At 47.8% G+C, this 221,000-nt stretch overlaps 5 protein-coding genes across 43 annotated transcripts; 2 read left to right on the top strand and 3 right to left on the bottom strand.

The window, feature by feature from the left end:
• Positions 1 to 27,005: 27,005 nt before the first annotated feature.
• On the bottom strand, positions 27,006 to 102,765 carry EIF4G1 (eukaryotic translation initiation factor 4 gamma 1). Of its 36 annotated transcripts, none has more exons than XM_083612666.1 (35): positions 102,409 to 102,496; positions 96,475 to 96,518; positions 82,780 to 82,888; positions 82,257 to 82,346; positions 81,794 to 81,826; positions 76,008 to 76,028; positions 74,544 to 74,717; positions 71,546 to 71,645; positions 63,609 to 63,709; positions 54,668 to 54,760; positions 53,659 to 53,725; positions 49,555 to 50,427; positions 48,570 to 48,655; positions 47,098 to 47,272; positions 45,529 to 45,662; positions 44,519 to 44,638; positions 44,041 to 44,214; positions 41,743 to 41,940; positions 40,665 to 40,811; positions 40,251 to 40,487; positions 39,156 to 39,260; positions 37,302 to 37,461; positions 36,354 to 36,454; positions 35,569 to 35,671; positions 35,365 to 35,467; positions 33,469 to 33,734; positions 33,245 to 33,360; positions 32,176 to 32,348; positions 31,916 to 32,041; positions 31,746 to 31,827; positions 30,554 to 30,652; positions 30,255 to 30,389; positions 29,085 to 29,166; positions 28,200 to 28,340; positions 27,006 to 27,474 (listed from the first exon to the last, which is right to left on the bottom strand). In XM_083612666.1, exons 3-35 carry the CDS (start codon positions 82,852 to 82,854, stop codon positions 27,293 to 27,295), a joined length of 4,872 nt encoding a protein of 1,623 aa, XP_083468792.1. In that variant the 5' UTR covers positions 82,855 to 82,888; positions 96,475 to 96,518; positions 102,409 to 102,496; the 3' UTR covers positions 27,006 to 27,292. The 36 variants fall into 36 exon arrangements, with proteins under 36 accessions (XP_083468792.1, XP_083468805.1, XP_083468785.1 ...); XM_083612679.1 differs by having other exon boundaries at positions 82,257 to 82,343; XM_083612659.1 differs by lacking the exons at positions 76,008 to 76,028; positions 81,794 to 81,826 and adding exons at positions 93,164 to 93,231; positions 94,409 to 94,475 and having other exon boundaries at positions 102,409 to 102,491.
• A 4,646-nt stretch (positions 102,766 to 107,411) lies between these two features.
• On the bottom strand, positions 107,412 to 131,343 carry PSMD2 (proteasome 26S subunit ubiquitin receptor, non-ATPase 2). Its single transcript, XM_083612768.1, has 21 exons — positions 131,016 to 131,343; positions 126,104 to 126,160; positions 125,069 to 125,233; positions 124,494 to 124,615; positions 123,544 to 123,768; positions 122,050 to 122,208; positions 121,242 to 121,386; positions 119,427 to 119,487; positions 117,776 to 117,922; positions 116,566 to 116,672; positions 116,091 to 116,218; positions 115,921 to 116,008; positions 114,492 to 114,654; positions 114,269 to 114,370; positions 114,029 to 114,174; positions 112,676 to 112,759; positions 111,329 to 111,497; positions 110,263 to 110,357; positions 108,956 to 109,082; positions 107,938 to 108,056; positions 107,412 to 107,723 (listed from the first exon to the last, which is right to left on the bottom strand). Exons 1-21 carry the CDS (start codon positions 131,172 to 131,174, stop codon positions 107,541 to 107,543), a joined length of 2,751 nt encoding a protein of 916 aa, XP_083468894.1. The 5' UTR covers positions 131,175 to 131,343; the 3' UTR covers positions 107,412 to 107,540.
• Positions 131,344 to 132,163: 820 nt separating this feature from the next.
• On the bottom strand, positions 132,164 to 140,450 carry LOC310762267 (uncharacterized protein; the record flags this gene model as incomplete). Of its 2 annotated transcripts, XM_083613009.1 has the most annotated exons (3): positions 132,164 to 132,945; positions 134,149 to 134,206; positions 140,127 to 140,450. In XM_083613009.1, 3 exons carry the CDS (start codon positions 140,448 to 140,450, stop codon positions 132,914 to 132,916), a joined length of 414 nt encoding a protein of 137 aa, XP_083469135.1. In that variant the 3' UTR covers positions 132,164 to 132,913. The 2 variants fall into 2 exon arrangements, 1 of the variants encoding a protein (XP_083469135.1); XR_014547908.1 differs by lacking the exons at positions 132,164 to 132,945; positions 134,149 to 134,206 and adding an exon at positions 138,374 to 138,900 and having other exon boundaries at positions 140,127 to 140,233.
• Positions 140,363 to 187,947, top strand: ECE2 (endothelin converting enzyme 2). Of its 3 annotated transcripts, XM_083612791.1 has the most exons (20): positions 140,655 to 140,824; positions 140,930 to 141,021; positions 151,131 to 151,217; positions 155,818 to 155,968; positions 158,237 to 158,452; positions 159,538 to 159,662; positions 160,674 to 160,820; positions 161,187 to 161,252; positions 165,924 to 166,112; positions 170,547 to 170,689; positions 172,657 to 172,771; positions 173,537 to 173,647; positions 174,416 to 174,514; positions 174,924 to 175,001; positions 177,932 to 178,035; positions 179,677 to 179,787; positions 180,629 to 180,696; positions 183,939 to 184,129; positions 184,319 to 184,414; positions 184,933 to 187,947. In XM_083612791.1, exons 3-20 carry the CDS (start codon positions 151,131 to 151,133, stop codon positions 185,107 to 185,109), a joined length of 2,274 nt encoding a protein of 757 aa, XP_083468917.1. In that variant the 5' UTR covers positions 140,655 to 140,824; positions 140,930 to 141,021; the 3' UTR covers positions 185,110 to 187,947. The 3 variants fall into 3 exon arrangements, with proteins under 3 accessions (XP_083468915.1, XP_083468916.1, XP_083468917.1); XM_083612789.1 differs by lacking the exons at positions 140,655 to 140,824; positions 140,930 to 141,021 and adding an exon at positions 140,363 to 140,629; XM_083612790.1 differs by lacking the exon at positions 140,930 to 141,021 and having other exon boundaries at positions 140,363 to 140,824.
• A 2,230-nt stretch (positions 187,948 to 190,177) lies between these two features.
• On the top strand, positions 190,178 to 197,910 carry LOC310762242 (mitochondrial ubiquitin ligase activator of nfkb 1-A-like). Its single transcript, XM_083612961.1, has 5 exons — positions 190,178 to 190,304; positions 191,917 to 192,052; positions 193,580 to 193,667; positions 194,498 to 194,618; positions 195,795 to 197,910. Exons 2-5 carry the CDS (start codon positions 191,936 to 191,938, stop codon positions 196,519 to 196,521), a joined length of 1,053 nt encoding a protein of 350 aa, XP_083469087.1. The 5' UTR covers positions 190,178 to 190,304; positions 191,917 to 191,935; the 3' UTR covers positions 196,522 to 197,910.
• The last annotated feature ends 23,090 nt before the right edge of the window (positions 197,911 to 221,000 follow it).

Genomic DNA, 221,000 nt, shown 5'->3' with positions numbered 1-221,000 from the left:
GTATTGTCGGACAGGGGGTGTTAAAGACGGATATAACTTTCTTTTTGTACGCTACAACAGCAGCTAGAATACTTATTGCGAAGTACTGGAAGACGCAAGAATTACCCACACTGGAAGAATGGCAGACGAAGGTGATAGACTACATGGGCCTGGCAGAAATGACGAGCAGAATCCGAAACCAGGGAAGAGAAGCAGCGCAAGAAGATTGGAAAAAGTTTAAGGACTATTTAAAGAAATATTGCAAAATTAATGAAAGTTAGAATGATGTTGGACTGGAAAGTAAATGGTTACTATTAGCAATGGTTATGATAAGGAGAATAAGGAAGATTAGATTAAATTTAAATTAAAATAAGGGAAGATTTGCTGAGTAATTGATAAGAACTTGGAATACAGAAAAGGGAGGCATGAGGAAGTCGGGGAAGAAAGGTATAAGAAATTAAGATATGAAATGGTACATGTTTTTTGTTTTGTTTTAGTTTTTATCTGTTTATGTATTTGTTATATGTTTATGTTGTTATAAAAACCTTTAATAAAAAATTATTATAAAAAAAAAAGAAGGGAAAGGAGATTGTGAGCCACTTTGAGACTCCTTAGGGTAGTGATAAAGCGGGATATCGAATCCAAACTCTTCTTCTCTTCTTCTCTCTTGGGAGGGGGCCCTCGTAAATTATCTCCTAATAAGTTTTTGAAAGCTTCTTTCGTGGATGTTTCTTGGTGCTCACTCTCGTGAGATAACATTGAACTAAGAAAGCATGGTTGTAATTATCTTTCAAGATCAAAATCGATCTTATTTTGATCCATTGTTGGAGTGGGGCCCCTAAATGGAGTGGGGCCTATAGGCCGGTTCCTCCTCTGGCTGTTTGGTAATCCGGCACTGCCTACAGACACTGCAGGCTCCAACTCCCATAAGTCCCAGCCAGCATGGCAAATATTCAGGGATGGTGAGAGCTATTACAGTCTATCAATATAGGGAGAGCTGCAGATGCCCCACCCTGTGGGGAGGAGGGAAGGGATGAAGAGAAAGTGGAATGATGAGGAAGAAAGCATTTCGGCTTGCTGGGATGCACCTGGGAGGGCTGACTATGTTTTGCCTCCACCGTTGGAGGCTGTATACAAGTGGCTGGGAATTGCAAGTGGGAAGAGAGGGCTTCGTGTAGGTTGACCACTGTGAGCATGTACCTAGGCTGCCTTGCACCCTTGGAAAGGAGCTGTATCATCATCCCCCACCACCACCCTGTCCCTTGCACCCTTGTCAAATTGCTTTTACATATGGAATTGTTTTAAATCATTGACGTTTTTACTGTGAAACCACTTGGAGATGTTTTATGGGGCATGACAGAATCAAACAAATATCCGGAAGAAAGGCCTTGGAATTATGTGAGGAGCTGGTGCAAAGATCCGGAACGTGGGATCTTGTGGTTAGCACAGCTTGGTTTGCATCGAGATTTGCAGCTCCATCTTCCACAGGTGCTACAACAGCCAAAATGTCTCGCAGCCTGAACGGTACAGCTTGTTACACCAGACAGCTAAAAATAGCATTGGGATCAATGGGACAATGTAGAGATGACTAACATGGTCCATTGATTTAAATATAACTTAACAAAATAACTAACTGTGTCTGGTGCGGAGCCAATGACTTGATTCATACAGTGCAACCTCCACACGCTCAAACACAGTAGCTGACTGTCAGTGTGATTCACGCAATGGCGCTTATTACGCTCAAAGATTCAGGAAGTTGCCGTCCAAAAGAGATACAATGCCATCCAGACACTTAGCATTTGTGTGAATGACTTTAATAAAGGGAATTGCAGACAGAGGAAGCACAATCCAGATCAGGGAGCTTTAACCATGTGCTCCCCCCTCCCCCCCCCCCCCCGCTTTGAGCTTGATTAAGATGGGGTCATATGCGTACTTGCTTTGTAAAAAGCTCTCTTTATAGCAAATGGGAGCCCGCCCTCCCCCACAGTGGAAATAGCATGGGGGGGCATGATCCTGACTGGGACTGCAGCATTTGCAGTGGGCTAAAGCCTCATGTCTGTCCACACAAGGGTTTACTAGAATCAATCATAGGATCATAGAGCTGGAAGGGACCCTTTTGTGGACCGCAGAATGCTAGCAGTCAGGGTTGGATCTACTATGAGACTAATGAAGCTTCAACTTCAGGGTCCCTAATCCTGGAGGGGCCCCCAGAAGCGACTTTAGTTCCCATTGATTAAAAATGTTGGGTCTAGTAGACCCAATTTGAGTCACATGACTCAAATTGATTAATTTGTTGCATATATTTCAACAATTCCAAAGTCTGAGAGTCAGTAGCACACATGTTGCCATGGTATGGTGATCTGTCATGGAATAACCCCATTATTATTATTATTATTATTATTATTATTATTATTATTATTATTTTTCCACCCTATACCCGGAGGTCTCAGGGCGGTTCACATAAAAAGGTCACAATTTATAAAATAAAAAGAAAAGCAACAACCCAATAATACCCCCCCACACACACACAAAAGAGCCACATTTTAAGAGAGTATGGGATGTTGATCAGGTCAACCAAAGGCCTAGTTAAAAAGGAACGTTTTGCCTGGCACCTAAAGGTATATAATGAAGGCGCCAGGCAAATTTCCCTGGGGAGAGCATTTCACAGATGGGGAACCACTGCAGAGAAGGCCTGTTCTTGTGTTGCCACCCTCCAGACCTCTTGAGGAGGTGGCACATGAAGGAGGACCTCAGAAGATGATCTCAGGGTAGGTTCATATGGAAAGAGGCAGTCCTTGAGGTATTGCAGTCCTGAGCTGAAGTTAACAATGATAACTCAGACTCCAAAACTGTAGGTCCGCCACTGCTAGTTGCTGAGAATAGCAGGTGTGGAGAAGATTGTTGCACTCAGGTCTGGCTTGGGAGCTTCACCCTGGCATCTGGTAGGTGGACGAATGGGCCTTTGGTCTGATCCAACAGCCAGGACCTTCTTATGGTAATTCTGCAATGGAGGCTTCATTTAATCCAGTGGTTCTCAAAGGGTGTAGTACGCAACACTCGTGTGGCAGGAGAGGACAGCAAGCATGACAATAAGATTCAGGATCAATATTATATTTTAGGAATGATTCATGTTCTTACGTAGCTGCATTGTTTTATACTTTCTTCATAATGATTATAAAGTAGTCATGTTCTATGTTATAAATCAAGCACTGCTTGGAGTTGTTTCTTTCTGTTTTCCATTGTATTTGTTATCATTAAAAATGTGGTGTGGTGCACGCAATTTTTTATTCTTAAAGTGTGACCCAGGGGAAAAGGTTTGGGAACCATTGATTTAATCTGTGCACATCTGGATCCATTGCAGTTTGTTGCTGGCATCTTCTCTCCATACTCTCCAACCGCATGAAATTGTGGTCTGGTTTGGGGCAGATACCCCATCACGGGGCTGGTACTGCCTTGCTAGATCCATCAAATCCAGCTTTCATCGTCCGCCAGCAGTAGGCAAGATGCCTCAGGAAATTATAGGCAAGCCTTGATAATAACTCTGCTGTTTGCTTCCAACAATTTCACAGATCTTGCCTCTAATCGAAGTGCTTCGTTTAGCCTATCTAGCAGTAGCCCTTTCATCCACAAATCTGTCTAATCCTTAAAAGCAGAAGGGGGGGGGAGAGAGGATGTGCTAATGAGTTCCACAGGTTAATTATGCATTGGGTGAACTTTTGATTCCTCTTGATGATGCAATTTTCTGACATGACTGCCCCAGCTAAGGTACTGTCCCGAAGGGAGATCATTCTCCTTCATCCATCTCCTCTCATCCTCGCCCTTCTCCAGATGAAATGAGTGACTTGAGGCTTTGAAGACGCTTCATCCCACATTTGGCAGTAGCCGCCAACTCCAGCCCTCGTCTGGGCGCTGATGACAGGGGTGACGCGTTTGTGACAAAAATGTCACATGATGAAAGACAATGACAAATGCGTCCGGTCAGAGAGGTCCAGGAGGGAATGCTGGCAGACGCCAGTAATGAAGTCGATGAAGGACAGAGGCAGGCAAGGTGTGCTCCAGTTCTCCCCACCCCCCCTTGCTCCCAGCTCTGCATGCCCAACCAGCAGGACAACGTGACCCAGGAAAATTGGCTCTTTGGATGATCAAAATATATGCCTCCCAGTGACATTAAAAGCAAAGCACGCAAGGCTGGTTGTGATGTCGGGTGTGTGTTCCATATTAAACATCTCTCCCTTATGCTATAGAAGAAGATGCACATGAGACTTCACCAAACTGGTGCTCTCCAGATGTTTTGGACTACAACTACTATCTGAAACATCTGGAGGGCACCAGCTTGGTGGAGACTTCTGTAGATGATGTGTGTGAAGAAGAGGTGCAGCAATGCAGAGCAAGCTGGACCAGAGCCTATCCAGCTCAGCATTCTGTCTCCAGCAGTGGTCAGTCAGCCAGGTCTACATGAGCTCCAGGTTTTGGAGGGCCACCAGGCAAGGCAACCTTCACTGGAGGCCCTAACCCTTATTAGTGGGGTAGGGGAGCTGAAAATAATGCCAATATATTTCACATCTGGCAACCAATACACCCTTTTGGTTTCAGATAGCACACGCGTAGACAAATTTAAAAAGCCCAGGGCACAAATTTTCACGGCCCTCTAGCAACTATGGTGACTCATTTACCAGAAGTAATGTATTTAGCATCAACTCTGGAAGTGTATAATAAATTATGACCGAACTAAGCCTCCTAGAGCATTGATTGCCAGATGTGATTCCCCACCCACCCCCAGCTCTCCTACCCCACTCTACTGACTCAACTGCCTCAATTCCATCATCACCAGCTTCTCCTCCTGCTGCTGCTCTTCACTGCTGCCAGTCGCTCACTTGACTGGCAATGGCTCGCCAAGGCTTCAGACTCAGGGGTCTTTCCCAGACCACCTGGAGATGCAGAGGATTGGACCAGGGCAGAGGTGGATTTAGGGGAGCTCAACCAGTTCGGTCGCACTGGGTGTGGAGCAGTGGCGTAGCATGGGTTGTCAGCACCCGGGGCAAGGCAAGTAATTTGCGCCCCCTAACCCGTGGATTTGCGCCCCCTAACCCTAACCCCCAGATGTTGCGCCCGGTGCGGCCGGGCCCCCCTGCACCCCCCACGCTACACCACTGGTGTGGAGCTTTGGGGGCACCGCAACTCTTATGTAGGATGGAAGGCAAGCGGCAGTGGGTACCAAATTCTGGTGTTGCACAGGGCACTCTGAAACTGAGCCACTGACCTGGGACCTTTTGCACACCACAGACTTTCTTTCCCTTTCTCTTTTTGACCTTTCCCCTCTCCCCTGCTTAAGAAAGTCAGAAGCCCCTGGTTGTTGCATGAGTCCAGTGGCCCACCTAGTCCAGCATGCTGTTCTCATAGTGGCCAACCAGATGCTATTGTGACCAGTTGTGGCTGCTTCAGTCCGTCTGCAAACTGAGGCCTCTTCTCCCCAGGAAGAGCCAATCATGGGATCAGCAGCGGCTCCATCACGAGGCCGACTCCCTGCCATTAATTCATTAACTGCGTGCGCGCGCACACACACACACACACACACACACACACACACACACCCCGCTTGCCCTTGGGGGAGCAAGCGGCTTCCAAGCCAAGCTTTTGTTCACTGCACACAAACAGCTGCCCCGTCAAATGTACTTTTCCTCCAGGGGGAGGCCATTACTCAGCCTTGATGAAATGAATTCAAACAAGGAAAACACCTTTGTAAATCCTTTGCAGGGCTTCGTCTGCCTCTGAAGCATCGCCTCGGAGGAGAAAACTTAGCAATACCCACTTAGCGGTGGAGGGCCTTTAATTGGATGGGTCTTTTGAATTGACAGGCACCTTAGAACAATTCCCTCTTATGCAATAAGGCTGGAGGGAATGCAGGTCCTTGCTTTTGAATAACAGAGCAAATGAACTCAGATGCAATGGAGCTTTTAATGCACCGCAGCAGATTGCCAGAGAAAGCCGGTTTTCTGATACTTAACCCCTGTAAATCACTGGTGGTTCTTAAAGACATAAGAAGAGGCTGGGCGGGCCATACCAAGGGCCCAGCATGCTGTTTGCAAAGTGGCCAACCAGATGCCCATGGGAAGCCCAGAACTGCACTCTTCACACCTGTGATTCCCAGAAACAGGTATTTTGAAGAATGCTACCAGCAACAGCCTCATCACAACAGATCCATCACGCCTAGTAGTCACTGAGAGATGTATTCTCTATGATTTTGACTAGCTACCCTGTTCTGCCAAGGGACAGAGGTGCTTTTGGGATTCAGAAATGCAATGAACACACACATAAGATGAAGGTTTAAAGGTTTGATTTAATAGCTAAAAGAAAGCCACAGAGCATTGCAATTAGCTTGCATCTTTTGCTTTGGTTGCAGGGAACCTGTTTTGCCAAACGCAAGAATTCTTCTGAATCCAGTGGCAATAAAAACGCAAGTGGAAGGAAGTTCAGTGCTTTCATTAAATAGACAGCACCAAAAAGAAAAAGAAAAAAGACAGCGAAACAGGCTTTAAGCAAATAACACAGCACGAACAAGATAAACCACTTCCTTCATTTTGCCATTGGGAGTTCCAGCGAACAATGATGGAGAGACTTCGGCTGGCCAGTATGTAGCACTGTCTCTGTCTGGGTCCCACATTGCAGCTCATGGTTCAAACCCCCATCTGAGAGATTTACATACCTTAGAGCAGCCTCTCTCAACCTCGGATCCCCAGGTCTGTTGGACTACAACTCCCATCATCCCTGGCCACTGGCCCAGGATGATGGGAGTTGTAGTCCAACAACACCTGGGGGCCCAAGGCTGAGAAAGGCTACTCTGAACTCTTGATGCCTACATGACTTTGGAGTCAATATTATTGTTGACAATGACGGGTTCAAAAAAAAATGCATGCAAAAATGCGCTTTCTGTGAAAAAAGCACACAAAGAAAAATGTTTCATACCTCACATTTGCAAAATGTGAACTATTTCAATGCAATTTTTGCTTGGTTTCTTTTTTTCAATCTGCAGAGAATCCAGAGCAGGACTTCGTGCAGTGCAGAGTTAACTATGGAACTCCCTGCCACAGGAGGCAGTGATGGCCACCAACCTTTGGAAGACGATTAGGTAAATTCATGGAAGGGGAGAGGGCTATCAAGGGTTACTAGCCAGGATAGCTATGCTTTCTCTCCACAGCAATGTTTCCAAATACCAATTGCTGGAAGCCACAGGAAGGGAGAGCTGCTCTTGTGCTCAGTGCTGCTTGCTGGTTCCCCAGAAGCCTCTGGTTGGCCACTGTGAGAACAGGATGCTGGACTAGATGGGCCTTACGTGAACCCAAAGAGCAAACTCCCTCTACTATTAAATCAGCATGGGCCAAAACACTTGCAGAGTACCAAATTAAGACAGTTTGCAGCGAGCTGGAAGTTCCGAGTACACGGAAGCATCCCTATTCTGCAGCCGTGAAATGTTGGCAGGGAAAGCCTCTGCCAAGTGGGAGAACTGAAGCTCATCCATGGTCTGAGTGACAAGGAGAGCATCTGCTTTGCATGCAAAGCATCCCAGGTTCAGCTCCTGGCATTTTCAGAAAAGGGCTGGGAGAGACTAAAACCTTTGAGAGACACTGCCTGTCAGCACCGGCAGTACTGACCTAGATGGACAGATGGTCTGACTCAGTATAAGGCCGCTTCCTAGGTGAGATTCAATAATAATAATAATAATAATAATAATAATAATAATAATAATAATAATAATTTATTATTTATACCCCGCCCATCTGGCTGGGTTTCCCCAGCCACTCTGGACGGCTTTCAACAGAATATTAAAATACAATAATCTATGAAACATTAAAAGCTTCCCTGAACAGGGCTGCCTTCAGATGTCTTCTAAAAGTCTGGTAGTTGTTTTTCTCTTTGACATCTGCTGGAAGGGCGTTCCACAGGGCAGGCGCCACTACCGAGAAGGCCCTCTGCCTGGTTCCCTGTAACTTGGCTTCTCGCAGTGAGGGAACCGCCAGAAGGCCCTCGGCACTGGACCTCAGTGTCCGGGCAGAACAATGGGGGTGGAGATGCTCCTTCAGGTATACTGGGCTGAGGCCGTTTAGATTCAAGTACCCAAGACACTGCTGTGCTTCTCTGCCAGCCTGCCCCCCCCCCCAACACTCCCGTCCCACCTGCTCTAACTGCAGCAGGTGAAGAAGAAAGAGGCTGCTGGCATTTACTGGCCCTGATCCTGGCCCTTTAGCAGCAACCCAACAAACAGAAACTAAGAAACAAACTGCAGCTGCTAAATTTGTGTGTCAGGCTGCTGTTAATGGCACAAGAACAGGCACAGGCAAACTCTGCCCTCCAGATGTTTTGGGACTACAACTCCCATCATCCCTAGCTAACGGGACCAGTGGTCAGGGATGATGGGAGTTGTAGTCCCAAACATCTGGAGGGCAGAGTTTGCCCATGCCTGCACAAGAACATTGGTCAGTTTGATGACGATGATGATATCCAGATGTGAGATGAGCAGAACCTGGGCGCTGAGAATTTTGCTGCATGCACACCATGCATTTGGCAAGGTGCCCATTTCTATGGGAGAACCTACACACAGGGGGGGAGGGGACCCGCTATAAATAAGTCAGAAGTTACTGGTAAATAGTTATAACAAAAAAAAAAAAAAACCGCTATGGAAAACCGTTTAGAATTTTTTTTAACTCTCCAGCACCATCTGGTGCTGCATGTTCATAACACATTCAAAATGCTGTTTCTTTACTAATGTAGCTGATAGGACCCACATTACTTTTGTGATTGCAAATTGTTTTAAACTCTTCTTAATACTGTGGGAAACCCAGACAGATGGGTGGGGTATAAATGATAAAATTATTATTAAAATTATTATTATTATGCTTCAGTGCTGTAAGCTGCCATGGAACCTTCGGGTAAAGGGTGTGTTATTGTTGTTTAAAGCACATGGCTTCCTCTGATGTACCCTGGGAACCGTATTTTATTGCCAGAGTGCTACAGGTGGAGAAGTGGGGAGTCCCATCCCCTTTAGGCTAGGCTTAAACCAGTATTAAGTTTGCAAAGGAATTGCTCTGAAAATTCCACCCTTAATGGAGACAAAAAATCTCTAGCAACTTATATTATTCAACTCTTGTATTTCCCAGGGGGTCCAGTGGTGGAATTTAGTGCTGGGTTGACCCTGTGAATAATCTGATGATGGCGTTTATTATGTATCAAATATTTATTATATATTGCTTATTATTATGAATTGGAAGTTATGTAGCATAAGCGTTTTGCACAGTGCCTCCAGAACACCTGACAATCAGCTAATTGTCAGGAGTTTGGGAAAGGGCCATAGCTATACGCCTTCAGAGGCAGCGATGCTTCTGAATGCCAGTTGCTGGAAACCACAGGAGGGGAGAGTTGCTCTTGCGCTCGAATCCTGCTTGCTGGTTTCCCAGAGGCATCTGGTTGGCCACTGTGAGAAGAGGATGCTGGACTTGGTGGGCCATTGGCCTGATCCTGCAGGATCCTCCTATGCTCCGATATTGTCAATCAGCTGGCTGTTGGGTATTTGGGGAGAACAGTGCGCAGCCCCTTTCAGCCAGCCCTCGCCCTTACCAGCCCCATACCTGATATAGGATGGTATTAGAACAGTTACATGAATGTTAGCTGGGCAATCCCAGTCAAAGTTGGCCAGCGGGATGGAAGGAGGGAGTTTTATTTGCCAGCATGTTCCCTGCACGTTTGAACCCTCCAATCACCACCTGATGAGTGGAGAGGGCAACCCTACTGGCTGCAGGGGTCTTTTCTCACCAGCATACCCTCCACAGAAAACCATCCTTACCCTACAAACAGCATCCACTTTCGCGGAAGAGTGGCAGTTAATAAACACATACTTGCATGTATAATGCACTAAATGCATGCTGTGGTCTAAACCACTGAGCCTCTTGGGCTTGTCGATCAAAAGGTCAGCGGTTCGAATCCCCGCAACGGGGTGAGCTCCCATTGCTCTGTCCCAGCTCCTGCCAACCTAGCAGTTCAAAAGCACTCTAGTGCAAGTAGATAAATAGGTACCACTGCAGCGGGAAGGTAAATGGCATTTCCGTGTGCTCTGGTTTCTGTCACGCTGTTCCATTGCACCAGAAGCGGTTTAGTCATGCTGGCCACATGACCCGGAAAGCTGTCAGCGGACAAATGCCAGCTCCCTCGGCCTGAGCGCCGCAACCGCATAGTCGCCTTTGACTGGACTTAACTGTCCAGGGGTCCTTCACCTTTTAGCTACTTGCATGTATAGTGCACTATGGCCTTGTCTAGTGACGATGTAGGGGGTGCACTCTGCACATGCTCAAGGGTACGTTCATGTGTTCAGAGGGCAATTCTGCACCATAAGCTGGTTTTAATAGTAATTTCCCCAGAGGGCCTTGGAAGAAGGAGAAGTCTGAAGCATCTTAAGGCTTGGAGAACTTTAACAGAGAATTATTGTCTCACAACAGGGGTTCTGTGGGAGAATAAGCCCTTAAGAGCTAAATTGGTATTGCAGAGTGGGTGTCCTTTTATGTCATGGATGGGAAACCTCCAGCTCTGCAGTTGCTGATGGATTCAAACTCCCACCAGCTCCAGGCAGCCTGGCCGGGGTTTGTAGAAGAGCCCTGGTAGAGCAGAGCAAGTCTGAAAGCGAGAATTTTCCTTTGCCACCCAAGGCCCAGAGTTTGGACTTTATATCCCGCCTTTCACTCCTTTAAAGAGTCTCAAAGCAGCTAACATTCTCCTTTCCCTTCCTCCCCCACAACAAACACTCTGTGAGGTGAGTGAGGCTGAGAGACTTCAGAGAAGTGTGACTAGCCCAAGGTCACCCAGCAGCTGCATGTGGAGGAGCGGGGAATTGAACCTGGTCCACCACTCTTAACCACTACACCACACTGGCTCTCCACAAGCAGGGCATGAACACAGCATCAGGGGCAATGGAAGATGGCAGCCCAACAACACCTGAAAGGCCACCGGTTCCTCATCTCTGCTTGCAACCTACAGGGTTGAGCCCCAGCACAAATGCAACCCTGAGCCCCTCCCCATATTCTGTTCCTCTAAGACAGGGGTGGTCAACCTTTTTATACCTACCGCCCACTAATGCATCTTTCTTGATGGTAACATTTCCTTATCGCCCACCAGTGCCCAATGAAAGGAGGATTCAGCTTGTGCTGTAGGACCCCCTCCTGCCCACCTAGAATCCTGAAACATCCACTAGTGGGTGGTGTTGCAATGCGTCCAAGGGAACAGGGGCAATTGGCAGGGCCCCAGCTGGCTCCAGCCCACTGGTCATTTGCCGGTCGAACTCCAGTCCTCAGTTCTGCATCAATCTGCAACTCTGGGCTTCAGAAGCCTTTCAGAAGCTGAGCACGCAAGCCAGCAGAGATAACAAACTCTTCGTGATGGAAGGGCAGACAGAGGCGTATGTAAAGCATATTTACAAGCAGTTTATTCAGCATAGATCAGGAGAAAGAAAACATGTCTGCTCTCCTTCATGTCCAAGAGCAAAAAGCATAAAGCAAAAGCTATACACACAACGGAAGTTCCCAGCAAGCTGTGCTGGAATGTAAACAGACATGTGACATACAACAGCTCCACACATCTGTTTAGGTGGAACAGAACATCAATATCCTAACAGGGGGTAGGGACCAGGTTGACATCCCCCTGCTCTGGGGCTTGGCTGGGGAGGAGGCAGAAAGGACTGAGACCTTCTCTTGACCCTGATGGCTGGAGCTGATAGCAGCTGTGATCCAAAAACATCTGAAAGACCACAGATTCCCCATTGGGGGAGGGACTTAACAGCAGGCACAGCTGCTTCCAGAGGTCTTCCCAATCACAGTTGACTGCAGGAATTCATTTATCTTTCCAAAGGAGAGAACGTGGAAGGCTCTGGAGGAGAGTAAATGACAACTGTCTGCCTGGACCAATCTGGGCAGCCATCCTGCTTACAATTAGCTTGCTTAAACCTCATTAACTTTGACAGCAGTTGAGAAGCCTAACAGTGAGCAGGCTCACAGCCATCGTTGGGTGCAATGATCTTCTCATCGAGAGCATCCTTCAAATGAACAAGAGATGCTGCCTTATAAGGAGTCAGACCTCTGCCACCCTCACCAGCCTGGTATTGTCCAATCTAGAAGGGGGCAGGAGGCCTTTCGCTCTCCTGCTGTCCTTGACCTACCTACAGAAATCCTTTGAACCTGGGATATTTGGGTGTGTGCAGATATGAAGTTCCATAAGCTACCATGCAGTGGTGTTAAGTTTGTGACAGCTGAACCTGTAAAACACTGCCAAATGCAGAACACGGCTGCATGTCCGATTGGAAAAACGATCAGCTGTCGAAGACTGAAATCGAATGTATGGTTGATAGGTGAATGTTTGACAAGGGGGAAAGCAAGGGGGCCCAAAGATTAGTGGCAGAGGGCATTCTTTTTATGCAGGGGATCCTGGGATTGAGGATGGTGGATTTTTGTCCCCCTCCCCAAAGCACCACACTCTAGACCTGAACAAATCAAGCAACTCTGACAGCGCCACTGCTAAGTTTTCCATTATGCTGCAAGCTTTCTCCACCTCTTCCTGGACAGCTACCTGCTCCAGATTCCAGATTTTGATCCTGATGCTAAAACACAAGGTTATAATGTTCAGTGAGGGCCAGCATCTTGCACGGCTTTGATAGCTCTAGCCTCCACAAATTTGCCTCCTAGCCAAGAGCTGTTTGACAGTGGAACAGACAGCCTCAGAAGGTGGTGGACTCTCTTTCATCTGAGGTTTTTAAAGAGTGTTTGGATGGCTATGTGCCAGGGATTCTTTAGCTGTGATTCCTGGAATGCAGGGGTTGGACTAGATGACCCCATGGGAGTCCCTTCCAACTCTACAATTCTGCGATTCTGTGCTCCTGCCACTGTCAGAGGCAGCATGCTTCTGCTTACCCATTGCTGGGGCTCACAAGTGGCTGTTGCGCTCCTGTCTTCTTTCTTCTGGGCTTCCCATAGCAATTTGGTTGGCCCCAGTGAGAACAGGGTGCTGAAGTGGATGGGGGGTTTTATTGTCTGAGCCAGAAAGCAAGCTCTTCTTATGCATTAAAGTTCTTCATGTAGAATGAGGAGAAGGGAGGTCAGCTGAGTAGCCCTGACCTGGGGCTTTAGAGCAGGGGTCAGCAAACTTTTTCAGCAGGGGGCTGGTCCACTGCCCCTCAGACCTTGTGGGGCGCCGGACTAGAAGGGGGGAAAAAAAGAATGAATTCCTCTGACCCACAAATAACAAATAAAAGCACACATTCTACTCATGTAAAAACACCAGGCAGGCCCCACAAATAACCCAGAGATGCATTTTAAATAAAAGCACACATTCTACTCATGTAAAAATAGGCTGATTCCTGGTCTGTCCGTGGGCCAGATTTAGAAGGTGATTGGGCCGGATCCGGCCCCCAGGCCTTAGTTTGCCTACCCATGCTTTAGAGAGTTCTGAGAGCCAGACAGAGAGGGTTTGAGGACTGGGTTCAGCCCCTGTTATAATGTATTGGGGAAGACAGGGAGGGTTGCAAAGCTGCCACAACTGGGAGTGAGGCGGGGAGAACGGGAGAAGGCACAAAGGGGCAATGGGCTGGCATTTTGGATGTGCTCCCATGCCCAATTCGATTTCCTGGCATTAGGCAGCGGCAGCGAAGAAGCATTAGGTTTTTTTTTATAAAAAATAAAAATAAACACCCTCAGCCATACACAAGGGGACCTTAATAGCATCATCTGCGTTGCCCTGAACAACAGCACCGAGCAGATGTTGGGAGCCACGACACACAAGCAAGAGGTTTGACTTTTCAATAGCAAACATGGGGTGGGTGGGAGAGGAGGGCAAAACTGCACACCGAGCAGATGATGTGTCTTTACGTATGTGTGTTTATGGGGGAGGGGGAGAATCTGCCGTGGTCGAGCCAAATGCTTTCTGGGGGTGGGAAATAAACAGGAGAGAGAAGTGCTTGCAAAATCCACCCTGTTCTAAGAACATCCAAAAGCTCAAAGCTTTTTTCTGAACATTTCCCAGCTCTACAACATCCTTTTTGATGTCTGCCAACCAGAATTGTAGACGGTTCCCGAAGTCTCACTGTAGATTTGTATAATGATCTTTGCAGTTTTATTTCTCAGCCCTGCCCCCAATGCTCCCTAACATGGAATCTGTCTTTTTCACATCTGCCCCACACATCTGGTCGACATCTTTGCTGAGTTATGCCCTAGGACCCCAAGGTCTCGTCCTTGCTCGGCCCCTTCCAGTTCGGAGCCCATTTAGGGTATTAGTGAAATTAGGAAATTTTGCCCCAATGTGTCTCACTTTACCTTTGCTTTCATTGAATTGCACTTGCCAGTTTGACGGCCATTCGCCTGGTTTGGAGAGATCCTTTTAAGAGCTCATTGCAGTCCCTTTTTGTCCTAACCATCCTCTTGACTCATTTGGTTTCATCAGCAAACTTGGTGATCTCACAGCTCACCCCTAAGTCGAAATCATTTATGAACAAGTTTAAAAACACACACCAAAACACTCATCCCAATACTCATGGGGTAAAAGAAACTGCAAAGCCTTAGGTCACCTCTTCTATTGCTTTCTCCCCCAGTATATTTCCTTGTCCCCTCTTCTGCTAAAATTTTGGTTTGCCATCATCTCATAAGGATCAGCTCCAAATCATCGAGCCCTTGGATCCGCAGATTAGGACAAGGGGACATTACCAATTCTGGTAGCTTAGCCAACGATCTATTTACAGAAATTACGCTCATTGGTGAATTTTAGGATGCAGCTGCTAAGCGAACAATATAGCCAAACTAGGCTGAACAAATACTGCTGATCATTGTAAGCCTTGTTTTTACAAAAACACCCGTCCACCAATAATCGGAGGGAAGTTTCCAAGAAATGGGGGAAAGCATAGAGTAAGGCTGCTGTAGAAGTTGCATGACCCCACTTCCCAGCTGAGACACTCATACTGACCTGGGTGGAGTGAGAAGGACCTATCAGACCCCTCTAGGGTAACCCTGCTACCTTGGTCTGCACAGAACAGGGATAGGGTGCAAGATCTGAAACCTGCAGAGGCAGGGGCCAGCCTGACCATAAGGCAAGAGGTGTCAACTGCCCCAGGCAGTCGTGGGTTTGTGCACCATTGCAGGCAGCAGAGTAGAAGATAGAGTAGCTGGGTGAGGCATAAGCTGCTTGCAGTTAGGTAAGCACAAGGAAAAGAGGACATGCAGCTGCATAAAATGTAGTTAGGCTCACTGATACGTACTCAGCTCCGTAACTTGCAGTGTCTTCTGTATCATCTGCCCCTGAGAAATGGAATGGATGCTTTAGTTGAGATTCGTGCATTGCAGGGGGTTGGACTAGATGACCCTCGGGTTCCCTTCCTACTCTAGAATTCTATGATCCTATTATTCCTTTCCCAATGGGATACGTTGGTCTGGCACGTACACCAGGAAGGGGGAGTGAAACGGACTCAAGGTGCAGCATTTACAGTACTTATTCATTTTACAATAAGTTCAGTGTGGGTGCTCAGTGCAAAGGGACATTCCGCATTGGTGTCAGATAGGGACATTGGAAGCTGCCTCATACTGAGCCAGTCCACTAGCCCATCTAGCTCAATATTGTCTACACTGGCTGGCAGTGTCTCTCTGGGATTTCAGGCAGCAGTCTTTCTCAACCCTACCTGGAGAAGCTGGAGATTGAACCTTCTACTTGCAAGACAGTTGCTCTTAACGTCTTGTGCTTAAAGTCCTTGCCTGGGAAACACGTGTGGCACAGCCCTGCATGAGGGATAGCTCAGTCAGTAAAGCATGAGACTCTTGATCTCAGGGTTGTGGGCAGAGGATGTCTGCATTACAATGGCTTGGACTTACATGAGCCTTGTGGTCTTTTTTAACTCTACGATTCTATGACCGTAATCTGAGTTATGCACATTGCTTTTTAAAAAAATTAAAAAATGCACCATGCATTTATAGAACATTTCCCTAATTTCCCCTAATTTTCATTTCCACCACACACACCCCGCCCCCAATAACTCAAAAACTATAAGGCATAGGAAATTTTTATTCACACCAGCAACTTTGACATGTGGGAAAATCCAGCACAGCAATTTTAATCAAAATCTGAAATGTAGCAGCTATTTTAAAAAATAATAATTTTGGTGTTTGTCATGGAACAACCCAACTGAATAAGATAACAGTGGTTAGAAAGGGCCCCCATATCAATTGTACCTTCAGCCCCCCCGCCCCAGTGTAGGCACACCAAGGCTGCTGGAGCTGGGCTGTCAGCCCTAAAATGGCCTTTGTCAAAAACAAGTTGCAACCTCGAAGCCTATGCACTTTCCCCTGAAATGTGGCACCCTGAACCGAAAGCAAAACAGGCCTTTGTGGCGCTGCAAGAAGAGGCACTGTTTGTTCCCGACCCTTCTGGGTACAAGCCTTCTGTTAATATGAGCGAAAAATAGTGCTGGCCTTTCCTAACACATCGCTTTGTTGACTCATGTTCAGCCTGCTAGCCAGTCTTAACCCCCTAAATGCTTCTCAGGCGAGGGATCTTGCTGCTCCACCTCTGCTGGATGCTGTGGAAAAATACAGGCTGTGGGACCCAGGCAGAAGGCTGCCTCAAACACACTCAGAATGGGAAACACTTTTTGTATGGTTGGGTGGTTAACCTGAGGCTCCCTAGAGCATGGGTAGGCAAACTAAGGCTCAGGGGCTGGATCTGGCCCAATCGCCTTCTAAATCTGGCCTGCAGACAGCCTGGGAATCAGCGTGTTTTTACATGACTAGAATGTGCCCTTTTATTTAAAATGCATCTCTGGGTTATTTGTGGGGCATAGGAATTTATTTATTTATTTATTTATTTTCAGAATATAGTCTGGCCCCCCCACAAGGTCTGAGGGGCAGTGGACCGGCCCCCTGCTGAAAAAGTTTGCTGACCCCTGCCCTAGAGGTTACTGAGCTACAGTTCTCATCCACCCCAGACAGCCTGGCCAGAGAACCTGGGAGTTGTAGTTCAGCAATACCCAGAGGGCCACATGTTAGCTGCCTGTAATATATGGGGCAGTGGAGGTGATGGAGGAAAGAGGGCAGGGCACCCACCCGATAGTGCGCACACACACAGCTTCAGCTCTATTCCTTAATTTAGTCCAACACTTCCCCTTTCCTCTAAAAAGCTCAAGGTGGTGATGGTTTTATTTATGCCCCAACCGCTCTGAGCAAATATAATAAAATGTTACACTTTAAGATGTTTCCCTATACAGGGACTCAGCTACATTAATAAAGAAAAAGTGTTATAACACTGTGACCCCAGTTCCATCTTTCAGCAACGCAATCTCCCATTATGAGGTTTACAATGTGTTTTACTGAAACTTTTTTTTTTAATGTGTCTAGATCCAGCTCAGGGCTGCCTTCAAATGTCTTCTGAAGGTTATATAGTTACCCATCTCTTTGACATCTGATGGGAGGGCATTTCTCTGGGAAGGTGCCACTACTGAGAAGGCCCTCTGCCTGGTTTCCTGTAACCTCACTTCTCGCAGTGAGGGAAGCGCGAGAAGGCCCTTGGAGCTGGACCTCAGTGTCTGGGCTGAACGATGGGGATGGAGATGCTCCTTCAGGTATGCGTAGGAAAGGGGGGTGGAGGGGCGGGCCGCCCCGAGTGCCACTCTGGGAGGGGTGACAAGATGGCCGTCCATACGCATGAGGTCCATACAGGCTGCCTCTCGCACGGCAACCATACGGGCTGCCACACGTGCACAGTCCATATGGGATGCCGCACATGCTCAGACCTTGCTTCTTAGTGGACAGCTCCATGGAGAAGTCAACTGACTGTGCAGCAGCAAATTCCATGCTTGGAAATGTTAGGAAAGGGATTCAAAATAAAATATGGGGTTGTTGCGCTCCTCTCACTTTTCAGGCCGAGGGAGCCGGTGTTTGTCCACAGACAGTTTTCCGGGTCATGTGGCCAGCATGACTAAACCACTTCTGGCGGAGCAGAACACCGTGACGGAAACCAGAGTGCACGGAAACACTGTTTACCTTCCCACCGTAGTGGTACCTATTTATCTACTTGCTTTTGAACTTTTAGGTTGGCAGGAGCTGGGACAGAGCAATGGGAGCTCACCCTGTCACACAGATTTGAACCGCCAACCTTCTGATCGGCAAGCCCAAGAGGCTCAGTGGTTTAGACCACAGCACCACCTGCGTCTAGGAAACCACCCACTAACAGTGCTTATTTCTTGTCTGGCGTAAGCTGCAGTTTACTAGCTCTCATCCAGTCCATTACCAAGAGAAGACATCGGTTCAGCTCGCGTGCAGATGCAAGGAAGTAGAGCCATTGCTGACAACGTATTCCAGAACTATGAACGACTCCATGCTGCGGTTTCATGTAGGTGCTAAACAGCATGGGGGATAAGATTGGAGTGGAACCCCATGCTGGAGCCAAACAAAGTTCCCAGGCAACCACCTGAAATTGGAAATCAATTTTTTTTATAAGATATTTATTAAAGTTTTAAAAGTTTATATAAAACAGAAAAAACAAAACAAAAACCAGAAACAGTAAAAATACATATAAAACACATACAACAACAAGTATAATTTCAATCCCTTATATTCATAAAACTTACTTTCCCGACCTCCTCATACCTCCCCTTTCTGTATTCCAATCTCTAATTAATTCAATTCAGCAAATCCTTCCCCTAATTTCTGTTTAATTTTTAACCTTTCTTTTCTTGATCACATAATCATTACAGCTTATAACCACTTAATTTCTGAATCAACATCGTTCTAACCTTCAATAATTTTACAATGTTTCCTAAGATAGTCCTTAAATTTCTTCCAATCTTCTTCCGCCGTCTCTTTTCCCTGGTCTCGGATTCTGCCGGTCATTTCTGCCAGTCCCATATAATCTATAACCTTCATCTGCCATTCTTCCACGGTGGGTAGATCTTCTGTCTTCCAATACTTTGCAATGAGTATTCTTGCTGCTGTTGTAGCATACATAAAAAATGTTCTGTCCTTCTTTGACACCAATTGGCCAACCATGCCCAGGAGAAAGGCCTCTGGTTTCTTCAGGAAGGTATATTTAAATACCTTTTTCATTTCATTATAAATCATTTCCCAGAAAGCCTTGATCCTTGGGCATGTCCACCAAAGGTGAAAGAATGTACCCTGAAATTGGAAATCTAAGCAGGATGGTAACCCTACAATGGCACCCCCAGCTCAGCTTTGACGCTCTTCAGCCTCGCACATAAAATGATGTTTTGGAATCTCTTATTTCACTCAGAAGCCTATTTGAATACAACCTTTTTATTTGGCTAATTGCTAGTATGATGTCAATAGGAATGCTGCAACCAAAGAACAGTTAATTTAGGTTTAGGCTATTAATCATTCAAGTTTGCGTTGATTTCCTTGCGTAATCCCATTTTACCTCCTTTCCTCCCCCCGCCCTGGTTTCCCGTTAGGTTAAAAGTGATTCACAGGAACTTTTGTTTTGTCCCAACACTCAGTTTCTTGTATCTGGAACTGCTGCTAATGCCAATTATCTTCCTTTGAAGTTCACCTTTGTAACCAATTACCTTCCTTTGAATTTACTTGCGTGCTTTGAAACCCCATCAAAGTTCTTGGAATTCTAAATGAGCCTAATTTGAGTCATAGCTGTCACCATAGCTCTGGGGGCTGAGCCAGCTGTGGGGAATTCCTCTGACGCCTTGCGATGGAAGCTAAATGAGTCATGCATCTTGAGCAGGATTTAGCCCACTGGCTGCTAGTGGCAGGCAACTGAACTGGACACAGCTCAGTAAAGTTTCATGGAACCGTAGGGTTGGAAGGGACCCCCAAAGATCATCAAGTCCAACCCCCTGCAATGCAGAAATCTCAACTACATCATCTATGACAGATGACCATCCAACCTCTGTGTAAAAGCCTCCAATGAAAGAGAGTCCACCATATCCTGAGGAAGACGGTTCCACAGTTGAATAGCTCTTGCTGCCAGAAAATTCTTCCTGATGTTTTGTCAGAATCTCCTCCTTTGTAACTTGAGGCCATTGGTTCAAGTTCTGCCCTCCAGAGCTGGAGAAAACAAGTTTGTTCCCTCCTCCATGTGACAGCCCTTGAGATATTTGAAGATGGCTATCCTATCTCCTTGCAGTCTCCTCTTTCCCAGGCTAAACATACCCAGTTCCTTCAACCATTCCTCATCAGGCTTGGTTTCCAGGCCCTTGATCATCTTGGTCGCCCTCCTCTGTACACCTTCCAGCTTGTCAACATTCTTCTTAAATTGGGTTGCCCAGAATGGACACAATATTCCAGATGTAGTCTGACCACTATAACTTCCCTTGATCAAGACACTAACATTGAATAAGACTCCTTGAGTGGTGAGAAATGAGTCCTAATAATAATAATAATAATAATAATAATAATAATAATAATAATAATTTATTTGTACCCTGCCCATCTGGCTGGGCTTCCCCAGCCACTCTGGGCGGCTTCCAACAAAGGTAAAAAATACATTAAAATGTCACATATTAAAAACTTCCCTGAACAGGGCTGCCTTCAGATGTCTTCTAAATGTCAGGTAGTTCTTTATCTCTTTGACATCTGATGGGAGGGCGTTCCACAGGGCGGGCGCCACTACCGAAAAGGCCCTCTGCCTGGTTCCCTGTAGCTTTGCTTCTTGCAGTGAGGGCAGTCTGGTGGTCTGCCTGGAGACACCTGTCAGCAGACATCCCCCCCCCCAGCACTCTAAAGGTCCAGGGGGTCAGCAGCATGGAGGGCACAATGAAATTGGGCTTGAAACAGGCACTCTGTTGTAGCCAATAGACTAGGTTGTAGGCAGGGGTGGGAGGCAAAGACAATTCTGTTCACATGTGAGGTGAAGCTGCACTTCCTGAAACAATACGCAAAGCCAAGTGGCAGCCAGCTTTCAACACTCACAATTCCCCAAATATTGCAATGCAATTCTCCAAGTAATATGTCCAAAAATGCCTACGTCGGGCAAAGCATACATTAAAAATGTATACATTACCAACAACATACCAAAATGCATTATTATTAGGGGAAATTGCTGGCCAAATTTGTACATTAAGCAGAATCACTTCCAAAAGCATGTACATTAGGAGAAATCTGATTTAAGATGCTGATGAATTCTCACGAGGACTATGAAAAAAGAATTTGCATATCATGAAAATGTGGAGAATTTAAGGCTGGAGAAATGAGAAATTGAGATTAACAGAATCATCCACCTTTTACTTGTGGGATGTGCTTGGTATTAAGAATCTTTGTGTGTGTACCTAGGACTGTTTAGCCAGTTTGTGAATGTTCCCCAGCCACAAGCCAAAGGAACTTCTAAAGTGCGTCTAAGTTGCATTAAGAGCTGGTCCTCTGCTGCTCCCTGGTGGCACCAGGTGCAAACTGCATTCTCACACAAATCTACATGCGCACTTACATCTGTGAGAGATGTTGCTAACTGCATACACCCGTCATCCCAATGTCATAAAGACATACAGAGGGGAAATGGACTCTTGGCTCTCCTGAGAGAATTCAAACCATGCACCCTTTATCCACACACACACACACACACCATTTATGCGCAAGAATATCTATGTGGGGATATGTGCACATTGCAATACCATAGGACTGCAGGAAAGAGAGAACGGGCTTAAGGATAGGGCAGACACTGGATGCAGCAGAGCTGAGCTTCTTCCCAAGATTCTGTCATACACCACAAAATAAGTTGCTAGTCTTTATTAAGGCTGTGTATACATGCTTAAATGTGGCAATACCTGGCAAAATCAGGATAGCTCAGTTGGTGCAGATAATGCAAAGGTTGCAGGTTCAATCCCCACAAGGGAGAGCTGCATATTCCAGCACTGCAGCGGGGTGGACTAGATGACCCTTGGGTCCCTTTCCAGCCCTACAATACCAAAGGCTTCTGATGGGCAAGGACAAGCAGTGTGGCGGCTCCTTGCTCTGCTCCATGGCCAGCTAAAATTATGCAGATGGGCTTAATTTGCCTAATCACTTGCACCAGTGACTCCAGCCTGTTAAGGAACAATGCTTAGGTTTTGTAAGAATAAATTCTGGGCACTTAACACCTTTGCTTCCCACTTTGTGTGCATCTAATGAAGCTCTTTCGTATAAAATGAAGCTCTTTCTTATAAAAGAATGTGTTCTAATAACTGTAACGTGAAGAACTTGCGCTTGAGCCTGCCCCCCTCCTTTTTCCTCATATGTTATATGACTTTTGAGACTCTGACCCCAAGGGCAGAGCTTGTTTAGTAGGTGAATTTTTGTGAAGCTGCTCTGAGGGTCTTTTTTTTTGCTAAAGTGCTGCAAGTAAACAAACTTCCACAAGCTTCAGCCACGGAGCCAGCTCCAAGGTTCTTGCATTAACCTACAAAGCCTGGAACTGCCCCAAAGTACCTTAAGGACAGTAGATTCCTTATGCTCCACCTCCATCATCCAAATCCTCTGATAATGCACTTCTGGTGGTCCTCTCTCCCCCCCCCCCCCGGCCTTCCCATCTTGCCTGTGGTTTGCTTGGCCCTCACCAGGGACTAAGCCTTTAGTGTGTCAGGCCTGGCCCTGTGGAACTCCCTGCCACCACAAGTTTGGAAGGAGCCAGCCTTCGTTCAGGTGCCTTTCGAAAACTATATTGTTTATGGACGGAAGCAACAGGCAGTATGAATTATCTTTTTAACCTATCAGCATTTGCTGATGGTTTAACAACGGCATCGCTGGAGCGATGGTTCTTCTTACCCAGGAGGAGCTTGAAGGGCTGCTTAGTGCAAGACAAGTCTTTATCATGGGCAGAGAAAGACAGAAAGATCTCCAGCTTAATACATAGGCCTATTTTTAGTTTGTGTAAATACCAGGGAATACCATAACTCCACGTATCTCAGTAATTACAAGCCCTGCCTGGAGACTTTGGGAACTGAACCTGAGACTGTCTGCATTTAAAGCGGCCTCATGCATTTAGGAAGAATACATATGAGAACCTGAAATGAAACCAGCAAGGAAGCCAGGACTGGAATTCCTAATCTGCTACCGCTGCTCCTTTAAGATCTAAGAAGAGGCCAAAGGCTTGTCTAGTCCAGCACCCCATTCCCCAAAGAGCCCAACCAGATGACACTGGGAAGCCCCCAAGCAGAAGACCACAGCCCCCTCTCTGCCACCGATATTCCCTAATAAAGGATATCAATCTTTGATTTGTCAAACCTTTTAGTAAGCTGTCCAAATTTTTACATCTTGTGGGAGAGAGTTCCATAGTTTAACTGTCATACCTCGGGTTGAAGTAGCTTCATCATAAATATTTTCAGGTTGCGTGCTGTGGCGACCCGGAAGTAATGGAGTGCGCTACTTCCGGGTTTCGCCGCTTGCGCATGCACATACGGTCAAAATGACATCATGCGCATGCGCAGAAGCGGTGAATTGCGACCCGCAGACATGGGTTGCATTCGCTTCTGGATGCGAATGGGGCTCCAGAACGGATCCCGTTCGCATCCAGAGGTGCCACTGTACGTGCTGTGTGAAGCATGTCCTTTTGCCTGGCCTGAATATCTTCACTCTCCTCCCAGGAAGGGACATGGGTGGCGCTGTGGTCTAAACCACTGGGCCTCTTGGGCTTGCCCATCAGGTTGAAAGTTCGAATCCCCGTGACAGGGTGAGCTCCTGCCTCTCTGTCCCATCCCAGCTCCTGCCAACCTAGCAGATTGAAAGCATGCCAGTGCAAGTAAATAGGTACCACAGCGGCAGGAAGGTAAATTGTGTTTCCATGTGCTCTGGTTTCCGTCACGGTGTTCCATTGCGCCAGAAGTGGTTTAGTCATGCTGGCCACGACCCAGAAAGCTGTGGACAAACGCTGGCTCCCTCGACCTGAAAGCGAGAGGAACGCCGCAACCCCATAGTCGCCTTTAACTGGACCTAACCATCCAGGGGTCCTTTACCTTTACTCTCCTCCCAACCCACCACAATCAGCTTCATAGGACAACTCTGGTCAGCCTGTTTACTCTTTTCTTCCTGAACAAAAAAAAAGCCCCCCAATATTTCCTTGTGGAGGAACATCCTTCTGCAGCCGTTTCCAAACACTCGTTTTTACTCTGAGTTAGTGGGCAGACCTGTTCCAGTTTCTGCCATTTCTTGTTTTGTCTCCTTCCTTGGGAGCTCGAACGAGCTAGAAGTCTACAGCCCATGGAAATCCCTCCTTGATCCCATCCCTGGTTAAACTGGGCTCAATGTAGGAGTCATGCTGGAAACACTGTGCTAATTTACTGCTTCCAGGTTGTTTTTTAGTAGAATATGCATGAAAAGGTGATGTTATTTCTTCTAGCATAAGTTTTCACGGACCACATCCCATGTCATCGGGCATCATCTTTAACTGGAAAGTATCCTGATATATACATTGGTCTTTGTGTGCCACAATATTATTTTGTTATCAATAAATATATTGTACGGTTTTTATGTATACTGCTTCGAGGTTTTAATTAAGTGGTACATATTTCTTGTTAAATAAATGAGCAGCATGTCCCTGCTCTCTTTCTCCATATTCTGCAGTCTTGATGCTATGCTGCAGAATTCTACAATGGTCTACCACCTTGTAGTCTTGTGAGCAGATCAGCTCGCCATCTGGTGATATTAAGGGTGTCAGATAATTCTACATCCCATCAGATTTTGGAGAAGGGTTAACAAGAATTTTTAATTTAGGTACCAGAAGTCATGCAGGGTGAAAATAATCCTCATTTCCTGAGCAAAGGATTTACTTGGTAAAGTTCCTGACTCTGGCAGTTCTTGCTCATACGCACTTTAAAAATCTTATCTACCAGGACAAAGTGCAGAAACTTGCCTTTTGCCCAGAAGAGGGGGTGGAGACGCCTGGAGCAAGTGGGACACTCCGTTCATGATGCACCCTCTGGCACTGAAGGTGAAAACAACAGGCATCGCTTGAGGGCACACAGCGGTTCCACATTTGCAAAGAAGATCCACAATGCCCCCAACAACACCGCTTCAAGAGAAGAGATGGAAGTTGCAGGAGGAAGCAGCTGTTCTGCTGTCTCCCCCATTCCAGCCCTGGAGAACTGTAGAGCAGGGAACCCTGCGAGTGACAGCGTTTGGCTTCTTGGGAATCTCAGTTCATGCCAGGTTTCTGCCTCAGTGTGGAAAACCACGAGGGCTCAGTCACAAAAAAAATGTCATGATGCTCTGCCTTTCCCCATCTCCTTCAGCACCTCAAGGAGTCCACAAATCCTGACCGTTCCACCCGCAGCAAACCCCTTTCCCTGCTAACAATGCCCATGCTTAAAAATCATCTTGAGAAATTCCAAACGCTGAATTAAGCATTAAAATTCATTCCTGGGGAAGTTAAGGTGAACCCTAGCAAGAATTCTGCCACTGGGCCACACTCTGCCACCAGATGAAGAAGAAGAGTTTTGATTTGATATCCCACCTTTCACTCCCTTTAAGGAGTCTCAAAGCGGCTAACATTCTCCTTTCCCTTCTTCCTCCACAACAAACACTCTGTGAGGTGAGTGAGGCTGAGAGACTTCAAAGAAGTGTGACTGGCCCAAGGTCACCCAGCAGCTGCATGTGGAGGAGCGGAGACGCGAACCCGGTTCCCCAGATTACAAGACTACCGCTCTTAACCACTACACCACACTGGCAGATAAATGTATTCAGCTGTTAAAGGCTCCCAACTCCCATCAGCCCAGACAGATTGACCAATGATTAGGAGTTGTAGTCCAACATTTTCGGGGAGAGGGGGACACAGGTGTATTTTGTGCAGGCTCTCCAGGGCCTCAGACTGCCTTTTGTCCCCTCTCCTCCTCCAACTCAAATTTCCTGCATTTTACAAAGCCCGCAAGGCAACAAACCCTAGAGAGCCTGCTTGCACACTTCACCCAAAGCTCACTCCATTTGCACTAGCCCATCACCAGTGTGTGAAACACCCTCTCCTCACAATAACCTCTCCCCCCCCCTATCCCCAGAGCAAGTGTTTTCTGCTAAGGAAACCTCCCTGCCCCTTTTCCACAGGGCCAGGTAGGAGCAGGCGCACAGGAACCCTGGGTTCTCTCACTCTCCCGACAAGACCTGCCGAGGCGGGAGGCAGCGACGCGACAGCAGGCAACACGTCACCTTTTTTAAGCAATGTTCTTTTTTTTATTTCCAGTTTACGGTGAAAAGATGCTTTTTTGAATCTTCAATTAAATACTCCATAAAGAAAAAAAGAAAAAAGAAAAGAAAAAAGTATTTACAAATTCATGTGACCGATAATTCCGAATCCTCGTTTCATTTTCGCTTTCGCGTTTTCGTTTTTTTGTTTTGTTTTCTTTCTTGCTCTCTCTCAATCACAAGAGCAGCTCCTTCTAACCATCCATCGCAGGCGAAGCAGGTCGCAAAACCGTGGCCTCAGTGTGGGCGTGGGGGGGGAGGGGACGTGGGAGGGCCCTCCCAAAGAAGGACCTCCCCCCACCTCAAAACTGAAGAGCTGCAAACACACCACCCACCCCCATATTATTCCCTCTGCCAGCAACTCTCCAGCAGCTCCCAAGCAAGGCGGATGTTTGAAATGATTCCCCCCCCCCTTTATTTTAAAAAAGCAACAACATCCGTCAAGAGGCTTTTGTGTTAATTCCAGGCGGTGATCCGAGGGTGCGAGGGGGGGGCAGTGGGATGGGGGGGGATGGGAACAGGAGGGCAAAGTTTGCGGACAGCAGAGTCCTATCCTCTCAAACCTCAAAAGATTTAATAAGTCTATATTTATATTTTATATATATATTTATATAATCTCTCTATATTTCAGCAATAACTGGGGAGGAGGAGGAGGAGGAGGAAGGGGAGATGGGAGGGGGGGAGCAGCAGAGGCATCAGGCTCTCCCAACCCCCAACCCCTTTCCACAGACATGTGTTTCGGGTGCTTCGCACCTGCCAAAGATTCGAGGGGGGGCCCCCCGCTCATTAAAATCATCATCCAGGTGCGTCCCGGGGCAATTGGCCTCGAGAGCTGAGCGGAGCAGCAACACTTACCGCCTCCTTCAGCATCAATTTATTATCGTCAGACACAAACCAATACAGGCTGTTAAAACAGAAACAAAAGAACAAAAAAAAATCCCAACCAAAAAAAAAAAAAATAATAAGGGGGGGAAAAAGAAGTCCTGTGTGGGAGGAAGGTACGGAGAGCGGCGCCCAGTTCCTGTGTATCCTTAACCCACCACACTGCCACCCCCACGGGAGTCCAAGGCTCTGAGGAGGGGTCAGAGCAGGCAGGCAGGCAGGCTCCGTCCGTCCATCCGCCCCACCTCCCACAATGTGGGTGCTCAGTTGTTGTCAGACTCGTCCTCCGCTTCGCGCAGCCAAGTGTAGAAGGCTGTAACGGACTTGAGCGCGACTCCCTTCCCTTGCTGTTCGGCCGGGTCTTTGCTCGACTCCCACTTGTAGAAGGCTTCCTCTTTAATCACGTCCTCATCGTACAAGGCATCAAAGAACATTCGGAGCAGATCTGGAAGCGGCAGGAGAGAGGGTGGGGGAAGGAGAGTCAAATAACGCAGGGGGGGAAATGCCGGTTGCCAGTCGACTCGACTCGCCCCTCTGGATGCTTGGAAGAAGGGTCTTACGACCAACATCATATCATTGATTCCTCTCTACTCCTACAGGCAGGATCTATCCAGGAGGCACAAGGAAGCACTCTTTCACCAGCCCCCCATCTCGCTGCTCCTCAAACTTGGGTCTCCACCCTCTTTTTAAATCAATCCCATAGAGGGAGTGAATGTCAGAGTTTAACTGTGCTCTGTGTGACAAAGTACTTTTGTCTATCCCGAATCTTTCCATATTTATCTTTCTCAGATAACTGTGAATATTACACCTCTGTCATGTTGTCATCCCCCACCCCCACTTATTTGCCATTTTCCTGAACTGAAAAGCCCCAAATGTTACAATTTTTGCTCAAAGGGGGGGTTCCTTCAGCCATTTTGACTGCGCTTTCCCTGAACCTATTGCACCTCTGCCTCTCTTGATTTTACAGCAGTGTTTCCCAAACTTGGGTCTCCAGCTGTTTTCCGACTACAACTCCATAGCTAGCAGGACTAGTGGTCATGGAAGATGGGAATTGCAGTCCAAAACAGCTGGAGACCCAAATTTGGGAAACACTGATTTACAGGCAGCTCATCTCTATTGCGGCTTGGGCATACAAGGCTAGGAGGTCGCCTTCCCAGGCAAAACACTCACTTGCTGGCTGGTCCAGCTTTACCACAAGGGCCTGTAAAGCATAGAGGGCCTGCAGCTCCTTATTCTCATCGCTCAGGTATTTCTGCAGCAGCTTGGCTCGGCTCTTGATCACGGGACTGTCCATCCGGTAAGGATTCTCGACTGTAGGCAGGAAGAGGGGAGGGGGGTAGGGAAGAAGGATGTAAAGAGTTAAGGATGTTGTGCAAAGACTCACTGCACCCCTAATACAGCCAATAACAGCCTCCTGGTCCCCTGCCTGTTGCCTCATCCGAATCCTAGAGGGTAGTTTACTCCAAGGTGAGTTGGCTTCTGCCACAGGTCCCATTCCTCAGCAGGCATCCCAGTGGCGGCTACCAAGCTCCCCCAAATAAGGAAATGGAAGGAAGATTGAATACCTGCCCTTAATCCTAAAGCCTCAGGGTGGATTACAACAAGGTAAGTAAAACAGATTAAATCCCAAATAAACCAGACTGGGAGTGGAGGAGTCTATAAAAACAGACAAACCACCAGGCCTGAATGTAATAAACAATGCTCCTATTTATCCACTGTAATCAACTAATGAGAGCTAGAAAGCTGAACACCGCCCACCACACATAGCCTGCTCCATTTGACAGGTTGTTTTCACCTCATTTTTGTGTTTCCACACAGGTGTCACAAACGAGTTCACAGAGAAGCCTTGCAATGTTGTGGGGCTGTTTTTTTGGTTTGGCAGGTCACTTACAATGGTGGGCCATAGGCATTCTTAGGCTCTGCTCTCATCTGAGACATCAGCCCCCAGAAGCAGCTCACAGGAGAGACACCCACTTCTCACTAAACCGCCACACAAATACGTAGCCCCCACCCCCACCCTGGTCCCTGCCACTCCAGGCTTGCACCAATGCTTACAGACAACAGCGGAATGGCATGCCGACGTCATCAGGGCTCTGACAAACATATTGGATGAGACTTGCTGCTCACTCAGGTTTGCCTGGTGGGAAAAAAGAGGCCAAGGATCAGAGGTTGGAAGCCCTTGCAGTTGCCAACCTAAGTATCTGGGAATCCACTTAAAAAACACCCATACCAACCACACACAGAGACAGAACTCCATCTGCAGATTTTCTCTCCTGATTGAAGCTGCTCCTTCTATGTGCCAGCAAGGGAGCCAAACCCACAAAGGCCTGCCAGTTTAGCAATATACCCAGATTTCCCCAACCACCATCTAATCAATAAAGGGGGACGGGGAGGCAGCAATCCCATTCTCCAAGCTGGAGAAGGAAAAGGGGCAAAGCTTCCTAAGAATATAAAACGGTGTGCTTCACAGAGCGTCTGATGGATGCTCAGTCCAAAGCAGCTGTTGTCAAGTCCCAAGTGGAATGGACTTTTATGACTGTGGGGCACAACTCTCCAGACAAGTCAGGAGTAGCTTGGCAGCAAGACTCCCAATTCAGGAAGCTGCAACTTCCAGTGTGGCGGAGCAGCTAGTGTGTCGGACTAAGGGGCTGAGAGACCAGGGTTCAAATCTCCACTTGGCCATAAAGCTCACTGGGGGGCCTGAGGCCAACCACTGCCTCTCAGCCTAACCCACCTCACAGGGTTGTTGTGGGGATTAAATGGGGGGGCACCTTGAGCTCCTTGTGAGAAAAAAGTGGGATATAAAATGCAATAAAAGTGGGGGTGGGGGATGGGAATCTACTTGGCAGGCCTCTTTTCTCCAGGGATTCTTTATAAGAACCTAAGAAGAGTCTGGCCCATCTAGTCAAACATCCTTTCCTCAACATAGCCAATCAGGCGCCCGTGGGAAGCCCAGAAACAGGACCTGACAGCAACAGCACTCTCCCCAATAACTGACATGCAGAGGCATACTGCCTGCAACAGAAGAGGGAGACCACAGCCACTGTGGTTAGGAGATGCCAATAGCCTTGTGCACCATGGATTTGTCTGGGCCCTTTTCCAAACCGTCCAAGCTGCTGAAAGAACTTGCCCCTCCAATTGTCTCCTCCTCCTCCTTCTCCTGGTACCTCCCAGGCCCACCTCCCATGCTCTTCTGCACAGCAGCACTTGCCCTTCCCGACTCACCTCAATCCAGTCATATATTCTTTGGTTATTTGCATTTTCTTTCAATAATTTGTCTAGCTGCTTGCACAGCTCTTCTGACGTGAGCTCCTTGCGGCTGGGTGCGTCAGAGTTGTCACCCATTGTGTACTCCACTTTCTGAACAGCAGGAGAGAAACGGGGAGGCGAGAGTCAGGGCCAGAGGCAACGGCAAAAGCAGGCATCCCGCTGCCTCTGCGGAGGATGCTTTGTGGGGCCAAACTGAAGTCCCTTCCGGCTCCAGGAGCTGCCCCAACCTCCCCCACAAAGCTCATTGTGCTCACCTGCTCTGTGATGAACTTATTGACATCCTGGTCCTCGGGCAGGAATTCCTTCCAGCTAAGGCCACCTTCTCTCCACAGGGTCCCTGCCTTCTTGTGGCTCTGCAGGGGAACAGAGACCACCTTAGGAACATTTCATCCAGGACACTCGCAAGCCCGGCTTCACCACTACGTCCACCCTCAATAGGTAGCTATTATTTATTAAATTTGTATACCGCCCTATACCTGCAGGTGCCTGGGTGGTTACAACATAAAATCACAATATAAAAACACAAAACAAGAAGAACCCCTCCACCTTGTGCTTGCCATACATGGTTTTTTTAGATGCAAAATTATAACAATACAAGTGCGCCTCCAGGGGTGAAACTAATCTGCTCCGTTAGCAGCACCGAAGTGACCTCCTCAGGGCGCAAGCCTGGGCAATGTGCATGGAGGTTCTGGCAAGACCCCCAGTCTCAGCCTCAAGCAAGTAAGAAACCACTAATTAACACATTCCTTCCAAAAGGCTGATTCAGCAATTCAATAGACATGCCAATGAACAGGAAGGAACTAATTAAAGGGGTAAAAGTTACTTAAAACAAGCACAGCCAAAGGAGGAGGGCTAGATGCTGCTTTGTGGTGCCTCTTATCTAAAGTCATCCTGGATCTTTTCTTTTTTTTAATTTTGAAATGTTTGTTGATGTTGGAACTCTAATTGCAATTAACTACTTGATTCCCACAAACCTTTGAATTTGTTTTTTTGTGTGTGTGATAGCAAACCACTCCTTGTGGGTGGCAATTTTTTGGACCTAAAAAATACATGATGTGCAAGTTTTCTTCTGGCCACATTTGGAAGCAAGTGTGAAGAGGAGAGGAAACAGAGGAGGCAAATTCCCTTAGCTCCGGCAGACCAGTCGCCTGCTTTTTGCTTGGCTGAGAGGCAAAGTGTCTCCATCACTCCGTTCCAGAGCAGAGAGACCCACGGAATTTCTGCATCTTTGCCTTCGAGGCGACAGGAGCCAATTGCTCCAGTCCACAGCTGAGCTCCCCTGATCAGGGTGGGAGGCGGAATTAGCTTGTTTTTCCGTAAACAAGCAGAGGAAAACAAGCATAGAAAGGCACCGATAACATTTTATGGCTGCTCACCAATCACAACATGCACTCTCCCGGGGACCAACGGACAAGGTTAACCAGGGCGTGAAGGAGAGCAACTTACCATCCCTTTGCAAAGCAGGCCCAGGATCTCCAGCAGCAGAGTCGTGGCCTTGCCAATAGGAACCAAAGGCTTGGCAATCTCCCTGAAAAGACCACAGGAAGGTCATTCACTGGGGGGGGGGGGGAGAGAGGAAAGCCCATGGGGAGGGAAGGAAAGAGGTTCCAGCTCACCTGAACAGCTCCTCCATGGGGATGCCACCTTCTCTCAGAATGGGAGTTATGATCTCCGCCAGGTACAGCCATATGTGCGGGATATCAATCTCCATGTCTTCACCAATCTCCAGGATCTCATGCAGCCTAGGGGTAGAAAAGGAAGGGAGAGGGCAGTCAGTGTGTGCAAAGGACCGAGACTGGATAGTGCAGCTGTCAGAGACCACCTTTGTGTTGTGCATGCCCCCCCCCAAAAAAAATTCATAGTGGGGCTCCATTACCCTTTGTAGTACTGTTCCTTGGAGAGGATGCCTCCTTTGACCAAGTGGTAGAGCAGCAGCCCCATGTGCTCGCGGGCAATCGTGCTCCGCTCCAGCGTGGACTCGATTCCGTTCCGCACAAAGATGTAGAGCTGGGAGGGGCAGTTCAGTTCCTGGACACACTGCTGAGCCTCCTGCAAGAAGCGGGCAGAGAAGGGGGAGAGCTTAGCGCAAACATCTCATAGCAAAGGCTGCACCTTGGGCTGGTGAGATCTGGCCCAAGCCCACCCTGTTGCAGGGAGGAATCCAAGGACCTGTTAGAGAGTTTCAGCTCGTGCAATATTTCAGGGCAACAACCCAAAACGGGAGCCGCTCTCCTTAAGAGAATGTCATGCAGAATACTGCTCCTTTGATTTAAGCACGTGCTTGTTGCAGTGATATATTGTTACGCCCTTAGCTCTCCCTCTCCATCTGCCCTAACTTTACCGGTGGGCTATGTTGGACTAGTAAAACGCCCTCGGCCTATGATAGCTCAGTGAGCTTCATGATAAGCAGCAATTTCAACCCAAGCTTCCCTTGGTCCAAGACTGACCCCCTCCAATGAACCAATCCCTTAACTTGTGAATCTGAACAGGTCCTTCCAGGGGCCTCTCTGTTAACAGGAGGCATCAATGCAGCCTGTTAGACCCAGCGGACGGTGCTCAGCATTCCCCTCCGCCATGGCTGTGCATCCATGTTGCCCTCCAAGCATCAATGAACCACTGGTAAGCTTCCAGGAGTTCAAGGGGGGTGGGTCACAGAAGCAGTTTTGGAATTGAAAAGGCAAATGATTTGCCACCTGAAAGTTCTTTAATCTGCTATGCTTCCTATCTAAGAAAATTGCTCAATATGCAAGACTCTTAGCAGCTGAGCAGGGATTCCAACCTGCTCTTCAGAATCCTCCCCCCCCCCCCAATCCTAGTGCCAAACCACGAACCCGTATTTATCTACTGCCCTCTCATAAAATATCAAGTATAATATCCATGTCCTGCGTCCTATTCCGCAGTTTCCATTAAATGCCCTGCTCCTGCCGCTTCTCTGCAGCACAAACCTTCATGTCGTTGATGTGCAGGTATTCCTCAATGATGGCCTTGGCTTTCTTCTCCAGCTCCTCCTCGGACAAGGCAGGCTTGGCGGGAGGCTCAGGGGCCACTGGCTCACGCTTTGCTGCAGAGACGGAGGGAGCGAGAGGTCAGCACTGGTCCTGGACCAAATGGGAAAGTGGCGGGGGGAGGCCACCGCCCACTCAACCCCGCACACCCTCCCACCACTCACCAGGTTCCCTGCTTCGGTCCCGCTCCTCGGTCATGCTGGCCACTTTGCGCACTGTCTCGAGGACCCCTTGCCGCTCTCGTTCTCGCTCCCGGCTCCTGTCATCCATCTCCTTGCTGAAGCTACGCTTGGTGACAGGGGTCCTGTTCCGGTCCGACCGCTCCGGCCTCTCTGACCGCTCGAGGCGATCGCCCCTCTCTGGCCGCTCACGCTCCAAGCGGTCCCCTCGTTCGCCGCCCTTTTCTGAGCGGTCGCGGCTACTGCTGCTTCTGCAAGGAGACCACACAAGAGTTCAGGTGAAACTGCACTGAATGCCAGACAAACACTTGCCAGGCGGCTGGGGTCTCACTCAGGACCAGCACAGAAGGAAAAACAGAAAGATGGGAAGGGAAGAAAAGGGCAAAGTTCTATAATACCCTTCCTCAACCCGGTGCCCTCCTGATGTAGTGGATTAAAAGTTCCCACTAGCACAGCTGGAAATTGCAGATTGTAGCAGCTGGAGGGCAGCAGGTTAGGGAAGGCTGCCCTATGCTGACTATTCGTCTAATCCAGCCTGGTTCTGCCTACTCAAGAGGTCTTAGGTAGAGGCTCTTGCCAGGCCTATGATTCTCTGGAAACCAAGCCTGATGAGGAATGGATGAAGGAGCTGGCCATGCTTATCCTGGAAAAGAGGAGACTGGGAGGAGATACGATATCAGGTATCTCAAGGGCTGTCACATGGAAGAGGGAACAAGCTTGTTTTCTCTTGCTCCGGAGGGCAGGACTCGCACCAATGGTTTCAAGTTACAAGAAAGGAGATTCCGACTGAACATCAGGAGAAAGTTTCTGACAGTAAGAGCTGTTGAACTCTTACTGGACCCCCTTGGGAGGCTGTGGATCTCCTTCCTTGGAGGTTTTTAAGCAGAGGTTGGATGGCCATTTGTCATGACTGCTTTAGTTGAGATTTCTGCCTTGCCGGGGTTGGATTAGATGACTATTGGGGTCCCTCCCAACTCTATGATTCTTTAACCGGAGATGGGCAGGGTTGAGCCTGTGACCCTCTGTTTGGAGAGCACTCTAGCAGATTTATGGTCCTTCCCATAATGCCATCAATGTGTCCCAAGACTACAAAAACAAAGGAAGGATGGGGAGTCTGTGGCCCTTCAGGCATTGTTGGGCTACAACTCCCATCATCCCTGACCACTGGCACTGCTGGCGGCAGAGGGTGATGAAGCAAGTGGCACAGAGGCTGGAAGGTTGCAGGAAGAAACCCCCACATCGATTTCTATCTTGCTTCCCTGCATTCTCCCCGGATGCTCAAGTGTCCCATGCAGTTCCAAATTACATAAAATGGGGAGGCAGGAGGGAAAGTCAGGATAAAGTACATGTATCAAACTACGCAAACTTATTAGAATACTTGTATTCAAGTTGCAAGGTGGGGATTTATTCCCCCACTCTGACCTACAGTGGTACCTCGGGTTAAGTACTTAATTCATTCTGGAGGTCCGTTCTTAACCTGAAACTGTTCTTAACCTGAAGCACCACTTTAGCTAATGGGGCCTGCCGCACCGCCGCTGCACGATTTCTGTTCTCATCCTGAAGCAAAGTTCTTAACCCGAGGTACTATTTCTTGGTTAGCAGAGTCTGTAACCTGAAGCGTCTGTAACCCGAGGTACCACTGTATCTGTTTTTGGTATTCCTACCCAACATCTGCAGCCAGCCATGCCCTATTCGCACGTAAGGTGGTTTAGGAGCTCATGCGTTGGCAAAAGCGCCTCCTCAAATACTTTCCTCCCCTTGAGCAAATGCAAAATCCAAAAATGCACCTAAGGTGCTTGGAACAGCAGGATGGACCTGGCAGGCCTGAGGAGCAAGAGTGGGGGGGGGGGGAATCTAAGTAAGAGTGGGAATGAGACGGACCTTTGCACCACACGCCGCACGTCCTGGCTCTCTGCAGGAGCCGACTGCTGTAAGGCTGAGAAGCGATTCAAGGTACTTGTGGCTGGCCGGTTGGAGTCGGGCGCTGGGCAAAGAAAGGACAGGTAAGACAGCGGGTTAGAGGACCAAGGAGCTGCAGAAGCACCGCCCACTTTGCAAACCCTTCGTTGCGCCAGCTGCACTTACCTGGTTCGGCAGGCTTGGCACCCGAACCACCACTGCTGCCCTTCCCCCAGCTCAGACGCCCGCCGGGTGCAAAGAGCTGGTTGTTGGAGTCGATTGAACCTGGCTGGGAGGGGGCAAGGAGAGAGGAGGAGGCAATTCATTCACCATCAGAGGCAGCCAAAGAAGCACCCAACCCATCTACTTAACAATGACAGAATGCTTTCTGGATTGCCCAACCCCTACTAGATGTCAGCCTCCATATGTATTCCTCCTTCCCTATCCCTCCATGTCAACAATAGCGCCATCAACCACCACAGAAGTCATAAAAAACTCAATTTTGCAAGGATAAACTAGTTAGTTAGTACAGGCTTGTAAATCAGCCCACAAATGCCACTAGCCTGATGCAGGGCTGGTAGGAGAGGTACAGGATTCCACCCCACATCTGGTAACCTGCACAAACAATCTGCTGCTCCTCAGCCACCCAGTCCACCCACTCGTGTGTGCAATTCTATGTGCTCGCCTGCATTCAATCCTTTGTTGCCCAGAGCTTAAATACAGTCTTCCCCCAATCTGGTGCCCTACAGATATTTTAGACTACAATTCCCATCAGAGGGACACAGATCAAGCACATGAATTGAGCTGACTCAGGCAGGTAGCCTTATCCTAAGTGGATTTTTAAAATTCTCTCGTCTTTCGCAACCAATAGAAACTGTCACTTTAAGTTGAAAAAGGCCACGATTCCCTAATGCACAAAAAACAAGCACCTTCCCCTACCCCAAAAAACCCACTCCAACCCAGCAGCTTACCTTGGTGATTTTTGTTAACCTGCTGGTGTCAATCGGCCTGTTGCCCTTGCTGATGGGGACGGTGTTCCAGCCGTCATCTGAAACTTGGCTGCCCCGCCCACCTGCAGAGACAGCTGAGTCAAGGTCTATCATTTGTAACAGCCTAACCATGGCAAGCCCCCCGTGAATGGGTACACATGTCTACTGTTCCTATTGGAACAAGGGAGTCTATCAAAGGCCAAAAAGGTGTGGCAACTTGGGGCTGGCTTAAAAAAAGAAAAAAAGAGAAAGTCTGGCAGGATCAGCCCAAAAGCCTATTCAGTTCAGCAAGGACTGTTACACCGAGGATGGAGCAAGCTTGTTTTCTCCTGATCTGGAGGGTCGGACTCAAGTCAACGGCTTCACGTTACAAGAAAGGAGATTCCGACTAAACACCAGGAAGAACTTTCTGACAGCAAGAGCTGTTTGACAGTGGAATGGTTTCCCCTGGGAGGTGATGGGCAGAGGTTGGATGCCCAACTGTCATGGATGCTGTAGTTGAGATTCCTGCATTGCAGGGGGGGTTGGACTAGATGACCTTTGGGTTCCCTTCAAAACTCTATGATTCTATGATGTTCAGTAGCATACTGCTTCTAAACTGGGAAGCTCTGTTTAACCACCACCATGGATCCGAAGTCCATAAATTTTTGTTATTTCATCTTTTTGTACACCACTCTGACTTTTCTTTTTCCAATCAAGTGGTGTATAAATTTTATGAAAATGAATAAAATCAATAATTTCGCCTAATTTTTAAGGACGAGCTACGCCAGGGGCACATCTTTCGGTGGCGCCCGGCTGCATCACGCACATAGACACACAATTAACTTGGGGCGTCCCAAAGCTGCTCTCTCTTCCAGGGGCATTAAAAGCGGGTGGCCTCCACAAGGCAGCAATGGATCCAGAAACTGAGAAGGCGACCAACCCACCCACCTGCGGAAGATGGGCCTGGAGGCCCTCTCCTCTTATCTGATCCCTTGGACATCAGCTGCTGAACTTTGATGTGTTCACGGTGCTCCTCCATCTCAGCTTCTTTGTGGATCTGGTCAATGGTCTTGGGGCCCTGGTCCCCTCTCCTTGGCACCCAACTGTTCTGCAAGAGGCAAAGAGGAAAGCAAGGGGAGAGGTTACAGCACCCAGAACGCTTGGCATGTGAAGGCAAGGGAGGAGCGAGAGACAGGCAGCACCAGCTTCTCTGTTGGTCTAGCCAGGACCAGCCTCTGGGCTCAGGTTCCCTTCCAGACCCACAGCACCAGCGGCCAGTCCACCTGGTCGCTGTTCTTGCAACTGACCTCTAAACATACACCCTTTGTCCTTCCCTCCACCATCTCTTAATCTGGCCAGATGAAGGTGTTGTTAAAGACCACAGCCTCCATCATCTCCAGCCAGCAGGAGTGATGGTACTTGCAGTCCAGCAACATTGTAAGAGGACAAGAAGTTGCCTTTTACAAAGTCAGACCATCAAGCTCTGGGGGCCTTCTGGCGGTTCCTTCCCTGTGAGAAGTGAGGTTACAGGGAACCAGGCAGAGGGCCTTCTTGGTAGTGGCGCCCGCCCTGTGGAATGCCCTCTCACCAGATGTCAAGGGCATAAACAACTACACAAATTTTAGAAGACATCTGAAAGCAGTCCCATATCGGGAAGTTTTTAATGTTTGACGCTTTATTTTAATATTTTGTTGGGAGCTGGCTGGGACAACCAAGTCAGATGTGCAGTGGCATAATAATGATTGGTGGTGGTGGTGGTGATGCAGCTCAGTGTTGTCTACACAGACTTGCAGATGCTCTTCATGGTTTCAGGCAGGGAATCTTTCCCAGTTCTACTTGGGGATGCCAGCAATTGACCTTGGGACCTTCTGCTTTCAAAGCACATTGCTCTACCAACTAAGCGATAGCACCACCCCAAATATCTGGGGAAGGCTGCCCTGTTTCTCATGTGTTATGTCTCTTGAGCTGTATGCCTGACAAGGGCAGCTCTATTTCAAACCTCTGGAAAGAGAACTTGTCCAGTAATTGCAGTAAGAGAGAATGGAACGGAAGCGAGTCCTGAGCTATCCAGGCATTAAAGCATTGCTTGGCAGGAGGCCCATGCAAGGGGAATGCTCAGCAGCCCAACATGCAATGGGGGCTTTTCGTGTAACCCCTTCCAAGCAGGCAGCCCTTCCCCTTGCAACAGCTGAGAGCCCCTGCAGCACTTCCAATAGCCTGACCCCTCACCCCTACAGCTTCTGTAATTCACATGCTGGAAGCAAAGCAGCCATTTGTGTGTGACACTTGGAACTGCAATCTTAAGGCCGCTGGGTGTGACTCAGGATTAGAGAATCTGTGACCCTCCAGGCATTGTTGGACTCCAACTCCCAACTCCAACACCCCAGCCAGCATAGTCAATGGCCAGGTATAACAGGAGTCCAACAATGCCTGAACACAGGCGAGCAGCTCCTGGGCAGCACCTTCTCCCAGGGTGCAATTGAGCACATAGCACCCTTTGGTGTAGAAAAGGGCCAGCTCTGGAAACCTCCCTGCACCAAACACAGCTGCTTGCGGTATTGTCAGCCCATTGCATAAGCCGCACAAGCCAAGGGCTACAGGCTGCAACAGTGTCTAAGGGGCTGGGGGCGGGGGGGGGGGAGAGAGAAGTGTGTGTTGGCTCGTGCTGCCATCGGTCCCACTCAAGTTGCCCTGGGATGGAAAGGCACCTTACCCGGAGTCAGGCCGGCCTATCCCAGGAAGGGGGCAGGGCTCTCATCTAGCCCAGAGGGGGCCATAAGGGAGCAACAGTCTGCACCTTACCCGTCTGAGGTCAATCACATCCTGCAGCATGAAGCGGATACGTGAGGACGTTTTCTTCTCCTTGATTATCTTCTCCATCTGGTTGAAGTACTGATCCATCCGAGGCTGGGTGGGGAAGAGGAGAAAAGGAGAGAAGTGACAACCAACGAACAGAGGCAGCAATGTGCCTACGTGTTGCGGGACGGATGGGAGCAACCAAGGCAAGATGTTCTCCTTAAGGGCTTCCAACTCATGGTGAAAGGTGAGGTTCAAGTAAGGAAACAAGCAGCCACTATACAAGTTCCCTGTAGAAGCCAGGGCTGGGGTAGCCGGTTCCTTGAATGTTTGTGGGCTGGGGAGAAGAGACATATTTTCCTCAGCCCAGCTGTCTGGCCTTTGTCTTTCTGGGAAATATCTAGTCCTGGGCACAGTTCTCTCCACCCTGCAAAGTAGCTTGGCTGGGGGAGGCTGCTCCCTTGAAACTCTCCAATAGGCATCACAAGTAGCTACAGAAAAAAGTGAGCTGTATAGTTGGGCAATGGCTGCACATTTCTTCCTGAGCAAGAGGCTTTAGCAGCAGAGCTGGGAGATGGCTGTCAAGTGGCATGCAGCCATCTCCCAGCTCTGCTGCTAAAGCCTCTCTGCCAATTCCTGCCTTTCCCCTTCTCCCATGTCAGATTATGAGCACCAAATTTCAACCTTCCCGGAAAATGCAAGGAAAGCCTGCCAGGTTAAGCAGTGGTGCCATGTCAGGGACTGGGAACCTGCAACCCTCCAAATATGATTGGGGCTCCAACTCCCATCAGCCCCAGCTAAGTTGGCCAATGCTGGGGAATGATGGGAGATGTAGTTCAATGACAACAGGAGGATCCTCCAGACTAGAGCTATACTTGGCATTTCCAATCTGGCACCAAAGCATGGAGGGCAGAACCCTGTAGGCTCTGAGCAAGAGCTGTGAAGCCAGCATCTCAACAGGGGAAGGCCAGGGGAGAAGCAGCAGCAGAGAAACCGCTCTGCTGATGCCCAGCATGAAGCGAAAGGGCAGTGCAATACAAGGGATGTGTATTCTTGTGTGCTATGAAAAGCTGCATTTCTGAACACTGGGCAAGGCCATACCTTGGCCTTTTCAAAGTCCAGGTCCTTGCCAATGGTGGTGAGCAGTCGGCATAAGCACTCGAGCGATTCCTCGTCATGGTTCTTGAGCAGCTTCACCACACAGTCATGCATGATGGCTTCGGTCAACATCTTCAGCTTAAAGAGCTCCCCGATGAACTTGATGTTGCCCAGGGAGCGCCGACGGGCCTTGTCCCGGGCGTCATCCAGCTCCTCCTTCAGACGAGCTCTCTCCTCAGGCTGCGGACGGAACAGGGGTAGAGGTCAGGAGGATCCGAGAGCTGAACTTGATTACCTCTATCTCTGTATTTGTGCATACTTATTTCACAGTTGTTACTTCCATAAATCACTGGAACCCAGGGGTGGGGAACCTTTTTCTCATGCACACACCCCGCCCAAGTTTCAAGCTCAACTCACACCAGCTGTGTCATCCATCTCCTTTTGCTTCTTCTCAAAAATCTCATCGTCGTCCTTGTCTTTCTCAAACTCTTTCTGGCACCGGTTCAGGAGTACCTTGCGGAAGTTGACCATCACGGTCGGCTTGTCAGTAGTGGGGACTTTCAGCTAGAGCAGGGACAGACACGAGTCACAATGGGAAGCGGTTTCAGACAGTTTCCAACTGGCCCTCTACTGCCAGCAGAGTGGGCTGGAAGCCCCAGTTCTGATCTCCCCCACCTCAACCCACAAGCCTTTTCCACGAGTCATAGCTCATCTTTCAACATGCACTGAGGAAACGCACAGGATCGAAAGGAAAATACATGAACAAAATGCATAGTAAGCAAATAGAAATAAATGTATCAATGCATTGCAGCCATGTAATTGTGGATAAAGGAGTGAATTCCAGACTCTTCGCATCTTTACGGCAACGAGCCAAAGGGAGAGAACAGAAACTTGAAACTGAAATCTACACCCAGGCACCTCTTTTGACACAGATTTAACAAAACCACAGATAAAGTACTGCTCAAATGGTAAGCTATGCAACCACTATTTGCAAGCGACCCCTTGGGCCAATTTCTGACCCTATCTTGTACATATATAAAATCAAGGTGTGCTACTTTGGCTACAATTTCTTTCCATGGGAAACGTAGTAAGAAACAGAGCTATCCCAGCTTTCTAATGCTACAGCTCTGTTTCATATTTGCATGCAACCTGTAAATTCATGTGTCTGCAGCAGTTAGGGATGAGCTCACGCGCTCTAAACCAGCAAACTCCTGTGGGGCCCATCCGATTCGTAACCGGAGATCTGACTGCCCCCCCCCCCAACCGCAGGCAACCATTCTTGGAGATTGGATGCAAGATCTGCCTGACAGTGTCCTCTAGCCTGGTGCTTTTCGGCCACACTGCCAACCTCTCTCCAAAGGTCCTTTAAGGACGGTGAGGATACAGGCTTGATAGCCAAGCCGTGGTCCTGAACGAACAGCATTTCCATGCCTCTTCCCATCCCGAGCAGGAAAACGAGGCCCTCTGCAGCCCAGAGAGAGGTGGAAGCACTCACCCCCATAAGGCAACGGCACATGTTGGCATAGGCAACAGAGAAGTTTGGCTCAGAGATGGCCTTCTCGAAGATGAGGTCGATGACGCCCTTGAGGCGCTCCTCGGTGTCAATGGACAGCTCGGTGACTTGCTTCATCAGCTGCTGGAACATCTGCGGCGTCAGCTTGTTCAGAATGCTGCGCACACGCCGGAACAGCTCCTGTGGGGAGGAAACACCCAGGCGCCGTCAGCAAGGTAAGCTTGGCATAAACACACACAGAGACACCTGTCCTGCTCCACCCGTTCCTTCCTTCTGCAGGTGTGGACGTGGGAGCTCAGAAACCTGCCAGCCCAGCAAGCTGGTAGGGAGGGCAAACAGCTCCTGGCTGCTCTGCTCTGCCCAGGGCTGAGTTTGCTGGAATGAACTCGGCAAGCGAAGGAGAGCACACACGAGCCCATCGCAAGCCAAGAGGAAAGCAAATCCACAGGGGCTGGAAGGTGGCAACCATCTTTCCTTTCCCCATGAGTCTCCCCGCAAGTGCTGAGGGCAGGAAAACACATGCACCCCTTCTGAATCTTGGCCACCATATCGTTTTCCTTTATCTTCTATGTTTTAATCTCGGGAGCAGCCACATGGGTTTTCCAATAATTCTGAATTGGGGTTTTCTTTAAGATTTCCCCCCGATGCTCTAGAGCAGGGTTTCCTAAGCTTGGGGTCTCCAGCTGCTTTTGGACTACAATTCCCATCATCCCTAACCACTGGTGGTGCTAGCTAGGGATGATGGGCGTTGTAGTCCAAAAAATAGCCCAAGGCCCAAGTTTCAGAAACCCTGCTCTAGAGCAGTGGGTCCATAAAAATTTTGGGCCACCACCCCCTGGGTGCCATAAACACATCCCCAGTGCCCCCTACCCTATAAAAGGCATTATTCAGAATAGCGATCTACACAACCCACTAAGGAAGATACTGACACATAACATTCCAAACAGTAACAATTACTTGCACATGTATTCAAAATCCAACTGGAACTATTTGCAACAAGACTGATTAACTTGTTCCTGTTGATACCAGCTTTTCGGAGTCCGAGAGTCGTTTACGCCTCCAGCATCCCCGATTTCTATTACTGCTACCCCCTGTGTAATCCCACTGCTCCCTAGGTGCGTTCACAACCACTTCTCTATAGTGTGCCAATTTAGCATGTTTGTTTTACTTGTATTTAGTAAGCAAAGCTAAACCCTTTCAAACTGCCACACTTGCCTAAAGACCGTATTTGAAATTGCCATCTATTCATTGTTCCTTAATGAACTTAAGAAATGGACTATGTTCCACAGAAAAATAAAATGCATTGGAAATGCCTCCCAATTTCTTTTCAGTGTCTTTTTTTTTGGGGGGGGGAGCTTTTGAAATCTCTGCCACCTCAAAGGAAGAGTTCACACCCCAAAGGAAGTAAAGGAGGCTGGAACTCCAGCAGGAATGAACCCTGTCCCAGAGGTTCAGGGAAAGGAGCCTGGAAGAAAACCACGGAGGGCATGGCTTTCTTCCCTCCAGGGAGCAAAGCAAGCACTCGCATTTTCCTCTGAGGCAAGCACAGAGACTGGAGCAGGAAATACCAGTATCCAGATGAAGTTGTTGGTGAGCTAAAATGCAAGTTACTGAATGACATCCACCACCACCCAGCTGTTTTTCCATCACTTTTGTGGGGGGGTACCCTTCAGAAATAAAATGCAAAATGTAAAGCACTTGGGGGAAAAGCAAGAGGTTATTTCCCCACCTCTTTGTACCCTGGTGGTCTATTTCAGATGTAAAATTCACAGTCTCAACCACATAAATTACGGAGACACGAGCCCTTTATACAGCCTGCTGTTACCCTCATTTAGTGGTACAGTGGAACCTCGGTTTTCGAGTGTCTTGGAAACCGAACATTTCAGGACCCAAACGGCGAAATAGCCCTTTGAGCCTCAGCTGCCAAACGTTTCGGAAGTCCAACGGTCTTCCGGAATGGATTATGTTCGACAACCAAGGTTCCACTGTACATCAGCATTGGGACCAATTATAGTTATAGCTAACTACAATTGTTTAAAGCTGAGGTTTAAAACGTTGGTTAAAAATTGGTGCATGCAAATCAGGGCTTCAAGTAATTGACTTCAGCTCTGATCAGATGGTGGGTGGCCACACTAAGCTAGGGTTTGAGCAAACCACGGAAGGAAAAAGGGGAACTTTACATACGAGAAGTGAGAGAGCATGTGAATCTATAAGCAGCTAGTAAGAGACTCACCAATCAGGAAAGTGTGAGGGTACAGATGAGGTCATGCAAGTCCTTACCTGGGTTTTTAAATTTTCAGGATCCTCTGGCTCACTTGCCCGCTTGCTGCTGGGCTTCCAGGCCTTCTCAGCCTTGTTGAGCTTGACATCTTCGTTCAGGGACGCTACAGCAATAATCTTCCGAGGCTCCTTCCTCAGGCTTTGCTGGGATCGGCGCTGCCCTGGCCCTGCAGGCTGTGGAGGCAAAGGGGGAGAAGTGATGCCAGCACTTTTCAGATGCCACTCAACCTGCCCCCCAGCACAAAGAAGCACTGGCGTAGAGGTGGCGCTGCCAGCGTGATGCTAGCCTGCCTCCCAGTATGCTTGGCTCCAACAGATGGGGGAGCAAGCAGAAGGTGTGCCTGCCTGCTCAGATACTCAGTTCCATCACAGAGCATCAGTGGCCCAGACACGATGGCACTAACTTGGAGTTCATCATGCAGACAAAGCTGGCAGGGGATACATGCCAGAAGACAAGACACCGTGTGATGGTACATACCGGTCCACGGTTAGGTGGCGTTGGGCGGCCCAGGTTGGCAAAGGAGGGTGTGAAATCTGGTCCACAATTCATGGTGCTCAGGCGCACGGGGTCCAAAGGTCGCAAGGGCATCTTATTTGCCTGTTAAGTCAAGGGGCAGGGAGAAAAACACACAAAAGATAAGACAGGTTCTGAAAGTCTTAAGGTTGTGCAGCTAAAATCTTCAAAGTTTTGCCTCCGAACATGCCTAAAACTCTGCTTTTCAGAAATCACCACAAGTCTTGGCCTAACATGAGCTGATGCCAATGAGATTCATTCATTCATTCATTCATTGAATTTCTATACTGCCCTATACCCAGAGATATATAATATAAAAATCACAATATATAAAATAAAAATTAAAAATAATCCAATACGCCCCCCCCCCAAAGAGCCACCTTTTAAAGGGTGTAAGATGTTGATCGGTTAAGCAAAGGCCTGATTAAAAAGGAACATTTTTGCCTGGTGCCTAAAGGTGTATAGGTTGGCAGGAGCTGAGACAGAGCAACAGGAGCTCACCCCGTGGTACAGATTCGAACTGCCAACCTTCTGATTGGCAAGCCCAAGAGGCTCAGTGGTTTAGACCACAGCACCACCCGCATCAACTTTGACATCAACTTCGTTGGACTGATCATGTTGTGCAGTTGTCCAGAGAGGGCCAGTGTGGTGTAGTGGTTAAGAGCGGTAGTCTCGTAATCTGGGGAACCGGGTTCGCTTCCCCGCTCCTCCACATGCAGCTGCTGGGTGACCTTGGGCCAGTCACACTTCTTTGAAGTCTCTCAGCCCCACTCACCTCACAGAGTGTTTGTTGGGGGGGGGGGGAGGGAAGGGAAAGGAGAATGTTAGCCGCTTTGAGACTCCTGAAGGGGAGTGAAAGGCGGGACATCAAACCCAAACTCTTCTTCTTCTTCTCTGGGCACACCATGCAAAGAAAAGCAAAAGGAAGCATCTGCGGGACATCTGGTGACCCCAGATGGAAATGGAGGACTGACCTTTTCCAAGACCACATCGCTGATATGGGGCAAACCCTCGGGCTTCTGCATGCTGGCAAAGATGAACTGGAAACCCAACAGGAACTCCCGGTCGTATCTCTTCTTCTCTTCTGGGTTCAATGGCTTCCACTGCTCTGTTAAGGAAAGGAAGGTGGAAAGCACCAAATTGAAATCACACTCACAACAGGTGGTCAAGAATTCCCAGCAACAGTAGGGCAAGAAGCACCTGCATTTTCAAAGGGTGATGGTGCATCCGCAAGAATCGAGTGGGGCTTATAAATCTTGGCCAACCCAAAATGCGTTGTTGCCAAGATCACCCCTTCCACAAGGACTTGGGTCTTGCTCCTACGTCACAATGAACTTTACAGTGAGGCCAGAGACAATTCCTGGCTCCACTTCCCCTGCTGTAAGCTTGGAGCTCGGAAGGAGCAGTTCTCAGCCCTCCTCTTCAACGGGGGGGGGGGGGGGCATACGCCAGAACTGAGCTGAACTATGGAGGGCTTCAGAAGCCCAGACACTTGCTATGGCATGCAAAATTGTGCCTCCCACCACGGTGCCTGGCAAATGCTCCTACTCAAATTTTCTTGCATCTTTCACTGTCTCCTTACCCAGAGTTCCCAATCTTCTAACACGCCCCCCCCCCCCCCCGGTTATCTAAATGCTGACTGCCAGATCTCTAACTTGGGACTGCCTTGCATCTCCTTTGTTGCAGTGACCCAGTTGCTCTTTTAACATATGAGACATTACTGTTGTTAATGGAGCAATGACATTTTCCTCCCATTCAGTAACTTTGCAGAACTGCTGTTGTTTTAAGATTAAGCTCTTAGAGGTACTGCAATATTTGCATGCAAAAGGAGGAGGGGGGTGCTCTCTGTGCCCATGCTTGCTTCTGGTTCCAAGAGTCAGCACATGCCTTCCAAGGTCTTCTGGCTCACATCTCACCCTACATAATTAGCAAAGAGCTAGTTCAAAGGCACTGCACTTCAGTTTCCAAGCAGACCCAGCTCTTCCTTGCCAGAGAAAACAAGCAAGTCAGTGTAAGAGCTGCAGCTATTTCTGTGTGCTGGTGATCTGCATCTCCGTTCGTCCCATTCTAGTACAAAGCAAAAGGAACAAACCACCCAGTTATTTGCATGATCTCTTCAGCAAGGAAAAGCTGGGGGCTGCTCTGCAGGGGAGCGGCTTGCTGTGAGTTAGCAGGGGGCTGCGTAGCCACGAATGCCTGTGCCTGCTGCTGCAACTATTACAGTCAGAGAGAGGCTTCTGTAAACACAGTGACTTAGCACAAAAGGGGAATGAGTGATCCGGCCCTTGCTGAGAGCAACTATTGCTTAATCCTGAAGTGACTGGACACCCGGTGGAGGGGAATTCCTGCAAAGCCTTTCCCCAACAGCCCAAGACAAGCCAGCAGTTCACGGGGTCACAAGCCTGCTCAGATGCTCAGCTCCATCACAGTGTGTCAGTGGCCCAGACACGATGGCTCAAAAACGAGATCATCACAGAAGGCTCCAATAGGTAGCAGCCAGGGGTGGGGGGAGAAAAGAGAAAGCCATTTGGCACGAGCCTCACCTGCTGTGTAGCTGTACTTCTGGTCAGCCTGCTTGACCTTCTCAGGGTCTAGCTTATCCTCTTTCTCTTCCCACGTCTCCTCGGGCTCCTCCTGGGAGCGAACGGGGGCAGGCTCCTCGGGCTCTGGGGCTGGCACGGGAGGCTTGTTCTCTATCTCTGAGCCACCCTCACTGGGCTAAGAGGGCAAGCAGAGAAGATCTCAAGAAAAAAGCAAAAGCTGCAGCTCTGAGCAGAAAACATTTACCAAGGATACCACCTGGGAGGTTCTTTGGGGAAGGGGAAAACCAGAAAAAAATGCTTTGGGGAGGGCACAGTTAACTACCACTAGTCTAGTCTGTAAAAGGTAGCTGAAGTGTTATACTACATTTTCATGCTGGACTGGTTAGTCGACAATCAATTATTGTTCTGTTCTATTTCAATCTGAGCAAACTCTTTTGAGCCCCAGTGAAGGAATCATTTTACTGTCAATGGCTTATTTGTGGTGCCATAATAGTTTATCACAGCTAAGGAGGTAGTTGTTGTGACAAAATTACAATTACGGTGATTAAGCAAGAAAAGGAGAACAAAGAGAGATTTAAGTAACAACCCAAAAGGGATATTTAAATAACAATGGGGGAAGTGGAAACACATTTCCAGTCTTGTATAGATTTCTTCAAATTACTATATTAGGTTGCAGCAAACATGCATGTTGAAGTGATCAACCAATATGAGCACAGCCTATTCCATGTGGAATGTTGATGGATTTCCTTTGGGAGAAACCACTTTTTAGTTGTTTTTAAATGATGTCATTTTGTATTGACTTTTTGGGGATTTGCACAATGGGTTTAATACTGCTGTGCTTTCTTTTCTCTTCTTTTTGGGGGGATGGGGTAGGGGGGAATAAATCAGTTCAACTTAAACCTCTTCTCCCTGATCACTCTGCTCTGCACCCACTGCCAGGATTTGGAGATTCCACTGGGTACTGACCAGCAGGGTCTTAAGCCCTCCTTAGCAGCCTTTTGAACAAGCGGTTTTCAGGGTGCTGAAATCTTAAGGCTATGCCAATCTGCGCAATTCATGGTCATGTTGCAGAATCCACCCTTCACTCCTTATTACTTGGTACAGTGGGTCAGAGTGCTAAGCAGGTTTGAGCCCACCTGTGGGCAAGATTCCTGCATTGCAGGGGACTGGACTAACAATCTTCAGGGGTCCCTTCCAACACTACAATTCTATGATTCCACAACGCCACCTGCCCCAAGCCATAGTTCACAAGCCACATATTTAAGTATTATCTGTGCAAGACTGATGCTGCTGCTTGCGGAGTTAACAGTTCCCCAGGATTCCATGGGACTGCAGGGGGAAGAATCGTCAAACTATTTTAAACCTGCGGCATATAGTCAGTGATGGGAAGAAGTGGTACCCAGCTAGTTGAGTCTGGGTAATGGATCAGGCTATGTTTCTCAGCTCCTGACTAGACCGTGGGGGCCACCCACCTTGAATGCATCCAGCAGGTCTCCAACAGCCTCCTTCTTGTTTAGGTCCTTCATCTTCCGCTTCTTCTTTGGCACCGATACAGCCACTAGAGAGTTGCAAAGAGGGTTGGGGAGGATGAGCCACACTAGCCAGGGACTCACAGGAGAGCAGCCCCTGCCACAGAGTGACAGTCACCCCTGCTCCAAGGTGGCGGCGGGAGGAGGTTAACACAGAACAAGTTCCAATTAATCTTACGAAGCAAATTAAGTGATTTGCTGTGGGATGTTAATGCTTGTGACAAAACACGTTTGCTGTTACCTGCCAGGTAAATGTCCTGGCTTCTTTGCCACATGCAGACATACTATGCTGTTGGTAGGAAAGAATCCTAGAATAATACGGCTGGGACAAACCAAGGCATCATCAAAGGCAGAAGACTCCAAAGAAGCAGAGGAGAAAATGCTCCAGGAGACTCCAGGTCCTTTAAATGTACTGAAACTACAACCCAACAGCCTTTGCTGTTTTCCCACCAATGCAATGAACCTAACCAGAGAATGGCATTCTGGAACTGATTGCTGGTGCCCTTTGAAGGCTCCTGAAAGGAACGTGGGTCTTTTCCCAAAGGACACATGGTTCAACAGGGAACACAGAGCAAGCTCACACCTAGTTATCGGGAGCCTAGGGTTTTTTCTTCCCATTTCACTATCATCTAAATGGAGACAAAAATCCATAATCCACCAACCAGGCATATTTTTTTTTACTACCTAGGGCCACAGACTGACTGACTCTAAATAAATTTCTGGAGAGAAAGAGCTACAGAGAGCTGGCTACTAAACACGGCCCTCTCTCTCTGGGAAAAACCAAAGCTGATTCCTAAAAGAAGAAAGCTGCACTGAAGAGCTACAAACAAGCAGTCAAGGCTTGCTGCACACCACTGACCTCCCCATCTCACAGATGGAGATTTGCTTGCATTTTCCCACTGGGCTCCCTCTGAAATACCGCACTCACCTTGTGTGGCCACCTCTGCGGCCTCCAAGGGCGCAGCTGCTGGCTGGGCGCTCTGCTCTGCGGTCTCGGCCGGCTCCTCACATTCCTCCTCTTCTTCCTCCTCCTCCTCCTCCTCCGGCTCCTCCTCCTCCTCTTCGGCAGGAGGTGTGGCCAGTGGGGCCAGGGGCTCCTCGGCTTTCACCTCCTCGGGCTCGGAGATGGGGCTCATGTCCGACTCGGGCTGATCCTCGGATTCTTCGGCTGCCGGCTTCCCTGGAGTATCCAGACCATGGGACATCGCTGCCAGCTCCTCCGGCTGAGCGATGGGGGACTCCACAGCGGAATCTGGCTGGCATGTGGCAGCCTCGGGCACGGGCTCCGGCGTCTCCTCCTCCAGCACCCCGTTAGACTCCACAGCCCCCTCAGATACCTCCTCCAGGGAAGGTGGTGGGGTCGGGGGAGCCCCTGGCGGAGCCGCAGGAAGCGGTTCCTCTGGCTGAGGGGTCTCCTGCTGGACAGTCACTGTCTCCGCCGGCACCGTCTCTTCGGCCACCGGCATTTCTGCAGGAACCGGCTGGGGGGGAGGCTCCAAAATCGGGCTAGCAGCAGCCTCCTCCTGTGACTCTGTGTCCAAGACGGGGGCTTCCTGGGGGAGCACGGGGCCCCCTGGCACTGTAGTGGTGGCGCTAACGGGTTCAAATATATCGGCGGGGACCTCGGGCGGCTCCTCTGTAGTGTCCACTGCAATGGGGCTCCCTGGGCGCACCAGCGGCACGACTGGCAGCACGGACTCGGCCTCTGCTATGAGGGGCGGAGGGGGAGACGGGGAAGCCGATTTGCTCGCCTCCGAGGAAACAGGTTTAGTTACTACTGGGCCAGCCTTGGGACGATCGTCTGCATGCAGAAACAAGAGGAAGAGAAGGCAGCATTTAGCGCTTAGGTGAATGGGGAAAGGAATGTTTCTAACACCTGGTTGTAGAAGATGGGAGGGCAACAGAAACCACAAGACGGGCCTGTAAATAACCACGTGGCTGGTCACACATAAGGAGAAAAACTTCCCAGGGGGAACTTTTATCTGCTCACAGCAACTTTTCTGGACCTGTAAAGTTGCTCTTTAAACAAAGAGGCAAATAACCAATTCTGAAGAAAGGAAGATTTTTTTTTTTTTAAGCGTTCCACACACCATAGGACTGTGGTTGAACCAGGGCCCTATATACGAATCTATTCAGGCCGGGGGTCTCAAACTTGGCACCCATGAAGGCCTTCACTGGTCCACCCAGGCAGGGCCCCCGGATGCTACGCCTTCATTTTTCAAAAAAGTACTTCTCTAGCCCTCCTAGAAAGTAAGAAAGCCATGAAGTCAACTCTAGGTACCTTTCTAGGTGATCTGTGTGAAATGAGCCAACCTGGCTGTTTCCACCTGTCAATGTTTTTAGCCAATGAGTAAAATCACAGCTGTTATCATTAAGTGAGTTATATGGACACCAGGTGACAAGAATCCCAAATGCCCTAAAGAGTGGTTGTTTTCCCCTTCGCTTTAGTGCACTTATCCTGACTTTCATTTATTTTCTAGTCCTAAAACCCCCTGTAGTTTCCCCCTACTTTCCCCCCTGAGCAACCAGGATGCATCTTTCCTGTGGTGGGTTCATCTGAGATCTTATGCTCTGCAAACACAACTACAAATACTATACAGTGGTTCCTCGGTTTACAGACGTTTCAGGTTACAGACTCCGCTAACCCAGAAATAGTACCTTGGGTTAAGAACTTTGCTTCAGGATGAGAACAGAAATCATGCGGTGGCAGCATGGCAGCAACGGGAGGCCCCATTAGCTAAAGTGCTACCTCAGGTTAAGAACAGTTTCAGGTTAAGAACGGACCTCCAGAATAAATTAAGTTCTTAACCCAAGGTACCACTGTAGTCCAACAACAGCTGGGGACCCAAGTTTGAGAATCACTGATCTATATACTGCATTTGTTATGCAACCTGCCCTGGGACGTTTTACAGGTAATAAATGTGCATAATTAATAAAGGTCTTGTATGTGAAGCTGTAAAAAAGCCCGGCTTAGTCACAATTTACAACTGGAAGGAAGCACACTGAAAATGGCAAGATAATTGGATTGCACAACAGCTGCATATTTAGGAAGGTATTTTGGGGCAGGGGGTGGAGTTCTACTGATGACTTGGTTTGAAATATGGAAATCAAGAAAGAAACAAAAGCAAAAGCAACCTCTGGCCTCCTAAAACAGCATGATGTACCTGGTCCTAAGAATCAAATCTCATACTCAAACCCATCTACTCTTCTGTTGGAAGATTCTGCCTCCCAGTGCCCAGAACAGAGGATATTTAGCATCTGAGGCCATTACCGGGCAAAACTGTGAGCTATTTTTTGAGATCTTGATGGAAGGTGCTAAGTGAGGGATGGGAACTCTCCAACCCTATAGATGTTTTCGGACTACAACGCTCCTCAGCCCCAGGCAGCATGGCCAGGGATGGCAGTGGCTGGGAGTCTCGCAACACATGAAAGGCCACAACTTCACCAGTGCTGATATACGATAACCCTCTATCACAGGTTTAGCCAATGTGTAACTGCTGGACTGCGAATCCCATCATTCCTGAACACTGACCATGCCTGGCTGGGCGGGATGGGAGTTGTAGTCCAACGACATCTGTTGGCCACCACATTGGTTGCTTCAGCCCCAACACACAAAGAACTGTATCATGAAATTCCAGCCTCAAAGATAAATCAACCCACAATGATTAATTGCTTGACCTACTGATTAAGGACAATTAAAGCTTTCAGTTCTGCTAAAAGGTGGACAGTGAGCTTAAGTCCCTGAATATTATTGTTATTGTTGCTGTTGTTATTAATCTTAATTTGTAGCTCTAATATGGGTATCTTCATCCGAAGGAACAGCCTGCACAATTCCAAACCAGAAGGGTTTTCTGCTAAGTAAGGCAAAATTCTGAATGAACTAATTCAGTGACAGGCTCGAAAGTGTAAAGGACTCTTAGGAACAGAGTACAGTTGTACCTCAGAAGTCTAACAGAATCCGTTCCGGAAGTCCATTCGACTTCCGAAACAGTCGACTTCCAAAGTGCGGCTTCTGATTGGCTGCAGGAAATTCCTACAGCCAATCGGAAGCCCCGTCAGACATTGAGCCTCCAAAAGAACGTTCAGGAGCCGGAAAGTTTGACTCCCAAGGTGTCCGGGAGCAGAGGTATGGCTGTACAGTACTGGCTTCAATATTGAACTTGCTCAGTGACTGATTTACTCATTTTTGCAATGAACTCATTACCTATGGAGATATCTACATCTGCTGTGAATCCACTTTTGACTTCTGTAATTCAGTCCAGCATGGCATCAAAATTATATACCCAAAGAAAAAGCTGAATTTAGCCACCTGTAGGATATAGGCTAAGGAAGCACTTTTCATGCATCAGGCTATGCTGCATAATAAATGTAGCTCAATGCGGCTGACAAATCTGCCCCGCTTCAAAATTTCATTACAGCCACCTCAGATGAAAATTCCTAATCCTATACAGGTCAGCTCAGACATATACTCTGCTGGGTTTGATGGGGTTACTCTCAAAACAATTATGCAGGAAGATTATTTTTTTTAAGACCAATACAGCTACTGTTCTGGAAAAGCAAGTGAAAATAATTGCTTTCTGACTTTAGTGTGCTATAGATAAGGCAAGGCATAAATGGCAGGTGACTAATTTTGCTCTCAGACAAACTTTACCTACCCTCCAAGCCATCCAAATCAGGAAAAGAGTAAAAAATGAACAAGCAAAACTAACAGATGAAATAGCTCCCCTTTGCCTTATTATAAAGTCACACACAGCGTAAAGCATATTTAAAAGGCAGAAATCAGAAGGAAACAAAACAGGAAGGCATTCTGATGGAGCAAGGCAGCTTCAGGTGGTGCTGGGAGCCACGTTAAATGAGGCTGGACCTCAGGTTGTTTTATCTGGGCTGAAAGCAAACTGAACCCCCCCCCCCCCATGACCACTCATTCTGTCCACCTCACATTAGTGGGACAGAGAGACACACACAGAAAGAGAAACCTCAGCATTCCCTTTGTCTGATTTAGCCAAACCAAACCCTGAATTGGATTTCATACCTGGCCGGACAATAACTGCTACATGTGATGTCTCTCCGTTGGCTTGTGGTTCTGGACCACTTCCAGCCTGTAAGAGAGGGGAGGGACAACAAAAAGTAGAACACTTTTATTATAGGATTACCTGCCCAAGTTTGCTTCAACTGACTATATTTTAGCTTAAGTTTCGGTTCCAGTGTAAAGTGTTATCTGCAAAGCCTTTCCCGCAAAACCGAGGGGTTGAATTATTAAAGTTTCCATTTCCCCTTCCCAATTATATCTTTCTCAAATATCAGCTCAGAACTGATACATAGATTTCAACATTTCATCAAATAGATGAAAGACCGATATATATAAAGAGATGGAAATAAATAAATGGCTTGTGCCATTATCACTGTGCCATGACCTTGGTTTCTTCTAAGGAAAGGAGTCTTAAAAAACTGAGTTCAGATATGTCACGTTTTCTTCACGCAATGCAACCCAGTCAACGCAGAGAGAACCTCTAACGCAAGACCCAACACCTCTACAAATATAGCTTGTGGTATTCATTTCTGCAATTCCAGGAGACAAAATTATTCCCATCCCTCCTCCAGAAAAGATTTCCAAGGCACTGTGGTTGCATTCACGAAAGAGACTGGTTATGTATGAGATTCAAAATTAGCTTTAGATCGTTTGGTAGTATGCTTGAAGTTCTCCTTACAATCAAACGGCATATAAACTTCATTTTGTGTGTGGAAATACTGGCATGAACCAGCATGTACTGGGAATGGCCGGTAGCTGCTTTCTGTGCCTGCAGCAATTCCCCCAGTCACCACAATCACAGGAATCGCAAAGGCTGTGTGTGGACGTGTTCACATCCTCTTCCTGCACAAACTTCACTCTGAGGAGGGGGCCAGAACTGCTCACCTGCAGAGGAAATTGGCTGCGTGAACTGGCCCCAGATTTGTTGCTTCTTCAGAAAGGGGGAGCGTGCCTTCCCAGGGTACAAGGGCAGATGAAGAGGAATAAAGCTAAAGAAGCAGATCAACATTACCTGTGGAGGAGTGGGGGTAGAGGAAGTTCTAGCGCCAGACATTATTTCCTCTGTGATATCCTTGCCGCCTTGATTTGGATCTCGTATTCGGATCTGCCAGACAGGAAGAAAAGAGGCACTTACTGTTAGCACTGTAAGTATAAAAACTGTATATGTTCTGCTGTTGGAGAGAGGGCATTCCACTGTCACTTTCCTTAGGCACTAATGACTGCCTGGTTCCCCACCCTCAAGATAACCCCAGGAGCACATCTACAATTCATTTTGGAGTCGAGTGCATGGTCTGGCCCAGCATACCCAAGCAATGCACACAACTAGGTTAACAACGTAAAATAACTGTCCTGTGCTGGATCAAAAAAAACCTCGTCTACCTCGTTCTATTTCCTGTTTCCAACAGGGCCAGCCAGCTCACATGCAGGACATGAAGGCAGCAGCCTCCTGCCTTGCAAGATCAGACAGAGCTCCATCAAATTCTGCTACCAAGACTGGCCAGCGGAAGCTCCTAAGCAGCTGATGACCATCTCCTGTTGTCAGTGTTCGAAACGCCCATTACTCTGGCAGCATTTCGCAACAGGGAATTTCATTAACAGGGGCAGTTTCTAAGCTCTGGGCCTAAGATTTCATATTAAAACTGCAGAGTGGAAGGAACAGGGACCTTTTTCTGCCTCCCCACTTCCAGCTACTCTCTGAAGACTGGTGAGGAGACCCTCTTAAGAATATTAGGGGTGTGAAAATGAACATAATATTTTAGCTACAGTTCATTCATTTTCAGCCTTGTATTCTTGTTATAAAAAAGTGCATCTAGACATTCCGTCGTTGTGCCCATAACTTAGGTTTAAAGCTCCCAGCTTTAATTTCTCATTTTCTTTGACCCCAGCACCTGATACTCAAGAGATACGTTGCCGCTGAACATCCATTAAGCATTGTTAAATGACACTCGGATGTAAACCTCCACCTATTTGTCTAATCTCAGAGTTTGTAGCCAGCTTCACACCTTATAGATCCCTGGCCCATCCAAAACCTCACAGGTGCAGGGAACCTCAAAGGCAGAGAGCCAGAAAAGGGTCAGTCCAGCTTCCAGAGGTCTACGCGGAGGCCTAAAGTCACCCTGCAAAAACTCGTGCGTGGCAAGGACCTCAGACCACCCATGTCAGGGGGGCAACTTCGCTAAAGCCAGCTGCCATGCCGTTCAAAGATTGGCGCATATCCCTTCCGACCTCCCGACCACAGGGCTGAGGCCAGGAGGAAGCCGGCTCCTCCTCCTGGCCCTGAGCGCCCAGGGTGGGTGGCTGCTGGAGGGAGCAAAGGGAAGACAGGTCCTTAGCAGCAGCCGATGAGGTCATAAGCAAGCTCTGTTTGGCAGCTCTGGACACAGCAGCTGAGAGAGCAAGGGCAAGGCTTGGGCACCAGCCCTTCTTCCAGAGCTTGCAGCCAAGGCAGAGGCAACCCAGAGCAGCAAAACGAAGCACTGGGGGAGAACAAGACATGGGCCCTTCCCCCTCTGCCCTCTTCCCAATGGGACAGCGCCCCCCACCCTCCACACCCCTTTCCCAATAGGACAGTCCATGCATTCTGACGTGACCTGAGTCATGTCACAATGCTCTGAGAAAGGTGCACACTCATTGGCTAGCTCTGCCCTTAGATGCAGTAGCTACGTAATACTCTTGGGTTGCAGCCATATACTTCCCTCTTGTGGCTATGAGTATATTCGCAGCAGCACCACAAGCCCATAGGCTCAGTCTGTGCTGAAGCTGTTCAAAATGTGCCATAGTCCACAGCTAGAGAAAATGCTTCAAATCGGGGGGGGGGCCTTCAGTCCTCCAGATGTTGTTTGACTCCAGCTCCCAACATCCCTGACTACTGGCCATGGTGAGGGGGGCTAATGGGAGTTGAGATTCCAGCACCTGGAGGCCCAGGGCTTAACCACCTCTGTTCTACATGCACAAGCCTCACAAGTTCTGCCCTTTGCACCTCAGAAAGCAAGGCTGAGCAACCACTACCAGATAAAGTAGACAAGAACTCATCCAACTGGGAAGGTAGCCCCTCTAGGAGAAGGAAAACTGGTCTTAAACCTCTGCTGCCTTGCAGGGTATCTTCAGGAGAAGAAAAAGCTATGGAATAAACCCTACACAGTTGGGTTGTGCCTCCTTCCTGCAACCAAGCTGGTGCCAAACATATTGCTCTGCTTTCCTTTGGGCCACATCAGCGAGGCCAACGGGGGGGGTTTGTCACCTGGGCAGCCCAGGACCTCCATACACACTGCCCACAGTCTGAACCCCAGTGAGGTCACTTTAGAGAGGCTAATGCAATGGCTTGACTTCACTCCCGAAGGCATACTTCATTGTCTTTCAAAACAGACAGATGACAGTGACGACAATGGAAACCACAGAGTTTGGTTTACTAATGGTTCAGTGCACTAGGAAGACGGTCACTTAGACTTCTTATGAACCGAAGGTCTGTTAAGGCTCAGGGAAGAGGGGTGGGAAATAAATAGCTCCCATGCAGAAAAATAAAAAGAACTTTTCTGTGAGGGAGCCAGAGTGCACCAACTGTTATTTCTAACTACATGTACAAAAGGATGCAACTTTAGGCCAAAATGGGGACATTGCTGCACACAGTTGTAGTACCATCTCTCCCCCCCCCCCCAATTTCCAAAACCTTCCCCTCCTGTGAGGTCTCCAACCAAAACGAAGCCTGCCTTGATGCACCTACAGCAGCTGGCATTTTTTCCTGTTAGCCTTTACCCAGTGTTAGACATTAGCCAGGCGCATTTTGCAACTGGCACCGGTTCAGTCGCAACCACATGGAGATCTTTGGATGCCAGATTGGTGACTGTGACATCATCCATCTGGCTGGCCCCTCCAGCTTTCTTAAGCAGGCAAGCAGAAGGGCTTATTCATTGCCTTTATATCCCACATGGTTCTCCTCCTTCCTCAGTTAATCCCTGCAACAACCCTGTGAGGTAGGTTAGAAGGCTGTGACTGGCCCTAAGTCAACTAGTGAGCTTCCTGAGTGGGGATTTGATTTCTCACAGGTCCTAGGAAGACATCACACTGGCTTCCTATAGTTTTTCTGCCATGGGGCAGTGATATCCAATTAAGTAGGTGAATAAATATGGGGAAAGCAAAATGTCCCTTAGAAAAGGATCTGAAATATTATCCCTAAAACTTCCAATTTGTTTTATTCTGGTTTTATTTGATGCTTTAGTGAGCTGAAACCACTTTGAGATTTATTCCCCTTTAAAATATAAAGCATTATATAAATGAAATGAATAATAAAAAATTCCATCGGGGGAAAATAGCTCCTAGACATTCCATAACCCAGGTTTACAGTGCCATTCGGCAATTAGCTTATACATTTGAGTTTCTAACGCTGCCTTCACCTTTCCTGCTTGTTTCTGCTCCACTCCTGGAAATTAAATTGCGGTCTTTTTAGGGCAGGGACCAGCTTGTTTAATTCACTGTGTAGAGTTCGGCAGCAGCATTGATGATGCCTTGCAAATGATAATGGCACCTTGCCACAAGAGTAATGCACAGTTCCCCACAAAGCAAGCAGTTACGTGCAGTGAATTATCTCCCTCTGGTAGAACGGAACATCCGGAAGTACAGGGGAGGGACTCTGGCCTACTAAGGACAGACTGTCCATTTGCCCTGGACAACACAGGATCCCGTTTCCCCTGTAGTCTGTGCCATGGCGATATTTTCCCAACTTGCAACAACAGAGAGCTCCAGGAAGTTAACACATAAAACAGTAATTAAAAAAACACACACAATCAAGTTGGATTCTGAATGAGCGCACACTCTTGGCTGCAGCATCAATGTGCCAAATTCACACCAGGGCATGGCACTCCAGATGACTCAACATGAATGAGGCACTTCAGACACCCTTTCAATGCTCGCAGAGGAGCTGACGAAAGATTAAATGGGCCGGTTTTTCTCCTGCTCCTTCAGCAGATGGCTGCAACCCAGACTCGGTCCGTAAAGAGACCCTAACAGTAATGCACCCAGCATTTATAAGGGGTCAGCTGAGGTGAGGTGGGAGGCGACAGGAGGTATTTCGGGGCAAAATATCTAAAATTCACATATATATGCAGCGTCTGAACTGGCAGCAACTGACCAACAAAGAGACACTTGGTTTGTGGTGGTTAGTTGTGAAAAATGCAATGACAGGGATCATAAACAAAGGAAAGGAAAATAAATCTGCTGATATTATAATGTCGTTCTACTAACCTACAGCACAGCCACTTTGAATATTGTGTACAGTTCTCGTCACCTTGCTTCAAAAAGGTGAGCTGGGAAAGGTTTGGGAAAGGGCAACCAAACATACGCCCCTATGAGGAAAGCTTACAACATTTGGGTTTTGGTTTGTGGGGGTTTTTTTGTTGTTGTTGTTTCTGTTTGTTTGTTTTTGGTTTAGGGAAAAGCTGAGCAAGGTAAGGGCATAAAATACTAGAACTTGGGGGCATCAAATGAATCTGAACATTGGAAGATTTGTGACAAGATGAAATAAAGTACTTTTCCCTGCAACGCATAGTTAACCTTCGGAATTCACTGCTGCAGGAGGCAGCAATGGCCACAAAGTTGGACGGCTTGAATGCGAGCAGTGTTTCTACAACTTCCATAATTCCTAGTTAGCAGGACCAGTGCTTAGGGATTGTGGGAGCTGTAGTCCAACAACAGCTGGGGATCAAAGTTTGAGAAACATTGCAACAGAGTCACAGTGACCTATGCCAGGCACATGGATGCTACACCAAGCTCACACCAATCAAATCTGCTTACTCAAAAAAATAAAAATTGCTTGTTATTTGTTATTTTGCTTGTTATTTGTTAAGTGGCATTTGTATGCTACCCCACAACTGTTGGGGTGGGAATGGCAGGATCTATCAGAGGAGAAGATCAGTAGAAAATTACGTTTCCAATTGCCAGCTGGCTATGCCAACCTCTGCCTCCATTTTGTTACTGGCTCTGCTCTTGCACCACCATTATCTGACTGGCAGGTCTCACAGACCCTCCTAGTGTCCCTATTTTCCAGGGACACTTCCAGATTTACAGAAGCCGTCCCAGTTTCTGATTTGATCCCAGAATGTCCTGCTTTTCCTTAGGATGTCCTGATTTTCATCAGAGAAATGTTGGAGGGTATGGTCTCAGTTACTTTATGACCCTCTCAACTAAGCAATGACCCTCCCAAACATCAGGAATGGTACAAATTGTGGTCCAGCTGCTTCTTGAAGGTCTCAGGCTCCCACATCCATGTTCTAGAGGAGATTTATACAAAACACTGCTTGTAAATGCTTCTCAGCAGCCAACTAAGATGGTCTTTGACTCTACACATATGTATACACTGGAAGGCAGGGATGACATGGGGAGAGAGGGACCCACCCTTTTGCCACCTTCACTGATGAATGCAAAACGGCTGCCAAAGCCCGTAAAAAGGGGCTTCATGCCTACATCATGCAGCCTCAGAAGTGAAGTTCGCATTCACATCCCCATAAACACAACCATCATCAGCTGATGGAAGAAAAGCCGACTCAGTCAACACAAGGCACACAGGCCGCGACAACCAGTCGCCTACACGGGCGTAACTCATTGCACGCAAATGCTACTATTTTAAGTGTCTAGCATAACTCTCTGCTCTAACAACCCCTCCTTAGTGGCTATAAACAGCTCAGGTGCTTGTTGGACACCCTGCCTGACTAGGATTCACAAGACAGTTACAATGACTAGCAAAATACGGGGGTGGTGGGTGGAACACTTTCAGAAGATCCCTGCATTTTGCACAACACTTCCCCCAAAACTTTTACAGGAGGAAAAGCCCAAATGGGTCTATGATCTGTGCGGCTCCGACAGGACATCTTTCTCTCCCCCCAGGAACATGGAATGCATCTTCTGAAACAGGACGAGCCACACGTAGTTACATGCACACCGTCTGTGCCTCTAGGTCTACCTGTTATGTTCTGTGCAATGTGTGATGGAGAAGGAAGGCAAGATGTCCTCCAAGAATAAGCAAGCTCCAATCCCATCCATATGCTGCTATAATAATTTTTATTAATATTTATAACCCGCCCATCTGGCTGGGTTGCCCAACACATATAAAAACATAATAAAATATCAAGTATTAATGCTAGTGCTGCCTTCGCCTACCTGGTGCCCTCTATATGTTTTGACACTACAATTCCCATCAGCCTCAGCATCACACAGCCATGCTGTTTGGAGCTGATGGGAATTGTAGTACAAAACATCTAGAGGGAACCAGGTGGGTGTACTAGTGACACGGATGTGGCCCCTGCATGGCTGACAGCCCCCGTCAGCAATGCATCTTTTTATTTATAGCTGCTGCAATTTTCACCCTGCTATTATGGCTCCAGAGAGGCAGCTTGAAATAAACCAAACTTCAAAAACATGATGAAAGTGCATCATCATATAGTCACCAAACTACCTAAAGCAATAGCATTAGATGGGCAGGACTACGGTAAGCTCAAACGTTTTCGATTAAAAGGAAAAAGAGAAAGAGAAACGGCCATGCCACGTCCCAACACACCTGCCAGAAGAAAATCCCCTTTGACATCCTCCTAAACAGAGAAAGTAAGGATTTACCTGCGAGGTTGGTCTAGAGACTGAGTTCTGTGCTGAGAGCGTCACTACAGAGAAGGCCCCGCCCCTCGTCCCAATCACCTTGGCTTGGCATAAAGAAGATATCCAGAGAGGGAGAAGGGGAGAAGGGGCGAGACGCTTGCAAAAGCTACTATTAAGCCAGGATCTTCCTTTTGAAAAGGAAATCAATGCATTTGCTCTTCTCACCCGATTCTTCTTCAGAGACATTAACTGGCACAGGGTGGAAATGGACCATGTAGAAACATACCACACAAGTAATGGAGGATAACCAGCCCAGGGTGCGTGCAGCCACACCTAGCTGTAGCCTCAGCCTGTGCACAGCTCCAGCCTGCTCTCCCCTGCCATTTCTCAACGTTGTGCCGAGCTGCATTCCGGACTCCTGATCCCTGCTGAACTCTGACCCAGATTGCCACATGCCCCTCGGCTGGAAATTACGCAAGAGCATGCAGAGGTGGGCCCTGCTCCCCTGCCCTGCCAAATCCACACACACAAAATCCATTGAGGAAAGGTGAGCAGCTACACTTTTCCATCTGGCTTCACGGAGATTCTGAAGGTCTTTTGTACCCAACTGGGAGTGTAGCTGTGTATTTCCTATGGCGCCATGAGTTTTGCAAGTAATTCAGCGGCAGGGGACAGGCAAAGCGAGCTCTCCGCACGAAGGCAACTTCAGATAACTGCACAAAAACCCAGCAATGGGTGTGTGTGGACGGTTAGATAGACTTCTAAAACATAATAGATTTCAAAATGCCAGCCATGACTCTACCTAGGGAGGGAGACAGTTACCAAGAGAAAGTCAACCAGGAATTAAATTTGTTCCCTGGCTGAGACAGGAAACCTCTTGCCAGTGCCAGGGCTAAACCTAGAGAATAGAGGAAACCATAAAATGGCTCCAAGTAGATGTCCTTACCACTTAAACAGCCAAGGTGCCAACTACCGCACCCTTCTAGAAGAAGGATTTTCTTGGCAGAGGGAATGGCTTCCTGATAGGCTCATATCAAATGCTGCCACAGACCCTGTCAGTTTACTGAGCCATATAAATAGGCATCACCTATCCTGATTGGAACGCGGGTGGCACTTTGGGTGCCTAGGACTTGCCGATCAGAAGGTCGGCAGTTCAAATCCCCACGACGGGGTGAGCTCCTGTTGCTCGGTCCCTGCTCCAGCCAACCTAGCAGTTAGAAAGCACGTCAAAGTGCAAGTAGATAAATAGGTACCACTCCAGTGGGAAGGTAAATGGCGTTTCTGTGCGCTGCTCTGGTTCGCCAGAAGCGGCTTAGTCATGGTGGCCACATGACCCGGAAGCTGTACGCCAGCTCCCTTGGCCAATAAAGCGAGATGAGCGCCACAACCCCAGAGTCGTTCACGACTGGACCTAATGGTCAGGGGTCCCTTTACCTTTTTATCCTGATTGGCAGTGGCTCTCCAAATCTCAGGTGAAAACCTGCTAGCTGAAATCTTTTCAGCTGGATTTGCCAGGATGCTGTAACCACATGCTATTCTACTGAGCTACAGTTCTTTTCTGGCACCTGAACTCCAGCATTCTCCTTTTAGAAGATCCAACTGGCCCTCATAATCTCAGTAATCAGGCTGGGCAATATATCGATATATTGTCCCAAACCGGTTTGAAGTCCGTATCATGATATCAGTATCAGAATTCTTCACTTGGCAATATATTGGGAATCACGATATGTGTGTGTGCATGCACCATGCAAAAATCACCATGTGGGGAAAACCACGAAGCCAGCCAATGCCTCTACATAGCTCCATCCTTATTTCAGACATTGTGATATGTCAGTATATCATGATGTTTAGCTGGTAATATATCACAATATTGAAAACCAGGTATCGCCCAGCCCTACTCAGTAATACTACAGGCTGTGTGTGTTTTCTGTTTAACTGCGGTAACATATCAATTTTGCAGAAGCTGCTCAACTCTCTTAACTTGAAGCTGAAGGCCACAAGCCCCTGAGCCCCAACTTGAGCCCAAGTCTCATAGACCTTAATGGAACTTACTTCTAAATAAACCTATCCAAGATCCCAGTGCCTGGCACATAGACTTGCGCTCACCTTTACTCTGAGCCACTTCCCTTGGAACATAAACACAGAGACATGGGCTAAGTCTATAATTTGCACTTAAGATGCCAGCATCAAATTCCTAGGTTCCAGGAGAACCACAATGCCTGGGATTCTCTTTCAACAGCCTTAAACCCAAGACTAGGTAGAATTAGAGGGAGGGCGATATGAGAGGCATCAACCACCCAACAAAATGCAGTCTCTGTACAACATAAACTTTTAACTCATGCCCAGCGGCCACCCCCCAGCTCCCATCTTACCGTCTTGCGTTCTCGCTTTGGCGGGATCGGTGGCTGCTGATTCATGATGACCTGAGCAGCAGGGAACTGCTGCACACTCTGGGCAGGGTAATATGCACCAGCTGGAGAGGGGAGAAAAGGAGGAAAGTTAAGGAACTGCTGTCCCAGAATTCCAAGGGGCAAATCATGCATCTGCAGGTGTAGTTCCTGAGCTCATCTCACAAGCTTAAAGGAATGAACCGCAGGGCAGAGCCATCAGGCGATGTTGCCAAGCACCTTTTTCAGTGGGGGAAATAATCCCCCGAATAGCACTGGGGCAAGTCACTGCTCAGCTCCCCCTCCACACACGTACGAACAAGAAGAGAGAGAATGAATATCCCAGGAGGAACTCCCAAAAGAGGCAGGAGGCTCAAGGGTGGCACGTTCGCCTCTAGACCTGGTCAGGAATGTCAAAACCGGAGCAACTTGTTCAGCAAGCGACACCTCAGCATTCTTTCTCCATGATCCTGAGCGTCCCTTAGCCACCCCACTTCCCCACCTGGGGCAACCCCTTGCTTTGAGGCTGCCCCATCCTAAATTAAGGCATGCTGAAGAGCTACTGCTGTAACTAGCTAAATCTGTGGCCTTGTTTGCCTGGTTGCATGGAGCAAGGAGGGGAGGAATGAAAGTATGGCTGTGGTCTAGAACTGCATGTCCCCAGAATTCCCTGGGCCACCTCCTCAGCTCTTCTCCAAACTTCCTTCCAAACCAACTCTCTCTGTAAGCAGCAAACAAGAGAGATAGGAAGACTGTACAGAAGCAGGGACTGGCTCTAGGCATCTCCTCCCCCAGCCACCTTCCCAAACTTCGTGGCCTTATCTTCTGCCCAGCATGCATGGCACCCACCTAGTCTCTCCATTGGGCAGACTATTTTGAATCCAAGACTCTGGGAGACAAAACTTAAGAGAGTCTAGGGGAGGGCAAGGAGTTCTAGAAATGAGTGGAGAAGCAATCGTGTTGTGAATTACAGGTTCCACAGAAGGGATGTGGAACCTGTGGCCTCTGCTGGTGCTCTTGAACTACACTTCCGATCATCCCCAGCCTCTGGCCCTGCTGGCTCTGAACATCTGGGAGGCACTGGGTTCGCCATTCCTGCCCTAGAGCAAACTCAAAAGGAGAAAAGTTGCCATAAAAACTCACCAAGACACATTTTAAAACATCAATACGTAGAAAACATGAAAAACCGGAGCAAACAAATAGCAGAACTACTAAAGGGTGCACCATATAGCCAACTTCAGACAGATTCACCTCCTACAGCTTATGGCAAAAAAATCCGTAAGTTATTAAGCACCATATGAAGATGTACTTTCTTTCTGGCCGCCCAAAATCTGCCAGACAGACATCTTCCTGGCAGAATGAGATATTTCAACTGTGGGCCACCCAATCCCAATGGACATTTGCAGCAAAGCCTTGAGAGGAACTATCAAGAGATTTCCAAGGTTGCTCTCCCAAACATCTCACCTGCTGATGCAAAGTGAGGAAAGCAATGGAAAAGCTTCGCCTAGTTGACCTCTGGGGCTGAGCAGACAGAAAGCCCAAAGATAAATGTGATGCTAAGGTGTAATGATGGACAGAGTGCCTTTGGCAGGGGAGACAACCATGAAACTGGACTATGCCTTGACCAGAGCTTGGGCAAAATGATGGGAGGACAGCCTTTAACGATTGTGGTAAGACAAAGCCCATGGAGAAGAGAAGGGGGGAAATAAAACAGGGACAGGGATTCTTGTCATGTTTCCCACACTTCCTTAGGCATTGAGCACCCTTACAGCTGTGTGCAATCCAGGCAATCTGGGTTGGGAGGAACCTAGACTCCAGATGGCATAGCTACCAGACACTGCTAGTGTTTACTTCCTGGCTGTCCTGCACATCCAAGGGGTTACCAACTTGATTAATAATAACCGAACAAAACATTCCGATTTACAACTGTGCTACAAGGGAAGCTTCAAAAGCAGTTTAATTGCTGTGGTTTCCTCAAACAGAACTGAAGCAATGCAGCACAGCATAGGGGAGGGCTGAGTGATATATCGATATACAGTCAAAAACCGTTTTCAAGCCCATACCATGATATTGGTTTCATAATTTTTGACCTGGCAATATACTGTGAATCATGATGTATGTGTGTGTATGTATGTACATGTGTGCTAAGCAAAAATCACAATGTGGTAAAAATTGTGAAGCTAGCCAATGCCTCTTCATAGCTCCATCCTTATTTCAGACATTGTGATGTATCAGTATATCACAATGTTTAGCTGGTGATATATCACGAAGCTGAAAACCAGATATTTCCCAGCCCTAGTGTGGAGGACCTTTGCCCCCCCCCAATGTTCTTCAACTACAACTCCCATCATTTCTGACAACTGGCCATGCTTGCTAAGATGAGCAGTAGTTCTGCAACATCTGGTTCCCCACACCTTCCGCAAAGCAACTGTGGCTCAGTCTTTCCAACAACCAGGCCAAGGTTAATCAGATATCAGAAGGAACAAGATTGGGGGTGGGAGCAAGAAACCCTTGAGGTGTGATGCATGTCGTCAGAGCTAAGGTAGCCTGGACCAGTGGAGGTACAAAATAAGGCATTCAAAGGATTTCTGAAGGGTGGGAGAAATTCAAAGCAAAAATCATCACGAGCTACGGAGGAAGTGTCTTTCCAGACCTCCTGTGGGACTCTCTCTCCATAGTCAAGGTGTTTCCACCCCGAATGCCCCAAGTTCCACAGGTGCACCTAAGCACCAACCCCGCAGCCTGCGCATTGCCTGCATGTGCTAGACCATAGAGAGGAGCTGCTGCACCGACTAGTCTAGCCTGTTCTGAGCACATGGAAGCAGCCCTCTGTCTGTGCTGAGTCATCTGGCCTAATAAACTTTATGGGTGGGGAGTGCAGTGCGGCACTTTCACAAGCTGACAGTCACCCCTGAAGCAAGCAGCCGCAGAAGCACGCAGCAAGCCGGCCGTGGCATGAGGCTGCCCAAGCAGGCAGCGATCCTGGAAAGGGAAGCTGCCAGTGCCTGTGGGAGATGGGCAGCAGGGGAGAGGACCATCAAGCTCACCTCCTCCAATCACCGCAGGCTTGCAAGAGGAGAAACTGCGCACTGATCAACTGCTTCCTGCTACTCCAGGTCCCAAGGCACAGGAGTCAGATTGGGGTCCTGAACACACAAGCTTCTCTCCTAGAGGCCCCAACTCTGCACGGAAGGGATGGGAGCAGGCAGCATATCAGGCTCGGCACACCCGCTGCAACTCAGCCCTCTGAAGAAGCTGAATGCACCTACCTTTCGGGAAAGGGTGTGGGCAGGAGGGGTTTTTTTTTGCAACCTCTGCAGCACTGAAAGAACTATGACATGCAGGACTGGGATGGGATGGAGGCCTCAGCTCACATTTCTGAGTCTGCAGGAGCAGCCTGGGACAGGTCCAGGCTAAATATAGCAGTAGTGCTCAGTGATCATGTGAGCCCCATGTGGGGAAGGGAAGGAGGGAGGGAGGAAGAGGAGGACCAAACACTCAAGGCAACTTGACAGAAGAGCTTTTGGGAAATATTAAATCCTGGGGTGGTGAGGAGAGAGTGTGTATTCCAACAGCAGCAAATCTGTGCAAGGCAGAGCTGAGAATGTGTTGTCTCCCCTGCTGCGCATGTGCAAACCCACCCACCATTGTGGCTTGGAAACGTTAAGAATAAAAGCCACTTCAGGGGTGACTGGGTCAGGGGCCGCTATCAAACCCATAGCTCCCTTACTGTGCTGCCGCAGCAATCCAAAGCCAGGCTGAGGCTAAAGTCTGCGCAGCCACTGGCTGGGCAGTTAAAGATTAAACTGACCCCATCAGAAAGGAGAAGAGGAGAGGGGCCCCTAGAGATGAGACGAGACGGATCCTGCACCCAACCTGCCCAAGCACACAGGGGGCATGATCCAACACTCTAGTGACAAGTCGCTCTTGGAACTGTATTTTCGCGGGCTAAATTATTTCAAAACAAATAAAAGTATTGAGACCAAACGGGAGTTGAAGAGAACAAGTGTGCACAGTTCTCAGTCACTCTGAGGGAATGTCATGCAAGATTGCTTCCCACGCCCTCTTGCCAGGGCAACCACGGCCTCGGTTTGCCATCAGAACTATTGTTTCACAGCTCAGGATCACTTCCAACAGGAGTCGGGCTTCAAAAATGTCCCATTTCTGTGACATTTAGGGGTAGCAAGACAAGAGACGAATGTGTGAACCTCCCAGGCTTACGCCATGCATGGGGACACGTGTGGCTATCCAGATATTTTCTGGACTCCAACTCCCATCATCCCTGATCATTGGCCATGCTGACTGGGGCTGATGGGAGTTGGAGTCCAACAACACCTGGAAGGCCACAAGCTCCCCATCCCTGCCTTATATCCTTTGACAATAAATAACAACGGCCATCGGTCCAGAATCAGCAGAGGAAATCTGGACCAAACCATTTGGGTGGGTGGGTGCCTAAGGACTTTAAGTATCCCTAAGGCAATAGTGGGATTGGAAAGAAAATCTGCACCAACAAAGCTGGCAAGGGGGAAATTGACCTGGGAGCTTGGCTCTGGATTTTTCAATTCTTCGGCCATTCCACTGCATGTTTTCTTTTATTTATTTGAATGTGCAGCTCAGGACTGGCATAACACTTCCTCCCTGTTAGGCTTCACCCTTACATCTCGCTCCAAATATATTTCCTTACCTGCTCACTCTGACTCTCCCAATAATCTCTGCTTTGCAATTAACCAAACGCCTCCCTGAGTTTCTAGACCAGAGATGGAGAAACTGAGAGCATCCACACAGGTGTTGCTGGTCTACAGTTGCCATCCTCCCTGGCCGCTGAGCCATCTTGTGAGCAGATGGGTGGTGGAACATTTTTAAGGCCACCCCTGTTCTTAACAGTACCACCAGGAGGCCTCTCAGAGAAGTCCCATGTGGTGGGGTTTCTTATTCTCACATTGCTACCCATTTCTCTGGCCTAGTTCTTGCTGTGGTAGCTAACCTGGGTAGCAGCTGTACATTTTCAGACTGCAGGTGAGGGTTCCCACGATTTAACAATCGTCCATACAATGAAATCCCCCACCAGCCCCAAAAATGCATGCAACGTCTTGTAAGAACAAACATCTGATCACCTGAGCCCACGCATGCAGTCTGAAGTGATGCAGCCCAGACACAGGCTTGCCACCCCAGCAAGAGCTAAGGCTCTACTTCACACACACACACACACACACACACACACACACACACACACACAGTTATCTTACTGTAGTATGAAAAACTTTAATAAAAATCTTATTACTGGGACTGCATGCTCCCTTCCTTGAAGTAAAAAGCAAGGGGGCGAGAGGAAATTAAACTGGAAATCGATCAGTTTTAGACTAGGCCTCCTTCCAGCACATGCAAACCCCCCCCCTTTATGTTTATCTTTATCAAACACGTCTTTATTTAATAAAATTTATACACTACTTGATTGTTAAAAAAAAAGAAAGAAAAATCAAAAATCCCCCAAGCAATAAAGGTAAAACGAGAAAATAAAGAAAAAAAGGCAACTGCATTTTAGAACATACAGAATACGAAAACAAATTAAAACTGTCTCAACTTTCTAAGCACCTAAGTAGACTCGTCTAAACAAGGAGATTTTTAGCAGTCGCCAAAATGAGTAAAATCAAGTCACCTGCTCGATGTCAATGCGCAGGGAGTTCCAAAGCGTAGCCGCTGCCACACTAAATGACTGAGCTCTTACAAATGTGGAATGGGTATTCTGCGGCACCTGTAGTAGTGCCAATTCCGTGTGGCCTGCTCCTATAAACGCCGCTTCAAAATCACAGTGGAAGATCATACATTTTTCAAACACGCTTCCAATACAAAGAGCTCCCTGTGTGTAGTGTGAACTAGCACATGAAAAGTTTTTTTCTGGGGGGACGCATACCCCTAAACATTTTGTGAATCTTTGTACTTTTGTCCATTTACTGTATTTATTTTTCCCAATTTGAACTATAAAAATGGTGATTTTCTTGAGTCAAAACATTTTTTTTAAGGAAAAAAGCACTGCATAAACACACCCGCCCCACCCTGCACTCTTTCAAGTCCTGGTATCAGGGCCAGCATACAACGAATACCAGTTTCTGGGGGGCAACTGTGGAATAGAAAGCCATTGCCTTCATAACCAGCTGATAGGACTCCCAAGGTGCACCTGGCAAGCAGCTGCAGGCAAGAGAATGCTGGACTAGAAAGCCCTTTGCTCAGACCTTTTTGTGATCTTAAATGGTGCTGTCCAGAACTCCATCAGACCTGATCATCTCACAGTTAAGTCTGCTTTTATGGGGAAAGTGCTAAGAGTTTTCTGAACTTTTACATCAATTCATGTACGTTGTATCTCAGCGATCCTTACAATGGCCCTTTAACGTAGGCCACTATTCTACCCCCTTGTCCTGTAAAAAGGCAGGGAGGCTGACAGCAAAAAACGGCAGCTTGCCTCAGGCTATCGGCTATCTAGCAAGTTTATGGCTGAGACGACATCTGAACAGGGCAACTTGCTGTCTCATAGCTCAATCCCTTAATAACTATGCTGCAGCCTTTCCTTTCATACTAGCAAAGGTCTCTTTGACACACACACACAGGGAGGTTCTCATCTGCCCTCCCCAGAACCCTGTTCTTAAGGCCCTTAATTCTCATCCCCTACTGAAAATGGAACAATGACACACCTATTTGCAAACGCATCTACTGTGTAATCTTGAGCCAATATACTCTCCTTCTACAGCGTTTCTCTTTGTCTAACCTTGCAACTAATTGGGATAGTGAGCACAGCCTACAATCGTGCACAGCCTACAATCTTGTCAAAAATCATAGGCTCAACCTTCTGGAACAAAAATCTCTTGCACCACTCAGTTTGCTTGTTTGTTAGCTAGATTTCCAGAGCACAGCCACAGAAAGGGAATAGAGGCTAGCAGTCCATAGGTAAGAATCCAACTACATGGGACTCCCCCAGTCTCTTCTGAAAACATCTTTTGCTCAGTGATTACATACTCCTGCACTTCCATATTCTAGTCTGAAGGGAGTGAGGGGCAGAGGAGAATCACTTGGAAAACACACACACACACACACACACACACACACACACACACAAACGTGAATCAACAATCAGAAAGAACAGAAGCAATTTTGAATCGGGCTGTAACTGAACTAATTTTATAATGATTTTCCAATCAGAACACTGGGTTGCTATTCAGTGAATTTGCAAAACTAGAAAACTAGAATTTTGGGCCAAATGTTTAGTATAAATACTTTTTATTGAAGGTCCCTCCTAGATGCAGGACTTGAATTAGTTTCCTTGGTTCTGTGTTTTATTTAAGAGTTGGTCCCTAACCTGGGTAACAAACAGTGATGTAGAAGTAAATTCTTAACCACACTCAATTTGAGGCTTTCCGCAATCGAGACCCTCCTTTCATTTTGTAGTTTAAGAGCTAAGTCAAACTAGACTTCTCGCCCTCCCACAACATCCTCTCTCCCCACGCCACCCCACCCCAGATTGTCTTGACTGTGCGTGACACAGAATGACTGCGGCAAAAGGAATTCTAACTTAATCAAGCAAGGAGAACATCAGTTGACTTCCACACTTTCACAGCAAGTAAAGCCACTGCTCAAGGCTAAACTGCAAAGGTGACTCGAGCCCAGAGACATTCTGTACATAGATGGAACTTGCAGAACAGGATCAAGAGCAGAAACACACTGGATGCAATCAGCGCTCAGTCGGGCAAAGAAAAAGCTGCTCCCACCCTGCAATTTTACGCACCACCAAAATCACAGGATCTTAAAACTGGAAGGGACCCTAATGGAACTGGAAATTCAACCCCCTGAAATGCTACAAACAGAACATGTAGTGATATATCCCCCCCCCCAACACACACACCACACACTGACAGTCATACCCGTCCCCTTACCATAGGTGCTAAATTCTGTGGGGCTGGCTCCAGGGTAAAAGCTGGGGGCACCTGGCTGAACAGGATACTGCTGAGTCGGAACAACGTATGTGGAGCGGCCCTGGGTCAGAGAGGAAAAGGAAGAAAAGGGTAGCAAGTAAGTGCCTGAGATTAAGCTTGGAGGAGGAAGACTTGACACAAATGGGGTAGGGGTTGCAGTAATGCCCCAGTAATGTGCACCAGATCAAGGAGTGGAACCGGCAGGCCATAAGCAAGGCCGCAATAAACACAGAGAACAAAAGACACCATCAACCCCACTAAGGGGCTCGTGAACCTGGAGAGACCAAGCTGTGGCTTTCCAAAGCTTACATCCAACCTCTCTAGAGGTAGTGAAGGCATTTTCTAACTAAAGGGGGTGTTTGACTCTTTTGCATCTGCTTTAATGAGTCACGAAGCACCTGCTCATTCATCCCTTATCCAGTACTACATAACTCTATGCCCCATCCTAGATAAGGGTTGACACAGAAGCCGCCTGATACCATTTGTCTACAGCCTTTCTGATCCTCCGCAGCTTCTCCCCACCAGCTTAAAAGCAGCCATAGACACACTGCTTTCATGTTCCCTCTATATATTTTTACTCTACATTTGACTTCCTTCAGATTGTTTTATTGGTATCTTAATATTCTATAAACCACTTTGAGATTTTTCTTGAAAATATAAAGCAGTATAGAAATGAAATGAAATAAATAATGCTGCATTTAATCTGTGTGCCATGGCAGTGAGCTCCACCAGCCATGTCTGGGTACTATCTCAAAAACTGGATCATTACCCCTCTCAACCCCCTGACTTTGGGGCAGCGGGAGGCTCACAGTGACAGAAAATCAAGAACCTGTGGTCTAGCATTGTGGAATCTGCTTTTGAATAAAAGCTCAGATGGCACTGATGCTCTGGGTACCTTACCCTAGATATCAGACAAGGCGATCAGGGAGATTCCTTCCCACTTTTATGATGGATGCTGGCATAAAGCGAGGCTGGAAGGTATCCAGTAGCTGGATACCCATCACCTGAAATAATTACATGTGCAGCCTACTCACACACATATTTGACAACAACACCCCCAGATCAGTAGCCTCTCCACTCCAGCATCTGGGGTGAAAATGTGGGTGTGGAAGGATCCATGGCCTTTTAAAACGTAGAGGGAGCAGGAGTTGTTTTCGTTTGTTCCTATGTTTTTTGTAGTTTTAAACTGTAAACCATCCTGTGATCCCTGGATGAAGGGCCGCATAGAAATTAAATAAATAGTAGACACATAGCCCAGGAGATCTTAGGGCTGCAAGTGGATCAGATCTCAAATTGATAAAAACAGTACAAGTGAAATAAATTGTCAACATCCTTTCTGTATATATTTTCACACAAGAATACACACCAGTTCAAAAGAAAACAGCAGCACGGTTTGTTTGTTTTATGGTGTGCCCAGGAGTTGCTGCAGGCATCACCAATGAGAGATCCCACCTGCCTTCCTGTACAAGTTAATGCTTTCTGAAAAACAAGGCTTGCCCTTTGCAGCTTTTGAAAAGACCTGTATTAAAACCAACCAGTAAGTCAGTAAGACTTGATTTAAATCATTTTTTTACACAAAGACTCATTCTTGCTGGTATAATCTTAATATTTACAACCAGATGAAGGTTTCATTTTTGGAATAATAAAATTTCAGGGTAGTTTTTACCGTTATATAAAAAATTACTGATTTGGTTTTATTATTATAAATACATAGACAGGTAATTATGGAAATTGTGAGGTTTAATATGTTAACTGTTTATATTTGGACAACTTTTCTACTGTACGTTATTGGAAGGAGAAAAATAATCATTTCATTAATAACAAATTAAACAATTTATTTAACTCAAACAATAACATTATAGCATATGTATCCATGTTTGTTAACTGATGTGGTTAAACAATCTTTTTTTAAAAAAACTTAGATTGAGTTTTAGCACACATGAAAAACTTAAAACAAATCCTTATTTCCTGATTAACAGCCTTTGGACTATAACGTAACTTAAATAGAAAACTATCTTTAGAAAGATTTTTTCCTCCAAAAGCATTTTATTTTAAAAATTCGATTTAAATTTAAAAAAGCCAATTTTTAAAAAATCCATTTTTTTAATCATTGATTTTTATCCACCCTGAAACCAACATTACATTTTAGATCCGCTACCTGACAAAATCAGGGGTCACTTTTTTGTTTTTTGAGTTGATCAAAATGGTTTAAACTGATTAAACTTCGCAGCCCATACAGACATCATAGGTGCATCAAACCAGCCTGAAAGCGTGCACACACACAAAAATGTTCTCAGTGGTCATCCCTCAGTTCTGGTTGACTCACCCAAGCCCGGCCTTTCATGGTTTCCTTAAATGGTGCAAGATGCTATTTATTCAAACTCATTTGGGGTGAACGAGGAGGGAGAGGGCAGCATATATAGCAGGTTACCCACCCCAAGCCCTTGGGATAGTGTGGGTTATGCGTCCCATGAAGTAAATAGTTCACACGCAGGGTTGTAAGAGCAGTTTCGCTACCTCTTAAGCTCCTACCGCTCAATAAGCGGGACATGGATCACATCAGACATGCCAAATCTCTGCAACTGCCCCCTCTCATCAGGACTGTGGACATTTCCCTTCTGCTCCCAGGGCTTGCCGGAGCCCTGTTTCTGACCAGCACATTTGCCAGGAATATGTGCACATGCATAAGCGGGGTTACCATTAATCTTATTTTACGAAAAAAGACAGCAGTGCCCATAGATAACCACAGGAAACGTTGGAGGCAGGAGGAGAGTGCTGGGGGTTAACAGGTACGCAGTCAAGGTGAGGGTGCCAGGAGCGAGGGTCCGAAGCCCGACCCACAACTCCATCAAGAGGCCCGAGGAAAAACAAGCCAGCAGCAGGCTCCCGGAGACAAGGCTCGCTTGGGAAAGTGCAAAGAGCTCTCCAGGTCTGCCCTCAGCCCCGTTCTAGCCCTCACCTGCTGTCCAGGGATGTAGTAGCCTTGCGAAGCAGGGTAGGAGATCTGTGAGGGGATCATCATCACCTGGGAAGCAGCTGGATAAACATGAGTGGGTGGGCCAGGCCGAGCCGACGTATTACTCTGCACCCGGGAAGCACTTGCCGGAGGCTGGGCCCTGTTCTGGTAGAAATGCTTCAAGAAAGAGAGAGAGGGAGAGAGAAGAGAGAGGGGCATGCTTGGTTAGCAAGGCCTGGCCTGAGGAGACCCCAGAGACACAGCTGCCAGTCCCGTGTCCACCTCCCAAAGACTCTGGCTGTGGCTACGTGGAGAAGGTGGCGCACAAGAATCTGCCTGTACCCATAAAAGCATGGCACAGGGACTGCCAATGCCAAACCTGGATTCTCTGCAAACCAAGCTTTTGTTTTTATTTCGAAGAAGGAAAGCAAGTTTCGGGACTTGGAAGGCTGCAGAGAAATACAAATGGCCAATTTCCACATGCCCTGCTCTGGTCTTCCAGATGGAAGGTTACAGGGTCTCTATGATAAGATGGCAGAGGCCACAATCCTCCAGCGGCCCTAGGCAGCAACCTAGTTTACCTGAAGGACCACTGTGAGAAGAAGGAGAATGGTGGTGGGTTGGCACTTCCACCTCTTAAGAGTGGCCCACCACTTTGTCCACAAATATAGCTGAAGGGGCAGAGAAAACTGTTCAATTTAGCCTGGGTTCTCCTGTTGCAGACCTTCAATGCTATACTGTTCTATGTGTGTAGGTCCTCCTTAATCAAATAAGCAGAACCAAAATTCAACAAAACAAACTCAATGCAAGATGTGCAGAGTGGATACATGATGCAAATTACCTTGACTACAAATGGGTCAAGTTTCTTCAAAACTCAAGATCAAATGATAATTGACTACATCCAACAGGAACTGGCAACACTAGGCAATTTCAAGCCTGGGTTGCCTCTCCCGAATTTCACAGAACTAACACATGAAGCTCATCTGCAGCCAACCTGGGGTTTCTAGAGGTGCTACGGCATATGCATACAAGCCCCAGGATGCAACGCAACATCACATGGGCAAGGCAAGGTAGCGGGTGGGGGGGAATAGAAGACAAGAGCTGTGAATTCTGCAACCCACAGAGCAAATATTTTTTAAGAAATTAAACAAGAGCAAGAGGATGTTCCAGAGGCAGCCAGATCTGTACAGAACATCTCCACCCCTTGCCAGGATGCAAAAGAAGCCCATTATGGATCACGCCGATTCACATGACTCTCTTTCTCAGCCCTCTGCACAATGAAAGTGGTACTCTAGCCAAGGAGTTGTGCTTCTCCCCATCTCCACAAAGACTGACCCTATATATTGACTTCTGTTTTAGTTGTGCACTGAGCTACGGATTGGAGACTAGAGTGGGCTCTAAGTGACTTGCACCAATGCTCGGACCCTCCCGCTCCCAACCAGAGTAGGGTTATAGAAAAGGCATTACCTGAAGAGACCTGAATCCTCCCTGTTAGCAAGCACGCACGCGCACACACGCACACAAGGAGAAAAGGGAGAGAGAAGAGAGACACACAGAGAAAGAGAAAGAGACAGGAGTTACCTACAGCCAGACAAGTTACCAGGCTCAGGGGAACAGCTGAATGCTGAGCAGGAAAGCAACAGCAGTGCCATGAGAAGGAAACTGGAATTGGGGGCGGGGGGAGGAGGAGGAGGAGGCTCAAGGGAGAAAAGGGAAATAGGCTGGGATGCATGACCAGAGGCAAGAAAATGCCATCCTGGGGAACAACTCTGCTTGCAAAGTCCTTACACCACTTCCCACCAAGGGTTCAATGAAACTCTGAACCTGACTGCAGAAAAGTGTGTGTGTGCGTTTTGCGGAGGGTGTTGTTTGTCAAGCAGCTGGGCAGGCCAGAATGTGCAGCTGTGCTGCGTTCAGATCAGCTCGTGAGTCACAAATGGTCCCGGCCTCCTTTACACTGACTGCCATGCTCTGCATTTAACTTGCAAGTGGTCCAGCCCTCACTTGCAAAGCATTCTCCATCTCTGCATTCTGACTCGTCTTCCTTCCCCTTGCCTCTTTCCCACTGGCTGCCAAGCTCATCTATATAATCTGCCTCCTTCTCACACTCACATCCTGGCATCTCCTGCTCCGGCCTTTGGGCAGAGACTGTCACAGCGCCCAAAACACTGCTGGCCCTGAGTAAGAACTCTGAACTAGGGATTCATCCGCAGCATCTCCCATACTAGAGGAATGAAATCCTGTAACCTAGAAAAGATGATATTGCAGTTTTTGCTGTTCTTACTACGGTTTTGTTTTTTAATGCTGTTAAATTGCCCTGTGATGTTTGAGTGAAGGGCAGTGTGAATTTACTAATAACTATTTTATAATAATGTCTTTATTGGAGACACAGGGAAAGAGGAAGGGGGAAATGGCACATGTCACCTATGGCATCAGTTAATTGACTTGGAACACATCCCTGGGAACTTCAGGGTAAGATGGGCGCGCGACAGCACTCAAGAGTCATGGAAGTTGCTGAAAACATTAATCAAAAGTGTTCTTTACAAGTCCTACAAGAATATGCATCTGGGTGTAGCACCCCAGCACAGCGCTCTATGTGGGGCTTCCCTAGTGCTTGATCCAGAAGCTGCAGAGTGCTGCAGCACAATTGCTGACAAGAATGAGGCCTTGTCAGCACGTAACAACTGTGTCCAGTGACCTGCACTGGCTGCCCATTTGCTACTGAGCCAAGTTCAAGGTGTTAGTATCAGCATATAAAGCCCGTAACAACTTGGGACCAGTTTGTCTATGAGATCAGCTTACACCACATATCCACTCGATCGCTTCGATGGGCGGAATTGGCACTATTGCAGATGCCACATAATATCTGTTCCACATTTGTAAGAACTTGATTGTTTACTGTGATAGCACCTATGTTTTGGAACTCACTGCCTACTGATACCTTTGCTGTACTCTTTTTGGCACCTGCTAAAAAACATTATTTAGACAAGCGTACACAGATGCTTAGAAAGCTGGGTAATTTTAATCTACTTTAGCATTTTAACATTTGCATGTTTTTAAGTATTGTACATTTTTCTTGATTTTTTAAAAATCTTTTTGTAGAACGGCTCTGAAAGGTTCATTTAATTTTTTGAACTTTCTATTTCTGCTGAACTGTGCAAATACGGTTTTCCTCTTTATGTGATCCAACACTGTTTGCTCTCATTGACTGGAATTTGCACAACACTGGAAAGTGATCTTTGCACCAGGAAAAAGTGATTGCTTAAGGAAGTGATGGGATTTGTTTATTTTGGTTAGGCCAGCAGATACAGTATGAAAACGTAAGGAGATATTTGCAGTTCAATTGTGCATTATATAATGACAGCACTGCTGGAAATAGATGTATACAGATTTGAACGCAAGGTTCCTTTTCTTTGTATATGATTGGATATTTGCACGAATACTTCCAATTTTGTAATGAATAAATGGGAATAAATGATGGCACCTTGTACGCCTCCTTCCAGCAACTGCTGCAGCCAAGCTGGTGCCAAACATTTTGCTCTGCTTTCCTTTGAACCACATCAGAGTCCAATAGAGGGGTATTGTCATCTGGGCAGCCCAGGACCTCCATACACTCTGCCCAGGCTTCCACCCCAGGGACGTCATTTTGGTGCTGCCAATACAGTGGTTTGATTTCACCCCAGAGGTGCACTCCATTGTCTCTTGAGACAGACAGATGCCAACAAATGGGATGGGGGGGGCAGAAAGAGGAGAAGCCAATAAAAGCTTTAACTGCTTTTACCTGAAGTGTCCCCATGACTAAAATGTAAGAACGTAGGAAGAGCCTTGTAGGGTCAGACCACAGAGCCATCTAGTCCAGCATCCTGTTCCTACATTGGCCAACTAATGGGAAACCTGCAACCAGGTGGAATCGCACTATCCCTAAAATCTTTACCAGCAACTAGGATTCAGAGGCATATTGCCTCCAACAGTGTAGGCAGAATGCAGCCAATGAGCCCAATAACCACCAGCAGTCTTATCCTCCATGAATGAGCAGGTCTTCCTTGCTGGAACCCATGCCCCATTTCTGAAGGAAAGAAACACCTTTCAGCTGCGTGCTCCCTGCATCATCATCACCATCATCATCATTTCCCCAGCCACTCTGGGCAGCTTCCGACAGAATATTAAAATACAATAATCTATTAAACATTAAAAGCTTCCCTAAACGGGGCTGCCTTCAGATGTCTTCTAAAAGTCTGGTACTTGTTTTTCTCTTTGACATTTGGTGGGAGGGCGTTCCACAGGGCGGGTGCCACTACCGAGAAGGCCCTCTGCCTGGTTCCCTGTAATTTGGCTTCTCGCAGCGAGGGAACAACCAGAAGGCTCTCGGCACTGGACCTCAGTGTCTGGGCAGAACGATGGAGGTAGAGACGCTCCTTCAGGTATACTGGACCGAGGCCGTTTAGGGCTTTAAAGGTCAGCACCAACACTTTGAATTGTCCTCGGAAACAAACTGGGAGCCAGTGCATAACACTACCTCAGTTTTCCAGCTTTCTAAACTCTTGGACAGGCCCTCAAAAAATGGGACGATGGGCGAGGGAGGGGAAGCTTTGGGATCACAGAGGAGGCCATGTGTGGTTACGAAGGGCAAAGCCACCCTCAACCCCTTTCTAAGCACAGCCCAAATGAGCCATAACTTCAAATGTGTACTTGCATGCGCATGTGCACAGCCTGGAACCCAAAGCAGCTAAAGGCCTCAGTGGTTAGCAAAGTGGCAGTGCTGTGCAAATTGGAAGAGGTAAAGAGGAGGGGAATTCAAACCCCAAGGGACAAGGGGCAATGTAGCAGAAGAGGAGATCACAGATGGGAGTGGGCTACCAGTGACCCACCAGCACATCCAGCCGTGACAAGGAACCTCTTGCCGAGCTACTTCTCATGGGCTTCATTAGCAACAGCCAGATCCATAATGACGTCCCCAGAGGGCGGGGGGCAGACGTGAAGAATGGTAACAGCCCTGCTGCATCAGACCAAAGGCCAGTCTAACCTGCCCTCCAGTTTCCCAAAGAGGTCAACCATTGGGAAGCCACAAGTAGGACATGAGCACGACAGCTCTTGATCCCTAGCAGCCGGTATTCAGGAGCCAAATGCCTCTGATACTGGAGCTGCTATGCAGACATCCAGACTTGCAGCCACTGAGAGCCTTGTTCTCCACGGATTTTGTCCTATCCGCTCTAAAGCCATCCAAGCATTGAGGACAAGGGTTATTCTAGATAGTCATCAACATAGATGTCAGGTGGAGCTGCCTCCCCCTGCATCATCAACTTGCCACCTTGGGGCAATCCCCTCTATGCACCCAGAAGGTGCTCTTTACTCTGCAGTTCCTTAAGATGCTGGGCATGCAAACTGGAAAACTGATAGAATGTGTAATTTAACACAGTGAATCTAGTTCTGAACTAAGGGGACCAGGATTGAGTTGATAAAGAGTAGCAATAATTCTTAACAGGTCATCTTCAGAAATTGAACTGTGGAACAGAAGTATTCCCAGCTAATTTTTTTTTTTTAATCTCACTCACTCTGACAACAGTACTGTAATACAGGCCAATACCATCTTCTCTGGAAGGCTGATATTGACAGGTGGTGGCTTCCTAAAGTCACACCCTGAGATCATGGCAGAGGTGAGACCTGAAGCCCAGATTTCCTCATTCCCAGCCCAGTATTTTAGCAAGAGACACAGTAGGCCAGTGTTTCTCAAACTTGGGTCTCCTGCTGTTGTTGGACTACAACTCTCACCATCCTTGACCACTGGTCCTGCTAGCTAGGAATGATGGGAGCTGTAGTCCAGCAGCTGCTGGGGACCCAAGTTTAAGAAACACTGTAGTAGGGGATCTGAAGCGGCCCACAGATTCTCTACAGAAAAACCATACTCCATGTTTTGTCCACTGTGGGTGTGTATGACACCCACGCAGCCAGGGGCTGACTCAAGGAGTCAGGAGTTCTGACTAGGCACTGGGACACCAGCTTCAAATGAGAATACAATCTGAGGTCCAGCAAGGTTAGCACAGGGGCAGCCAGGATACAAATCTCTTCGGTTAGCATTACAGGTGCTATTTGACCACAAGTGGATTGGGCTCTTCAGAGTGAACCAATGAGGAGGAACAAGACCAGATTCAAAATCCTAGGTGACACCTTTTAAAAACTCCTAACCAAGCATGTAGGGTTACAGGAAACAGTTCCTGAATGTGTAACTTCTGGGAGTAAGTGAATCTATGGCTCTACATATTTTGCTGGACTAAAACTCCTATCACCCCCAATGAATGGGCCCTGTTACCAGGGTACTACAACTATGTCTGGTGGTCCAGAGGTTCCCCACCCCTGGAATGAGACCTCCAACCTTTTTTGGGTCAGATCCCCTTAAAGTTAACAGTAACTGAAGCTTTCGAGAGAATGTCTGGGGGGCAACACTATGAGGCCTCGTCATCTCTCCATGGCACCCCAAAGGGCAACTGGGGGGAGGGGCCGAGAAAGGAAAGCAAGCCGACAGTTTTGAAATGGTCCTAAAACCAATCTCTGGGCACAGACAGGCAGCTTGTTCCACAGGAAGGGAAGGGATGGCACAGAACAAGGAAGAAGCAAGCAGAAGCAGCAGCAGCTGTCATGAGTCAGCATGTCATGCAAGTCACATGGGAAGGGGAGAGAGTCCTCTGCCTTGGACACTGCAGTCAAACAGACCCTAGCAGCCCGGTCACCCCTGGGATCAGCAGACACACCCGAGCACCTGAGATATAGTTTTGCCTTCCCATGTTTCATTTTCCTATTTGACTTAATTCATTTCCTCTGTGTGTGCTTTAAAATGCTTCTCTTTAGGAATGCAATTCATCCAGCACTTCAGAACATCCGGAACATCTCACGTCTATTATCGTGTGACCACTGCAACACCCCTGTAAGGTGTGGCTGGTGTCATTATCCTCATACTGAGGGCAGAGAGCTGAGGGCAAGTGAGAGCAGCTTGCCTTGGGCCACCTGATGACCTCAGGCAGCAGCCAAAAATTTTGGACCAGTGGCTTCACAGCTTATGTCTTTTACAGCATGTGCACCACACATCTCAGGCTGTTCTTGCCTTGCCAGCCAGGACAAACGACCAGCAGCCTCTACACTTCTCCAGCCAGGTTCCCTGCAGTGTCCAAGGAAACCCCCTCCCCAACGTAGATGCACCCCAGCCCAGCCCCGGATTGCATACACAGCATGCGGTGAAGGGAGTAGAGAAGGGTTAGTACCTGCTGATGTAAAGCACGAGGCCCTGCTGGAAACTAAGACAGGAAAGAGCGAGGGGAGAGGAGACAAGAGCAGAACATCACTAACAGAAACAAGCATCCCCCCGCCACCGCCACCAACTCACTCCTCGGAGTTATCTAGTCGCCATACCTGCCTTCTCAGAACCCCCCCAACCCCCCCCACTGTGCGAGGACCAAGGATAGGGCAGTTTCCACCACACCTCTGCCTTCATGGCTGTCTCAGCTGCGCTCACCCAAACAGACATATCCACCCAGCATGTGCTGCAGATGAACTCCTGAGTCAGCGGCGCCTGCAGATGGAGTCAGCCTCCAGGGCTCCCTTTGCCCGGCAATCCCCGAGCCACATGGAAGAACCTGTTTGGCAGCCCCTCAGAGAAGGCCTGGCTGCCACCCCAGAGATCTCGCGGCCGAAGAGCAGCAGTGGCAAGAGCGGCCACCCCCTTACCTGTCGTGGCTGGGAAGGCGTATTCATTTGGGTAGCTTGCGCTGGGTTAAAAACCACAGGTGCCGTCTGGCCAGGAGGAAATGCTGACTGCTGGGGGAGGGGGAGAAGGGAGGAAGAGGAAGTTAGCAGCTTCCGTAGCTGCCCCCAACCCACACCCAAACCCCACCCTCTAGAGAGCAAGATTGGGGTGCGTGGAGAATTTGTGCGAACACTCAGCGCACGCAGAGAGCCTAAGGCAAACTTTGCAAAGGGGGCTCAAGAGGGTCGTCCAATCAAATCCTGCTTTGCAAGGTTGTTTGGACCCACAGTGCAGAACTGACCCACAAGCAAAAGGCAAGAGAAATGCAGAAAGGTGTGCATGTGTGTGTGTGTGTGTGTGTGTGGGACAACTTGTGTTGAAGAGGAGCCACCAGAGAAGACAGAGCAGCCAATGGAGGTTGCGAACGGGGAAAAGTTGATAGTTTTTATTACGTATTGTAAAACAGAGGGGGACATGGCAGCTTGGGAGGGAGAATCCTTTTACCTGTGGAAGTCCAGGAGAGGGGGAGGGGTGTGGGGCTGATGGGGTTCCTCCTGAGGGCTGTGGAGTTTTGTTCATTTCACGTGGTGCTGCATAAGGATCCCCTTGCTACCTGTTGAGATAGAGAAAAAGAGGCATGGTAAAAATGAGCACGGAAGGAACGCAACACAACTAGAGGCGGAGGGGGAAATTCCAAGCTAAAACTGGACCCCGCAGCAGAATGGAAGGGCAAACAGAAGCAGCCCAAGCAAGGATGGATGGTCAGCCCTCCAGACCGCACTTCCAAGTAGCATGAGTGCCACTGCACGGACGGATCTCATGGCGCCGCATGACGACTGGATCAGAGAAGAAATGGAACAGCAGCAACTTCAGGCAAAATTCAGGGGAGGGGCTATAACGGATGTTGCCAATGAGAGTCCCAGAGGACTCCTAGGCAACTGCATCTTTTGGTACCAAGATAAATAGCCACCCCATGTACCTTTATGCTTGTACGCACTTTTTTAGTGGTGCAGCCCCCACCCCACTGTAGACTTGCTCCCTAACCTTATGCCTGTGCATCCTTAGGCAGCTTGATGTTCATCTAGCGCAGAGTGCCTTGGCTTAAATTTCACCTGAAGATGCTCTGTATTGCTACAGAGACACCCACATGGGCCTCCAGCGGCCACACACCTGGTTCCTCCATCTGTTTTAGTGTACAACTTCCATCAGTTGTGCTGCCTGGGGCTGATTGGAGGGCACCTAGGAAGTGCAGGTATCCATTTGCAACTGAAACATTATAATATATGCATATATATATATATATTTTAAATCAAGTTTCTAGCCACCATGCCTGCAACAACTATGAATGAGGAAGGGGGACCTTCTGAACCCTCATTAGCACCCATAATTCCCAGAGAAACATAGGGCTATCTGATGAATGGCTTCTGTCTTCCTTTCTTCTATGTCTCCTGCTTCTTAAGAAGCTTTTTCAAAAAGTTATCATCTCCCACCTGCCCAAACACAGTATCTGGGGGGAAATAGTAACTTTTTAAAAATTCTGGGCACAAAATCTTGCCAGCTTGCATTCAGCCCTAAGTTAATCATCTCTCTCAAAAAAACCCAACAACTCTCAGATGAAAAGTTGCTGCGGTAGTGTCAAAAGGGTCTCAAATTGGCTGTAAACTGCACTCTTCTATCCCAATTCACCTGAAAGGCATCCAGCGGAGAAGCTGAGATCAATCCCACCCAGTCCTTGAAAGCAAAGCAGCACCACACAATGAAAGATTCACATTAAAGCGCATCAAAGAGGCACCCAGCGAAAAGATGCACTTAGAGATGTGCAGTATGTAGAATGCCTTTGGACCAATGTTGGAGCCAAGTCTCTTTGGGTAAGCTGAAGGATGGAGGTTATCCAACACCCCCGTATGTCTTGAATGCAACTGCTAAGGTGCCGCAGTTTGTTCCACTGATCTATATGGGATATGGATACATGGGGCTATCAGGGCAGCTATCATGCATGTCTTTGGCCCCACTTGCGGCCACAGTAAGAAACCATTTTGAGAACCACCCACCTAAAACCCAGACTCTGAATTGACCCCAACTCTACTCCCTATCGACTCTTGCTGGCCATTAGACCGTATACAAATAATGTGAGGAAGTCAACTCATTAACACGGCCTTGGCCTTTGCTCTGGGGCCTTCCACCATACAGGCATCCCTCCACCTCCCATGTGATTGCATATACACATGGTGCCAGGAAATAAATAAATGGAATACCAGGAAATGGTGAGAGAGAGCTGGAGAGTCCTCGGGGTTCATCAGGAGACCCTCTCTGGAGCCCAGCGAGGGTGGGGGAAGCCCCAAGGAGAATGGAGGCACACAGAGACTTTGTTTACACTGTTCATTCTCCCTGCCCAACAGCTCTCACGCAGGGTAGTGCAGCAGCACCCAACACTTCCCCGCACGGCCTCCAGCCAACCCCGGAGCTTCAACTCTAGATATTTTGGCTGGCTGGCCAAGGACTTCCACAGCATTTTCTGCCTCCAAACCAGACACACAAATCCAATGCACCATGGTGATCCCCACTACCCCCTCGCAACACGTCCTCCCCATTTTCTCGGTCACTACAAGGGGCAAGTGAGAGCCCCTCACACATTCCCTGCAGAGGTATTATGCCAGCTCTTCTTGCTATTGTGCTCCCTAGTGCAATAGGCCAAGTCAAAAAGGAACCATGTCGCAAGCCCACCCAGCATCGTATTACATGACAAAGAAGCCAAATTCACCTGAGTGGGAATGAGGAGCAAACATCTGAGCAGCCAGCTCCAGCATAGGACAAGAAAAGACCCCCACCCCATCCCAGGTTTGCTCCACCACGTGCCTGCTTGGGCTAAGGTGGGCTTAGAAGCCTCCTAATGGTCTACAGCATGGGGAGACACACAAAGGCCTGGGGATCAGATCCGGCCCAACCGCCTTCTAAATCCGTCCCACAGACGGTCCAGGAATCAGTGTGTTTTTACATGAGTAGAATGTGTCCTTTTATTTAAAATGCATCTCTGGGTTATTTGTGGGGCATAGGAATTCGTTCATTCCCCCCCCAAAAAAATATAGTCCAACCCCCAACAAGGTCTGAGGGACAGTGGACCGGCCCCCTGCTGAAAAAGTTTGCTGACCCCTGGTCTATAGGCCTCAGCCTAAGCAAGGGCTAACTGGCTGCAGCTTTCACAAGCGCACGCAGATGGGCGAAGGTGCATAGGCCAGGCTGGCAGGGCAGAGGGAACTTCTTCCAGGACGCCAGGCAGTAAACAGTCCTACAGCTGCCCTGTGGAACCTTATGGGAATAGGATCCCTTTGGTCTGGACAGGGGCAGTGCCCTCTCCAGCACAAAGCAAGGTAGCGCCACTCTACCCAAACAGACCCAGAGCCCTGGCGTAACCTGACCCTTGGGCTGCTGCTGTCAGCGTTTCAGGGGACTAAAGACTTTGGGAGAGAGGAGGAAACATATGCAATGCAAAGGAGGCAAAAAACCAAGACAAGATCAGGAGGCTTCTGCAGGGCTCCAGTTCAGCACACAAGAACAGTGTGGCCAGATATTTGCTGGGTGGGCCTCGCCAGGGGCACACTAACTCCCCAAGCCTTTTGATTCTGAAAATTTCCCAGGGCATTGGCAACAACAACAACAACAAAAAAAACCCTTAAGTATATGTGGTGGTCCTGGGTATGGGTGGCACAGCAGTACAAATTTCTTCACCTCTGCTCGGAATTAAGAGCCACCAGTTCTCATACTTCCCTTCTCCCCAGTATCCTCAGCCCTTACTAAAACGGGATACGTTTTTTTTAAGGACCAGCATTTAGTGCATACTACCTTTCTGTGTATGTGTGTGTGTGTGTGTGTGTGTGTGTGTGTGCAGATTTAGGAGCGGGGGAGCAGCTGAAGCTGCACAGACCACAACTGCACAGTTTGCAACAATTATCCCCCCCCCCACCTTTGAGCATCTAGACACAGTGTGGTGCAGCATCACGCAGACAGGCAAGGAGGGAGCATGCAGCAGCCCTTCCTATAGGAAGCAGCTCCACACAGCCTGATGGGGCCACGTCTACCAGGAGACACCACCCCAAACGGTTCTGAATTTTCCAGACACGAAAACAGAAGCACCCCCACACCTCTTGCAAAACCAAACTGCAGGGACAGCCATGCTGCCAGAAAGAAAAGGGGCCAGCCCCAAAAAAACTGAAGCCAGAGGCCCCAGAGGAGGTGCAGAAAGGTAGGTTGTTGCTTTAGGGGAGGCCCAGCTGAAGTAGCTAGTCTCCCCTGAAAAGCCCACGCGAAGTTTTGCAGTCAGTCAGCACCACCCCAAGGTCTGGGGAGAGGCAACTGCGAGCATGAGTTGTTTCCCCGGCCCTCCAAATATGCCCAGTTAATTCTTTAGGCAGGCCAGCTCCCATGCCAAGCACCCTTCCCTCCCCAGGCTGAGGCATTCTCGAAGAGAAGGCCCAACCCAAACCAACGCCGGCAACGAAGAAAAGATATTTGCTATGCAATTCCTTTCCTCCACCCACCCTGCTCCATGCCACCCCCTTCCCAAAACGGGGGCAAGCAGAAAGTCGAGGTCTCAATGTGGAACAGCCTCCCCACCTCACCCCGCCATCCTCAAAACATGCACAGAAAAGATGCAAAATACTCACCCCTAAGTAGGAAAAACCCCAGGCCAGTTTTGCAAGCAGCTGAGACTTTTCATCTGCCAGACTTTGAGAAAACGACAGAGGGTGGTGGGGTGGAGTGGGGGGGGGGGAATATCAGCCTGCAAACCTGCTGGTGAGCGGCATGGAGGGTCGGGCTTGCCAAACATGGGCAAGGCAGGGGACAGCCCCCCACCCCCACCCTGGGAAGGCCAGGAACATGAGTGCCGGGAGCTGCCGGTGGTGTCAGATCGCAGAGTCTGCTGCACTGCAGAGACACGGAGACAGGGAGAGGAGAGAGGCAGGCTGAAGAGAACCAGGGAGCACCCAAAACCCCACCCACAGTCACAGCCATTCGGCCCCAGCACTGCCCAAACCAGTCGGAGAAAATCCCACGCCTACACGCCTGAGTCACTCGCGTTGCACAGGCAAGAGGAGGAAGGAGGCAGGCTCCTGGCCCAGCCCAGCCCAGCCTCTTCCCTCTTGGCAGGACCAAGCAACCAGGCACCCACCTGTGCTGCCAATGCAGGCACGAGACAGACAGCAGAGGAAGTCCGGGTGCTGCGCCATTTCGCGGTGCCTACACCCACAGGAAACCTCCCTGCGCCCAGGAAGGCGCCCTGCCTCACCCCCATCCCAAAGTGCAGAAGACGCAGGCCAAGGAGAGGGAGCTGCACACCCTTCAGACTCTGCCCTTCAAAATCAGCAAGAGCAGCAGTGGCTGGAATGGGGAAGGGGCAGCAAGAGGCAGCCACACTTGCCTTAAGAGGGAGAGGAGTAAAGTAGCTAAGGGAATTTGCAAAGCAGCAGCCCTAGTGGGGTTTTTTTTGGGGGGGGGGGTTGAATGGAGAGACACTGGTGCAGCTCCTGTCTCAGTACTTCACTAGCTGGACCTGGGACACTTGGGGTTGCGTGTCCCACGACAACTATAAACACAGCGTGGTTTCAGGCGAGGATCACCCCCAGACTTAGTTCCCCATCTGAAAACTGGGAACAGCAGCGACCCATGCGCCAGCTTGCACAACAGAAGACTGTCGTACACTCTCGGAACCTAAAGGAATCACTTAAGCAATCACCAGAAGGTACCATTTCCTCAATGCCTTCTCTCAAACAGCCTTGTCCCACCAACAGATGGCTTCTTGTAGCCAAGCAGGCTTCATGAATCTACCTGTAAATAACAGTTCATGACCAGGTGCATAGCCTGGGAACCATTTTGGACTCACAGCTGTCCATGGAGGCACAGGTCACTTCCATCAGAGACCCCACCTGCCTATGCACTGTCTTACCAGAGTGGTACATGCTCTGACTATCCCTTGTTTGGACTACTGCAATGCACTCTATGCGGGGCTACCCTTGCAGGCGATTTGGAAACTACAACTAATCCAGAATGCGACAGCTAGACTGGTGACTAGGAACATATGCTGGGACCATATAACACCAGCCTGAAAGATCTACACTGGCTCCCAGTATGTTTCTGAGCAAAATTCAAAGTATTGGTGCTGATCTTTAAAGCCCTAAATGGCCTTGGCCTTGTATACCTGAAGCAGCGCCTCCACCCCCATTGTTCAGCCCAGAATCACACTGAGATCCACCTCAGAGGGCCTTCTGGCAGTCCCTCACTGCAAGAAGTGAGATTGCAGGGAACCAGGCAGAGGGCCTTCTCGGCAGTGGTGCCCTCCCTATGGAAACTCCGCAAAACCGGAAGTGGTGTCCCAGTTTGCAAACTTTACCTCAGTCTAAGAACGGAATATGAACGATGGAAGAGCACCGGCAGCAGGAGGCCTCATTAGGGAATGTGCGCCTCGGTTTAAGAATGATTTCGGTTTAAGAAAGGACTTTGGGTTTTGCGCAGTTTGTAAGCTGAATAGTTCATAAACAGGGCTGTTCTTAAATCGAGGTATCACTGCATAGGGAAGTTTTTACTGTGTTGGATGTTTTGATTTGTTGGAATCTGTTCAGAATGGCTGGAACAATCCAGTCAGATGGGCAACATAATAATAATAGTAATAATAATAATAATAACAATAGTAATAATAATAATAATAATAATAATAATAATAATAATAATAATTAGATGCACAAGGAAAGGCTGAAAGCCGCATTCCCATGCTCAAATTCCTACAGAAAACCTGAGAACCCAATGCCTTACAGAGGAAAACTCTCTTCACATGAGACAAAAGACCTCCCCTCTTACACACACACACACACACACACACACAGGGACAAGCCAACAGCAGAATCAACATTGCAAATACATCACATCAGCCAGCTTTAGGCCTGAACCCAACACAGAATACATGAAACAGACAGCACCACACACTGCACACAACTACAGCCCAAGCCACAATTGAAGCATTGACAACAATGCTCTTTTTCTCCCCAATGGCCAGTCACCACTTCTTTCTTTGGTCCCATCGAATGGGCCAATGTTTCTCAAACAAGGCCAAGAAGGGGAGTTTGGGGAAGGTGGGAAAGGTAGCTCAGTCAATAAAGCACGAGTTTCTTAGTCTCAGGGTGCTGGGTTTGAGCCCCACATTGCGCAAAAAAATTCCTGCATTGCAGAGGGTTGGACCAGATGATCCTTGTGGTGCCTCCTAACTCAGCAACTCTACGATCACAGTTCTTCATTAGCATATCTGAATACTTAAGACTTAAGGTATTTCACAGTTTGGGTTGCAACCACACTGAGTCCCTGCTTAAGACATCTCAGGTCTAGAGCATTCAAGCTCCACATGGAAGGGTGCAAGGCAAAAAACTCAGGAGCAGCAAGAGACAGTACACTAAATACATTTTGGAAAGTGAGGACATCAGGACCTGTGTCTGGGAGAAACCCGAGAAGATGGAGGTTCTGTGGGTGGGTGGTTCCTGTGTCCGGGAATTAGGTAGGCAACCAGTTATGAGAGGAGTTGCACAACCCTGAAGGAACAGGTTTGTAGCCTGGGAGAACTCATGGATTCCAACATGTTACTGGAGTCTCAAGTGGCTTCTGTGGCTAGGAGTGCTTATGCCCAACTTAGGTTGTTTCACCAGCTATGGAAGTTCCTGGACCAGCCCAATCTCAGGTGACCTCCCACCTGAACCACTGCATTACACTCTATATGGGGCTGCCCCACGTCCAGAGACTGCAGCCAGGATAGTGTGTGATTGCCAGGTTGGCAAGTGGTCCAGCCTGTTGGGATCCCTTGCCACCAGTCCTCCACTGCCTACCAATGAGCTACAGTGTTAGCACTAAAAGGTTTTGGACTCAAGTTCTTTAAAGAACGGCTGCCCCAGTATCACCCACTTTGGGGCCCTACACTTGGCAGGGGAAGCCAACTTGGTGGTGGCACTGACCAGTGGCAGGGCCTTCTCGGTGGCACTTCTCCATTTGGGGAGTGCCCTTCCTGCTGAGGTGTGTAGGTATTCCTTATTAGTCACATCTAGGAGGAATTTTAAAGAGCTCCAGTCTACTCAGACATTTAATGGCTAAAAGATAGCATTCCCAGCAACCCTGAAATTATCAGCTGTGAGATTAGGCGACTGTTTTCAACTATGCTTTTATTTTTAACTGTTTTATCGCTGCTGTGTTTGCAGCCCTGAGATCCTTTGAAGGAAGGGCATGATATAAATGGAAAAAGTTGTCCAAAATATTGCAGGGTTAGGAGGAGAAGAAAAAGCTCCACTACCATCACTAAGGGTAACCATTAAGGTGTTAGTACCAATCCACAAAGATCATTGCCGTCAAAGGGATACGCAGGTCATATTTTTGAAGGGAGCTATTCCAGGACTTTGACCCAACTGCTACCCCAAGCAGTGGGTCTTCCTCTCTCCTGTATTGGAAGGAAAAGACACACTGCTCCCCACAAAAGCAGCCCAGCTGGCTGCTGGCGAATTCACAAGCACCCAAGACTTCAGCCACTCAAGGTCTGCTGGCATATCGATTAGCATGGCCAAGCCCATTAAACAAACACCTCAAAGGTTAAAGAGTGCCAAAGCAGGGAGGCGGAGACTTAAGAGAGGCAGCTCCCTTGTGCTCCAGGGTCCATTAGCACATCAAGGAACAAATGGGAGGAACAGATAGCCATTCCCTCACCAGCCCCTTTTCTCAGCTGTGAATGCTTTTTTCCGCCCAGCTTCACCACACCCATGACTGGAGCTTCACCTCCTTCTTAACAAGCTTTGGAATTAAGAACTCTACTTGCCACATCCCCCCTCTTTATTCCTTGTCAACATCCTGGCTCTTCCCGTCCAGTTAAGACCAGCAATAGCTCAGTCAGTAGGGCACAAGCATGAGACCCTTTAATCTCAGGGTTGTGGGTTTGAGCCTCACATTGGGCATTGCAGGGGGTTGGACTAGATGACCCTCGTGGTGCCTTCTACAATTCTCTGATTCCCCCTCTTCTGTCTCCAGATGCTGGCCCTTCCCTGCAAGGGCAGCACAGGGACCAAGCAGCAGCGGACCTTATTGCCACCAGATCCAAATCACACCCGTGCCAGGAATTTGTTGCGTTTTCTGCAAGTCCTCCCATCAGCCACGCATTGGTAGGTAATTCTGGCCTACCTTGACAGGATTGCCGCAAAATTGCTGAGGTGCTGAATGCAAAACACCTTTTCCAAATTCTAAACTTTTACAAAAATGCTAAGGTTTGCTGTTGGTGTAGATCCCCTTCCTTTAAAAACAAAAACCCAAACCCTAATTGCCAACCAAAGCAAAGCAGCAAGTTAGACAACACCCACATGCGGGAAAAGGAAACTTCCCCGACCTGTTTGTCAGAGTTGGGGTCCAATGATGATGCAAGCACCTCTGGGAAGAGACCACAGTGGCACTGGTTATTTCACTGGCAAAAATCAATAGCCACTCTGACCTTAGGCTGCCCAAACGCTCCCAAACTTGTGAAATCAAAAGCAGGTCAGTCTGCATGGACTAGGTCACCAGCCATCACAAACTACACCCCATTTGGGGGCGGGCGTGGGTGACAGGCACATTAGAATCTTCTTTTGCCAAATGAACTGTGAGGTTCCAAAATTCACCTTGATATATCATGATCAGTACTTGCCGATCGAAGGGAAGCGGTGCACGGCATCTCTGATCTTGCTCCGGGGGGCTTGTCTTTATGCTTCAATGGACAGAACTATGATCCCCAGGAGAAAAGGCTATTTTCAGTAAAATGGTATGGGAATTTCCCACTTATGTTTTCAGAAACTGAGAGCAAGGCTCTATGAAGGTGGTAGAGCACAGTCAACATAAAAGTTTAGGAATAGGGATACAGACTCCTCCCTTTTAAAAATAAAAAAGAGGGGCACATTTCTCTGCTCTTTCCTCACTTTTAAATTCTTTTCTCAGGGTTACTGAGAGTGGCTGGGGAAACCCAGCCAGATGGGTGGGGTATAAATAAATAAATAATTATCATCATATCATCATCATGTTACACAGCTCTCAGGCACCCAATAAACATTTCGTGGAAGAAACACATCTGCTGCACTAGCGTTCTAAATTTTCAGGTGCACAAGCAAGAAGTCTCGGGTGGAAAGTAGGGCTCAGAGAGAACAGTACATGACCTAAAGCACACCAAGGAGGCCTGTAGTGGTGCAAGAGCTTGCAACGCCCACCCAGAAACTTGGGGAGGTTTCTGTGCTAGGACTGAGGGGAACAAGGAAATGAATTCCATCTTTAACAGCAAGGACGGACAGAAGGTCCTGATGCTCCCTCAGAAACGACTTAAGTTTTGGAAGGGGTGGGGACTGTGATGTCCAGGGCAATTGGCTTCACCAGGATCTGTAAGAAACAGCAAGCAACCCATCTACTGAGGATTGGCGCCAATGCACTGCAAATGCTCAGGAGATATGGCGTGGCTTCCTTCTCAACCCCTCTACCCTGGTGAAAGTTTCATTTTGGGAATAATTTGTTTACAGGGTGCACTCTGATAAACACCTCCCGCCAGGCCTACCTGGAATGGCACGCTTTTGATTTGTCACCAGGCTGCCACCATTTTAATTTTTCATGATGCTCTTGATTTAGCATCACTCCAGGCCATTCCAAGGATTTTACATGGTAGCCACCAGTATAGAACACAAAGGGGGAGCATTAAGAGGGTCCCTGGGGACGTTAAGGGTGACAGGCCATGCCAGGGCCCTGGGGCCCATGCCAGCTGCCCAAGGATGCTGCATGGGAACACTGAATTAGCTCACTTGCTTGGCTCATCTGGGCTGTGCTAAAATCGAGCAGACAGCAAATTCAATCTTGCTTCACTTACATGCGTTGCAACCCATGCAATGTAGGTTAACGTGGGGGTTGGCATGTTGAGAGTTCTGCCTCAAAGCACTGAAAATGGGCAATAAGGAACAGGTATAATAGGAGTTTAGGAAACGAGGCTGCAGAAATTAATCCAACTGCAGAATTTCCATTTGTGGGTGAACATGCCACAAATGGAAAACGGCCGATGGAGAATGCAAGATGCCCACGACTTCGTAAGTAGCATTTGACAAAGCAGGAATTGTACTCTTTGTTTTGTGGCTGCTTACAGCAGCTTCCTATTCACTGGTTCAATAAAACTTCTTCCACAGGTGCTCAGGCAGGCACTGCAACTGCCCTGACTAGTCTATCTTCCTACAAATCTCCTCTCAAAGAAATACCTTTCTCCACTGAAGCCAACTGCTTAACACAGCCTTCCTTAGCCTGGAGTGCTCCAGATATTTAGGACTACAGATAACTCACAACCTTACATTATTTTACTTGTGTTCACAGCTTGTGTGGGTGGGGGAAATTAAAAATAAAATGGAGAGCGGAGGAAACCCATTCTTCATTTTATTTATTCCCTGCCCGCCATTATGGGCTTACCAGGCAGCCCAGAGCCCTTGCCAGCAAAGGGAGGCTCCAGACTTTGGGGAGGTGGTGCAACGTCTCTGGCATGGTTCTAGATGCCTCCTGCCTCCTCCCCAAAGCTGGGCAAGCACTTACTAGGCTTTGAGAAGGAGGTGGGAGGACTCTGGGATCCTGCCAAAACCCTCGCAACAAAGCGGCCACGGAAGGGCTCTGGGACACTGCCAGAGCCTTTTCCGCCTATTTCCTGAAGTTGGGCAAGAGGTCCTCCACCATGCAGGGAGCCTGGTTCCGGAAATTCCTGGCAGTACGCATTTATATACATGGACCCCCAGAACCTAAACCCTGCGTAAGATATGAGATACGTGCACTGCTATCAGGAGCAGATGGGAGCTACAGTTCAAAACCTCTACAAGGCAACAAGTTGGAGAAAGCTGGGTTAACACCATAACTCCTATCCTAACAAAAATAAAGCCCAAGCACATTTAATCAAATTTGCTCCCCACTGTTCCCTTTCAGACCTTGCTTGTCTCCCTTTCCTTTGACGCCTCCAACTTAAAACTTTTGATCGACCACATCATGATAGGGAAGGGCTCCTAGCTTACTGTGCTTTATTGAGAATGAGCAGCATGGTGCCCTGCTGCCACTGAGAGAAACAAGGCAGGAAGAAACAATTTACCTTGGGTTCTTGCGATGTCTGGACAGGCACCCTGCTTATTTTCTCCTTCGTTGTTCGCTTGTAAATCCTGTTAAGGGAGCAACAAATTTTTGCCTAATTCTGGAGGGGCATGACTTAGTCCTTAAGAGTTGTGGTATTGCGCTCTCTAATGCTAAGTCTAAGCGCTGCTTACAACCAAAACCAGAAGTCACACACGTATTCTGGGTGTTGAAGAGACTGAGAGGCGATATAATAGCCATCTTCAAATATCTAAAAGGCTGTCACATGGAAGATGGAGGAAGCTTGTTTTCTCCTGCTCCAGAAGGTAGGACCCAAACCAATGGCTTCAAGTTACAAGAAAGGAGATTCTGACTAAACTTCAGGAAGAACTCTCTGAGTAAGAGCTGTCTGAGAGTGGAACAGACTCTCATGAGAGGTGGTGGACTCTCCTTCCTTGGGAGGATTTTAAGGAGAGGTTGGATGGCCATTTGTCACATATGAACAAGTTGAGATGCCTACACTGCAAAGGGGATTGGACTAGATGACCCTTGGAGTCCATTCCAACTCTACAATTCAACGATTCCAACCCATTATTCTAAACCTTTCATATCTTCCGTCACTTAACAAAAGTATAACAAGATGGTGCCCTTTTATGCAACTTCTCAGCAGATGCCCAACTGTCCTTCTCTTGAGAATCACAAAGACTCGACGAAAGCACTACAAAAAACAGCCTGCTCCAGATCTAAACAGACTTAGGTCCCATCTCCTAACATCTAAGTCCTTTCCCCTAGATCCCCATTTCAAAAGGGAATGATGGTATTGGAATCCCAAAGCAATGCTCTGTCCTCGTGTTCATTTAATGCAGTTCAGTTACTCTGCCAACTGTGCTGTTGTTTTCCCAGCAAAAGCAGATATTCTCTCATCCTTTCAAAGAATGTTTATGGGCAAAACAAGGATCTAGGAGTATTGTTGTGTTCTGGTGACTGTAGATATGAAACCTCAAGCTGCTTGTTTTATCTGTGCTGATGTAAAAACATCTAGGCACTTCTCATACATTACCTTAAGTGACCCTGGCAACTGTTAGGTTAGTTATCACACCGCAAATTGCAGATATACAATCAAGGGGTCGGCACAAATTAAGGGAGGATGGGCCTATCTCTGGCTATTAGTTATCATTGCTATATGAAACCTGCATCTGAACACTCAAGGCTGTCAAACTTGTAGGCACTGGAAGAATCCAGTTGGCCAGGGTGAGAACAAAATGCTGGATTTGAAGATCATTCACTCATTTGGGGTTGAGGGGAGGCTAATACTGGCTTGCGTAAGTTTTGAATCTGGGACTTCCTGGCTCACACTTCTACTCTCAATGCTTCACAACTTCTCAAGGTAGCTAAAGTTAATATTCCAGATTAACAAAAATTACAAGGGAGCGCTCTTGTGCCTCTTGCCTGTGGCAGTACCATCGTTTCCTGAAATGCCTTCTCCAACAAGGAATTTGGGAAGATAAAAGAAACCTGGAAAGGCAGGATTCTCTCCAGATGACGAAGTGGGGAAAGGGAAAGAGGAAGCATTTTGCACCTCCACCCTGTCATTAGTCCCTTGCACTGCTCCTGAAGGCAGAACTTTGTTCCTTCTTCTTTGTGACAGGAAGTGAACATGGAACAGAGTGCAACAGGCACCATTTCTGAGGGAAGTTAATTGAGGGAGGACCTTTCCGGGTGAAAGGGAAAGTCTTGAGAATATAAACTGCTCTTCTGAACTGCTTAGGGGTGTTTTAGGACTTCTGTATAGGGAATTCTACAGGCATCACTGCATGCAATGAGCACATGTGTACTCCACCAGTATACAGACTGACCAATTCAGGCTTTTTGTTGCATGTGGACTCAATAAAAAACAAAACTTGACCATTTAACACACACACACACCCCACTATGTGCCGGGGTACATATGATTCTCTACACAGAAGCTACTGTCCATTACAAATCTTTATCTCGGATGAATAACAGGTAGCGTGGTTAAAATGCACAAACTTGTATCCTTGGATTCAGAAGACCTGGGCTGAAAACCCAGCTTGGCCACAAACTCACCAAATGGCCTTGGGGAAGTCACACTCTCAGCCTCAGCTCCTAAACTGCGTAATGAAAACAATAATATTTAGTATTTATGTAGCACCTTTCCACATTTTATCTCAGTATTTTTCAAAAATAGAAACAGTGTAAGGTAGGTTAGCATTATCCACAAATGTCTGAGGCTTGACAAAGGCCTCCCCTGCAAGCGACTATGTACTACATTCATATTCTGCCTTTCGTCCATCATGGAATAGGGTAGATGAGGGACTTTCAGGTGGCCCTCCATCCAAGCACTGATACAGACCTGCCTTCAGAAAGGCATCCTGTGCCTTTAAGATTGTGTAGAGTGAGATTTGAACCAGGACCTTCATGGGTCACAGCTTAATCCTGTAACCATTTACAAATGCCAACAGTGAAAGAAGATAAGCACAGGGGACATGTAACATGCTAGACAACAAGGGGAAACCACTTTGGATAGAGGGGAAACTGCTTCCCAGAGGACAAGGCCAGCAGCTGCCCCACAGTATAGCCCCAGAAGTACAATGGAGGCATCAAACTAGGAAACTCCTCAGTTTGACTTGTGATTCTCACATTTGCCCAGTGACAGGGTGGGGAAACATGGTGGTAGTTCCTCTGCATTTTGACACTTCCTGCTCCTGGGCAGAGCTGGCTCCTATTTTTTTATTTTTATTTTTTATTCTAGAGCTTAGGAATTTGAAATATTTTCCTAGCCCTACTTTTGAGGGACACACCCATGTGTTCTGCAATTATAAAGAAGAAGAGCCACAGTATTCCTCCATTACAGAAGGCCCCACACTCAACTATGAAGAAAAGTGAAGCAAGTCTTCAGATGTGAACTGAGCACCCTTATTCCCTGACTCCCCTCACCCTTTCACTTAACACAAACACACTCCCAGCCAAAATAGCAGAGAATTCCACCCACCACCATTGCCAGAAGCAACCCAATGAAACGCTGTTTAGCACGAAATGCGAACGTGGACTGTTACGATACAAGCCTTCCACCCTCCCCTGTAGGGCAAACTACATAAAACCAGGAAATGTGCAATCGAGGTTCAAGATGTCCTCCCTCTCCCACACTTTCAGAGACAGTTGGTGTTACTCCACACAGTAAGATCTCCTTTAATCACCATCCAAACCCACCATGACAGCAAGCCGCCTTCCTAAAAGGAAAATGCGCAAACAAGTGGCAGTCTTTCAGGGACTGAACAAACAGATTAAGATGGGTTGTTGTTGTTTTCAAAATAAAAACCCAACAACTCAACACAACAAAATCTGAAAGTTTAGATGTGCGCAAGTAAAATTGGGTTGCTTAAGAAATTGCTGAGTAATTTTTAACGTCTGTTCTGGGCGGTAAGAGGACTAACATATGTTTGGGGGAAAGAAGGCACAACCAATGTGCGGGCGTGGGGAGGGGGGAACACACGCAAAAACTAACAGAGGGCACAAGACAAAGGAGATGCAAAGGTTTATTTACCCTCCGCATTTATTTTATTTTGTACAAAGGGCCGGAAGGCAAGCGTGAACAGCCATCCATTGGGGAAAGGGCAGCAGCCGGCGAATAAGGGCGGGCCAGGAAATATTTCAGAGAAGGGGGTGCCTTAAATACAAAGCACCAAGATCCCCCACCACCCCAAGCCCTTTTCCCCTCTCTCCTGCTCTGCAAAAGCCCCAAACCCAGCCGCAACCGGAAAGCGAGGGGTAAAGGGAATTTGGGTCGGGGGTTGGAGAGAGAAAGGACCCGGACGCACCTCGGCCGGTGGCACATGGGCGCAAAAAAAGAGAACCCCAAACCTCGAGACCTTCCTCCTCCGGGGGTGGAGGGTGGCCTTTCTTCCCCTCCGAGGTTCCCCCGCGCGTCGCGCCGGCCAGGATGGCAAGCAGGAAGCCAGGCCCCGGCCCGCCTGCTCCAAGGACACGTGTCCTAGCCGGGCGGCCCCGCAGGGGAGGGAGGGAGCCGTGGGCCACGCGGTGGCGACTGCCGGGCGCCCTGCGCGCTGGCCGCAAGAGCGCCCGCGGCGGGCGGCGAGAGAAAAGCAGGCGGGCGGGCATAGCGTGGCCGGGGCCCCGTCCCCCCACCGCCGCTTCCGACCGTACCCGAGTTGCGCCGCAAGCACGTGGGGCTGGCCCGGTTCGCGGAGGCGGACGCCAAGCACCGGCGCGGTAGCAGCCACAGCCAGCGAGGGAGGAGGTGGAGGGAGCGGAGGAGGTGGAGCCGCAGCAGGGCCAGCCCCGACGGCGGCCTAGGGCAGGGCGAAGCGAGCGAGCAAGGAAGGAAGAGGCGAACACGTGGGCCCAGCGGGATGCAGGCACCGGGCGGGCTTCGGGCCTACAAGCGGGGTGGGAAAGGCCGATCCGGCGCCGCAGGGTCCCTGCGCGCGGCGAGTGCTCCGCAGATGTGGGCGCGCAGCTGCAGAGCAGCTCTCGCCCGGATTCCGCCCCGTTCCCACGTGCGCAGAGGCCACGGAAGGGGAGACCCTACCGGGTGCGGCTGCTTGGAATTTTAGAGGAGGGTGCACCCACGCCCCAATACCACTACAGAACGGGGCGATCCTAAGCTTCCCGGCTTCGCCTAAAAGCGGGCAGCTGCTGCGCCCCGTTAAGGCGTGCACCCACCCACAGCACCCCTGATATGTTTGGATGCAAGAGCGAAGATCTACATTTCCCAGCGTGTTCCATAAATGCAGACCCCGCAGGTCCTATGCATTTTGGGGCAGGAGCATTCTGAACTGCGCGGGGTGCTTACCTATGCCAAATGAACCAAAACACTGCCTACGAAGCACAACAGTAGCCTTAGATACCACAGGTTATGCGGGGTCGAGAGCCCTGCAGGTTTCAAACGCGGGGTGGGGTGAGAGGAGTGCCACATTTTATGAGGTCGTATACTGGGACTGGAAACTCCAGAGGCGGTCGGGGAGGGGGGGGGCGCAGTTATCGGCAGATCTGGGCCCCAGTTTCAAATCATATGGAGCGGGGTACAGGATCCAGGAATCTAAATACACCACCACATGGTAAACCTCTACAGAGGAACGCAGGCAGGCCTTGTAAGTAAATTACTGAGCTCAATGGGTTTTACTTCCAAGGAAATGTATATACAATCAGCAGGCACATCACAGCCTTATATGGGGCAGGCGCATTTCAGAGGAGTGGCTGTTTTGTTGCATAATATCAGCCTTCTCCAACATGGGCAAACATCACTGTAGTCCAAAACATCCAGGAGGTGACTGGTCCTCTCAATAAAGGTATTCTGTCTGGGGACATTCAGTTCTATACATACACAATAGGAGACTGGAATGTCACAAGCATGTACCAAAACAATTGATTCCTGCCTATATGTACTAAGGAGAACAAAAGCTTATGTGCCAGAAGATCTTCAGATGTCCACTCAAGGTTATGCAGCTTTCACCTCCCTTTTATTCAGGTTCATTAATGAAGTTATTTTAATCCATGTTACTTTACAGAGTTCAGAAAAGGGCTAGATGATGGATTAAACTACCAAAAAGGCATAGTGGTAAATCCAAGGACACCCATTAGCTACCTTGAACTCTATAAGGAAAAGTAGAGTAGAAACGTTTTAATAAGTGATACCAACAAAACTATTGTGGAAAGAATGAGAGGAGGGTGTTAACAAAAGATTTGTCAGGGACAAAGTTACAATTCAGTGGAAAGCAGGATTGGACCTTCCAGATGCAGTCTAAAAGGCTCAGATGTAAAGGAACTCAAAGAGAAATAATCATAAGGAAATGAAATAATCTATAAGTATAAGAACCTTATAAAGGTCCAGTCTTGTATTTTAATAGTCCAAATAGGGTGGGAGCTAGTTGAAGAGATTAAATTTCAGGCCTCAGAAGAGCATAACCTCATAAAATACAAGCTGCCAGTACATTTTGGGACAGACCTGGTTTGTCTCATGGCTACTGGCCAAGAAGGGAACCTGGTTTAAGACCTCAAGCTATTTAAACTCAATTCGCATAAAATTAAAGCTCAATCTCCATCAAATGCTACAAATATAAATATGGCATATAGGGGTAGCTGGAGGCCTTAGAAGCTCCACACTTCCTTCTAAATTGTGGAAATGGTGCCCTAAATACTGTGTGTGCTAGATACTGGGTTCTATAGATAAGCAGGGAGGGGACTTTAACAAGGCCTAACTGTACAGAAATGAGTTGGTTGATAGTTTCAGCAGCAAATAGAATTATATGAGATAGCAGCTGGTCTCAACTTTAGACATTGTAGTACTGCGCTAGCATGCCAAAGTTGTCATGCAACTAAGCTCTAGAAGGCCCCTTTGGTTTCAGGTATCCTTTCAGAAAATGTGATTTCATGTCTTAAACAGTGCACAATTCATGGGAAGAAGGGATTTGTTGACCCCATACTTTGTGGGAGAGAATTGGTTAGGGAGCTGGAAATTCTGTTTCTTCGGTAATTTTGATTAACACTTTCATAGTGCAAAATTATTTAGAAGTCATGTTTTATTCATGGCACACTGGCTTCAGACTTTCTTCACACTGTACTTATCTAGAGTTAACTGTACGTATAGCAGAAACCCTGAAGAAGCTTGCATAGAAAGGCCTTGGGCTCCATAAATATTATACAGATTGAGCAGCAGAGGGGTCTGTTTATTATAGTGTTTGCCCATTGGAAAGACACTGTTTTGAGTTCCTACTGATAGTTATGCAAGACTGGCTATGCTTCTAGAGCACAGGCCTCTCTTCCGGGCTCATATGCAGTTTGAGGGAGGCCTAGTACCTGTACTAAGGCCCTATAACAGCAGCACATATAAAGGGCTCAAGTTTTAGGGTCAAAATCCTCCTCAGTACCTGGATAGATATGGAAAGGCTCCTCTAAGTTTCAGGGCGTTCTCCGAAAGGAGGCTGGCTATGAGGGTGGACCTTTGTCCCCCACTACTGGCCTGTGCCAAGGGCATATTTGCTTGGAAAGCTCTCGTTCTTAAAACACAGCTTGAGTAAGATGCAGGGCAAAAAATAAATTTACTGCTTATTAAAATACAGGCACAACAGGCATGACCTATAGGAGACTAGGCTGCCTTGTGGAGTTTGCATTTGGGGTGGGGAGCGAGAGAAAGGGCTCGAATGCAGAACCGAAAAACCTCACATCTGTTCCAGGTGCGGAGACGTTTTAAACACAAGATACTGGCGTTATGTGAAAGAAAGGTTTGTTTGGTGGAGCAGACAGAGCCTCAGAATGAGAGGCGTAGCTACGAGGGGGCTAGCCAGGCTTTTTTCGGCCCGGGTGAAGCCCGCCCCCCAGGGGAGCCACTGAGGCTCTCAGCCTGCGTGTGTGTACCCAAATGCTCGTGCGAAGAGATACCAAGCTCGGTCTTTGACCCGGGTGAAATGGAAGCCCAGTTTCGCCCCTGCTCGGAAACACCCTTTCCGTAACCTTGCGCTTCGCACGCACGCGAGGAAGCCGAGAGAGAAGCGCCGTCTGCACGCGCCCAGGAGCACCCTGCGCGGGCCGAAGGAAGCGGGAGCACAAAGGCCGGCTCCACGCTCCCAGAGAAAGCCTAGTCAGTGGGAGGAGGAACCGGGGAGAGGCCGGGTCTCTCTCCTCTCTCCCGGCAGCCGCCCTTCACCCGGGCGCGGGGACCACGAGGCCTAGCCCGGCCGGCGTCTCCTTCCTTCCTCCTCCCGCCCCACGTGCTGCTCAGGCGAGGCCTCCGAGGGCCAGGCAGGCGGCCGGAGAGGCGAGGGGGCAATGGCGGCCGGAGCCCAGTCAGGGCGCGACGAGGGGGGTGGGGGTGAGGGGGGGGGAATGCCCTCGTCGCGGGAGGGGGGCAGCGGGGGGAGGAGACCGGCGAGGCCCCGCCTCTCTCCTCCCACCCCCCCCACCGCGCCAACCGCGGCCTACTCTGGCTTTCTCTCTCGCCCCCCCCCCCCGCCGCACCTTCCCCCCTCCCCCCACCGCGGTTACCTTCAGTCTCCTTCAGTCCGGGGAGCGGGGCCCGACGCAGCCGCAGCGCAGCCCAGCACGACCATTTCCGGAGCCGCTCTCCGAGGGGAGGGGCGGGGCAAGAGGAAGGGAGGAGGAGGGTCGGTCACGGGGCGAGGGAGGACGGCGGCGAGGGGGCGGGGCTCGCCTGAAGCCTCTCAGGGGGAAGGGAGGGAGGTGGGGCGAATTGGGAGGGGGTGGGGTCAGCTGCCGCCCCGCCTTCGTCACGTGGCTCGCGCCATGCTCTGGTATTGGGGGACGAAGGGGAGAGAAAGAAAAGAGGCGGTCAGGTGACCCCCGCGCGGCCGGCGCGGCCTTTTGGGCACGTGACCTCCACGCGAGGCAGGGAGGCGGGCGGACTGGCCGGCCGGCGCGCGCACCTGCATCACGTGGCGGGGAGAGGAGCTTCCGTTTCCCCTTTCCTTGTCGAGAAGCGTTCTTGCCGCCGCCCGGTGCCACTCTATGGCTCGTGACACGTGTGGGTGGTGGGGGAGGGGATCGGGCCCGGAGTAGTTTCCTCGCTCTTCTTAATGAATAAGCACGGGGAAATCAATATAGATAAGTGTGTTTGTACATATGCATATTATAAACACACACATACAACAATAATTTCGGAGCGCAATAATGTTTTTATTCTATTAATACTTAGTTGTTTTTAATCATTTTTTTCTCCCTAAGTTTTTAGCTGTTCCTATTTTATTTGCACGCCGCCTCGAGACCCTGTTGGGGGAAAGCTGCGATATAAATAAATGCACAATAATTATTATACTAAATATCCCGGTGTTCCATTAGGACTAGCCCTACCAGCATACGCAGTAACAGGAGGTGCTGGTGGCTTCAGGCTTCCAGGGGCGGCGTCTGCTCATTCTTCTCTTCCACCTGGTTCAGAATGCGACGCTCCCAGCTATTGATTGACTGACATTCTGTAAGGCCCCTGCCGGTGGTCCCTGCCCTTCCCTTACAGCCTCCACCCCGCCTCTGGATTTCCTCATGGCACCTTTGTATCAAGTTTAACCCACAAGAGCTAAATTGAACTTCCAGGTTCAGAGGCACTCTGCTCCCAGATTGCAGGTCTTGGGTGATAAAAAGATATAGAGGGTGCCTCTGAAGTGCGTCTGAAAACTTCAGTTGGCATAGAATGTGGCAGCAAGGGTGCAAGTGGGTGCTTGGGCACGGGAGCTCATTATACCTATCTTACAGCAGCTGCACTCATTGGTTGGCAGTTTGTAAATGGGCTTAATTCATGCTGGTCATTACTTCTAAAGTTCTAAATGGCTTGAGTGCATGCTGACTGAGTGGCCATCTCCTTCTGTTTCCAACTGTTCACACTTAACACCTTCCCTCCAAATATTGCTTCTTTCTAAATCATTTTGTTCCTCTCCCACCTCTCCCTGGCCCTATTCAAAAACACATCATCTCAAGGGGTATTTCCTCACTTTTCCCTCAACTCACCTCTATGACTTAGGCTCAAAAGGACTAAGCTACAACTAATAATAAACTGCATGGTGATTGACTGACCCAAGACCACAAGATTGGATGAAGATCCTATGTATGAATATGTTGGTTTAAAAATAATAATTGAGAGTTGCATATGAAAGATCTACCTACCTGTCAAAATGGCATAATGAAACAGTAATGAAAAACATCAACTGAAAGTGCCCTGCAGATATTATGCTGGCCTTTGCTTGCAGATGTTGAAAAGTGCCCTCTCTTGGACGCAAGTTTGTACGCAGAGGAAAGGAAAGGCCATGAACCTGCCTGAACCCAAAGTCATCAAATGTTCTTTTAGACACTTCTGGAATTTGAACAAGCTAGAGTCAGAAAGGACACTTTTTAAATAACATAGTACATCTGTATTGAATTCTGGCTTTGATCAGTTGAATCCAATTGTCAAGAGATGCTACAAAATCAGTTGGTTAGTCAGCAAGCAAGATAATTGCTAAGTGTTGCTTATGGTGACAGATAATGATGCAGACTCTCTGCAGTAGTCATCTCACCCCACCATCCTCTCACAAAATGAGCCTGAGTATGAATGAGCTGAATTGTTCCTTTCATATGAGATCATGCCTGTTCACCATCACCCAGTGTTCAAGTCAGGAAGGACGGTTAGTCTTTTCTGTAGCACTGACTCACGTAAATCCCTTTTCTTCCCTTCAGCCACCCATACTACCTCTGCAAAAAACAGCCCAGAGTCAGATATGAAACCCACTCCTCTGCCGTGCCTTTCTGTTCCCTTTTAATTTGTAAGGTTTGTGTTCTGTCCCCAACCACTAAAAACTCCTCCTTTGTCATTCACAACATGAGGGGTGGGGAACCCGTTTTTCTATAGAGGGTTCACATTTCCACAGGGGCCGGGTAGGCAGCGTCAGAAGTAGATGTGACTTTTCTTTCTGCCACCTTTGTATCTTTTTTTCTACCATTCCTTTCCTCCCTGTTAGCAGTGCTGCCAGAGATTGCTCTTGCAAAAGATCTGAACTCATCGCCTAAGCTGCAGTATACAGACGCTCAAGAAAACTCACCAACATTAGGACCCCTAAGAGCTGAGATAAACAGAAAACACAGGCTATTTCAGAATCTACAGACCAGCTGGTGAACTCTTCAAACAAAAGACAAGGAATAAGTAAGATTTCTAGCAGTTATGGATCAAGAGCCTTCATAAGACACTGCCTGCTCCCCTTTTCACCTCCCTGGCCAGCGGACTGTAAATTTGAATAAGCTCGCCCCAGGGTCCCCAAAAAATGAGTGTCTATCATTTAATTGTCCCGACATTTGGTTTCTTACAACCTGAACGTCTGGCTCTTGCATTGCTCTATAGCAAGTGATTCTTAAGCCTTGGCATGATGTCCTCCTGAATTTACTTTTTAAAAAACGAAAAAAAGAAATGTAGACACCCAAGGTATATAATAGCACTGAGATAGTTAGTATCAGGTTTTAAGGAAAAGAAGCAGAAATAAGTCCCCCAGCCCCACAGCCATGAGGGGAATAACAGAGGAGATTCCATCTGCTTACTTTCTAATCAGTACAATGCATATAGCTGTGTGGTTAGCAAGGATGACTTATCTTGTGACCTACAGCTATAAAAAAAAATGCCTCAGTTGATGTATTTCTAATAGTGAAATAAAGGTACAATTTGGCTATTTAGGAGAATGGTGCAATGCATCCTATTGCGATTTCTGAAAAATACTTACAGCCACAATGGGATATATATACATGTTTTAAATAGTATTCCCTGATCAAATGAATCTACAACAAATTAGATTTGAAAGATGCAGAGCTGGAAAGGTTGCAGGGAAGAACAACCAAAATACTCACAAGCTGTGCAGCAATTTCCCCTGCAAGGAGAACTTAAAACATTTGGGGGCTATTTTGTTTAGAAAAAAAGGCAAGGGAGGGGGAGACAGATAGAAGCGTATAGCATGGAGAAAGTAGGTTTTTCTCCCTCTTCCAAAGCTAGAATCCAATACAGCAGAATGGTGGGAGATGCAGGACAGACAGAAGGAAGTACTTCTTCACATGGTGCAGTTAAACTATGGTATTCTCAAAGATGTGGTGGTGCCCACCCATTTATATTGTCTAATCCAGACATGGCCAAACCACTGGTCCTGTTAGCTAGGGATGATGCAAGTTGTAGTCCCAAAACATCTAGAGGGTCAAGTTTGGCCAATCTGTTTAAAACTAACTCACCAAATTAGTTTTATAAATGGCTATATGATGCTTGTAGACTCAGAGACTGAATCTGTCTCAACCTCCAGAGGGGCTGGAGGACCCAACACACATCTAACCAATGTCCAGGGGGCACAGAAGTATTTATGTGATGTGCCATCTTGCATCATCTTGCCTTTATCAGCCTCCCAAGATGCCAGCTTCCACCCACAGCACTCTGCCCTCATTTTGACACCTGTGCTGCTAATGCTGGGACAAGCCGATGCCAAATCAGCCCCTCAACACTTCTCTGATGAATTAATGTGGAGATGGGGATGCCATAGGCTACAGAGGCAACCAAGGGCCAGGCAAGACCTTTAGGCTTTGTGCTCAGGAGCCCTGCTGTAGTCCAGCACATTTTGAGTAGAAACATTTCTTCAGGCAAATCTACTTCATCTGATTCTGTAAAAATGTAAGATAGGACAGCAGCACCATATGATTTTCAAATGAAGTTTCCCTTGAGTTTCTATGTAGCACACAAAAGATTACAGCAGTTTACTAGCTCGCCCATACATGGTCTCCCCTTGTTTCTTCCTGGTCCTCAGCCCCAAATACCTTTCCGTGGTTGGAAATGTGATTCTGCCATTCTGTATCTCTTTGATTATTCATGTTAGAAAACAAAGTGACTGAAAAACTGCATCCTTCGCTTCAACTGCTGCCTTTCTTTACTAGAGAAATGCAGCCACTTTATTGGTCTGGAAGGATCTGACAATATTCTGTGAATTAATACTGGGTAGTGTGGGAGCCACAGCAGAACAATTTCTGCAAGTCTTGCATTTTTAAATACCTGCACTTACCACCAAGCTAGAAGGCATGCTGGCAATGTGGACTGACCCTGTAATCAAAGCAGGGGGACAGGATAGGACACAGATAAGACTTGGAATCTTCCAATGGCGAGGGGCCTTCAGCCCTCTGCCCACTTTTGTTGTAATCTATAGACCTCTGTAGCCTGTGTTCTCGAGGAAATCCTTTCTTTTCAAGCATTACAATGTTCGCCAAATAGTTTTCCATCTGTGAAAAAACCACCCAAGTTCTCCTTGCCCTTTTCAAGTGTAGTGATGAATATGAGACACTTTGTTCAGTCATCGATAGATGTCAGCTACACAAACCTCTTAATAACAGTGTCCAGGTTGCAGCTGCTCCTGGGAGACTACAGGCAGCCCTGTGCACAGCCCAACCAGTTTACAATCTACCTTCCCTATTTCTAAGTAAAGGCCAAGGGATTTCTGGTTACCTCCGTTCTACAGATAGGAAGATCAGAACAGAACAAACGGGAAGCCAAATTAACTCCAGTCAATTTATTTTCCTAAGAAGAGCTCCTTCTGTAACAAAAAAGATGGAGGAGGCTAATCCCTCCTCACAGTGCCGCATTCTACTCCCCACTCCCACCCCACCCCAAAACCTCAGGCAATTCAGACATCATAGTTGGGATTCTTGCGAAGAATAACAAAGCCCTCCAGGATGGGTGTCACTGGCAAGTGCTCCTCTGTGGCCAGCTCTGCCCGCTCACCATGGGCCAGCAGCACTGGTGTTGTGTGGGTCTGGAAGCCAGTGATAGTCTTCGGTTTGCCTGCCTGGCCTACCACATCCACCGCCTGAGAGGAAGGCCAGAGGTTAGTGCTAGTGAACAGGAAAGTTGTTCCCCCAATCCTCTGGTCCTCAAGCCTTCAGGGAAGCCAGGAAAAAAAAGAGCCCCAGATCCCCGTTCTCCACTAAGGCTACCCATAGTAACCCATGAACAGCCAAAGTCCCCATGGGATCCCCAAGCAAAGCAGGGACCCTCCCAGCTACTATTCAGAGCCTACTTACCTGCCCCACTCTCACAGACACTGGCAGGGGGCGCAACTCCTCGTCAAAGGTCACAAGCATGCGTGGCTGCATGGCAGCCACAAGGCCATACAGTACATAGTGGGACTTCCCCAAAATTACTAGGAGAGAAAGGAAAACATAAGTCAAGGCCTGCAGAGACTGGTCCACTAAGGAAGTTTCCCTTATCCAATCCAAAGGTGCCCTCATACTTGATTAAATCTGTTCACCAGTAGAACGCAGAGACAGAATTCAAGGGATCAATGAACCACATTCCAAAAAAAAAAATCTTGTCTGTCTATTGATTCAGGCACCATTTTGATGCACAGTAATATAGAACAGAAATATCATTATCTTCCTTTGATCATCAACAGCACTTTCTCACTTTTTATTTAACTAGAACACAAAAAGGACATGGTCCTCATCAGCCAAGCAAGCTCTTCTCAGCAAAAGACAAAGGAGAGCACTTACCATATTTCTCTGTCTTTTTCCAAGTGGCAATTTAAATGTTCATGTGCTATTCTCTACTGCCACTGGGTACATGAATTTTGCACTTTGTCATCTATACTCTAGTACAAACCCGAAGCAGGATTATGGCCCAGAAGCCTAGGCTCAGACACATATGAAGGAATCCTTTATATATGTCAGAACAATGACCCACCGAACTGGATAACTATCAAGCCTGACTTACGAAAGCTCTACAAGATCTCAGGCTAAAGAGAAAGGAGAATTTTAGGAGCACTGAATTAAGGATCTTGTGTACCAAAGCTTCTCCCTTGAAGCTATGTGGATCTCTAGAGGAAAGGCGTTCCAGAATTAGACACCTAGAACTCCTCCAGTTACTCTCAACTGTTCACATCTGAATGATGGCTGCAAACAGGGGCCAAAAACATTTAATGATGGCACCTGCCTCCAGTAAAAATGAAATAGTCTCTTAACCACTGAAAAGTAATTAATTCCAGAGTTCACCATTAGAGGGGCCGGCCAATTATACTCCCCAACTCCAGGGGCCAATACTTACTGTTACGGACATCAAGGAAGGACACCAGCACAGTCAACAAGCCTGCCACGGCCACCTGGCTCATGAGCTGCCGATCACTGTGGTAAGGACAGAGAGTGAGGGTCCCTTTCCCAAGGTGTGTCAGGCCCTGCATAGCAAGCAGAAAATATATTGGTGATGGGGAAATCCATGGCTGGGACCAAAGGACCACTCGCAAGCAGTCTTGAGGTTCATTCAACTGAAATGTGGGATATAAACCTAACATTTAATAAACACCAAACATTTGGCTATTCGGGACTTGTTGTCACTATGTGAGGAGTGTAAGAAGTCAGCAGCGTGTATGCATTATCATTCCAAATTGCTACCATAGATCTGCTCCAAGTACCTGGTGGTGGTGCTTCATTTTTTTTTTTTTACAAATCCCCAAATCCCATTTCTTTCTCAGAAAGATGATAAGCTGCTTGAGTTCTAATTGCTCTTTTCTATACATCCCCCTAAACTCCCATTCAGGGTTGCAAATGCATCATGATCCTATAAGTGCTTGATGCATGGGCAATGCTTGTGGAAATCTTGAAAGACTGAAGGGTGTAGCTGAATATGGTCCCCAGGATTCAGAGCAGGGGCTTTGGTGCTCTGCATAGCCCCTTGCTCCACCCAATGATGAACATAAGCAGATTACACAGTGCAAAAATACTGTAAATCTGCCCAATCTGCCCAATCTTTTACAAGTCACAGACTGCCTCAATGCATTATTATTATTATTTTACTGCCTTTTCTTGCAGTTACTCTTTAAAATGCCATGGGCACTGACAGCATTGGAAAAATATTATTCGGAAAACAACAGGATGGAGGCAAAACTGAGATGGGGGAATTTTCAAATACATTTCTCTCCTCTGAGGAAAAAAATGTATCTGTCTTCTGGTAATATTTAGTGGGGATGGAAGCACACCAAGGGGGATGAACATCAGCGCAGCAAAACACACAACAATCCCATACAGACATCCCTGAACACACACCTCTGCAGCCCCCCTTCTGCCACCGCTACAAAACCCTGCAGCCGTACTTCAAAGCAAGCCCATTAGCAACCCTAACATAGTCCTGCTGCTGTGAAATCTCTGCCTAGGAATAGTGGCACAGTACAAAAGCAGAACAAAAACCCACCTATGCTAAATTTCAGGTCTCATCAAAAGTCACTATTTCTGCTGAGAATGTTAATCATAGATGCAGCCTAATAATAATATTTGGTATATTCATCTAGCTGTTTAACAACTCTAAAGTTAGCAATGCTACCCACTAGCTTGGGGCAGAGTTTAAGCTGAGCCACTTACCTGGGCCAACCGCACCATGAAGAGGTTATTGGGATCCTTGGCATGATATTGTGCCAACTGTCGAAGCATCGCAGCCAAGCGGGCATTATTGGTACCTGTGGGGTCCGGAAAGGAGGGATCAGGAAGCAACTAAACCGAAAAAGGCCAAGCTCCCACAATCACTTTCTGGGTAGGACAGGGGACTGCTGTTGCGAACAAGGGGGATTCCCCCCACCACTAGACAAAATGAAAAGGTATGAACGGGGAGGTTCCACAGGGAGTGCAACTTAGGTCATGTAAAGGAGCCTGCAGGGTGGTACAGCCCTTAATCTCCCATCGCAGAAAGATCCAAAAGATTTTAGCTTTGTTATTGCACATATTTTAACTCATGCTTAATGGGGGAGAAGAAAAACTGAAGCGAATGTATAGAGGGGCACTGCGGTCCACATATTTTCAGTTTTCATTTTAGTTTGTTTTCGCATGCAAGAGCCCAGCATCTGCAGGTATGGCCAGGAGAGACCTCCACCTGAAACACTGCAGAGTCACTGCCAGCCAGAGCAGACAAGACCAGGCCAGGTAGGCCAATGGTCTGACCATGTGTACAGCAGCTTCCTATGATGCCGTACCAAAATAAATTCTTAGGTTTTTAAAGTGCCACTAAATACTTTCTCTCGCTTTCTCCGAAATAGACTTAACACTGTGTCAGAAGCGAGCCAACAGTAAATCACACCATTCGAAGTTGGAGTTAACTCTTTATCAGCAAGAACACGATCTGCACAGACTGGGCGGGTTGTCGTGCCTAATGAGCACAGTGGTTCCTCCCTGGTAGGTCTTGCCCCATGGATCAGTTGCCAAGACTGAAAGTCCTCACCTCCCTATAGCCACCTAAATTCCCTCCTCTTCAGGGCTTTCCCCCAAGCAATTGGAGACTGCGCCTGCATGAATCTAACCTCTCCTCTGCACTTGTCAATGCTGTATTCTAAACACCAGAGCATTCTGGATCGTCAGAAGGCATTTCAGACCAACTGCAGGGATTCCTCATTGGCCCATGGCCTGCACAGTCACCCAAGATTCTGAACGTGCTTACCGCTGCCTACCATGCCCATGGCAAATATAGAGTTGTAGGACACTTCTGGGTCAGCATCATGGGAAAACTTGCTGAGGGTGTCAAGTATGTTGAGGCGGGGGTTAGAGACAGAGATGAGGGCCAGGGCTAAGGGGACAGCTCGGCGAAGAGTGGGTTCCCCATACCGCAACTGTAGAAGGAAGAGGAGAAGGTGAGGCCAGGATTGCAGAGCACTACGCACACTCTGACACACGCACCCAAAGACAAAAATGCAGCCTTTCTGAGGGTTGCAGCAGCAGTCCAAGAGGCATCAGAGCATCCACCAGCTGCCAGAGTAACAAAAAGTAACTCCAAACTCTTAGCAGAAGGGCTTCACAAAGACAATATGTAGCAACCATCCGGTTTATCCACAGAGAAAGTAAAGCTGAAGTCTCAACAAACCCTAAAACATGTTAGATGCAAAGCTTTGTGGTTTCAAACTGCAATTCCTGCCCCTCCTAAATTCTCAGTTATGCAATGTTCGTTTAGGTTCACAGCTCACACCCTGCATACGGCTGGCAGACTAGGGGTGGGAGCAGTGCAGCTCACAGGGGCAGCAGCAGCATTTCCTTGGCTGAGGTCACCCTCCCTTTACAGTGGTGCACCAGAGTGCAGACCACCCAGCAAGCCTGTATAAATTGTGATGTGAACCAGGGCCAAGAAATGTTTTGGAATACATGGAATGTAGATCTTGGAACTTGCAGGCAATGAACGGGATAGAACAGACTTTCACTTTGTTCCCCAGTGTCAGTGCAGTCCCTTAGGGACACATTTCCAGTTCAGAATTCTTCTCTCAGGGTAGACTTAATATATCTAGCTGTATTACACACAAACACCCAAAAAAAGGCATGTTGAAGCAACACTTTCCTAGGCAACTAGGGACATTCCAGAGACCTAGTCTGATCTGCATTATTCACACAAGACAGATTTTTTTTTTTTTTTTAGTCAAAAGGCTCTCCTCTACCCCACCCTTCCAACAAACAGTATTTCCCTTGTCATGACTTAATGGTAGGTGCTGCTCAAATTTAAGAGCAGACCAATCCCTTATTTGTAGGGCTAAATGAAGAATATGGCTTGTAATCCTGGAAGGTCTTCTCTCTTTTCCATTAGTCCTGCAAAACTATTTCAAAATTGTGGCAAATTTGGCTTCACTGAGAAAGGAATTCAGACAAGGGGTTGGAACAGCAGGCAAGTTTATTCTGTTTTTCAGTTCAGACTACGGCAGGGCTGGCCAATGACACAGAACGATCCCTGGCTGCACACTGGATCCCAAGTGGCAATCTTTGCCCCCAAATGGAGAGAACATTTCCCCCACACCATCCTACTCACCAAGTGACCGAAGGTGCGCAGAGCCATCTCGGCCCCAATCTCTTCCCCCATAGCGATGAGTGCAATCCCCAGTACAGCTACGCCCTGCAGAGGGAAATACAAATTCTGAAACCACAGGATACCTTGTGACATGGATGAAACACATTTTCCCCAAAGCTAAATGTGGCATCCCAACTTCCTCAAGCAAGGCCACCCTAAGACTGCCTCAGAGCTTTTTATTGTGAGAGTAAGAAAGAAAAATGGTTTCCCAGGCTAGTACTAACTTTACACTCAAATCTGTCAGTCCAATTCTGGCTGATTGCTGTCCATTGGTTTAGTTCAGGACTCTTTATTCCACAGTGCCCCATATGGCCCTCCCCATGACTAGCAGAATTAAATCACATTTCGCCAAACAGGAAGGCAACACCATCCAATTGGGCAATAAAATATTAGCAGCTAGTATTTTGAAGAAAGGCTATGGCTCAGTGGTAAAGCACCTGTTTACATACAAGCTCAATCCATGGTATCTCCCAACTAGGGCTGGTAGTGTCCCCAGTTTCAAATCCTGGAGTCACTGCCAGTGTGTGTCAACACCCAGTATAATGCAGCTTCCTATATTCCTACAACCATGACCAAGTGCTTTCAAATACTCCATGAAGTGAAAGAGCACCCTTGTGCTGATTTCAAGATGAGGAAAGGACATAATTGAGGACATTGCAACCAGCTGATGCTGCAAATTATCAGCAATTCCTCCTCAGTTAGGAACAAGGGCCCACACTTCTGGGCTGGTACAACCAAATCTACACTTTAAGACCAGCTTTTGGTGTTGATTGTTACCATGCATATACAATTATACAACCCTACAAGCAAATAACCAATGACATTTGTTCAGGATTTATTTTTTCATCATTTCTCAACATATCACTAAGCTGGTGGTTTCATTTCAAGCACAAACCCAAGGCAACAATTTAAAATTGTTTAACCAGACTTTTTTTTTTTTGTCTTGTTGCACAGTCAATCCCAATGCCTAGGAGCAGAATCACCTTTGTCTATGCAGCTTTCAGCCCATCTGTCTAGGTTGGGATCACAGGAATCAACCGTATACCAAGGCCAAACTTTTTGAACAACCAAGTAGAATCAGTTCTGACAGACAGTGGCTTTCCAGGGTCTTAGGCAAAGGCTCTTTCCCATCATTGGCTATTTGATGTTTCGAGTAAAAATGCCAGGGATTGAGCCTGGGAACCTCTGCACACACAGCAGATGCCACATGTTTGCCTTGCCCACAAGCTCCTGTTCTCCCATTCACAGCATCCAAGGGGGGAGAGAGAGAGAGAGACCTCTCACCTTTTCTTAGACCTGGAACCTTTACCCTACCTGATGGGCCCCCATGTCGGCAGAGTTCTCTTTTTTCTCCTTGTCCTTTTTCTCTTTCTTCTCTTTCTCTTCTTCCTTCTCTTTGGAGTCAAAATGTTCACTACAGATGTGGAGAAGCTGTTGCACCTTCAGCACATTGCCGGATCCTGGAGGAAAAACCCAAGACCACAAGTAAAATGGGACTGGGGCCTCCAACACCCAGTTCGCAAGCAGCCAGAACAGTGCTGAGCCCAGACTCACCTGCATAGGCACAGATGTCTACCAGCGTGTTGGCAAAGCTGCGGAAAGGCTCCGACACGACCTGCAGTGCTGCCAGGATTGCTTCAATGGCCTCACCCTTTCCTGTAGGAAACATCAGAACAGCAGCTCAAGAGAAGCCCAAAATACTGACCAGAGACCCTTCCTCCTCCTACACAAGTGTGTGCCTGACACCCACAGATCTGGCCAAAGTGAATGGGCTTACCAAGGTGGTTCAAGCCTAGGCCAAGAGGTAGCCATCTGGCATAAGTGTCCTTCAGCTCCGTCTCAGATTTCTCCATGATGGTTTGGAGGATGGTGGAGGTAACATCTCCATTGCATGAGCCCACAGCAATCATTCCGCAAGCCAGGGCTGTCACACCGGCCACCTGGGGAGAAAAATAGTGTCACACCAAAATCCTTGCAGCTGGAAAACACAATAACGGCCTGCTAGATCAGGCCAGTGGCTCGGCTAGGCCTACAGCATCCTGTTTTCACAGTGGCCTGTGGGAAGCCCCAAAGCAGGACAGCCCTACCCCCACCTATGATTCTCAGTAACTGGAATTCAGATGCATAATGCTTCTGACAGAGGCATATTGTAAGCAGCATCCTGAAGGAGACCACAGAGTGAAAGTTATCCACCAGATTCCTGCAAAACGGTGCTACTTCCCAAGAGTCAAATCACTGAAACACCTGCTCATTTATATTTTCCTGCAGCACACAAAGGGAAGAATATGCATGGCAACTTTCCCCTTTTTCCAAGTGATAGCCACCAATCTATCAGGGTAAGGTCTGAAGCAGCCATTAAAACTAGTCACACTTTACTAGACTGAGCAGTTGAAACTAGGAAACACATCATTTCACGGGTTCAGCATTCCCTGGTTTCCTCAAGGTTTATATAGCTTTGCTGTGCCCCTGAACAAACCACTACAGATGGGATTTTCAGGTAGCCAAGAACTCTGACACATTCCACGTGAGAAGAGGAGTGTCAAGATCATATTTCAAACCTAGACTTGACATATATTGACATTCAGAACCTCAAGGTTACACAACTCCTAGGTTGGCCTTGAGCATTGTTTGCCCACTGCCTACTGCATGGCAAACATGTTTAAGTGGCTTGCGATGACATTCACACTTCAGGTTCTGTTTCTGCAAACTTAAGAAATGGATAAACCTTTTCACTAATCCTCCCAAGCCAAGAGTCAAGCAGAAGACTCTCCACATGGATGCTTTTGGAGTCCTGTGCATCTTTAAAGTTGTACTAACTTCCTATCAAAATTTGATTTTGCTGGGCAACATGCTGAGGGCACTGAGATATGAACCTCCTCCTTCCCAAGGTCACTTGGAGAGGTCTTGGTCCACCTGCCTTCTCATTATCAATAGGATAGACCAACAGGCTTTTACTAGGTTACTTACTTTTTAGATCCAACATTCTGTTTTGGACTCTGGGAAGAACACACCCCAATATTACAACATAAAAGTCTGAGTCAACTAAATGGCCCTCAGCCATTTACACAAAGACAAACTCCAAGCTAGAGCACAGAAACTCTGCTTCTAATTGCCATCTACACTCCATGAAAGACACAGCCCCACCCATCCACCTCTGGGCAAGCAGCTGACCCAAGCGCAAGATAGCTGTGGCACTGCTCCCTCACCTCCATGTTGGACTTGGAATCTCCCATTACAGGAAGCAGCAAGGTCAGGACATCTTCTCGATTGGAACCAGCATATGCCAACCCCAGCCTGCAAGAGAATACCATGTCACTTAGAATGATATATGCGATGCTCTGTGGAGAAAGAAATGGAAGCCTAGGCAGGTCCTCACCCAAAGATGGCACCGATCCTCATGGTGTTGCTATTGTGGAGGACATAGTCCGAGAGCAATGCAAGGGCAGGGTCACACTCGTTCCTCACGCCAGAGTTTACGATACCACAAGCCAGAAGAGCCCCCGACTATAGGACACAAAATAGGAAGTGGGGAGGCACTGTCAAGTACAACACATGTCATGAAAAGCCTATACAGTATCTAGTAAGCTAAAAGGGCTAAAGTAACTGGACAGTGGCATTATGTTAAATACTGAAGTTATGTAGTCCTTGCCTGGATGAATCAGGGCAGATGATCTGTCACTCGGATGCCTCACATGCCAACCTGATAATAAGAGTCAATGCGGAGATGAATGGACTAGTGGTCTCAGTGTAAAGAAACTTCCTATACTCTTAAAAAGAGTCTGTCTTGTTATTTTGATATGACTGGATTGCTGTGAGCAGTTAACACTCAGGCTGAAAGGAAGGTCACCCACCTTGATGTAGTCTTCTGAGGAGTACAGGTACTTGTCAATCTGTGTAAGCCCCCCATCCACATCCCACAACAGGATCATCCCCAGCGAAGCTGCAGCACTCAGCATCCCTATAAAATAAATGTAAAAGCTGCTTAGGGTGAAGATGGACACTCTTATAAGAGAATGAGAGGATGCATGTCTTGTTGGGGTTATGGGAATTTACACTGGGGAGGAAGAAGAAAGGGATTCAGGACAACTAGGAGGGGCAAGCAGCTATGGCAAAGGCTGCTTAACAGATGATAGCAGTAACCAAAAATATTCCAAGCTTTCAGAGAACACCTTGTGTTAAAGTCAAAGAGCCTTAAAGGTCAAGAGACTAGTTCTTATTTCAAAGCTAGGTGTTTTACATCAAGACACTGCTTGGCACAGTAATGAGATGTCTTTCAGATAAGACATGATCTAACTCATATACTCTCAGCTGTGCAAAGTCAAACCAACCCCACATCAAATGGTGAGGATTTCACACTCTGAAGAACTAACCCAGAGGAAAACATGGCTCACGCCTGGGTTGGAGTGAGCAATCTTGGCAAGGCAGCAGCAATCTCGTTCGTTTATGCCTTTCCTGTTCACATATAAAGTACGGGGAGGGGTCCTAAGTCTTAAAATGAAAAGGTGTGAGGCACCATCACGCACCACGTTCAGAGATCCAGGCTGGGGAAGTAAAGTGCCTGAGGTGACAGAGGATGGGGAGACAAAGCAGGGGATGCTTCCACACCTATGCACACATTTCTTTGTAAAAAACTGCTTCCCACCCTCTGCTTTATGCCAGATCGATCTATAATTAAAAGCAATTCCTGGGCCACCTATCATCCATGCAGATGCCATGAATGAAATATGAAAATGAACAAAAGTGGCTAACCCCTCATCCCTAGTTTGGCCTGAAGCAAACAATTTAACTGGGCGAATGTCACACGTGCAGTACTCCCAGTACCAATGAACGAAACGTTCCAAGCCCATAACAGCCAAAAGAATTCAAACCTCAGGAATGAAGTCCTTGGCCAAGAGCACCAAGTTAGAAAGTATAACATACAAAATTATCACCAGGCCCTTGTCAAGAAGGTCATTCAAATTTTGCCACAGAAAAATAGTAGGGGAGAGCTCTCTGACCCCCATCCCCCCACCCCCACCCCCCCAAGCAGACCAACTGCTGCCTGCTCCTCTTCTGACTCACCATGGTCCTTGTTCTTGTACAGCCACTTGTTGCCGTCGTCTGTCAGCAGCTTGTCCTGCCCAAAAGCAGCATTCACAAAACCATTAACGAAGGACGAGGCCAAGTTCATGCGAGCCGAATCCACTTGAGAGCCGCTGCCGCCAAACCCTGAAGGAGCAGAACGCACAAGAGGGAGCCAGTTGAGGATGACAGACTCCAGTGTCAGCCTAGAACTACTCAAACAGGTCCTCCTCTCAGCCAGCACTCCATTCACACTTCTCCCATTCATCTCACGTGGCAGTCAAGGAAAGACAGCATTTTTGCAGGATGAGCAGTCACCAGCTATTAAAGACACCTACACTTTCTAGCTGAATGATTGCTTGATTAATATAGAAAACTGCAAGCAACAATGAAGACAAGACACAGCATTTTGAAGTAAAGCACAAGTGATTTGGTGAGCCTAAGAGCTCGGGCAGAACTACTTATTTATCAACTTGGACTATCATAATACTTTGCACGTGGACAACCCTTGAAAAGTTTGGAATACCCCAGCTCTTACATATAACACCAGTTCATCCCTATGAATTAAGCAGGCAAGACATTGCTCCAGGTGCCACCACTGCCTGCAGTTAATTCTTAAGTTTTTTTTATTCCAAACCCACAGTCGTCGCAAAATAAATGTGCAAATATTACAGCAAGCACCTGTTGGCAGCTTAATCATACTATTCCTGACAACCCCAAGATCACTGGATAAAGTTATGTTTTTAACTGAGTCTGCTTTTAAATGTTTTAAACTGTTGTAGACTGTTTTTCTTTTTAAATTGTGGGTGTGTTTGCCATCCTGGGCTCCTTTGGGAGGAAGGGCAGGATACAAACTCAATGAACAGTAGCAATAGCTAAACTCAACCAGACCATCTGCTTACAGTTAGCATCTACTTAAGAACAGAGCCATTTCAGCAGTGATATCTGTGTGGTGGAATTCCCTCCCAAGGGAAGTTTGCCAGGCCCACTCTGCTAAGAGCTTCAGAAGCATGCCTATTTCATAAGGTCTCTTCTAGCTCTGATAAAAGCTCACTGATTTGATGCCGTGTAATAGGTGCTACATATTACAATGTGTGAATTTTAGAAATTGCTATGATGATCGAGATATCAGTCTCAATATGCTATAGATATTGGTATCTAAGCTGCTTTGAGTGCCTAAAGACAATAGCAGTATACAAATGAAAATATACACATTAGCATGTACTTTATTCATATAAAGTACATGCTAATGTGTATATTTTCATTCAAAATCTAATACAGTGGTACCTCGGGTTAAGTACTTAATTCGTTCCGGAGGTCCGTTCTTAACCTGAAACTGTTCTTAACCTGAAGCACCACTTTAGCTAATGGGGCCTCCTGCTGCCGCCACGCCGCTGGAGCACGATTTCTGTTCTCATCCTGAAGCAAAGTTCTTAACTCGAGGTACTATTTATGGGTTAGCAGAGTCTGTAACCTGAAGCATATGTAACCTGAGGTATCACTGTAGATATGTAACATAGCATGAAACCATTTTTATTTACTTTATATGTGAAATTCCTTTACTGTAACTTGAATAAACTTTGGTTCTGCCATCAGGACCCTGATGAAGCTGCCTGGATGGCTGCTCCACTGCTCTGAGTAGAACACTTACGGTTGTTTTCTAGATGGGTTTTGTAAATATCATCTGGCACTTTTGGCTCCATGATGTCCAGCTGGAAGGAAAAGAAGAGGTTATTCTTCTTAGCCATATGATGCCGCAGCATCATAGCATGGCTTTCCTAACTCTACAGGAAAGCATTACAGTGGTACCTTGGTACTCGAATGGCTTGGCTCCCGAACAAATCGGCTCCTGAACGCCGCAAACCCAGAAGTGTTCTGGTTTGCAAACATTTTTCGGAAGCCGAACACCCAACGCGGCTTCCGATTGAGTGCAGGAAGCTCCTGCAGCCAATCAGAAGCTGTGCCTTGGTTTTCAAACCATTCTGGGAGTTGAACAGACTCCTGGAACGGATTATGTTCAAGAACCAAGGTACCACTGTATAGCTCATCTCCACTGGGGACCAATCAGTTGCCGTGATACACATTTTGCAAAAAAGACTGTATGCCATTTTTCAGAAGCCATGCTCCAGGTCAGCCCACCCCATTCCACCCACCCACCCACCCCACTCCACCCAAGCAAACTTTCACTTGACCTCCCAAGCTGTCAGCCCTTTAACCCCAGTCGCTCTGCAGTGCAAGCAACCTACTTGCAAGCCTGTCTTAGCCTTCTCTTCCTCCTCAAGACACCACAGAAAAACCTCCAATCCAGAGACCAAGGTATGTAAAAAGGATTGAGAAGAAAGATTTCTGCCTCCCAGCCCACACAACACTGCAGCCCATGCTGCATTATTATCATTACCATAATTATTATCCTCAAATTATTAACTGCCTTCTAAACAACCATCTCAAGGTGATGTTCATTGAAAATAACTAAAAACATAAAACAAATAATGTTATTCCACAGAACAGGGTAAGCCACACTAAAAGCCCTGCTCTGAATTACTGCAGAGCAGGCTCCTGAGACCTTAGAAACTTGCAGGAGAAACTCTCCCACAGATCACAGCAATCTATTGTGAGTTTAAGGGATATGGTGGTCTCTCAAGTAACACACCCCTAGTCACAGGGGATAACTGAATAGCCTAAGAGGCACTTGGCTCTTAATTAAGAGGCATTTCATCTCAAGAACAGACTGGGACTGGCCGCCGGGACCACATAACACCGGTCCTGAGAGATCTGCATTGGCTCCCAGTATGTTTCCGAGCACACTTCAAAGTGTTGGTGCTGACCTTTAAAGCCCTAAACGGCCTCGGTCCTGTATACCTGAAGGAGCGTCTCCACCCCCATCATCCAGCCCGGACACTGAGATCCAGCGCCGAAGGCGTTCTGGCGGTTCCCTCATTGCGAGAAGTGAGGTTACAGGGAACCAGACAGAGGGCCTTCACGGTAGTGGCGCCCACCCTGTGGAACACCCTCCCTTCAGATGTGAAGGAAATAAGCAGCTATCCTATCTTTAAAAGACATCTGAAGGCAGCCCTGTTCAAGGAAGTTTTTAATATTTAATGCTGTACTGTTTTTAACATTTGATTGGGAGCTGCCCAGAGTGGCTGGGGAAACTCAGCCAGATGGGCGGGGTATAAATAACAAATTATTATAATTAATTATTATTATTATTATTAGAACAATAAATTTCAGTTTTTGTTTGCAAAAGACAAAGGAAACAAAGTTTCACATGGTTTTCTGTTGAATTAAACCTCACTGCCTCGGTAAGCATTCCCAGACATCTCTAATAAATTTGGTATTTCCAATCAATGTTCACCAATCCGCTCCATTCTAAATGTGTCTTCTGCAAATCACCAGAGACAACTGCTCCCCTCATGATCCAATCCATCCATGAGAGTGAGCTCATAGGAGTCTGCAGGGCACTCACCTCCCTGGCCAGGGCCAGAAAGTTGCTGTTGAGTTGGACGTTAGACATGATTTCTGTGAGATCCTCATACTCTTCTACATCCTCACTTAGCTCCAGAAAGACTCCATGACGACCCAGCATGAAGGCCATTTGCTTTTGAACAACCCTGCAGTAAAGTGCAGAAAATGCAAGCATATGAGCACAAGGAACCGTGCATGTAACATTCCATTCCTCACATAACAAGGCTTGCGGAAACCTCACTAGTATCTTCCTAGATTTCAGCCAACAAAAGAACTATAGATCAGGAGTAGAGCAAGCAATTTGTGTATTTAAGGCATCATGGAGATGCCAGGAATGGAACGAGTGAATTTCTGCATGCAAATCAGTTGCTCTACCATTAAACTAGGACCTTTCAGGTATGGCCAGTTTAAGTGGTCATGGCCAATTTTTAATTTTTTAAAAATCAAATTCTGGAAGAACTTTGAGGGGAAGGTTCACAAAAACCTTTTGGCATCACAAAATCACAGCAGGGGACCAATGTCAGTGGTCAGCAAAAAAATAAAGGTAATTAAAAAAACTAAATGAAAACTTTGGTAGGGTCATAGAAAACATTTTGGGAACCAAGATGTGGCCTGTGGGCTGCAGTTCATCCACTCCTTGCTTATCAGTTCTAAGGCCATTCCCTGCCCTGACCCGTGATTTAAGTGAGAATAACCACAACAGCCTTGCTCACTGCATCTGGCCTTCTCACTACTTATCTGCTCTCCTTTTCCTCCAACAACCTGGACCTCTGTGACAACACCCAGCCCTAGACAAGGTCCCCACATACACATCTTTGCAGGAGATGAAGATGTTCTCTGCCAGTTCCATGTCATTCAGCATAAGAGCCAGGCGCAGGGCTTCTGGGTAGCGATTGAATTTTCGGAAGATGCTGAGGGCACAGCGGAGGAGGGCAGAGTTTTCCGGCTCAGGGACATAGCTAACACAGCTGCAAGAGACAGGGAGGGAGATAATGAAGTTTGGGTGGTATCAACATGGTGGGCAAACCCTTTCCTCGGTAATGGATGAGAAGGCAAACACTACAACATTCGGGGGGACACCGTAACTGTATGCACAGCAAAATATTTGCAGTCACACACACACACCCATTGTTGAAGCAGCCAGAAATCTCAATGGCTAGTAAATAAGATCCACGTTTATGAGTGTTACCAGACTCAAGGGGCATCCCAGTTCAAATTGTGGCAATAAAACACTTTACTTAAAGATGGATTAGCTACACCACAATGAATATTCAACAAGAACTTCAGTTCTGTGAGCCAAGACAAGAGATCAATTCACTCTGCAGACACTCTTAGGCCAAAGCTACACATTATTTGCCAACTTACATTTCCTATTGTTTAACTGTAAATTTTCCACTGCAAGGTGGTGATGGCACAATTTACAAGAGGGTGAAGCAGTGAATGGGAGAAAGGTATTTAACCCTGCCTCCATCCATCACCTTTCCACAAGACCCCCATTGGGATTTTATCGCCAACAGAGACTTGGAAGCTCAACTGTAGAGAATAGAATGAACTGCACAGGAAGAGAGGTAAGCAAGGGTTAAACCCCCTCCTCCAATTGCCCTTTTAGTCCTGTAAATTGTCCCCTACCAAATGATACATTGCAAAGGTAGAGAGATGGGTGGGCATTTGGAAACACAAGTTAGCCCATGTGGTTCCAGCCTTCGTTTGAAGTGCACTGCAGTGTCAGAATCAAAACTGGAATGCAAAGATCAGCTGACTGTGAAGTGACAGAACAATACCTCCACTTTCAAAGCTCTCCATCTTGTACTCTCTTAAACCTTTGCACTTCCCACCCTGCACAAGCTCATCTCCTTTTAGCCCTCAGCTGCTGTTTTCCAGAATGCTCTTCTCTGGCCTCCTCTATACCTGCAAATATCCTATACCCGCCACTCTTCATCAGGCTGCTCCCCTCCATTTTCCAAGTCCTTCTGTGTGATCCTACAGGGTCTTGGCTAACTATTTGTTGCCATACCAGGTGCCTCTGATGCAGTTACACCTCAAGATTGACAGGCTGGCTTTCTTAGTTCCACAGATTTTTTAAAAATACTAGGTATCCTCTACGTTACCAAACCAAAGAACTAGATCTCACTATTGCTGTCCTCCACTTAATAGTTGAACCAGTCTGTGGAGACAAGAAGGTTCTGAATACACCAACTTCCTTAAGCCCAAGTCTCCATCCTAGCATCCTAGCCCCGGGGAGAAGCTCAGACTCAAACTCACAGACACACTGACCACAGAACCAAACAACACAGTTCCCTCACCTTGTCAGATAGAGGCAGACTTTGGCATAGGCGTTGTCATCAATATATTCCTCCAGCATGTCCATCTGCTCAATCTCCATAAGCAAGTCACAGGCCTCGTGCTCTGCATTGTGTGCCATGTTGTATGGCACAATCTCCTTCACTAGGGTCAGAAGAGTGTCCTTCTGGGTCTTGTCTGCCTCATCTATTTCTTGCCATTCCTTGGCCACCTCACCAGCCAAGTGTCTGTAGAGGAAAAAACAGCAGGAAGAGTCACAACAGAAGCAATATTTATTCACCTCTTTTCTGGCAGGTTCATCTCGTTTCTGGCAGGATTTATAACCTACGTTTGACCAGCTGTTCTCAAAGCAGTTTGCAAATGAAGCAAAACTGCCAATAAAATTATAGCAACAGCAACAATAATGAAAAAATATTATTGTAAAAAAAAATATTGTTTAGTGTGGTGACACCTACTCTTTGGAACTCCCTGCCTATCGAGATCAAGGAGGTGCCTTCATTTTACACTTTCTGGCACCTGCTAAAAAGATTCCTAGATGCTTAGAAAGTTCAGGTAATTTTAATCTGCTTTAGCATTTTAGCTTTTGTACGTTTTAAAGAAGTGTAAATTTATCTTGATTTTATTGTCTTATCTTTTCATAGACTGCTTTTGGGTGTGTTTTACAATCAAGCAATGTATAAATTTTATAATTAAATAATTAACTCTTTGAGCTGATAAAAGCATATTAGCTTGGCAATGGAAAACAGCACTGAGCTGCTGTAAGAATTTGATGAAGCAATTCTGTGGAAGCTAAGCTGGTCCACCTAGTTCCTGGATGGGAGATCACCTGGGAACCCTATGCATGCCTCCTGGGGTTACCCAGAAGGTGGTGTTTCAGTTAATAATAATTAAAATACAAAAAAAATACACCCCAGAGTTTCAGTAAAGTCAAATATCTCAATTTGTTGCTTACCTGACATATTCATGCCCCCACGAGGCCAAGGGTTCCTGGGATCCTACCAGCCGGTACTTTAGACACTCTCGCTCTCCACTCATTGTCATGGCCAAAACTGATATTATGTCAGCGGCAAATCGCTGTGGGCAGAAAACAAGTGTCAGAGATGATTCATATGGTCAACCATGAATATGGTTGGTATAAATTGAAGAACGGCAGAATTGAAAACAATATTATAATTTGCATCTTCCCCGGTTCAAAATATGTCTCCCTGAATCAGACCAAAGCTGCATCTAATCCACTACTCTGTTCCCATAGGGGCCAACCAAATACCTAAGGCACAATGCTTCAAGGTAAAGGTTGTTCACTTCTTTCCAAAGAACAAACAACAGCACCAACTCCACTAAATACTAGTCCTCCCACAGCAAAGATAGGAAGTGGGCTTGCAATCCATACCAGAAGGGCTTCCTTCTTTCTTTTCAAATAAATTTAATGCACTTGCAATCCACATTTGCTCGTGCAGCACTGGGAGAGATGAAAGCAAGACTTGAGATGACATCTAACACTTTCTCAGGCCAAACAATATTACATACCTTGTTCTCCCCAGCAGCCATAGCCTCATAGATCTCCTTCAGCTTGCCATAATGTGGCCGCAGAAACTTCAGGGGTTTGGGTACAGAAGTCATGGAGGTTGTGGAAGAGCGGATCTGCCTGCGTAGCTCTTCCAGTGCAGGTCGATAGAGAGCGGTGTCATGCTCCTACAATAAAATCAGTTGCTATCAGGAGTGGGAAGGGATCCAACAACAACACCCAAACACCACTTCCAAGACCACCTCTTTATATGTAACAGTGTCAATGTGGGTCAACACACATCTTTGCCACCAGAAACCCACATAGAGTTACTGGAAACAGACACAGCTAACTTTTTGCAGCCAATAACCTTCTTAAGAACCTGCCCAAGCCCTGAGATCTTCATCAGACTCTCTCCTGGTGATCCAGGTGGCAACCAGGGAAAGCTTCTTCTTTTTTTTTTTTTTTTTTTTTTTTTTTGTAACGATACCACACTTATGGACTACAAGGTGCCTTACCTGAAACTGTAGGTAACAGGTTGATTATACCTTTTAATTTGCTGCAGCTTTCAACATGCAGCAAAATCTATTTTTTTCTACTGATGACGTCTACATAGATTGTTCCTTACCTGAGCACTTATTCTGTGATGCTTCATTTTCAGTGCTACTACTTGATCTAATTTGTATATTTCTTTTTCATTATTAATTAAATTTCTATGCCACCCTTCATCTGAGGATCACAGTGCGGTTTACAAAACATAAAAATACAGAATATAGTAGCTAGGAAACAAACAAACCCCACACACAATTTCAAAGGCCATACATTGTTTAATTAGCCAAAGGCCTGGGAAAAGAGAACAGTAGAGAAATTGTTTTGACTGGTGGAGGTAGAGTGGGGAGAATGAGGACTGTGACCAACACAGCCTGCAGACTCCACCATGCACTCTACCTTTCCAGAGTGTGACTGCACCACACAGTGATCTATACTACTGATGTAGAAAAGCATAATGCTTTACTATTTAACTTCCACATGCTCCCAGTCAAGAACAGGGAACTTACCCCCAAGCGCTCCACAAGCATCTCCAGCTCATCCTGTAACTGTTTGTCTTCTTCAGACTGTAAGGAATTAAGGAAAGATGTGAAACTTCAGGCCTCTTGGAAAACCTGTACTGTTGGAGACCATTTTGCACATGTCCAATTGACGATGTGCGGATCCTTTTGGACCCGGAAGAGGGCAGAACAGGGGCGAGCTTCTGCATGCTCTACCAACACGTGCAGAGGCCAGGAACAACACCCCCATGCAAAATGTTCTCCTCCTGTACTAGAAAATCAACTAGACCTTTCAGTTGCTCTGAAGTGCAACTGATGTTTGCAGCAATATGCAGTGGGAGGGGGTGCTCGCTTTCTCCCAGCCCAAAAGATCCTCAGCTGCTGGGCAAAACTGCTGATGAACACTTTCAGAAAATGGGGGGAAGTGACAGGAAGCACTGAGACTGCCTAAAACACCTAGGAAGGTTGTTAAACAGATTTGTTGCCAGCACTGGACTAGACTGACTACCAACTTAGATTAGATTAGATTAGATTAGATAAATTTATTGTCATTGTCCGTATATACACAGTATACACAACAACGAAAATCAAACACCCCCCCAAAGACCGGGTTCACATACACATTTACACGTATCTCCAACACTCTCATCCTATTCAGACATAATCTATAAAACATAACATAATCCAGAATATAACATAACCTATTTAAAGGCATAACATAACCTAAAACCTATCTCATTCCTTCCTACTCCCTGCTTGCTATTTCTTGCAACTGGCCCTGAGATCATTATTTAGTGCAATCAGAGCTCTTGGATAGAAACTATTCAGAAGGCGTGTGGTTCGTGTTTTCATTGTCCTATATCTTCTGCCCGAAGGCAACAGTTCAAAGAAGTTGTGAGCAGGATGGGTGGGATCTCTCAGGATATTGTGTGACTTCTTCAAAGTGCGAGACGTGAAGATCTCATCCAGGGTTGGTAGTTGGAGCCCAATAACATTCTGGGCAATTTTAATTATTCTCTGTAAAGCTTTTTTATCCGTTTCGGAGCTGCTCCCATACCACGATAATACACTATAGGTTAAGACACTCTCGATGGTACTGTGATAATAGGACAGAAGTAGGTGCTGAGATAGATTCAGTCCCCTGAGCATTCTCAGGAAATACAACCTCCCCTGCACCTTCCTCACAACCATATTAATATTTGCAGTCCATGAGAGGTCCTCAGAGATATAAATGCCCAGGTATTTAAAACTACCAACCCTCTCCACCTCCTCGCCATTTATGTACAATGGTAAAAATACACTTTTCTTTCTCCTAAAGTCAATTATGAGTTCTTTGGTTTTTTTGGTGTTAAGCATAAGATTGTTTTCTTTACACCATTGAATTAACCCCTGTACTTCTTTCCTATAAGCAGTCTCATTGTTCTCACTAATGAGCCCCACCACTGTTGTATCATCCGCAAATTTGATGATTGTGTTGGACTTATACAGTGGGGTGCAATCAAATGTGTACAGGGAATAGAGAAAGGGACTTAGCACACATCCCTGAGGGGCTCCTGTGCTTAATACTAGAGTAGAAGAATAGTAAGGTCCCATTCTCACTGTCTGCGGCCTATCAGTCAAGAAATTCCTTACCCACAGACAGATCTTCTGATGTATACCCAAATTGGTCATTTTAAGAAATAACCTGTCTGGCAGAATTGTATTGAAGGCAGAACTGTAGTCCACAAACAACAGCCTTGCGTAGGTTCCCTGTCGTTCTAGATGACTCAGTACAGTATGGACAGCGATGGAAATAGCATCATCAGTAGATCTGTTTCTTCTGTATGCAAACTGGAACGGGTCTAGAGTGGATGGAAGACCAGCCTTAATATGATCTAGCACCAATCTCTCAAAACATTTCATAACAACAGATGTTAGAGCTATTGGTCTATAGTCATTGAGAGATACCACCACTGACTGCTTGGGGACTGGCACTATAATCGATGTCTTCAGGCAGGTAGGGACAGAACCCTGCAACAGGGATAGGTTGAAAATGTCCGTAAATACCCCAGCTAATTCTGCAGCGCAGTCCCTAATAACCCGTCCCATAATTCCATCCGGTCCAGCTGCCTTCCTAATGTTAATGCTCCGAAAGGCACGTTGTACGTCAGAGGTCTGTAATAAAAATGGTTGTCTATCAGTAGTAGTTTCTGATGATGTGCTGGTAGCCAATGCTGTAGTGACGGTAGTTCCAGTTCCCACCTCAAAGCGACTAAAAAATTGATTCAGTTGATCAGCCAGGTGCGCACTGCTACTGGCCAGTTCGTTTTTAATATTTTGCCCTGTGATTTGTCGCAGGCCTTGCCATACTCGACGAGGGTCGGAGCTCTCAAAATGTTTTTCAATCCTCCGGCAGTACATAGCTTTGGCATTCCTAATGCCCCTTTTCAATTTGGCTCTGGCTTCTCTATACTGTTGCGCATCACCAGAATGAAAAGCAGCATTTCTTGCCTTTAACAGAAGATACACATCCCTGTTTAGCCAGGGCTTGTTGTTAGGGAACACCCGTATTTGTTTGGTGGTAGTGACAACATCAATGCAGCTTTTAACGTAGAACAGTACTGTTGAAGCGTATGTGTCCACATTATTCTCCACAAAAAGCGACCACTCGGTGCTCCGGAAGCAATCTTGAAGTTGCTCAGATGCACCTACTGGCCACACTCGTATCTCTCTAGTTGATGGTCTAATTCTGCATACGAGAGGTCTATATGATGGTATCATAAGTAAAGATATGTGGTCTGACTGCCCCAAATTGGGCAAGGGCTTGGTCTTATATCCATGCATGATGTTACTATATACTCGGTCCAGGGTATTTCCCCCCCTAGTGGGACAATCAACATACTGGTGGAACTTAGGAAGCACAGTCCTTAAATCGGCTCGGTTAAAATCACCAGCAACCACAAATGCTCCATCCGGGTGGGCCCGCTGCTGTTTGCTAATAGCAGTTAGCAGGTGGCCCATAGCTGTAGTAGTGTTTGCATCGGGAGGTATATACACCGCTGTTATTATAACAACATTAAACTCACGTGGCAAATAAAAAGGGCGGCACTTCACCACTAGGTACTCCAAGTCAGGAGAGCAATGCGTGTCCATTTGTTTGATGTCCGAGCTCCAGTTGTTATTTATATAAACGCAAATTCCTCCTCCTCTGCTCTTCCCGGATTCAGCGGTTCTATCCGCTCTAATTACTGAGCGTCCTTCTAGCTGCAGAAGTCCCTGTGGAAAGGAGGGATCCAGCCACGTCTCTAAAAGGACCATAACACAGCAGTCTCGGATACTTTTCTGCCGAGAGGTAATAAGCTCCAACTCCTCTACCTTGTTAGGTAAGGATCTCACATTTGATACAAGGAGACTTGGCAATGCAGGCTTGTGGGGATTTTTACCTAACCTCACTCGTAGTCCAGCCCTGCAACCCCTCTTCTGCTTACGCCCTCTCCGTTTTCTTTTCTTTCTGGCAAGGAGAGCAAGGGGAGTATCCCAAGAATGTGCAAGATATGGAGGCTCTCTGATAAGCTCAGCTGGAATGTTATAGGTTGAGACCTCCTGGCTGCAACCTTCTCCTCTGCCGATACTTAAGAGCTCTTGACGACTATAAATTTCTTGTGCCTGAGTATTCACAGTCCATAGCAGCAATAAGTTCACAAATAAAAATAAAACACAAATCACTGAATACCGGTCTTCGGAGTGCCGAGCCGCTGCAAGTGCTTGCGCCGCCATCTTAACTCCAAACTTGAGGGGACTTTCATTTAAATTAGATGAGGGACCAGTCTTAATTCTGTGCAATTCCCTTTCCTATTAAGGAATAATGCCATATCTAACCCATTTTAATTTTGCTCACCTAGGAAGAAACCATCAGATCCTAAACTCTTAACACACCTGCTCAGGTTCATATGTCCAGATATAGCCTTCCTGCCCCTAGGAACAGAAGGAGGGCCTCCCAATCATAATATTCTCAGCAGAGGGAGGGCAAGCCCACTTCTTACTGTGGCAGACATAACCCATCCCAAAGTATTGCCAAATACGTACCACTAATTATTGTCATTAGCATTTTTATTACCTCACCTACTAGCTCCACTGAGCAAGTGGTCTCATTTGGCATACCAGGAAAACCCAGGTTGTGAGTGCCCGCGGAAACAACACTACAGTGGTACCTCGGGTTAAGTACTGAATTCGTTCCGGAGGTCCGTTCTTAACCTGAAACTGTTCTTAACCTGAAGCACCACTTTAGCTAATGGGGCCTCCTGCTGCCGCCGCACCGCCGGAGCACGATTTCTGTTCTCATCCTGAAGCAAAGTTCTTAACCCGAGGTACTATTTCTGGGTTAGCGGAGTCTGTAACCTGAAGCATATGTAACCCGAAGTACCACTGTAATTATTTTTAGTTTGTTTGTTTGTTTGTTTGTCGCCCAGTCATTCTAGGCAGCTCAAAACAAAACAAAAAAAGCCATAAAAGCACAATATAAACCACTCATACTAAAAACTGGAGAGGGGAGGAAAGAGGGATGAAATCCACATCCCAGCTGTGGCTGTCAGAGGCAACCCCCCCCCAAAAAAAGCATTCCGCACATATTCAGAAGAACTCGGCTCTGTGCGGAACTCTGCACATGCTCAGAAGCAGTAGGCTTGCCAGAGAGCTCTCTCTGCACATGCTCCTTCGGCTCTTCCCACATTCCGGAGCTGACATTTCCCTGGCCATGAATCGCTGCCCACAAGGGAATTAACTGCGCGCGGGAGGGGGGGTTGCGGGGGGCTTATGTGGCCCACCCCCCCTCGCGAGATCGGGGCCCGACGTCACGCGCCGCCGAGGCGACGGCCGTCCCCGCTAACTCCCGGCTCGGGGCCTGGCGGTGACTCAGCTCGGCTCCCTCCGGCGCAGCGCTCACCAGCTCCTGCTCCTTGTCCGCCGCCGAGGCGTTGGGGTCCTTCTTGTCCTTGCTCCACAGCGCCGCCGGCTTGTCGTCCCCGCCGCCGGGGCCCGACCCTCCTCCCGACTGAGACCGCCTCTGGCAACTGCTGCTCCCTCCGCCGCCACCGTCCTCCATCGCCGAACGCTTCCTCTGAGGGGACGGGAGGGGAGCTGCGCAGGCGCGAGGGAGGAGGGAGGGGCCTAGGCGGGCCAATCCGCGGCGCGGTAAGGTAAAAAAAATGAAAAAGAGCGGCGGGGCGCGCGCGCCGAGTGACGCGTTACGTTACGAGGCAGAAAAGCCGGGGGAAGTAAGGCGGGGAAGGGGAGGAGCCTGGCGAGCGGGGAGGAGGGGCGGGGCGACGACGAAGACCACGTGGAGATCGTTCCGTACCTCCAGGGGGCTGCCCGCTTCCAATTGGCTAAAATTAGAGAACAGTATTTTATTTAAGTACGTGATGCGTTTTGTATAATCAGGGTTGCCATGTTTCAAAAATGAAGTTTTTGAGATAATTTTTAGGAAATTCGCCCAAAAAAGTGGGTTGCCATACGCCCGGGTTTTCAAGGACACTGTAACCGACTTTCGGAAAATCCTCCCGGGCGCTGTTTTCGACGGGCGAATCCCTTATGTGTCCGGGAAATTCTCGATGTACGGCAGCCTATTTGCGTACATATGCATATGTGCAAAGAAAAAATTCATTTAGAAGGTATAAAAGATGTATACTGTATATATTTGCCCACAAGAAGTTTGACATAAAAATACTCATTCATTACATTAATACGTCGCCCTTGAAATGAGGTTCATAGGGGAGTGTATAGTATAAAAACACATGTGTTTGTTTATTTAATAAAATTTATACACCATTTGTAAACAAAGAAAACTCTCAAAGTGGTTTACAAAAAGATACAAGAAAATCAAGAAAAAATTCACAACCCTTTTTTAAAATACACAAACGTTAAAATACTAAAACAGATTAAGATTGCCTCGACTTTCTAAGCGTCTGGACAGGCTTGTCTAAACAAGAATGTTTTTAACGGGCGCCAGAAAAAGTACAGTGAAGGGCAGCTGCTTGATCTCAATAGGCAGGGAGTTCCAAGGTGTAGGCACTGCCACACTATGCAGCTGAGTTCTTACAAATGCGGAATGGGTATTATGTGTCACCTATAGTAGTGCCAATTTCGCCAGTCGAAGAAGTTGAGAGGGCACATGTGGGGTAAGGCAATCTCGTGGGGGACCTGGCCCCAAACTGTTAATGAATGAAACAGTAAATCACACACAGCTTTAAAGCCCATACTTTGTTTAATTGTAGCCAAAGGACTACAGTGATGATGTCAATCCCAGTATCCTGTTACCTCCAGAGGGCAGTCAGGTGCACCTGGAAAGCCCACAGGTGACTGGTATCCAGAGACTGATTCCTGGTGGTAGCATACAGCCAGGACTGGCCCAAGACATTTTGGCACCTGAGGCAGACCCCAAAATGGCATCCCCTTCCCCACCAGGGAAGAAGGGGTGAGAGAAGATTTACTTCAGGAATAAGGGGGGGAAGAAAGATTGACAACAGGATTTGCTGCCCCTGTAGATCCTGCTGCTTGAGGCAGTTGCCTCACCTTGTCTCATGGGTGAGCCCACCCTGCATACAGCTATCACAAAGCCATGGATATGTTCCGAGCTGTATGTTATAGCTGTACAGGGCCAGCCCTACCGTTAGCCAGAAAGCAGCACCTGCCACAGGTGGCAGATGCTTTGGGGTCAGGGCAGCATCGACCCCCAGAGTGTTCCTCCTAAAACAGAGCTGTTATTGATATTGAAGTGTCTGGGAACCATTGTACATGAGAAGCTACTGGTGTGCGTTAACTTCCCACTTTGGACAGCCAAGTTTAATCTTCCCACAGAAACTTTTCAGGAAAATCTGGATGGTGCACGAAGACATGGTTGAAATATGCAAGAGGCATCAGAGTTCAATGACACATTTCAGGCAGGCAAAAGCAAAGCAGATTCCCCAAGGCTACTCCCCAAGAATCCCAGGATTCACCTTCTATATGTTCAAGTTCAAATCTCCCTGTCTGCTTTATAATCCCTCTGTGTCCACCATCCTATGACTCTTTGACCCCAAACTCCTGCTTTCTGGAGTTGGTTTCCCCAAGCTCTTCCCTTGCAAGCCCTTCCTTTTGACTTGGCTTCCCGAGACACTGTTACATAGCACTGGCATTCTTTTTCTGCTGCTGGCTCGGCTGTTTGGCTCTGCTGCACTTATTAATTGGCTGTCACCCCAGCCTTGGCAGCTTGTATTGATGGACTCATGAAATAGATCTGGCAAATGCTTACTTTCCTGGCCTTGATCCAACAAAGGCCATTCACATCTTCTCCTTGACCGCTCCATTGTTAATCGTCCTGGTGCCTTTAAATGCTCCAAGGCAGGATCCTGTAGGCCAGGTCTGTTGGCCGGGCATTGTTGGAATACAACTCCCATCAGCCCTGAGTCCCATTGGCCAGACCAGCTGAGGATGATGGAGCAACATCTGGAGGGCCAGAGGTTCCCTAGCCCTGGTCTATCATCAGCATCAGGAGTCAGAATGCTTTCTATGGCCTTGGTTGGGGTGGGGGAGGTAATATATTCCATACGGGCTCTGATAGCCAATTTTTATCAGGAAAGAGGCTTATTTATAAAGCCAGGCTGGTGCACCTATGGCCCTCCAGATTTGCTAGACTTCATCTCCTACTTCCCCTAATTATTGACCATGCTGGCTGGCGATGGCAGCATCTGAAGCCCACTAACATCTGCAGTGGCATTTTGCATGCCAGAGTGGTACATACAAAAGTGATTATGTCAGTGAGAATGCTAGACTAGGACTTTTCTCTCTGACATGCTCCTTTGTATGTGCACAAGGTTTTATATACTGCAGAGCATTAAAATATGCAACTTCTCCCTCCCCCCCCCCAAATGGCGTAGCTCAATAAAATCTGAATTATATGTGTATAATTTAATAAACATCCTACCTACTGGTTTGCAAAAAAAGAAAAGCATTTCTAAAGCCTAATGCCTGTACTTTTCCACATACACCTCCCCAGTCCCCTGCTTCTATAATTTCACTACCATTTTGCCTCAAAGTACCTTCCACGGTCATGTTCTCCACCACTCGATCCTGGTTTGCTGATCCAACACACATTAACTGGAACATAATGAAAGGAGCATTAACATTTCAGTCCCTATCAATGCTTGTTTGAAATTAGGACTCACTGTTTAAGACTGCAGCCTAAGAATGAAGAATTTAAGAAGGAGTGTCTTTTGACACTATTTCATGTTGAGGCGGTAAAATGCAGGCTTCCTCGGTTCAATAACTCTTCTGAGCATCCAAAGCTTCCTTGCTTCTGCTACAGCCCCAGGTACTGAACACTTTTAAAAATTAAAGGTTATAACAATAGCTGGATAAGGTTGTTCTGCTTAGTAGTTGCCACTGTTGCTTCAAACCCTTCAAGTGTCCCTATTTTCCAGTGACGTCCCTGATTTAGAGAAGCAATCCCGGTTTCTGATTTGATCCCAGAATGTCCCGCTTTTCCTTAGGATGTCCCTATTTTCATTGGATAAATGTTGGAGGGTATGGAGTTATCCAACCCCCAAGCTGTCTGAAGGAAATCCTGTATAGGCAAGGTGTGTTTTTTAACGTTTCATGTTTTATTATGTTTTTATATATATTGGAAGCTGCTCAGAGTGGCTGGGGCAACCCAGTAAGATGTGTAGGGTATGGATACTAAAATTATCATTATGGAATGGGACTTCCCTGTCAGATAAATGTTGGAGGATATGCTGCTTTACTCATCTCAAATAACATGAGTAGCTGAGTTGAGAGCAGTAAAGCAAAAACTGCAGTAAAATTTCAGACATGTCCTGTGGCTTTAAAATTAAAATTGTGACTTTAAAATTAAGGGTTGCATTATGCTTGCCTGATGGAACAATCTCCTATCTTCTTCCCCCTGCATGCTGTTCGGGGACTTATCTTGTCTCTCCGGAGCAGTTTTGGCAAGGGGGGAAGTCTTGTTTCACTAGCAGACATCATTCCACTGACTTCTGCTAGTGTGGTTATTTACTTTTGTCTAGTCCGCATTATGGTGCTGGAGGAGACTCTTGAGAGTCCCATGGACTGCAAGAAGATCAAACCTATCCATTCTGAAGGAAATCAGCCCTGAGTGCTCACTGGAAGGACAGATCCTGAAGCTGAGGCTACAAGACTTTGGCCACCTCATGAGAAGAGAAGACTCCCTGGAAAAGACCTGATGTTGGGAAAGATGGAGGGCACAAGGAGAAGGGGACGATAGAGGACGAGATGGTTGGACAGTGTTCTCAAAGCTACCAACATGACTCTGATCAAGCTGCGGGAGGCAGTGAAAGACAGGAGTGCCTGGCGTGCTCTGGTCCATGGGGTCACAAAGAGTCGGACATGATTAAACGACTAAACAACAACAACAACAACAAGTCTGCAAGAGCCTTTTGCCTCAATAAATCTGGAGGGCTTTGAGGTGCCACGGGAGTTATTTGCCATGTATGGTTCCACTAGAAGCTTTCCCATGTTCTTGGCTCAGCTATTTTATGTGTCCTCAACTATGCTCTGCTCTACAACACAATCTGCTTCTGTTTACCCGCAGCTCCACCAGATGGCACTCATCAAGCTTCCCAGCAGATGACAGGCAAAAAATGCTGCAGCTCAAACCTTCCTCCCAGCTATTATTTACATCTGGGCTACCGCCTGAGTCACACAACCATTTTAAAGAGGGGGACAGTTGTCAGCTAGAATTATTGATGTTTTGTTGGTGCTTTTATGCATCTCGTTGATTTTATTACTCTTGTATGTTGGTACTCTGCCTTGCTATATATTTATGGAAGTGCAGATTATAAATTTGTAAATAAATGGTGCAGTTAAATTTTTCCCTTCCTCCCCTCGGGGTGTGACAAGGCTGCTGTACCTACTTAATCCTGTGCCCATTTTGATTTTTTTAAAAAAGTGCAGCCACATTCCATTGCAGTACTCGTGCCCAGAAGTCATAACCTTGTGACTTCTCTGGTCATCATCAGTGTCGTGATCCTAAAGTCCAGCAGCGAACGGGACACTAAGCTGAGAATACAGTGTCATCAGCTAAGGAGTCAAACTATGTTCTTGCTTATCAGAGGACCACTGAACCCAAGGCTGGCCGGCAGAAACCTACTGAACCAGAGACCACAGCACCAGAGTCCATAAAACCAAACCAGAATAAACATGCATGTCTTCCCTTGGAAATGCTTCCCAAAGTACCTTGCTAGCCCAACAGTGTAGGAAGCATCCAGTTCAGGAGCCCATGGAGTGCAGGAGAGGTGGAATAGAAGCAGAGTGTCACAGACTGGTTGGGCGCAGAAGAATGTTGGGGAGAACCGGCTGGGGATCCCCCAAGGGAAGAAGGCTCAGAGCCCAGGGAGTGGTGGTAGGTGATCATGAGTGGTCAGAAGGAGAAGACTGGGAGGAGGAGGTGTCGGAAGCTGAAAAGGAAACAGGGCTTAGTTAGCGGGAGGAGTCTGTGTCAGAGAGAAGTCCAGAATCAGAGGCATAAGGTGACACAGGGAGGAGGGAGGCCAAGAGGCAGAGACGAATCCAGCTGGTGAAGAGGCGCGGGTGCCTCCCCCTCCTACGGTGACAAGCTCCCCTCCCTCCTGGTCTCCCAGAAACAGAAGAGGTATGAAGAGAGTGGAGAAGTTGGCTTCACTCAGGCACAGTCTCAGATTGCTTGGGGAAAACCCTTCAGAGGCAGGGACTTAGGCAGCTGTGGGGAGGTGGGGACCTTTAGTCTTCGCATGTGTTTCATGGGGGCAAGACCTGCCAGAGAAGAGTTGCTGTGCTCAGTAGGCCTGGCACTCCTGTGTAGATCCTATTTCTGCTAATAAAGAGTTGATGCCAACTTTCTCAGTGTGGTTTCCTGCTGGCTCCCTCCTGTCACAGAGGCTGCAGCTCAGTGGTACAGCCTATGCTTTGCATGCGGAAGGCCCCAGGTTCAACCTCCAGCATTGTCAGGTAGGGCTGGGAGAAACTGCAGCCTGAAACTCTGGACAGCCTCTGCCAGTCATTGAAGGTAATGGTCTGATTTGCTCTAAGGCAGCTTCCTGTGTTCTTATGCAGAGGCTCAAAAGACTTCAGTTCATTTCCAAGCCTTGTCAAAAGCAAGTTGCTCACTAGGAACTCTCCTTGGTGCTGAGCAACAGGCTTGCCTTGTCCTGTGGGCACCGGAGCAGATTTTGGAAGCATTTCTTAAGTCTGCCCAACCTCTGAGGTTAGGTGGGAGGTTACGGGAGAAAGGGCTTTTTCACTTGTCCCACCCCACACATTTGGAATGCCCCTCCTAGAGAGACATTCCTGGGGCTAAGTCGGTTGGCTGAACTTTCAGCATCATACATAGAGACTTCGTTCTTATTTGCCTAGGCCTTATTTGTTATATTTATTGAACAAACTAGCATTCTGCATTTTAGGAAAGTAGCTTCACAAAGCAGCTGTTATACAATCTGAATAACAGCCAATAACCAAAATAAAAGTACACTGTTAAAGCTTACAGAAGCACCCCAATCCTTTAAAAAATAATGCCTTCTAGCTGAGCCTCTCAGAAGCTTGATGTCCCCGACCCAGGACTCCAGGCAAGCTGTTAATTTTGCAGGAGGAAAAGTGGGTACATGATACACAAACAGTGAACTACTAGGAATGAGATGATGGTGAAGAGATCATTGTGCACCTGACAGAGTGGTCGCTAGTCCACACTAGCTTCTGCCAAAACCAGCCAGGGCCTCTCCATATGGCATTTATATTGCGCATTCATGACTATTTGTGCACATGATGATATTGGGAAGGTTATACACAATCCCGCTTTCAGTACTGATTGCAACGTTTTGGGGTGGTCATTCTGCTTTGTTTGCAATCAGCACATCTCCCAAAGCTTCCTACTGAAGTCCTGGGAGAGGAAGTACCGGGACAGTTGTGTACCAGGCGCTCTGAGAGCTGTGTATGGAGTGTGCCAGAAGGGGTGTGGCAAGGCCACACGCTGGAAAAAAGAGCAGCAGAGTAAACCGGCAGCTGTTAAGTGTGTCAGAGAGAGGTCCCAGGAAGGGGGAGGTTGGAGGGCAAGGAGTGGAGATCGGCAGAGTTGCTAGTGAAAGGCTCCCAGAAGTAGAGACATAAATACAGAGGAAAGCAGACAAGGAAAGAGAGAAAGGAGGAGGACAGAGCAGGAAGGCCAAGAGGAATTGGCAAGGGTTTCCCCAGAGGAGCCATAAAAGGCAAGGTAGATGAAAGGAAGGGGTATGAGAAACTTCCTTAGCAGGAGACTCGGAACTTGTGTACAATAGTGTTTGCTGGAGACATTGTAAAATCTTGCTAAATATGAGATCTTGGGACTTTTTGCAAAGGATGTGATTTACCACCTAGCTGTGGCATCTCCCAAAGACCAGGTGTGCAGGGTGGAAGCAGCCTAAATCAGCAAGCCCCAAAGCCCTTGGCTTAGTCAAAACCTCAGAAGATAAGAGACATCCTGACAGTCTGTGGATCCTTGAGACCTGAGAAGGAAGGCTTAGAGAAGTTCACTTCCCGCAACTTTTTACCCCTCAAAGATTCCAGGTTCTGATTTGTTTGTTGCTGTTCCGCTTTTGTTGTAGTGCAAGAGTGCCCCTCCATATAGCAATAATGCATTGGGGAAGCATCACAGAACAAGTACTAAAGATTAATGGTGTGTGGTCCAGTCCCGTATAAGCCAAGCACTAAGGCAAAATTGTTGCCATCCGTCTGCCTTGAGAGACAATGGAAGAGTGCACCATTGGGGGTGAAGTCAAGCTGTTGGAGAGTTACAGCATCTGCTGTGGCTGTAAAGACCAAAAAATGCACAATTATATGTTGCAGAAAACACCCAGATGGGGGAGGGGAGAAACACCAGTCTAGATGGGCCGTTGGTCTCTAAGGCACCAAGAGTTTCAGTCTTGATTTTGCAGGTAAAGATCCCTACTGTTAAGAATCAGTCATGAACATCATGTGGCACACGCATTAAACACAAAGGACAATGCATAGCTGCCCTGCACAAAATCACCCCAGGGCTGTAGTAATAGAATTGTAGGGCTGGAAGGAATCTCAAGGGCCATCTAGTTCAACCTCCTGCAATGCAGGAATCACAGCTAAACAATCCAACAGAGAGCTCCTGTTTTTAATGTTTGAGTGGGAGCAGGAGCAGATTAGTGGGGTAGGAAAATAATGTCAATATATTTCACATCTGGCAACCAATGAGCCACTATAGCTGCTAGAGGGCCATGAAAATTGTGTCTCAGGCTTTTTAGACTCATCTACCCTTGTACTAGGGATGCAGGTGGTGCTGTGGATTAAACCACAGAGCCTAGGGCTTGCTGATCAGAAGGTTGGCGGTTTGAATCCCCACGACAGGGTGAGCTCCTGTTGCTCGGTCCCTGCTCCTGCCAACCTAGCAGTTCAAAAGCATGTCAAAGTGCAAGTAGATAAATAGGTACCGCTCCAGCAGGAAGGTAAACGGTGTTTCCGTGCACTGCTCTGGTTCGCCAGAAGCGGACCACATGACCCGGAGCTGTACGCTGTCTCCCTCGGCCAGTAAAGCGAGATGAGCGCCGCAACCCCAGAGTCGGCCATGACTGGACCTAATGGTCAGGGGTCCCTTTACCTATGTACTATCTGAAACCAAAGGGGTGCATAAGTTACCAGGTGTGGGGAAAAATTCCAGCTCTCCTATTCTACTAGATGAAGAGCAAGTGCAGAAAGTCTTCTCCCTGTTAATAAGAAACTCTTCCTAGGCTCAGGCTGTACATGAGGTAAATTGCCATACCAGGCTGCCTGCAAGGGGTTGTTCCTTCTAGTTGGGCATCCCTAGAACCGGAGCTCACCATTCCACGCCCGAACGCTCCCAAGTGTTTTGTGCTGGTTGGCTATTTTGGCTTGTTGGTTTGGGGTTGTTGGGGGGGGTTGCTTCCATGAGGACTAGCAACTTGGAGGAAGGGTTTGTTCCGAAAGCTCTGCGGTGGAGTCGGTCTCATTTCCAAAAAGAGCTCTGGAAGCCTGGCGGTCAACTCACCGCCTGGGTGTGCCCGTGCGTAAAGAGGGAGAGATGAGGGAGCGCGCCGGAGCAACACCGCTCGCCCACCCACTCGGTCCTCGCTGCAGAGCCCGCGCTCGCTGACCTTCTCTGCCGCCGGCGGCACTGCAAGGCCCGGCGTCTGCCTTGCGCTGGGAGGAGCTGAGCGCGCCGCTTGCGCTGCGGGCCCGACGGCTGCTGCTGCTGCGATGGTCGGCTCGCCATAGCAACTCTCCGCGTGCGCTCACTGCGCGCCTCCTCTCCTCGTGGCGCGCTGGGCAGGGAGGGACTGAAGGGCCCGGCCCGCCCAACGGTGGCTCGCATCCCCCCTGGTGGAGCAGCTCGGCATGGCCCACGAGACGGAGGACCCTGCCGTTCCTATTCCAGCTCCTGGCCGGCTCGCCCGTGGCTGGGTCCGGCGCTAGGAGGCGGCGGTGCCCGCCGGGTCCCTCCGCGTCCCCATCGCCAGCATGAACGTAGCGCTCCAGGATCTTGGCAGCAACGTAAGTAGTGGCGGCAGCTACCGCCTTGTCTTTGCTGCTTTCGGGGAAAGGAGAGCCGGGTCCTCGCCTCGCCGCTCCCGGGTGGGCGGGCTTGTTTTCCTGGAGGGCCGGGCGGGGCAAGCAGCAAGCCCCGCGACGACGCCGGCCCGCGCGTAATAGCCCCTCGCCACCTGCGCTCCCCAGGCGAAGATGCAAGTAAGCCCCGCGGGAGGGCGGTGGTGATGGTGGGTGGGGGCGAGGAAGGGAGGGCGAAGGGGTGAGAGATGGAGAAATGAACCACCCTCAACTTTTCCCCCTCAGCCCCGCACTCCGCCTCCACCTTTTTAGCGAGGGAAACCTCCATCACCATCCTCTGTAACGGCGCACACAGAGAGACACTTTTCATTCTGGAGGTGGGTGCCAGAGGTGGACGCTGAGTGGTTGTTTCCCATGCCCCCACCCCGGTCCGATCCTGGCTCTGCCACTTAATATCTACCGATCCTGCCAGGTTTGGTCGAAAGAAAAACCCTACGAAGGGATAAGGCAGGGGGTCCGATTCGTTTTCTCGTCTGAAGGCGAACCCGCCTCGTTTGCATATCGCCAATTCAAGAACGGAATCGTGGCCACCCTTAGAAATCCGCTCTTCTCCGAATTTTGCAATGCGGCCCTCCAGCCAAGCAGCGCGTGCAAGAATGCAAATATTGTTGAAGATAACGTGCGTTATATTGGGGGGGGGGGAGATGAATTGTTTTGTGCATGTTAGGAGAAATTGGAATTAAGATGCTGGTGGGTTTACCAGGAGGCTGAAAAAATAGCTTTCACAGAGTGATGTGGGAATGTGGGGAACTGAACTTAAGAGTGGGAAAACGAGAGAGCCCCCCAGAAACCTAAACTGACAAATTCACCCATGCCCTGCTCACAGGTAAAATGTGTGCAGAGGATTGGTGCCTGGGATGCTGTTTCTGTATGTAGCCTTCGATTCCCCCTCCCCAAAGCTGGCAGCTCAGCACCACAGGTTCTGCATCCAAGTAGCATCTTGATCTCTTCGCCAACATTTCATGGCCCACATCTCAAACAGCATGCTCTCCCCCATGCACACCCCCTTGCCCACGCCCAAATGTTAATCGCAGGCACGTCCTCCTCCCAAGCACCAATTGCCCTGGTGTTTGTGGCCGGGAGCTTCACAAACAGTCTCCTTTGTTGTTGTGTGCTTTGCCAGGGATGTGTGGGAATGGGGAAGGTACAGTGGTAGAGAATTAGGTGCGAGGAGGGTGGGTGGTAGGGAACGAGCTTTGTGGCATCAGGAATGCAAAATGCAATGCGTGTTCAAGCTCACTTGGCACCTATTAGAATAATAGAATTGCAGAGATGGAAGGGACCCCGAGGGTCATCTAGCCCAACCCCCTGCGATGCAGGAATCTCAACTGGATCATACATGACAGGTGGCCCCATCTGACCTCTGCTTAAAAGCCTCCAGGGAAGGAGAGTCCACCACCTCCCAAGGGAGTCTTTGACTACTCTTGTATATTGTAGGAAATCCTGAAGTATCCCATGTGTGTGTGTGTGTGTGAGAGAGAGATGGAGAGAGGATAATGAATGGGTGTGAGTGGGGATGGATGGATGAGTGTGTGTGTGTGTTCTATGTGAGAATGAATGTGCCGTTGTTACGTGTGACTGTGGGTGTTCATGTCTCCATTTATATGAATTGGTGGGTGTTCCTGTGTATGAATGGGGATGTGTGTAGAATCATAGAAATCATGGAAATTATCGAGTTGGAAGGGACCATGAAGGGAATCCAGTCCAACCCCCTGCAATGCAGGGGTCTTTTGCCCAATGTGGGGCTTGAACCCACGGCCCTGAGATTAAGAGTCTCACGTTTTACCAACTGAGCTATCCCTCTGTATGAGAGAGTGGATGGCCACACCCACTTTCCACTGGCCCCAACCACCACTGTCATGTGACTCCCAGAAGGCTAGCCACAAGGAAGTGCCCCACCCCACCCCTGTCCTAGAGTGTACAGTTGGCTCATGCAGTGGCCTGGCCTGCCCCTATGAGTCTTGCACGACACCCTATGCCAAGCGCTGCCAGTGTTCTGGAGCCCTTTAGCACATGTGCAAAAAGGTGAGACTGTCATGGGCACACACACACCCTGCAACCAGCACACGCCACACCCTTCTCTACTGCCACAACAGGATGTTTCCAAGCCCTGTTTCAGCTGTGGGGAGGGGATCCCTGTGGGCATGGGCAAGCCCTGCCCTATGCTGTCTTGCAGCTCCTCGCAGCAAAGGAAGGATGGCAGCCGCAGGAGACCTGCCATGTTTCTAGAGAAGCTTGTCTGCCGTGATTCGCCTTCTGGTGGGTGAGCTTTGAAGGAAGCACAAGCTCCCCTTGAAAGAACCCAGTTTGCTGAGGGTGGGGACGACAACTGCGAGAAAACAACTGTTCTGTTGGGCAAACACAACGGTCAAAAAGGGAAGATTGAGATCAGGTGTGGGAATTTGGAAGGAAAGCGAGTAGCTTAATTTTCATTGGCCTTTTACTGGTAAGGGAAGGAAGGAGTCGAAGAAATACAAACCACAGGAGAAGGGGCAAGAGGGAGAGATGCAGCCTTGTCGAGTGAGGGGGAGAATGGATCCTTCATTTCCCCGCCCCCAGGAGATGGGCATCCCTCAAGCTGGTAGAGTGGGTGGCAGGGTGGGAATGCCCATTTCCACTGGCAACATATTGGCGAGGCATATGCCGAGATGCCAACGGTTCACTGGAACCTTCCTTCGCCGACTCTTGTTTTCCTTTGCCTGCCAACTGTTCATCAGAAAACTGAGTGTGGCTCCTGATTCAGCAAGGTGTTTGTATATTTGCAAAGCCTTGCACACGGTGTTACGTGAAGGTGACACGTCCTTGGGCCTTGGCTCCTTGCCATTTGGATGCTGAGGACGCAAGGGTTGAAAATGTAATCTCTCTTTTTTCAAAAAAAAGAAAAACAAAAACAACAGCACTGGAATGGAAAGGTCATGGTTGTGAGGAGGAAAGCAAGTCATGTTTTCCATCTTCCGGCATCCCTGAGGCTGCAGCAGGCTTGGAAACCCAGAACTCTGCACATGGACGAGAGCTATGTCCGCATTTTGGTGCAGGGTTTCCCAAACTTGATGAATTTACTAACCTGCAATCGACCCCCAACCCAAATTCTTGGGGATGTGAATGAAATAAAGCTAAGAAATACCAAAATACAATCGGCATTTATCACTTGTCACCATCGCTAGGATGTAAAAACATGTAAAAACAAAACAAAAACAAGGAATACTATTGCTTTGTGGGATCATCTCATTAAGCACAGAGATTCTTCGTTGGCAAGGAAGGTGCATCAGTGGCTTCATTCCACTGATACTGATGGGCATCCAGTTCAATTTGTCTACACTGATTGGCAGCAGTTCTCCATAGTATTAGGAAGCGTTCTCTCTCATCTCTTCCTGGAGATGCTGTAAGTTGAACTTGGGACCTTCTGCATGGAAAGCAGATGTCTGCCACTGAGCTGTGACTCTTCCCCTTTATTTCGGAGGCTCATAGTTCCTCCTCCTCCTCCTTCTTGCACTATTCCTCTCCAATGCCCTTTTTGAACCCCTGGGGCTTCATTTACCCTCTGCAAGGCCCGTCAACCCCAGGGAAGAAATCTAACAAGGCCTGCCTTTGTCCACACTGCTGGAACTGACAGGTGCTGCCCTGCAAGCCTGACGTGGTATTTTGATACATGCCAGTGGCTCTTCCAGGGGCCAGGGCACAGAATTGCACACCACCAGCAACCTGAATAAATCAACGCCCAACTAGATTTGGGGACCAAACAGAATCGAGAAGAACTTGGTATTAAAAGAAACAGCAGATGGACTCCTGACCTGAGCAGCTTGAACCACCTAGCCGTGTGTGTTGCAGAACTTTGGGTTTACTGTAAGAGGTTTACTGTAGAAGGTTGTCACCTCTGTGATGAACAGTCATGAGCCACCTTAGCATTCAGTGCTTCTTTTGATTCCATCCCGCTGCATGACTCAGGCACAGACAAACTTGGCCCTCCTGATGTTTTTGGACTACAACTCCCATCATCCCTGACCACTGCTCCTGTTAGCTAGGGGTGATGGGAGTTGTAGTCCCAAAACATCTGGAGGGCTGACTTTGCCTATGCCTGGCATGACTGCTCTCTATAGCTGGTGGTATGCCGCTGTTCAGTTTTTATCCAAATTTGACTTTTAAGAATCTCCTTCCCTCAAAGAAGCCTACCCCACCCAACTGTTGCATTTTTCAACCCTAGTCGCTGGTTCTGGGTACTGGGTATGTTTCTGGATGTGGAGAAAGGCCAGTCCAGAGCAATGACTCTGAGGATCATCAGGTCCAACCCCCTGCGATGCAGGAATCTCAACTAAAGCAACCATGGCAAATGGCCATCCCTCCTCTGCTTAAGAACCTGCAATGAAAGAGAATCCAGCACTCTCAATACAGGCTTCCTCAACCTCGGCCCTCCAGCTGTTTTTTGCCTACAACTCCCATGATCCCTAGCTAGCAGGACCAGTGGTCAGGGATGATGGATATTGTAGTCTCAAAACATCTGGAGGGCCGAGGTTGAGGAAGCCTGGAATACAGAATAGCATCATGCCCCTTGAACCTGCTCTGGGAAACAGTGGGCTCTAATTGCTCTAAAAGAAATAAACGGCAGTGGCTGCAATGCCTTTTCTTAAACACAAAAGGGGGCAGTGTATCATTGCCCTCCATAGGGCACCTAGAATCATAGAATTATAGAGTTGGAAGGGACTCCGAGGGTCATCTAGTCCAACCCCCTGCAATGCTAGAATCTCAACTAAAAGCATCCCTGACAGATGGCCATCCAACCTCTGCTTAAAAACCTCCAAGGAAGGAGAGTCCACCACCTCCCAAGGTAGTCTGTTCCACTGCCGAATAGCTCTTGCCAGCAGAAAGTTCCTCCTGATGGTTAGTCGGATCTCCTTTCTTGTAAGTTGAATCCATGGGTTAGGGTCCTACCCTCCAGAGCAGGAGAAAACGAGCTTGCTCCATTTTCTATTTGACAACCCTAGAAATATTTGAAGATGGCTATCATATGTTCTCTCAGTCACCTGTTTCCCAGGCTAAACAATCCCAGCTGCCTCAACCGTTCCTCATAAGGCTTGGTTTCCAGATCCTTGATCTTTTTCTACTTTTTTTTTTTAGCCAAACCCCACTTGAAAAATGTGCCTCTCTCTTCCCTGGGGCAGACAGAATTCTAGCTTACAGTCTTGGGTGCTCTTGCCCTCCTTGCAAGAACCATTACATCCCTCCATGGGTCTCTGTTCTCATTGACTGCTGCATGCATAAATAGATGGTTCTCTGATGCTGGTCCTTTAGGGATGCCCAGGAATATTTGTTTCCCTACGAACCTCCTAGTTTTCTTACTATCTAGTCATGTTAATCTGTTGCAGCAAGATCAACAAAGAGTCTTAAAATGCTAATGAAATGTGTTATGGCAACAAGCTTCAAGTTTTTGTGTGGACAAGAGCCCACTTCAGCAGATACAGGAAGCATAATCCTCAAATATAAATACGTATTATACATGCATATTGTGGTGGCAGTGAATTGTAAGGAGTGAGATCAGAGGGAAGAGAAATGGAAGAAGTATTGATACTGGCAATTCAATTATAACTGGATTCAGAAGCAGCCAATGTGCTGGTATGGTGCCACACCCCTGTCCAAAACTGCCACTCACTGGTGCAGCACAGCAATGAAACCAGGGCTGTGCAACTGCTGTGCAATGTGGCATTCCTACTGGTGTGTGATGCATCCCATCCTCTTACACAGCAATGACACTACTGCAGCAGCCGCTCCTGGATAGAATGCATGCAAGACAAGCGCAGTGACCCTTTTACAACAGCAGCAGTAGGTGACAGAACCATCCCCTTGGCAGCAGTGCTGAGTTAATGAACATCTGTGCTGGGAAAGGAAACCGTTGTCTTGATTCAGACCCAAACAAATGGAGTTGAACATCTTGATGAATTGTAATTCAGCAGTTTCACACTGCAGCCTCCCTCTGAAATCCATTTGTTCGTATTATGGCCATCTTAAGATCAGTCTCTGAATGCCCTGGTTAAAAAGAAATGTCCCCCTACTGGTTTATGAATATTGCTACTTCAGACATCAGGTTTGTGCCCATTGATTTAAGTAAACTTCTGTAGAGAAGCAGGAAACACAGCAAGTTATGAATGCTTAAATTCGCTTGTGCCTGATATTTTTTGAGAATAACTGTGATACTAGATGAGCTACTATTTTGTCCTCAGTTATAGGGCCTGTGCCTGTTTTTTATGAAAACATGTCATTTGATACCTTGAGACCCACTTGTTGTTTTTCTTACTTTCGCCTGTCCTGTTTTCCTAGCCCTTATTATCTCTGGAGAGAGAACTGCAAATCCATGGGGCAGTGTCAGATGGCACCTTGGGAACTCCACCCTCCCAGCTCTTAAACCTCTCGTTGCTAGTCAATTTCTCCTATCTGCAAGATCTCAGATCATGTCAGCTCACATTTCACATTCTGAAAGGCTGAGGGCCCTATATAAAGCGTCCTTGGACCCTCCAAGTATCCCTATTTTCCAGGGACAGTCCCGGATTTACATAAGCCATCCCGGTTTCTGATTTGATCCCAGAATGTCCCACTTTTCCTTAGGACGTCCCTATTTTCATCGGAGAAATGTTGGAGGGTATGGAGTTATCTGACCCCCAAGCAAAGAAGATAAGTAACTATACAACTTTTAGGAGACATCTGAAGGCAGCCCTGTATAGGGAAGTTTTTAAATGTGTTACTGTGTTTTTATATATGTTGGAAGCTGTCCAGAGTGGCTGGAGCAACCCAATCAGAGGGGCGGGGTATAAATAATAAAATTATTCTTGTTATTATTATGGGATAGGACATCCCTATTTTCATCAGAGAAATGTTGGAGGATGTGCTATTTTGATACCCTTTTGCATCAAGCATAGACAAAGGGTGTCAAGAGGAGAACTTTGTGGTCTGTCTCCAAAGGGACTTGATGGCTTAGTTCCTTTAAAAGCAGGTTCAAGCAAGCTGCTTGTACCCCTTCCCTCCCGAGCTTTATTTTTCAGAGAATAATAGGAACTTTACAACCACCCAAGTCAGCCAGGTTAACAGCACAACCTTTCCTATGAGGCACAGGTGTCAGCTAAAAAGGTCATGTGGTTTGCAAGCAGAATCTGGGTCAGAGGAACAATCATGGCTACACTTAAGCTGACCCCTTCAACTCTGCCTAATGTTAGGGCCGGCCCTGGTCCTGCTTTCCCCTAAATGTGTTTGGGAGGGGGACAGGGCCTGTGAGCACACTTACGTCTCATTCTTCCCTCCCTCACTTAGGTGGTTGGGAGGATAAAAAGGGACAACTCCACGTCTACCAGCAAAAGCTTCTTCAGAAGAAGGATGAGATAAAAGTAGTTAATTAGAATGACAGCCATCCCTCCCTCCCAATATTAGTACAAATTAACACTAACATAAATTGTTAATCGTATTCATTAATATTAGTAAACCGGGGCGATTTTAAATCTCTCCTTCCCATGACTCATCACTGCCTGCATGTGGTTAACTGCTTGGGTGTGCGTGGACCGGGTGATTTTTCTGCATATTCCTCCTGATACCCGTGGAAAGCTAGTGCCAAGGAGTGACCTAAAATGTCCTCGACACTGAGGGCAGATTTCCTGCGCTGCCCCTCAGCTATGCCCTCTCAGGTCCCTTTCCCTTTCAAGCCACCTTTGCCTGTCTCCATCTCGGCTGGTTCCTTAGTGTGGCACCTTTCTGCTTTTATGGGAAGTTCCAGCATGGTGGGTTGAGGAGAGGTGCTGAGAGAGGAGGAGGAGGAGGAGGCCCCGGCAGCCGCGATGGTGTTGCTAGGGGACAGAGCCTTGGGTTGCCAAGGAATGGAGGATAAGCCTCTCTCTCGGAAGCAAGTGTGACACTTGTCAGGGAGACAAAAGAGCCAGCAAGACAGTCATGACAACCTGAGGAAGATAAAAGGGCTCTCAGCTTGTGAGGCCCTGCTGGGCTTCCCTCTTCACCAAACTGGCACCTAGGCGGGGGCTGACCTGTGCATTTGGCATGGACTGGGTGCAAACGACCCCTCTGGGCCAGCCACCATGCACAGCAGGGGGAAATGAAAACTCCCAGCACGCCTGAGGCCTTTAATTTACTGGAAAGGACCATCATCTTCAGAGATGAGAAATTACGTGTCTGTTTCAGCTGGGGTGCGAGGAATTCTGGGAGGTTCTGCAAGCGATGGACACCATGGAAGTAAAGAGGGTTGCCAACTGACCTGGGGTGTGGGGGGTGTGACGTTCTGCTCTTTTGAGAAGCAGCCCGAGATGCAGATACTAACGAAGGAAACTTTTAATGGCATAGAGATAGAAACAATAGAAGTTGGATGGGACCTCAAGGGTCATCTGGTCCGACCAGAGCTTTTTTCAGCCTGAATTCACTGAAACTCAGTTCTGGCACCTCTCAGGTGGGTGCCATTGCCGAGACCATATAACACCGGTCTTGAGAGACCTACATTGGCTCCCAGTATGTTTCCGAACACAATTCAAAGTGTTGGTGCTGACCTTTAAAGCCTCGGCCCAATATACCTGAAGGAGCTTCTCCACCTCCATTGTTCTGCCCGGACGCTGAGGTCCGGCTCCGAGGGCCTTCTGGCGGTTCCCTCGCTGCGAGAAGCCAAGTTACAGGGAACCAGGCAGAGGGCCTTCTCGGTAGTGGCACCCACCCTGTGGAACCCCCTCCCACCAGATGTCAAAGAGAAAAATAACTACCAAACTTTTAGAAGACATCTAAAGGCAGCCCCGTTTAGGGAAGCTTTTAATGTTTAATAGATTATTGTATTTTAGTGTTTTGTTGGAAGTCGCCCAGAATGGCTGGGGGGGACCCAGCCACATGGGCAGCGTATAAATAAATTATTATTATTATTATTATTATTATTATTATTATTATTATTATTATTATTATTAGAGAACAAGGGAGGTATTAACAGTGAATTCTTCTGGCACCTCTTTTTCTAGAAAAATAGCCCTGGGTCCAAGCCCGCCACCACTACCACCCGCAATGCAGGAATCTCAACGAAAGCACCCATGACAGATATCTGGCCATCCAACCTCAGCTTAGAAACCTCTGACATGATCACCTGCTAATTCCTGCAGTCATTAAATGCACAGTTTCAGGAGCAGATTCAAAAGTTGGCAATCGTAGAAGTGGAAGAGCAGCTGTGGAACTGCCTGCATGGCGCGACTTACTCAAACAGAAGGACCAAATTTAGCAACAGCAAATTCTGAGAATGCAGTGTGAGGAAGCATAGATTGATAAGTGTTGTTTTGGGTCATTTCTTTTGAATATAGAATTTGAATTTTCTTCCTACTTAATTTGAATAGTGACCCCCACCCCAAACAGCCCTGCTCTCTGCTACATGCCTGTCCTGAGCTGCCGTCAATGGTTGGCAAAGATTAGATACCTTTAAAAGCGCATGTGTTTTGTGTAAAGAAAATAACTTTGTCTATAACAGAGAGAGAAAATGAGTTGCCACTTTTAAAAAATAGAAGTTATATCCCTTTGACTGCTGCATGACCCAGCCACTGCCTCTTTCTCCATCATTGCATCTCCAAACTCAAAAACGCAGCATCTGTTGAATTTCTGCCTGTTACTTAAGAGTGTGAAACGTCTGTCAGGAGAAAATGTGGCAACCCTGCATTTCTAGAGTAGACAGACCTGTGCTGTTCTTACTGTTTTCCCACACAGCTGCATTTTCAGTTTTGGATTGTTCCTTGGCCAATGGATGGTCCGGGAATCACCATGTTTTTACATGAGTAGAATGTCCTTTTATTTCAAATGCATCTCTGGGTTATTTGTGGGGCATAGGAATTCATTCATATTTTTTTCAAAATATAGTCCGGCCCACCACATGGTCTGAGGGATGGTGGATCGGCCCACGGCTGAAAAAGGTTGCTGACCCCTGTTCTAGACCCATTAAGATTTGCATTCCTTCAGCTGAACAAAGTGGTTTCAAAACAGAATAGCTGAGTGCGAAAGGAGATATCCCGTGGACAAAGGCACTCAGAGCTCAGCTGCACTTCAAGATGTGCCATGCATTTCATCACGGGAAATTAAGTTACAATCCAGTATGCAAAAGCTTGTTTTAACGAACACCGGGCGGGGGGAGGGACGACAAAAATGAATCTCAAGTCCAGAATTTAATGCCAAGCAAGTGTCGTAGAGGCTTGGTTATCTGCACTTCTGAGTTCCCTTAACAGAAAACCCCGTAATTAAACTACAACTCCCAGGGTTCCTTTGATGAAGACTGAACTATGAATGGCATCGTGTTGGCAGTACCAACAGAGCCTTAATGGAATTGATGCTGCCTGCGAGCAATTTTTCCAGCAATTAGCGTTTCTCTCTCTCTCTCTCTCTCTCTCTCTCTCTCTCTCTCTCTCTCTCTCATGGTTTCCCTCTTCAGATGGCGGAGTATAAGCGAGCTATGTTTCAGGACGACGAAGCAGCAGACACGGCCGGAGATGGAAGCATCTCTCCTGACAGCGTGGAGGTAGGGTAGACCGGGCCTTTCCCAGGTGGTTGAGCAATCTGTGCAAGGTTCTTGGAGAGCATTCCTGCATTGTCCCAGAGGACTTGCCCCTGCTGCCGCCTGGCAGCACAATTACTATATTAAATTAATAATAAAGGCATTGTCTCTGCTGCCTACGTAATTACCGTACCAAAGCCAGTTGCCGAGCCTGAACCGGGGGGGGGGGTAGGAGATAGATGAGCAAAAAGGCTATTTCTAAAGGGAAGGGAAGCTCTTTCGAAAGAGCTTGCATAAAGGACACAGGCAGCAGCTTTGCCAAAACCTTTCATTGCCCTCCAGAGTCACCGATATTACCAGTGATTTATGATTATGCCTTTAATCCTCAAGAGAAGCCAGGGAGATTTGTCTTATGGGGCAAATTTAATAGTCTCAGCTACAATGATCTTATTTTGGATGATATGGTTGCTTATGTATGAAATAATTAAAAACCAGATGGGCGCGATAAACTGCATTTAAGGTACAGGTAACCTCAGAGCAGGCGTGGGAGGGAGGGAGGAAGACAGATAGACTTTTTTTTAAAAGACAACTGTAAAAACTACTGGGAGGAAATAGCGTGAACATTTTAAAATGCCATTCCTAAACACATTTGCTAGCTCTGTTGAAATCAGTGGGGCTTACCTCTGAGTAAACCTGCACAGGATTGTGTAGTAGATCTTTGTTGGCATCCAGAAAAGGTAGCACCATGCATACTGAAATTGCCTCATGGTGCCTAGAAAAGCTGTTCCCTTTGAAATATAGAAGAAATTGTGGTGGAAATATAATTTATCTTTAAGCTAATCATCATCATCATCATTATTTTTAAAAAGATTATGTATGGAGGTAAAGTTTATGTGTTAAGGTTTTTATTAAAGCTTTTCATAATACGGCAAGGTATAGAAAACAAGAGACAAAGGCAAAAACAGGTACAAAAGGGAAAAAAGGAAAGGAAAAGAAGCAAGAAAAAGAAATGAAAGAGAGAAGAAAAGGAAAAGAAGTGAAAGGGAAAGGGAAAAGAAGCAATAAAGAAAGGCAAAAGGGACTGCTGTTTTTCCATCTGCCTGTTACGTAAATAAAAGTTATTTAAGAGGTTTATGACAGGCTTTTGCCATATTAAACTTCAGTGGTCAGGAGCTGTCTACCTCTGATTATGGGGTGCTGGGGGCAGTTCACAGGGGACTCTTGCCTCCCGCATGACCGGCCTGTGAAGTTCCCACGGTTCTGGCCCAGCTTTCCACAACCTGGTGCTCTCTATAGGTTTTTTGGACTCCATCTCCCATCAGCCTCAGGGAGAATGTGCAATGCTCAGGGTTGACCATCATCCAGCAACATCCAAAGGGCACCAAATTGGTGGCAGCTGGTCTGGTCACTATTAGAGCCAGACTAATCTTTTGGGATGTTCCATTAAAGGCAGTTCTTACATTCTTATTCCTCCCCTTTTTATTTACACGTTCCAGGACTAAATCCTGGAATTTGAAACAAGGACTGTGCCTGAGTCCTAAGGCAGCGGTTCCCAAACCATTTCCCCATGGATCACTTGAAAATCGCGGAATGTCTTGACAAACCACTTAATAGTTTTTTTTGCTTGTTGTAGCAATTGCAGTGCACTATGCCTGATGTTGTTTGGTTTTCAATTGTATGTTTAGCGCTTCTTTATTTCTTTGTATTTTGTCGTATTGCAATTTGAATTCAAACAGTAGTCCCAAGACAATACAGGCTAGGCGCTAAAAGAAGCAGTACAAATGCAATTAAAAATCTATGTGATTATTTAATGCAACGGAAATGTGCCATTTCCTGGTTTCAGCAACAAATTCACAGACGTGCTGCAGACCACTTGAAGGAACCTCATGAAGCATTGGTGGTCCACAGACCACAGCTTTTGAGAACCCCTGCCTTAAGCCTTGTCTACAGGAGTTTTTTCTCTCTCTTTCAGAGGTTTTATGTGCATTCATTTAATGCACCTGATACTCAAAAGGTACATTGCTTCTGTTCACACCGGCATCGTATGTGTGGGTTGCTCACAGAGGAAAAGGATCTAGGAGTCTTGGTTGACCACAAACTTGGCATGAGCCAACAGTGTGACGCGGCAGCTAAAAAAGCCAATGCAATTCTGGGCTGCATCAATAGGAGTATAGCATCTAGATCAAGGGAAGTAATAGTGCCACTGTATTCTGCTCTGGTCAGACCTCACCTGGAGTACTGTGTCCAGTTCTGGGCACCACAGTTCAAGAAGGACACTGACAAACTGGAACGTGTCCAGAGGAGGGCAACCAAAATGGTCAAAGGCCTGGAAACGATGCCTTATGAGGAACGGCTAAGGGAGCTGGGCATGTTTAGCCTGGAGAAGAGGAGGTTAAGGGGTGATATGATAGCCATGTTCAAATATATAAAAGGATGTCACATAGAGGAGGGAGAAAGGTTGTTTTCTGCTGCTCCAGAGAAGCGGACACGGAGCAATGGTTCCAAACTACAAGAAAGAAGATTCCACCTAAACATTAGGAAGAACTTCCTGACAGTAAGAGCTGTTTGACAGTGGAATTTGCTGCCAAGGAGTGTGGTGGAGTCTCCTTCTTTGGAGGTCTTTAAGCAGAGGCTTGACAACCATATGTCAGGAGTGCTCTGATGGTGTTTCCTGCTTGGCAGGGGGTTGGACTCGATGGCCCTTGTGGTCTCTTCCAACTCTATGATTCTAGGAAGGAGATGGTTGGTCTGGTTCAGACATCACCAACATACCCCTCCAACGAAAGGGTGTATGTGCACTGCTTTGAACCCCAGCAATGCAGCAGTGGCCTTCTCGGTGGCCGCTCCCAGACTTTGGCACTCCCTCCCTGGAGATACCAGGCAGGCTCCCTCCTTGCTGTCCTTTTGCCAGCAGGCGGAGACTTCCTTGTTCCAACAGGCTGTTGGGAACTGACTCTCTTTATTGAAAGGGCTGGTGCTGCACTGTTTTTATTGGAATCATTTGTAAGTTTTAAATGGGTTGTGAGTTTTTTTGGTATGCATATAGTTTTGATTCTATCCATGTTCCATTGTTTTTTAATGATTGTTTTTAATGGTTCTTGTTTTTATCTGTAAGCTGCCTTGCGTCCTATGAGGGGAAAAGGCTGGGTATGGAATGATGATGATAGGGCAGGGGGATCTATTATTCAATACATTTATTCAGACCTCTCTGCCAGTATTTCTTCTTCCTCTTCTTCTCTCCCTCTCTCCCCCTCTCTCATTTCAAAAGGCAGCGTTGATCCTGCAACCCACCGTAGGTTCACAATCCACCAAATGAAGATTAGCTCTTTAGCTGTGAATGCCGAGGACTGAACCTGGGAACTTTTAACATGCCTGCCCTGCCACTGAGCTATGTCCCCTCCAGAAAAAGGGATGGCAGACAACTTGCCCCTTTCCTGGAGAGGCCTTAGCCCATGGGTGCTCCGTGTGAATGCCAGGGTGGTCTGCTGGTGAGAAAGGCTGGTGTTGTCAGGTATGTCACTGCCCCCTGGCAGTGATGGGCCACCAACACGCAGGACCTGGGAAACTTCCTTATATTGAGTCAGACCACTGATCCATCTAGCTCAGCATTGTCTACACTGACTGGCAGTGGCTCTCCAGGGTTTTAGGCAGGAATCTTAGAATTGTAGAGTTGGAAGGGTCCTCCAGGGGCCATCTAGTCCAACCCCCTGCAATGCAGGAGTCAGCTAAAGCAGTCCTGACAGATGGCCATCCAACCTCTGCTTAAAAACCTTCAAGGAAGGAGAGTCCACCACATCCCAAGGGAGTCCATTTCACTGTTGAACAGCTCTTACAGTTCTTCCTGATATTTAGTCAGAATCTCTTTTCTTGTAACTTTTGGTTCGAGTCCTGCCCTCCAGAGCAGAAGAAAGCAAGCTTGTTCCCTCTTCCATTTGACAGCCCTTGAGATATTTGAAGATGGCTATCATACCTCCTCTTTTCCAGGCTCTACATACCAGCTCCTTCAAGTGCTCCTCATAAGGCTCATAAACCTCATAAGGTTTCCAGACTCTTGATCATATTGGTTGCCCTCCTCTGCACACCTTCCAGCTTTCAATATCCTTCTTAAATTGTGGTGCCCAGAATTGGAGACAGTATCACAGGTGTGCTCTGACCAAGGCAGAATAGAGTGGGACTATGACTTCCCTTGATCTGGACACCATACTTCTGTCGATGCAGCCCAGAAGACCATTAGCTTCTTTGCTGCTGCATCACACCGTTGACTCTCCCAGTCCTCGCTGGAGACACCAGGGATTGAACCAGAGACCTTCTGCTTGCAAAACAGAGGCTCTACCACTGAGCTGGGGCCCTTTCCCCTAGCAGAGCAGTCCAGGGATGCATGTCAGCAGTTCCAGCCCTTGAGATCAGAGGTCTTCAAGCAGAGGCAGGGCAGAGGGATGTTTTCCTGTGCTGAGCAGAGACTTGGGCTTCCAAGGCCCCTTCCAACCCTGATGCAATGCTCTGTCTGAGGCTTTGCTGTCTGCGGAGACAGTTCACTTCTCCAGCTGATTTTAATAACCCATCCCACCTCTCCTTGCCCTTTTCTTCTTTTCACTTCCTGGTTCCATTTTTGCTTCCTTTCCAGGTGGGCTTCAGGAAAAGCGATGGCCCCCTGCTGAGTCGCCTGGGCTCCCGAACCCAACTCAAGCTGGTGCTCTGTGCCGTCTCTCTCTTCGTGGTGCTGCTGCTGCTGCTGCTGAGTTCGGTCATTGCCATGGGCATCCAGTACAGTAAAGGTAGGTGAGGTGGTCTCAGGAACTGGGCAGAGGATGAAGGGTGGAGACCGTCTCCCCAGCCTGACTCGACCAGAGAAGAAGAAGACAGTTCAGAATTACAACAGAGGTTTGAGGGAGATCACAGCTCAGAGGAAGATGAGGTGGAAAATTGGGAGATAATGGGAGTGGAGGAAGAGGCAGAGCTGGAGCAGCTGGCTGACAGAACCCGGCAGGCCTTAAAAGTAGGAGAGCAATGGGCCCTCAGCACCACCTGTAAAGAGATGATGAATGAGGAAGTGGGAGAGGAGGGGATGGGATATTTACTCAAGACAAGAGGCTACATTCCAAAGCCTCTCTCTGTAAATACAGTCATACCTTGGGTTACAGATGCTTCGGGTTGCACGATTTTGGGTTGTGCACCACGCCGAACCCAGAAGGACCAGAATGGTTACTTCCAGGTTTCGGGGCTTGCGCAAAGCGCGATTTAGTACTTCTGTGCATGCGCAGAATTGCCGAATCATGACCCGCGCATGCTCAGACGTGCGGGTCGCGGGTTGCAAACATGCCTCCCACACAGATCATGTTCGCAACCTGAGCATCCACTGTATTGAATAAAAGCAGATGGTGAGGACTTTCCCTTGTCTTATCCGTTCCTGGCAACCTGCCGTGGGGGTTGGTTCCTCTGCCGCCTGACAGTTGGTGTGGCCACAGTGAACTTGAGCATCCTCCACAAGCCGCATATCGCCCTCCACCCCATTTGGACCTGCAACAATTACCGTATTTTGCGCCCCATAGGACGCACCGGCCCATAGGACGCACCTAGTTTTTTTGGGGGGGGGGGAAATAAAGAAAAAAAATTTATTCCCCCCCCCCCCAGGTGCGGGGCTGGAAGAACCAGGTCGGGGAACAGCGGGAAGACGCGCTCCGCCTCCCTGCTGTCCCCCGAGCTTGTGGGGCTGGCGATGGGGAGAAGTGCGCTGAGCATGGGACTGGAGGCAGCTCTGCGCAGCCATCGGGAGCCAGGCGGGACTTCGTGCCCCGCTCCCGATGGCCGCGCAGAGCTGCGCTGAGCCCGGGACTGCAGGCGGCTCTGCGCAGCCATCGGGAGCCGGTCTCCCGAGGGTTGCACAGAGCTTCCTGAAGCCTGGAGAGCGAAAGCCTGCATTCGCCCCATAGGATGCACACACATTTCCTCTTCATTTTTGGAGGGGAAAAAGTGCGTCCTATAGGGCGAAAAATACGGTAAACATCCTGGGTCTGCTGGGAAGCAAAATGGCAAGGGGCAGATACAGAAACTGAGTGCATGGGAGGGAGAGCTGCAAGATTATTCCTTTAAGCCAGGGGATTTTGAACCACCTACGTTCAGGGATTCTTTTGGACATTAACCTTTCCTCTGAGGAATCTGCGCAGCTGCTTCCTGCTGCAGGAAAAACACTGTCCGCTTTGTTCAGGGTCACGGGTCAGACCTGTCCGTACTATTAATATTTATTTATTTGCAAGTCTTTAAGCCTCTTTGAAACTAAGAGTTACTGGCTCTGTGTATAATAACAAAAATAAGATAGGAAAGATCACAACTCAGTAAACTAAAGGCAATAAAAGCATTTCTACTATTGAAAGTGTCTTTAGTTGCCATCTACATGCTTGTCTCATTTCAGTTGGTAACTGATTCCAGAGGGCTTGGAGCTGCAATGCTAAAAAGCCAATTTCTAGTGCATAATAGTTATTGATACAGCATGATTAGCGTGCGCAGCACTTCCAAGAGGACGGATTCCTGCCCTGAGGAGCTTACAATCTAAAATTCAGCACAGGGAAACAACAGCAAATGGGGAGGGAATGGAGTCAGGAGCAATTTATGACTGCTTCATTTGTTCATGCTTAGGCTGAGTTGCTGTTGCCTGAGCTAACCAAGCGACCACCGTGAAGTGGCTGTAAATTGTAGGGGGAAATTGGCAAAGGCGGTCTTTGGAGCAGGGCTGGCTATAACCTTTTCACCACTGGGCCACACCTTTTGGTATCTGTGGCATCATTTATGGTGGCACGTTTTTGCCTGGGCCAAAATAGAGCTGAGCCACCCGTGGTAAATTATCGCTGCCCCCTTGCCGTTGTGCCCTGGGAATCCTCACAATGCGATGCACGGCCGTGCCAGGACTTCCTCCCCCCCCCCCCATGGCACAGAGTGGGGTGAATGACACATGGCGAGCACTCTTCCAAGTTATGGCAAGGGCTGAAGAAGGAGGTCTTCTTTCTTGGTGAGGCATGCTGCCCGATGTATTTGTGTGCTCCTTCCAGATCCCTCGCACACCACTTGCCTGACTGAAGCTTGCATCATTGTGGCCGGCAAAATCTTGGAGGCCCTGGACCGAGAGATCAACCCCTGTGATGATTTCTACCAGTACGCATGTGGGGGCTGGATCAAGCGGAATCCACTGCCCGACGGGCGTTCCAAATGGAGCACCTTCAACAGTATCTGGGACCAAAACCAGGCCATCATGAAACACCTGCTAGGTGAGGTGCTCCTTTCCACACACACACACACACACACACACACAATCTCTCTTCTCTGGGCCACCTTTTAATTTCAGCATTGGAGAAGGAAGGTCCCCTTTCAGGCATCCGGTTTACTGAGCATCTGTCCTGACTTGTTTTCGCAAAGAATGCAGGGTTCTGCCTTATTTACTGAGCACTAACTTTGATCTGTTTGGGAGGTTAGCTGATATTGGGCCAGGCAAATGTTATCCCATACTTTGCAGTGCATTTCCCCAGAGTCTGATGCGGGGTGGGGGGGTAGTTGGAGTGGGGGGGGGGAGTGAGTTTGTTGCACAAGAGAGTCAAACCTTTAATTCAGCAACCTGAATTGCACACACCGACCATTTTAGGCACATTCCAATTGATGCACCATCGAGTGGGTCCTTTTGGACCTGGAAAAGGACAGAATGGGGTTGGGGGCACTTAAGCACATTCCGCTGATGTGCACAGGGGCCAGGAACTCAACCTCCACACTAGATGGTTGTCACATGTATTATATTTGTATCCCAGCCTTTTCCCCCAGGAGCTCAATGTGTGATAAGCAATTGTCCTCGTCTCCATTTTAGCTTCACAACAACCCTGTGAGGTAGGTTTGGCTGAGAAACAGTGACTGGCCCAGGGTATCCCAGTGGGCATCATGGCTGAGTGAGGGATTAAACCCTTCTTTCCCAGGTCCTAGTCCAGCCCATCAACCATTACACCACACTGGTTTCTGGTAGGTTAGACCATGTTGCACCAAGCGGTTATTCTTCTGCACCTTCTAGTGCATTTTCCTGCCACTTCCCTTCTTGCAAAAAAAGTTTGATTTTTGTGGAGAAGGAACTGGTTCGTTGTGCAAGTGCTCCAAATCAGCTTTAATTGCAGGATCTGGATTTGCTGGTATGTGACTGAATCCTGCCCCAAAATAGTGGCAACTTGGAAGTGCCGGTCCCCCACCCCAAGCATTGGAATATCTTGAGATGCTGGGAACCAGGAAACTGAAGGAAACAGGTGCCTTGTTGTTGGCGCCTTCAGGTTGACTAGCGCTTGCCACTCCCTCATCAACCGTGTGCTTTCCTTGGCAGAGAATGCAACTTTCAACTCCAGCAGCGAGGCAGAGAGGAAGACCCAGCGCTATTACTTGTCTTGCCTTAAAGAGCAGAAGATTGAGGAACTGGGCTCCCAGCCATTGATGGAGCTCATTGAGAAGGTGAGCCTGGCAGGGAAATGGGTACAAGCAGAATGTACAGAGAAGGAGGGAGGGTCTCAGTCCAGCATGTGAGAACTGGCCCTCTTTTTACTCCTGCCACTGGGCTGGGCTGGGTATGAAGTCAATGAATGGCAGATTCCACGTTAGCACCAAAAGAAGGATAGAAGAAATGGGAATTCTCCCTGTGTTGGTTGCTTTTGCAGCAAAAACTACAAAGTTTAATCATTATGGCCTAAGCTTTATAGACTAGACTTCATCAGATGCCTGAAGTGTACTCTTGAGTTGCACACAAACAAACACAGTGGGATGAAAGTGAGGAAATGAAATGTGAAAAGTGCAGACAGTGACAATTCAGTTAGAGCTCAAATGGATTCAAACAGCAGCAGATGCAAAATTTGCCCTCCTGGGAATCGCTGCTTTCATTTCTAGTTGTCAGAGGTCCAGGAGAAAAACATTGGGAAGGAGAGGCAGAATTTAGTGAAATCACAGAAGCCAGAAAAACGAGGCAGGGGAGGATTTGCAGGAGCTTGGGTTGTTAGCAACTTGCGTAGCTCTTTCCTTCTTGTTACTAGAGATTATGAAATGACTATTTAAGAAATTTGTATACCATCGTTTGCCCTACAAAGTCCAGGGTGGTGAACAAGAAGTGTAAACAATTAATAACACAACGCTAAAATATCTATAATAAAATCCATAATATTAACAATAAAATGAGGCAGCAAGCAAGAACATGCAGCAAATTAAGGAAAGACACTCTTTAAAATGCCAGGGGATATTATTACTTTTAATCTTAGCATGGGGCTGAAAAAATGGAAATGCCAGTGTCATTTGGGTTGGGCATTCCGTATGCAGGATTCCATCACCTTACATTGCACACTTCTGATGAAGGAGGCACTTATAAAAGAATTTCAGAAGGTGATCTCAAAATGCAGGCAAGATGCTGGTGGCAATTTCTCTCTTGTTCACCTTACTCTCTGCATCCTCCTTCTCTTCCCCCACCCCAAACTCCAGATTGGAGGCTGGAACATCACCGGCCCATGGAATCAGAGCAACTTCATGGAAGTCCTGAAACTGGTTTCGGGAACATACCGGGCTTCTCCATTCTTCACCGTTTTTGTGGGTGCTGATTCCAAGAGCTCCAACAGCAACATCATCCAGGTAAGCCTCGCTACCTGAGAGAGCATTTCTGTGCAAAAGGAGCTTGGAAGAGGGGAATCTCTATCGGCATCCTGATCTCATCAGGAAGCACCGTAACTCCATAGCAGAGCCTCTGCTTTGCATGCAGAAGGTCCCAGGTTCAGCCCCCCAGGTAGGGCTGAGAATGTCCTCTACCTGAAACCTGGGAGAGCTGCTGCCAGTCTGTGTAGACAGCACTAAGCTGGACGGGCCTATGATCTTACCTGCGCAAGGCACCTTCCTTATCTCCCTCTCCTGTGTTATAGGGAGCTAGAAGGAGCTGTAGGGGAAGCTAAGGGCTGGGTGTTCTGCCGCATAGACTCACTGGTTCCCTTTTGTACACGGCAGCTGGACCAGTCAGGACTTTTCTTACCATCGCGGGATTACTACCTGAACAAGACAGCCAACGAAAAGGTAAGGTGGTCGCAGTCCGCAACCCTTGCCTCTCACTTTGGGTCATGCACGCTTCCACTTGTCTTGCTGCTTTCCCCTGGAGAAACCTTCTCTTTACTGCTGAATGAACACTGATCAGTTTTTCTGTGGTTCAACACTCATTCCAATTCAATGGTAAACAGTGAGTTTCCCCGGGGAAAGTGGCGGGGAGCACGAAAAACCGCTCGGGCCCTTGCCTAGGAAGCACATGACAAGTGCAAAACCTCTTGGATCCATTTACAGATAGGTAGCCGTGTTGGTCTGCCATAGTCAAAACAAAAAATTTTTTTCCTTCCAGTAGCACCTTAAAGACCAACTAAGTTAGTTCTTGGTATGAGCTTTCGTGTGCATGCACACTTCTTCAGATACACTGAAACAGAAGTTGCCAGATCCTTCTATATAGTGAGAAGGTGGGGAGGGGTATTACTCAGAAGGGTGGTGGGAATGGGTGGTTGGCAGATAGCTGTGATAAGCCTGTTGACGACTCTTAACGATTGAACACTTCAATCTCCCAGGACATTCTATACAAGATCTCAAAGTAGCTGTATTACTTCAAAGGAATTTCAGAAATAGACTGGAAAGAGAAGCTGCTGAATTGCAACTCATTACCAAACTTAAAACCATGGAGAGACCTGGTCTGAACAAAGACATTGGATTCTTATCTCATTATACATGACAAAGCCATTTTTCACCTTCTCACCCCTTGCTTTTTCCTGTAAGACCTATTGCAGTCGTTAAGAGTCGTCAACAGGCTTATCACAGCTATCTGCCAACCACCCATTCCCACCACCCTTCTGAGTAATACCCCTCCCCACCTTCTCACTATATAGAAGGATCTGGCAACTTCTGTTTCAGTGTATCTGAAGAAGTGTGCATGCACACGAAAGCTCATACCAAGAACTAACTTAGTTGGTCTTTAAGGTGCTACTGGAAGGAAAAAATTTTTTTGTTTTGACTCTTGGATCCATGTTTTCTAGGCAGAAGGAAAGCTGAAGGGTGGATGAGCCCTCGCTCTCTCACTCTCACAAAAGCTGAGTTCTAGCAACATCTGGAGGGCAGCCAATTCTCTGCCAATGCTTTAGTAAATAAATACCGCGCTCCCACCGACTCTGAAATGGTCTGCTTTTCGTCATTGCTAGTCACATTTACCAATAAATCTTTGTTCTCCAGCCCAATGAGCTGCTTGCGCAGTAGGACTCTGCTGGCTCTGTTCAGACCCTGAAAATTATTTTATTTTTTTGGGGTGGTGCCTCCTTCTTCTACGGCAAGTGTCAAAATGCTTTCTGAGGTGAGGATGGGCGGGACAGACCCCTTTGGTTGACATTCTGAATAGCTGCTCAATGGTAGGCATTCCTTTATTGAGTTGGCAAATAAAGCACAGATACTTGAGGATAAGCAGAGGTGCCTATTCCTTTCTGTATACCAGGGCTTCTGTGCATGAATATTAGTTTTATTAATATTGATTAGGGCGGAATTTGGTGACGCACCATGACGAACGTTTCGTCTGAGCAAGGATTGCAGCTTGCTAGACAGAGCGACCTCTTCTTTCCTCCCGCAAGCTGTTCTCCCAATTACCCCCCAGCCAATTTGGGGGGGAGAGAGGAAAAGCCCCATTGTGCAAGTGGAAGTCCTTACAACGGGTGTTAACTGACTGGGTTGGTTCAGTGAATGCTGCCCTTTAAATATTTATATAGCACCACATGTAAGTACACTGCGCATTTATTCTTATATCCCTCCTTTCCTCCAAGGAAGCTTAAGGAAGCACATAGTGTGTTCTCCCCCCCCTTTCACCCTCACAACAGCCCTGTGAGGTAGGTTAGGCTGAGAGACATTGACCTTCCTCAAGTCTCCCAGTGAGCTTCATGGCTGAGTGGGGATTCGAACCCCCAGGACACCACCTGACGCTCTTAAGCACTAAGCCACATTGGCTCTGCAAAGGTCAATGCTTTACAAAGAACAGGTGTGTGACAAGTCCCTGCCCCAGGCAGATTACTATCCAAAAATAGACACAAGAAGCCAGCAGACGGAGGAAAGAGAAATGGGAGCAGCAGCAAATAGGGAAAGAAAAATGGGATTATAAACAGAATCATAAAATCATAAACAGAATAATAAAATTGTACAATTGCAGAGTTTGAAGAGTCATCTATCCCATCCCCTGTCTCAGCTAAAGCATCTATGACAGATGTGTGGGACTCATCTGACCATTGGCCACGTGGCTGATGGGAGTTGGGGCCCAACAAAATCTAGAGGGCAGCAGCTTCCCCCTCCTATCTTTCACAATTTGACAGGTGAGATATTGTCAGTGGCCTGCCTTGTTGAGCATCAAGCAAAGCTGTAAGTGTTGCAAACTTCAGCTGGTACAGCTAGATGATTAACTGGGACTGTGTTCATGGTATCCCTTTACAGCATATTCGAAGAACATTGCTTTCCCCTCCACCCCTCAAAGAATTCTGGGCCCTGTTGTTCTCTAAGGGCTTCTGGGAACTGTACCTCCCTGAGGGGTAAATTACAGTGCCTAGAATTATTTGGCACTTTGAATGTGCTTTAAAAGTACGGTGTGTGCACAGATCTCTACGCATGGAATGTAGTTAAAACTACGTTGGCGGTGTTAAAACAGCCCTGCTGGCTTCCAGTATGTTTTCACACACAATTTCAGAAATGCTGGTTTTAACCTTTATAGCCATTTCAAGCTTAGGAACTGGGAATCTGAAGGAACCCCACGATCCTGCCCGGGTGCTGGGGGTTGGGAGACTGCTATTAATGATTATTTTATTATTGCTCTGTCTGTTCTTATGCTTGTTCTTATGTTTGTATTATTGATGCTCTGTAAAATGTGTTCTTAATGTTGCACACTGCTCTGGAATCTTTCGATAAAGGGTGGTGCCGTATATACTGTAAATTGAATAAATCATCATCATCATCATCATCATCATCATCATCTGTGGAAGCTATTCTATCAGTGCCCTTAATGTCAGGGCAGAGGTGGGTGGCAGCAACAGAGTGGTGGGGCTTTTCAGTTTATGAAACTCCCTCCCTGAGAAATTTGCCTGCTGTCAGTTCCGTTCCATTCTAGGCACCAGGTCAAAATAAGTATTTTTACCTGGGATTTTAATTGAGCACCAATGGCGACGGTTATGCGGCTGCTGAGCTTGTTTCCTGCAGCGTTTTATGGGCATTTCACCTGGTTTTATGCTGCCTTGTGCTGATTTTTTAAAAAACCATTATGCTTTATGGTTTTGTTGTTTTGGGAGCTTGGTGTGAGTTTTTTTGTCACCTTGAAGCAGCCTTGTGGATTTTTGGCTAAATTGAAAGATGGTAGAACAGGTACTTTAAATAGAGAAATAAATGCCGTCTAGCATGTCTCAGCAGCTATCAGAAGCTAGAAGCTTGCTTTAAGCAAACAAATAAACTGCTTAGATTCTCTGGCTGGGGCAGAGATTCTGTGCCCAAACAGAACTGTAGCACCAGCATTATTATTGTTATTATTGTTATTGTTATTATTAATTATTATTAATAATAATAATAATAATAATTTCTGTACATTTCAAGGTAAATTAAATGGAAAAGATAGGTGTGAAGAGAAAGGGAATTGATGCAGAGGCCAGGACAACTGGTGGGGAACTCAGCACAGCACTTTGGTCCATCCCAGGGGTCTCCCTCACCCCTCATGGGCCAAGTGTGACAGGTGGGTAACTCCGCCCACCTGCCAATCACACCAGATGTCACAATGACATCAGGTGACTTTTCTTTTTGCCTGCAAGGGCCTTCAGAAGCCCCTTTCAAAGCACTGGCTTCAAACATGACAATCATCTAACTGGCGGAGCCTGCAAGGACCTCTGGTAAGGGTTGGGCAATAAAGCGTTTTGCAAACACTGACAGCTTGGAGGCCCACCCCCAGATGTTTTCATAGCAGAGAGAAGATGCTTCGAGAAGCACCTCTGATTGCTCACCGCTGGAAAATAATTTTATTATTTTATTAACGTTTCACATGTGTTTAAAGTGCTTGACTTGTGTTATTCAGAAGTAATCTTTACAACAGCCCTGCAAGACAAGACAGTGTTGGTGGAGGTGGAGGCTGTTGATTCAGAGCAGTTTGCCTGAGCTCACCTAGCAAGCACATGGCAGGGGCAAGATTCAAACTGGTGACTTCCTCATTCATAGCTCCATCTCTTTAGCCACCTGCGCTGCACCAGCATAGATCCTCATTCCACCCCCCACAGCTCCTGACACTTCAGTCCCAAACAACAAAAGATTTAAGTTTTAAAAGATTTCAGTTTTGGAGGTGTGCCATCATTCCTCATCCTGGTGAAAGGAGGAGAACAAGTTTTTGAAGTGGAGATTTTTATCCCAGACATTAACCGATTGCATTGGGGATGTGTGTGTGTTTTTAATATGTGCAGTTGTTTTCATTGCTTTGTGGGATTGCTTAGGGATGTTTCATGTGAAGAGATTCATAAATAATAGCAATAAGGTTGGGTGAGACAGTGGCAGCCCAGCCTAAAGCTCCTTAGCTTCCATAGTTTGAAAAAGGTGCTGGATAAGATAAGAGCTGAGCGGGGAGGAAAGGTGGCCTGTTGCTGCTGTCGCCTTTTGTTCTCCTTGGCTGGTGAAATTTCCTGGAATCACCCAGGTGCTTTGCACCCTCTCTGGCAGGTGCTGGCTGCTTACCTGGACTACATGGTGGAGCTGGGGATGTTGCTGGGCGGGGCCAGAGCTTCTACGGAAGAGCAGATGCAGCAGGTGCTGGACCTGGAGACCGAGCTGGCCAACCTCACTGTCCCCCAAGACGAGCGGCGGGACGATGAGAAAATTTACCACAAGCTGAACATCGCCGGGCTGCAGGTGGGACCTGCCTGGATAAGGCCCTGGGGAGGAGCGGATCTGGCGGGGAGGGGTCTTGTTCGGTCACTTGGTTTGGTCCTGGCTCTAAATGGGATTCTTTGGCAGCTGGGGACATCTTGTGTAATTTGAGCAGAGAGAGGTGGGGTCATTCCTTGGGCCAGTGATGGCTAGCCTGTGGCCTTGCAGGCGCTGTTGCTGGAGGCATGGCCAGCAACCAGGGCTGCTGGGAGTTGTAGTTCAACAGCCTCCTGCCCTGCCAGTCCCAAAGGGCTGTTGGAAAAACGTCCTTGGATGGCTGCCAACTTCCCAGTTCTTTGGAGCGTCTCTCCGGTGGTCCTCTCTGGTTGTAAATCTCCCTCAGTCCAGAGAGACCAGTAATAAGCGACCCTTCTCTCCTGAAAAGAGCACGCCAGTCTTCTGGTATATCACAGCAGAAGAAAGACTCAATCGTAGTTCTAAACTGCTTTACTTACAGTCTTATATACATCAGACTCCATCAGTACATCTGTGCTTTCTGAACACCAGTGCAGAATTGCGACACATACAGAAGTAAAACCAACTTCCAACAGTACTCAGAAGGAAGAGATAAGACAGACTTCCTTTCTCATGCACTCTCAGACACTCACATGATATACACAAAACATAGTACCCTCCACTGGAGCAGCTCAGATAGATAAAAATCCTAACAAGGGCATCATCCATCCTGTTAGTAAGCATTCCGCCAGCTGAGGCTTGTGGGCCAAGGCTGGATGACCGCCTCTCAGGGATGCTGCAGCAGTGGGTCTCCTGCCTCAGCAAGGAGGGTTGGATTTGAGAGCCTCTAAGGTCCCTTCTCTGTGATATTTGGAGGCTGCAGTTGTGTCGTGCAGGTGCTTTGGGAGGTTCCCCAGACATATAGGGGCATACAGCAGTGCCTTCAAAGGTCCCCAGCCAACCAACTTTTCCTCTCTCCTTCCCTTGCAGTAGCACCCTCTTCTCCCACCTTCCTCCTTCCTCCTCATCCTGGTTTCCTGCATCCTCCTTAACAGAGAACCAGCTTTTGTTGCATAAGCAAAGACCTCACTGCACAGGCGGCAGCCAACACCGTCATCAGACCCTTCATTAGGATTCCATCTCCGTGCCGCTATTCAGCCGCTGTGAACGTCACGCCCAGGAGCCTGGCTAGCTGATCGGCATCCCAATGAGCCCAGAGTTGCAGCTGTGATGCTGAGGCTGGCCTCCAGGCCCTCCTCAGATGCAGTTCTGCTCCTGGAGGCAAAGGGTTGTGTTCGACGTAAGCACACCAGCGCACAGTGTTTCTCCTTGCGGCCATGGGACAATCTCCCCCTTTCCTCACCTCGTACGCCCTCTGATTCTGTCCCGGAGGCTCCCTCAGTCCTCCGGGGCAAATTTGGGGATGGTGCATCATCGTCGTTTCATGGTTAAAACCAGGCTCAAGGCGGCTTTCAACAAACATGAAACAATTTACATAACTGCAAAAGCAGTTGTCAGCAGTAAATGGAACATGTCGTCAAGCAAGCGCGTGCGCACACACACACAAAATCAAACAATTTCCACATACGGTAATAAGCTCTTAAAAGAAAGATGCAAACAATTAATATCAATAACAGCAACAACGAAAACCCTAAATACTCCAGCCCAAGAGTCTTTTCAGCAGGCTCAGCTTTTGTAGTTGGAGTCAGTCCGGGCACACACAGAGAGAGGAGCAGGGGGCAAAGTCCCATTGCACCTGTGCTGATCCTTGCACTAGTGCAAATATTTCACTGAGTACTGTACACAGTTCATTCTCCCCACCCACCCTCTTGGGGATCACTGCTTCCCAAAAGGGCCATTGCAGCAAAAATGCAACAGAAATGTTGCATTTATTTATCTGTTTATATCCCACCTTTTTGCCCAAGGAGCTCCACCTGGCGTACATGGTTCTCCCCATCCTCATTTAATCCCCCCAACACCCCTGTAAGGTAGGTTAAGCTGAGGAGGAGTGGCTGGCCCAAGGTCACCCAGTGAGCTTCATGGCTGAGTGAGGATTTGAGTCCTGGTCTCTCCCAGGTCCACGACAACATTCATATCTCACCTTTCCTCCAAGGAACTCAAGCACTCCTCCCCATTTCCAGTTCATCCTCGCAACACCTCTGTGAGGCAGGTTAGACTGAGAGGCAGCAACTGGCTCTCACTTCCTGCTTGTGGGGTTTTCAGAGGCACCTAAAATAATAGAAAGATCTGCTAGGTCTGACCTGATCCAGCATCCAGGATCTTCTTAGATTTTTATGTGCTAGCTAGGGAACTGAAGCATGAATCAGGAAGATCCCAGCTTGAATTTTGTTTCTGCCACTAGTTCACTAAGGCAAGGTCCTCTCAACCAAACAGTGGCGTTGTGGTTAGCGTGTTGGACTAGGATTTGGGAGACCAGGGTTTGAACCTCACGCTTGACTACATGAAGCTCCCTGGGTGCTGCTGGGCCAGCTGCTGCCTCTCCACCTAATCTACCTCACAGGGTTGTTGCGGGGATTCAACGAGGAGTGGAGAGGACCACGTAAGCCACTTTAGCTCCGTGGAGGAATATATGTGCGATAAAGAAATAATGAATAAACAAATAATAGTGACTCGCCTCGGAAGGTTGCTGTAAGCATTGCAAGCTCTTTTAAGACAAGGGTTGGGCCATTCACAAGGCTGGCTTAGCTTGTGAAACTCCACACCCCCCCCCAAAAAACCCCCTTGTTTTTGCACCTCTGTCCGCTGGCTTCTGGCATTCCCACCCCATTGGGCACAACTGTATTCCCGATGTTTAACTCCCCTACCCTGGCCTCTCTCTCTCCCCGCTCAGCTCTGTATTCTGTTCCTCTTCTCCTCTTTGTTCTTCTTATTCCCCTCCCATCCCTTGGACCTCCCAGTGAAACGGGGAAGCCAACCTTCTTCATCACTCATTGGTTGCCAAGCAACTATTTGCCATGGCAACATGGAGAGAGAGAGACAAATAAAATCTGATTGTAGAAGTGTCACTTCTGGGAAGTCCAGGCTTTGGCCTGTAGTGACTAGAGCTGGATTTGGTCCCTGGGGGAAAGGAACCAGGAGCCAACGAACTGGTGCCTTGCTATGGGGGGCGGGGGGCGGGTCTGCATCAGGACAGGGATGTAAACTGAGGCAAGGAAGAGAAATCACTCACTGCTCACTCACGCACCCAGCATTTCGCTCAGGACTTGGCCCCAGAACTTGTCTTTGGTGCTGGAGCTGACTGCCAGGACATATACAGGACTAATGTGAAGGAAATCAGGCACGTGCAGAGTTCATTTCTGCCACCACCCAAATAATCACATTTGCAATCGGGCATATGGCAGCAAACCAAAGTGTCACAGGTAGGGAGCAAGCTTTTGAGTCCTGCAGAACATTAGCCTGGGTTTTGGGCAAAACTGGAAGGGGATGTGTGCCAAGAAGCTGGCTCGGTGAAGTTGCAAAGTTTGTTGCATCCGCACTGTGCATTTAAAGCACGTTTGTACCACTTTTAACATTCAAGGCCTTCCCCTAAAGAATCCTGGGAACTGTAGCTTACGCCCTCACAGGGCTACAGTTTCCAGCACCCATAGCAAACTACAGTTCCCAGGATTCTTTAGGGAGAGCGATGTGTTTTGAATGTATGCTGCAGATGCATAGGTACCGAGATCCCAAAGGACCAGAAAAAACTGTTCATGTACGTGACAACAGCTGCATGAACGTTACTAGCCCAGAGATTGAAAGAAGGGACAACCCTGACCAGAGAAGAATGGCAAACCAAGTTGATAGACAACTTGGCAAAATTAACTGGGAATCAAGAAGACAAGATCGTTAAAAAAGAATGGGGAAAGTTTATAATGTATATACAAGATTATTGTAAGCAGGTTAAAACATTGGCAGGATTTTAAATACGCTTGTAATGTAACAGTATGTATGAATAACTTAGGAAGATAAAAAACAGGAGAAGTAGTGATATGCAGTTAAAAAATAGGATTAATAGGGCCCGTGGAAGTGATGGGGGAAAGTCAGGAGATTCAGAATAATCTCAACATTTGGATTCAGAATTGGTTTTGTTGTATGTTTATATTTTTGAAAATCAAATAAAAAATTATTTCATAAAAAAAGAGAATGTATGCTGCAGATGTGACGTAACTTAAGATGGACAGGTCATGTTGCAAACATCATTCGATTAAGCTCTGCTATGCACTAAGGTCAGCTGGGTTACAGATGACAGAGCCCTGCCAGATGTTTCAGCAGTTATGCAAATGCATCTCCAGCCTCCTCTGCTTTTTGGAATATAACTCACAAGGCATGAGTTTCTAGCATCTGCAGCACAGGAGTGAAAAACTGGTCAGAGGGTGTGGCCAACCAGGCAGTCTCACCAGTTCCTTTTTGCTTAAAGCTAAATTTATTTCTAAGCTTTAGGTTTCTTCTTGCTTTCCGCAGGTTCTTGCCCCTGCCATTGACTGGCTAGACTTCATCTCCTACTTCCTCTCACCACTAGAGCTAACCGAGGCTGAGCCTGTGGTGGTTTATGGCAAGGAATATTTGCAGCAGGTGTCCCAGCTTATCAATAACACCGACAAAAGGTACCAGGAGGTGGGGATGCAGCAGGAACACAATGCCTGTGTGTGTGTGTGTGTGTGTTCGTTTGTGTGTTTCTTCATACCCAGAAGGCCTGAATGCAATCTGTTCCTGCACCTTGGCTCAGTGGCCTTCTTCTCAGATATATTCTCTGCCTGTAATGCTGGGTGCAGAATATTGTGCTGCTGTGAGATTGATTTAGAATATGTTTGAGCATCCCCATATCATAGGTTCCCAGGGCAGGTGTACAATTTAAAAGAATAAAACACCACAATGGAATTCTACCAGAAAATCTGAAAACAGCAACCTCCATTTGACAAGTCAGGTTGAACCATAGAACAGCAATTAAGGGCTCGCCTGCACTTTTACACTTTTACATTGCCCCTTATTTTGATCTGATTGTATACCACAGAATGGCCAGTGGTCACAGATGATGGGAGTTGTAGTCTGACAACAAGTGGAGGTCACAGATTTCAGCATCCTTGGTATGCTTTGGTTTTGGCTGAATCAACCTCTGGCGCCTCTGATGCAGCGGCCTTTTTTTTGGAATGTGGCAAAACTCACAGTTCTGTGAGTGTTTATTAGCAAAGGCTCAGAAACCAGATTGGATCGTAGGCAAGGTTTGCAGCTAATGGGGCATTCGTCATGGCTGTTTACAATGCCTGCCCACAAATGCACGATGCAAGTGTGTTTTGGCGCTCTACACAGTGGTGTGCCCTTATCCCACGGCAACCCAGCTTTTACTAAACATCAACATACGCTCTGTTTCATTCTACCCAGAGTGCTATTATGTGTCACCTCTTTGTGAAGGGAAAAGCAGCTCAAAAAGGAATTTGTAATGAGTGTGGAGGGGAGCCATACAAGTAGATTTAGCTCCTTGTACTTAACCATCTCCCCTACACAGGTCCCTTCTCAAACTTTATGCTGTTTGCAAAAAACAACAACAAACCTAGAAAGCATAATTATTACCTCAACGACCACTTCTCCCCATATCAACCAACCTGGACCCTGTGACCATCACCCGAGGCCCTTCTGTGTGTGCCTCCTACCAAAGAAGTATGGTGGGTAGCAAGATGAGAACAGGGCTTTTTCTGTGGTGGCTCCCCACTTGTGGAATTCTTTCCCCAGGGAGGCTTGCTTGGCACCTTCTTTACATACCTTTAGGCACCAGGCAAGATCATTCCTCTTCTCCCAGGCCTTTGGCTAATTAAACAACCTATGGCCTTCTAAGATATTGTTTTTATTTGCATTTTTGTGTTTTTATGTTGTAAACTGCCCTGTGATCTTTGGATGGAGGGCAGTATAGAAAATATTGTTTTGCATTCCTGTCCTATTTCTCCCCTTCCCCTTCAGTACCCCTCATGCAAGCAGGCAATGTGAGAAAGCACAATAAATGCTCCCAGATGACTTCTTTACTGAGCACTCATTCTGATTTGTTTGCAGGGAGATTAGGCAATACTGGCTATTTAATGAGCATTCATTTTTTGATCATTTGCTCGAATGAAGGTTACATGATGATGCATCAAAGCAAGTGTTACCCCATATTTCCCACTGCATTCTCCCATCGCTTAAAAAGTTCGATCTTTTGCGGAAGCAGGTTTTTTGCTCAAGTCTTTCCGATCATCACTCTCTGTCAGCCCAGTGTAGCCTCTCAGATTATATAAAAATCTGGAGTTTTGAACCATAGGATTGTAGAGCTGGAAGGGACTGCGAGGGTCATCCAAGTACAACCCCTCTTCTATGCAGGTATCTTTCTTCCAACTTTCCTCAGCATGGTGCAGGTGGCACTTGGGTTTGAGGCATGCAGGTGCCCAGCCAAAGTAGGAACTAAGCCTACAGCTGTGCCTTCCCCTAAAAAAGCATCTGGGAGGAGAGTGTCTGAGCTTTGCAGAGGCTAGGGAGCACTCCAGCCCATTGGCCACCAATCCTGGGTCTCAGCTGGGTCCTCTTCTCTTTCTTTTCCTTCTTTGAGTGTTCTGAACAATTACATGATCTGGAACCTGGTTCAGAAGACAGCTTCCAGCCTGGATCAGCGGTTTGAGGCAGCCCAGGAGAAGCTTTTGGAGACCCTGTATGGTACCAAGAAGGTAAGCGAATCTTCCTTTGAGGCTGCATCTAATGATTGATTTGATTTGTAGGCCTCTGGAGCTGTCGGCACCCCAGGCCTCCTGGTTAGGTAGTCTGAGAACCAGCTGCAGCCCACCTGACCAGCTGTTTGCTTTGGGGGAGGCCTGTTGTTTGTTGGGGCAGAATCCTTAGCCAACCAGTGTCTTTACAGAGCAACACACACGCCCAGCTCTGCTCCCCCTTACTTATTTATTATTAACACATTAATATCCTGCCTCTAAGGATATTTTAGAGTATTGTGCATGTTTCTTCTCCCTCTCCCCATTCTGTGCTTCCAACAAACCTGTGAGGTAGATTAGGTGAAGAGGTAAAGGGACCCCTGACCATTAGGTCCAGTCGCGACCGACTCTGGGGTTGCAGCACTCATCTTGCTTTATTGGCCGAGGGAGCTGGCGTACAGCTTCCGGGTCATGTGGCCAGCATCACTAAGCCGCTTCTGGCGAACCAGAGCAGCGCACGGAAACACCGTTTACCTGTACCTATTTATCTACTTGCACTTTGACGTGCTTTCAAACTGCTAGGTTGGCAAGAGCAGGGACCAAGCAATGGGAGCTCACCCCGTCACGGGGATTCGAACCGCCGACCTTCTGATCGGCAAGTCCTAGACTCTGTGATTTAACCCACAGCGCCACCCACACCCCTTAGGTGAAGAGGTATAAGACTCTTAACCACAACACCACATGAGCTGTCCCACTTATATCTCGTTCTCTCTCGTTTCTCTGGAGTCCTGCACACCCCGCTGGCAAACTTGCATCTCCAACACTGATGACACTTTGGGCTTTGCCCTGGGGGCTCTGTTCGTAAAAGCCACCTTCGACCGGCACAGCAAGGAGATTGTGAGTATCCCCAGGCATGTCGACAAAGCTGCCCTCTGTATGTCCCCACCTTTAAGAATACCCTGTGATGACAAGTTCTCCTGTCCGTGTGCTATATGTGGCCCCTACATATTTTTCTTCCTTGGGAGAAAAACAGCTGGGGACAGGATGCAGTAGCCGCAGCCGGGAAGGGGAGGGTTAAGCAGCTCCTTCCCTCCCTGCAACCTGCCAGCCTGTCACTCAGCCTGATACCCTCTATCGCTGCTCTGCTCATCCTTCTCGGGAAGGATGGAACTTACATGCAGAAACAATCACGGAACGACATTTAACCTGCAAGGAATCAGTCATTTATAGAATCGATAGAATTGTAGAGTTGGAAGGGACCTCAAGGGTCATTTACCCAACATGAGGCTTGAACCCACAACCTTGAGATTAAGAGTCTCGTGCTCCACCCAGCACCAACTCTCTGGAACTCCCTGCCTATTGATATTATGCAGACACCTTCATTGCATTGTTTTCAGCAGCTGCTAACCACTTTCATGTTTAGGCAAGGCTACCCATGGTGCAGAACAACTTCCCAATAGGCTGGTATTTGCAGGATGTCCTCACCTGAAGAGCACAGTGATTAATCGATGGCCCTTGTGGTCTCTTCCAACTCTATGATTCTATGATTCTAATTGGGCGTATAGTGAATGAGACGGTATTCTGGTGATGACAAGCTGGAGATGAGATGAGTGAAGGGGAACACACTGATGCCCTTCCATAGACTTCTTATGTCTTTTCCTTCAGGCAGAGGACATGATTGCTGAGATACGCACGGCTTTCGAGGAATCGCTGGACCATCTGGACTGGATGGACGAGAAGACGAAACAAGCCGCTAAAGAGAAGGTGCCCCAGATATTTATCTGCTGCCGACTTCGGATTCCTGACAATCATGGCTTTAATTTTTAAAGGAAGTTTCTAGTCCTTATGACTGTGCATTTTACATTATGAGAACTTAGATATGCGAAGGTCCGTGTGGGAGAATGCAGTCCTTCTGATAGGTTGGGCCTAAGCCTCAAGTAGAGCATGAAAGCAATGGCTATCCCTGGTTGTGTCTCCTCTTGCTGTTTGGAGACAGACTACCTCTGAGCATGGAGGTTCCATGTTTGCCAGCCATTGGGAGGTGGCACCTGCAGATTTTACCTGCTGCATGTGGCGCCACCTGCACAGCCTGTTCCCCCCTCCTCATCCTAACCCTTTATTGCAGTTGTGCAGCCTGCAAGCCTCGGCTCTCCATGCTTTCCTTTCTCTGCAGGCTGACTCCATTTACGACATGATCGGCTTCCCGGAGTTCATCCTTGATGACAAGGAGCTGGACGATGTCTATGATGGGGTAAGAGTGATATTCTACAGGCTTTAAGATGTGTTTGTGAGAAGTGGGGGTATTGCTTTGTTTTAACTAGTTGCTTGTGTTTTTACCTTGTACTGTATTTTATTCTGCAAACCTCTCTGAGATGATGATGATGATTTGTTCAATTTGTATACCACCCTATACCTGCAGGCCTCGGGACCTGTGAAGAAGGGTGGTATAGTAATTAATTACGTACATCCAAGTTAGTGGCCATGCTGTGGCAGTGAGTTCCATATGCGCTGCATGAAGAAGTCCTTCCTTTTTTCTGTCCTGAATCTTCCAAAATTCATTGGATGTCACCGAGTTCTAATGTTAGGAGATCACACACACACACACACACACACACACACACACAAAGGCGACCTAGAATTCTAAAGAGAACTATTCCAAGGTTTCCATTATTTATCATCTGTTTTTTGAAACAGAAATAATCTCCCCAACAAGAGAGATGCAGCAGTCCTGGAGATACTGCCATACATGGTCAGTGCATGAAGTCCCTGTTCCATCTCCCATTTCCAAAAACCCATTTAATGTGTAATCCTCCAATAGAGGACTTATCAGATATCAAACATTACACTTGATCTTAGCCGATAGGCTGAGAGGCGATACTGGATAGTCCGCAGAGTACCCAGGACTCCTTTTTCTGGTGGTTTTTGAACTGTTTAAGAGCGAAAGGTTGCTGCAGGTTGCTCACTGACACATCAGACTAATGACCTTTTCCAATTCCAAAAAATATATGGTGACAACATTAATAATAATAATAATAATAATAATAATAATAATAATAATAATTTATTCATTTATACCCCACCCATCTGGCTGGGTTTCCCCAGCCACTCTGGGTGGCTTCCAACAAAATATTAAAATTCAGTGGTCTGTTAAACATTAAAAGCATCTCTAAACAGGGCTGCCTTCAGATGTCTTCTAAAAGTCTGGTAGTTGTTCTTCTCTTTGACATCTGGTGGGAGGCGTTCCACAGGGTGGGTGCCACCACCGAGAAGGCCCTCTGCAGCTAAGCAGCCTCCTGGTGGGCAGTTTAATCTCAAAAGAAGTGTGGGTTTTCTCAGCCTTGTCTATTTCTTGAACACCTGCCTGGCTGCTCTGATAGCCATTGGCCAGATGTCTGCATTATCCCACCCACTTGATGCATCATGCTCTGGGTAGCTGTTAACTTGCTGCATGCCAGCAGAGGTCCCCAAAGTTTCATTTCAATGGCCTTGTGTTCTTTGGAAAGAATAATGGGAAAATACAGTGTGGGAATGCTGAGGGTGGCAGGAGAGGATATATTGTTTATTAATATCCTTCCTAACTTGCGCTAGCAAGTTTCTTCACTTAGTAGAGTGCATTCCCCTTCTTACGCAGCAGAAAGCAGGTTGCAAACTCATGTGAGTTTCTTAAGACAACAAACAATTCAATCTGGCTTGCCCAGATTGAGATATGTTCTAATATTCCTGGTAAGACCCCTCTGAATCCCTCCTAAAAGAATAAAGACACAACAGTCTTATTCATAAGTAACAAAAAGTAGTTTTACTCACAATCAGGCAGAGCACAGTGTGATCCCTGAAGGCAGACCTTAGGCTTAAAGTTACAAATGTGTACAAACAGGTTTACCCCATGTGGGAGATAACCTGGGGAACTGCTGGTTGGCAGCCAGCAGTACAGTCCAGATGATGCAGAAAGCAGGCAGGACAAACACAAAGGTCGAAAAGAGAGAAGGTAGCTGTGTGACTTGGCCTTTTACCAGGTCTGGAAAGGTTATGCCCATCTACTAGTCACATGCAAGGAAGGATTCTCCAGGCCAGGAGGAACAGGAAGTTTCGACTGGCTGGAACAAACATTCCCTTGCATGTCCACTCTGGCAAAACATGGAATGTTGTACTTGACTGCTCCCAGTGGATTACATCCCACGTACAGCTGTGGAGGGGAGCCAGGCAAGCAGATTTAGCTTCTTGTGCTCAACCATCTCCCCTACACAGGTCTCTTCTCAAACCTTACACCAGCTGCAAAAAAAATATTTTAAAAATCCTAGGAAACATAATTATTACCTCAAGGACTGCTTCTCTCCATATGAACCTACCTGAGTGCAAGCATAACATTATCATTCATGATTATTAGGAGGTAGGTATTCATGAGCATTCCACTGTCTGCAGCTCATCAAGTGCAGCTGGCATTTGGCATCTGTACCCCTTGCGTTGTCCATTGTTTTTCATCCGTCCCCAGCCATTGGGTCTTTGGGTTCTAGTAATAAAAATTAAGTTGAACGTGTTATCCCAGGGGTGGGGAACCTTGGGCCTGGGGGCCAAATGTGCTCCTCCAGGCCTGTGTATCCAGCCCTTAGGAATCCCTCTTATCCAGATGACACTACATGCTGATCCCACTCTGCACCCTTCTCAAAGGCCCAGGGAGCAAAGCAACTCTTCTTGGTTGGTCTTGCCCCTATGGGGCAGTTGTGGAGGCTGAAGATCCTCACCTTCCCATGGCTGCCTCAATCTCCTCCTCTCCCAGGTCTTTCCCAAGCAATCTGAGACTACGCCAATGTGCGTGTCTCAGTTCCACCCTCTTCATGCCTCTCCTGGTTCTGGGAGACCAGGGGCACAGGAGCTTGTTGTAGCAGGAAGGGGAAACACCCTGGATTCTTCACCAGTCAGACTCATCTCTGCCTCTTGGCCTTCCTCCTCTCCTGCTTCTGCTTCTCTCTGGCACAGACTCCCCCTGCTCACTAAGCCCTGTTACCTCTTCAGCCTCTGACACATCCTCTTCCCAGTCTGCTCCCTGTGATCACTCATCATCGACCCACTACCACTCCCTGGGCTCTGAGCCTTCTTCCCTTGGGGGGTTCACCAGCTGGTGCCTCCCACCATTCTTCTTTGTCCAGCAAGTCCTTGACATCTCCTTTCTGCTCTTCTCTCTAGTACGAAGTCTCAGAAGACTCCTTCTTTCAGAACATGTTGAACTTCTACAACTTCTCGGCCAGGTTCATGGCAGACCAGCTGAGGAAGCCCCCCAACCGGGACCAGTAAGGTTTCTCTCCATACATTTCTTGCCCTTCTCATTCATTGAGAGATGGCAGAAGGAGGGCAGGGGGTTCAGAGCTTGGTGGAGCATAGGGAAGATTTGAGGAGGCCCCTGGCAAAGTGTGCTTCATTGTTCATCCCCCTGGCAGCAGGCTTGCCTGGCAGTGGCACTGGGCACCCACTTGCTGCCATTTTTAATTTCTCCAGCTCTCCCAAGATGGCGTCACTGGTGTCAAGCCTGACAAAGAGTGTCACAGAGAGGGGAAGGTCCACACTCAGATCACCTTGGGGCTGATCCTGTCCCAGAATGATTGCTTCTGAAAATATCTAACACCCTAGACTTACATAACTAGGGTGGTAACCCCAATCCCATTTACCTGGGAGTAATGCTCAATAAATTCAATGGGGTTTACTTCTGAGTAGGCACGGTCAGGATTGCAGCCTAGGAACTGCACCTCAATGCAAGCAAATGGGGTGAGGGTTGGAGATGAGAATGACCTGGTTTTACATTGATTGAGTTTAGGGTCATGTTTTAATTCGAACAGGAGAACGGAGTGGAGAGGTCGGTCAGGATGAAGCCAAGACTTCCAGAAAATTCAAATCCACCGACAATCAAATAACCTTTTTTCATTGCATCACATCCAACTGAAGGTGGCTGATTTCACAAAGAATGCTTTCCCACGAAAGCAAGCAAACGCACCCACGCTGCATGTGGAAAGCAAGCTTCTCAGGGAGAGGCTAGGCTAAACATCATCTTGTCATGCTAGCTTTTCATATGAAGGGAGTTTTCCCCTCTCCACAGGACAGGGCATTCAAGCAAGGAGTTTCAACCAGCATAGGCCAGAAAGAGCTCTGCTGTCGTGTCATTTCTGCAATTTCTTAGGCCCCCATCTGAACTATAATGCTGTATCATACCACTTTCAACAGCCCTGGGTCCCCCCTGAAGAATGCCAGGAACTGTAGTGTGTTATGGGTGCGGAGAGTCACAGAGCTACTGTTTCTGGAGTGGTGAAACTGTCAAAACCTCTTCCCAGATTCCCAGACTTTGCAAGGGGGAGCACTGGTCTCCTAACAGCTCTCAATTCCTGGGAACTACATCACAGTGCTTTAAAGGCATGGTGCAGTTGAGGCCTAAATCTTATTCTTTAGGGCAACGTGGCCATGCTGGTTGTGGCTGGTGGAACTGTAGTGTAAAACTGCGGGACAAGGACAACTGTGACTTTAAGGAAGAATGGGAGCTTTTCACAAATTATTTAAAATGGCAACAAAATGAACTGGACTCCTTGGCAGGTTTTGAAGAAACATACACAAATTTATTGGTTGATAACATGACAGATAGATAAGGTAATGATATGTACAATTTTATAACATGCAGAGAAATCAGAGAGAGGAGCTGAGGAAAGTCCTAGGGGGGAGGGGAAAAAACTATGTTTGTGATTATACGGTTTGACAATTTGTTATGTTGAAATTGTTTAATAAAAACATTTTTTTAAAAAATGGAACTGTAGTGTAAAACAAGTGGAGGGCACCAAGTCGGGAAACACTTCTCTAGGGTCTTCCAGCCTCCAGCCATATTTGCTAGCCATGGTCCTGAACAAACAATGCCTCCTCCCAACCAATTATTGTTGTTGTTCCTTCTCCAGGTGGAGCATGACCCCTCAGACAGTCAATGCTTACTACCTGCCCACCAAGAACGGGATTGTCTTTCCTGCAGGAATTCTGCAGGCTCCTTTCTACGCTCACAACCACCCCAAGTATGTCTGGGTCTTTTGATTGTTTGGTAGGAAAATAAAGCTTCCGGGGGGGGGGGGCTGGGGAGGATGTGGTGGTGTGCTGGGCATGCTCAGACTTGACCTCTCTGGTCTGCAACTGCCTAGCTTGCAAGGAGGGGAATCAGATCTGTACCAAGAAGGGCACATGATGGTGGCCTTCCTGTGTGTGGCTATTTCTGGCACACACACACACACCCAGACTTGCAGCGGAGTTGCAGTGCCCATCCATCTGACGCCTTCCACTAGAAATCTCTTGCTTGTGGTTCCTGCCCCAGTAATTGCTTCCTGATAAGAGGGGACCTAGCATTACTTAATTGCACCATAATTGGCCTATAGTTAGCCAGTGCTCGTTCCCGGAAGGGGGAAGGAAGGGCTTTAATTTCAGGCTTTCTTCCACTATTTTGCATCTGAAATAACACCGTTGCGCAACTTGAAAACGAAAGAGAGGCTCTACATTTGGTGATCCATGCTTAATAAAAGGGGGGGGGGGAGCCGAAGAAATGTTTGTTACATAAAGGATGGGGAAGCTGTGGCACTCTAGATATTATATTTAGTCACCAGCACCCATTAGGGCTACCCAGAACAGCCAGTTGCCCATTTTTGATGGGAATTGACAGTCCCAGCAGCATCAGCCAAGTCATATGTTCCCCATTCCTGTGCTACACAGTGTGTGATGCAAGATGCCTAACCCCTTTGATGCTGTGTCCAAAGGTGCCTTAATGTTATTTCAGACATGAGCTCACATTACCTCTCATCAACTGTGTACCAAAGGTTGTCCGCTAGGGTCATAACCTCTTGCTTTCTCTTTGTTTCTTCCCTCGAGGGCCCTTAACTTTGGAGGCATTGGCGTTGTGATGGGGCACGAGCTCACCCACGCTTTCGATGACCAAGGTAGGAGCAAGGCGCTTGGATCGCTGGACCAGTTCTCATGGCTTCTTGTGTCATGCATGTATGTGCTGTCTGTCCTCCTACAAGGGAGGCCTTTGGCTGGTGTTGCCTTGCATGGGCCTTTAGATCTGTAACAAATGATAGAGCTGGTGGAATGAACCTCTCTTTATGTTTCTTGGGCATCTCTTCCCCAGTTATTCTGGCTCCATCCCATTAGACTTCCTAGTATCTCGTGCCTTAGCCAGGTTTTCCAACAGCAAGGGCCGTTGAGGGCTTTTGCCACCCTAGGCAGACCAGGTCACCTTGATGTCGCAAAGGATTCTGGGAGGCGGTTGGGAAATCAGCCATGACCAGAGCAGAGCAAAGCTTGAACTGTTTCCACTGTGAGCCTCCCTAGACATCTTCCGAGATTGCATTAGGGAACCTGCAGATCTGCGGATCTTGTTGGACGCCCAACTCTCATCATCCCCAACCATTGGCCATGCCTGGAATGTGAATAGATGCTAGGAGGGGATTTATTTGTTAGATATAGTTCTTCCTTCTTCATGTTTGTGAGTTCAGTAGAGCGTATCCCTTGGCAGCTTAAAAGGGAAGCTTAGATAGGCTGGTTTTAGCCTTGTAAGTAATCCAGGATGCTTTAAGGTAGGCTGGATTCTCTTTTCTCCCTCTTAAAACAATAATCACTCAGTTTTGTCAAAGGTAAAAATAACATTTACTCATTCTGGATACCTGTTGAAGAGCAACAAATATGGCAGCTTTGTTCAGGCAGGCTTAAAAGGGTAATTCATTTACAAAGACATACTTAGGTCTAGCTTAAGATGTAGAGGCTCTCACATTGCTGGCAGAGTGGAAAAAGATAGAGGAAGAGGGTGTTCCCAGGCAGGTAGGAGAATATATATAGGTATGCCCTCCCTCTGTCAGGGCACAGTGGGAGCATTTCTCACAGGCCTTGGTCCAGTATATCTGAAGGAGCGTCTCCACTCCATCATTCTGCCCGGACACTGAGGTCCAGTGCCGAGGGCCTTCTAGTGGTTCCCTCGCTGCGAGAAGCCAAGTTACAGGGAATGAGGCAGAGGGCCTTCTCAGTAGTGGCACCCGCCCTGTGGAATGCCCTCCCATCAGATGTCAAAGAGAAAAACAACTACCAGACTTTTAGAAGACATCTGAAGGCAGCCCTGTTTAGGGAAACTTTTAATGTTTAAAAGATTATTGTATTTTAATATTTTGTTGGAAGCCACCCAGAGTGGCTGAGGAAACCCAGCCAGATGGGCGGGGTATTAATAATAATAATAATAATAATAATAATAATAATAATAATAAAACTATTGCAAGTTCACAGGAAAACTCAGCTCCTATCAGTGCCTGTCTAGCAGTGCCTGTCTAGCAAAACATGAATTGGTGGTTTGGCTTCACTTTAAACATCCCACACAGCTGGCCAGGGCTGATGGGAGTGGGAGTCCGACAACATCTGGAAGGCCACAGGTTCCCACTTCCTGGTTTATAGGGTTGAGCCTGACCCGTCTGAAAGACTCCTGTTGGTGGCCTGTCCATTCATTTCCCCTGCTCCCCACTTGCACCTATCTCCATGGTAGCTTCCATTCCGCCATTGCTATCAAGCCTCCCTTTCCTTTCTGCGGTCCACTTGCTTCCCTACCTGTTTGCAATCCTTTCTCCCCAGGTGACACCTCCAGTCATCTTTCCCGGCTTCTTTGTGCTGCTTTTGCTCCTGCTCCATCCGCTTGGTGAGCATTCATTATCTCTGCATGAGTGGGCCACAGCTGGCAGCTTAGGGAGGTTGCTGCCACCACAACCCCACCAATCCATTCCTCTCCTTTTAACTCACAGCTGCTTAAGGCTACTTCAGGAGCAACCCCCAGGTCCCCTTTCCTTTAAAGCTGGGGAATCCTTTGCCTGGGGCAACTCAACTCTTCCAGCATTGCAGTGCTCAACAGCTGTAGATGGTGCAGGACCCAAAGGGCAACTGTGCCTTGCTGGGAGGGAAGGAGGGTGTGAATCACAGGGAACTTCGGAATATAGGAAGCTGCCTTATACCGAGCCAAGCCACTGTGTTCCTTCTAGCTCAATATTGTCTACAGTGACTGGCCCTCCAAAGTTTCAGACAGGGTTCACTCCTAGCCCTACCTGGAGATCCCAGGGATTGAACCTGGGACCTTCTGCATGCAAAGGAGATGCTCTGCCATTGAGCCACAACTCTTCCTGGATCCGAGATAATCCCTCCTGTATGGTGGAATGGAATTGAGGATCTCTAATGTATGGGGGAATGACTAAGAAGCAGCTGCCCAGAGGTCTCGTGGAGGCCAGCTGCCAAGGAGCCATAGAGCAAGACTGTGTGCGTTCCACATTGATGTTTCAGTGCAGATAAAGCATGGAGCGCAGCATTGGGCATAGAATTCTGGTCCTGGTCATCTGAGCTTTTGTTTTTGAATCACAGCAAGTTTCTGCCTCTTACGCCTGAAAGTGTATGGGCAATGCCTGGCAGAAAACTCAGAAAGCAGGTAGCGACTGAGTTGGATTTGCATTGGTGAGAGGGGCAGGATTTGGTTCCTCTGCACTCTCCGTGCCTTGTAGGAGCTGAACAAATTGTGCAAAAAGAAAATGCGTACAGATTGGTTGCGTGTGGATTGTGTGTAAAGTGTGGGTTTCCTCAATTCAGCAGGAATTCTGATTTTTTTAAAATGCAAAGTATGCACAGCATTAACTGAACCGAAAAACCCAAACAGCAGCTTGCTGGCCGTAACTTTGTTGTAGCTGAACCAAAGCCAGTAGCCGAGGTTTAAACACTAGCATTGCCAATTAAAGAACCTCCAGCACCTGATCTGCACAATGAAGGATCAGTCCCTTGTACTGCAATAATAATAATAATAATAATAATAATAATAATAATTATTATTATTATTATTATTATTATTATTATTATTATTATTATTTTATAATTTGTACCCCGCCCATCTGACTGGGTTGCCGCAGGCACTTTGGCAGTAAGAATCCACGTTATTGCAAGAGGTGGACCCAGAATAAGGCAGCTTCCTAGAGTTCCTTGCTCTTTTGTAAGTCCATCCCTGGAGCCAGTAAACACCTGATTAGGAACAAAGGAAAGGGGACTTCTTTTCTCCATCATGCCCCTCTTGTGAGCTTCTTTGGGGGCACCTGCTGGCTGCTGTGGGAGCTCAGGCATTGTGCCAGACGAACCTTCAGCCCAGTCCAGCAAGGCAATTTTATTCCAGGCCGCGAGTACGACAAAGAAGGGAACCTGCGTCCCTGGTGGCAGAACTCATCTCTGGAGGCTTTCAAGAACCGGACGGCATGCATGACGGAGCAGTACAACAAGTACCTTGTCAACGGGGAGCATGTCAATGGCAAGCAGACCTTGGGCGAGAACATCGCTGACAACGGGGGGCTCAAGGCAGCCTACAACGTAAGTAGCCTGTCCAGGGGAAGATTGTGCGCCCCCCACCAAAAAGGCAGGCCTGGGGGGAAAGGCCTGGCAGGTCTCAAGCTGGTTGTGTCTGCAAGGTGTCCTTTCTCTCAGCGGCCGTGAGGCGAGGGAGGCGCTTGGGGCCCCCTGAGCTTGGAAGCACAGGCTCTGCTCTCACTTTCCTTGCAGGCTTACAAAGTCTGGCTGAAAAAGAACGGGGAGGAGAAGCGCCTGCCGTCCGTGGACCTCACTAGCCACCAGCTCTTCTTCTTAGGGTTTGCACAGGTAACTCATGGCTTGGAGGTGGGGGAATGAGAAACAGAAACTTCCCGTTCCCAATATCCCCCTCCCCACATCCATGCACATTCTGTCTGCCACTGCCAGTACCCCTGTGTTAACAGTCCTCCTGGCAGGTCTGAAGATAATGGGCATAAAAGCCATCTCAGGAGTACAGGAGAGCCCCCCACCCCAATAGTTCAGTGCTGGAAAGCTAAGGTTCAATCCCTGGCATCTCCAGGTAAAGAAAGCCAGTGTGGTGCAGTGGTTAGAGTGTCAAACTGAGACCTGGGAGATCAGTTCCGAAATCCCTACTTAGGCATGAAACTCAGTGGGTGACCTTGGGCCAGTCATGATCAGCTTGGATGGCTCAGTTGGTTAGAGCATGGTGCTGATAACGCCAAGGTTGCATGTTCGATCCCTGTATGGGACAGCTGCATAATCCCGCCTTGCAGGGGGTTGGGCTAGACGATATAAACCTAACAAACAAATGAATAAAATAAACAAGCATCTCCTTCCTGGTGCAGGTCTGGTGTTCGGTGCGCACCCCGGAGAGCTCGCACGAGGGCCTGGTGACCGACCCACACAGCCCGGACAAGTTCCGCGTCATCGGCACCCTCAGCAACTCGCGGGACTTTGTAGAGCACTTTAAATGCCCTGTCGGCTCCCTCATGAACCCTGGGAAGCACTGCGAAGTGTGGTAGAGAGAGAGAGGCTGCCCTTGGCAGGAGTCTGTACATACACACAACTTGCCTGTGCTCAAAACCCAGCCCATGGGGGGGAGGGTGGGGGCCGGCAGTCACATTTTTGGGGTGCTACTGGCGGTTTTGCCTCATCAGCTTTGGTCCCCTTTACGGCCCTAGGAGAAAGGTGAGCTTAACGTGAACTCCCCCCCCCCGCCACGCTTCATGGGGTGGTGTGCAAAAGCACAGCTTCACTTGTCTTAGCTCGCCCCACTACCTGATCCATCTTCCGCGGATTCTGCGAAGGATCTCCAGCTCTCCTCCTTCAGCTATAGCTCTCCTGTCTCCAGCTTCTCCAGGAAATGTCTCCCCAATCCTCCTCCACACCCCACCAGGCTGGCCCCAATGCCTTTGGCTTCTTGCTCTCTTGTTTTGCTCGACCGCTTGCAGCAGCTGCAGAGAGGATGGACCCCCTGGTCTTTGTAAACTGCTGCTTTTAAGGGGGGGTCTTGGGGTGGCCAGGCAAAGGAGGGTACCACCATCTACTAATGCGCTTCGACTAGCAGTGGGAAAGTTGTGGGCCTCTTCATGCTGCTGGGCTCTGACCCCATCTGCCCAAGCCTGCATGGGCCAAACAGTCTGGGGTGATGGGGGGTGTTGTCGTTCAGCAACATCTGGATGGCTACAGGTTCTTGACCTCCAAGCTAGGTACTGCGGGGTTTTCTTTGGAGGCCGGCAATGCTGATTCAGTCGAGGAGTTTCCAACCATATAGCGGGACTAGTTATGAAAGCTCCAGGTATAGCAAAAGAGCCTTTGAAGCTTGAGCAGGGAGTGGTGCATTGGAAGATTTTGGCTGCATCAGAGCATATAATCAGAGAATTGTAGAGTGGGAAGGGGCCCCCAGATGTCATCTAGCCCAACCCCCTGCAATGCATGAATCTCAGCTAAAGCATCCATGATTGATGGCCATCCAACCTCTGCAGGATTCAGCCAGGATAGTGTTTTATTTCTATCAGGCTAGGGAGCTTATGGGCAGATCATGAAGGCAGCAACCCATTCCTTGCATTGAGGTATACTGGCTCAACATGGAAATTATTATATTATATCTGTATATTACCCTTCAGCCAAAGACCCCAGGGTGGCTCACAACAAAAAAATACAAAATGAGAACACAAATACATATTAAAACAAAAAGAAACCCAATAGCCCAACAAATACATTTAAAAGGCTGAAGATCATTTAATCAGCTGCAAACCTGGTTATAGTTAAACACTTTCACCCGGCACCTAAAGATATACAGTGGTACCTCAGTTCTCAAACAATCCATTCCGGAAGACCATTCGGCTTCTGAAACATTCGAAAACTGAGTCGCGGCTTCCCATTGGTTGCAAGAGCTTCTTGCACTGAGTGGAAGCTGCGTCGCATGTTTGAGTTCTGAAAAATGTTCAAAAACGGAAGCATTTACTTCCGGGTTTTTGGCGTTCAATAACTGAAACATTCAACAACGGAGGCATTTGGGAACCGAGGTACCACTGTATAATGAAGGTGCTAGGCGAGCCTCCCTGGGGAGAGCATTCCACAAATGGGGAGCCAACACAGAAAAGGCCCGTTCTCATGTTGCCGCTCTCCAGAACTTTTTGCAGAGGAGGCACACGAAGAAGGGCCTCAGATGATGATCAGAGGGTCTGGGTCAGTTCATATGGGCAGAGGTCCCACTTAACTAAAAGCAGATCTATCCTTCATTGTCGTTATCTCTCTCTTTTTAAACACACAAATAAATAGCCATTTCATCCAGTGGCTTTCCCATGCAGCGCAAGGGTGTGCAATGTAGCTAGGATTTGTATGCCTATACCGTAGTATGGGGGACGCAGGTGGCGCTGTAGTGTAAACCACAGAGCCTAGGGCTTGCCGATTGGAAGGTCGGCGGTTTGAATCCCCATGACGGGGTGGGCTCCCGTTGTTTGGTCCCAGCTCCTGCCCACCTAGCAGTTTGAAAGCACGTCAAAGTGCAAGTAGATAAATAGGTACCACTCCAGTGGGAAGGTAAATGGCACTTTGGTGTGCTGCTCTGGTTTGCCAGAAGTGGCTTAGTCATGCTGGCCACATGGCCTGGAAACTGTCTGCGGACAAACGCCGGTTCCCTCAGCCAGTAAAGCGAGATAAGTGCGCAACCCCAGAGTTGTCCGTGACTGGACCTAATGGTCAGGGGTACCTTTACCTTTACCATAGTATGGGTGCCTGGCCACAACAGCGAGTGCAGGGACGTGGCTCTTCCATTTTCCTACAAAATCAAATATCCAAAGCAGCAGCAAGCCTCTGGCCAGGGGACACCTTCCTCTCTTGCTAGCCTGGGCTATGGTGCCATCTCGCCGGTATTGTGCAGCAAAGGGAGGTGCCGCACCACCCACGTGTGCGCACAATCCCACCCAAATCACTGTGGAATGATGAGCCTCTTTCTGGCTAGTGTTGCACCTACCAAGCACCCCACTCCTTCGCAAAGAGAAATCCCCACCTCTTGCCGCCAGATCCCTTGGGCAGATCCAGACCACCTTGTTGAAAGCACACAAATCCACAGCAGCAGCTGGGCGTTAAGGAGACTGATCCCAGGAGAGATGGGAGAGGGAGGGACCCACCAGATCACTTCAGAGATGTTTCCTTTTACCCCTTTTCCAGGATCATTACTGATCCAAAACTAGCTTGGCTTAGAGATTTTCCAAACTTTTGCTTCCCATCTATCGAGCTTGGTGGGGAATAGTGCCTTGGATTAGAATGTGTGTGTGTGTATGTGTGTGTGTGTGTTGGGGAGGGGGGGATGCTGTTGGTGTATTTAATTATTAAAAGCACTTTCCGCTTGGTTATTTCAAAGTGGTCCTGGATAATGTCTGGTGAAAAATGAAATCTGGAGAGAGGAGGTTCATGAAACGGCAAGCACAGCCTCCTGCTTTTAGGCTAGAAATCGGGATTAGGAGCATACCCTAGACAATCGGCCTCAATATTGCCCACACTGATTGGCAGTGACTCTCCAAAGTCTTTCCCAGCCCTGGAAACCTGGGACCTCCTGTATCACAAAGCAGATGCTTTTATCACTGAGCTGTATGAGAGCCAGTGTGGTGTAGTGGTTAGGAGCGGTAGACTCGTAATCTGGTGAACCGGGTTCGATTCCCTGCTCCTCCACATGCAGCTGCTGGGTGACCTTGGGCTAGTCACACTTCTTTGAAGTCTCTCAGCCCCACTCACCTCACAGAGTGTTTGATGTGGGGGAGGAAGGGAAAGGAGATTGTTAGCCGCTTTGAGACTCCTTTGGGTAGTGATAAAGCGGGATATCAAATCCAAACTCCTCTTCTTCTTCTGTGGCCATGCTCAATAGGCATTGTTCTACGGTAGGTAGAGCCTTAGGTCATTTCCAGCCTGTCCCTGTTTGTGAGTCAATCATATACTGGCAAATTTAAGTTGCACCATTTAAGTGATACACTTGAATAACAAGCATGCTCCCCCCGAAAAAGTGAGGAGGAAGGAATTTTTGTGGTAAGAAAACATGGCAGGAAAGGGTGGGATAATGGTGATAGTCAACGACATATACCCGATACACGTTTGGTCAGAAAATGCCCACTCTCTTCAATGGTATTTTTGCACTGGTGAGTGTGTTGGGGGGGATTGCAGCATCCCACAGTTATCTATCTGGATCCTTCCTCACATAACATTACAAGTTTTGTGTGTAGGGTTTAATGGCACCAGTAGGCTGCATACAGCATCAGACCCATATTGTGTTATTTTACTTATAATAATTATTAGGTATGTTTCTTTTCCAGAGTACATAGAATCATAGAATTGTAGAGTTGTAAGGGGTCCTGCAAGGCAGGAATCACAACTAAAGAATCTCTGACAGATGGCCATCTAACCTCTGTTTAAAAGCCTCCAATGAAGGACAGTCCACCACAGCTCTTAGTCATAAAGTTATTTCTAATGTTTAGTCAGAATTTCCTTTCTTGTAATTCAAATCCAATGGTTTGGGTCCTACCCTTTGGAGCAGCATTAAGCAAACTTGCTGCATCTTCCATATGGCAGCCCTTCAGATATTTGAAGAAGGCTATCATGTCACCTCTCAGTCTCCTCTTTTCCGGGCTAAACCTACCCAAGCTCCTTCAACCATTCCTCATCAGGCTTGGTTTCCAGACCCTTGATCATCTTGGTCACCCTCCTCTGCACACTTTCCAGCTTGTCAACTGGGGTGCCCCGAACTGGCCACAGAACTCCAGGCTGCATGTGGCCAAGGCAGAGTAGAGCAACACTAGAATCACAGAATTGTAGAGTTGGAAGTGGCCTCAAGGGTCATTTAGTCCAACCACCTGTGAAGCATTAATTTCAACTAGATAGAATCATAGTTTGAAGGGACCCCTTAACCTGGACACAACACTTCTGTTGATGCAGCCTAGAATAAGAGAGGGGATGACATTAAACCGGCATATGAATGGCTTTAACAATCATTGATTTATTATTTGTTTTTATTTATTTCATAAAATTTATACACCGCTTGACAGTACATTTTAAAAAAGCACCTCAGAGCGGCTTACAAAAAAAAAATAAAAAGGATAAGAAAATACAAGGGGGGTGGGGTTGCAGGCGTAGTTTAAAAACATAGAAACAATTGAAATGCTAAAGCAGATCAAAACCACCTCAATTTTCTAAGCAGGAATGTTTCTAGCAGGTGCGGAAAGGGGCTCAGTGAAGGATAATTAAATGCAACAAACTCCTCTGCCAGACCACGGTGCAAGTTCGGATAAACAGGGTAAACTTCGGGCAAGGTGAAAAATAACCTTCCCGTCGCCCTCGTCCATTTCCACGCCTCCAAATCGCTGTTAAGGCCATTTAAATGCTTGCTGGACAGACCAACTGAGCTCGCCGCGACGCCTGATGGGATTTGTAGTCCCATGTAACTTCGGAGCGAATCAGAACGTACTCAGCGTATGCCGATGCCTTCCACTGGGCGATGCAGAGCATGCCGGGAGTCGTAGTCTCCGTCGCAGGAGGCGCTCGCCGCTTCGCCACCAGGGCGCGAGGGCCGCTGGACTTCGCTTCCCGTGTGCCACCGCGGCGAGGGGCGGAGCAGCGTGGGTGTAACGCACTGGGCAGCTCGGCCGGGGATCTGATGCGCGTTGCTTGGTTCCGCTGGGAAAGAGGTCCGCGGAGATGGAGGTGACCGCTCTCGCGCCAGGAGGTAGGTGGGCCCGAGACCCGCCGGGTACCTGCACCTGCATGTCGGCGTCGCCTTTGTACCCCACCTTTCTCGTTTCCCATTCACCCCCCCCTCCGCAACCCTGCGAGGTGGGTTAGTTAGGCGGACAGGCTGTCAGGTCGCCCGGCGAGCTTCGTGGCTTGAGTTGGGGCGGGATTTGAACCCAGATCCTGGACGCGGAGTTGGGTGGAGGGGACGGGCGTGGGTGCCTCGGAGCACGTGTTTTTCGGGTGGGGGGCAGGGCTGGGCATGGAGGGACTTCCTTTTCCCTGGGTGGGCAAGCATTGTGGCGTCCTCCTCTGCTGCCAGGACCTACCAGCCCTCTGCTCCCTCCTCTGGAGCAAGTAGTTTCCTGGTGCAGCAGTTAGATTTCTCAATTCCACACGTCAAGGCCAGCCCTGCTGGGTAAACCCTTTGAAGTCAGCAGCCAGCTTATTTATTTTACAATTATATCCCACCTCCCCCCCCCCCGGTGGGGTCAAGGTGGCGTACTTGGTACCTTCTGGTTCGTCCTCACAACAGCCCTGTGAGGTAGGCTAGGTTGAGAGACAATGACTAGCCCAGGGAACTTGGTGGCTGAGTGGGGAATTTGAACTCAAGTCTCTCCCAGGGTAACTCCACATTCTAACCATTGTGTAGATTCATTCATTTCTGCTCCGAGTTGAACTTTGTAGAATGCAATCCAAGGTGTCTTATGTGGCAGGTCACTGGTCTAAGGTGGTTTTGTGGAGTAAAAGTGGAGGTGTTGAAGCAGTAGTGCTGAACTTCTCATTCCTGTCCACTTCCCAGAAATCCTGCTTTCATCCTGGAGAGACTGCTCTTTGGGTGTTCTTGATATCAGCAGGACAACTGAAGGGAACTCTGAACGGAGCATAGGACACCAAGCAAAGCTCTGCAGAAAAATCAGTCTGGCACTGCCTTCTTCCTTGTTCAGACTTGATAAAGCGGTATCTCGGCCTAGGTGATCCTCCCTTGTCATGTGACCAGCTTTCTGCATAAAGCGGAGGGCGGCATGTCAGCAAGAGTTTTGCAGTGCATTTATTTATTTATTTATTTATTTGTGCTTGTAAACTGCTTAAAAAATCTCCAAGCAGTGTGTACAACATAAAAGTGATAGGCAATATCATGAGAACAACAACACCAACAAAAATAGAAACCACTAAAAACAGCCGCAGTAAAGGAATCATCTAAAAACCAAAGTGGATGTTCTAGAGAATAAAAACAGCACCTGACCTTGTGGGTCCGATCTTCATGTATTACAGAGGGAAGGGCATTTCATAGTATAGTGGTGCCGTGAGTGGAATTTCCCCAGATAATCTAAGTGATTTTACAGATCTATAAAGGGCTAGGCAGACTTAGCATAGAGGGGGGAAGTCCCATGTTTGATCTTGGGTCTCTTCAAGTCAGTATAGACAGCACTGAGCTACGTGGACCAGTGGTCTGGTGACTTTAGAAGGCAGCTTCCTCTGGTGTTATTCAGACAGTGCTTGTTCTCCGTGTTTCTGGACACTTCCATGTCAAAGAATCACTCTAGGTGGGAGAGGCGTTTCCTTGTTCCTGTGTAACTCGGTATCTGATTTCGCTTCTCTTCCAGCTATCAGGAAGAAGCTCTGATGGATACTTTGCCTTTGACACCAGGAGAGCTGGTGTGTTTAGGATCCAGCCTGGCCTTCTCTGGTCTCTTTTATTACCTACACAGGAAGAAAGCCAAGGTGGTGACCAAGATCCAGGTATGCTGTTGCACATCCTGCTTCTCCCTTGCTCTTGGGAGAACAGATCAGAGTGATATTTAGCGTCTATACAGCTTGTCTCAAGTATTCAAAGCATTTCCTATGTTGCTTCAATCATCTTTACGATAGTACTATATGATAGTCTGGTATTTATCCACATATTGTAGCTGGAGCTCGAGGGAGTGTAGTGCTAGAACCCAGGGTGGTTAGAAGAGTTACCCAATGGTTGTCACTTCAGGGCAGACACAAGATAGCATCCCTTTGCACAGCATAGAAGTGTGGAGTTGGAACGGACCATGAGGATCATCTAGTCTTCATATATAGGAATCTTTTGCCTAACATGGGGCTCAAACCGACAGCTATGAGCGAAATTCACTACCCTGAGATTTTGGGATGGGTATGAGCTTTGATGGCTTTGGGAAGGGTTCGGTCAAATTCACAGGGGGGTAGAATTCTGCCAAGCAACTTGCAGGGTGTGGCTGGAAACTGGATAAATGCCCCTTTTTATATCATCATCATTTTATTATTTATATGCCAGCCATCTGACTGAGTTGCTCCAGCCACTCTGGGCGGCTTCCAGCAAAATATAGAAGTGTAATAAAACATCAGACATTTAAAACTTCCCTATACGGGGCTACCTTGAGATGTTTTCTAAAAGTCAGATAGTTGTTTATTTCCTCGACATCTGATGGGAGGGCGCCACTGCCAAGAAGGCCCCCTGCCTGGTTCCCTGTAACTTCGCTTTTCGCAGTGAGGGAACCACCAGAAGGCCCCCTGAGCGGGACCTCAGTGTCTGGGCTGAACGATGGAGCTGTTGTGCCAACTCCCAGGCTGGTGTGACAAAGAGGACTGGTGCAGGCACATTGCCACTAGGTGACAGCATCTGAGTTCACACAGGACAGTAGGGACCCTTTACTGGCATCATCACATCCTATTCCAGGGGTTTCCGCTGGTTACAGGCAGCTTTTTGCACTTTCTGCTCGTCTGCCATTTAGTGGGGTGCACTGGGGCGGCAGGGCCCTTGGTGACAAGGCTTCCTGCCATGCCAGGTGGGTGGAGGGGCACCCCCATGGCAATCCATCCCACTCTAACATGGAGGATGGTGGGGGCTTGGATTCTTTCTGGGCCTTTTAACATTTATAACATTGCCAGTTTCAGCCTCCGTATAATTTGATGGTGTTTAGCTTTAGCTTGCATTTGGGTTTTTAGCTTTGATATTATTGCATTGGTGCAGATACTGTTTCCTCCCTTGCCGATTAGCTGTGTTATTTTGAAATGTTTGCAATCTGCTGGTGTCTTGCTATATTTTAACGTTTGTTCTGTATTGGATCGTCTCTCGCCTAGAGGCTCGTTGCACAAGAAAACTGATGAACATAAGAAATACAGTTCTTATGACATAGAGAATTGACTAGAACGGTTGAATCGGAAGCTCAGGAAAGAACTTAGATTTGAACTCGGGACTTAACGTTTTTTTCTTATACTGCCTCTTCCATTTAAACCCTTACCCGTTTTTCTTCTTCCATGCAGGAAGCGCCAAAGCTTCAAGTCAACGACAGTCTTCCCAGCATCCTCTCTGCCACAGGAAGCAGCTGCCTAGGCTATGTTGCCATTGAAGGTAAGGGGCCCCTGAGGTTATTTTGCCTGGCTTTGGAAGCCATCAGGGCCACATCAGAGCACCTCAGCCCTTTTCTATTGCATTCAGAGTTCTTTGCACAAATTCTGCCAGGAGGAACAGCAAATCTCTGCTGTTGGGATTTATTGCAGGTTTGTAAATGGTCAGCTGTGGTGAGCAGGAATTGCCTCCAGAGACCAGGCAGAGAATTTTTTGTAAATGAGAGAGGAGAACTGAATGGCACGTCTCTGTTTGGAGTCCCAGGCTTATTATATGCATTGCCTGGAATCTTGATCCAGTTGGTAGAACATGAGACGCTTAATTTCAGGGTCATGGGTTCGAGCCCCGCATTGGGCAAAAGAGTCCTGCATTGCAAGGACCCTTGTGGTCCTTTCCAGTGCTATGATTCTCTGATTCTTTGATCTTCTCTCAGTCCCTATTTCATTTAAGTGGGTCAGAATGGGGTGGTTCTTAAACACCTGTAAATCACTTGGAGAGTGGGGCTGTACTTTAACAATGGAGGGATGCAATCTCCTTCTCTTGGGGTTAGTGAGCTGGATTACACATTCTCCCCTGCCCAATATGTTATTGCTTTGAGTCATGTCCAAAAATGATGTTGCAATAAAAGTAGAGCACCTGCTTTTCATGCGGAAGGTCTTTAGTTCAATCCCTGGCATCTCCAGTTCGGAATGGGAATTGTCTCCTCTCCGAAACCCTGGAGAGGCACTGCTGGGCAGTGCTGGTGATACCAAACTGATAGCCAGACTCAGACTCTGCAATGAACACCTTCCCCTTCCTTTCCCGAACCCCCGTCTCCTTCTCTCCTTCTTTAGGAGTAGTCCAGCCCGTTGAGGCGGCTCTGACCAGCCCATACCATGAAGAACTGCAGGGGGTGATCGAGAGGCTGGTGCTAAAGGAGCACCGACTGATCTGGAATAGCTTGGCCCGCAGCTGGTAAGCAAGAGAGGAGCCTCGGAAGCAGCTGTTTTGAGGCAGCCCCATTGGCTGGCATGTGCTGTAGATCAGGCTGCCCAAGGAGAGCATTGGCGGTACATAGGAAGCTGCCTTACCCCGAGTCAGACCATTGATTCATCGGCTGCCTCCTCTAGCTGGCAGAGGCTCTCAGGGGTTTCAGGCAGAGAGGGCTTTTCCCAGCCCTGCCTAGATATGGTGCACGTTGAACCCTTTGACCTGATGCTTTGCTGCAGAGCTGTGGTCCTTCCTCAGGTGGGAGGTGCGCTGGCCTATCAAGGCAGGAGTAGATTCCTCAGTGCTTGGGAATGCCACACAAGCGATGTTGACAGGAGGATGGGACAACCAACCTGTCCATCATGTGACATCATGATGATATGTGATTGACAGATGGGCTGATCCACCCACCTGCCAAAGTTGGCCTTTAAAGCCTGAAAAGATTACCAAGCCCTTCTTCTGAGCATTTTTCTAGAAATTCTGCAAGACCCTATTTGGTTTTTGGCAGGGCTAGAGGTATATCTTTATCAGTGGAGGGGAGCAGAAAACCCTCCCAAGTCGGATGCCAGGTAGCACAGCTCAATGTCCTAAGAATCTCTGCTTTTAAAAAGAAAAGGGAAATCAAGCATATAGCCCTTTTGGCTGTGTAAACGTCCTCACAGTCAATTGAGCATCATTTGGTGGCCATATTTCTAGTGAGCAAGGCTTTATTTAGTGTCCTAATAAAGTGTCCTTTATTTAGTGTCCTTCCGCCTCCCCATAACTTGCAAAGAAAAAATGACTAAGGACGCAGATGCAAACATACTTTGTTTACATCACCAAGGCACCTTACAGATTTAAATTATTCTTGGTGCAGAATTTGTTCCCTTTCGGCAATGCAGAAATCACAAGGTTTTGGTGGCTGCAGCTCATGGGGAGTCTGGTTTTCATACGGATGCCCATTGCCTGTAGGTTGCAACCCTGCCTAATCCTCAGGGTGGAGCAGTCTAGAATGTGCCAGACGAGAAATGGTTAGATCAGTGCAGCCTTGCATCCCAGCAGAAGTGTTGCAGCATGAACGCCCCTGGTGCTGTTTGGGGGAGATTTCAGACCGCTCCAAAGGCCTCTTCCTCGACCACCCTGCCCCAGCCCCTCTCCTCAGAGCTCTCTACCTCGTTGCAGGACGGACAGCGAGCGGGTGGTACTGGAGCAAGTCCACACGGTGCCGTTCGTCCTGGCGTCCCCCAGCGGCAAGGCCTCGGGGCAGGTGTGCGTGGAGTCGCCCCTCCATGCCGTCGAGCTGCCCGTGGAGACGGTGTACGAGCGCTTCCAGCAGACCTCGCATGGCTTCAAGGACTTGCTCAGCCACTACCTGAGCGGGGAGAAGCCCAAGGGCTTCCTGGAGACAGAAGAGATGCTCCTGGTGGGGAGCAGCCTCACGGGCATTGGTGAGCTCACCCTGCACCGGGACGGCTCCCTCCACCTCCAGCCCCCGGCGGATGGCACCGGCTACTTCCTGCGCCTGGGGGACTGGGAAACCATCCTGGCTGACCTGCGCTCAGTCAGCAGCTTCTGGAAGTGGGCTTCACTGCTGTGCGGCTTGGCGGCTGTGGCTGTCATCCTCCGTGCCCTTTGCCGAGCTTACCACCGTCACAAGGTGCACCAGGAGCAGGAGGCACAGCGGCAGGAGTTTGAGAACCTCCGGCGCCACCAGAGTGCCGGCCTGGATCTGTCGGAAGAGCCGCCTGAGAACGCCTGCGTCATCTGCCTCACCAGCCTCCGCGAGTGCGTCCTGCTCCCTTGTGGGCACGTCTGCTGCTGCTTCCGCTGTTTCCAGGCCTTCCCCAACCGCACCTGCCCCATCTGCAGGAGCCCCATAGACCGGGTGGTCCCCCTCTATCAAGCCTGAGGGCACAGCTCTGGGTGATGTTGAAAGCGTCCCACTAGGTGCCCCCAGGAGAGCCTGCGAAGGTTAAGAGAACAGGCGTGCGATTGCATGGAAAGCAAGGGTGTCCTTTAGCCATGGAGGGGTGCAATCTCCACCTCTTGAGCTGGATGCACATTCTCCTCCACCGCCCAAAAATTATTGTTCCTAAAAGGTGTATCCAAAGATGATATTGCAATAGTTAGGTCATCATCTCAGCACTACTAGGCTGGGAAGGAGCTGCAATCTGTGTTGATCCATTGCACTTTCTGCCCAGAGGCATGGAAGGAGCCCCTGAGCTACTTGGACCTCTCCTGCCCATGTGCCAAGTTGCTGCAAGAGACAGGAGGAGGACCTTGCAGATTCGGCAGCGGGTGAGAATCTTCACCCCCAACTTCAACTTCTTGGAATCTGGGCCACGTTCCACTCTGAGGCTACCTCTGTGAGCCCAGCTGACCACCATCTCTCCCTGCTTTGACCTCCCCGGCCCCCAAGGAGAAAGGGTCACAGTGGGTTAAAGGCAACACATTTAAAAAAAAAAACTTGCTGGAAGAGCCACTTGTTCTCGTGCTGTACTGTAAGCCGGATTTAGATTTCGTAGTAGAGTTTTGTTTTTATGGAGCACCTCCCTCTGTTAGCAAGCAGGACACAGGAGCATTTACCTGCTTGGTGTAATGTCGCGGCCTCTCCAACGGGACTACTGCTGCAGCTGCAGGATCTGTGGGGATGACTGACCTGGCCTCACGTTTGGGCAGGAAGGTTTTCAGCATTGCACCAGCCAGGAGGAGCCTCATTTTAGCTACCTTAACCTAGAGAATCATCCCACAGGTAGCCAAGGTGGGAACGGGGCAAGCCGGGGTCTGCTAAAAGCAGGCCGGCAGCTTTAGGTGAAATGTGCCAACTGTACTCTAGCTCTAATCCCTTACGGTTGCAGTACTGCACCTGGGAGCTCAGGGCAATTCCTTTCCCCATTGAGTTGACCCAATCCCTGAGCAGCAGGCTGTTGCTCAGTCATGATCCGCCAGTGGTCCCCTTGCTCATCCTGGAATGACTTGGATCTGTTTCCCGTTTCATGCAGAAGCACTCTAGGCAGAGAGTCAGGCAAGTTCTGGGTGAGCATCCCAACATGTTGTTCAACTGGCTGATGTCTTGCTGGTGGGGACTTGCCTTCCTGGGCTGGCGTCTCCCACCCCCCGGATTATTGGCATCGAGCTCCTGGTGGATTAGCAACAGTCCTTCGGCTTGTCTTAGTCTTTCTTTACTGGCTGTTTGGACTGATGTGTTTGCTCTCCTCTGGGCATGAGCTGAGCGCTGGCAGAGTTTCACTGAGCAAATGTGGAATCAAGGCTTATTGATAAATTGATGAATCTTTCAGAGCCTGCCTTGTCTCTTTAATCTAAACACCGCTGGAATCGAAGCAAAGGGGGGAGGAAGGGCGGACAGGAGTATCTGAAGGGAGGGTCCTCATCTTTGGAAAGCAAGAATGAAGCAGCAGAACTTTGGGAGGTGGAGGGGCGTAGAGGAGGAAACAAGCTTGCTCCATTTTCCTTGAGATATTTGAACATGGCTATCAGATCTTCTGTCAGTCTCCTCTTTCCCAGGCTAAACATACGCAGCTCCCTCAACCGTTTCTCATAAGGCTTAGTTTGGGGATGCCAATTCAGCACTTTCTCGGATTCAATCGGGCCTCATTTAATCCTCACAACAACCCTGTGAGGTAGGCTAGGCAGAGAGGCAGTGACTGGCACCCAAGGCTGCCCAGTGGGTTTCAAGGTTGAGTGGGGATTTGAACCCTGGTCTCCCAGTCAAGCAAACTAACCACTACACCACTCCGGCTCTCCTTGGTAGTCCAGCAATTGCTGGAATGACCAAAATTCAGACACTCCTGGGTAGCTGCTGGCTGGTGGGTGGCTCCTTGTCTCCAAGCTTCTTAAGGACCAAAGGGCCTGGCCTTTCTCCTTACTTTTTGTGGGCCAAAGCACCTGGGGTCCCAGAGGACAGGTGGGGAGGCTGACTAGGGCAGGAGCCTCAGCAATGTATAGGCAACACAATGACCATGTACGTGCTCAATAAACAATCTTTTATAGAATAACTTCAAACCATAACAAGTCCAAAATGAAATCTTTAGTCTCAAAGTCTCTGAAAATCTTTAAAGGAAGCGAGGTATCAGACTTTGTCCGATGAAAGACAAGCTGTGAAGCTTTGTGTATTCAGCAAATATGATATCCAACACTGAAACAGTGATTCCGGATATAGACTACTGTTTTGTAGAATTCTTCGTCAGCGTGGTGGGAGGATATAGAATGAATGTATGAAAGTATCAAATGCTGTGGAACAGTGCTCATGTAATAATGTAGTCACTGCAGTGACTACATTATTACACGAGCACTGTTCCACAGCATTTGATATTTTCATTTACATACATTCATTCAAAATAAGATGGGTTTATGAAGCAATTCTATATCCTCCCACCACCCTGACGAAGAATTCTACGACTTTGAGACTAAAGACTAAATATTTCATTTTGGACTTGTTATGGTTTGAAGTTATTCTATAAAAGATTGTTTATTGCATACGTACATGCTCATTGTGTTGCCTATACATTGCTGAAGTTCTCTTTGCAACATAGGGCAGGAGCTTGGCAGGCTTCTGTATGAACTTTCCTTGTGCAATTGCTGAATCCAGGACTTCGTTCTAGTTGATTTGTAGCTCACTTTTGGCAAGGGAGGGGGCCAAGAAAAGAGAGAGGGATTTGAGGGTGAACTGAGGGGAAGCAAAGATCCATTTCAAGTAATCGTATGATTCAGCTTTTCTGTGGGTGTGAGCTCACTATGCCCCCAGCTGGCTTCGGGGGGGGGGATCCATCCAGCGCAGAGTTGACTCAGCGTCCCTGAGCTGCGCCTCCACCCCGCGATTGCAAAGCAAACAAACACCCTCTGAAGAACAATTGGAGAAGAAGCAGCGGTGCAAGTTCAGGAAGGCGTCAATTTGCCTAATTATTCCCTTGTAGGAGCTGGGGGTTTTGTTTCTTAAAACACCAATTTCCAAGCCACATGATCAAATTGGTCTGTAGAGCAAAGCCAGCAGCCTCTTAAGTGGAAAGACGGTGGAGAAATTTGAGTGCAAAGAAAAGAGAACACACAAACACAACCGTGTAAACTGACAGGCTTAATGCGATGTCTAGGGGTGGAGTTGGCAAAGAAGGCTCATGAGCTGCAGAGGTGGCTTGAGGTTTGCACTTTGAGTCCGAGGCATCCCAAACCAGCCTCTTATTCTCCTGCCGCAAGCAGGGGGAGTCTGTTGCTCTTGTTTATAGATGTAGGTCCAGGCAGAGCCCAGTAGTAGAAGCTGTACTGGCACCAATCCACCTATAAATTGATGGAGGCTCAGCCTCCCTGTGGACGTTCAGGGTTTAGTACTAAAGCACCAGGACCCATCTTTTGGAACAAGGATGTGGAGCCTGTTAAGACTACAACTCCTATCATCCTCGACCATTTGCTCCACTGGCTGGGACTGATGGGAGCTAAAACCTAACCTGGTTAGGAGGACCAAGAGTTCACTGTCCCTGCCTTAGGGGTCCTTGGCTTGCCATTGTTTTAAAACAGAAATATTTGCATTGTAGAAATTGGAAGCAAAAACGGACCACAGAAGCCTGCTGGATGAGGCCACTGGGCCATCTAGTCCAGCATCCTGTTCTCACAGTGGCCAACCAGATGCCTGTGGGAAACCAGCAAGCAGGATTCGAGCGCAAGAGCAATCTTCCCCCCTCCTGTGAACTTGCTTCAGCCATGTAGTTTACAGGGTGACCTTAGGCCAGCCTACCTCACAGGGCTGTTGTGGGGATTAAATGAGGGGGAGAGAACCATGTAGACCACCTTGAGCTCCTTGGTGAAATAGGTGGGATATAAATAAATGATTAAAAATAATAATATTAGTTTAAAGGGTACCTAGTGCAGAAATTAACACCAGCGAGTTCCAGGGCAGAGTACTTGGGACAGCGTGTTTGCGACATTCCAGGGGATGATAGGATGCTTGAGGCAGGTGGATCCTTCATTTCCCCTCCCCCTTAGCCTCGTCCTTGTAGGGTTGAATGCCCCCACCCCCGGCATAGGAACCCTAGTTGATCCCATTGGCCTTGTGGGTACAACACACTTCCCATTTCAGCTAGGGAGCTGAGAGTGAGCTGTTGCTTTCTGATGGTGACTTTCCAGCGCATGGTTTAAATATGTGGGGTATATTTTGCTAGTCCTTTTTTAATGCCAGTCCTAGAATCATAGAATTGTAAAGGGACTCCAAAGGTCATCTGGTTCAATCCACAAGCCTCGGTAGGCTGGAAGCACATGACTTTGTGCAAGAGTCTCTGCACCCTCACCTCTGGAATAGATGGTTTGGGGCTGGGATTAGGGGGATTGGGGGAGCCGGTCAGTATGAGCTCAAAGAGGGAGCTTGAACCCCCAAAGTCTGAGAACGCCAGCTTAAGCAAGAACTGAGCAAGAGATTATTTCAGCTATGATTGGAAAACAGGCATCTGTTTTATACAGGTGACTGTCTGCAGTCTTTGGGAAACCCCAAAAGTAACCCACTCCCCACTCCAGAATAAAAGCATGGGCAAAATCAGACCAGTAAGCTCTGCACATTATTAGTGGTCCCACAACACTGAATGGCTGGCTTGGGGAGTGCAGTGGGGAGAGTAATGGAGAATGGCTGTGGGTCCCATTTGTATAAATTGACTTCCAGAAAGGTAGTCATGTGTTCATGGGTGGCAGCAAGAAGAAAAACAACACTAAACCCTCCTTAAAGGCAAACAGATTTATTGTGTTAAAAATACCTTTCAGGCTTGCTTTTAATGATTGGTTGAAAGGAAAACCTTTTTTTTTTCTTTCCTCATTCAGAAGCTTCCCACATTAGCAAACTTGGAGGGCCAGGTGGAACGGGGCTGGATAAATATTTGTGTGGCGTTCAGGGAGTTGGAAAAAGCTGGTCCCGTAAGTTGGCTTGTGAAGCAATACTGTCTGCTTCCAGCAGGGGGAGGAAGACAGCCTTTGTATTATAATGGGTGGCTGTTGTTAACAGATCTGGATTTCTACAGACTCATCTTCATCAATAATTGGTAAAAGGAGGGACTCAGATGTGTAGCCCAAATGGTTAAGGTACTTCCGGACAATTCACAAAGCTGACATTTGGTAAATATTTAGACAAATCAGAAACAAAGGGCAAGCAGTGTATCCCGAAATGTTTGAGGTAATTCTAGGCCACCTAGAAAACTGATATCTGGTACTTTACAGATCTCCAGGAAACTTTAAACATGGGATTTTTTATATATATCTCATCATGAAACAAGAGCATGAATTTTATCTCATAGGACAGCCCAGCATTCCATCACAGAACAAGCCAGGCCACACATGGGCTGGAAGGTTAGGCTAGTTTTTGTTCTTAAAAGGCTCCTGCCAGAGCATTTGTTTGTTTATTTATCCAGGTGATTTATAAATATACCTTTGTACTTCAAAGAAATCTCTAAGCAGATTGCATCGTTTTTAAAATGTCACGAATATACAATTAAACCACAATTAAAACCCCACATTTTGAAGTAACATTGAACAATTAGTAAAGATCGTTTTAGACATCAATATAAACTAAGGCAGCTAACGTTTGGGGATCATGATAACTACTTTTGGGGAGGGGTGTCAGTGGCAGCGAGGGACGTTTGAAGAAGGCAAACCTCCCCGAGTAATATAATGATACTGGCAACTGACTGATGGAGGATATTATATACTGTAGTTGTTAAGGTATTTTCATGTGACCTAGAAAGCTGAGATTCAGCACACACGTAGTCAAAGGCAGCCTGATAACTGGGACAATCTGCCAGAGTGACGTTTTGTACCTCTTTCCCTCAAAAATGGGGAACATGATGAATGTTTTCCCACGTTACTAAAAATCTATAATCTGGTACACAGCCCCAAACACACTCATTAGAAGAGCAGCTGGGTATTGTGAGGTTTTCTCACCCAGTACAGCGGTACCTCGGGTTACAGACGCTTCAGGTTACAGATGCTTCAGGTTACAGACTCTGCTAACCCAGAAATAGTACCTCGGGTTAAGAACTTTGCTTCAGGATGAGAAAAGAAATTGTGCTCCGGCGGTGCAGCAGCAGCGGGAGGCCCCATTAGCTAAAGTGGTACCTCAGGTTAAAAACAGTTTCAGGTTAAGAACAGACCTCCAGAACAAATTAAGTTCTTAACCCGAAGTACCACTGTACTAAGAATCTGAGTCACAAAGCCATCCAAAACTGAAAATGGCAGTACGAAAGGCAAAGTCACGCCTGGGGTGCTGTGACAGACAGGTTTCTGAAGTTTTGGGGCAACTTCGCATTCTTGAATCAGGCATGGGTTCGAGGTGAGGATGGAGAGGAAAGGAGTTTTAGCAGCCGCTGTGAATGCATTCCTAGGTCTGCAGAATCCAAGCTTCATATGCAGGCAGGCAGATTGACCTGTGTCTAGGCGCATTATCCTGTTCCAAATCTAAACCCCACATCTGATGGCAGCAGTCCATGGAAGTTCGTGCTGTACTTGGTACCGGCCTGATTTTGCAAGCAACTCAAGCCCTACGGATGCGCACACTACTTTTGTGTACAGACTGGAGTGGGGGCACCAGGTTGGCAGTGGTGGGACAGAGGGCAGAGACTCCAACAGTAGGTGGAGCTGGCACCAATAACAGGCAGAACCCAATAGTTATATTTTTGTCCCCATCTTCCTCCTCCCTGTCGGGTGTCATGGACTGGTTGGACGCAGAGGAATGGTGGGAGGAACCAGCTGGGGAACTACCAAGGGAAGAAGGCTCAGATGAGGGCCCTCCAGATGTTGCTGGACTACAGCTCCCATCATCCCAGGCCTTTGGCTATGCTGGCTGAGGCTGATGGGAGTTGGAGTCCATCAGCACCTGGAGGTCCACAGGTTCCCCATTCCTTTGCTTGAGGACTCCAATATGAGGTGGTGGTGCCAATGAAGAAACAGGCCGCACACAAGCCAAGGATTTCACTTTGGCATCCTCTGCAACATTGCAGTGGGTCTTCAGGTGAACCTCTTGGGTTCTTCGGAAATTTGGTCCGGGAACTGTTTTCACCAGGGATGGGGGACATGTTGTTGGACTACAAAGCCCATCATGGCCGATGGTCAAGAATGCTGGGACATGGAGTCCAAGGACATCTTGGGAGCCACAGGTTCACTACCCCTGCTTCGCACAGTCGCTGATTCCAGTGTCAGACACTGTACTTATACACAGCTGGTGGGAAGACCCCAAAACTCCTTATTCACAAATTGGGGAAGGAGGTTGGCATCTCTTGATGCTCCCGTGACTCCTCTTCTGCTTCCTTACCCAAGAAACCGGAGAGGTTAGTTTGCAGAGACAAAGCAAAACCTCCTGCATTAAACAGCGCTGCTGCTACTTCTCTTTCTTTCTTTCGTCTTGCCTGCGGGAGTCCATGTGCTCCCCCCTCCCAGCTGCCAAAGAGTTAAAAGGATCTGCCTCTGGAGCAACAATGCGGGCAAGCGCCATGCTCCTTCTCCTGGTTTCCAAGGCAACACCACACTCCTCATCATCTCCAGCGCTCTGCCGCTTGATCGAAGCGCTTTGGCGCCTCCGTTGCCCAGGCAACCCATCCCTGGGTGTTCTGTGTTTCCAAAGCCCTCGTACCTTGTTTTGTTTTGGTTTCTGTGGTGGGGATGCTCGTGGGAAGACCTGGAGAGGGAGGAGGATGGTGGATGGGTTGGGGAGGTGGGAGAGGACACAAAAGCATCAGGGTGACCCAACATGCCTTCTCAGAGACCCGTCTTAACCTCCTTAGAGAGAGGAGTCTCTGAGATGCTCCTGCCATGCAGCTGATACAGAGAGGGGACAAGCGAGAACAGAGGTAGGTGGACCATTGGTCTGAATCAAAGAGCCATAGAATCTTAGAGCTGTATGGGGTCCTGAGGATCATCTAGTCCAACCCCCTGCAATGCAGGAATCTCAGCTAAAGCATCCATGACAGATGGCACCCCACTTGGCACTTTTTCCCAGGATGACGAGGAACCATTAATGAGCACTCTTTGGGTTTGGTCAGTCAACCAGCTACGAATCCACCTAACAGTAAGCTCTTTCAACCCACTCTTTACCAGCTTCTCTTCAAAAATATCGTGGGGGACTTTGTCAAAAGCTCTACTGAAGTCAAGATACACTAAGTCCACGGCATTCCTCTGATCCACCAAGTGTGTAACTCAGCTTCCTAACCTGAGGCCCTACATCTTTTTGGACTTCTAACTCCCGTCAGCCCCTGGCAGCATGGCCAGTGGTCAGGGATGATGAGTGCTGTAATCCTGAAACATTTGGGGTGTCACAGGGTCCCCGTTTTGGTTTGGAGACTAAAAACGTCCTTGGGCTGGTCACACTTTCTCACCTTAGCTTTCCTCACAGGTTTGGGGTGGGGGTGGAATCATGTATGCCAGCCTTGGGAGGAAGAGTGTATAACAGTGAAATAATCTACACTTGAGAATAAACACCATGGAATACAGTGGTCTTACTCCTGAGTAAACATACAAAGGATTGGGCTGTCACGTGCATTAAGTCTGTCTGGCCACAATGTACAAATCCCTTTACTCTCCTTTTATTTTTTTTTTTTAAATAATATTTATTAAAATTTTTCAAAAATACAAAAAATATCACTTTACGGGACTCCCCCCTTCCCCCACCCCTACCATATTCCCCTTTCATATTGTTGGCCAAACAAGTTCCCCATTCAAATTGAAACTTAATTTGTTTTACAGTAAAAAAAAGAAAAAAAAAAAAAAACCCAGTGTTCTTTCCCCAAGACCCACCCCATGTCATTCCACAATTTCCATTTTTTAATAAAAGAAGCACCCCAGATAATAGAAACAGAAAAGGTAGAGAATAAAAAAAATATAATGAATAATAGACCAATTCAGCAAAAAATAACCAAGTTGGCAAGCCTTTGGAGTTTTAGTTCTCCCCCCCCTGTCCCCGGTTTAATTTCCCCCTGACCATCAACCCCTGGTGTCTGCCTGGAATTCTTAAGACCATAAATCACAACTTTTCCCCAACTCCTTGCTGGCTTTTTCTTTTTTAAAATTAAAAATAAATTTTTTTGAAAATCAAAATTATTATTATTATCATTATTTTTCAAAACTTTAACTTCAGTCTTTAATAAAACTGTAATAGAACTCCCTCCATTGTTCTTTCCAGGTTGTAGTCTGATTTCCCTTTGTTCCGCTGCTAAAACGTTGTAGTTCGAAAGTTTGGTAAGTCTGCAGGGATGGTTGTTATTCAGGGGCAAAACCTTACGTTCAGTCCCTTCCTTTCTTCAATAGAAAAATCTATTGTCTCCTTTAAAAAAACAAAAAAGAAAACACCCTGAAGACGAGATGTTATTTCCGTTTTGCAGCTTTCCCAGAAGATAACCAGTCCTGTAAAGTTCCATTGGTGTTTTTCCACTTTCCCAATCCTTGTAATGTCCCGAAACTCCTCAAGGGGGATTGTTGTATCTTTGTTTCCTCTAATCCAAAAGTCAATTTGTTATCCATATTCGCCATTTTGTATCCAAATTTTAACAAGTTGTAGCAAATTGTATCAAATTTAACCAGCCAAGTTCTCATAATAAAATCCACTCCGCTTTTCGACTTTGACAGCTATTTTGACAGCTGTCAAGATCTCCGACTCCTTTCACCAGGCTCTCTCTTCAGTCACCCCGGTTCCCAGGGGGGGGGGGTTGCGTTTCCCTTCTCCAGTTCCTCCTCCAGCACAGTTCTTGTAGTTCCCCATCGTGAAATTTTGGATTTTTATCAGCAATGCAAGCCTTTTTGGGTCTTGGTTTCCCCGTCCTTGTTTTGGAAAGTTTACAATAGGGAGGGGACTGACTTCCTTTTTGGATCCCCCCCGCTCGTATCCAATTCGAAAAAAAAATTTTTTTTTCCTCCTTTTGAACCCGATTTCCAAATTTACTCACGGGTTGTTGTTGAAAAGTCCGAATTTTCAATGGAAGAAGTCAGCGCTCTCCGCCGAATGGCATGCGGCTTCGCTCAGCAGGGGAAGCAGAGAACTCAAGGCACCACGCTTCTCCCCGGCACCCGATCCGTAGCCTTTAAAAAGGCTCCTTCACGAGTCGGGAGGGCGCTAACGGTGCAAGCCGAGTCTCCATGTCCACGGCCTCCGTGGCCGTGGTTTCTAAGGGTCCCCGCATCGCCGGTGCGGTAGAACCCAGCCCCTGCCGAGCAGACTCCCTCCGGAGCTCGGAGGGAGTCCGCCATTCGGCGATGGCGCCAACCCGGAAGTCCCCTTTACTCTCCTTTTAAAAGAGAGAGAGAGTATATAATCGCTGTTATGTATTCAATGGTCTGTGTTTGCCTGAGTTTGAGTCTGGACTAAGGATACCTAAAAGACACTATTGCCTGCCATTTAATTTTGGGGTTTGCTTCCATCCATTGTTAAAAGTATCCATCAGAAAAAAGTGCCAATCAAATCATCAGCTGCAAGAAAAGAAAGTGTTCTTAACGTGTCAAAAAAGAAGTGTTGTTTTCAAATCAGCTGGAGTCCTATTTGTCATGCAACCAAATCCCCAGCCCTTTTTTAATTGTTCTGCCCTTCTGATATCCCTTTAGCCCTCTGCCAGACCTGAAACGGAAAAAAGTCCAGCCAGAATAGAGGGTTGTTCAGCAGGACTTCTGGGGGAGAGGGTGGTGTGCAGAGGAAGGAGACACGTCCCCTCCCTCCCTCCCGCTTCCCTAAGCACTTAAGACTTTTTAACATTCCAGCGCGAGATATTTCAGGAATGAAACAAACACCAGATGCGGGAGGCAGCGCTTGATTGTCAGGAACAGGCGGAGAATGTCTGATGTGTGAAAAAGTGAGTCGGCTCCGAGAGTGCATACGTGAGAGAGGGGCGGGCAGCGATCTCCTCTGGTGATCACTCTTGTGCATGCATAACCACTGATTCTTCTGCCGATTTGCACCCAGTATAAGAGACTGAAAGCTCGAGGAGGAGCAAAGGAGCCAATTCTCAGCGTGCAAGACCCAAGGTGCCTCCTTGCCTCGACAGCTTTAAAAGAGGATTAGGCTAAATTCGTGTTGGAGAGGGTTGGATAGATAATTTATTATGGTCGGAGACCAGCTTATAAAACACACTTCGGGGTACAATCCCAGAAAGAAAACAAACATTTAAAACAATGTACAACAATAAATTTAAAATTTATAAATTTGATAAGCGTATAGACACTTAAAACTTTAAGATGAGCTGCCGCAGACAGATGAGCCAGAGTCACCCATGGAACAGGGTTTTGGGATTTTCTTAACGAACTAGTTTGGGTCAGGGGATGGTCTACACCTACAGATCTGTACACAGAATCTGGCAACCACCCGGGTCATCTTATGATCTTTGCCTAACAGGAAAAAGTAAATTTTTTGCTTTTCCGGAGGTCAGCAAGCCTCACCAGCAGGGGATCAATGGTCTCACTACGTGCCTCTTCATAAAAGGGGCATCTAAAGAACAAGTGCTCTGGGCTTCCTATCTCCCCCAATGAACAGGTGTGAAGTCTCTGAGCATATGGGACTTTTTAAAAGGACCCTTCCAGGACCGGTGAGGGCAGAGCCAAGCTTCTGGCAGATGGAGGGGGTTATCAATAGCTATGTTCTGCCTCCACAGCTGGAGTCAGCAATGCTTCTGAATACCTGTTGCTGGAAACTACAGGAGGCGAAAGCGCCTTTATGCTTGACTCCTTGCACCTATGAGATCAGGGTGCTGGACTAGATGGGCCTGATCCAGCAGGCTCTTCTTAGGTCCTTGTGCTTGAGTGCCCACTCCCCAGCATAGGCTGCCAGCCAGCCAGTCCTTTACTGGTCCGAACAAAAAAACTCATGTCCTGTCATATTTGGGTCTGAGAGCCCAGGAAACTGCAAATTCTCCCAGGCTTCTCTCCTACTGGGCTTAAGGTTGCTGACTTTTCAACCGGCCTCTGTAGCTGTAGCATTTGACACAGTGGTGAGGATCCTTTTCTTCAGCTTGTGGGTCACATTACCCTCTATGGAACTTTCCAAGGGCCAAATGCCAACTGTGTGGGATGTAATCCGCTGGGAGCAGTCAAGTACAACATTCCTAGAGAAGACATGCGAGGGAATGTTTGGTCCAGCCAGTCGAAACTTCCTTGTTCCTCCTGGCTGGAGCATCCTTCCTTTTGCATGTGATAGAAGGTGGGTATGACCTAAACTGTGTGAGCTTGCAGTCACTGGGATTATTCCCCCATATGGGGTAGCTCCACATGTACATATTTGTAACTTTAAGCCTAAAGCCTGCCTTGAGGGATCACACTGTGCTCTGCCTGATTGTGATTTTATTGACATTGAATAAGATTGTAGCATCTTTATTATTTTAAGAGGGATTCAAGGGAACTTACCAGGAATGTACAATTCAATCTGAGATGGTGAGAGGCTCACACGAGCCTGCAACCAGCTATCTGTTGTGCTTGTAAAAGGGGGAATGTAAACTCTGCTAAGTAAAGAAACTTGCTAGCGCAAATTAGGAATGATATTAATAAACAATATATTCTCTCCTGCCACCCTGAACATTCCCACAAGCTGTGGGCAGAGTCAAAAATCTCAAAGTGTTTGGAACAAGGAATGTTAGTTTTACTTTTGTACAGTAGGGTTGTGTCTAACACTTGCTTGCAGATACCGTTTTAGCCTCCACCCAGGCAAGCAATAAGCAGTTGCAGAGTTCAAGGACACATTCCAGCCAGGCCAAAACTTTCAAAGAGTGAGATGCATGGATAGTGAGGGGTGTGGCCTTTGGAAAGGGGTGTGGCTGAAGAAGAGGGTGTGGTCTGGGGAGAGTCCTGCAAGCTAGATACAGAGGCCTTGGCGGCTGTATCCTACTCTTGGTCCTGAAGTTTTCCATCCCTGATTTAATAACAGACGAGATAGGCAGCCAGTGGTCAGTGATACTGTCCACCTCCATGCCGTGAAGAACTTCACCTGCTGATTCCTGCACATCAAGCTGCTGTTAAAAGGCAAACGAACAGGTGGTGGTTGTTTTTGTTACACCTGTTTCCCACCATCCCTCCAAGGAGCTCAAAGCAGTGTACAGGTGTGAACCACTTCACCCATTTCATCCTCCCAACAACCCTGGAAGGTAGGCTAGGCTAGGCTGGGACCAAGGTCACCCAGTGAACTTTGTGGCCAAGTAGAGATTTGACCCCTGGTCTCCCACGCACTAGTCCAACACTAACCACTACGCCACACTGGTTCCCTCCCCTGTCAGAATCTCCCAGGCCCCACCCCTCATTCCCCAGGGGAAGGCAGAAACGGCAGAACCCATTCTTGCATGCAGAAGGTCTTGGGTTCAGCCTCTGGTATCTCCACCCATCAGAATATCAGGTAGTTGGCCTGGGAATGTCCTTGGATATGTCCATGTTAGGCAAACCCATGTCCCTTTTGTCATTGTGCTTAGGAGTGCATAATGGACCACTCTGAGGGCCCAGCCATACCTGGCTTCATGTGGATTGTGAACCCCTTGTACTTCCTTTCATTGCCCCTCACCCATGTGAGGTTCTCCTCCCAACTAATGCTGCCTCACACTTTCTCCTCCCTAAATCTGGAGGTTCCCTGTGCAAGTGACGTAGCCAGGGCTTTTTTCAGCTGGAATTTACTGGAACTCAGTTCTGGTACCTCTCATGTGGGCGACATTGCCATTCTAAGAGAACAAGGGAGGCGTTCAGGTTGAGTTCCGGCACCTCTTTTTCTAGAAAAAGAGCACTGGACGTAGCTCTCCTCTTCGGATTCTCAGGGCATAGGGGATATCTGGATTTGGGGATAACAAAGTGTGGGGCAGTATTAGTAGGGAGATGAACATCACATAGGCAAGGGAAATTAAAGGGGTTCACAATCACATAGCATGTACAGAAATGGACTGGCGCGGAATGCATGTGTGAATTGGCCGCACCTCAGGGTTTGTTTGGCCCAGCCTACAAGCAGAAAGGCTGCCCCATCTTTGAGCAGGCAAAACCTTTTGGGATTTGCAGAACATGTGCTAGAGCATCAGCTTGTGTTTGTAAACAAGGAATGGGTTGTCCCTACCCCACCCCACCTTGTCCTCCCCACGTTATGTGCCAGCCTGCGCCCTCTCTCCTCCCAGCCTCCAGCAACCCACCCCTTGTTGCGTCTGGCTGCTCCCTCCCCTCGCTAACCCTCATGCTGTCTGTTGCTACGGCAACGATAGTTATGGCGACAGACAGGGTGAGATCGCAGCTGATGAATATGAAGCAGCAGCAGGTGAAAGATTGCTGAGCTGAAGCATCTCTTGCTCCATGTGATAGTCCAGGAGGAGGAGGCCGGGTTGAGACTTCAAAGATGAAGAGGCAGCTTTACAAGCTCTGGCCCCCGACTTGCAGGTGTCGGGTGAATTGCAGGTCACTCCTGACATGCCTGATGGACCCCCGCGCTGGATTACTCATCAGTTAAGGACTCAAACTTGGTGACTCACCACCAAATGTACTGCTTCACACCATCCTAACCTCCAAGATTTCAGGGTTCCGCTTCCTCCGAATGAGGGAGAGAGGCAACTGTGGTGTTTCTATAGGGCTTTTTTCCAGCTGGAACTCGCTGGAACTCAGTTCCAGAACCTCTCAGGTGGCACCACCTATTTTTCTCTTTCTAGAAAAATAACTCAGGATTTATTTATACATTTCTACAGCCTGGGTCTATGGTGGAGGGCTTCACAGCATTAAAACCCCAAGAGGGTCTTGCTTCTGCCTTTGCCACAGCCTTGGAGTCCAGTAGAAATCAAGCATGTCTCTTCCTCATGGGCTTCATCCTTCATCCTGCTTCTAGCTCACACACACATCTCAACACTGGCCCTTGTCTTTTTAACTACCAGCCAGGTAAGGAAGGGCCCCCACCCATTTGCTTTCTGGCACAGAGCCACTTCCTTTGTTACCTTAAGTACCCATACTTAAAGGGATGTGGGTGGCGCTGTGGTCTAAACCACAGAGCCTAGGGCTTGCCGATCGGAAGGTCAGCAGTTCGAATCCCCGCGACGGGGTGAGCTCCCGTTGTTCAGTCTCAGCTCCTGCCCACTTAGCAGTTCAAAAGCACATCAAGTGCAAGTAGATAAATAGGTACCGCTCTGGCGGGAAGGTAAACGGCGTTTCTGTGTTCTGCTCTGGTTTGCCAGAAGTGGCTTAGTCATGCTGGCCGCATGACCTGGAAGCTGTCTGCGGACAAACGCCAGCTGCCTCGGCCTATAGAGCGAGATGAGCGTGCAACCCTAGAGTAATCTGTGACTGGACCTAACGGTTAGGGGTACCTTTACCTTTTTTACCCATACTTAGGGGGCTGTTAGCCCTTGCCTGGCTAATTCAACAATTGAATCTTTGCTGGATTCAGGAATTAGAAGGGACTCAGGGACACTGCCTAACAGATCACCACCATCCTTGCAAACTCGCAACAGTACAAACTGGCCCTTCTGGAATCCTTGTGTTTAAAGCATCCTACACCAGCCCCACGCCATTCAAATGTTTTGGACAACAATGCCCACCAGTCCCAACCAGTAGAGAGATGGTGGCAGTCATGGTCCAAAACATCTGGGGAGCAACAGGTTGGGGAAGGCTGGTTTAAAATTACAAAAATAAAAACAAGAATCCCCTTTCAATGTCTAATCTGGCTGATGACATGGAATCATAGAACTGGAGGGCACCCCAAAGGCCATCTAGTCCAACCCCATGCAATGCAGGAATCACAGCTAAATAATCCCTGGCAGATAACCAGCCAAACTGTTTGCAAAGCTCCAATGAAGGAGAGTCCACACCTCCCGAGGGAGTCTGCTCCACTGTCAAACAACGCCTAATGTCAGGTGGTTCTTCCTAATGTTTCGTCAGAATCTCCTTTCTTGTAATTAGTAGTAAGAGATGGTGGGGACTCTCTCAACCGGAGACCCTGGAGAGCCACTGCCAGTCTGAGCAAACCACACTGGGATGGAGAAATAGTCTGGCCGATAGTAGAGGGCAGCTTTCTCTGTCCTATGCAGGGCAAGATGGTACATCCATGGCCCATTTCAGAATATTCATTTCCCACAGAAACAAAATGCCAAACTCCCGAAACAGGCATTCCAAAATCCATATACAGTTTATTCCAAAGATTATTTGTGCTTTGTAGTTCCATCCAGAGCTCTCTGAGCAGCATCAGATGATTCCTAAAAACAAAGGGGGGACGGGACGATGACAAATGATTTTTGTCCTTAATTGCCTCCTACTCAGATATGTTTTTGAAAAACACACACACATCCAGTGGATGAGAAGTTTGTGTTGCTGGCTGGGAAAAGCAGACTTGGAATCTTGCTAGGGCAGGAGCTGCAGTCGGGTGCTGAAAAGCCTTTCTAGAGCCAAGAGCAGTTTTAGCACCACTCTGCTAGCGTGATGGGGGGGTGAGTGGGTCTGAGCTGTGTGGGATGTGTTGATTCTGCCTTATGGAGAACACGGCTGTGTTGATTGCTGCTTCCCATCCAGCCCTCCTCAGCCAGCAGATCAAAAAGCAGGATGATTGCAAGAATCCCACCATCACGGAATCTGGCTCAAAATGGAAGTCCCATTGCAGAGTTGGAGGGGCCTCCAGGGGTCATCTGCAAGGCAGGAATCTTGACTCAAGCATCCAGGACAGATGGCCATCCGACCTCTGCTAATAAACCTCCAAGGAAGGAGAGACCGCCAGAGCCAGTGTGGTGTAGTGGTTAAGAGTGGTAGACTCATAATCTGGTGAACCAGGTTGACGTCTCACACTTCTTTGAGGTCTCTCAGCCCCACTCACCTCACAGAGTGTTTGTTGTGGGGGAGGAAGGAAAAGGAGAATGTTAGCCGCTTTGAGACTCCTTCGGGTAGTGATAAAGCGGGATATCAAATCCAAACTCCTCCACCTCCTGAGTCTCTTCCACTGTTGAACACAGCTGTCAGGTTTAGCAGCCATTGATTGCCTTACTCTTTCATGACTTTGTCTAGCCCTCTTTTAAAGCCATCCAAGTTGGTGGCAGCCACTGGCTCTTGTGGGGGTGAATGCCACAGTTTAACCATGTGCTGTGTGAAGCACTTTTGACTGCCTGAATCTTCCAGTGTTCAGCATCAGTGTTGGATGATAGAGGGGATTGCATGTGCATTGAAACTATCGCACTGTGTAGGGCTGCCCATATGTCTGGGTTTTCCCAGACATATCCAGGAATCGGGCTGCCAAAATGGCGTCTGGGCAGATTTTTGCTGAATTGACAAAATGTCCTGGAAAACTTGGACATATGGCAAGTAGGGCGATTTTAAAAAAATGCTTTTTAAAAGCCCCCCAAAAGCCCCGTAATTTTTTTTGGGGGGGGGATGTTCGCAAAACAACTTAACAACGACATCGTCTGAATTTTCACTTTGGAGAATCCTACTATTGTGCAAATGTAAAAAGCTGCAGCTGTCACTTCACCCAGTTTTGCTGCAATTCCCCTTCCACTCCAGCCAGCAGAGGCTGATGGGAGTTGTAGTCCAAAACACCTGGAGGCTACCAAGATGCACATCTGCGGCCTTTCTGTTTGTGCCTGTGTCAGATGGTCATCAGTCAACCACTGTCTTGAGCAGAACAAAATGCCCTCTGCCACTCACTCCGGAATCTACTCTCTTCCTTGCCCTGGTTTCCAGTTGGTGAGGCTGAGGTGCCTCCGCTCACAAGTGATGGCCAGCTGTCTAGAGCGCAGTTTCCACCCACTGAGAAATCGCACCCAAGGGGACTCCAGATGGACAGCTCTGAATCTGCCTGTCACCTAGAGAACAAGAGACAGCCTAAGGTGCAGGAAACACAGCTCAGTGACTGTGGATAATCGCCTTGCTTGTTCTTCATGTCCAACGTACCATATAGGATTCCACATTTTGGGGAGGGTGAGGGCAGGAGGAGAGAGGCAGGGAACATGCCTGATCATGGGGGGCAGGGCACAGACACCAGGAGTGGAATCAATAATCTTTACCAGAGTGCCACCAAATTAGAGTTGGATAATGGCAAGCAATGGGTTATTTGAAGTTAGAACCTGCCACTTTAAATGGGCAACCTATGCCTGTCACATATTTGCCCAATTCTCTGATGAATGCTCTGTTGTTCTATCTAGGTGGCCCCCACAGCCCAGGCAGGTACACCAGCTCACAGTGAGAGAGAGAGAGAGAGAGAGAGAGAGAGAGAGAGAGAGAGAGAGCACTCACACAAGAAGGAAGTGCAGGGGATCATTTCCTTTGTTAGAAATTCCCACCTGTTATGAGAAAAAACTGCTCCTTTTCCCCTATGGGGTACCCAAGAGCCCATATAGAGTCCTTTTGTAGGTTCTCTATCAGTAGGAGAAAATAACAGAGACCAGCCAGAGAATATTGAGAAGCAAAGCAGCTAGTAAGCCTGATCTCTATTAAAGCTGTTGCAACAGGGTGCTCCCCTCACACACAGGAGGCGGGAGGTACCCAGAACAAAGGTGTGCCCGCCCTTATATAGACTTTTTACATTGCCCACCCTCAAACTCCAGACCACCCCCAGAAACATCATACATACATCACAGGAGGGGCTGACTACAACAGAAATATGAGTGCGTTGTTTTTTCTCTTTTTACAGGTAGGTAGCCGTGTTGGTCTGCCATAGTCGTGTGCATGCGCACGAAAGCTCATACCAAATAACAAACTTAGTTGGTCTCTAAGGTGCTACTGGAAGGAATTTTTAAATTTTGTTTTTTCTCTTGTCTGCTAGGTTGCTTGATTGGATTACCTGGGCATCCTGGCCACTCTTTTGTTACTCAGTTCCTGAATCCAGGCCACAGGTCACAGGCTCACACCCTATTCATATCTTAAATGTGCCCTTAAGGCAGGATTTGTGAAAGAGACAATGGGGAGATTTCCCATTTCCTTCGACCTTGCAGAGAAATATTTGAGGTCATTTTGGGAGAGAGAAAATGGTTTCAGGACTTTTCTGTGGGTTTCAGACATGTGGTTTACATATTTGTATGTGTTTGCTTAGTACATTTATGAACATCTATTTTATATATATATAAGACCTTAAAATGCTTATAACACCACCAAAGCATTAAAGTCCTTTCCATATTGATTCAGGAACTCTATTAGTGCCAGCCCCTCTAATAATAATAATAATAATAATAATAATAATAATAATAATAATAATAATTTATTATTTGTACCCCGCCCATCTGGCTGGGTTTCCCCAGCCACTCTGGGCGGCTTCCATAGAAACCAAAAATACACTAAAATATCACAGATTAAAAACTTCCCTGAACAGGGCTGCCTTAAGATGTCTTCTGAATGTCAGGTAGTTATTTATCGCTTTGACATCTGATGGGAGGGCGTTCCACAGGGAGGGCGCCACTACCGAGAAGGCCCTCTGCCTGGTTCCCTGTAGCTTTGCTTCTCGCAATGAGGGAGCCTGTCTGGCAACCATGCCTTTGTGATTTTGACTAGGAAATCCCAGCATATGACCCCAGTTTGCTTGAAGCAGCACAAGAGCCCAGACATGCCTATGAGATACATAATATGCAATGTATGTTACAGTTTTCTCCCTTTCAGTTCTTTCTACAGCACAATGTTTAAGACTATAGCTCCCATAATCCATAGCCATTGGCCATGCCGACTAGGGCAGATGGGAGTAGTAGTTCAGAACATCTACACAAGAACATCAGGAGAGCCTGGCTGTGTGGGATGTAATCCACTGAGAGCAGTCAAATACAACATTCCTTGTTTTGCTAGAATGGACATGCAAGGGAATGTTTGTTCCAGCCAGTCGAAACTTCCTGTTCCTCCTGGTCTGAAGAATCCTTCCTTGCATGTGACTAGTAGGTGGGTGTGACCTTTCCAGACCAGGTAAAAGGCCAAGTCACACAGCTACTCCCTCTCTTTGGTCTTCTTTTTCATCATGCAAACATCCTGTTTCACCTGGACTATACTGCTGGCTGCCAACCAGCAGTCCCCCAGGTTATCTCCCATATGGGGTAAACCTGTTTGTACATGTTTTTAACTTTATGCCCAAAGCCTGCCTTCAGGAATCATGCTGTGCTCTGATTGTGAGTAAAACAACTTTTTGTTACTTATGAATAAGACTGTGGTGTCTTTATTCCTTTAGGAGGGATTCAAAGGGGTCTTACCGGGAATATTAGAACATATCTCAGTCTGGGCAAGCCAGATTGAACTGTTTGTTGTCTTAAGAAACTCATAGGAGTTTGCAACCAGCTTTCTGCTGCGTTAGAAGGGGAATGCACTCTGCTAAGTGAAGAAACTTGCTAGCACAAGTTAGGAAGGCTATTAATAATCAATATATCCTCCTGTCACCCTCAATATTCCCATAGGCTGCTGGATCAGACCAGTGGCCCATTTAGTCCAGCATGCTGTTCTCAATGTCTTCAACCAAATGTCTATGGGGAGCCTGCAAGCAGGAACTGAGCGCAACAAAGCACGTCCTTCTCCCTCTGATTGGTTATCCCTATTCTACAGGACCTATCTGCCATAGATCACTGAACTAGGGGCATTGCTTTTAATTGCATTGGGAGGTAAGCATCCAAATTGAGTATCAATTCCATATATCAGCATAATAGGCCAGGAGTAGATTGACTCCCTTCCCTTGCATCCTCTTTCAGGTAGATTAGGCTAAGAGACTGACTGGTTTAAGGCTATCCAGGGAACTTCATGTTCTAGGGATGTATGTAGATGTTAGGAGAGGATATATGTATTAGATATTATCCTTTCTTCCTCACATGAGTTCAGCAGAGTGCATCCCTTGGCAGGTTAAAAGGGAAGTTCAGATAGGCTAGTTTTAGCTTTTTGGTTTAAGCAATCCAGGATGCTTTAAGGCAGACTAGATTCTCCTGGTATTTCCTCTCTTTCACCCCCTTAAAACAACAATCACATAAACAGTCTTGTAAAAGCTAAATGTTATGTACCAAGCACGGATCCTAGAACAAAAGGCAGGTAGGATCCTAGAAGGCAACAACTTGATTGGCCTGCAGGAGCAGCCCAGTCAGCCTCCAGGAGGGAAGGAGAATAAGCCAATCAGATGGGACCCATTGTGTAACTAATGTATATAAAGCCAGAGGTTTGGGGGAAATTTCATTCACTGTTTTTACGAGCTGCAATAAAGAGCATGAAATCACTACATGACTCTGAGTATATTTCACTAAAAATAACATTTACTCACTCAGAGTACTTGTTGAAGAGAAGCAGATAAAGCAACTTTGTTCAGGCAGGCTTAAAATGGCAGTTCAGTTACAAAGACATACTTTAGTCTAGCTTAAGATGGTGTCTGAGCATTGGAGCTCAGATGTGTTCTCACGTTGCTGGAATGAAGTGAAAAAGCAAAGAGCAAAGAGGAAGATTATGTGTGGCTACATCCTCTCCCTGCCAGGGCACACTGAGTGTGGCACTCAGAGCTCTCTCTAGAAAACCTACAGGAAAACTCTTCCTACCATGTGCCATTGTTGTTTTGACTGCATTGTGAATATCCCACACACTGCTGAGCAGGGATTTGAACCAGGTTGAAGTCTGACACCCCACCCCACTCACTACACCACACTGCCTCTGTTACTGTATGGCACAGCTGGGAAAGCTCAGCACACTTTTTGGCTGAGCAAGGATGTGTAACAGCGCCACCTGCATTCAAACCTTGACACTGCACATCACACCATACTAGTTCTCATGGAGGGCAGGCCATAGAATTCAGCTCTATAGTCTGTGCGAAAGTGCTTCCTGGACCGCATCCATGCTATTCCGGGGGGGGGGGGGGACCAAAACGCTTCCCAGCTTTGGGTGAAGTGAGCTCTTTACATTTCCATGCCTTCCTTCCTCCCTACAGCTGCAGTGGTGTCAGCGGCAGGCCTCCCTCCAGAATGCCAAGTGGAGGTGGAGGAGGAGGAGGCGGGGCTCCGAGCTGCAGTCTCATTCAAGAGATTTTATGAATAAAAATGGGCTACGTGCCTGGCTACCTCTTCAATGGATACACTCAGGGTTTTAGTGAAAGGCGCTTGCAGGCATTCCAGTGCCAGTTGCCGCAGATGCAGCCCTTGGCATGGGCACATGAAAAAGGCACCCACACAAAGGATCACCAAACAAAGGGACACACTGCTGCGCACAGTTGCACAATCTCCTCCCCCACATTTATTTATTTTTTTGCTTGTTCAGGCCCCTTGCCCACCCCCCACCCCCACCTGGCCCCATAAACTCCCAGCAAGTGCTTCTCTCCTCAACCAGCTGCTAGGCACCAGGGAGGCCTTTATTCTACTAGCTAAATCGAACCTCTCTGTTCAGAGGCAGTGTACCATGCAATATCAGGTGCTGGGTGGTTGTCACCTTCGCGCTCTGCTTGAGAATGTCCTGGATGCACCTGGGCAGAAAGAGAACTCTGAGTCCTTTGGCCTTTGGACACAATCCTGCAGGGCTCTTCTTGTGTTGCTTGATCTTCATAAAGCAATTCAGGCATGCAAAAAGTCACGAGCTCTTGCAAACCCACAGCATCTTGGTCCCAGACAGAATCTCTTTCTTCCCCATATGATTTGCCTTCCCCAACCTTCAGGGCCAGCCCAAGACATTTTGGCACCTGAGGCGAACCACAAAATGGTGCCTCCCCTCCCTGACAGGGAAGAAGCAGGGAGGGAAGATCGACATTAGGAACAAAGGGGGAACAAATATCTGTATCAGGATCTGCTGCCCTTGTAGATCTTGCTGCCTGAGGTGGTCTCCTCACGTAGCCTTATGGGTGGGCTGGCCCTGCCAGCCTTGCCCCAGAGGTTTCTAAGGCACCTTGAAAGACTATCAGATTTTATTGCGGTGTATTTTTTGATCCAATAAATTTAGCAAAGTAACACAGCTACTGCTCCAGAATTTGCCTATTCTCTCCTCCTGTGGTCTCCAGCAACAGATACACTGCTTTCCTTCCATTGCACATCTACTCTTCATAAGATCTCTCACACACTTGTGTTATCCTAGGAAGCTGCATTATACTGAGTCAGGCCATTGGTCCATCTGCCTCAGCATTGCCTGCACTGGCTGGCAGCAGCTCTCCAGGCTTTCAGACCGGGTCCTCCCCCAGCCCTGCCTGGAAGTGCCCTGGCTTGGTTCTGACACCCCCTGCACATACAACAGATGTGCTACCCCTTTGCCATGTCAGACACATCCCATGTTGCTGCTGCACATATCCCTCACATGGCTACTCTACTGGAGTTTTGTCTTCTCTGCACCCCAGAAATTCGCAGTTTGCTTCTCCACTGGACCAAGCAAGCGGGAGGGTTCTTAGCCCCACAGCCCTGCAGCTGAGCCTTGTCTTTGCTCCCCTTTGACCAGCTGGAGGAGGAGAAGTGGTCTTGCCGGCGGCGTTTCTGCTCTTGCTCTGTCCCTCTGTGACAGAGATCATAGGGAGATAACGAGCTCCTTGCTGCAGTCCTACCAGAGCCTTAGTGGAATTTCTCAATGCAGCCTGGCAGACGGGGCGGCGGTGCGTTAAGGAGCTGGCTGTGGTGCTGAATATTAATACAGCCCGTTTGCGCCAAAGGTAGCATCCTCGGCAAAAGAAAATCTGGAGCTTCTCCGTCCTGGTTAGGAGATAGGCTGGAAGTGGGCAGGGGTGGGGGAGAGGGGAGAGGAGCAGCCTCCTCCTCCTCTGTGGCTCTCATTGATAAAATGCTCTAGTACCATCCCTGCCTGCCGCCTCTGCGACATCAACATCCCTTTGCAGGGAAAGGAGTCACAGAACGGAGAAAAAGACCTAAGCAGGTTATGCAATCCAACCCGGAGCCCTTGTCCTAGAGAGCTCCACATCATCTGCCTAAAGCTGCCCTTTTCTACGAAAGCTTTGAAAGGAATGGGTTTCCCACTACCACAACTTTTTGAGAAGGGGCAGACCTTTTTCTTTAGCTCTTAGCTTTATGTAAGACGATGTGCCTTTGTTCTTTGTTTGCCTGTCTATGTTGCTGCACCATCAATGTACATGGTGTTTTAGGGTGCAAAAGGAAAGGTCCCTGCCCCCAAGGAGCTTGCTATGTGAACTTCAACACCACCAAGGATAACCAAGGAGGGGAAGCAGGAGGAGACTGGGAAGTCTATGGGATTGCTTCAGTTGCACCTACTTGGAGTTGGTTCCAGTAGAGCATATGATGCAAGGGGTCATACCAAAGGTTTCAAGGACAAGGTGGGATTGGAGGAGGAATCCGAAACAAGAGATGGATGACATCAGACAGGTGATCTGGGTGGCAGTTTGAGGCGTGCCTGGCAAAGTTTTTATGTAAGACTATACCATTATGTAAGTGTTTATGTAACACTTTCTCATTATTTCTCCGCTCACATTTGGGGGAAAGGGTTCTTAGAATTTGGGATTTGGTTTTCAGATCTATTGGACAGCCATGTGGGCACTGCTTTACTTATTATTTGTTGTGATTTAGAGAATAT

This window comes from Podarcis filfolensis (assembly GCF_964270895.1).
Source record: "Podarcis filfolensis genome assembly, chromosome: 5".
NCBI classification, from domain to species: domain Eukaryota; kingdom Metazoa; phylum Chordata; class Lepidosauria; order Squamata; family Lacertidae; genus Podarcis; species Podarcis filfolensis.
The sequence above is the reverse complement of the archived record's forward strand: the minus strand, read 5'-3'. Positions and strand labels throughout refer to the sequence as shown.

What these genes read in the sequence shown, in the direction of transcription:
- EIF4G1 (XM_083612644.1), bottom strand. Translation starts at nt 82,854, where the DNA reads ATGAACAAAACTCCACAGCCCTCAGGAGGAACCCCATCAGCCCCACAC. An exon ending in CCCATGGAGGAGCTGTTCAG is followed by an intron (nt 31,828 to 31,915) that starts GTGAGCTGGAAC and finishes TGGTCTTTTCAG; the next exon opens with GGAGATTGCCAAGCCTTTGG. An exon ending in GCCTGCTTTGCAAAGGGATG is followed by an intron (nt 30,653 to 31,745) that starts GTAAGTTGCTCT and finishes GTTCCCCTGCAG; the next exon opens with AGCCACAAGAAGGCAGGGAC.
- LOC310762242 (XM_083612961.1), top strand. Translation starts at nt 191,936, where the DNA reads ATGGATACTTTGCCTTTGACACCAGGAGAGCTGGTGTGTTTAGGATCC. An exon ending in AGGTGGTGACCAAGATCCAG is followed by an intron (nt 192,053 to 193,579) that starts GTATGCTGTTGC and finishes TCTTCCATGCAG; the next exon opens with GAAGCGCCAAAGCTTCAAGT. An exon ending in AGGCTATGTTGCCATTGAAG is followed by an intron (nt 193,668 to 194,497) that starts GTAAGGGGCCCC and finishes CTCCTTCTTTAG; the next exon opens with GAGTAGTCCAGCCCGTTGAG.
- PSMD2 (XM_083612768.1), bottom strand. Translation starts at nt 131,174, where the DNA reads ATGGAGGACGGTGGCGGCGGAGGGAGCAGCAGTTGCCAGAGGCGGTCT. An exon ending in TGGCTGCTGGGGAGAACAAG is followed by an intron (nt 124,616 to 125,068) that starts GTATGTAATATT and finishes TTCTGCCCACAG; the next exon opens with CGATTTGCCGCTGACATAAT. An exon ending in CCTAGGCTTGAACCACCTTG is followed by an intron (nt 114,371 to 114,491) that starts GTAAGCCCATTC and finishes TGTTTCCTACAG; the next exon opens with GAAAGGGTGAGGCCATTGAA.
- ECE2 (XM_083612789.1), top strand. Translation starts at nt 140,597, where the DNA reads ATGAACGTAGCGCTCCAGGATCTTGGCAGCAAC. An exon ending in CCAACAGCAACATCATCCAG is followed by an intron (nt 160,821 to 161,186) that starts GTAAGCCTCGCT and finishes TGTACACGGCAG; the next exon opens with CTGGACCAGTCAGGACTTTT. An exon ending in CCACGCTTTCGATGACCAAG is followed by an intron (nt 180,697 to 183,938) that starts GTAGGAGCAAGG and finishes ATTTTATTCCAG; the next exon opens with GCCGCGAGTACGACAAAGAA.